This window comes from Cydia pomonella, chromosome 9 (assembly GCF_033807575.1).
Source record: "Cydia pomonella isolate Wapato2018A chromosome 9, ilCydPomo1, whole genome shotgun sequence".
Classification (NCBI taxonomy): domain Eukaryota; kingdom Metazoa; phylum Arthropoda; class Insecta; order Lepidoptera; family Tortricidae; genus Cydia; species Cydia pomonella.
Window position 1 is genome coordinate 14556466 of NC_084711.1, and position 288358 is coordinate 14844823.

Below are 288358 nucleotides of genomic sequence, written 5' to 3' on the forward strand. Positions count from 1 at the left end.
TTATTGGTAAGAGTGCCCAATAACTGTAGCATTCACCCTAGTATCTGTAATATAAAAACTGTTCCACAAATCAATCAAATATGCACCTAATAAGCTTTTCGTTTGTACCCTTGGAGGATTTATCAACTAGAAACGCCTTGTTTGTAATTTTCTGTACAAATCAGTCTACCGATTTTTCCGGGGGAGGGGCACGTCAAATGTGTGATAAACGGTATATCAGATAAATGTCAGTCCATACAAAATATATGACCATTGGCCGAGGTTTTCGACGGAGGGGTAAGCTCTTAAAGGCGACTCCGGTTGTTAAATCCTCCAAGTTTGTAACCTATACTTAGCCTCTTATTTGTATTGTACCTTCTTGACACCTTCTTAACCCTTTTCCAGGCCGCACCAATCTACAAGGTTCTCCCAAAATAGCCAAATATATTCCAATTAATCCAGCTTTGATGATTCATTTGAAGACAAGTAACATTTCCTGAAAGTGTAATGTAATTTGAACCTTAAATCGGAATGCTAAAGTTGAAATTCTAATGGCGCGTATGTGGTCGATAAATCGTACTATGCCTGGAAAAGGGTTAACAACATTGGTTTTTATGTAGATTTAATATTCTGTTCTTGTTCTCCCCGCGTGTCGTTATCTTATATTCCAACGTAATGTGCACAGGATATACAAGACTAGTGAAGAATAATAAAACCAACAAGTTAATACAAGTATTTAATGTACCATACGATTGCCGTATAAATATTTCAAAATGTAAAACAGTGATAAAATTCATAGTAACCAATATAACTGTCGTCGACGCAATAAAGCGAAATAATCGTTATCAATTACTCAATAGTAACTTAATGAAATATTTCAAATGAATCTATAGAGACTACGCAACTTATGAGAACACTTGAAAACTATCATAATTCTAGTTTTACATTAATAAGCAGGTACTGCATTTAATTCTCTTGGTGCGTTTAGAAACGATTTTTTTTTAAGTCTTTTTCAACTGTAGCATTGTTACGTTTTGTATTAAAAGGGTGCATAACAGAAACTGTACAAATGGGGATGCTATAACAATATCAAAATTTGGCCCCAATATTTCAAAGGGATCCACAAAAACTGGAATATTTAAAATTTGTAAATACGTCTTTATCCAAGCAAAAAACGATCGCAAATCCTGTAATATAATACAAGAGGACCTACTTATGAATGCAGTCTTTGTACGGATTGTATATTTTCAGAAAGAATGTTAAAAGCCCATCAAATGCTTCAATGGAATGCAAATTTACAAAATGGAATATAGATAAAACTTTATCTAAGTAATAGATAAATTACTCAATTTCTACAAAAGGAAAGAATATGTACCCTCCGTAAATACCTTGAGCATTATCCTACATTATTGATAAACACGCTACACGTAGGTATGTATGTGAATAGCACATTAATAATTGATTAACAAATTATATTACCGTACATTACCACTTTACAACAAATTTGGCAACTTGGATGAACACTTATACACAATGTTCTACCACAAACACCTCAATGCGACTCTATTCGAGTCTCGCTCTTCATCAAGTATACAGATATCGGTACCTTAAAGATATAAAATGTAATAAATAAACATCATAAGTCATAACATAAAATACTGGATAGCCAATCTCCGTGGTAGGATGGATCAATAAATATTTAGACTGCAAATTTTCACTACGAAACTACAACTATCGAACACTCGCACATTACATTAATTAGAATAAAATTTATATACAATTACATCTAAGATAACCTAGCTATTCGTCATAAAACATACCGACATATTATTAGCATGAATTTACGAAAACCTATATGTATGTATGGCATCTAAAAACAAAATATATATAACTGCATATTACACCCGGAGCTATGTCAACGCCAATCTAGTAAATATACATCGATTTCTTGTCCTTGGTTATCTACCCGTAAGGGTAACCTCGTTAACGTACCTACATACTATATGTTCTAATAATTAAGATAATTATTTACCACAGAACAGCGAGTACAAGGAAGTTAATCAAGTTTCAAATTGTCAAATCTTTGACTTTACAGTTACATTGCATTGCTTTCGCTTCGTTTAGACTTTCAATTTGACTGCGGTCCTTAATACGATTAAACTACGCTTCTTAAATAGTTATGGGGTAATATTGTGTAAATAATATTCAAAGAAAGGATCTAATTCCAATATCAGTCGAATTAATTTTGCCTAAGACGGAATAACTCACAATAAAGGTAGATTTTCACAATAGAACAACGCACAACCGCCGAACGAGTGGTGTCACCAACCGAGATAGAATTTGTAAACCTAAAGTTAACAAATTGAGCTAAACGATATAATTTCATCAGGGTTTAATTTTCGAAGTATAACGGTAATCTCAAAATCGAAAACCTTATAAAGATATTGCTTAAAGTAAGTTTGTTCCATTTTGAAGTTACACAGAGGGCTTCTGAAGATGTTGATGGACTGATATTATCGTCTCGAGCGGAGTCTTGAACCCTCATTCGAATTAATCTAACTTACAAAATTTACCTCCGCTATCCCTACTGCTTACCCTTTTAGTTACCACTAATACAGAGTACGGTGTTACCTCATTAAGCATAACGTCAAACTTACAAACTTTAAAAAATTGCAATTACAAAACTTGGTTTGGAGACAAATTGGAGTTTGCATGTGACATTGAAACCTCGATGTATAAAAAAACGTTGCTCAGAACTACATGAACGTCATACATAAACGTACTTACTCATAAAGTTTGCAATTTCATAATATTATTGGTAATGCATTCTAAAGCGAAGTTTATTTGCCTCAATGTGTTCACGAATTTTTACAACTCAATTCAGACATTAGCGCAAATTAGATAGTGAACATTAAAATTGCAAAAGTTACGAGTTACTGAATTATAAAGACAGGAACCTAAATAATAAATACCGATAGTTTCCGTAAAACGTTGCGATCCATATCATTGTTGTAGGTGGTGGCACTTAAGTGAGATCCCAGTCACATATTCTTACAACGCCATCTCACAAGCTCACTAATGGTGTTATAATATAAATTTTAAAGCATTGTCAAAAATATATGGATTAGACCTCGCTAATATCAACACAACTATTTTTATAGAAAATACCAGTTTTTATTATTAACATGTCTCCACTTAACACACGAAATGAACCCGGCTACAAACTCACGTTTGTCGCCAAACGTCTGGATGGCGTTTATTGGTGATGCGCGGGCGCTTAGCTCGGATGGTGCGCCGCGACCTTGCGCAGGCGGTATCCGCCGGTGCCGCGCACGGTGTACAGCACCACGATGGCCACCGCCACGATGGACACGCCGATGGCGTTCATCACGATCGACTCTTCGGACATCGTCGCGTAAACCGTTGCCCTGAGGATGCACCACGTGCCCCGAGGTTAGTATAGAACTGTACATTAAGTATAATAGACGTGCGAAATCGAAATAAATTGTGGTGACATAATGAGTGCTTTAGAATGCGGTTTAGATGCAAACAGTTCCACAATAAGTGTTGACGGGTAAACAGAGAAACTCATTATGTTGCCAAGATTATTTTTCCGACTTGCTATACGTCTATGCTATAGGTACGTTGTCTGTGGTTAGTATCATCGAAAAATTAACAGCCAGTCACTGTCCAATAATCTTCCTCATAATTTTACCAACCAAGTAAAAATATTGTAAAATAAAAGACTACAGAATTTATTTTACTAAATGTTCTTTACAATTCTTTAATTATAAGAAAAAAATCCTTGCAACATAGACTGCGCGAACATTCCTATATGCTGGCGAAAAATTAATGCTTATAACTCACAATAAGTATATTGTAACAAATACTACAAACTTATGTCAGTGACTGCCCATTTATTATTAAATTTGAATAATAAAAAAATATATAGGTGAAGTGTAAGCTCTTTTCAAATAATTGCCAGGGTATATTTTCAAAACGTATTTAAATTGTACTTCCTTATAGGTAATGTTATTAGTGTTAAATAATTAGTGCAATGTTTCTAAGATATTGCAGCCAACAAACACAGAATAAGCTAGTGAGAGCGCTGATAAACTAGGCATGCATTTATATAGGAATAAAAACAAGCTGTCCAAAACATACGACCATATATGGAATATTGGGGATCTACAAGCAAGCATTAAAAATTCAATAAAACATGATCTTTTATAGTATGTTTAATTATATAATTTGTAGATTTATTTGTATACAATGTCTTAATTATGTTTTAATAGTTAAACCTAAACAATACAGTACTTTGGTCTGATACAGACCAAAATAAATGTAGATTAATCTAGATATTTTACAATAGAGCCTCCTTAATAATACGTATAAGTTTTCTAATTATGTAGAAAAATATAATCCTCATATAAGTATACCGAAATCTGGTCTGTAAATTTACACATACCTATAGGTAAGTATATATCAGTCGTAAGAATATAAAATACCAAAGTAATGGACGATCTTATATGGACATTATTTTACTTATTCCTAATTTAAAAAAATGTAAATGCTACTATAAAAATATATAAGTTCCTGGACTTTTCCATGCAAAACACTTCAAAAATGCGTTTTTATGATAAACCTACTTAACAACGTTGACCAGAGGTTCGTTCTGGTATTTTTATATGTAGATTTTATATCCATGGCATAATAACAGTAATAAAAAATGTATTGTCAACAATCTCATTTTAGTGTAAACTATAAAATTGACGTATAATTTTATTTTTTTATTGATTCTTTGATGAGCTTTCTTGAATAGCAACAACAATCTGTTGATGAATGAATCTGATTAGAACAATATGCACATGCAACGATATTTATGTGAATCATTTAAAGATAAATAATTAAATGTAACTAAGTTAATTATATAAAAAATATAGATTCAAATAGCGACACTTTTAATGTTGAATATGATTCGATAAATTAAACGTGTTAAAAATGAAAACTATAATTCTGGACGTCATTGATCTATCCGTAAGGCACGACAAGTTAATCATGATTTACGATTTGTTTCTCTATAACGTAGGCACAGAAATACTGCATAAATTGTCTAAATCTACAAATCAACGGAGGCTCTTATGAGCCCGTCTCTCGTCTCCGGCGCTCGGAACTTGTCCCTCGAAGCGATATACATGACGGTGGCCAGGATGGCGATGAGCGCTGCTCCGATGGCGTTCATGATGATCCCCTCGTCTGGCATGCTGCTGTACCGTTCCGCGCTGCAATACGCACACATAGGCTACACACAAGCGGTGAACATGCGGGACTACGTGCAACATTCACAAATGAAGCTGCTAAGAATATTAAGGCCTAGATCTGCGGAGCCGATTTGTCAATAGAAAAGTCGAGAGTTGTGTTTGGTTTGACTTCCAAGTAAGTATATCCTTCACATCGAGTGAAGGACTTAGCAACCTGGATGTTACAGCTTAGTTTTACTAGCAACGTGCTTACCGTGCTGAGACTCACCTTCCAGGCTTTAATATTCTAAGTGAAGACGTGTGAACGATTGCGACGCTTTAAGGAGTTGAAAAGGGTGATTTTGTTGGTTTAAATTAAAGTACTCCACAAAATATCACATGGATAACATGTAGCATAATTTTCAACTTACTTGCAAAGCATCGTGATCGTTAAATTGCAACGGACAATTTTAAAAGCCAAAGTTATGTCATTGCAAAACATTTTGTAACAACAAAACACAACAAGGAATCAGTGTGCATTTGATACCTATAGTGATCTTAACAGCTTTTGTTTTATACGTTTAGGTACTTAGTTATAATATTCTAGATATACTCATAGGTACCTCCTACATGTTTCACAAATCGCTGTTGAGATCACGAAAATATCTATGCTGAAATATAGGCCGAAATAGTGCTCTGCATATTATGGGGTTATGGATATCGCATCATGTATGTATATGAAGCGATGAAATTTCACAATGTGCTATTTAGTTAGGTACGTTCTTAGTCAAAGTTATTGTAACCTTCTGGGTCGATTTTAGGCTTAAAAAATAAATGACACTAATATTTTGAAATGCTAAATAAAGGCACTGTGGTGAAGGTGGTGATCACATTAGAGTGATAGTTAACTTACGGTGATTCAGTTAGCGTCTAAATACTTTTAGCGTAAATTCTTCACACTATGGCAAATACCTACGTTGCTCGCTGTGAGCCTACATAATAACCGCAAGCTATCAGCCTAATGTGAATGCAACTTGAAACCTAAAAATCTTTCTAAATAAATAATCAACGTACGTAATGGTGAAGAGGGCTTTCTCAGTAAGTCCGGTAAGGCAAGCGCAGACGCCGAGCACGAAGGTGAGGATGCCGAACGCGGCGTGGACGGGCACGAGGGAGGCGCGGAAGCCGGCTGTGCCCTTGTTGCAGATCAGGAGCAGCAGGAAGCTGAAGAAGCCCACGGCGTACTGGAATTTGAGGTACACATTTTTAAATGTCTATTTCTAAAAAAATATTTTGTCATTGTACAATCGTCGTCAATACAAGATCAATCTTTGTCACATTTGGCATATTCTATTAAGCTAGTGACGTCTAATCTCTAATAGTGCTATGTTTAGAGACCGAAAATCCAATTGGTTGGTTGGGATTTTTCTGTTTTGTTTCAAGTACTGTGTAATTATGGTACTTATTTTTATTGCTAATAATTACAAATTGGTTCCGTTTAATATCTCTAGATAATAGCTTAGGTTTACTTCTTACCCACCTACGCACTCCTTTACACTTAAAGTGAGTTATTGTGTAGGTACTCTAATTCCATATAAAGATTGAGGAATGTAACGGAAGCTGATACCCAGATCAAATAGATGGTACATATAATGAAATAAGAAGAAGAAAGACAGAATACTTGAAACTAAAAATCCTCAGTGAATGAATACCGACATTACAGCTAACCTGTGCTAGCAGAAATCATAGAGCCGAGACACATACAGACAACTGCTTAGGAAGAATGGTGCCCACTCCGCTTTTATTTTATTACCACCTTCCAAAGCAAAAGAAGCAAATAACATGTGAATTGCAAATTAAGGTTTGTCTCCAGGCTGCTTAAATAATTGGAGAGATAATGAACTCTTATCACGCGATGTTATACAAATTCACAGATACATAATACATATACAGTCTAATGACCTATTTCGACGCCGGCGATGTAATTACCAGGCTCAATTGGCTACGCTCGTGACGAGAGAAACTGAACTAAACTAAACTACTAAACCACTCGCACGAACGCGACATGTATAGAAGTGCTTAACTACACGTAACTACATATAAGTTGCGTCCTGAACAGCGCGGTAAGCCCGCTTAACGGCTTAAAGCATCTAGCAAAGATGCTACGTTTCCATCCATACAGTTTTCTTTTCACAACACATTAAAGGACAGAAGAACCTACGGTTTAAAGATTAAGGATGTTTTTGCAATGAACGTTGCATCCGAGAGCAAGTAGGGAGATGATGTTAAGCACTCTTCGGCTCGGGAAAGTTGATAATAGCTAAATTGTGTCTGCATGACTGTGCGTCATATTCAAGGATGTGAATTAGGATATTGAGGGTGTAGGTTTACTGTTAGGTGAATATTTTTGGTTGATTTTTACAACGTTGTCAGCAAACAAGCATTATAATATGGCCTGTGTAATGGAAAAGGTACATCGTAGTCTATGGCCACCTCCGACGCTTAGATATGTCGTATGTGGTACCTTCTGCAATTTGGACTCTTTATGAGGATTCAGTGTATAAATACCTCAATTTTAACCACGGCTACATCATCGGTTTTAATATACATTTTTTTTTTTTTTTTATACTAAGTCGGTGGCAAACAAGCATACGGCCCGCCTGATGGTAAGCAGTCTCCGTAGCCTATGTACGCCTGCAACTCCAGAGGAGTTACATGCGCGTTGCCAACCCTAAACCCGCCCCCCCTCATTGACCTCTGGCAACCTTACTCATACATAGCTAACATAGTGGCACCAGTGACCGACAGGGAACCAGTAATCCGAAATTTTTATCAAAGAAAATAAGTGTAGGAAGCCGATTTCTTAATGTGGCAACACCGTCCAGTAGCTACACAGTGTTGCGGTATTAGAAGATCGGTTCCATACCCTTATTTTCTTGAATAAAAATTTGAAGTGACGGGTTATCTTATCTTATGATTTTCGAGGGCCCTTGCACTACGACCCATAGGGATCTTTTGAGTACATTGTCCCCTTAGGAAAGATCCGTCAGCTACTCAAGAGCTTTTTTGAGCATCTCCATGTGCCGGATGATGGAGCTTATGGGTAGCATTTTGAATTCCTTTGGTTCCAGATAGCCTGCTCCAGAGTCCTTCATTATTTGTCTGACGAGGGCGTAGTGAAATTCACACATTAAGTGTATTACCGTCTCTTCATCTTCGCCACACATTCGACAATCGGTGTTGTCGGAGTGTCCCATCCTGGCCAAAACTCTTTTGATCCCGTAAATCTCGTAATGACCCATAAACACCCCTGTTATAATTTGGAGTTGTCTTTTGGTTCGATAGCTTTTTGCTCCAACCGGAGTCTACTCCTTGCATAAAGAGCTTTTGATTGCTGTAGATCCGTCAGACTGTCCCATTCTTTTTGATGTTTGGTCTTAGTGTGGTCTGTGATAGCCGTTATAATGGTTCCCTGTGAGAACCCCATGAATGGTTCCGGACAAGTTCATCTGCATTTTCATTGCCTATGAATCTAGCGTGCCCTGGGATCCATACCAGTTGCACTTTGTTTTGCCTTCCAAACTTGTTCAGAGCTTGGACGCTATTGTATACCAATCTAGAGTCCACTCTAGACTGACGTGACGGGTTACACCCTGTCGGTCACTGGTGCCACTACGTTATGGGGCATTACCTGTATTCCAAACAGTCCCATGGCAGTGAGGCCGATCCAGCTATGCAGCGAGTAGAAGTTGTTGATGCCCTTCTTGTTGTGGTAGTCCAGCACGGCGAGGAAGCCGATGACAATGCAGGGGAACGCGAGCGCATGGAAGATCGCGTGCAGTAGCTTCACGTAGATGCGGCGGAAGCATCGGCAGATGCGATACAGCAGGACGGCTGGAAATAACAACGTTCGGATTAAATAAACTGTCAAATATCGATGTCGAAAAGACTAGGAGAGTATAAGGGTCATATATAGCAGATTATTATCAACATCTATGTAACGCCCCACTTCTGCGTATAGAACTGCTCTCATTTTATGATGATGATGATTTTATACGTGATGATCTGATAATAGCAGATTGAAGGGTACTTATTCTACTTTAAGGGGTACGTATTCGGTAAACGGACGAAATAAGGCTACGACTACATCAAGCGCTTGGGGCAAAGTGATATAAAATATTTCAACGTGCTCACTATTGTAATGCTAAAAGTACGAAGAACATAATGGGTTGGGAATCCTTCGAAAATATATGCATTAGTTTGCGTAGCATGAATTCAATCTCAATTGCTAGGGCGAACACAAATATTAACTTGCTAGTAGCAGCTTAGCAGCTACTCTTGCGACATAAATTATTTATGCTTACTCGCCACCCACTACGTTTCTTCAAAATGGTTCTGTTGATTTGTCGGCATGTCGGTAACTTTGAACCTCTGAACGTGAGATCTAGAAGATACATCTTATATCATAACCACAACATTACCGTAATGTACTGCCGTTTGGTATACACGTTGATTGGTACTATTACAACACTGCCATAGATTTGCATATGGTCTCTTATTATATAATATAAAATAATAGCTAATGAAGCGAATTGCGTTTTTTGAGTTGCGTTATAATAGGTAAATAGATAAAACCTTAATTAAGCTTATTTATCTCTAAAGAATGCTAAGAAGGTCATAATCACAATGATTGACTTATTTTTATTTAATACAGCTTCAAAGTCATTCTCGTCAAAACCTTACTTAATCAATCATTGTCGGTTTCATACATTACAGTCGTGAAGTTCGGTGGCAGCTTATGGGCAAACTTACTGTTCATAAGACACCGACTGACACTGTAATTACTTGGAGTAACCTTCGTGTACGCGCTGTAGTGAAATGAAATAGATTATCACAACCTCCTGGGCACGATTTATTGTTAATTGTATTTAATGAGAAACTGCAACCTCGAGTCCCATATCCTCTCGCACTAAAAACTACTAAAGATGCGAAAGTTTACCGCTCGCGAAATATACTTACATAGATGATATTATGGGAAGAGAATGATGTTGATAGTAATATATATTTAATTATGGTAATACATACTTTCTGCATCAGTACCTAAATTTGTCGCAAAATATGAAGGATAATCAACCTAGTAAATGAAATACCGACTTTGATGGCTAACCTTGGCCTTCGACACAAGTTAACATCGTTTGTCTCGATTCTGAGCCATTTCCCGTCGCTTAACAATGGCAGACTGGCGATGACGAATTGACGATGATCAAAAGCTAGTTTGGGCGATCGGGCAAAACTGATATAAAGACCTGGAAATTGACTACTTCTTTAGTATAGACGATCCACATATACATACATAACAAAATACTGATGAGAATTAAGAACAAATACTTACAGAACCCACTGAATGTAACGAACCCAGCAACCATAAGCGTGGGATGCAGGTTGAATTGCTTCTCCGGGATATCATCTACCCAGGCGTAGCCCTCGCGGTAGAACAGCGTCCAGAAGATGGTCAGCGCCGAGACGCCGATGAGCAGGATGGTGGCGAGCGTGATGACGAGTGCGTACTCGCACCATTCGCACGCGCCCCGTTCATTGTCGTCGGAGTCGTATGAACGGCTCCGTTGGCTGGGGAAAGAAAAGGAATTTTTAGCATGAGTACAAATTAACTATAGTTTGGCAGGAGTCACTTGTTACTGGAGCGTAAGCTGTATTTTTCTTATAATAGTATTATCAATCACCTCAAAATAATGGATAGGTAAGTGTAGGACAATAGTTATTTGTGCAACAAGAGAGGAAAGTTGGTTATTCTTGCGAGGGACTCAAAAACACGAAATGTACCTAAAATAACTTTGCTCTCGTGTGACACATACAACATACAACTTTTGACCTCAGGAGTCAGAACATATTAAAGGTTAAAAAAAATCAACATCAAGTAAAGTTAACCACATTTATTTACATTCATGAATGAAAGGCATCATCATTATGACGAAAGCTTCTAGAAATATTCCTGTATTCATGACCTTCACTAAATAAAAAGCTACTTTGTCCTCACTCCTGGAGTGACGAAAGTCGCACTTTACTAACTCCCTGGAGTGACGAAAATAGGCTTGTTCGAGCTGCTTAGGTGAAAAATTATTATGTTATTGTAAATTCGATATTACATAATCTAAAACACTTTTTGGTAAAAATATGGCTGGCTAAATTATATACTTCCTGAGAAAGTCACAGTGTGGATACGTAAGGCGCGTAGAATTATATGTGGAAAGCTGACGTGATAAAAGGCTAACTTGCCTACTTATAAGTAGTCATCGGTGTAGAAAAGCATATACTTACTGCATACTTTTGATTTCAATGGCTACCAATTTACCAATTTTCAAACACACAAAATTTCAATCACGCAAAATTATAATAATGAAACAATCCCTTAGGGATCCCCATAATTCGCAGTCCGGCAAAAGATGAAATTTAATTTAAAAGTTGTTTCAAACGTAGCAAATACTTCGATCCAAAGGCCTGGGATGCTTTTGTTCTAACGGACAACTAGCAAACTGAACATAATGAAACCCGTTTGATTGAATAGATCGATCCATTTGTAAAGCAACGTCGGACGTTTAAACGTAGGCAATGGGAACATGTTACGTTGTTTCACTGAGAGCGCTAGATGTATCCGAGCGCTGGGAAGCGACGCAGGAAACCACATCGCTGGGCAGGCGCGGATCCAGCCCTCAAGAAAGGTTGTGGTCACAGCTACCCGAAAATCGGCCAAGTGCGAGACGGAGTACGATCTGCCTCATGAACGATCATCAGCCTATCGATCTCGATAGAGCGTGAAAGTGTAACGTCACAAGTCTATAAGGGGGGTACCTAATGATTCCCCGACCAATTTTTAGTAGATTATCGATTCCCTGACAAAGTTTCGCCGAACATCGTTTCGCAGAGGAATTTATTCGTACCTAGATGTAACTTTTTGTCGACTAACGTTTGGTCACAAAACAGATAGGTATTTTGTGGTTTGGTAGTCTTGGTTCACATACCGTTCAATTCGCTTTTGTGTAAATTAACAGAATATAGGTAGATTATTGGAAGAATTGTGGGATATTGCTATTATACCAAAATATTTTTAACCAAATTTCATTTCCCAACAAATATTTTCCAACTGTACATTTTTCAATCCAATTTTACCCAATACTTATTATCATTCTCTTAACAATAATTCAACAACATTAATTAGACCAAAATGTTTCACCTGATTTAAAATATTTAACAATTTTTAGTTTGTCAAACTTTTGAACTTTACAAACGATGTTTTTTCCATAGTAATGTTTAGTCTGTTTTATTTATATGTATATTTATTTTTAACAATAATTATAAAAACGTTTTGTTTCTAAAAAAATGAAAGTGAAGTTAGAACTGCGACCCGCGTAATAATGAACTCTTGCTAGAAAAGCAGATAAGGTTCGAACTGCGACCTCCAGAAAGACAAACCTTGCCAGAAAAAAAAAGATAGGTGAGTTTAGAACTACGACCCCCGCAAAGACGAACTGTTGCCAGAAAAGCAGGTTAGAGCTACGAGCTGCGACCCCCACAAAAACGAACTGTTGTCTAAAAAGACTGTTTGGTTAGGTTAAGTTACTATTTAATTGAAGTTAAAGGTAAATCTTTTTGCTTTATATCAAACAAAGACGGCAATCTATTAAAAATGACTAAATAAATTATTTATTTGTCAAATGTTAGGCTTGTAATGTTTTGATTTGATTTACTTACCTATAAACTATATAGCAACTGAATAAATCTAATCATTCTAAGAAAAAAATGGTAATATTTTTTTTTTAAATACGGAAATGTCTACAAATTGGTTTGCAAAAAAACATTGTTATGCTATTTGTTGAGTTGGGAAATCATTACCGCAGGCATTTACTCGAGTAATGTTTTTTTAAATTTAATTTCGAAGAAAGTGACAGTCAAATTAATAATAAAAACAGTTTAGTTAGTAATTTAGCAACTGAGGTACTTAATTGCCCACTGATTACCAGTTCGCCGGACGATATCGGCCTGTCAGTTATTCGCAATTTTTAGCTTTTATCTTCCGGCAAACTGGTAATCAGTGGTGAGAGTCAGAATGGCGGGTGTACCTAAATAAAAATAAATGAAAAGCATACCATATTTTTGTACCTAATTTGTACTATTTAACACCTCCGTTAAAAAAAATTGTAACTCACGGTACACAAAGTTATCATCAAAAAACAGTACACCCGCCATCCTGACAGTCAGAATGGCGGGTGTACTTTATTACGCTATGTTCCCGTGGTTATTGATAAATTATATGAAAGCCAAATTTTTGTACCTTTTTTGTACCTTCATATTCAATTATAATATAAGCCATTTTATTTGTGGTTTCCAAGTTTTACTCATTTTATATTTTGCTTCCTATTACAATTTCGCAGGCGTTATCATTTTTCAAGTTATCGATGTCATTATTAAGAAAAAACGCTATGGTACAATTATTTTTATTACGCCAGGAATGTTTAATCTGTTAAGTTCAAATAACTCAGAAAAACATGTCTTAAAATGATTTTTCTTAGGAAGATTTATTTGAACTGGCGCCTAGCCTTTTTTAAGACATGATTTTCTGAGTTATTTGAACTTAACAGATTAAACATTAAGGGTACTAAATCCTGACTTAATAAAAATAATTGTACGTTTTTTATTAAAAATGAGATCGATAACTTGAAAAATTATAACGCCTGTAAAAGTGTAATAGCAAGCAAAATATAAATGAGTAAAACTTGGAAACCACAAATAAAATGGCTCATATTATAATTGAATATAAAGGCACAAAAAAGGTACAAAAACTTGGCTTTTATAGAATTTATCAATAACCACGGGAATATAGCGTAATAAAGTACACCCGCCATTCTGACTGTCAGGATGGCGGGTGTACTGTTTTTTGGTGATAACTTTGTGTACCGTGAGGTACAATTTTTTTTAACGGAGGTACTAAATAGTACATTTTAGGTACAAAAATATGGTATGCTTTTCATTTATTTTTATTTAGGCACACCCGCTATTCTAACTCTCACAATCAGTGGGCCTCTTTACTTATACTGCATACATATACATATTATGGCGTAAAAGGTAATGTATTGAAAATCGCAAGCAAATTATTGCAGTCCATGTTTAGATACATACCTATAACTACGCTAAAAAACTCCTATTGCTTATTTCTAATTAATACAAAAAACACTCTACTTATCGTGTTTTGACCAAAGGTTTCTCGGGTAATTATGACGGTTACCAAACAATTATTCTACGAAAAGTAAATCTGCCTATCAATGTTATGCCAAGTTGCCAACTGACTACCCTGCGTAGTGAAATTCTGCCAAAGCGTCTGCGAAACAAAAATCGGCGTAATTTTGTTCGGCGAATCAATAGGGCACTCTATTAGGGTTGTGGGCATGCCCATCGTGCCCACAACGGTGGATCCGCCCTTGTCGCTGGGAGATGTCGAGGGATAAGTTTCGCAGCTCGTATGCGACATAGCTATATTTGTTCAAATTTAAACTTTACCTTTATGCAGAATGGTTTCTTTTACATTTATACATTATATAGAGATACGAGCTCACGGAAGTTTTGTCTCGGTATGAATAAATGCGTTAGTAAAGTAGGTAGGTGGCCGACCGCATGAGGGTGTCAGGTGGCTTGAGATCACTGATAGTGATATACATGTTAACGCCGGATGTTCGAATGAACTCACTTATTGGAACGACAACCTGTGCTTAGAGACCAAACATGGTTTTCTTTTAATTTAGTCACATAATTAATGAAATTGTGAAAATGTAAACTAACACTACTTACTACCGGTAGAACTTTATGAAGTAAGTATTTATTTAAAATACGGACGTATATTATATAGTTTTGTTTAACTACATCACAGATTCGCGTTGTTTGGACGGAGTCGCGAATCCCTGCTTGACTTTCGAGTAAGATCGACTCAGAGACTCTTAACTTTTCTTGCGTAAACATCACCTTAGCTTAGAGGCACTGTTTTCGCTCAAAACTACGCCGGCCTAATTTCGCAGTCTCGTATATTTCTTACGGCTCATTGGTCACGATATTTTTTTCACGTATCCTTCTACATATTCATTGTTACCGATGTTGAACAGCACGTTGCCTGAATATGAATTAGGTGAACTAGTAAGCGATTTGTAAAGTTTCCTGCCTTCTCTGAACAAAGAAGAAATAAATTGGGAAAAGTGAAATAAATATTACATGAGAGAAGCTCAAACCGAATACATCGAAGCGATATGAAGTCGATCTAAATTATGTCTTGCAATTTGCGTGTCGAATGTATCGCATCACGTCAATGGACTTCATGATTGTATTGTCCGTGAACCATTTTACGAAACCACCGTTACAGAGCAAGTTAGAATTATATTTGTAACTTTGGGAAAACTGGTCAGTGCTATGTAAATAGGTACTAAGAAATAAAACCTTACAGAATACTTCAGGTCATGGGAATCCTGTTGGAATCATTAAAAGTTCGTTTCATTATCTGAACAGTTTACATAGCACAGTCTGGCGCTCCAGAAAAGGAAAAATAAAGGGAAAGAGCGGAGCACCCATTCGAGACGAGTCGCGGTTCGCTAAATACGTTGTGGTTCTGATAATAATAATATAAAAAGAAAAAAGAAAAGCACTAAAACGCTCACAATAGAATATTTTATGTTAACGATACATAAATTAATATTACCTTACTGAATACTGGTACCTACTGATGCAATGTGAAGAATTATCAACGTCAGCGCTGCAGCTCAGGAAGTTATGTATAGAACGTCATCCTCTGTACAATACGGACAATGCAGACTCATATTTCGTTCCGCACATTACTATTTTGACGTTAGTAGTCGTAAAATTTAACATTATTAGTTTCAACTAGCGGTGGTGGCCGAGTGAATATGACGTCCTGAAAGCCGGACGTCATATTCACTCCATATCCAGAGGTCGCGGTTTCAAATATTGGCTTGTACCAATGGGTTTTTCAGAACTTATGTACGAAACAATTTGGATATTTACCACTAGCTTTTCGGTGAAGGAAAACATCGTGAAGAAACCTGCATACATCTGCGAAGAAATTCAAAGGTGTATGTGAAGTCCCCAATCCGCATTGAGCAAGCGTGGGGACTGGCCCAAGCTCTCCCGTTCATGAGGGGAGGCCTGTGCCCAGCAGTGAGACGTATGTAGGCTGAATTATTATATGTATTATATAGCTTAAACTTCTGCTTCTGGCATGTCGGAAATATGTCGTCAGCCAATTTGCCAATCGGATACCAAGTGACCGCCGCTCGTGATAGGTCAATCGTGAAAGTGGATGGAACGCGGCAGCCACCTTGCATCAAGTATTTGTGTTAGAGAAAAGCCTTTGTATTCAAATAAGCCATAAAGCTATGCAACATGATGAGCAATGTCGTGGTCACTTGGTCAGACTTACTTTCGAATCAATTTGTCATTCCTGAATTGAATATGGATCATGAATCTAATATACATAGTTATATACTGCATAGATTAAATGTTTTGATAAACAAATGCAGTCAAAGAAGCGAGAGGTAAATGGAGTCAATACTGACCTCCTAAGACCCTGCGTACAAATTTGTGTACATATTCCAAAATCTGAACTTTTATTCTGTAGGTAACTAAGGATTCCAAATCCAAAAACAAAACAATTCCTTCAGGGTCTCAGGAGGGCGATATTACGAAACTATTATTAAGAAAAAGTGATTTCAAAACCCTGAGTTCATTCTACAATTTGTATAACAGTAAATGCTTAAATTACGTGATATCTGATGTACAATACGCGGAAACGCGCAGCTCCTGTATATATGTTTGCATATGCAGCGTGCTGAACACCGGCGTTGATTGATCATCATCAGAATTTACTTAGACATCATTGTAACAAACAAGGCCTAGTATTTTTAATTAAAAACTTTATTCATACTAACAGTTCTGCAAATCAATAAATAAGTATGCATAACTTTTTGAGTGAGCGGAATTTTGAAAACCGAGTTTTGTTAGTTGGTTGTCACTTATGTATTTCTCCATCTATCTCATTTAGAAACACTCGACTTTGATTTAAATAAGGCTCGAGCCGGCATTTGTCTTCATTAAATTACGTTTGCGCTGTTTTGCTGTCTCACACTTCACACCTCACACCGTAACGACAAACGAATGAGTGCTGTGATCAATGATCATCGAGATGATATAACAAGTACATGAACCATATCTTATTTCACATGTTTCATTTTTATGCGGTTAAGATAAGTTTCTAATAAATAAGTTATGCTAATGTGTGTACACTGTGTAACGTGTACCTATGTAGATTCAACCTTAAATAGCATAATTATAAAACACACATAAGCAAAAAAACTTATTTGACAAATTTAATTATATTCTTAATAGAAATGGACGCGTCTGATTTATTGCAAAGTGTAAATAGATACCCAAGTATAACAGTACAAACAAGCAATTGTTTAAAACTGCATACACTACTTCCTACCTATAGGCGTTAACCACTTCACAGATTCTTCCGTATTCTAGAAATACATCTTATTTTCATAGACGGTTGGGACGTATCGTCGACTAGAAGGAAGTCTTGGAACTGGCTAAGTACCCCTAGTAAAATGTATTTATGACCTGTTCCTAGTTTCGCTACTGGAAGGTAGACTTCTAAATTGATAAACACCAATTTATTCCAGTTAGAACTTTCAATGTAATTAAAATAGTGGCCGGATTACAAAGTAATTTAAATCGTATTACTTCCTCTACTTACAGGGGCTAAACATGCCCCACCGAGGAAACGGCCAATCATTAAAACCACATTGGCAGAGCGTTCTCAGATAAAACGATTAATCTGACTCAATTCTGACCGCGAAACAAGCCAGTCGATAGTATATTACAAACACATCTGTCTAGGTTATAGATAGGGACACGTAACAAAGAAGTATCGTTAAATATCTACACTTATCCAGGTCTAATGGTCATTGTAATTATGTCAAGATAAATAAAGTTATATTTTACCATTTCATAATATTATGTCAATTTTTACGCTCAGATAAATTAAAATGCACTCAAGCGGTCGCAACCAAAACGAATGCCACAATTTATTGGATTGTATAACAGTTGTGTTAACAGTGCCGTGTCATTTATAACGAATACTATCCGGAAATCTAAATGGTATAAACGAATTCAAACATGATAAAACAAAAGATTATCATAACGCTGCTGTAACCATGTTAGGCAAACCTTGAGAAATTTGTTACATGTAAGTAAAAGCACATTTTGAAACTCTCTAAAGGCCGATTTCCGTAACAGAGGCGTTGGGAAAAGAACGATAAAACCCAGCATTACTTTCTCCAACTATTCAGACAAGATTCACACATGCTTTGAATACGGTTTTAAAGCAATTTGTGAACCACTTTAGCAATAGATAGACTGGTTAAAATATTTAATTGCACATGTTCTTTCTTTATGGCCTCGCCGCGCCGGCGAGTTTTCATATAAATGAACACACTGATAAAGGGATCGGAGAATGCAGCCTTTGCATTGCGCTGGAGTGGAGAAATGTAGTAGGACGAGGCGTAGGTAAAGGGAAGGGGGAGGCGCGGTCACTGACCTGTCCGACCATGGTACTGCTGGCCTACTTAGGGAGCGAACGATCACTTTACTATAACTGGTATCCACAACATCAAATTTTATGTATGATTTTAACCATAATTACAGTGCAGCGGTGAGAGACTTCCACATAAGCAAGCAACTTATATGCCCAATAGGTGGTCGTAATTAACATTGAAACTCTTCTTATTCTTATACAGTTATGTATTTTTATTTAACCGCAAATTTAAACTAGACGTAGGTTTTAGTACTGTAAAACAATTCCGAGTTTTTTTTCCGAACTACCAGAGCATAATTATGTTTTGAAAAATTTTCGCCAATGTATTTCGTCATTTGTGATAGTAGTGACGTCGCGTCATTAAATGCGACGTTTTGAATTAAAATTAAACGATGCATTGCTTGCTGAATTATTTTATGTCGAAAATTAAAAGTCGCCCATTTTATAAAAACCTATGAAAGTGTGCTCATTAAAGCCCAAACTAACTACCCTTTGAATATACGGTCGTATCAAAAATACACGCTGTATGTATATGTAAAAAAGAAAAAGTTATCCATCTTGGACTGGGATAGCCGTGAAGCGGCTTTTTTCGAAGTAAATAGAAATACCCCTACCTTCTCGGCTGTGTCTGTCCTTTAATCCTTTGCGAGCAAAGCTTGAAGATTGTGTAACGATGTTGCCAAGACCCGTTAAATTAATCACATTCGTTTGGTAACTTCTTGGAACTTGCTTCCCCTTCGTCTAGAGTCCTCCGAGTGTAATTAACCCCGAACTAATAAGGACTTAACCGACGAAGAGTGCTTTTAAGTTTGCACTTTGTTAAGGAAATAATAAGGATTACTTTGCATTGCTTTATATCAATAATGCCGCTGGCTAATTGAAACCGGAGTAAAAAGTACAAGATTTGCAGTTTCAATGTTTCTTAGCTGAAGTGAAAGGGCCGAGAGGAAAGGCGGTTACTACTTATAGGAGTTATAGGTAGTACGAGTAGATATCTGCATGCTTTCAGAATGCTGTTTCGTAATTTAAATATCTAGTCTTAACATTTATGGCTCTCATAGTAAAACTTGTAACTATGTTACCATTTACACGTTATATCGTGAAAAGGTTGGGAAAATACCAAAAATCACATATACAGATATGAACATTCTTTCGTGATAAAATAATAGAAAAATTTAACAAACCTACATAGATAAAACATTAATTCAATGTGAACATGATGAGAATATTTATCATATTAGATTTCATGTGCGTAAATAGTAGTACTAACTATTTCTATTATGTTTTAACGGTATGTGGTATGTGGCTAGGACACGTAATGCTTTTATGGAGTGGACGTGAAATAAAAGAAGGCATGCGATGTCTCTCCTTGCAATGTATAAAACCTGCTGCAAACACGAGAAAGCTAAGAGCAACGGTGAAACCTAGAAAACTACACGATCCACTTTTAAAGCAAAAATACATTCATATCAAATTCAAATTGGTGTGAAGAAATGTACGGGCTTCTCTTTTATTGAAGCTAAGGTTAGTATTATTGCTGAACGTAAAAGTAGTGCCGTAAAAGGAAGCTAATAAATGCGGAAAAAAAAATATTGTACATATTATATAGTACTACACTTTTCTCAGAACACTAGCTCCTTTGTCTCGCTAGAAACTATTGAATAAACAGAACTAAGCGCTCCTTTTAATGAGGAAATGCTCCAGAAAAACTACATACCAATTATAGTTACGAAACGAGCACTGTTCTCTGCTCTGTAATTTAAATAGGCTCAGCCACATAAAACTGTATAGCAGAAGCCTGACTAGGCACAAGTTTTAAAATTGGACATACATCGAGGTGGACCATTGCCAATTGAGCTACCTATACAATAAGTAACTTTGGAAAATAATAGTTCGTCATTACCATCCCTGCTAACGAAAACAAGATAAAAAAAATCCCCACTTCAAGTAATTACTTTCGCTCATGAATATATATCACAATTAGTTTTATTCTGCCAATGACCCTAAATGGCTCAACAATTAAAGTCCGTGACTGTACCTAATGTGCAATACTAAGTATTACACACTTGTAGGCAGTCGGCTTTTAGGTCTATATTTTCTGTAGCAACATCAAAGTTGATCTGCCCGTATGAGCAATGTACAATGCAATCTACGTCATGGCGCATTCTCGCTACTGTACTGGAAGATAACAAAAGAATGCCAATTCTGTTTAGCTTTGTTCCAGCTATACTGCCTCTTCGTCATGTTATTTTTAAGACGTTATTTGTCATGATCTTTAATGTTTATTATCTTTAGATGATTTTAGGGTTCCGTACATAAAGGGTAAAACGGGACCCTATTACTAAGAATCCGCTGTCTGTCACCAGGCTGTATCTCATGAACCGTGATAGTTAGACAGTTGACATTTTCACAGATGTTGCCGCTATAACAACAAATGCTAAAAAAACAGAATAAAATTAATATTTAAGGAGGCTCCCATACAACAGACATGATTTTTTGCCGTTTTTATAGATATTCAGACCCGTATCTGTATAAGTTGAATTAGCACTCATTTCTTTCATTTCAATGTTTGGCATACAGGAAACGACGTCGATTCGACACAAAGTATGCAAATGAATAAGAAACTCCAAAACCATTATCAGACCTTACGCTGTCATAAATTTCGATGATCGTTTTACCGCTCATTCTGACATAAAACTGGCACTAGTAGCGTGAATAGTGCGAGTAGTTAACGCCGAAATTAAGCGTATTATTGGTACAAATCAAGTCGGTAATAGAGTCATTATATTGTCGGTTCGATCATTACCTCATTGAGCCAGGCTGAATATCGTAACTCATGCGGGCGCACAATTTGTGTGTGATCAAGGATAAAGGTATTATTGGATATCATGTTCGGGATAGATAGGGGTTTATTTGAGAACACCATTCGATGAAATTAAAATTATATCATATTCCTGCACTAAATACAATAGTAGAACCAAGCTAATTCTTCACAGACTTTGTCGTGACAATGCGTGTAGATACTTACTATAGTAAACGTCATATCATATTTCACATTGCCCAACTTTAGACCCGATTTACACATATATTAGTGTTAAGGGTGAGTTCAAACATTCGCTATTTGCGTTTATTAGCAAATCTAATGGACTCGCACTTAGGATACAACGCGGCCGCGCGAAATTGCCTTTTGATATAACCACAACTTTCTCATTTTCCTCTCTGGATATTAACATTATTAAAAATATTTTGACACCGTTTGTTGTATATCAAACACAGCTATAGGGGTATGTTAGATTTTTCTGAATCTTTAATTATTATAAGAGTAAGGAGCATTAAAAAAATTGTATGAAAACTGTTTTTCGCTCATAATTTTAACACATAAGAAAATCGAAAAAAAGTCAAACATAGCTAGGCGAAACATAGCCATAGCTACAGTTAATATACATCAAACTATGTTAAAAAAATTTCTATAATATATTGATTTAAACCAACACGATTTTCGTTCATAGTTGTAACGTCATGTTCGAAACGTCAGGCCATATAATAAACGTAAGTTTACGCGATTTTCTATAATGTCAATATCTAGAGAGAAAAATGGGGACTACGTTTGTATGGAGAATCGGCCGAAGTGTATCCCATTAACACTTATCAATGTGTAAATCGGGCCTTAGCTGATGTCGAGGTGCCTGTACAAAAGTGACGTCAAGACAGAAGTTAACGTTTTGTTTTTTAATGTTGATAAAAATCCGTATAAGTTGATACCTAAGTAGTAGGACACTTACCAAAATGTTTTTTTAATACATATGCGGTTTACAACAAACAATCTGTTTAAAATGATATAATCATTTATAACCAACCGAAAAAATACTTGATTATTCTGAACGAAGTTTCGCAAATTCGAGATTATTTACTATGTTCAACAGTTTAAGCCTTCAAGGCAAGATAAATGGCGTTATTTACGGAAACAAAACGTTCGAAATAGTGTTCCGTATCTGTAGACTTGCATCAGTTTTCTACGAGATGCGAAAGGCATAAACTCTGGTATAAGTAATAGGGTTTCTAGCGAGTGCACTCATCTCATTAACTTGCTTTCTGTTTACTGGGGACATAGTTGCAAAACAACCTCTCGGATAGTTGACAAGTGTGCATTAAATATGTAAGGATTTAATTACACTAAGACGTATTTAGCAATTTCAATGAACCTACTCCTAAATAACCGTTTCATACCGAAAATTATTTTTCTGAAAAATGAGCGTTAACTTGACATTGACACAAAGCATAGCATTACTTTTTACAAAGTGAAACATTTTAAATACCTTTTCGACCACTATATTACACACTTTCAAAACAGTAAAAAACCGGCCAAGTGCGAGTCGGACTCGCGCACGAAGGGTTTCGTAAAATCACTCAAAAATCACTTTTGTTGTATGGGCGCCCCACTTAAATATTTATTTTATTTTGTTTTTAGTACTCGTTGTCATCTGTGAAAATTTCAACTGTCTATCTATCACGGTTCATGAGATACAGCCTGGTGACAGACAGACAGACTGACGGACAGTGGAGTCTTAGTAATAGGGTTCCGTCTTTACCGTTTGGGTACGGAACCATAAAACAAGCAACAACCCGATACATCCAGAAATATGTGGCAGAATTATCGTGACATTAGTGGGATGCAGAAAGCGCGAGGAACTTTATGACATGACATTTCCCGACGATAAAAGTTCGCCGAAGTGAAGGTTTAAATAGATGTTACATAATATATATAGGCTATGCTTGTATTTAGTTTTTCGTATGATTACTTTTCAACAACTTTGTAGTCGATAAATCGAGTTTATGAGTTGACAAAGTACCTATCTAGTTGACAAACTACTCTTACAGTTCAAAGTGAGTTATTTAATAACGAAATAACATATCACAGCTTTATCGGTTTTACTCGTAATGATTTTTAAAGCAATAAAATCACAAACATCATCATTAATATATTTGTCAAGGCGGTAACCAAGCTTAATTGAATTTCGAAGTGTATAAACATGACGACGCTTTGCGTAAAAGATTTGTAATATTGATTGCATGTTTAAAACAATTATGAAAAACTCTACATCTTCATGTGATTGTGCTTAATTGTTTCCCCATTCTCATAGGATTTATTGTGCGTGTACGAAAACTTAACAATCCAATGATTACTTGTTGATAGGAAACATAATGGTTAATTTACGTATTAATGCACATCATGGTGGTTGTATTGTCAAGCGCTAGAGCAGTGTAGAACAAAGTGAAGGGCATCTCTTAATTCAGTGGTACATACGAGTATCAACGGCAAAATGCATCAAATGCATTTGTGCATGAAGTCTGTTTAACTAATATAGACATATATGTACTGTTATTATTATTTGTAGATCATTTGTATCATTCCTTTTCTTTTAAAATTCGGATAGATGAATGCATTAATTATACATTACTTATGCTTATATAGACTTATGCTTATAAACAAGCCTCAGACATTCAACCTTACTACATCTCGTGAAGTGACAAGCAAAACTCATTCATTACTAAAAAAGTCACTAACAAAAATGAACCTTATTCTAGTGGTAATATGGTTCATTATGGCTATGAACTGGTGGTGGTAATTAGTGAGTTTTGCTTGTCACCTGACGATTCCATGCTCTGATTAATAATATTGCCCTTCAGATCTCTTAACAATTATATAGTTTTCTTTTGTTTTCATTGTCTAAACACATCCATCAAAAGCAGTAGCGCTACTTATGAATAAAGAGCTGCTTAAGCAGCTTCTTAAGCTCTTGCAATATTAATTAATCCCCAGGCTCCCCAGCACCGTTATAAGAGCTGCCGTAGCCTACGCACCTTTTAATTAAGATTAAGCGTAGGCACTTGAACTTTAGAGCTAATGAAGTTGTTAGATGCGATGATTATTCAGGTTGCAGTTAGGTTGCAAAACATAGAGATGCCACCTTAAAGGCTTTAATGGCTAAAGTTCACTTAAATAGCCTTTATAATTAATTTATAATATGATATGCACCGATATACCGGGTTCAAATCCTGGTAAGGGCATTTATTCGTGTGATGAGCATGGATATTTGTTCCTGAGTCATGGCTGTTTTCTATGTATTTAAGTATTTATAAATATTTATATATTATATATATCGTTGTCTAAGTACCCTCAACACAAGTCTTATTTATTAAGCTTACTGTGGGACTTAGTCAATTTGTGTAATAATGTCCTATAATATTTATTTATTTATTATTTATATTTATTTATTTATATATAAACCCCCCCGGACCGGGTAGGTCGTTGTTGTTGTTTATAACTACCTATATATCGACCTTACATTGCACCAAATAAAGGTCGCTCGTGTTGTGACAATCTGTATGTTATCGCTGCCACGATCGCTGTGCGCACCGCCCTGAATGGCCCTGATTCGTATTCTAAGAGTATGCGCAAGCATTCGGAATGCTGCCGATTTGGTTCCGTTTCTTGTTTAACATAATATTTTAGTCGTTCAATGATGGGCCGCTTAGTTAGGGCGGTTTCAACAAGCGTATTTTCTGCGCATATACGACGTACGTTTCGGCATTTCGAAATACACGCGCGTTTCATTTCCCTACATTGCTCTTTACGCGCTTATATGCATGCGCGTTCTTTTTCCCTACATTTGGTCTATACGCGCTTGCTCGTATAAAACGCTAGTCTGAAACCGCCCTTAAGTGTAGGTATTTCCCATCTCATTGCATGAATTCCCGACCGGACTCATAGATTTTTCCACACCGTTGTCCCCATTGGTAGCTTAATTAAAAAAGGTACCGACTTTAACCAATTTCCATTTATTGCATTCGAGTAACTAAATCCTAAATTACTGCTATGATAACTTTCCAAATGCGGTGGTAGATCTGGAAAAAACGAAGTAAAATTTGCATCGAACATCACAACATCCGCTGAACTGGTGAACCATTTTCCGGATTCTCACATGTGTAATGGCAACTATTAATGTAGTAACTGTTGTAATTTTACACTCGCACGCCACATTGCCGTCTAACGAGCCGATGTACCGCACAAGTGCACAAGTGTCGAGGGCGGGACGCGTTAAATTGAATGCGCGCCGCGAACATCGATATCCCACGCTTGGATGCCTTTAAAACGGGCTCTAGACTTGAAAATCAAAATCTTCGTAATTACGAAGACCTTAAGTCGATGAAATAAGAGTTATATTTGAACTTACGGCATGTAGGGACTTCTAGCGCTATGATTGCGTGCAGTAATTGTACTTTTTGTGACAAACATTATTGCACCATGTGAACGATACATCTTTTATGTATTGCACAGTTGATTAGTCTAATGATTGCCGAGACAACGGATGCGTCTTTTTTTTACAGAGTGCAATCACCATCATATACATCGAAGCATCCAAGGTGCTCAAAAAACTTTAGAATAGACTTACGTATAATAATGATACTTGACTGATTCGACATGCGTGTGTCTGAATTATTCGCGAATGTTAATGGTTTACACTTCTACTTTTCTATCCATATTGAATGCGTAACCGTATCCTTGCCACTAAATTTCTTAAGCATCTAAAAATCCCTTGGTGGTCAACTGGGCCCGCAGAGCACTGAGCCCATGGGCTAAGTTGACCATTTTATGCTTAATGAACTAAATTGCATTTGGGCCATTTTAGAATAAAATAAATATCCCAGAGATAAACGTAGTAAATGACGACCGTGGGAATTCGTCGGACTGACACATTAGAAACGTGAGCCGAATACTGTAATTGGGATGTTTATTTATAGTAGTATAGATAATAAGGTATTTCCTGTCTGGTCGAGATAAGATACACGATCTCAGTTTTGTAATTACGTAGACGTTAATATGGTTATGAACCAACATACATATGAAAATATTAACCGATTACATGTCGTGGTGACAATATGTAAGGAAATAGTATTATTTCATAATTATTTTATTATTTTAGAAAATATAGCTTATTTTAACGAAATATCATGCATTTATAAATTGAATAAAGAGAATAGTTTTGACTAGTTTAATTATATATGTGTCTAATTGAAGTAATTGAACATATCCTTGTCCGGGATATTAAAATTAAGTAATTATAATCACGAGAGAATTATTTATATATTAAACACACTAACCTAACCTAACATACATAGGTACTAAACCCTCGTTTAGAGGTTGAAGAACTTGCATGCGGTATATGGTCCATCGACTTAATTCATTGTATACTCTGTAGTTATCAATGTATTCTTGAACTATCTAAATGGGGCTTAAATGATATATCGCGATGCCATACACAATTAAAGTCAGTTTAACACTGATCTAAATTCCCCTCATAAACCCATTTGTATTCGATCACGTAAACGCTGTATGACAAGAAGTTTACACGAAGCGATAAAAAGTGGCCCACTGACCGCTGCCTTAACGGTATACGCTACGCAGTTTAACTGTGGATTTGACTATCGGTTTGTGGTTGACTAGTTATAAGAAAGGGTCAGTTAAACCCGTAAAAAGCACTTAAATGGTATTTGGGAAATACTTACAGGTTGGCGGAGAGGTTAGGAGCGAGACCTTAAATATTTATCAGCGATAAGGGATCTTGTTGTTGGTTTTTATGTCGTATATTGACGGAGATAAGCTGTATTGCAATTTTACCCGGTGATAATGGATTTTTTTTATACTACGTCGGCGGCAAACAAGCATACGGCCCGCCTGATGGTAAGCAGTCTCCGTACTCCAGAGGAGTTACATGCGCGTTGCCAACCCTAACAACCCTCCCTCCCCTCGTTGAGCTCTGGCAACCTTACTCACCGGCAGGAACACAACACTATGAGTAGGGTCTAGTGTTATTTGGCTGCGGTTTTCTGTAAGGTGGAGGTACTTCCCCAGTTGGGCTCTGCTCTAGATCTGGAATGACATCCGCTGTGCTGTGCCCTACCACACAAAGCGAGATGAAATTCACAATGCCCATACCTCTCTTGTGGACGTAGTTTAAGGACGTACCCGGGTAAATTGCTCAAAAATGTCTCACTGATACTGAAAACATTTTTTTCATTTCAGCAAATGCTTGAAAAACAAGCAAAGCAATACACGAAACTTCTTTTTAGCGGTGATTTGTGGTGTGTTACATTTACGTATTTCATTTTGCATGCATTACAGCAATTAGTTACATCCTATTGTAGCTAATAAGCGACACCATTTATTGACACTAATTGAATGACTAAATGTATAATGAATAGTTGGATAGAAAATATGTGTTGGTCTATTATTGACCAACACGTATTTACACGGAATACCTGAGAAATATTTTGTTTCAAACATAAACTACTTATATGCTAAAAAAATTAAATCATAACAAAACTAGTCCCTGACCCTAGAAAAAACTAGCGGACGTTGTTAGAGTAAGCAACAAAAAGTTGCTCATTCAAGTCATTCATCTTCCTTAGCTTCGAATACTTTTCCCGTTAAGAAGGCAATGAGAGTCAACCCGAAAGTTAGATGAGTCGGATAGAAAGGAACTACTATAAAGTCTTGTAATAGGGCCATTCGAGTTAAAAGAAAATCAGGATTTACGATATTTTGGCTACATATCTTCAAGAGCCTGACCGTACTGAATATAGTTAAGAGTTGGGTAGTAGAGATACGGATTTTATTCATCGATTCGAACAATTCTCGATGTTTCTCATCATCTTAAAACCCTAAACAAAAGGTCTACTTATTATAACTACCTATGAGAAAACTAAAAATAGTGCTTACAGTGTATATATTTGCAATAAGTAGCTATAAGTGCTATTTCAAATAAACATCAAGATAATGGGATCGATAAAATGGCCTGTGGTCTGCGGTCATGCATAGATGCTTTTGTATGTTAAGCTTTATTGTGGGTTTCGGTCAATTTCCTATCGGACTACTTCGATACGGGCTTATTGTTATGCACGCCAAACCAACCTGCAGATTATCAATTATTATACACATTGAATTAATTTCCTCTTATTTCATAAATGTATGCGCATTTTGATGAAAAATGACAGCGCAGATATAGCTCATTGTCTAAGATTTAACCGCTCTAATTATAGTCATTCATACGTTCTACATATCGTATGAAGTCGTTATAAACCATACTATAGTAGAAATTAGTTATCGAATAAGTGAAAAGTCGTAGAGCAAACGAAAAGCGTTAAGTGGCCTACGTAGCGGAATATACTGTTACCTGTAAAGGTAATATTATGCGTTGTTTTCCATACAAATACGGGCTGCCCTTAATACCTCATTCTATTCAAATGTGCTCAAAGAAGTATCTGGTACGTATTATGTTTAACTGGCCAGTAAACCGAGATATGTAAGGTCTTTAATATTTGAAGGGTTAAAACCCTTTAAAGAAAAACAACTTTTGCAAAAATACCTTCTAATCAATCAAGACTAATATATATCTCGCCGTGTAAGCAATATCGAAAAACTTCCTACTGATAAAACGAGGTCGTTCATCACACTGGAGAACTGATAACGTGGAGATGGCAGAGATAATTTATCGCGGCCTTGGTCGCGACAAAATCAGTGGTATTATGTAGGATTCCACCTTATAAGAATAACACAGGGCCATGGTGAAATACATGTGACTAGTGACGCGTTTTCCAAGATTGATTATTGATAAAATTCGGATGGTTCTCGGATGACCGGATAAATATCTCGCTCCTAGAATTTTATTAAAGAGAACAGCCCATTGGGTATAAAAGATCTTCTATTATATTAGCTGTATTACCAAATTCAGGTATAAATCATCATAAGTAACTATTACTACACTTAAGCAACATATTGCAATCATATTCTCAGGCTACTATAATAATACCTTATCGAATTAAATCCCTTACACACTCTCATACAAAGCTATATTTACGTAGTATCTCGTAATAAATAACGTAATAGTAGCCTCAGCGTTTCTCGAGATGGGAGCTGGATAAGATCGTATCGGGACCTTTAAGGCTAAGTATACCAACGTACAGTTTGCAACATGACTGCTTTTACTCCTCTCTATACGGATAAAAATGATGTAAGATTATCTTAATGGTTGACTGTATTTTTGATCCACTTTTAAGAAAATTATGTTGAAATTGACGAGCCTCATTGAGAAGAAAAGTCTGAACATGCAAATTCAGCCCTGTAGATAGGATTTGTTCCGTAAATTATACGAATTGAAAGGCTCAACTCAAGAGCAAATTGAGTTTCAAAGAATCGTCCCAAGAATCAGGAACTCTCCTGCTCCTATTGTTTGCATAATAAAACACTCAATAAGATCTATGAATTATATACAAAAGCTATCCATTGTCATGTATTAATTCTAAATCGATTATTAAGGAATAGATTATCTAGATCTACATTATATATTTCAAAAACAGGAACGTAACACCGTCAGATCGTCATACACACACGTCGTATATATATGCAGTACTTGGTACAGAAGTTCCTCTATCTAACAAGACTCATTTTTGACAGCTAAAGCTGTATAAAATAAATCTCACTCTCATCATGTAAATATATTCCCCACGGCATATTTTCTCTCGGCTCTCAAGGGTTGTCATGTTTGAGCGTCATATGTCAGTGATTAAATAGCTGTTTGTTTAACTCATGTAAAAAGTAAACTGTAAGATATCTATGAATGAAAAGATAATATTATCGAAGATTTTGCGAAAACAAAAGGCAGTTTCCCGATAGCGTTGCTAACTCAAGTTCGACAGCGTGACGACGTTTTAAAGCCAAATCAGTCGCGCCGGCTATTGCTGTACAAGAATAAATTATAAGCTGAAATACAATTTTGACATACCATACACTAGTGAAAATCGGTAATACGCACCTATACTTAATTGAGTCAAAATACATTTTGAATAAATCAATATTCTGAGTTAGATTATTATAAACAACAGAGAACAAGGTATCGAGTGGTAAATACAGCGTGTCTTTTTGATACGATCGCATAACCGAAGGTTAGTTCGTTTAGGCTTTAATGGACACACATTCATATATTTTATGAAAAACAAACGACTTTTACTTTTCCATATAAATAATTCAGCAACCAATGTATCACTACTTTCTTTTAACTGAAATGCATTTAATGACGCATCGTCACAACTGTCACATGTGACTATTAGGTACGATCAGGTTCAAATTTGCATGGACAATTTATGAATGGTTTCATTCATCAATTGTCCATGCACTTTTGAACTCTACTGTACAAGTACATTGTCGCTCAAATTTTTTTCAAAATGAATTATATTCACTAAAAATATATTTTAGAATCGTTTAATAGCACTAATACCTACGTCTAGTTTAAGTTTGCGGTTATATCAAAAATACACATTGTATAACAATGAAAGGACAATACACAACAACATTGATCAAAAGCAGACTCAGCATCTGAACCATCTGACGTTTAGATTAAAAGTTGACTCAAAGCATAATTTCTTACGACAATATTTAAAAAACCGGCCAAGAGCATGTCGGGCCATGCTCAGTGTAGGGTTCCGTAGTTACTCTTCCGTCACAATAAGCTAAACTGGAGCTTAAAGTATAGTAAATTGTTAACCAAGGGATGAAACGCGAGTTAAACAAATAGGCAAATTTGCATAATCAGTACCTAATTAAAGTCTTTTTACTATGAAGGGGAAACTTTTTGCGATAACTCAAAAACAGCTAAACTGATCATGTCCCCTATAGTTTTCATTTAAAGTCTTTCTTAAGCTCTACTTCCACGATTTTTTTTTCATATTTTTTGGACCTATGGTTCAAAAGTTAGAGGGGGGGGGGGCACATTTTTTTTTCTTTCGGAGCGATTATCTCCGAATATATTCACTTTATCAAAAAATGTTTGTTGAAGACCCTTATTAGTTTTGAAAGCCCTTTCCAATGATACCCCACACTGTAGGGTTGAAGCAGAAAAAAAAATTCACCCCCACTTTACGTGTAGGGGAGGTACCCTCAAAAAATTAAATTTTTAGATTTTATTGTACGACTTTGTCGGCTTTATTGATTTATATATCCATGCCGAATTTCAGCTTTCTAGCACTAACGACCACGGAGCAAAGCCTCGGACAGACAGACAGACAGACAGACAGACAGACGGACATGGCGAAACTATAAGGGTTCCTAGTTGACTGCGGAACCCTAAAAAGGGTGAGAAATCGCTGCATTTGCCTAGTACGTGTAACACCACAGCTAATCCTATAGGTAATAATGAACGAGACAACACCGCCAACAACACTGGGCGTTCCCCGTCCCTGACTTGCCTTTGTCAAGTAACGTATGCGCATACATCAGCGTGCGCCAGATGTCCGAATTATGAAACAGTGCAGTGGGAGGAATGCGAATCCCGTCGGCAACTTGTTGCAAGGCGAACAGCCTGCGTAAGAGTGTGAGGATCTAGATTTAGGGCTGTACATACATATTTTACTATCACGCGCAAATTATATTGTACTTGTTTCTGAACATTAAAAAGTAGCTGAAATAACTTTCGTAAAAAAAGTGAACCATATCTGTTATAAAGTTGTATTTTTCATATAACTGCTAACGTAAACTAGACGTAGTTTTTAGTGCTATAAAACGATTCAGAAATAGTTTTTTAGTGAGTATAATTCAATTTTGAAAAATTTGGTAGTACACGTGTAGGTACTAGACGTGTGCGCCGCGCCGCCGCGCCGCCGCCGCCGGGCTTTTTTGCCACGTCGCCGCCGCCGGGCTTTTTTGCCACTTCGCCGCCGCCGATAAATGATCGGCGTGAAATCGGCGTGACCTTGAGTGTTGTTAATTAGTTATTCCAACTTGGTACTTGGATTACAATTTAGATTTTTAACTATGTATTATATAGCTTACAGTTGTTAAATACATCAATACTAACTAAATGAAGCCAGTTGCACAAGGTATTTGACACATTAATAAAATTACTGATTAATCCTCAGTATTCAGCGTCAAGAAAGATGAGGGAGCGATATATGAAGTAGGTTTTTTTCTTCTGTTAATTACTCACATTCAACTACGACAAGAAAACCATCAAAAGGAAGCCATAGCAGTCCACTATGTCTAGTAAATTTCAAAGAGTTCTATTTTGTTAAACCACCTCATTTTTAATACGATAAGCCACGGAAAGCATGAGAAAACGGAGAGTTGCATTACAGTTAGGATCGAAGACGAAGGTCATTGGGACCTGGTTGAGGTAACCCCTTAATGCAAGCCAGTTACAAGGGAAATCAAATTATTATACCTATCCTATTTTCATTTACAAATCATATTTTACTCACAGCATATTCAAAACTATACGTAGTTCACTTCTACCAATCTGGATTGATCAAATTTTCAAGAAAAACAACACATCTATTTGTTGTTTTTCTTTTTTCTTAAGAACCCTGTAAGTCAAGGTCACGCCGATTTTACGCCGAAAATACGCCACCGCCGCCGCCGATCATTTTTAAATCGGTGCACACGTCTAGTAGGTACAGTCTTTTAAAAAAGGTCGGCAGCTTTTCTCACTACTTTCATGGATTCTACCAAAATTAATAACTATCGAAATAAGTGCCGTTAATTTTTATAGAGCCGAACGCGGTCAATTATAATTACCCATGTCTCGTTTTCTATCGAGCAAGAAAGAACCGGTTTCAAGAACTCACAAACCTGTGCAATCACAACATTGACACACTTCCGACACTTTAGGAAATACCCTTGAAGAATTAATTATGTTAAAATATTCATAATGCATTGACAGCCCTAGCTGGGCGGGAGCTTCGACCCCGAACGTACTTGACCGACGACAAGTGTGTGTATCTGGCTTTCTATTGTGATATAACGCTCCGATTGGGCTGAACAAAGCTATCACTTGAGCGATTCAGCCATACGATTGCTCTACAATTGGCTAATCGATCACTACGTGGCGTGGGCACTGCAGCGCTGGAGATCACAATGAATCTTGATTTTCTACAGTTAGAAGCTCATGTGTGAAAATAAGAGTGAGAAAGCGATTGTGTTTTCAGGACGGTAAATTAAGCATTGCTTACATTCATTAAAATATTTTTCACTACATGAAATCCATGTGTCAACGACCATCACAAATTGTAACTGTAATAACATCGCCGATTCATATTAAAAAAAGGCCAAGAGCAGGTCGGGCCATGCTCAGTGTAGGGTTTCGTAGTTACCATTCTGTGAAAATAAGCTAAACAGAGGCTATAAGTAAGTACTCGTACATATGATTTACATTACGCATAATGGAGCAGATAACCTTTGCAGCGCTTTGTACGTCTTTTTACTAAGAAGAGAAGATTTTTTGCAATAAATCAAAAACCAATGGACCCATTCATGTTCGCTATAGTTTAAAGTATTTATTAAGCTTTTGTTTTACGATTTTTACCCACCGATAACCCATGGTTCATAAGTTAGAGGGGGGGAGGAGGGGCACATATTTTTTTTATCGGAGTGATTATTTCCGAAAATATTTATCAAAAAAATGGGTTTTGGACATCCGTATTCGTTCTGAAACCTATCCAACGAGACCCCAAACTATTGTAATACATTTAAATTACACTATAGTCATTTAAATTGTATTTTTTCTTATTTATTGCATGTTAATTATGAGATGTAATGTTTTGAAAAGATGTGTCCCGCCGAGTTTCCTGCCGGTCCCAAATTAGGATACCCTCCTCCAATTGTGGGGGGATTGAAATCTTCACGGGTCGGGTAGAGCCGGTGTAGCTTTGTTTGACGTTCATACACAGACGCATTGTAATATGCCTACTTGAAAAATAAACTATCTTTATCATTGGGTCAAATAAAATAAAATCATTTGGTATGGAAGGTACCATATTTTTATAGTATTTATTTTACCGTTCTGTCGCAGTGCATGATTTATGTATCCATGCCAAATTTTCCACGCATTTTACTGAGTGCGTAGCCAACGTGCCAATCGTTAACGCTCCGTAACGAACGAAAGGCAACAGTCACTATTGCACTAATACGGAAGAGTGATAGAGAGCTGACTATGCTACGCTACGGAGTGTTAAAGATTGGCACGTTGGCAGTTGGGCGTCACTCCTCCTTTCGGCTTTTCCCGGCTCCGTTCGGCTCCGAGCAATTATTAGGGTTGGCACAACTTGACGTTCCTATATGTGCACGGCCACAGATGAGATAATGACTTGAATTTTGACAACCCTAAATGGCCGAAAGGGATAGTGCCATACATTTGAAAGTAACAGCATAATTCGTCCCTGAATTGCTGTCAAACTTCGGTTTTTAGGAAGTGTCATTTCTGAACGGTAGTACTATTATTTATTCTATGTATATTAGTACTGTTATTGATTTACTATACTCATTAAGTATTTTGCAAAAAGGCAAACTAATTGTATTAATCTTAAGTTAGAAAATTACCCTCAAGGTCTTTGAAACTTGCACACCGGTAGCAGTAATCTACAAAGTAATGTTAGTATTAGCTTTTACATACGCCTATTAGTCAAACCGCTTGGAAAGTGAAAATGGGAAGGCTTTTTATGGGATCGGTAACGTTGTGTAATTATGGAGTGCATCGGCCGTGGCCAGTCAGTCACCATGGCAACGCTCTAATACTTCAAGAAAGTGAAACTAAGGTCGGTGACCCGCAGCTATATGGTGTTTGGTGTCCAGTGTACGTGCCAGATGACTTGCTAAATAAGATGTACGAGTAGAAAACGTTTACATATCGTAATATACGGTGATAAATGTTTAGAGAAATGGAGCCGATGTGGTAAGGAATAAGTAATCAGAGACTGTAAAGAGGTGTCAGAGGTGTACTGATTCTATTTGAAAAACAATCTGGCTTTGTATAGATATTTATGGGCTAGTGCCATACTTACATACTCTCAGCAAGATAAGGGTGCAGCTGTAAGAACATATTAAGACCATCATGAATGGTAGATATGTATTGGGAAGTATAGTAGCTTTAAAAATAATAATTATATGTTGTTAAAATAAGAGCCGCAACATAAATAAATAAATAATAAATAAATATTATAGGACATTATTACACAAATTGACTAAGTCCCACAGTAAGCTCAATGAGGCTTGTGTTGTGGGTACTTAGACAACGATATATATAATATATAAATACTTAAATACATAAAAAACACCCATGACTCAGGAACAAATATTCATGCTCATCACACAAATAAATGCCCTTACCAAGATTTGAACCCGGGACCATCAGCTTCATAGGCAGGGTCACTACCCACTAGGCCAGACCGGTCGTCAAAAGCAACATATTTTTGTAAGTCGCAACAAATACTAATTACTTGAAATAAATACCTATACCTATATTTTCAATTTCATTTAAAATCAATTTATGGGAGTTTGATTGTAGTAGGTAATAGGTAGGCATATTATATTAAGTAGCTGCTATTAGGTAGGTGCTACCTTATAGCATATTTGGAAAACTTGTTTGTTTGTTTGTTTAAACTTTATTGCACAAATTTACAAAAAGAGTACAAATGGCGGACTTAACGCCTTGAGGCATTCTTAACTTGTTTGTTTAGGTACCTTTTATCATTTTACATAATCTAAGATGTCTTTATTTGGAAAATTTACCTCTTATAAAATGTATCTGCATGATTTCTAACGATGTAACCACATTTTTTGTCGCAAGCCAGTGAATGGGACCCAACAGACAAAATTCGAAATAGCCGCAATAACCTGTCGCAACGCACTGCGCAACGTCACGACGCGTCTTTGTCTTGCGCGTGAGTTGTTAAAAGTGTTAAAACTCACTTTTCTATAATTGAACTGTATTCATGGAAATATTAGCACAAACAGACCACGGACGGAGTTTATCTAGAGAAATCTGAGGGAGACTGAAGGTCCATGTAATCGTTTCACGTTTAGTAATAAATTCCCATTTCGTTCTAGCCAGTGGCGATTTTTCCCTAAACCCGGGCCTAGGGCGGCTAGATATTAGGGCAGTCTATATAGAAAGGTGCTAGTACTTAATAAGGGCCTGGAGCTTAGGCCCCTTATTAAGTACCGAGACTAGGGCTGGTTCTAGCAGTAACAGTAGATATATACTTCACTAGTTTGTCAGTACCAAAAAAATGGAGGTCCCATGACATCTTATTCTTGTTAAGAAACAACGTTTTGTTCATTTTCGTAATATATTAGGGTAGTGAGTTAGGTATATGGTGTTAAATAAAATGATAAAATAAATGTCAGGTTTTTCCTATCATAAATTAGACACAGATGCCTGAGAATTCTGCCAAATGATGTAGCAAACTATTCCAACAATACATCGTTAGACGACGTATTCCCACGGGCGTAAGTGTGTTCACGAGTCAAATTTGGTAACTAAGCAAATGATGGCGTTTAATTTTGTAACTAACCACAGGGAGCTATACGATACACACGTTAGTGATATCTGCATCACACATCTACATATTGCTGCTTCCCTATCGTCGGTTACTAAACGAAGGTGTATCAAGCTGTTTATTTTGCTAAATCTAGATCCGCTACGTAACGCCGATTTTATGCACTTTCTCTAACAGCAAAACCTGCGCTGCTAGACGCCGATTATAATGCAAATCATTCTTAAGTTCCTACCAAAGTTCATAGTAAAGTCTATGCTTACATAAAATTACTTAACACACTATAAAGAGTCAAGTTAAAAATCATGAGTATTTTTAGAGGATACATCGCGGCTCATATTTCTCTATAGATATTAACATTATTATAGTACATTACGATACAAGTGCGAAAAATAGGAAATTCGAAACGAGTGGCGATAAATTAAAACACGACCGAAGGGAGTTGCGACTCGAGTTGCGAATTACCTATTCGCACATGTATCGTACAACGTTTTACAGTACATATGGCCCTTTAAATGTTCGACACAGTAACATAATATGCTACTTCTCGCACTAGTGCTATAAAGTAGCCCCATATGTACTGTAAAAAATATTTTGACACAGTTTGTTGTATATCAACCACAGTAATGCCTCTATGTTTGATTTTTTCGAATCTTCAATTATTATAAGAGTTAAAAGCATTTAAAAATGTGTATGGAATCTGTTTTACACTCCTAATTTTATACGAATAAAAATATCGGAAAAGGCAATAAAAGGGGCATAGTCTATGGTTAATATACATCAAAATATGTTAAAACATTGTCCATAATATAAATATCCAGAGAGGAAAATGGAGACTACGTTTATATGGAGAACCGGCCAAAGTTTATCCTCTAAAGAGGATGGAAATTATGAATGCGCGCGTGGTAACACGGCACGTAAAAGCCGACCAACACGAGATATATTTTAATAGCAAAAGATTGTCTGGTCCCGGTGTATTATTCATAAAACCTAGGCTCATACAATTTGTAAGGCCCGGGCCGGCCGCTACGGTGAAATTTAATTTGCACTTTTAAGCTCTCTCGGCGTAATAACAATGCCGTGAGCAGGCCGTGAGGGATATTACCTCTAAAGTGTGATTAAATTCTAACCTCGCAACGGAGATGTTCACGTTTCTACTAGATTCAAGTTGCTGTTGATGTTTGGTTGTTAGGTTTTAGAACTGGTGTTCTATGCTTCATTTAAGTATTTGGATCAAGGTTGAGTAGGTATGAGTATTTGGATTGATTAATCCAACCAACAAACTTGTATGTTTTTGTCAAAATAGGTAAGTTCACTTTCATACAAGTATTGTTACAAAATAATACCTATGTTGTTAAAGATAAAAGATAAAGATAGTTTATTATTCAAGTAGGCATATTACAATGCGCTTATGAACGTCAAATAAAGCTACACCGGGTCTAACCCTACACCTCTGACCCGAGGAGATTTAAATTCCCCCTAAATTGGAGGAGCGTATCCCAATATGGACCGGCAAGAAACTCGGCGGGACACATCTTTTCAAAACATTACATCTTATAATTAACATGCATTAAATAAGAAATAAAATACAGTTTAGATTACTATAGAAATCATGCAATTACACACAGTAGCTACTTTTCTTTATAGAAATTTGATAAAAAAAAATATTATGTCATATCAAACCATATAAATACGTAGCTCTTTCAGAAAACATATCGAATTCTTACAAAAGGAAAAGAAAAATAAAATTAAAAAAGTAATGAGAATATACATTATATAAATCTGACAGATTGCTATACTTACAAAAAATATTTGATGTGCTTTCTTACCTGAGCTGTGTCACCCATACAATGATTTTACATACACCGTGTTTTTTTGATTTGCGTTAATTTCGAGGGTGCATTCCTGAGCTTAAATTAAGTAACTTTCTCAAAGACACCGATATTCTAATTAACTCCATTTCGGAGATAATCAATCATTAATTTGTATCTTATAAGGCCCTTACGAGCGTGTACACTTGCCTTAGGGCCTGTTTACTTATTGATTAGTGTTTAGTGCGAGTTCATACATTTGCTACTGAACGTAAGTACTATCTCGGACGATCGACGTTCGAAATGACATTGACATGTCACAGTTTTCAATTGTTTGGTTGAGTTAAATGTAATGCCCGTGTTACAACAACGCTATATGCAACATTTAGTTACTTTTTATACAAATAAAAAAAGTAAAAAAAAAAACAAAAAAAAATTTTTTTTTTTGAAATTAACGATGCCATTTAGTTTTCTTAAACATACTTACCGATACGCCGAAGTTAACGAAATTCAATAAAAACACGGTGTATACACATAATACGAGTACAATGATTTTAATTGCTACTTGTTTTTACAGTTTCTGGTTTGGACCATGCATGTTTTTCAGTCAAGTAGTCCTCGACTCCTTTTTAGGGTTCCGTAGCCAAAGGGTCAAACGGGACCCTATTACTGAGACTCCGCTGTCCGTCCGTCCGTCCGTCCGACTGACACCAGGCTGTATCTCATGAACCGTGATAGCTAGCCAGTTGAAATTTCTACAGATTATGTATTTCTGTTGCCGCTATAACAACAAATACTAAAAACAGAATAAAATAAATATTTCTTTCCAATTTCAAGGTTCTCATCCAATCACCGAAGTTAAGCAACTTCGGGCGAGGTCAGTACTTGGATCCCCCCGCGGGTTGCCCACCTTGTCGTGGTGGAGGGGCTTAGTAGCCGTGGCTTGGTCACCCACGGTGAAGCGAAGAGGCAACCAGGGCCGGCCTGTTTGAGGTGCGGGCTGGCCCGAGGAGGACGCTCCAAGTGGGCTTGGTGAGCCCGCTTGTGACGCGCTGGAGGTGGACCGTCGAGGAAGAGGAGTGTCGGTATTGCGGTGAGCCGTTCTCCCTATCCTCGACGGCCGAGGTGGGATCGCAGGGGAGGAGGCGTGATGGTATCACGATGCGCCACTCTCCCTATCCCCTGCGACCTTGGCGGGGCCGTTCCGCAGTAGCGGCGTTGGTGGGGCTGCAGAGGAAGAGGAGTGTCGGTATTACGGTGTGCCGTTCTCCCTGTCCTCTGCAGCCGAGTTGTGGTTTGCGGCAGAACCATGGACCTCATCTGCCGCCGGGCGCTGGGAGTTTTCTGGCGCCCGTGGCCTCCTTGTGGCGGGCTCGGGGGGGTCCGCTACACTGCAGGACGGAGGCCGAGGAGGAAGGCGCGTCGAACCATCTGGCGCGCCTACCGTGAAGGGCCTTCGGGCATTTGCGAGGGAGCCGCTCGCGGGCGGCTGCCGCCGGTGGGGTCGCGGATGAGTGCGCAAGCGTTCCCGTAACCCCACCAATAAGGCGGCGAGGTGACATATGGGGGGTTTTTAGTGGGTATACCGTCGGCCTCATTAGCCTGGACGGGAGTCCCACATAACCACTCGGGTCGCCCCCCGCACCCGAGTGGTATGCGGAATGCATTTTCCCCCCTAGAAAAAAAAAAAAAAAAAAAAAAAAAAAGAGGTCAGTACTTGGATGGGTGACCGTTTTTATAGAAAATGGTACGGAACTCTTCCTGTGCGAGTCCGACTCGCACTTGGCCGGTTTTTTTTTACTCAGAACTATAAATAAATATATTGATGCAATTTCGAGCCAATCTCGCCGCTAAATGATAGTCGTAGCTTTATATAAAATATAAGAATATATCTTTTACATACAATAAATCAATGTAAGATTTGAAATAAAAACCGGTCAAGTGCGAGTCGGACTCACCCACGGAGGGCTCCGTACTTTTTAGTATTTGTTGTTATAGCGGCAACAGAAATACATCATCTGTAAAAATGTCAACTGTCTAACTATAACTAACGGTTCATGAGGTACAGCCTGGTGACAGTGACAGACTGAGGACGGACGCAGCGCGGAGTGTGGCCCTATATATTACTAAAAATATATAGGGTCCCGTATTACGGAACCCTAAAAAAAGCTATGCTGCTGAGGACAAAAAAACTAAGCAGAGCTAACTGTTTCGTCACAGTAGGTTTGAGCGGTGGGTATACTGGGTATGTGTGTTCGGAAAACAGGGAAAACATTGTGTTCCTTGGGGAAAATCAACAACATGCGGGTGAAAACGAATGCAAAGCCAGTCCTCAACAAACAGATGCTGAAATAGTAAGCGAAGTAAGGGGTCATACATTTATTACATCACACAAAATTTCGACTTTTTTGGACCTCCTCTCTACTCTTGTCACATTTAGCATGACCTCCCCTCCCCCATATTGCTGCGACGCAATATGTGGATGACCCCTAATATGTTATATGGGTTGCACATAAGTATAAAGTTAAATTGACTAAGATACGTAACACAAAGGAACCGGGCGTGCTCCGTCTCGTCCTCCAGGGATCAAGGGTCAGCCATAATTGAGTGGGGCGATGTACTCTTCAAAGACCTAATGCTGCAGCCGGCGATTGGCATTATTTGAGTCTCTTTGATACAATTACTAAAAGAACCGTCGCTGACGCTTGTCGAAAACATCTCGGGGAGCGTAACAGATAGGGACGTCAATTATAGAATGCAAATATCACGACGACGTATAGAATTGTATCGGTTCTTGCACATTTCCAAGTGTACTCGACGCAAATCAAAATTAAATTGAATTTGAATTAGAGAAATAAACTGATAAACCTGTAATATCTAATACCATTTGTCGGTATTTTCCATCATGGAAAAATGGTGTTCCGGACCTTTGGGAGGCGTGCGCGGAGCCAAAGCCAACACGTAGAGGCCCATTTGACACTTTAATTAATTGTAAGAGTTACACTAAGCGGATGCTGCCCTTGACCATGTCATGGGATACACGCAGAGGCAGCACCCGACAGGGTGAAAGGACTATTTGAGAGTTGATGGAATATAAAAAGAACTGGGCTATTGGGTGAAAGCGATGGACTAAATACCTACTGGGTTACGGGATAAAGAACTGGACGCATGCCTAATAAAACAGTATCCAATTTTATTTCCGGCAGACGGTGACTCGCTCCCACAAGATGGGCTCCACCATTTGTCGTATTATTACTCTTTGAAAACTATAATTTGTTACGTAGGTTTTGCTGGATTACTTAAATTTTTTGTCATTTAAACAATTACTTAGTTGAACTTCACTAACTTATTATTAAAGCGTTTCATTTTATACGCCGAGAAAGTTGATACAATTTGCTGAAGCTGCGAGTTCGAAGCCAGTTAAGGAATAAATTACAAAAAGCGCTCCCCTGTTCCTGAATAGATAGATACATCTGAAACGACCGCCTTGAGAATACAACGGAGATTTAAACGGGGTCATCCTGAATATTGCAACTACTTTAGACCTCTACATACGTACATTATTGCATGTAGCTTTATCTCTGCGTTGCAGATGCCCATTACCCCATGCTATTGGGCACGGTTGCAAACGCGTTTCAAATTGGCTGTGTGAAAATGCCTTATGGCTCTGAAATTGCTTAGTGTCAGCGTCAGCCTAATTGAGCATCTGTTTGGACAGTTTCAGTCTGATAAAATCATTTTCTAAAACATCTGTAGCTCGCAATGCTTAAGAAGCACAGAGTTAAATTGGTTTTGTGAAAATGCCTTATGTCTGATATTGTTTTTGCATTATGTGATGATATAATAGCGGATATGTGAAAGTTGCTTAGCGTCAGCCTTATTGAGCATCTGTATGGATTGTTTCAATCTGATAAAATCATTTTCTTAAACATCTGTAGCCCGCAGCGCTTAGTAAGCACAGATGCATGTTATTGCGAAAGTGTGGCGTTATGGCGTAGAGCTTGGCGTATGGCTTCATAGAGCAAAAAGGTATTATGAGTGTTTGAAATTATACCATTTTGAAGCATTTGTATTGTAGGTAGCGGTCTATCTGCGCTCCGGTCAGCGACTTCTGACCTTTAGTTTCAGGATTTGCTAGAAGCCGCACCTTGCCTACGCTGCATCGTCAAACTACCGAGTTATTAGCCTCAAGCTACAATGCATTGTACAATTTTATGCGCAGCGACTACATATTACACCACTTGTTACGAAACACGAAGAACCTACGAAAAACCTACATCGCCACATGAAATTTGAATTTTAGCATGCTTAAGCTTTTAGGTATTCAGTCGAAGATTAATGATCCATAAGTCGAAATCCTACTTAGCAAGGTCTGAGTAGGTACTGCATTCTTCCTGCCTTCACTGGACTGCCTTGAGTGCGTCTCACTGGTTTCTAGTTGCATTCTTTCAATACGATCGAATTCAATAACAACGTTGTAAATTTGATATTATCTCACTAATGGTGGTGAGATATTTCACGAATTGATTATTAATGATAGCTTTAAGCTGGTTTTGATAGAATATTTTTATTATTATTAAAAGCCCTAATTAATGCTTGCCCATAACAATACAATGTTCCCATACTTATTTATTGCTAAAATCACGGTAGGTAATTTTAAATTTACATTTTCTCCTATATAAACACAATTTATACTAAAAAATAATAAAAACAATCCACTTCCACTAGACACGCAGTACATACACAACTTCAAGCTTCTGATAATAGTGCTTAATAGGTGCTAAATTCACTTTATTCAACCTAACAACCATCCAAGGAAACAAACAGGTTTCTAAATCGAATCTGCAGCTCATTGCAACAGGAGTTAATAAATGGCCACAAATCTACGTTGCTGTGTAAATTATTTTTCAACAGAATTTGCATGTATCAATGGCCACTCCATTAACCCTGCGAGAGGGAGACGTAACCAAGCAGAAAATAAACACGGCTCCACAAACACTCCAACAACCGTACCTACCACTTATTCGCAAGGTTCTTAACGATACTCACTTGGTGTTGAAAGAGAAGTTAAAAAGTTCTGAGCGTTCCCGTTTAGGTTCCCAAGTTTGATAAAGTTGGGGCTTTGAGATCATTTCATCGGACCTTAATTTTTAAACTAAACTTTTAAAGGCAGCGCCAATACCGGATTTAGAGGTCTGGAGGCCTCGGGCAATAAAGGAGTGGAGGCCCCCTGGCCCCAAATTTTTTCCAAATAAAATGGTAAATTTACCGAATTCTCTATTGTGGGGGGCCCCTCTTTTGTGGAGGCCTGGGGCAGTAGCCCCGGTTGCCCTCCCCTAAATCCGGCCCTGGGCAGCGCATATTTAAAAATAATGCAAACCTATCGCATTTTGTTACTTCTGATATAACTAAACTTATATCTAAACAGTGCTTAAATACTTAGCTCATGTTCTCTGTATACTCTGTATATTATAATGATAAAGGAGAAGCTTGTCCTAATTAAACTTCCCAAAATAAAAACGTATCTGTATCAAAATCCTATTGAAATACTATTATTGACTGAAGCTTAAGTCACAGAAAAGGTGTCGTTGCCTGGTATTTTCTCGAATAAATTACACGGCACTTTAGAATCGACACCTGTACCCACACTGACTCCGCTGACATTGGATTTGTTGCATTCCTGAGAACTGCTCAATAAAGTTAGATACAATCTGCTGTAACAATATAAAACATAATCCTTCATCGATAATATTTATGATGAGCGATGCCATAAAGCAATAGTAATTTCGTCCTTATAGAGGTTTTCTGTCACCCCAGGTCAATGGGGCATTGGATAAGATAAATAATTTCTTCTTCTTTTTTCTTATATTGACGGCAAAAAAAAAAGATTCATTATTAACATTTTTCAGAATAAAAGTAACCGGTCGTTACCTATTTTCACTTATCTAATAATTACTCGGCAGTCGCAGTTGTTCAGTACGTATACATTTTAAGACACCATATTTTTGTAATATGTGCCTATGTTAATTTACTTTGATGCACCTGTTTATAAATATAAATAATAGTATGCCATGAAAAATGCTCCCGGCCGTTTCTTAACGTAGCGATTTTTCATTTTTATTGCTTGCATTCATACGGCGCTTATACTCTTAAGCTAGATAAAGTAGTGCTCTTCGTTTTAACTGCCATATTAAGGCCACTGTTTGCTTTCAACGAAAACAAATAGCGACATAACGCTGGATATCCTGCTCATCCTCACGTGAATGTCGCTCCACTTGTGAATTGTGGGGGTCACGACTATACGAATATACGGGTATAATTAATAGATGTTATGAAAATAATATAATATGAAAAACATACGTATCTGGAGAGGTATAAATACCACTGATTCATTTTATTTTAGGTATTATTTTAGAAGTCTTATTTTTTTCGTGGAGTCGGTCTTTCTCGTACATTCATCTTTAGTTTGAAATTAATGTAATGTTAGTGATTAATATTTACCTTTACTTTTAACCTTTTAAACATTATTATAGCTATCATTATACCTCTGCGCTCAGCCATGTCAGCACTCTAACGGCAGGTTTAGTAACAGTCGAAATATTTGATAATTGCGATTCCATTTCGCGCAGCCTTGTCGAAACCTTTCACGGTTGTTACACATGTCAGCCAGCTAGTGCAACCGGCCCAACCACTATAACATAGTATATCCTGGGCAGTGGCTGTAGCACGGTCGTATTTTTATCACTTGTCACTATGCCTGTCACTTTCGCACATACATACTTGTTAGAACGTGACAGGCATAGTGACAAGTGATAAAAATGCGACCGTGCTACAGCAAGGGGTTAGCAAAACTTTTAGAAGTCCGCCCGCATTATAAATCATCAAGGAGCGTTAAAGAGCCACGAGTGTAGATTTTTTTGTTAAAGATAATTTAGAGGTAATTTTAGAGGGCTAATAAAGCCACAATTATGCCTCGGAGAAGGCGCGAACTGTAGTTTTACCGCAACAGGGACGCTGTTTGCCAAGCGAAAACAAGTGGATAAAGATAGTTATTTTTTCAAGTAGGCATATGACAATGCGCTTCTGAACGTCAAATAAAGCTACGCCCTACACTTCTGAACCGAGAATATTTAAATCCCTCCTAAATTGTAGGAGGGTATCCCAATATGGGACCGGCAAGAAACTGGGCGGGGCACATCTTTTTAAACCATTACAATAAGTAACATGCATTGAATAAAAAATAAAATTTAAATGAATATGGAATGGAATAAGAATTAATCAAATTTCCTTAACGACACGTCAACTATGCATTACATTACTCATGACTAAATAAACATTGTTACGACTCAAAAATGTAAATGCATAAAATACGTAACTCTCAGTTATTGACAAACTGACAGATGTATGACTCGACATTAAATAACTAGTAACTATAAGGCTCTTTATGATCTTCGAATTTAATTAATGATATAACCATTACGTAAAGTCATTTCTCTTTTATTTGCAATCGTTTTTTGCGTAACGCTCTTATAGTTTAGTTTATAGATATTTTATATTTTTCAATCCCAGATAGATTTAGTTTCACCGAAGTTCACCTACTTATTACAAATATATCTGAAGATCAGACCTATAGAAGGGAATTAACCCAATGCCAATTACGAAGTCAAGTAACACCTTTCTTCACAGCTTCTTGCAGATCTGCCCCGTGATCAATATTTTCTTTCAGTGAATAACTAAATGTCTAATACGCCTTACATATGCTACATAAGTTGCATAAGCGTATATGGTACCTACCTTAAAATATTCAAATGTGTCGATATACTACAACGTTTAATCATCCACCCCTCTCCCACAGCACCCTCACCCTCCCCAACTCAACACTAACCGACGATCTGGAGAGCGCGCTCTCGTTAGTTTGAATGAGTCCGTATTTTATAAGTTTTATAACCGTGCATTTTGGAGTTTGTATTTTGATCATCACAAAAGGGGTACTGGCAAAACAGATTTAACTAATATCTTACAGGCCAATTCGAGTTTTAGTTATTCGATCTGTTTCCGATATGATACTTATATGTCAGTGTCAAAAGTGACATTTCTTCAACCAAAAACGTCACTGTTAACACTGAAAGATCAGTATCATAATATGATACCGATATTATCGGAAACAGATTGAATAACTAAAACTCGAAGTAGCCTGTTATTCGAGAGAATAACATGAATTTTATAGGTAGGTATTTAAAACGAATGAGGTGGTAATTATGACATACTCGTGAATAATTCGATTATATAATTTAACTCTCTTCGTCCTGGTGGTCACCTACTAAACACCTATTTGACATACACCTCCTTCAAGCTGAACATGGCAAATATAATGTTTTCCTTTTTATTAGACAAAACGCTCACTACTGCAAAAATAACGCCTTTATTAAAAGAATAATCTGTGACACAAAGACTTACAGCGATACAGTTTTGACTTCAATAAAACTCCAACTAACATTCAAATGTGTTTCAACTATAGTTGTGCCGTTCTCGAGACAGTTCTCCGTTTACTATGGGGAATGTTCTCGCACGAGAACATTCCCTATACAAAACTGAGAACGTTCTCGAGAACGGCACAACTATAGTTTCAACGGCCTATATTAAATCGCTAATAAACTACAGCCATAAAACAAATAGATCCATTACTGTAATCCAAGCAGGTGAATACGATTGAACCAGCGATAATCACCGAAGCGTGTAATACGTCGTTGGCGCGGTGCATATTTTAATCTGGTCGTAAATTAAAGCCGTTGTGCAGAACTGGCTCGACAACGAGCCTTTTACTCAATGATTGGCTCAACTCAAATCTCTGCCGCATTCCCGGGTAGGGTTACCTCGCCATGATAATTCTATTAAGACCTTCGGTGTCCTTTGTGTCTGAATTAAACAGACGTCTTAGAAAAAAAGTCGCGAAAGAGCAAATAAATATGTAGACTTGAAACGAAAAAAATGGCTGGATAGTTTTTTGTTTTAAAATTCCATAGGCTGCAAGCTTGGGGGCCTAGCCAAGATGGCAATCGTTCGCCGAGACACGAAACGAAACGCTATCTCTCTATAGCACTAATATGAAAGAGTGATAGAGAGACAATAGCGTTTCGTTTTCTGCAAACGATTGTCAGCTTAGCTAGGCCCCCATCGAAACACGAATTAATAAACGTCTCCAATGCCAGCATCGTGGGTGAACTTATGTTGCAGTGGGTAAATATGAGTATGTGGGTGCGTTTTACTATTTAGCTACAGCCCAGGATAAATAATAAAATTAGGTATACTTTATAGTGGGTAGAGCTGTAAGCCCATGGTTAGGTAATTATATCATTATTTTTTACGATTTAATCACAATTTGTAACTGTTACCTTGGAAAAAGACGTGACAACCCTGAAATCCAAGTGGCTGGGCTGGGACAGCCGCCCACGTTGTTATCTACTACGGTAATGAAGTAGTCTCCACCGTGCCTTTAGGTACTTACCAAATTTCGATATTATCAAGCCCGTCACTTACATTATAACTAATTATTCTAGACCCCCTTAATTTCAATAGACATTTAGGCTATCTGCATTAACTAATTAACAGTTTAAATGTTATTTGTATGTCACAAGCGATACCTATAGGTATCCCTCGCGAAGCGCGCATTTTTTAAATTTCCCTGGAGAACTTTAAATTATGCGGGTTCCATGAGTATATTGCATATAGTGCGAGGATAATATATGCAAAGCCTTTAGTTTGTCCTGGTTATAAATATTGTTAGGCGTGGCAAAAGTAGGAATTTGTTGCAATAAATTTGTTATAAATATGTATTTATAACGGGTAGGTACTGTAGGTAGATGTCCACAATATTTTCGTGTATTGGCTTCTTACGAATCAAGTAGTCAGGGAAGGACTGGAATTTTTTTACATGTGGAAATACTTCGGACAAAGCTAACTATAATTACACAATAGTGGCAATGCGTGGAGATGTCACTTAACATTTTTATGAGAATATGACGTCTATAGGGGCGCTTCCACCTCGCTTCCACACTCTGTTCTGTCAAAGTAGGTGTAGATATTACCTAGTTTACTCTATGTCATTGCCTTAAACGTAAATTTCTTACACAGCGCCTTATATTGCATACGATAACTATTGTTAGGAAGTAGGTTATCTATCAAACATTACAAACATTAAAATTTCGTAATTTGCTTAAGAAAAGATTGTGCAGTAAGTATGCTGTTGTAATTTTCTTTATTGATAGCATTATCACTCTTATTTAGTACCTGTTGGAAAGGTTCAGCTTAACTTTAATATTTCTTAGTATCTAGTCGAACTCTAGTCGGACATAGCAGCTGGTGTGATTCTGCGCCAACATAAATCGAAGAAAACGATTCGAGACAGAGATAAAGATAAATTAGATTAGTATCTTGGTTTGCAAACAATTTCGCTTAAATTACTTCTAATCTTTGTTCCGAAATGTTTGAACTATTTACTAAAGGCCTACTAATTTTGTGTTGCAATAGAATCTGAGCATTAAATATCAAATAACGTTACTTCGTGTTTCTTTTCTTTGTTTGTAGAGGCCATTCGTCTTTTACGATTAACTTAACGAAAAGGTTTGCGATTACAGAATGTAATTTAGGAAAATGCATTTAATATCGTTCTTCAACTCTTGAATAGTAGGAAAAGCAGTTCAAGTTAAATCAGAAAGTTATTCTGAAACGAGGAAACTAAGATTACAGTAACTGAAGTTCCACGGACGACGTCGCTCCTCACAATTTCGATGACAACACTTTTTGTTACTTGCTCACTCCGCTGAATTAACTTTGCTGATAACATTCAGTAGTTCCCCTTGAGGTATTCAAAACTATACCTACTTTTAACAACGGCATCGGATAACTTACAATTTCCTTCATTCTTGTAAGGAAGATGTAATAATTTGAACCAAATCATAAAATTGCCTGCAGTATTCATTCATCCATCCAGTATTGAATCGATTTCTTATGCCATACCCTTATCTTTAATTAGAACATCCTGTCTAAGGAAGCATTAAACGCAGGATATTCCATTAACAAACGCCCTCTGTTGATAATTAAACGCTATTATGGATGATAAGGCAGCCCGGTGGATTATATAACTTGCGATTCTCTAATTGTTACATACTTGATCTTTGTCGATTATTTTGTTTTCGATTGTTTCATTACGATGTTGAAGTATGTATAGTTAAAAGTTTTCAGAAAATAGTGTACCCAATTAGTGTGAATAGTTAAGAAAAGTTAATCGCTGTCAGTTTCATGACGACACTTGAGCATGATTTTTTTTATGAGAATTAACTTTTTGCTTTTTCACATTGTAACATAGCTCATAGTTTATGAAATGAACACCAAAACCATTGAAATTTAATGCTTAATTATCGTCACAAAACTGACAGTGATAAGCTCTTTTCTTGAATAATTTAATAATAATTAATAGGTAATTTCGTTTCGTACCTTATAGACAATACGCATCAAGGTATGGTACTCACATGATGCAAACCTAGTAGGTATTTTCCGCGATCGTGAATCGAATTAATTAATAATTACAATAAAGATGACGACTCCATTGTGTCATAGTTAATTTTACAATGAACGGCTTGATATTGGGTATGAACGCATAGAATAATTGCGCACCCAGACCAAACGAGGATTCTAATGGTTGCTTCCCAGCATTGTACGATGCTTAAACTATAAAACATAAGATGCATGTCTTATGATAAGTGAGAATATAAGTGACCAATCAGGGAGATTCCCAGTCAAAGTTAACAGTAGGGCATAGTTAACAACTTTTTATATACAAAGTTGCAAATATGGATAGAGCACTGTTAGTTACCGTAAGTGTTTTCTTATCTCAATGCTTAAATTACACCCGGATATATAGTGGTATCACCCAGATGTGAGTGATGTGAGTGTCTCTCCTTATACGTATAAAGTGCTATAATACTTACCTATAGGACTTTAAATTTCAGATTCTGAAAATATAGACTTTATCCGTGTCAAATTTACTTACTTATCTTAAGCCCCTCGATACAATAATAATATGAAAATAGTCGTTTCAGCGAACGGTCTCATATCAAAGAGTCTCGACCAACACCTTGAGAGACTCTCGCTTGGTGGTTGGATCAAGGGTTAGATGCAGAAGGCGGTGATCTTAGACACGGCGCGGATAGTCCGGCGGTTCCTGTCTCTGCGGCCCTGACCACCGGCAGCTTGGGCCCTGCCTCGCTGCTGGCGGCACCTTAGGTTAGGTTTTTTATAATGTGTTTATATGTATTGTATTTTGTATTGTTTTGTAAGTGTTTTTATATTTTACTATTATTTTCATATTATAAATGACCTAGCCTAAGATCAAAAATTAATAAATAGAAAATAATATTTAAATATTAGCTATTTTAAAATGCTGACCAGACCAAGAGGCCCATTTCAACATGCATATTGAATGTCTTTTTCAATTCACGCGCGCGTTTCGCTCGCCGCACTATACTTGTTCGTACCAGCACGGCTAGCACATGATTACACGCGGGATAACTCGCGCCGCGAGAAACGACAGTCGCGTGTCACAAATTTCTATCTCGACCTGTCAGTTTCTCGATTTTGGTAGCATAAGTTGGCAGATCGAGAAAAGAATTCCACGCGAGAGAGCCATCCCGCGCGCGACTTAGCCAGTGTGGCCATTTATACTTGGAACAAACTTTTCTTTCGTGGCAACACTGAATCGGTACTAACATAATCCGGAAAATAATGAATAGTCAGCTTTAGAGACGGAACGTCCCTAGTCACGATAACTTTGTCTCCTTCTCGCAGTATTAAGATTAAAGAAATAGCAAATATTATTTTGAAGTCGGAAATGTCAACGTGTCAATCATAATTTGATTCGCTTTGTCGTTACAAGTTGGAGTACATTATTATATCTTAAGATAATTACCTACCTAATAATTAAATACCACTCCTTACGAATGATTGGTGTTTTTTTAAGATAATTGAGATTACCCGAAAGTGTTGGCAAATAAGCTACCATCTTTACAAAGAAGACTGAAGATCTCATGATTGCTGCACCGCTGGCTTTGAAGATAGATTGATGACATGCACAAGTCTGTCATCAAACACGGCGCCTATACGTAAGCATGCTGCTGCTGGGCGCAGCCATCCTGCCACGGAGGACATAGAAGGGCTCAAGTTGGGAACCTACTCCATACAACGACACTCGAATGTTTAAAACAATGAGTTATTTTTGCGTGTTTTGTATTTTAGCGATCTATGGATGCAGCGTTAGTTTTTTAAGTTTTCTCATATTGCAAATACACAAAAACATTAAGTTGTTTTATTTACTCTGACCTCTTTTAGATATTTAGATTTAAGTACGACTACTACGACTCCCACCGAACGGGCGGAGTCGGATCGCATTTCACATTTATGTGGCCGCAAGCCGGTCGGCTGCTTGCGGACGCGGAGACGCCTCCGGACGGATTCTATCGCTTCTGCGATATATAATATATAGGCACATTAAAAATGCGCTCCGGTGCGGCCTGACTTCAGCCAGTCGGTGGGAATCGTACATTAGGGTGGTAACTACAGAATACTCGTATTACGGCCGTGGCCTTTTGTAAGGTGGAGGTTAAGTTGGGCTGCCAGATTCATTATTTTGCATTATTTTATTATCTGCGTATAATAAAATAATGCATATAGTAACAAAAGTGTACTTAGACACCTACTTAGGGTAAGTAATAGGTACCTAAGTACAGTAGGTGTAGGTTACCTTACCCAATCTGAAGGCTTTCTCCAAAGTTTTAAAATACATTGCGTTTTTGTACTACTACTACTACTTCACTCGCTCAGTGACCCAAACAAGATCTTGGCCTCTGACGCAAGAGAGCGCCACTCTGCCCTATCCTGCGCCACTTCACGCCAGTTGGTATTCCGAGCGCGAACAGGTATTTTAGGACTTCGTCACTCCAGCGGTATCTGGGACGCCCAGACGGACGTTTTCCACCCGGGTGCACCACATACACTCTTCTCACAGCACGATCCTCTCCCATCCTCTCTAGGTGGTGCGTTTTTGTACACATATTATAAATCATTAGTACCCGGATATACCTATAATTAAACCCCAAAACCGCGGTTTATATCCCACAATCAATTGAAGCACGTTACGAGTTTTTGTACTTAGGTGGTGGTTTATTTAACTATTTGCGTATATATTTTTTAGGTGGTAGGTTGCATGCATTGACTGTAAAAACACGCGTGTAAGTGTAACGGGTTAGCACTGATTGACTAGCACTTAATTATTTCGTGGATTAGCGAAGTAGTATTTTTGTATCAATTAATACGGATTTCCACAAAGTAATTTCTATTAATCGCCCTCCAGTCAATTCGCCATCAAACTGTTTGCTTTGTTGATGTAGTGGCACAATTAGGCTTTTAATTTTTCTGTCGGGTTTTCATTTAACTTAAGAGAACAAACAAGTAAATGTGAAAAAATACAATCATTTTGTTATTACCGGCATGATATAGATATAGGTATCTTAATAGGTAGGTATGTTATAAAGTAATACCACGTACCTACACCTTACCTACCTAGCTAACGGACAAATCATAAAACTCAGGATTCATATTAAAATTACACAGAAAATTGCTGTAGTATGAAATAAATACAAAATATAGAAAATTTACTTTCTTTTAGGACCAAAGTCACCAAAACTTCGACAAAATATGCTTCTCGCGACCCTCTAGCCTCGAAGACAGTTTCTCTCCTTTTGACGTTGAAACGCGGGATATTTTCTCTCCCATAGTCCACTTGTGCTACGAGTTTCGAGAGTATCCCGCGTGGAACTGTCAAACGACAAAATTATGTCGCTTTGACATTTGTCCGCGAGACAGCGCGTTGTCGCGCGCGTCTTATGCTACCGATTCGCGAGAAAGCTCTATGTCGCGGCATTTTCTCGCCTGTCGACTGTCGCGCCCGTCATGTGCTAGCCGTGCAGGGATCGGAAACCGGTATTTTTTGTATGGGAACGAAAACGGTATTTTTTCGTTCTTTGTTAATTATTTAATTTCTAACTAGGCAATCTAATAATACGAAGTCGTTATCTAAAAACACAATTGAGTTACACATTTGGAGTATAAAATAAACCAAAATATATGATTATTTCGAAGTTTTTGCAAAAAACCGGTTCCGATCCCTGGTTCGTACCCTATATATACATAATGGCGCAAGCGGGACTCACTGGCCAATGATAACAAAAATACATAATTATGACATCAAATTATAAGTTTGAATTGGGCTCGAAGTCACAAGGACCATCATGGGTTGACTGAATAGAAGTTTAAATGGATTTCAGCGTCCAATTAGTGTGTGTTGGGGCAAATGCTCCTGTTACTGACCCTAATGCCTTTAATTAGAGACAGTGCTGCAGTAATCCGATACGGGCTGCATGTGCAATTCATGCTCTTAGTTGGAAGTCTATGTTTAATCATTTTAACAGGATTATATTGTAAAATTATTGGATGTTAGTTTTATTAACAGATTTAAACATCCGTAATAACACGTATAGCCTAAATTAGATTAATCGTAGGTAGTAATACCTGAGTAGGTAGATAATTAAGTGCCTATTTAAAGGGAAAATAATGTTAAATCTAATTTGGAATCTTCGGTTCTTACGATAGTACGAAAATAGCAGTTCATAATAGATATCGTTAACAATAGACTTCGCATCATAATTCATAATCATAACCTACTCTGCAGTATGACCTCGAGTAATGTTTTTTAATTATTTTATTAGTTGAAGCACGTCTATACGTGCTAACGAAATTGGGTTTTAATCGTAAGTACTGAAGGTTCACGTGAAAAGCAGTATTTCCAACCTGCAAAGCTCGAAGGATGAACTAGATCGTGACGTCACTCGTAATTGAGGCCACTTACTGTTTGTGTAAATATTGGGCTGCAGTATCCGTCAACCAAAATGACGAAGGTAATCCGTAATGCTATCTCTTTCACCATTATTAGATCGTGATTAGATCCATACTATTTGGGAACTCACCTAGAAGACAAACTCCTCTGGAGTTGCAGGCGTACATAGGCCATAGATACTGCTTACCATCAGGCGGGCCGTATGCTCGTTTGCCACCGACTTAGTATAAAAAAACTTAGTTATCTACAGTCGAAGCGTCTTCTTCACTTTCGTCATAGAATCTTAAATTCTTTTCTTAGTTTGACGTCATAATGGTTCATAAAAGGAACTTTTGGTTCATTAAATTTAATTAATTACTGGATTTGTATCGCTTGTCTATCGGTCATAGTGCAATATGACTTAGAATTTAAAACTTTTAAATTAATGTTTAAAATTCAACAGTCATATGAAATATTCAAATAATGTTATCAATCAATATAAACGGTATAAGTCTATCACTTTCTCAAGAAGCATAACTTGCGGCTTTCTATCGCATAATATTACCACATGTTTCGTTACGTAAGCTCAAATCTGCAACTTACCTGAAAAGAGATTAAGAACACATTAATACACATATTACACATGTAGGTATCTACCTATCAAAAGTCGTTCCACATTAAATCATGTGTCTGGGAAATAAGATTGTAGTTGTTTAGAGATTCTCACGTTTGCCGTTCTGGTTTGGGGAACAGGTCGGATAGCAACGCATATTTTGCCGTAGTCTTTTGATATTTGAGCGAGACAATTACCCTCTGCTTACACGCCCGCTGAATATTTCCGTCAAACAATGTTGTGTTACAAAACATTCAACGTTCTCTTTTCATATAGGGACAATACACCGATCTAGATAGATATACTCAGCATATAAGGGTAAATAAGGGCGGCGCGTTATGTATGCATAGTCAGCTACAGAGATAACTGACCCCCCATGCATAGAGATTTGGTTGCAAGGGGGTTACTCTACAGCTGACTGTTTATTTAGCTACAAAAGTGTATGGCCACTTTATGAATAGAATTTTGGTTTTTTTTTTTTGTGGAATTGCAATTTTGCAGCCCGCTTTACATACCTAATAGATTGCATAAGTAGCGGCTCTTCAAGGAGATATACCGCTAAAAAATATTTCTCATCTTCTAGGTCTTGGCTACTCTAACTACTCTTGCTAGTCATGAACTTATGTACAAGTATGAATTAATCTTCCGAAACAAAATCATTTTATTTATTATTTATTTATTTATGTATGAAAACTTACCTAATTCAATAGAGTAGGCATACTACGCTTCATATGTTATATGTTAACAAATACAAATACGTGTTAACATTTGGTTCAAAAGTTATCATTCAGTCACGAAATAATATTCTAAAATAAACTCATATCATATCTTTAAATCATTACTTGTCTAAAGCGGATCGCATTGTCTGAATCAAATTGATATGACTTTAGGTATTTGTGTCTCAAATAACAAATTGGTAACGCGATATCGTCTGTACGGAAGATTTCCTACAACGCCACCGATTGCATCGGTGCGCCTGGAATCCCATTGTTTCGACAAAGCCCGTGCATTTTGAGCCAACTTGCTTTCTATCCATTGTATTTGCTAGCGATTGTGGTCAATTGACACGTGTAATGACCATGTCACAAATAGACGAAGCGCTTTAAAGTTTAGTCACGATCCGAGGCATCGCAATGTGGTCACGAAAAGCGCACTGCATACCGTTAAGTATATATAAACAAAATACGTACAGTTTTTGTTTAAGTTGATACCGCTGACGCATTGTGCCGTTTTCCAATTATAGTCAAACACAATAGTAAAATAGGTCAAGGTTCAGGCGAAATCACTACAACGTCGGTTCACAGGACGAAATAGGACGCCGAGCAGCCGTCGACACAGCACAAGAACTGAAGTTAACTGGCAGCCTAGAAAATGAGCTGAAGCCTCGTAAAAGTGTAAAATTGGCCGACAATTACCACATTGAGGATGTAATTACACATTAGTACGTGTATCAGTATGTCGGTTGGGCGCGAGACTGGCGTGCGCCCGCGCGGGTGCCGCGACACACACCGATCAATTTATGCAAATTGTCGACGGGCTCAGGCTAGCCGGTGGACGTGGCTAATTGCCTATCCGCACCGGGATGCACACGGTGCGATATGCTTGTCTGAATTTATTAAAATTATGATAAGCTTAGGTATTCTGAAACTAAATGGCAAGTGAATCGAGTGACACCAGGTTCAATGTGCATCTGTTTTCCTAGCAACACAAACAAAGCTGTGTAAATACTAAAATTATCTTGTACTATTGTTTTATTCCCGACAACTGATTTTTAGTTGCCTTCACCCATTATCAATATACCTACTTACCTAAATATTTTCGTGTACCTATATATCACAATACTCATTCCACCGAAATTTAATAACCGTAACGTTATGCCAGTAAGATATGGTCAGACCAAAAAGCAATAGCAATATCTTATCTAACTTTGCAATAATGTTGCGTTCAGTTGCTTAATGGTAACAAAACAATACATTTTGAAGCTATTATCGTTGCTATCACCGACGACGTGCGAGCAAGTAAAAGCCTGATAAATTACAATAACTAGAACAGTTGACACAATAATAAAGCCCACAATATTCTTGTAACAAAACATCTTTTATCGAGAGTTTGTTTAGTGCGGAATTTTTAGTGCGAACTAGGATATGAACGCGAAATTAACTTCATCTACGGCGGTTTTTTCATTGGATGCGAATTCGCACGTCGCTCCGATGTATGAGATTGACAGTGCTAGAGTCAAACCAAGATAACTTGGCAGCGATTTTGATGACCTGGATGGTGCACGGGTTATTTTAAACGTCAAACTTCTATGAAATAATGAAGTTTACTTGACACTTGCACCATCTGGCCTATCAGAATTGCTACCAACTTATCTTGGTCTGACTCCCAATTACAGCGACGTCCCGCTCGCACAACGGATCGGCGTGCGAATCTGCATACCTACAATGAAAATACCGTCATAGATGAAGTTAATTCTTGTAATTTTCGACTCCATTTGCTATTATGCAACGATTTGTCGATTAAAATATATTGTACCACTAGTCTTTGTTTTAATTTTTCAGACGTAGGTGTAGGTATCATATTTTTAGTTCCACATGACACTGAATATTGTTTCACTAACATTTTAGGATTCTACTTTTTTCTTCCGAAATGTAAATAGAGTAAGATTAAGCTACCTGGAATGTTTGCAGTAATTTGAAACAGCAGCAATAATTTATATGTATACCTACCTAAAATCCCGCAAAGTCTCTTTACCCGTATTATTAATTCAAATATCCGGCTAAATTAAGCATGCTTAAATAAAAAAAGTGCGAATCGGACTCGCCCACCGAGGGTTCCGTACTTTTTAGTATTCGTTGTTATATCGGCAACATAAATAGGTACGTCATCTGTGAAAATTCAAATTGTTTACATTGTGTACAACCTGGTGACAGAAAGACGGACAGCGGAGTCTCAGTAATAGGGTCCCGTTTTACCTTTCGGGTATGGAACCTTAAAAATTATCAACAGTTATTTTTTCGTTATTAATCACCGTGCGTAATTAAGTAAACTTTGTGTCACCTGCTTTTAGCGGTTTAAGGGGGGCAGAGGGGAGGGAGAGAATTAATTATATCACCTCTTTTATCAGGCCCGTTATCATCAAGTATGTCATGGCCGGGTTTCAGAAGATTTGCTCTTTATACTGTAAGCTTATGTTTATTAATAGTCATATTTTGACTAAATGAAACTCGAGTGGGTTCCCCTAGTGTGAAAATATGGAACTAAAATGTTGTCCAAGGTTTAAATATATACTTTATAAACATATTAAATAATGAAAGTACCTAATTAATTATAAATATTGTTATACTAATTTAGAAATACTACATACTCATACCTATTCAATATTCATTTATATATTGTACAATAGTTAATACTGCTAATGAAAATAAAGTAATGTTATTGACTTGGGATTGGTTGCCAGTTCCTATTCGTGCTATTTTATTGAAACAAAGTGGGTTGATCGAGTTTTGAACTGGTAACCGATAACAAGTCCGAGCGGCATTCGGTGCTTGGATTCCGAGGTGTAAACAAGTGTTTCAAATATAGTTAGTTGAGTGAAAAACTGTGGTTTGATTACTTCGATTTAACCTAACACGTGAAATTGGGTCATATGCGGTAATGGTTTAACATATTCAGAAGTGGGATGAATTTAACGGTACGTGTTACTTTTATTTCAATATATTAGCATGTTTTACTTTACAATTAATACTGTTGGAAATAGGCCACAAACATAAGCGCCTGCAGTTTTACCACATGCAACGCGACGCAGCGCGTGAGAGTAAATCAGGACTTTTAGGTACATTTTCTTGCCATATATACGCGGCTAGCAACGTTCCATATTAATCTTGTTTTAAAGTTTTATAGTTAGTAATTTCGTTCGATTTCTATTAACAATTAATTACCGCTACTGCTTATGGGGGGTGGTGATTACATTATTAATTGAATATTTATTGTAATTAAATCTGAATGCAGTATCAAAATGATTATTGTAGAAATTGTAACCTTCAATTCCACTGTAAAAAAAAAAAAAAAAATTACAGTTACAAGGAAAGTGATGAGTGATGACTGATTATTTGAAAGTCAATATAGACTTGTGCCTCGTATTAGTGTATATTTTAAGATATAATTCAGACCAGATTACTTAATTTACTTTACTATTATTATTATGTTATTGTAACATGAGTTTAGCGCTTCATTTTGTTTTCTCTAATTATTGATAATGTTAACATAAGAAGTGTTTTCAGTAAAGCAAAGCAAAGTAGTCAAATGTAAAGTAGGTTCAAATGTAAAGTAGGGTCAAATGTAAAGTAGGGTCAGATGTAAAGTAGAGTCAGATGTAAAGTAGAGTCAGATGTAAAGTAGAGTCAGATGTAAAGTAGAGTCAGATTTAAAGTAGAGTCAGATGTAAAGTAGAGTCAGATGTAAAGTAGAGTCAGATGTAAAGTAGAGTCAGATGTAAAGTAGAGTCTGATGTAAAGTAGAGTGATGTAAAGTAGAGTCAGATGTAAAGTAGAGTCAGATGTAAAGTAGAGTCTGATGTAAAGTAGAGTCAGAGGTAGAGTCAAATGTAAAGTAGTCAAATGTAAAGTAAAATAAAATGTAAAGTAAAATGTAAAATAAAGTAAAATATAGATTGTTATGAACATATCATGTCCTCGCGTATTTTGGTTACAGTTACAAATGAATGACGACGATCAGGCACTACCGGCTGAGGCCCAAGCTGAAGCAGCCGATGAAAACTCAAGTCTCGACGGTGGTCGCGGGCGTAGCATACAACGGACTCCACGAAGACGAGTGCTGCGGAGTCCTTCACCACGGAGGGTACGGCGCCAACGTTCACCATCAACGAGGTCACGCTCCCATTTACGCCGGAGTCGTAATCGAAGTCGGAGCCGTGCCTTTGCTAATGAACGAGGAAGCGGAAACAACGCCGATCAACGGGAACCACGGCTTCGCAGTAGATCCAGGGAACCACTACGATGCCATGACCGATCCAGAGAACCATCGCGACGACGAAGCGGATTTAGGGTGTCCCCTCGACAACAGCAATCTTCAACTACCGAGGACACATCACGTGAGTTTTTGTCTCAATTTACAAAGCTGTTAGACAATCTTGGATCCTCTCGTAGGGGTAATAAGGAAACTTTTCAAACGTTAACGTAGTGCCAGAATTTGATCCTTCATTAAAAAAACCAAACTATTAGAAACTGGTTAACAAAGGTTAATGAATGTGCCCAGTTGTATGAATGGTCAGAACGTCAAATAATACATTATGCCTTACCAAAGTTGGTGGGCGTCGCAAAAAAATGGTACGAGGGTCTACCAACTTTGTTATATTCATGGTCCGAGTGGCAAGCCAAACTTAAATCTGCCTTTCCTTCAGAAGAAAATTATGGACAAATGTTAACAGACATGTTGGCTAAGCAGGCTAAGTTTGGAGAGTCGCTCGAAGAATATTACTACGAAAAAGTTGCCTTATTAAATCGTTGTGACATAGTAGGGAAAAGGGCGGTTGAATGTATCTTATATGGTATAGTGCGTCTTGGAGCAGAGGCAGCACACAAAGAGCATATAATCACTACGTTTTAAGAGACGGGACTTCCATACTAGCGAGTGGAATCAGTTTGTTTCGCAAATCATTACCAAAATGTACGACAAAGAACTGTCAAAGAACCATAGTACCAACATAAGCAATTTAAATAGTGTAGTACGCTACACGCTTGCGTTTCTTATCGATATCGATAAAATGGGAAGGGTTGAAATATAGACTCTTGTCTACAAATTTTGTACTCTAAATCAAGTTAGGATCGAGTCCACATTTAAGTTGTATCTTATATAGTGGATAGTTCTATGAGTGGACTAATACGTGGTCGAGCTTAAAGTGGACCCGATTTTTTTAGAACACCTTGTTGTTCTTCACCACTAGGAAGGATCAAAGTTGCACTTTTCTTCCCTACTAGGAGGGATCACTTTTTTTCCTCTTTTTGCATACTTCTTAGGTTAAATTATTTAATTTAATTAACATTAAATAAATTAATTTAATTTATTTATTTTTTATTTGTACCATAATAATTTCCTCATAGGTGATGTAAAAAGCAGTATGTAAATTTATCACGTGGTAGCAAAAATAATACCACCCTTAGGCGTTAACACTTGAATCCCTCACTACGCTAGGATTCTATTTTAGAATACCTCGTTACACTCAGAATGTAATTATAAAATCCTTCACTATTTTTTTATATTAAAAGCACTATTTTCAAAATGATCTGCAGATACATGTTTCAATAAATGTAACTTTTCTATGGGAAGATGTATCAGGTCTTTGTTCCCAACAAATTTGACCCACTGCCTGCATCTGAAAACATACAGCCTTGGTTATGTACAGTTTATATTCCAAGTGTTAACTATTATTTAGCGCTAATATGCTTCTATAAATCATGTTTTTTTGGCATCCAATTATCAACAACCCTTTATCAATGCTCTAACTTTTTATGTATTTATATGTCTGTTTATCATGAGAACCGGTCTGGCCTACTGGGCAGTAACCCTGCCTATGAAGTCGATGGTCCCAGGTTCAAATCCTGGTACGGGCATTTATTTATGTGATGACCATGCGTATTTGTTCCTGAGTCATGTGTGTTTTCTATGTATTTATATGTATATATCGTTGTCTAAGTACCCACAACACATGACTTATTGAGCTTCCTATGGGATTAAGTCAATTTGTGTACTAATGTCGTATAATATTTTTTATTGATTAACAAAAAGAGAGATTAATTTACTTACATTTCTGATTAATATATTAAATAATTACTAGATTAAAAAAAAAAAAAAAAATGTTAAATAATGACCATTAATGCATAGATGATAGATAATTTTCCACTGAAAATCTTCGACGAATTAATTTTGTGTCATATTGCATGAAGTTCCCAGAAAATTTCACATATTTTATTTAATTACTTACACTGATATATAAATAAACATACATCCCTAGTTCACAACAAAAAAAAACATAAAATATCAAATTTTCGATGTGTTTAAAGCCTGCTGCACCAAAATAAGGTAAAAAGTATCTAAAGCAATACGTACCGGTCTTTATCCAAGGGAAATTTCGCCATAAAATCCCTTTTTTTTCGTGATTTTCTCGAGTGGCTCGCTTGCCACATATTTCACACTTAGTAAACCGTTTTCTCGGTGGCATTGTAACAAAGTCGTTCTTTACTCCGATCACGGTTCACTATTATCGATATTTTCACTAAATAATAAAGAAAATGCACGAAATACCAGAACAAAACATTGAAGCCTTCATAACAAACAAAACAATTAGGCTGACAGTTGACTTGATGTAAACTTGACAGAATAAATAGCACTGACGTTTTATTTTTCTTCGTTGGCAAAGATTTGCGAAACAAGTTCCATACAAAACTTATTTTGTTCCTAGTTGCGTCAGCCTGGCAGCACAGTTCACAGATACGGATAAGCTTTTGGCATATTTACGTAATGCAAAAACAGGGCCCGTTAGATACTTTAATCATTCAAGTAAAAAGACTCGGGAGATCAAGCCTAATACTACTGCAGGAAGTACAAGTAAGGATAATACTCGTACTAATATACGTTGCTATAATTGCAGAGAAGATGGGCACCCCTTGTCAAAGTGTCCTAAGCCTATAAAAAAATGCAATAAATGCTCGTTGATCGGTCACACTGACTCTGAATGTTTTCGCCCCGGGAAAGAGTAAGAAGCTAATATCAAAATGTTTAGGTCCGTACAAAATTGTTGGGGTAATGTGTAACGACAGATATTCAGTAGAAGATACTCAGATTACGAGGCGTAAAGGGAAGGCTATCTACAGGGGTGTATATCCAGTAGAAAAGATACACCCGTGGTTACATTTCAAAAGGTCAGAAGATGACACGAGCTCAGAAGAAATGGAAGAGGATGATGTTAGTAACAGTACTAACACAGCCATAGATATAACGGATGATATATTAGAGGTAGGCGGAATTTAGGAATCATGATCCAAGAGAAAAAAAAATACTAATAATAAACAGCTGTAAAATGAGATAAAAGCCACGAAAATAGTGTCACGGATAGAAGGATGATTAAATATAATTTAAAATGGTTATTGGAAGGATGTTAATCTTTTTTTTTTCAGAGAGATAATGGAAGGATGTTAATCTTTTTTTTTTCAGAGAGATAATGGAAGGATGTTAACTTTTTTTTTTTTTCAGAGAGATAATGGAAGGATGTTAATCTTTTTTTTATTTCAGAGAAATGATGGAAGGATGTTAATTGTTTTTCAAAGGAATGATTAAAGGTTATTTTTGGAAGGTGTGGTTAAATATTATGTGATGAGATATTGGAGTAATTGATGGTATATGTTATCAAGGTATATATTTATTATGTTATTAATAAATAATTTTTGGAAGTCTTAAAATTTTTGGCTAGTAAGATATTATAAAAATAAAGGATTTTTATAGTAGTATAATGAATTGGAGAATAAATTAATACACAGGGTTACTTAAATTGTATGTAATGCAAATACATGGGAAAGAGAGGATTCACTATTGAAACTTAATAATAGTTCATGAGATATTGTATAATTAATCAGATAAATGAGACAATCCGTTAATTAATTAAGAGATGGTCATGTTTTCTAAATCAACTTACACGAGGTCGTGACATGATTTGTCAGGATGGACGAATCTGTAAGCTTATGTTTATTAATAGTCATATTTTGACTAAATGAAACTCGAGTGGGTTCCCCTAGTGTGAAAATATGGAACTAAAATGTTGTCCAAGGTTTAAATATATACTTTATAAACATATTAAATAATGAAAGTACCTAATTAATTATAAATATTGTTATACTAATTTAGAAATACTACATACTCATACCTATTCAATATTCATTTATATATTGTACAATAGTTAATACTGCTAATGAAAATAAAGTAATGTTATTGACTTGGGATTGGTTGCCAGTTCCTATTCGTGCTCTTTTATTGAAACAAAGTGGGTTGATCGAGTTTTGAACTGGTAACCGATAACAAGTCCGAGCGGCATTCGGTGCTTGGATTCCGAGGTGTAAACAAGTGTTTCAAATATAGTTAGTTGAGTGAAAAACTGTGGTTTGATTACTTCGATTTAACCTAACACGTGAAATTGGGTCATATGCGGTAATGGTTTAACAATACAAAACTGTATATTTAAGCATAGTAAGTTTTCTAAGCTTACCTTGATAATAGCAGAAAAGATTGTTATACAGGTTGACTTTGTTATGTCTGAGTCTGACCATACTCTAAGGGGCGAATATGTGGGTCATACTGAACAACTTTTACTTTGGCGCCAACTCCGAAATCGCGAAAGAAAATGCTGTTCCTTAGAAATGATTCGCTGAAAATGAGACAGCAGATTTTTTTTACGTTGTCGAGGTTGGGTCCATAGTAAAAGTTATTCGAAGTATTACTTACTTACATATTCCGCCGTCAGAGTATCGTCTGGGTCAGACGTAATAAAATCACACTGTACAGATGACAAATTCATAAAATACATACACAACTCTCCCATAGTCGCGCCTTAATTATGGGGCTCAATATATTTTACTCTGCTTCTGATATATCATCACATTTTTTGGGGTCACATTCGCGGTCTAACTTTCAAGAACTCTCCTTTCAGCAGTCAAAACTAACGGCCCGAATCGAACTTTAAAATACGTCAAATATTACGTCTAACTAGATACTATATGGATTGGATATTCCAGTGTCAAAAGTATCGTTTTGGTTTGAAAAAACGTCACTTTCGATCCTTAATTTAATTAACTTTTATTCCTAGTAATACTTTTACATTATGTATGCAATTTTAATCGGCATACTACTAGCACAGAAATGTAAAGAGTACAGGTTATTTCCATTTAAAATACGGCAAGTAAATTTCCCTGTTCCAATATGATAACAATTTACGCATATCGTATAAATTTAATCGAAACTTTCTGCACAAGGTTCACAACACCGTATTTAATATGCATCGATTGACCACCGGCTCCCGAAGTCGGGCTGTTGCGCTTCGAAACACAAATTGGCGGCCGGCCACAACACGGCAGGAGCAGAGTTCATGTTTTTAAAATATGATATTGACTTATTTTAGTCTCAGTGAATATATATTATAGGTATAGGGGCGAAACAAATAGTTAAAAAAAAAAATTGAACGAAAAAAGAAAAGAGTACCTAAGAAAGATAAGTATTAGTAATTAAGGTAGTAGGTCCATATTGGTGAATTGGGAAAGCTGCCTGATCGTTTAAGCCAAGGAAATGTTTTGTAGAATCTGTGCCGTGTCCCATGGATACAGCACAGATTATAAGTGCGGTGGATGCACTGAGAGTATCAACTCGAAGATATTTTTGTAATCTGAATGCGCCTTCAAGCATCAGGGAACTGTAGTTGCGGAAAATTGAAACAGCCTTATATTGCTGGAAATGCTGGAATAATGTTTTTGAACAGCCTTTTTTATGAAACTACGTTCTCTTTGAGTTGAGTATGGGGAATATGGAGATCCTGCCTAAATTATGTTAAGGTACTTATCTGTTAATTTTACTCGTTTTTAGGCCTAGGGCTAGGATTTACACACTGATTAGTATTAAGTGCGAGTTAGCAAATCTACTATCCTCGTGCCGCCCACCATTCAAAATTATAGCTAAGGAAGTTTGAATCCTGTTGTATTTATAATTAGGTTAATTTTCAGTTGTCCGACTATTTTATGAGACTAATGAAATGCTACTTTGTTTGTTTTTAGTGAAAGTTGACATTCCATCAAAACAGAGTGTACATCCTAATGTACATTGGGCGGCACGAGGCTATAACACTAAACAATGTAAAAACAGGTCATTGCAAAGTTCATCCCACAGTTTAAGTTAACGCCGATCAAACAATAAAACTTAAGGTATGAAATCTACTACAAAAATTTGAATGAAAACTACCGTCTTTTAACAAATCAATTTCATATTTAACGTATTTAACATTTTGGAAAAATAAACCTAAATAAATCGGTAGAAAGTATTTACTTATCTTTTTATGATATCTTTTTCTTTGTTTGCATACATAGGAAACCATTACAAGCAACTTAAAAGGAAATTGTCGTATTCAGATCGCAATACTCAGCGATGTCGAATTCATTAATTATTCATAAGGCGGTTTAATTATTTTATTGAATATTTTACCGCCGACATTCTAGAGCCTTTAATGAAATATTTCCTTTGTACTGCGAGCACCTCATTGAAACTAATTATGTTGGTGTTATTTGCCTCTATTATAGCAGTTAATAGAAATTTATGGTCGCGTTTATGGTGATTTCAGGAAGCGGATGGTAACATCCGCAAGTGAATCAAAGACATGCTTGAAATTATGACATGCGGCGAGCAAGAAAGATGTGTTACTCGAGTGTGTATAAGGCGGGTACAGACCGACTGCAACGCTGAGGCAATTTATACGGGAATCACACGCTAACTGCACGCCAACTGCACGTCGACTGCACAGTTTCTATACAAATTGCAGCCGGGTTGCAGTCCGCCTGTGGCGACCCTAAGGCCGTTAAGTTAGGTTAAGTATTTTAAGTAAATAAATAAAATAGGTAAGAGGTGTGTTCACCCCATATTTTGCAAGATCTAGTGGTAGTTCCTGGTTTGAAATTAGGTAAGTACCTATATACATATTTATTTTACCTACCTATAAAAATAAGGAGGCTGAATCCTGTAAAGATACAAATTATCTACAGATAACCAACTGCATAATGCCAACTGCAACGTCGGTGTGCAGTTTCCATACAAGTTGCATTCGGGTTGCAGGCCGTCTGTACCGGCCCTTACGGTACGAGTAGATATGTAATCTGATAGGTTTCGCGAATCCGCAAATCAGAATAGGTTCAACATTTCCTGTCACTAATATTGTATAATACGCAGAAGACAAGGTCAAATATAATAACTTACTAATTACAAGGCGAATACTTAATTACAAGGACTTAGGTGTTTATAATATGAGAACAGTTTTTTGTGGTTAGTGTTTGCAGAATTTGCAGGTAATTACGAATCATATTGATATAATTTATTCTATAGCAAAGTAGCAAATAAATATAAGTTTAGTTTGCAGCAATGTTACATATAATATACGTATATATCTCATGCATATTTGTCTCTGTATATTATCTGTAGACTGGATGTCAATGCATGTTCGATCCAATGAGTATTATATGTTTTATTATTCTTTATTACCTACTAATATAGTCTTGTAGACAAAAATATGGATAACTGGTGTCTGAAATAAATATTTTCATTTCATTGCACAAGCATCTGTCAGAATTTAAGACATCATAAGATTGCTGCTAACTAAACTACACATGTCAATGTGTCAAATACCTACATATAAAGAAGGATACTAGAACTAATTTGGTTACGAATGTTGAACACTTGAAGTAACATGACTTACATGTTTCAAAGCCTTTTGACCATTTAGATTTAAATTACACTCAAGTATTTAATGGCTACGACCTTGCTTATGCGATGTAAAAGTTGCCAGTGCTAGTTAAAGAAACAAGATAAACCGCGAAAAAGATTAACGCCATAGAAAGAAAATTGACGACGCCGCGAGACAACCGCATCGGCAAATGTGAGAGAAAGGTGACAATGAAAGTGTTTGCCCTGGCGATGGCGCCGCGCTGTGTCAAGTGATCGATTTAGGTCAACATGCAAAATAATTTGTGAAGTTTCAAACCAGGAAAGCTGAGCGCGACCCTATGCCATTTTTGTAATACCAATTATTCTGAAATAGCTGGTATAAGTATAACACAGGTTAGTTTATGCATTGTGGTGCAGAATTACCTACTGTTTGGATGAGAAAAAAAATTTGAAAGTTTCGCCAAAAAACGCTATTAATTCAGAAAGCTTACTATTCTGTTGCAGAGTTCCTGGAAGATAAGTACCTTTAATGGCAAAATTGTTATCACCCTATTGCATTTGTTTTAAGAACTATTTTTAAGAATATACTTGCTTATATCAGAGTCCATACCATGGTTTATAATAAAGGAAATAAGAAATAACTTTATTTTATTTTCTTGAGACCTCTCTGCATTACGTTATAGTAGGTTTAAAATAAAGCATAGATAGTAAGCAAAGATAATCATCAAGTTACATTCTGATTGATTTTATATGCGTAGGCCACCGTAGGCGTAAGTCTGTGTCTAATTAAAAACAACCATTTTACTTTATTCGACATAAAATACAGAAACGATCGTCATTAGCAATAAATAAGTCGTAAACTTGAGCAAATTAACTGCCTCATCTGATACACAAATTTAGTCTACGGTATCCACATTTACGTCGAATGTAGCCATCATGAAATGCAATATGTTTCGACCGATAACTTCAGCACACTATTAGTCTATCCCATTCATGCTATTGCAAATGCGACTTTACTTAATGTTATTAAAGTTTAAATTGTAATCCAATAGAGTAACGTCATGCGAGCTCCCAGAAATAACGGTCCGATTTGTAGTAGCCTCACTAATGAACCTCTTACACTTCGTCAATTAGTGGAAACTCGTAACGAGCAAAATTGTGAAGTATAGGTATAAATTTAGGTACAGATTGTATGTAAGTAATTGTTTGCTGGGTAAACGAATTTGAAGAAATTAAGTTTGGAGATATGTATAATTAGCAACCTTAATAGCTCATAATTTCTTAATACCATCCTATGTAAAAATAAACATGGACGCAATATATAGATAGATATATGAATATGAATAAAACATTTTAAATACCTATTTAGATTAACTGAGTGGCCTATGTATGAAACAAATAAAAATATAGGTTAACAAAGCTTTACCCACCGATTGCTGCTCGCAAACTGTGAGAAATATTCAGCTAGAACTACTTACACTAGGATGGTATATAAATTGCAAATACTTTCTACTTCTTGTTTAATAATTCTGATATCAAGAAAAATGTTTCATCTTTTAAAGCTATTCAGACCATTTCAATTAAGGTATATCCGTTGGTAATATTGAAAACCGATAAATTGTTGCTATATAAAAGAATGCAAATAGCCCGCAATTTTAAATTCAGTCATAGTAGATACTCGCTCCTATGCAATTTCTATGCTCCCGTCCACCCGGAATATCCCGACCCGACTCAATTGGATCTGCCTTGGACGGAACTTTCAAGCAACGTCCAACCTAGTCTAGGAATCAGAACCATTTGCTTCCGCTCTCGAGTTTCTGCTGCCCCGCGGAAAAATGCGAAATTCCCGAATGAAGATTCTGCAGATATTCCGTTTTACTCTTAGCTAACAGGTCCGTTGCGATGGAAATGAGAAGCTTTCCTCGCATTTCTGCACCATTGTCAACGCACCGGCAGATTTGAATATGGAATATCGCGAGAAATATCCGCTCTCCGGTTTTATTTCCACTTGAGACGAGACTCTTTTGTCCCTCTCCAGCTGTTATTGTATTGCTACAAAAAGAACCGGATCAAACCGCGCCTTGATGGCTTGTACTTTTTATCTAACTGTTTCAATATGACAATAATTTGCATCGCTTTGAAGGCAGCGTCTGGCTGGTTTTGTATAACCAAGTGGTAATTTTAATTAACCAGTTTACGTAATTAGTTGATCAATTACAGTTACGGTAGACCGGTTATTAACACTTTGTGTAGCGCAAACTCGACAGACATTCAGACCGAAACGCGTGATAACATTTTGATTATCGTTTACTTTTGAATATTACCAGTTTACCAACCACTATTTCGCTGGTTTGTATATGGCGATGCGCTTAAATTAAGTGGTGGGTACTGAGTAATCAATCTAACCCCCTGCTTGAGGGGAAATACATCTATATATCTAAAACGGATGTTTCTGGAATACTAAAAGGAAAATGCTGAAAATTTTATGAATTCTATGAAATACCACGCATTCTGAAATATTAATTAACAAAATATAAGATTACAACAACAAGTAAAGTTATAGGTGAATAAAATACTTCAATTGAACGTCTTAATTGAAAGAATGCAATTGTTCAATTCATTCAGCCATCACCACCGGGCTGTCAGTACTGTACGCAGATGACACTACGGTCATAATCAGCGCGCAAACGTACGAGCAGCTTGGTGAGAACATCAACGAGGCATGTAGGCAGTTAAAACGGTGGTTTACTGCAAATGGATTACTCCTTAACGTCAGCAAGTCTAATGTAATGATGTTCTCTGGACGGACAACTACGGTGCCCCCATGTATAGTAAACTGCTCTATGCCATTGTGTAATGAAACGAAGTTCCTTGGCTTTGTGTTGGATTCGAATCTTAACTGGAAGTGCCATGTCGACCAACTGTGCAGTAGATTGAGTAGTGCAGTGTTTGCGTTACGGAAGTTGAAACCCCTTATTTCGTACATTTCATTAAAATCGGTTTACTATGCTCACTTCCACTCGCTAATGACGTATGGTGTACTCATTTGGGGAAACTCTACGGATGCCAATCGAGTGCTCATTATGCAAAAACAGGCAATACGAACGCTAGCGGGTGTGAAGCCAAGGCATTCATGCAGGGACCTTTTCGTGACGCACAAAATAATGACGCACTACTCATTGTATTTATTCGAAATTATTATGTATGTCAGAAATAACTTATCTTTGTTTAAACGCGTTGTGGTATCTGGCATAAACATTAGATCTACTGGTCGATTACGAACAGTTCCACGTCGCATGGCACTTGCAGCAAAGAACCCGCGTGTCATCGGTCCGACCTATTATGAGCGATTACCTGCAGAAATAAGGACGGAAACATCCGATTCGATTTTCAAGCGTCGATTGAGAAACTTTTTGCTGGAGAACCCATTATATTCAATTAGTGAATTTTTTGACATAACTATATAACTTATTTTTGCATATTTGACATTGTTTTTGTTTCTTGATTCTATTTCATTTTTATTTTATTATTGTTTTTCAATAAATTCTGACTTGACGATCCTTTTCAGGTGAACATTTCCATTTATTAATTGTTGCTATCTGGATTATGATGTTATTTTTTGTGATTATAAAAATTTATTTTTGACAATCACAATATAGATTCATATAAATTGACATGAATGTAATTTGTAATGCAATCGTATGTTGTGTAATAAATAAATCTAATCTAATCTAATCATCATATTACCAGTCCCTTGACTTGCAAAGAGATAATAATACGTAACCAACTGTCATCACATGTAGCTTTGCCTTTATTCTTGAAATTCAGTATCAGTATCTTTACATATTTAGAGTCGAAGCAAAAATCACACGCTCATAGCGTAAACGTTAGTTATTCGCTAATAGTCTTGATCAGCAATAACATAACAGGATAAGAAATGTCGAGCAAGTAGGTGCACAGGATGTATTGGATTAACCTCAAAGTCTGAATGCGATGACAGGTGCCCGTCTTCATGTTCGCAACTAGGGGAGAAGTCTATTTGCTATTCATTTTAAGAGACAGTATATGTAACTGTTTGGTAAATATTCGAAATTTAGGAAATATTAGTTAAATACAATTAAGTTTAACAGTTTTGGTAATTTCGATAATCGATATACAAATAAAGATGAAATTGATAAAGCTCTGTGCATACCAGATAAACAAACGTAGCTTAAATTGCCTTTATTAAGGTGCGGTTAAAATACGCATCAGATTACCTATAGCAACATTCCAGCAGGTGAATTTGCAGGGATTGCATCGATCTTAATTTAGTAAAAAGCTTCACAGGCACCCCTTTATGGGTGCAATGACCGTCGTTTCGTGATGTTATCGGCTATGGATGTACGTGACGATTTGTCACTCCCTGATAGGCATAATGGTCCTGTAGGACTAGGGAGTGTAGGGAACACCCACGTGTGCATTCATTCCCTAGTGATCATTATGGCTATCGTAAATATCCGAAGTAGAATGGGATTTTAAAAATCACATGCGATAATTTTTGTATGTAATGGTGTTAGACTATTTAAGCGTTGTTGCCTTACCGTATTATTAGGTACCCATATCGTAAAGTTTGTCTGTAGTAAGATGTCATTTATATCATCCCATTAAGTGGGACAAATGCTGTAGTTCTACAAACGTGTATTCTTCAAAATATCTCTTATCCAGAAGATATTATATTTATATGTAAATATGTACGAGTGTAAAAGGTAGATAAATAAAAAAACGAAATATTGGAAATGCAAGACAAAAAAATATACAAGATAATTAACAATAATGAAAATGAATAATGTCATTTGTAGTATTTAATTTTAAAATATATTTTAAGTGTATGCTAGTGTCAAGGTATTTATCTATGGGCCACTAGTTGCCTGTAATAAAGGTATAAATACATAAATAAATTATAGTCAAAATTAAATGAACATTTTGAAATCAGAAACAATAACACTATCTAACTTTCTCATGGTCTTTCAGTCTTTCAGTGTAATCTTATGCAAACGAGATTACTCGGTAAAATAAAGGAATTCCTTGTTACGGTCATTACAAAAAGCGATAGGTAGGCTTACTACGACTGCCTTAGCAGTTTCAAATTGACATATTCGCTAACATCTGCGTAACTTTCTAACATCTCGGTCGCACTAATATGCAAGTACGAGCGAGACGCATTAAAAGTAAGTTACGCACACGCTAGCGAATATATCAGTGTCAAACTGGTGATAGCCGTAGAGGTTATAAATTGTCTACTTTAAAATTACTGGCTGTTTTTATGCTTTAACGGGTATTTTTACATTTTTTACGACATTCATTTTTATTGAAGTAATATTTTGTGCGTTATACCCATTATGGGGGCGTTACACACAGGCGAGAAGTGTGTGAAGATGTATTATATATTTGACTCTTTTGAAAAGTTAGGAAAAGGTAAGTTAGTTGATGATCACTAACACCTTATAACACCAAGTCCCACGCCGCGACCGTCTGCATCTGCATGTTTGCGATAAACTAAAAAACTACAATGCGTTTTCACCTATCAATAGAGTGATTCTTGGTTTAAGTGTATAATTTGTTAAGGTTCTAACCGTGCGAAGCCGGGTGGGTCGCTAGTCTCATATAAAAATTATAGGGTTCCCGGTTAAAAACACTAGTAATTTTAGCAGTAATAGAACTTCGAGACAAAATGGACGTAGACATACGTTCCAACCGTCAATAAAATAAATGACTATATTGACTATTGTTTTTGACTTAATATAACTACTTAAATGACAAATTACTTGTGGGTCGGAACGTTTGTGCATAACTTTAATTGTCTCACAATAGATGCTATTGTGAGACAATTAATGTTTGCACTGGAATCGTATGCTCTTATTAGGGAGTTTTCAGAAAAAGTGTTACCATATACTTTTTTTTCGAAAAACTAACAACTTTTGGGTTAGTTCGATTCATAATCGCGAGGACTATTGATTGAAACGAAAAAAAAAGTATCCCCAGTTTTTCATACAAATTTTGGGTTTCAGTTTTGTGACGGTCCATACAAAATGTATGTAAAAATGCGTCACAAAACTGTCATTTTTTGGGACACTTTTTTCCTCTTTCAATCGATAGTCCTCGTGATTCTAAGTATAAATAACCCAATTTTTGATGGTTTTTCAAAAAAGTAAATGTTACCATTTTTAAGGGAAAATACCCATTAATCGTTTGGGACATTTTAACCTATACAAACACGATATTTGTCTCGCCAAGATTTGGTAACAACAACATACTAAAAGTAATTCAGAGCAACTTCGTTCACGCCCAATAACAAAGTTTGTAATGGATATGAGTTAGGCTCGTACTCCATCAGGCCAGAAATAATCTTCTTACCTACATATAACTACCTTCCTCATTTCCTCATACTTTTTTCTATGCCTTATTTTATAACTTGTAAAATGATATATAATTTTAGTATTAAAAATACAAGAGGAATTAAGTATTATAACTGAGGAACTGCTTATATTTCGATAAAGTTTGATCTACCATTACCTAAGTTATTTGTTTTTCTGGTAAAAAAAAAATATTTAATTACTATGTCATGTCGGCGTATTTATTTCTTAGACACTACAAAACAGACGGTTTGTTCTCACGTGTCATTGAATCTGTTAGGAGAGAACACAGGGAATTAGCATTATATGATTAATAGATATGTGTTTTAAGGCATTTTTTTCTACTTTTACGTTTTTTCATTTGCTGTAAAACGGCTAAAGATATTCTATGATCTGAGAAAATGGCGCTACACGAGCATTTTGTTCTCTCTCAAACCTTGTCCTCTCTATAGCCATATTCGCAAATAAATATGTATTAATTTGTGACTCAGTCAAGTGCAATCTACTTATACATTTATTGATTACATTTCACAAGCCTTTAAAGGTAAGGAGGGCTGCGGACGAGACGGACACGATTGACTTTAGTTTTTGTGCGACTTTCCACAACGGGGCATGGCAGCTTCGAGAAACGTGTTGGCACCCTGATGGCGCTGACAGACCAAGTTACAAGCCTAGCGGATCCGATTTTTTATTTATCTGTTTACCAATTGAGTATTGTAAATTATTTAGTGTTTAGTAAATTAATTTATTATCTTTAAAAAGTTTTAAAAACAACGATACTAATTAACATTTCGTAATAACCGTTGTTTACTAAAAAAAAAATCAAATAGACATATCTAACCTACACGCGATCGCAAGTTAATTAGTATCAGAACTTGGATTTCGGACTTTTCTTTTTACCAAAATGGATATATGTAACAGAGCTTTATAGGTGCATGGTGGTTTTTATATAGCGTCTGAAAAGTTTTATCCAAAACGTGATTCTCTAAGTCCGAAATATTGTTTAATCTTATATAGGTATAGAAAGGCCGCAGAACGCTCTAATATTTTATCTTTTTCCTGTATCATTCATTACTTATTTATTTTTCGAAACGACGTAATAATTCATATCATTATCAGAAGTTCCATATTGAATACAAAATTTAAATAAAAATTCGCTGTAAGTGTTTTGTTTGCAACACCGACTTTGCAAAGAAGCTGGGCCGGCATCCGCGGGCAGCACACTTACACTGATTTATAGAGGAAGCCGCAAGGGGGGACGTGACGCTATCTCCGGTACTCCTGTTACCCTACCTAAAACGACTCTTTATCTTCCTGCATCTACGACGTTTACGACCTTTCTCCTCTGTGCCAGTTGTGGTACGTGCCGATACTTCGACACTGTAATGTCGTTCTATGTTCCAATTTCTATGGCACATAGGGCTCTCTGGTTCTACTGCTTGAAATAGTACTGATTTGCTAACTGCTCTAGAGCAGCCCTAGGGCGAGCAGACCGTTATCGTTAGGTACTATAAGTGTTTTACTAGTAGGTAGTCATGTTTTGAACGATAGTCATGGTTTGATTGAGCCGAAAATATCAGTAACAACTATCTAAGCTAAGATAATTCGGGACGTTACGAATTGATAAATAAATAAATATTATAGTGACATTCTTACACAGATTGGCTAAGTCCCACGGTAAGCCAAAAAACCTTGTGCTGTGGGTACTCTGATAAAGATATATATAATATAGAGGGTCTTAATACAAATATAAACTCTGTGTTTTGCCTATGGGCGTACAAATTTAAATACATAGAAAACATCCATGACTCAGAAAAAATATCTGTGTTCGTCACACAAATAAATGCCCTAACCGGGATCCAAACCCAGGACCATCGGCTTCATAGGCAGGGTCACTAACCACTAGGCCAGACCGGTCGTCGGTCCGACGGTCGACCGGTCGGATAATTTCTGGCTGTGTAACGGAAGTCATGATCATAATCATAAACAAGAGCTACTCGTATGTGTTCATGATACTGCTTTTAATGCTACGAAAGTGAAACCAAACCATCGGGAGGCCTAGCCAAGATGACTATCGTACCGTGCATGATTATACTGATGATGAAGGTACGAAAATTAGCGTCACAATTTCCATATATTATTTAAGTTTCGTTTCTATCAATGATTGTCATTTTGGATAGGCCCCCTGATACAATGAACTACAGGCGGGACTATAACTGAGGTGTTACCATCACCCTTATTGGAGTTGTAAGTCTTCTATTAGAAAAGGTAATTATGAACTAATAGAAATAGGTAATAATTATTTATAACTTTTAGCTTCTGCCCGAGACTAGCTACGTCTGCGCACAATGAAAATTTCCGTGATAAAAACTGCCTATCAGATTAATCCGATGTCCTTCCCTGGGACTCAACTTTTCCCCATACCACGTTCCATCTACATCGGTTGAGCAGGTTAAGAGGCAACAGGAGTGGTCATTTCTCCATATAAACGTACTCGACTGTTTCCTCCGTGGTTTTTGAAGCTAGAACAATGATTTTTTCAACACAGATTATTAATATCTGTGTCGGACTATTTTGCTTTTTTGCTAGTGCACTGCAAAAACGGCCTAATTTACTAGGCCCCAAAGAGAAGCATGGTATTCAAAACTGACATCAATTAACCTTAAAAGGAAAACAGTCCGACACAGATAATTTCATTATCATTTAGATCTCAAAATTTCGTTACATTTGTTTAAGTTTTGGTGGAAGAAACAGTCGAGTACAAAACATCGTTTTGTGAGATTTTTATGCAGGTTTTTTAATATTGTCCTTCTCGCACTTATTTTAGGAGCCACTTCCGTTAGCGAGACGGATATATTCATCTAAAATATTTAAATCTCAGCTTCTGTTTCCTTTTAAGCGTGAAAAGGTAACTGATATCAATTAGCCTAAAAAGGAAAACAGTCCGACACAGATAATTTCATTACTCGTACCATTTAGATCTCAACATTTCGTTACATTTGTTTAAGTTTTGGTGGAAGAAACAGTCGAGTACGAAAAATCGTTTTTTGAGATTTTTACCCAGGGTTTTAGTACTGTCCTTATCGCACTTATTTTAGGAGCCGCTTCTGTTAGCGAGACGGATATATTCACCTAAAATATGTAAATCTCAGCTCCCGTATCCTCTTAAGCGTGAAAAGGTAACTGACAGAGTTACTTTACATTAGCTAGCAGGGTTTTTATTAGAAAATGGAATTACTAGGTACTTAAGTCAGAACTCTAATATCAGTTGGAATTAAATGAAAGTCTTAAAGTAATTATCCGCCCCTGTGGTTTAACTCACGTACGAGCCTCGGGCAGAAGCTAGAACATAATTTAATACCGCGGGTCAGAGGTCATTGGCTTGTCCTTTATGACCTTTGCCCGATCTGAGAGAAAACCACATTTAAAAAAAGCTTTTTTCTGGTGAAAGCTATGTACCGCCGATAGGTACCTACAGTACACCTAAACCAAAAGTTTGAAAGCCCTGTTAGGTGATTTTAAAAATTGATATCAGCACTTTTCTTACTTCAAATCAGGGATCGGAAACCGGTATTTTTTGTATGGCAACTAAAACGGTATTTTTTCGTTCTTTGTTAATTATTTCCGTTCTAATTGGGCAATCTAATAATACGAAGTCGTTATCTAAAAACACAACCGAGTCCTATATTTGGAGTATAGAATAAACCGAAATATATGTTTATTTCAAAGTTTTTCCAAAAAATCGGTTCCGATCCCTGCTTCAAATGGTTAAAAATGAAACTTAAGTATTCAGAATATAACTACCCCATTCTTGCTTGATTTTTTTCTTCAAACACAATTTAGATATCCCAACGCCAGAGGTTGTAGGTAAGTGCGTTACCGGCCTTTAACATGGGAGTACGCTCTTTTCTTGAAGATTTAAAGGTCGTATCGGTCCGGAAATGCCGCAGGCGACAAGTTCATACCACAGTAAGTTCATACCACAGTAAATACACATGTCATGCGTATATGAAAGGTGGTTAGTACCCAGCAGTAGGACATAACACAGGCAGGATTGTATGTGCACATCATATAAAATAATGATCACTACGCCGGGTACAAAATCGGATCACGACATCTTGTTCTGAAGCATGAACAAGAAAGTGAGACATCCGATAAGAAAAAATAAATCATTTTAAGAGATTTTACATTTTTCAATTGACCGAACATAAAGAACCAGATATAAACTGTAATTAAATACAGACTTGTCAATTCTTAGTAGTTGTTAATGTCAATTAACTAAATAACCAGGGGGCCTACCGGGAAAATCGAAATTCGCAAATTGCGGGGATCTTTCTCTTTTACTCTCACTAAGACGTAATTAGAGTGACTGAGAAAAATGCCCGCAATTGACGAACTTCGATTTTCGCGGTAGGCCTCCTGGGCCCGTAACTTTCATGCCGTTGACGCAAAAATGACGTCACGCTGCATAGAGTATGATTCCGAAATAACTGAAATAGATAACCCAAACACATAATACACAATATCTGAATACATAATATCTGAATTAACAGTTTTAGAGGCTGAAAAGGCCCTCGATTCAATAAATTATCGTATTGTTGCATTCTAGCTCACGTACTCGTTAACTATGATAGTACTGGCTTTGGGATAATTAATATAAATGTGATCCGCGATTGCACATAGTTCGTACTGATCTCGAGGTCTCTTTTACACTAGTTTTCTGAGACAAACGCTCGTCTATATTCGTCCTGCTATGGGTCTACAGTATGTGCCCGCGCATAGATATAATAAAGAGACTCAATTCATCCCATTTCCTGAGCCTGGCGCGGGCGACCCACACGAGAATTATTGGATTAATATAATAGTACGAAGGCTGAATGCGGGTTCGAACTGCTTCACACTAATGCTAGGGAAGTTTTCTAGCATAAAAAATAAAACATATCTTCTCTTCATTAATTTAAGATGCAATACTGAGGCCGGGAAAAAGTTAAGAGTAGTGTATGTGATGATTTGTAGTGTTATGTGTGTGTTGAGTGTACCTACGTGTTTACAGTGCAAGAAGCGGTCATGTGATGGGTACATGTGCAACTAAGACGACAGTTGTGGGAGTGAGTGGGCGATTTAGGGACTTGCGTAAGAATAATAAGTGCGGTAGTTACATTTAAACGGATTGTATCTCACTGTTTAAAGTACGAGTAACTACTTATAATTAGAGCAAAACACCAGCGCGCACCTAAGTAGTAGGTATCTATGCGTTAATATTTCGAATAAAATACGGAAAAGATTATTTTCATATGATAATTAGCGCAACTCAACTCGACATACTTTTTATTATGCAACTAGACTAAGTAGCAAACTGCAGGGAATGAATGTAATTATTAGTAACGATCTTAAGTATGATAAAATTTAATGTGTATGAAAGAAACATATTAGGTACTTTGAATTTGAAAGAGAAAAATATTTTTTTACAACAACCTACCCACCTCGGAAATGTACGACGTATGTGACCATCCTGTCCCATCCATTATCGACCACACATCATTTTTATACAATGTCACGGCTAGTACCTGTCCACACCACATGCATGTTTGTAAAACGTGTAATTATCACAGATAACACACGTTTTACCGCCGCCTCGTTTACATAAAGTAAGGTGCGTAATCATGTACTCTCCGTTTTACGGACCGTTTGTCCATAATTTTATGTGTTTTGTGGACATGAACCCCATTTACCATGGACTTGATTACATTTTAGTAGGTAGGTACAGTCAGCATCAAAAGTATCGTAAGAAACAAGGCACCAAAAGTAGGTATCTGTCACTCACAAATACGTTATAATAAAAAGTAGGGATATAATTATCTCGACAGATTCCTATAATAATAGTATTTGCAACAGTTTAATTGTTCTATAAGAGATATATCATTTTTGTTAAGGTATCAGAGAATCAACACTTTGGGCGCATAGTTATTACTTTTGAGGCTGACTGTACTATGACTATGTATGCCCCGAGAAACGGACGTAATAAATTATTAAATTGTAAGATTTTGAAGTTTTTTTTTATGATGTCAATACTTTAACACAGGGGTATTTTTTTATTATATTTATTTATGTGTTTACTTTTTTGTTAAAAAATTTTTTAATGTGCCATTTCACAGTTCAATAACTTTCAGTACTTTCAATAATGTTAATCTAATCTTAATAATAATTTTTAACATTTAATATAATCGTTAAATATGTATTTATTTGCTTAGCATCTTATTTAGAGCAATTAAGCTAACTAAACAACACGACGCGGTTAATTAAAGGGACAGAATGGTAGTTAAACTCAACGGACGCACTTATCTTAATTATAACATATATGTACTACGCTTAACCCCGGCTTAGTCCTATAGAAATTTACAAGCTACTTTACTTGAATTACTACTTAACTCACCGAAGAGTCTAGGTGATAACCGGTACCTATGACCAAAAGGATAAACAAAAAAACTAAAAATAAAAATGAAAAATATAACATACGGTTGACTCTTTCCTCTCGCCATTTTTTCCGTAGCACACACAAAAATTAACACTGGCCGAAAAATCACTGATCACCAATTCACCGTCGTTCGATTTTTAAATTCGAATTTAAAAAGTTTCGGCGGCAAGCTGTCACATGAGCATGTTCGCGGGGTCCGTGTCGCCTCTCTCCGAGATCTCGACTCGATCCGAACGACGCAGGCGCCCTACTTCGATACCATAACCAGTCGTTTATGTGAGACTGAGACCACACGTTATCGTCTTCAATTGACAGAAAGAGATAACATGCATTTTACAAATAACTCGTTTTCAATAGTTTTGAATGGTAACTTCTTTACGCTAGTATTGTTAATTTGCCATTCTTTTGATAACGTTGGTATTTGTTTGATTTAATTTAAACGTATTTTGTGAGTCAGCGCAGCCTTGCTTAGTATAGTACATGTTACGCCACCTAGCGACCACTAACTGCAGTATTTCACCCGCGTCCTCGCTATGAATAGTACTTTGTGTGTAAACCTGTCATGACCATTCGTTAGTTCGGAATGAAAAGTACAGATGGAAGCACTGTAACACAATCGTGTTAAAAAAATGTTACTTAAACAGTAATAAAATAAGTAAATTATTAAACTCATTAGTTGATTTTTCAACAGTGATAATAGATAAATAATTACTACGTATTATGAAATTGTAGATATTTTTTCTCACTAAGTTAACACAGCTGTTATTAAACTGTTACCTACTTAACTTACTTAGCAGACTTCTCTGTTCCGGTAATCATAAGGGGCGATGGACCACAAATAACTAGGTAAATACTTACAGTGTGTTAATATTCAAATTATTATTTTTTATATTGAATGAATGTATAAGCAGTTTGACAAAAACTCCATTCATTCATGTATGAGATAAAGGATGGGGTTTTTAAAGGTTATTATTAAGTATAGAAATTATCAATTTGTATTAATAGCGTGGAAATAACAGTTAATACTCTTCTAACACCTTATAATCTTATAGGTGGCATGTGGCATAGATCATTATAAATTTGTTGGAATTAAAATTTTTAATTAAAATTGATTCTCGCTGTACCGCTGCGGGAAATTGTCGATACCTCTAAAGTGGCTGATAGACGGGCGAGTAAGTTCGCGAACTTATGGCTCGACGACTTTTTTCGCTTGTAAAGTACGCGTACTTAGGCTCACACTCGAGCGAAAAAGGTCGTCGAGCTGTAAGTTCGCGAACTTACTCGCACGTCTATCCGGGACTTAATTGGGAGCGTGCACGACTGTCACGCAACCTAGTGTCCGCAAGTCTAGGGGAAAACGTCAATTCACTACATCTTATAATTCTTATAAAACTACTCCAAAACTAAAAACTACTGAACGGATTTTCATACGACTTTCATCTATCAATAGAGTGATTCTTGAGGAAGGCTTAAGTATTATAACTTGTTAAGGTTTTGTGTAAATTGTTTGAAATATAACGATGTTTTCGGAAAAAATCACGCTGGCTAGGAGCTTTAATCGAAAACGCTGCCTAATCCATTTGAGCTATAACAACACAATGTATGGTGGGGTTGTTTCTCATTCATAGGTCTACAAAAAAGTCCGCGATGTTAAATGTCTATCTTTTAAGGATAACTTACTATATCCATTCTTAACTTCTAGAAAAAGATCACGTAATATGTGGCATTTGCAAAGCTATTTGCATGGATACATTATTAACAATTATCAAAATAAATACGTTAGTTATATTAAGCATTTCATACAGATTACAATGGTCCCTTACACCATACAATTTAAATGAATATTTCAGGAGTAATCAGGAGCCATATAATTGTACGAAATGTTTAAGACGCTATCCGCAGTTAGTTCAAATTTTTACCACCTTATGTGCTGGGATCGCTTTGCTTACCCCCACCATGCACTTCGCACGGTCCCAATACTTAATGATTTCGGGAACATCAGACCAAGCGTTTATATCTTCAGAGGACCCGACCATAATGACAATCGGTGATAGAAAACGCCACTTGAAACTTTAATATTGTATGGAAATAGTCACGTGACTTTTCGTAGCATCTATCATCCCGATACATTCTTTTCATTTGGCGTTTGTCGATATACGATTTTGACTAGGCCTCCTCGGGAATCGTTATTGCTAGATTTATTATTATTGAGCGTTTAGAGTCTAATCAAGGAAACCGCTTGAGTAATGTAATTGCAAAACTATTTGACGGGCTTCTACTGAATGTATTATACATACGTAAGGTGAGATGGGGCAAGACGAACACCGGGTCAAAAACAACACTTTACGTAATCGTCATAATGTTCGTCTTGCCTCTAGCAAAATAAACTATGCTATTCTTACCCCATCTCACCTTATATGTATTATTTACTGTGGAACGTACATTATGAATTATATATTTCGGACCCTCATCTCTGTCACATGGGTATTGGGTATTGAAAGAAATTGGACAAAGCTGAGAAAATCTGTCAGGTGGATCCAAAAGGTATGCACAAATTGATATGGCTGCGATTTTCCTGCGTACTGGTAAATTATTTATTGTTTGTGATTGCCATACGGTATTTATAGTTTTCCACCTGAACGCAAACAAAATAAAGCCGATATTTAAAATACACTGTCCCGGTATGATCTAGTAAGTAATACATCTTGGAAATTCAAATGCCTAAATCCAAATTCAAATTGAGGTAAGTACGGTCAAGGAATTTAATTTCCTACCCATTTCGTACCTTGTCACAGTGACAAACAACATGAAACTCGCTAGAGACCTCATACTATTGTCACTGTGACAAGGTACGAAATGGGTAGGAAATTAAATTCTTTGACTGTACCTCGTGAATTTCAAACTAGACGTAAGCAAGGGGATGTAGAATGCAGATTACTCTGTTTAAGAGGAAAAGGAAATAGAATCTCAGCTGTGATCCCAGAAGGAAATAACTGTCAAGTTTTCCTACAACCTACAGTACAATTTTTGACATTGCCGGGAGGGTAAATTTATATATCTATATTTTAATATAGTTTACATTGACACATACGTACACCATTATCTTGAATGCTAACAAGTTGAATATCCAAAAAAAGTCTATTAATTGATTATAATCACGTCATATGTGTTTTACGATGTACTGTACTCGATATATTTAGAGTCAGACCAAGACGCAGCGATTTTTATTCAGATTGTGCAAGTGTTATTTTAAACAACAAACTTTTATGAAATTATCAGTGGCAGGCAGTGGCAGCTCCGTGGAATCAAAATCGCTGCAGAGTTATCTTGGACTGGCTCTAATCCGTTTAAATTAAAGAGTATTAGTTTTTCATGAGTAACTGTCGCGGAAACCCAAGACAATATTAATGGTTTATGGTAAACAGTCTATCGATCCGGTTCGAACTTTAAGATACGTCAAATAATAGGTCTATACATATTTATGTTAAGGATCGTGTCAGTGTTACTTAAATTTCGCATCGGGCCATATTTCTTTAAAACGGTATCTAAATCACTAGTAATTTTACGATTCCTACAATAGGGAACCCTACAACGCGCGATGAAAACCTCATCAAATATGCAAGAGTTCGTTCACAGAGAGGAGTTCACGAACTTTGTATAGTGTGTACAGACGTAAAGATATGCATAGATATTATTATTGATATATAAATTATGACCGTAGAAAAGCTTTTACATAATCTTTCTTTGTTCAACTCTGAATATTCTGAGAAGAATAATTAATAAAACGTTATCTACGGAATAATAATCAATCACCAAATCATGTGGTAATAAGTTTCATAGAACTTTCCGCGTTATTGTTATTGATCAATATCTTATTTACTATGTTTGTTCATTTTGCATATACAGCGTGTTTTATATAACCTGCAATATTTTACGATGTGAATATAAGGGGTGTACCGAAAAAAAATGTAAACTACAAATGATAAAAAACGGATGCGATTGAGAACAAACTAAGGTTTTTAGTCGACGTCGTAGTTCGTTCCACTTTAGCTGCGTACACAAGCAGCTAAAGTGGAACGAACTCCCAGTTTTTACGATAAATATGACAGGTATGCTTCGTTTTCGCAAATTCTGTTAGCAATCATTCTGACGGGCCCTAGGGTCACTTGTTCCTAAGGGTCTGCCGCGTTGAGCCCTCTGTTCAAGAAACAACATACAAAATTAGTTATTTATTATGAAATGCACGAAACTGCGAGGTAATTTTAAGTGTTTCGAAATCAAGCATATAGGATGTTGCATATTTTCTTGCTATTTGGAAAATACCAATTTTCAGTGATCTATTCTATTTACCGATGTAACGTCGCACAGCGTAAAATTAGATTTATTTATATTGGAATATAGACTTCTTATCGCGGTAAGAAAGTCATAGCCATCTGGCTTAAAAGAAAAATTACAGCCGTTTGAAATTTACAGTTTTTTTAAACATACTGAATAACTTTTACTATGGGACCAACCACGAAATCGTGGAAAAAAAATGACTCTCCCATAAAAATTATCAACGTCAGACCAGCCAAAATGTATGAAAAGCCATTTTTTTTATTTCGTCATTTCGGGGTTGGTCCCATAGTTAAAGTTGCCTAGTATGACCTATATATTTACACCGTAAATTATGGCAGTTGTTATTGAAAAACATCCTATATAGACACACATACTATGTTAATAATTGCTAAGTTAACGCTTGAACTACTTAATGTTGGAGAGTGGTTGTTGTTGTTAATGTTGAAGACCTATAGTTAACACCAATGTTATGCGCAAGTAAAGTCGGTACCTTGCCGCAATAACTTGGTGCTTTGGCGTAGTTAACGGTCGTAGTACCTACCCATAATTCATTAAATTTTTCGTTGACGTTAACTACCTGTAACGACACCAACTCATACGTAAATGTAAGGTAAATGTTCAATTGTTCGGTGTTCTGTGCTATTTTCATTCTTCCGTATTGCACTGACTATCTTCTGTGAACTGTGTCTAAACTATAAAAAAACTTTATATACTGCGTTAAGTATATTATTTATTAGCTTTTTAGCTATAAAGGCAAGGTACCTAATTTACTGTTGTTTAATTTCGGCAATGTTTTGCAACAAGATGTATAAAGAGGAGAAAGACATTGAATAACATAATTTAATAAAATAATAGTTTTATACAGTATCGTGATTACCTCATCATGAAGATCGCGTAAACGTTAGTTTACTACGACTAATAAAGTTAAAATTGTTTGATTTGACTTTGCACATCCATAGAGAAATAAGTAATGTTAGAATGCTCATTCCATACCTACATAGATAATCACTCCATACCTAAATAAATAATTATTGAAAATGCTTAATATCATTATAAGGTACTCACATTTTTAGCTTCTTTCCGTCCGTCTGCCCCGAGATCGTAGCAGGGGGCGGAGGCAGGTCATCCATCGGCACCTCTTCGTTCGGCGGTGACGGCGGAGACTTATCGAACTCTGCGATCGGCGCTAGCTCCGGCATCGGCGACACCGAGTTGCTGTCCATCGCCGACAACTTTATAGGAGACACTTTGGCAACTTTTGAAAACCGTTTACAGCCCCCGGAACACCGGAGGAACACACAATATCGCGAGAGTCACAACACGGAACACAATCTTCGGATCCGATCCAAGTTTTCCAATAAGTCGACAACTTTCTGGATTAGCTCCGGACGAAACTCGGGACCTGCAAGCGATTAAACTGTTGTTTATTACTTCTTATAACTGTTTTGTTCCGAGCTCTGAGTGAATTTGAGTTGTATTTATGGGAGTTGTTTCCAGATTTTACGACATCAATTGGTGGTCATCTAAACTTGTTTTCTTTCTCCATTTATTATTAAATAAATGGACCTAGGTAATCACTTAAAATAACGTTGTTAGTGTAGCGAATGTTTGTCTGGTCGGTCGGAAGCGCGGAAGGCCAATGTCCTGCACCCTACCATTACGCTTCCTATCCGCTTGACATGACACACGGAAGGGTCCGACGGACCCAAATAACTACACACGAATCACCACCGTCGGTCACGCGGCGTGAAGTCAAAATAACCCTAATAAGTACAGTGGTACACCGTGTTGTTATTGAATTCTATTTACCATGTCATATCGCTGTTTCAGAATAATCGGATATTATAAAAGGAAGGAGGATTAATTCATATCATAATGGTCTATTAGATATCTACTAAATCATAAATCTAGAGTTAGTTCCATCAAAAAGTTATCTAGAGATTTTTAGAACAATCGACTTAACTTCTAGTCATATTTTTAACTTCGGAGCATTTTATTAAATTTATCGAAATCTTGTAAAAACTATACTACTAAAACTACCTTCATAATATTTTTTGATCGTATAAACTCTTATGAATAATCATTCAATATAGGTTGTCACTTACTTATTTAATTTAGTTGAGTAAAGAACGTAATAGCAGTTGTATTTAATTAGACTTAACGACTTCGGAAACAATTTGATAAGAGTCGATCGATTGCGGTGAATGGAACCCGATAGAACAATAAAGCGGGGCTTATCTTTGATTTAATTGATCACTCAATGAAAAAGCGTAGGCGTTGACGCGATGACTATAATTTATTATGTGTGAATAATGTATTTAATTAAAAAGTGATGCTTTCGTTTTGCGACCACAAAATACCGAATTTATTTCTTAATTAAGTATACACTATTTCAATCCATTATTCAATTACATTCTACAGAAACTAGCATTGGGATGGATTTATCCGCATCAAACTCTAACCAAACATGTTTATTGCTAATAATAATTGCTTTTGATCATGAACTTGTAGCAAAAATCTGTACAGTGGAAGTCAAAGACATATTTACACATTTTTACCTTACTCCGTTGTGATAAGGCGAAAAACGTAAACATATCTTTGACTTCTACTGTACTTAGGACATATCCATTTGGTAAGCTTCAAAATTCACTTAAATCGGTACGAAAATTGTTAGTTCAAATACTTTACATTGATCTGAACACTTCATCCTAGTTTTACTGAAAATGTTCCAATTAGGTGTAGTAAGTAAGCGCTATCGTTTTAAATGTAAACCAAATCAAATGAAAACATCAGGAGAGACGATTCAAACTAACAGCATTAATTAGGGTAAACAGAACAGCTCCCTTGCTTTAGCTCATATGTATTCCAAGCGGCAATCGTCCTTGTACACGAGGTTAATAAGGAAGCATATGTTACTGACATGGTATGACAGTTGTATCCTTTCAAATAGGAAGGTGGTCGTCAAGTTTATTCAAATTCTGCATGCGCGTGGCGTGCAACCGACACCCAATTACAGGGTTCTCTTTTGCGTTCATCTGCCGGTAAATCTGCATTGTTAGTCGATGTCTAGACCAGGTAGGTAGAAATAATTTACGGTACTTTATCTACTTATTGGTCTAGGCCATGATTTATACAAACAGCAAATCTAGAAATAGCCATTACTTAAAGACGCTACTTAAAAATGTGATATTTTTCTCGATAAAAAAGTAATATCTTCACTTTCACTTCATAACGTACCTTCAGTGGAAGAGGGAGAACTTTTTGGTTTTTTTTTCGACCAGCCAATAGAGGCACGGGGTTTTATTAAGTTGTGTGTGGTTTAGCATTTCTAATACAAATGTATGTGGTTCATTAAAAACAAAAAAAAAACATAATTATACGTTCGTACCATTTACATATAAATAGAACTACACCTTTTAGATATATTTGCCGAGCTACGCCGTTCGCTCTATACCAACCCTACCGTTATTTTAAGCCGCTATCGGAGTAAGGACACTCCTTCTTGCTATAAACCAGCAGGAATAACCGCTGTAAAAGTCAATTTGTGACCTTTTACCACTTTTACTCCTTTAGTGAAAGTAGCTTACCGATTCTTGTGGTAGGTTATTTAAGTAGATGCTTATTTTATGACTCTATTTGAAGAAGAACTTTAAGTGGGTATTTTAAAAGAATACTTATGTAGGTTTTATTGTTTAGGTATCAAACTACACTGTGTATCTCGGAAGATTTAACAACTGGACACGCATTCTCTGTAATTTTGTGTAGAAAACAGTCTACCGATTTTTGCGGGCGCACGTCAAATGTATGGGTCTTTGTACGTAACGTACAAATAGCCATGTCACATAAACGTCAGTCCATACAATACATATGACCATTGGCCGAGGTTCTCGACAGAGGGGTAAGCTCTTAAAGGCGACCCCGTTGTTAAATCCTCCAAGCTGTTTATCATCCAGATATATTTAGTAAAATGTGTTAGGTGCCTATCATGGCTATCATACTCGTAATATTTACCTACGTAGTAATATTCTAACTATAAGTTTAGCTAAAAGTATCAATTATTTCTTAGAAAATTGTGTATATGTCAACGGCACCAATCATGGGATATTTAAGAGAAAATTTGGAGTATTTTTAATATTTCACCGACATCTGTAAAAATTTCTGCCGCTTTATGCTTTCAAAGTTGAATGTCCAATTCGTCCTTTATGTTTTCTATGTATTTAAGGAAAGCTACTGCAATTGGTTTCAATATTGTAAACCAATTAAAACTATGGTTTTTTGCTCCAGTCATGGGATGTATGGCGCCATTAATTTTTAAACTAACAAATATCAAGGATAAATTGAACTTAAGCAGCTCTTTGGCTCTTGTTTATGGTAAAATATTGCCAGCGATTAAACACTGATGGTCAATACTTGTTTTACAGGATTTGTCTATACCAACCCATTACTTGTGCCTGTTCCATTATAGGGGTGTTTACTATATAGATGCTAATTGTTTTCGAGATCTTATGATTAGAATGACCTACGAGTATAATTACGTTTATAATTTGCGAAATTCGTTACATCCTATGCTTTCTTTTTGCACGTGGCAGTAAAAGTTCCATTGTCACTAACCGATGAGCTAACGCGAAAATGAAAGCGCTTTATCATCGATCTATGAAACCAGTCATCCGTTACTTATTGCGCTTTTTACTATCATAACACGTCATGCGTGTATTTAATTACTTTATTAATGCTTTAAGCTTGCTGGTGTGTTGAAATAGTGTATATTAAGTTAAATTCAACCTTCCAATTTGAAATATTAACTAGACTGAAAAATTTAAAGTCATTTTAATTTTATCCAAAATATCGACAAAATAATGTCATATGTATGAAGAATAGCAAATGTATTTCAGTCAACTACGCCATGCCAATATAGGGTATTCTCAGTATTTTGTTATATCTCTTAATGGTTTTTCCATAGTGAAGAACGACACAATGAAACAGCTAGTTTTATTTCGCGGTTTTCGAAGTTGGCCCTATGGTGAAAGTTGTTCAGTATGACCTATATAATTCACCTCTCAAAGTATGGTCAAACATAATAAGATAGAAAAATAAACATGCACGTAGATTCTCGAGTGGCCCGTCAACATTAGTTCACTTCCCCTCGGGAACACGGTGCGGTTTTCGGCAAAACGAAGTGCTGCTTCCATTACCCCCGAGACGACTAATGGACATTATTAATGACGCAGTATTGTTAACTGACTATGTGGCTGACACACTCAAGGTTTATTTTATATAATTTATTGATTTAGCTAAGGGGAAGGTTGCAAATATGGAATACTTATTGCAAAAAATATAACATATGATTCCTCGTCTTCCACTTTAAATAATAAAATATATCTTACTTTCTTCCGGATTTCAATGCAATTTTTCTTTGCGTTTATGCTGAATCATTCACTTAATTGTATACTTTAATAGATTAAATAGTGGTACCTAGGTATCTGTTAAGAGTGTAACGAAGAAGAAGACCTAGGTGTATTTTACAAACATTTTAACAATGTACGTATTTAATTTACTTTGGCATGCCTTCCACTACTCTGCTTTGCAATAAAACCTAAATCATTAACAAATTAAAGCACATATACCGGGTGTATAAATTAAACTGTTGGCTGTACTCCTGAAACCCACCAACATTTGTTCAGCAATTTTAAAAAATAACTTATTTTTTTAATTTTTATACACATTGAAGTTAACTCTAAGACGCAATGTATTGAGAATTTTGTTACGTTTAAAGCGCGACAAGCTACGTCAAACACACTGATGTCAGTGTACATTGAAAATAAATTTGTATGAAAAAGTTAAAATCTAAAGATTTCATAATTTTTAAAAGTTGTTAGTCAAAAGTTAAATCGTTTTAGGAGTACAATGTATGGTTTAGTTATTTGCTCGTGTTACAGGACAGGAAACACCCGGTATACAAAGTTTAACTCCCAATTCCCAACCAATATGTTCAAGTTCATTCCCGCAGCCATCAAATTGTGAACCCAATGAACTGCAATGAACTAACAACAAATTGCTAAACGACACACCGCAGTTTCCCCTTTAGCTAATACATCGACTGCACTCGTTACTTGGAAAATTTAATTAAACGTTTCTCTCCACGTTTCAGAAGCTTCGGAAATTGCACTTCGACGGTTGTTTCTGATTTTCCCGCGTTCCAGTTGTGACGACGAGCATGACGTAGGTACTACCGGGACTGCGAGACCTACTTTAACTCTTGTCTATCGGGAAAACCTCACCTACATAATTATGTAGGTGAGCCGTACTGGGTGTACTAGTGAAAAGGTATTTAAAATGGGAAACTTATATTTTGATGAGTTTTCAGTACTAATTCATTTTAATACCACCAACTGGGCAGCATATCTTAAAAATTAAGTTAAGGCACTTTACTCGTAGTGGTATTTTGTAACTTTACTTAACTCTACGTGTTTTATCTCATACCTACCGTACCTTACCTACATTTCTATGCATAAATCACCGGCACGGTAAACTAATATTTATAAAAAAACTTAGACCGTTAAAGTTTACAGCCATTTATTTCTAAGTGAAAGTTCGTGAGGTTGTGACAAAGTAAACACGAGTGTCGGGAGTAGATAAGTAAATTCCTTAAGGAAAATAACTTACCAAAGATTCTGAATATCGCCAGCAAGGACCAGGGTTGTCAAACAGATATTTAATTCAATTCAAATCCATTAGGTTTGACTATTTTTACCAGAAACTAGCACAGAACCCGTTTTGTACCCCGTTACTCGTAGCTACCAAATGCAAACTATTGCGAACGAAATAATACCTTAAGAAATAGAGATAAGTAAATGGAATTAAAACGACTCTTACAAAATCTGCATTGTGTCATCTGTATCTGTATATTTTTTTATAGTCCGCCTGATGGTAAGCAGCAGTCTCCGTAGCCTATTTACCTACGCATGCCACTCGAGAGATGTTACACACGCGTTGCCGACCCTAACACTCCGCACCCTCGTTCAGCTCTGGCAAACTTATGCCACCGGCAAGAACACAACACTATGAGTATTCTCATAAATCACGATACATTTACCTAAATTGTTCATTCGATAGAAAATCCAAAAATAGTTTATACTTAGTCATGTTTTTATATACACCTGTATTTTACTTCCCTCGTATTAAAAATTAAAAATGTTTAACTCGAGTGAAAGGCACCATTTCAGTACTACTACAAACCACATACCACGACAGAAATGAGCGCCTTTCATCCCTTGGTTATCAATCTGTGTGTGTGTGTGTACCATTTTGCTAGCGGAAAAATAAATAAATAAAACATTAAAAGTTAATGTATTAAAGGGATTCCTTATTCAAATGTTTCTCAACCACAAGAAAGCTTTTCTCAATTATCGCGGCGAGCGTCTGATAAATACCTAATACCAACTAATACCCATTTTTTTAGTATGACATTAGCTCTCGTAAAAACAATGATTACAACCCTAAAAATGACGGAAGCTTCGTAACATAAATAACTAGCAGGAAATTCTGAAGTTAACCGTGTCCCAAACAAATCTGCGTTATTTGTCACTGCTTTTGTGCTAAAAAATCATTAATATTAAGCTCCTTGTCTTTCAGATACAAGCTATGGGTGAATGAATGAGATAAACAGTACCCTTTTTGGCTTTAGCCCGGCTACGAAAGTTAAGTCTTTAAAGTAGAAGAAAGCTTCTTAGGATTACTGAACTTAGAGCGGCTGAAGCTAAATCAACTTTGAAGTGTATCTGATGTGGTTAACCAGCGTAGCCTGCAGCATTTAGTCATAATTAGAGCGCAGCATCAGATATTAATTATACATGTTAGATACAATATATAGGTACAGTCAAGTGCAAAAATATGTATCGAAAGAATCGTCTCGTAAATATGGTACTACGCTCTTATTATACTGGAATAAGATGCTATGGGACATATTTTTGAGTAAGATACACTCATATTTTTACACTTGACTGTACACTGTTTTCTATAGACACCCTCAAGTATTATTAAATAAAAGTATGTTATGTATTATTTTGAATATGTTTTACGTACGAAATAGGTTACCTGACCTCCGTAAATATCCTGTTTAAAATGTTTAAACTAGAATCCCAAACCCTATTTTTTATAAGAAATCTACTAAATTAAAATTGTATTGATTCATATTGTATAGGTATGACACACTTCATTACTATTTTGATACATAGAACAACTTTATGAATTTAACCTAGGGTACTGAACTCACCATATGAAAGAAGTTTATGATGAATTCTATCCCCGATATTAACACGGTAACGTCATAACGTGAATAGCTTCGTGCATGTGTCGATTGAGGCACTTATTTAATCTAGACCACTGAACAATGCTGCATCACGACCTCACGGTAACTGAGATGAGCTATATAATACGAGACCTATATTTCCCTAATTTGATTTCCTCTTTTGGTTTAAGACGAAAGTGGGGGACCCGCGTGAAATCGCCTTTTCATACATATGGGATGGGATAACAGCGGATACCTATATTCAAAATAAAATAATACTGCCCTAATTGGATGCCATTTTGACTCCAATTCTTAGCAATAGAAGTGACACACAAGGTGTTGACTTTTAGAATTAGCCTTGTGACTACTAGAGGAATTACCCTAGAAGTAAATAAAAAGTAGGTCTGAGTATAATGTAAATGTATCATATTTTATAATAAAAAAAACATTAATACATGCAATAATTTAATAACAATGAATGATGATGATTGATCTTAAATAAAATTTCAATCCAAAAAATATATATTTTTAATTATAATTCAGCGAAACCAAAAATTGGTGAATGTAGTTAAAGTGTCTGTAATAAACAGCAACAAAACTTGTAAACTGTCGGTATTACAGCATCGTATAAAGAGGTTACGTTGCATAAAACCTGTATGAAAGAGCCATAGACAACCGAGGCGGCGACGAGAGCGAGAAATGAGGCCAGGACGCTCCAAGGCTGTTCTCCCCATTGCTAACAAATCCTCAGGGAAACCAGTAGAAGTAAGAACTGCAGAGCCGTAACAAATACTTCTAATGAGAGATCATACTATTCCGGTTTTTTAGTTGAAATCCGTTTGGTAAGTAGAATGCCGGGCCAGCCTTGTCGAATGAGCGCGTGTTCTGAATACTTTTCATTCCCACTAAGGGAAACTTGCTTAATTCAGCACGCTGGCCGCAACGGAGCCGCAAAAGGGTTCGCATTTTTAAGGGGATAAAGTTATATTATGTTTCGGTTTTGACCTAGTTAAGAATTTGTTGCATATTGTTCCTTTGGTTTTAGTTTTTGCTGAATAAAGGCGATCGGTCGTCATTGTCGTCAAACGTGATTTTAATTGCCGCACAAGTTATAGAAATGAATATTTAGTATCACTTAAAGATCTACAAAGTTAATGGATTTAAATTTATTTATTTATTTAAACTTTGTTACACAAAATATATACAACAATGTACAAATGGCGGACTTAATGCCAAATGGCATTCTCTACCAGGCAACCATAGGGCCAAACAGAGACACAATTGGTGCAGAGGGAGAAAAAAAAGTCAATGAATTAAAAAGAAAAGCAAACTAATATACTTATAAACTACATATATATCATATAAATACAAACATACATACATACTATAAATATAAGACATACATACATACATACATATACATACACATACATACTATAAATATAATATTGATGAATATTATTTGAACTCTTGTTTTAGCAAATGCTTACGTAACATCCGCTTGAAAGAAAACTTACTTGGAGCTTGTCTGATGTTTAAATGTTCCTTAATTTCTCCATCCTTGAGTATTGAGAAAATAAACTTATTTTTCACCACACCAACTGGTAAAGCCCTCGTGGTTGTTCAAAAACTAATAAAAAGTTACATTTTATCCAATGTGGGGCAAAGTAAGCAGATGACTTTTAAATTATGATTTTGAATGATACATTTTTTATTACGTTCATTTGGATTTGATTTGGTTTGATTTTTTTGGTATTTCATAGTTAGTATTTTGTAGGTAGTGTGACTCGCTATGCTCGACAATTGCTCGTGGTTCAATTTTGGAATCTTTCGCTTGTTCGAGTATCAATATTAGCACGAGCGGTTAAACAACAACCTCGCCCCTTTGTAAAACAAATAACTATTCTTCTGTGTGTTTAATCAAGTTGAATGTCTTCGGTTTAAGTAAATTATACAAACACAAAATTGTACTCGAGACTATGGTTTTTTTCTCTGTGTCTGGAAACTTGAAAAGCGTCACACAACGTTTTGACGACGCAATTTTACGTAATAAATGGAATTTCACCCTTTTCTATTCAGTGTTTCTTCGTACAATATCAAATATGAAACATATTATTAATTAAAGGTTGGTTTCTAGGTTTAACGTAAGCAGCAGCATCATTCAGCAGGTGTAAGACACACTATGTCAGTAGAACTCGATCAAGGACTTATGAAAATTATATAACGATACAAATGCCAGTCGAGCTAATAACTGGAAAAGCTCGAAAACTAGGTCTTTGTCAACAATTACATTGTGCCGTGATATCCCGCTTCCTGACACGAAAATGATGAAAGGTTGATTTATTATTCCTTTGTGTCGTTAATCGAAAATTCTAACAATTTCTTTACTGAGTGTATAGGTGTGGAAATCAATGTAATAACGATGTTCAAGTTCAAGGTATGTCAAATCTATATTTGTCTTCGCTTGAACTATATTGGAGCGATATTGAGCAGGAAAAACTTACAATCAAATTGAAATAAAAATATTCAAATCATACTTCAGACACATTAGATTAACTAATAAATAATACCGCCTCTTACACCTAAAGTCAGGTATAAGACATAGCTAGGCTAAAAGAGAGTTTCGTCATTATGGTTGTGCTGATAAGTTGCCAAGTAAGACAATACATGGAAATATCTCCTTCATCTCACGTCAATTGCCGCGGGCCAGCTCCGTTCCCAACTCCAGCATGCGTTCCCCGCGTAGCGCGAGAGATTTTAATATCCACTGAGTACAAAACAGAGTTGGGCGTAGTCAATTACTTTTGGATTTAAATTACACATTACATTACAGTAATTATGATTCCTTAGTAATCGATTCCTCTGGTAATTTAAATTACTGTAGTCAATCCCGCCGATTACATGCGTAATTGATTCCTTCGGAATTGAATATATCTAACTACAAGTGTAATCGTGATTCCTCGGTAATCAATTACTCGAGTAATCTGATTACGTAATATTATCCAGACTAAATTACAATTACTTAATGTCAAAATAATTTCCTTCGTTCTTATCCCAGAAGACAAATACATTTTATGTGTGAAACTGTATAATTACTGTAAAATAATGATTATTTTGGAATCCAAGATGGCGGCCGTGCACTACGTGATAAAAATCGTCATGGATATCGTTTTATAGATTTTAGGGAGTGCAGATTTCGTAAATGATGACCATTTTGGAATCCAAGATGGCGGCCGTGCAGTATGCCATAAAAGTTGGCATGGATGTCGTTTTATAGGTTTTAGGGAATGCAGATTTCGAAAATTTTCAAATGGGCATAATTTTCGGAATCTCCACTCCCTAAAACCTACTAGTACTAGTACTAGACATAGTGCATGGCCGCCATGTTGGGTCATCATTTTTGAAATCTGCACACCGGATACAAATAACATGCATCTTTATAGTAAATCGAAATGTACTTTTACGTCGGTACTCAGACATATATCTTTATTAATAACAAAGTATATTTTGAAGTAATCTGAAAGGAATCAAGTAATCCATTCCTGTAATAAGGAATCGACACTGATTCCCAATTACTAGTAATTGTAATATTCCAACAGATGATTCCTGATTCCTCAAACGTAATTGTACTTAGTAATCAGCTAGTCAGATTACAAAGTAATCTGGGAATCGGTAATCAGATTCCAAAAGCAATTTCGAGTAATCATGGAATCAGGAATCAAGTACGAAATGCCCATCTCTGGTACAAAAGCATGTTTTCAGCACAACAATCTGTTCGTCCTGCTGCTTTAACTATTCCCGTTTCCCGGGGCGACGAAACGACTGATTATGTGGCTTATGTGTGAAGGAATAGGAGCAATTATCCAACGGCTGACGGGTGAGGAAGAGGACGATTTAGTGGCGGCCTCAAATCACTCTGGCACTGGGGAGGGATACGCTCGGAACCGTCCCACCTCACACGGTAACTAGCGTTATTTGTTTTATGCGAGATGTATCATAAAAGCCAATTTACTTTATTGACAATCAATTAAAGCAAACGTGTTATGGTTTTCAAATAGCATTGGAAGTTATATCTTTAACCATAAATTAAGTTCTGAGAGCCAGAATGGAAGTGAAAGTTCTTTATTAGGTACTCGTATAGTAGATATTTAGTACATATTAAAAGAGCTTGTTCTCATATCGAATCCGATGGTAAGTTTATTGGCCTCTTTGTTCAATGTACTTAGAATATCAAAGTAATTATAGTCAAAATATATGTGACTCAGCTAAAAGCTCACATGATATGGTACTAGTGTTTTACCCCCTTATTCATAAACGTGCGCTAAAGTTGACAAGTCGCTAACAATCGTTTGTCCCTTTTCGACGTATTGGTATGATGGAAAGGGACAAACGATTGTTACCGGCTTGTCAACTTAGCACACGTTTATAAATAAGGGGGTAAGTCTGTAAAAACAATACAGTAGGTATCCAGATACACCAAAGCTGCCAACGGGTAACCTAATTACGCCTCTTACTTAAGAGAGGGAATTCGTTTAACCATATTTAAACTTATTTTCTAGGCAGTCCTTGCACTAGTCCATGACCTAGCTCCGAACAGATTCTATTCGCCCAGCAGGATATCGCCCGGATCTACGAAGCCGTAAGATCAATCATCGATGCTCGCAGTTAAAGCATTTGTTGCTCACGTCATGTGTTAAAAAAATAATAATAGTATCTAATCTCAAATTGTAACGAACCATGTCTGAGATTTGTCATCAAAAGACTAAGTGGTGTTGTGAGAAAAATGGTTACATAATTTAATTTACACAATATACTATGCTACTTTTAATAAAAATCGGAATAGTAGTTTTTGAAAAAAATGGCAACATCCTCTCACCCCAAACGCATATACCGTCTCCGTTCCGTCGTGGGTAAAAAAGGGTTTACTTTGAGATGGTATTATGCAATTATACGGAAACATCGGCATAATAGATGGTATTAAGAGGGAGCTAACGCAAAATAGCAGTTTTTATATTGAATTTTTATACGTAGTAATCGAAGGCCATGAAAAAAATCACTCGGACACTAGAATATATTTACGAGGGCAGACGAAGCAAAACTGTAAATGGTTAAAGTTGGCACGATAGAAAAAACACACGAATACATGACTAATTTTCATATATGTATGTGACGTTATCTATGAAAAGGTACCTTATTGTCGATGGCGCTTCCGCCGTTATAAACGATGCTCCGATACAAATACAACGCTGCACGACGCAGTGCGGCCACATATTATCAATTGTACATTGTTTCCTGCATACTGTAGCAGTACAATTTTGGAATATAGTAGCTAGTGATATAGGCGAGGAACTTGTCTAGCAAAAATTGAAGCAAAAGGATACTTTTAGAGTTATTGAGGTTAGACGTTAAACGCAATCGCCAAATATTCCGTCGCAAGTTTCGCGTGGGGCGCCATACCTTTTGTTTCTTTTGCTTTACGCGTCCTCTTAAGTAATAGGTATACTTAATTCTGTAAGAAATTCAACAAATAAAATGTTATTGAATGACACCAAACTTAGGTTAAACTAACTGATGTAGATCATGTAGATACGAGATAAAGTTGAGAGAGCCCCCTAAAAAATGACATCAAAAATCTTGATGGCTCCACTTCATAAACCAATCCTTGGGTCCTAAGGAACAATCATGTCAAAGAAAATCTTCGGTTCACAAAACGCCGTATTTCATATCGTAGAACGGCGACTATTTAACTATGAATTCAGTCACAGAAACACAGCCGCAAATCATGAAAAATAACAACCATATCAATATAAAACCGGTCAAGGCAAACCTGCAGATCTGCATGTCGGAGACTGTGTTTAAAGGGGTGGCCAACAATACCCCTGACGAAGAAATTGACATTCAAATTCAGAATGCCTTACGGTGCGGTGCAGCTCTGCACAAAGTCTTGGTGTCCAGGCTTCTCAGCAGAAAAACTAAGATCCGAATTTACAAGACCATAATACGACCCATCTTAACATACGGATGTGAGGCCTGCTGGACACTAACTTTAAAGGAAGAAAGCAAGCTTCTGGTGGCTGAGAAGAAGATTCTTCGCAAAATCCTCAGCCCAACGCAGCGACCCGATGGCAGCTGGAGAATCCGCAAAAACGTCGAAGTCGAACAGATAGTAACTGAGCCAAATAGCATGGGTGTCACAAAGGCGCAAAAGCAGCGGTGGCTCGGTCATCTAGAGCGAATGGGAGCCGATCGGGCGGTGAAAAGAGCGTTTGAGGGAAAACCGACAACACGCCGCCCGGCCAGTCGACCTAGGTATCGATGGGCGGATGTGGTGGACGCGAATCTGCCCGAGCTCCAGGTTGTAGACTGGCGAGAAACTGCACAGGACCGGGATCAGTGGCGAGCAGTCGTGTTGGAGGCCAAGACACACTTTGGGTCGCTGCGCCAGAGAAGTAAGTAGTAAGTATATCATTATAACATTTCCTAATATGACCAGTCGCCACAACCACAGATCTCTTAAACACTTAAAAACCTTTGAACGCGACGTGGCGCCTAAACAGACGGTAAACGTTTACCATACCAGCATTAACGGCTGACAGGCAAACAAAATTGATTCGTTAATTGAATCGCTCACGAAAATGGCAGGAGGCAGCAGTAACAGGCTTATTAGAAATGATACACGGCAAGACACTCCCGCGGAAGCGACACGGCGTGTCACACCGAGGGGTCACCAGGGAGTGTTGGCAGCGTGACAAGTCATTTTACTAATTAGCCAGGGGATTCATTTAATTTTGGGGGAATAGTTTTTTAATGAAAAAATAGCTAAATGGTACGGTGCTAATATTTCTTGGTAAAAATATACACAGCGGATTTTGGCCACTAACAAACATAATATCTTAACTACTTGACTTAAATTGGCTCATACCATTTTGTCAGATTTTTCCTTGTACTTATATTTTTATATAACTCGTTTTTACCATATTTTTATATTTCACAAAATTGTACGCTATTTTCATAACTTATTTATGGGAATTTTTGGACCCGAAAATTTTTACTATAAAGTGACGATATGTAGGTAAGTACATATATTATATTTGTGATTATTACATAGCTTTTAGGACTTTAATTGCATTAAATACTAATGAGATAAATAAGCTCTCGTTTGCCCCATAGCATCGTCGCAGCATCTGCGCAATGCAATTTTGCCCTAACAAAAGAGATATTACCTGGCCTGGCACGTATATAGTATTTACTTTAATTAGAAACTTTAGTTCATGCTTGCTTTCTTTAATAGCTTTTAATGTCATATTCTGTCCCGAGTTTCGTATTTTACGACTAAAGCTTATAACTTAATCCTCTTAGAGCTTTTGGCATTAAAATTCCTAGAGCGAAATTTGCTCCGGTATCAGAACATTAATTCTATTGCCCGTAAAGCCAAACCGAGGTTCCTACGCTGGCTGCGTGAAAATCTTTTGTATTTTACTTACTCTCTATGCAGCGTCTATTGAAGTATATACCTACGAGTACTACAGTATATAGCTACCTACATATTGATTCGGATTACAAGCAAGATCCTATAATTTCTTTAAAAACGATTTAAGACTGAATTAATTTAAATCTCGACTTCTCGAGCAATTAAAATGCTTTAAAGTAACTTTGGATTCGGTTGGCGTGAAGCGAAGTCTCGAGAGTCCTTAAATATCCTTGTGCCACTCAACGCCCCAGGGTACTCTAGGCAGTTATGGAGGGACGTTTATGAATAAAGTTTTTCTCATGCATGATAATCTAAGTAAGTTTGAAAGAAATGGAATCATACTAAATGGAAGTGTTTTATTTAAAATACCAGCTATTACTACTAATCAAATATTCCAAGCGTGTTAATTTAAAGATACTTCTTAATAAAAAAAGATGTGATTACAAACATCTTCCACAAATTTTTATTTTACCATTTTGTTACCATGATTGATATATGTATCCATGTCAAATTACAGCTTTTTAGCACTAACGATTACGGAACAAAGCCGCGGACGGACAGACAGACAGACATGACGATATTATAAGGGTTCCTTAGTTTACTACGGAAAACTAAAAAGCTAAAATTAGAGGTAAACAAAAGGCGAGGAAAACGAATCGACGGTGGAAATATCAATGAATATTTGATAAGCCATCAGGCCCTTAATCTGGTGGAATCTTTGGCGTTTGCCAATTTATTTATACACCTCACTTATTGCTTAAGGCTTGAAGCTGATTCGGAAATGATCTACTTAATAGATATCTTAACTATTTGTCTTATGGGTACCTAAAGGTGAGAGAGATTTTAGTATAGAACAGAACTATAATGGGGCCGGTTTGAAGTTACAGCGAAAAATTAGTTCATGTTACTCCCGAAAGTTGTGGATAAGTAATGAAATCCATACATTTTAGGAACAGTACCCCTAGTGTAAATTTAGTCGATAGCGAAACGTGACGTACGCGTTTGCGTTAAGTCTCATTTTGTATGGGTTTTTGAACAGCGCGCCAAGCGGGACGTTTTGGAAAGTCAAAAATCTCATACAAAATTACACTTAACGCAAACGCGTACGTCACGTTTCGCTGTCGAAAATATTTACACTAGGGGTACAGAAGTGAAAACTTTTGATTTTCTGCGTTTATACACCGTGTTTTAATAGAATTTTGTTAACTTCGGGGCATGAGTACGTACGTTTAAGGAAACTAAATGGCATAGGTAATTTTTTTTTCTTTTTAAAGTAATTAAATGTTGCATATAGCGTTGTTGTAACACGGGCATTACATTTAACTCGACCAAACAATTGAAAACTGTGACATATCAATGTCATTTCGAAAATCGGAATTCCGAGATAATATTTACATTTAGTAGTAGATAAAATGTATTGACTCGTACTAAACACTAATCAATATGTTAACAGACCCTAAGGCAAGTGTACACGCTTGTAGGAGCCTTATAAGATAAAAATAAATTATTGATTATCTCCGTAATGAAGTTAATTAGAATAACGATGTCTTTGAGAAAGTTGCATAATTTAAGCTCAGGTATGCACCCTTGAAATTAACAGAAATAAAAAAAAACACGGTGTATAGATCGTGGCATTCACGAAGACGTGTGCCTTGTTATTAAAGGTTAGATTTGAGAAATCTGCCCGTCATCTTGGATGACACGAACTATACGCGCATAAATCGCTTGTTGCCTCAATACAGTCGTCACTTCCCCTAAGTAGGCACTAAATTGTTTCGAGCTGTCGTATGACGTAACTACATATGTCGTATTTCCAGCATTATTTTAGTAAACGCTATTTGCGTAAATGTAATAAAAAAAATATACATATATTTATTGTAAATTCATGCATGTGGTGTTTACCTTTAAGTAATTGTTACGCTTAGCGTTAATAGTCAAAACGTTTGTATCTATAACTTACAAAGTGTAAACAATTGTTGGTGAACCAATAAAAAATAAATAAATATAAATATGAAGAGAAAAACTGTGTTGCACTAATTTTAAGGAATAAGTACTTGTTAGAACTACTTTTTTTATTTTCAATATCGGGGTATAATTTAGGGAACAGGTTAACCTAACCTAACACCTTTCTAACTAACCTCCCCATTGTTTTTTCAAAAACAATTTTCAAATAAAATATAAATAAAAATCGTTCGTAAAGCTGTCAGGATGGGTGTCTACAGGACGAGCCGCACCTGACAACTTCAAATGGATTGAAGATAAATATTTACAGGAGCGCGTGGTGGTCTTTTAATGACCGCTTGTTATTGTTTGTTTATGATATGTTTAATGTGACTTTAACAGTTATGGGGGAAAGCGAACATTATCGTTTAGAATGAATTCATACGCCTTCCAATTTAAAAAAATAATTATGGCAATGCTAAACAACAATCCATATACAGAATACGTCCTATTTCTACTACTATAATATAAATAAATAATATATAAAATATTATAGGACATTATTACACAAATTGACTAAGCCCCACAGTAAGTTGAAAAAACTTTGTGTTGTGGGATAACGATGTTTATAATACCTATACATATAAATGACTCTCAACTCTGACTGAAACTCAGACAACGATGTATATAATACCATAGAGAAATAAAAAGTAATAGAGTGCTCACTCCATACATCAGTTTTGGTACCAAAATGCTTATTAATTTCGCAGTCGACATCTAGCATCCAGTAGCGGAACTCTCAGTACTGCTACTCGACAATAGATATCGCGGCAAACAAAAAGTCTAATGCTCAACGATTTTCCGCTAATATTATAACTAGAGTAACCGGAACTCTATTTTTAACTCCTACGCTTACGATATTGTCGAGTAGCAGTACTGAGAGTTCCGCTACTCGATGCTAGATATCGACTGCGAAAATAATAAGCATTTTGGTACCAAAACTGATGTATGGAGTGAGCACTCTATTACTTTTTATTTCTCTATGATAATACCTATAAAAATAAATGCTTATATACATAGAAAACACCTAAGACTCAGGAACAAATATCCGTGGTCATCATACTAATAAATGCTCTAACCGGGATTTGAACCCAGAACCATCGGCTTCATAGGCAGGGTCACTACCCACTAGGCCAGAACGGTCGTCGAAGCAGGGCAATTAAGTATTTGTTTTTTTTTTTATCATTATAAAATATATAATGATGTATTTTCAAAATTTATAAACTAACTATCTAAATAAGTAGCTTAGGTAAATGAATACTCAACTACATTTGCAGTAAAAATTGCGTCTACAATATTTTGCACAATACGTGTCTTAGTATTTCCCTGGTTGATAGCTATTTACGGGTGTTATGTAGAAATTATAACAATCGATGTTTATGTATTCAATATTCAACTAGTACCTACACTTGGAAATAACTGAAAACAAATAGTTTTTGTTCAGTTTTACACAATGGTTCGGTTAAATGGTTTCTTTTTCCACAAACCGACAGGCAGAGCGAACATGTTACACGTCAGGTTGACCGACGTGAAAATTGAATACACCCATATTTCGCACTCTAAATATTTTTGGTTAAATAAAAAGGGTAAAAATATGACTGGTATTTTAGTTGTCAATTTCAACAATCTAACAGAACTGTAATACGAAAACCCGCTCTCAACTCTTAATCCAGTAACTTTGTCCCCTTTTGTAATGGGGTTCGTTTGCGTCATATCCGGTAGTTCTGATTTTTTGCAGACTTGTTTATGATGTTGGCTCAATGAATAATCCAAGATCCAGTTTCCAAAAAACCGCGAAAATTTCGTGTTTTTTTCAGATTTGGTCGATTAAAACCCTAAAGGAATAGTTTTTGATAGTACCTTCTCAGGGCGTTTTTAAAGTAGACTAAGTTTTCTACAATACGAGACTAGAATTGTCAATTATTGTATAGTCAAAAGCTGTAGTGTTTCTTTTTTAAAGCTGGCTATACACACTAGGGTATGCCTGCGCAATTTTGCCTGTACAGTTCAACTGCACAGGCAAAGCTGTATAGGAAACTGCATAGTCGAATGCCACACACGCTCCGTTTTACCTGTACAGTTGATAAAACTGCGCAGGCATAGTCTAGTGTCTATGGCCATCTTGAGATATTAAGTACATTTATAAGCTAAAATAATGAATAACAAGTTTAATATGTAAATCAAGAGTGTGGATGTATTTTAAAAGGTTAAGTTGTTAATTAAACTCCTTTTGATTAAAATTTATAATTTTTAAAATGTGACGTAAAAAGATTTTTCACGTACCTATTAAACTCGGCTGCACAAAAAACCTTGTTCTTACTAAAGAAACTTGTCACCATCAAAGAATCTACTTTTTGTAAATTTGACCTAGGTATTTCTTTTGATAAATCCAGGCTTCATCGTAATATTCGTAATAATTCAAGTTTTGCACTTAGAGCACATAAGCCCGAAAAAGATTGTCAATTAACATGACAGTTTGACAACTTTTTTTGTGACTGCAACTTAAGCCGGTCTTGACAACTTGTCTATCGCTGGCACTTCATTTTGCAAATATTCGTATTGCATCCCTTTTGTTTTTGTATGTCAAAGGAAAGAGATGCAATACGAATATTAGTCAAATATAGCCATGTGAAGTGCCAGGCATGTGGGTGCTTCTCACACTGGGACGTAACGCGGTCCCATTGGCGTTTGTAGTCACGTGATACTTGGCATTATTTTAAATACTTTTGATTATTTTTAATTAATTTATTATACATATTTACACTTATAAAATATGAGTTTCAGCATTCATATATTCCCTGCTATGGTAAGAAAAATAACATTTTATACATTCGCGATTCATGTCAAAATCCGTATAAAAATAAACGCTCCTCTATGCTCAGATGGCGCTGCAGTGGTTTCGATTCTATCTTGCGTGGTTAGTTCCAAGCTAAGGTTTTTTTTAATACAACAATTTCTTGTCTATAGAGTTAAAGACTCGCGTAGTTCACGGTAGTAAAAATTATAAAATATCCTTTTTTTTAAAGAATAATAAAATAAAAAAAACAAGTGTATCAGAAGATGGAGATACCATAGACTACAGACCCTATACCCTAGAGTTGCAGTTCGAATCATTATAATCTGCTGGTTTAACCTAATATAATAATTTATGTTACGCGTCTACAAAGCAGTGCCGCAATTTTTTTTTTGTTTTATTAACCCTATACTTTTATTTAAGAAACCTCCAAACAAGTGAATGAAGTTAATAAGATGACCGACATCCACACAAAAGGGCAGAGTTAACAAAAGAGCCGCATAAAGCGGGTAACCTTGGAGAAGGCTTTACCTGAAAAGCTGAAGCGGCACCATTCGTAGAAACTACGGGCTACGGTCGTAGCGGGTCTACGCATCTACGGAGTCTCTACGAACATCATGGCATCTATTCCAAATGATTCTATTAAACTAATTTTACGTTTTAAACTTACAGGGCAATTCGAACATACACTAATATCAGAATGACATCTAATTTCATTCATTTATCGTCCATTTCGCTTGGACTTGTCCGTACATGTCCGCGGGCGAGACGCACGATATTTAAATAACAGCAATCAGATAACATTCTGAAGTCATGTGTACGTTCGAATAACGTACGAACGCTAACGCCTGAAGATTACATATTAGTCAAACATGATATGAATCACATTAATCAAGCGTTATTAAAAAAATGAATAAATTGTAGTACCTATCTATACTTATAACTGACGGCTCTATTTAAAAAGTATGGTGTCAAAAAGTGGTATTTGTTCAACGTGAATAACCGCGTTCTTCCCATGCCCGAAGGTAAGTGACACATTAACTCGTGGTATTTGGTATTACAAACTATGTTTACTTAATGTTATATTTGAGTACTACAACACTTTGAAATTAAGAAAAAAGTGAACGATCGCTTTTTCATGCAAACGATATTATTATTACATTAAAATATTGAGTTAGAAGCTTTAAAAAAATATGGAATTTCATTTTCACTTCTAAATCTTATCGTAATCATCCATAACGTCGGTATCCAGGGAGGAAAATAGGGACTACGTTTGTATGAAGATCCTTTTAAAGTTCAAAGTCTGAGACACGTATACTGTCAGCAAAGCTATTTGGCGCGCACATGCATACAAGTTAGTATACAAATAGCGCAACAAATAACTTTGCCGACTGTACAATGTACAATAACAACAAAGCTCATATTTTGCTTTTGTAGTTGAACGCCCGCTGGTTTACTGTACTGGCGGAGTATCTCGACTAATGCTTGTTGAGGCGGCGCTAAATCTATTTCTGCGGGCTGCGAGTAGTGCAGCCATGGGTAGTTTAAATTATCATTTTCCTAACTAAAACCATAAAAGGTATATGACGTACCTAACTTAGGTACCTATATTTTTGTACAGTATTCCTAAAAAACACATTAATTCTACAGCTTTCAACTAATTCGTAAGGATCCCAGCAAGCTCGGTTCTCCATACAAACTTAGTTACGCTCTTATTTTAAAACGACTAGCTAGATTGCTCTGAAACTTCGTACTTACAATAGGATAAGGTATATAGCATAATTTAAAAAATCTGCGAATTTAGTATTTTCATACAAAACTTATTTTTGCTCTATTTTGTTTGTTTTACAAGGTGAAGCAATATAAACTAATTTCAGCCCTAGATATATCTCATGTCATTGTATGTGCAAAGTTTCATTACAATCCAACACGTAGTTTTAAAATGAGAACGAAACTCCGTTTGTATGGGAAGGTGAAATTCGGCCGAGCTTACCGGGGACTCTTAATGATCCTTTTACAGAATGAACCAGAAATATTTTGTATGGGAAATCTGAAACTATGAGAAAGTCTGAAACTATGAAAAAGGCTGGTGAAATCTGAAGAAAAGGAATAGCTTTGATTGTAGACTTAATAAAAACTCACAAGGAAAGGTACCTACCCAACTGTCCGGTTCCGATTTGATTTATATTAATATATGTTATAGAATAGTCTAAAATAACGGACACGTATTTTTTTTTAGCTGCCCAAACTCAACCTATAGGGAGAAATTGTCCTCCAAAGTACAAAAAAATTACTAAATCTTCTAACTCCTATAGAAAGTGATGCTCAAGCAACTTGCTAGTTAATGGTTGGTTTGAGTATATGTTTGAAAGCAGCAAAAAATAATGAGCACGTGTTTTGTTATATCGGCTAAAACTCATTTTTTCCTAAAAAAATCGACATCCGAAGTTTTATAATATGTTATTTATTTTTTATTTATTTAAAAGCTAAAGCTAAAGTTACACATAAAGACGGGTGTTTTTTTAGGAAAACTTGAGTTTAAGCAGATATAACAAAACACGTGTACATTATTTTTTCCTGCTCTCAAACATATACTGAAACCAGCCATTAACTAGCAAGTTGCTTGAGCATCACTTTCTAAGAAGATTTAGTAACTTTTTAGTACTTTGGAGGACAATTTCTCCCAATAGGTTGAGTTTGGGCAGCTAAAAAAAAATACGTGTCCGTTATTTTAGACTACTCTATAACATATAAGCGCTGGTGGCCTAGCGGTAAGAGCGTGCGACTTGCAATCCGGAGGTCGCGGGTTCAAACCCCGGCTCGTACCAACAATGGGTTTTTCGGAACTTATGTACGAAATATCATTTGATATTTACCAGTCGCTTTTCGGTGAAGGAAAACATCGTGAGGAAACCGGACTATTCCTAACAAGGCCTAGTTTACCCTCTGGGTTGGAAGGTCAGATGGCAGTCGCTTTCGTAAAAACTAGTGCCTACGCCAAATCTTGGGATTAGTTGTCAAGCGGACCCCAGGCTCCCATGAGCCGTGGCAAAATGCCGGGACAACGCGAGGAAGAAGAAGACTCTATAACATATATAAATATAAATCAAATCGGAACCGGACAGTTGGGTACCTTTCCTTGTCAGTTCAAGAGTTTACCTTTTTTGAAAATATCAGATGTGGTTTATATCGAAAATGGATTGTGTAGTTGATAAGAAATAAATGTTATCAAATGTACCCTGTATCTACAATTTCTGGAAAAATATTTATTCCCCTACTTTGTTTCTAATACGGTTAAAAAAACACTAACTGCTTGAGCAGATTTTGGAATAAGTACAAATTTGAGTAGTGTAAGACGTGACAAGACGACACACATGAAGACGAAGGGCTAGGAATTTGCTGATTTTAAATTCTCAGGACTCCAGCACTATCCGTCCGCATTTAACTTAATCGCATCCTTCGTAAACTAGGAGGACTTAGGTGTCTTAGGAGAAAGAGCTAAGAGAAAGTTATGCGTTCAAATAGTTGAGCACAATATGTTGTAGGTTATTTCGTTGCTAATCGTTCAGCAAGTCTGTGTAAAGAACTCACAGAATCAAATTGGATAAAGGATAAAGTGAAGTCGAATAACATGAAGTTTTTTTTTTCACTTTTTAACTTGTCGGTAAACGTTAGCTGTGAAATGCCGACAGCAAAAACTATATTTATTAGATTATTTCATACATTCCGGCTGATGTGTTGCCGCTGATTTCTATGGGACCGCCAATATTTTTTTCGCGATTTCGTCACTGGCCCCATAATCAAAGTTATTCAGTGTGACCTACGTCACTACGCAGAGTACTCGTATGAACGGTGGTTAACATTTCACCTTGTATATAGATCGTGTCATTCGCGAAGACGCATGCCTTAACTCGTATCGTAATCGTACTCGTCATGTTATTAAAGGTTAAATTTGACAAATCTGTGCGTGATCGTGAATGACACGAACTATGCCTTCCTTGCACATCAAAGTTAATTTTCCACAAATCATGTTTATAACTATTTATTTTAGTTGTATTCGTGTAGAAAATGACAAATTTCAATCATCAAAAAATACATTATATTAAAAGTCTCTTCCCTAAACAAACGCAAAACAAAGGACAAAACCACTAAGTAAGAAAGATCCTTGGGCCGGTAGCTATGGTGCTCTCGATCAATAATCTGAGAGGAAAATAACAAGAATTACTGGAGCAAGGATAGAATTGTGTTTCGCGAAACAATAACTGGGGATGCCTTGGGCACAAATGATTGGTATGTTTAGCTGGATTCCAAACATAAGAGATTTTCTTTTTGAACCAGTACTCAGGTACATATAAAATAAGCTTAAAACTTGATGAATAAGGGAACTTGATTAATTATACACTTCGAGTCGGAATTACCGGGCATACCTATTTCAACGCATACCTATCTAGATAGATGATTTATGGTTCCATGTTAATCCACGTTACGTTACAATTAAATTATTATTTTATTGAGCATTTTTTACATCCATTCGTCTTCCTGGCGTTGTCCCGGCATTTTTGCCACAGCTTTTACGAAAGCGATTGCCATCTGACCTTCCAATCCAGAGGGTAAACTAGGCCTTATTGGGATTAGTCCGGTCTCCTCACGATGTTTCCTTCACCGAAAAGCGGCTGGTACACATCAAATGATTTTATTATATTCATTCATAAGTTCCGAAAAACTCATTGGTGCGAGCCGGGATTTGAACCTGCGACCACCGGTTTGAAAACTCTTACTCGTACTTCGCCACCTTGGTACTTCTTACCAGCGCTTCGCTAGGCCACCAGCACTTTTTCACATCCATTGTGATTGAAATAAACTCCTATAGGTACCTAGTACAAACGAAGGAAAATTTCGTGGAATGCTCCATAAGGGAAACTAGTATTTCAAATTTTATATTAAAGGAAAAAAATGAAAAAGTTAAGCTTCCGGCAGGACTTGAACCCGCAATCCGCAATCCGTGCGTTGCTCTTAACCAACTGAGCTACGGAAGCCTACCAGGACCTCGCATATCCTTCCATTCCTTCCCTTAATACTTAGAAAATATTCCCGTAATTTTTTTTTCCTTTAATATAAAATTTGGAGTATCGCTCGCAGGCCTATCTACTTGTTAATAAATTAAACTAGTATTTATTTTTTTATCCGTATAGTCTATCCAAGTCTAAAGCCAAATATTTATTTCTATGTGATAACCGGGTTTTTGCAGACACAAAATTAGTACAGAAGAGACAAATCTTTTCAGAAGGACATAGGTAAGCGCACAGGATTAAAAGTAACGGATCAGACTAAGCGTCAGAAAGGGGAAAATCGATTTAAAATTGTATCATATTTTTTTGTATTAGAATTGGGAATTTTTATATTATTCTTACTCTGACTCACGAGCTTTTTCTATTTTAACTAAGAGAAATAATTATTATTTATTAACGGCTCGTCTTTATTTACTACTATAACAATATACATAAACTAGCCATAAAATAAAACTACTTAAAAATTAAACTAATATTAAATAAAACTAAAATTAAAAGATATACTAATAAACAAATTAGTTATAAAAAGAATACCCCTTCTAAAGCCTCCGCCTGCGGCAAAGATCCCATAACGCTGGCCGCGTTACCTCTCTGTATTGCCAGGGATATACGCTGGGAGAGGTAAGCGCCAGCCCTATGGTCTCCAGTGGCGTCGATCAGCCGTGCCGACAGGGCCCCCATGAATGTTTTCATGTCCGCCGACCAAGGTCCCATTGTCTCCACAGCAAGCGCCGCAAACTCATAATCTTGCAGTAAAGATGAGTATTTGCGGCGCTTGAGTAATTGGGCCTGGTCGGCAGCAGCGCCGGCTTGTGCGCGGGTAGCCTGGATGTGGGACAGCGCAAAGGTGTCTACGCATGTGGCGTCCCACACCAAAGGCCTACCCAGTCTCCACGGCACCAATGTGGCTCCGTCCGGTCGCTTGCCATCGTCTCTCGCCATGCCTGTGGGTTCTAAAGTAGCAGGCACAGAGACGGTAGCAAGCGACCGCCGAACCAGATCATTAATAGTGCCGTGGCGATATAATCGGCCGGCGCTTTTGGTGCATGAGAGGCCATGTCGACCTAGCCAGTCCACGTCCTTGCCGCATGCACAGGTATGGGCGGAGCATATTTTGGCTCCAATTCGCAGGCAGACCGAAATCCTCAACGTATTTTTGTCCAAAACCGTGCCAATATTACGCGAAGGCAAAGCGTTCAGCCAGAGTCCCGATTCATTAGTAGAGACAGCTAGTAGGCGGGCGCGATCTGAGTCGTCCGGACTATTTTCTATAAGAGAAGCGTGAGTTGCTTTAAGACCAGGGATATCCCAAACTCTCTGGATATGTTTCGTGGCCGGGACATCCGCTCCAGAGCAGGTATTGCACCAAGCACTTTCCGCCTCCGCCAGGCTCGCTATCTCAGTGCCGGATATCTGAGGAAGATTTAAGATTTTACCGGCTAGAGACAGCGAGCTGTAAGCGGAGGATAAAAATGCGGGCAAGGCCACACTGGTCGAGGAGCGGACACCCAGGCCACCGAGTCGGACAGGGAGAACCGCTTGGGACCATGATCTGGCGTCGAAGTTGATATTTAGAATCTTGGAAAGGGTGTTTTGGAGGGTGCTGTCAATTGACGAAAGTGTGGTGGGGTATTTCCATATCGGACAGCATCGAAGTAAATACATGAATTTGGGGGTGAAGAGACAAAAACGGATTATGAAAAGGGCCATGTGGGGATTTATTTCGAAAAGCAAGTTAGAGGTGCAGTTAAATAAGTTTAATTTGCAATTAATAACTGGATTGATGGCTTGGTCAAAAATCGGTGAACCTAAAAGTGTAAGAGATGAATGGGAATGAACGGAGATGTTGGGCAAAATGGTGTTAAAGTTTGTGAGAATTTCGATTTTTTTTTCTGATGATAGGTGGTTGGGTATGAAAATTTCGCATTTTGTGAAATTGAGGGAGAGGCCTAAGTCTGAGAATTTATCTATTATTACTTGCAAATCCTGTAAGACTGTGGCGGCATCCCCGCCAAGAGAGCCGTCATCCAGATACCATAAGTTAAATTTAGAATTTAGGTTTGAGATAATCGGTTGAATAGCCAAACTGAAAATTGCGGGTCCAAGCGGGTCTCCCTGTTGGCAACCGGTACTTGACAAAATAGTTTTGTCGCCAAAGAGTAATTTTGTAGGTGCCCCGTAACACTGCCATAGGTAAGCGTAAGTTTCTGGAAGGTATTTTTTTACCTCTGTTAGGAGGGCACCACGGTTAACCGAATTGAAAGCGTTTTTTACGTCAATTTTTATAAATACCTCATAGTCCGGTCGGCTCAAAAAGGTCCGCGCGGCGTGCACGGCTGCTTCACAACCGCTCTTGACACCAAAACCCAACTGCCGAGGCTTAAATATATTGGTCAACTTCTGATTATATTTTCGGCAGCAGAGTTTTGATGCCAAGCGTCTTAAAGTGCAGCCGACAGCGATAGGACGGATGCCACCATCTTTTTTTGCCAAAGCAATGAGATTGGCACCGTAGAGAAGTGGGACGATTTCGGCGTTTACCTGACCTGCTAACATTAAGTTTATAAGCGCGGTCAGTTCTTTAAGTAGGGCTGATCCCGTGTCCCCAGTAGGTGTTGTGATCAGGTCTTTCAGGTGTTGGGGGGAAAGACCATCGAGTCCACCTGCAGAACCATTGGGGAACGAAAGAATTGCTTGTTGCACTTCATCTTCCGAAACGGTTAGATCTATATCGCCTGGGACGGGGGGGTCTGGTAGCTGGGTGGGAGATGGGGGAGCCGGATGTTTATCTTTGAGGGCGGCAAAGGTTTCTGGTGAATGCGACGCCAAGTCATCGTTAGAGAAGAGTAGTCGTGCCGCTCCACTCACGTCCCCGTCTGAAATTTTGTTTTCAATTGATCTGATTTTCGAGTATGGCCGATGGTTATTAAAATCAATTGGGCGGTTTAGTTGGCTGGGGGGTGGTAGGTTGATTGAATTATTTTTTATTTGATTGGTTAAAGATGTCTTGCTGGATTTTTGGGCGTGTAAGGCAGAATAAGAGAACGTGAGCAGGCGGTCCCAAGCAAAATTTTGGGGGCACTTTTTTTCTTGTGTTAGGATCGAAAGAGCTCGTGATTCTGAGTGGAAATAATCTAAAATGCAAGTTTGGGGTACAACTTTAAATATAAATGCCCAAAATAAGTTACTTACTTAAATATAACGGTGAACGATACATTAACATTTACTGATTGTGTAGGGTTGATCCTGCTCACGTTTCCTGAATCATCCTGTATAAAGAACAATTAGCTGTAACAGTTACTTGTGACCGCGAACTGTAATCTCTATTTGGAAGGGTATTCCAGGGCGGCAAATATTTTGGTGCGTTGTTTTTTCCGCTACTATTGATGTTGACTGTACATATAGTAAACGGAAACAATTTATCTTTAGATCTTGCCATTTAAAGACCGGCTACGCACACAACAATATATCGTATGTAAACTTTACGCTTTTAATGTCATTTAAAATTTAGAATTCTCATCTCCATATACAGTGTGTATAATAATGTTTAACTGAAAAAAAAAACTTCTTAATTCATATTTACACGGGTACATTCTATTTCTGGTATGATTTATTGCCCGCATTGGATTTACATACTGTATATTTTATACCTAATTTAACCTAAATGGCATGCCTAGGTATTTCTTTACAAGTTTATGAGCTAACCGGACGCGACATTCAAGGTCTAAAATTTCTAGTTGCCTGGACTTGTTCCAACTTATTACATGATAAGGTTTGACAGAAAAACAATTATATTACAACTTCTGCATTATAGTGCAGCGAAAGTCTCGAACAAATGTTTCTTAAAAGCATTTTGATGTGTCGGCACAGTTAAGGGGTTATTTGAGTGAATAGCGTAATATCAAAGGAACAATCGAGCTAGTATTACGTAGTTGGTTCGCGTAATATTAGGTAGTCTTTATGCTAAATAGTTTAAGAAAGTCCTGCAAAATCAAACACAAGTTACCTAACTTATTTGGTAATCTGTATAGAAACAGAATTGGAATAAAATCGGGAAAAGAATGAAGTATGACGGAGTCCATTTCCATCACATCTAACTTTTTAGGGTAAGACTAATATACTACTTTTTTTTTTTTGAAGTGAAAACTTCTTTAGCGGCGCTGTGCACTTTTTGTGATGGGGAAAAAATGTTAAACTCGAGTCATCAATTCACGTGACCGTCAGATTGAAATTTCGTGTCCGTCTTACGAATTTTCAATCTGACGGTCACGTGACCCCTGACGCAAGTTTAACATTTTTTCCCCATCACGTGACATAATGGTGACGTGCAAATTGAATGTCATCGAAGCCTGGTTACTTTTGAAAAAATCGTATCTCATTCAAGTGTGACATTTTATTTTCTTCATAATCAAAGTGCTGTCATAACGGTTAAAGAGGTTGAATCTTTGTTAATTGTGTGTATCTTTGTGTTGTTGGGTGTCCATAATTGTAGATACTCAAATTTTTCCATTTTTTCCTTACCAAAATGTCAAATAACAGAAAAGAAGCGTGATTTTTTTATGTTATTAGAGGCAAACGAACAGACAAACCGCCTTAAAGTAAGCAATTGCCGTCGCCCGTGGACACCTGCAACACCAGAGGGGTTGCAAATGCGTTGCCGGTCTTTAAGATGGGAACTTAGTACGCTCTTTTCTTGAAGGTTTGATGTACTACGTAGGTACCTACTTAGTATAAATAATTGTCCGAACAATTTTGACAGCTTATCTAGACGGCGCCATAGGCATTGTATGGTACGGTAATACGCGATAACTAAGCTGTCAAATGCTAACCTAACGTTTGAAAATCCACTGAGGTACAACACATATGACGTCATTCAGCGCCATTTCGATCAACTGTCCATGTAACTGCTGCACATTCCGATTTTTTCTTAAAGTAATAGTTCTTTGTATACGTTGTGCATAGCAAAAAGATTGCAAGCCACTGTTCGAAGATATCAGATTGAATTTGATTTGAATCAGTCGTCACCAAACACCCAGAGGTCAATTCAAACTTATATTGTGACATCAAAATGATGTCAGTCGCGTGTGCATTTCGCTCGTAGGTACTTGTCCGTACGTTTATTGGCGCGAGCTAGACGCATGAGTGACTTTAGATATCATTTTTATGTCACAATTTATGTTTGAATAGACCTCCTGGTAACAATTCTTTGTGCGTTTAACTTTCGCCGCGCACGCGCCGTGGCAATCCTTTATTGATAATATACCCGCCATTAGTATTCCCAACTGCAAGGAGATGCAACTGCTGATGCAACGGCGCCTTGTTTTCGAAACTATCTTATTGGATTGCGGCCAAACTACGAAAAATGCGTTGAGATTGATTGAGATCGCTGTTTGGAGAAAGATCGCTTACGCAGGACGTTAGGATGGAAAATTCCTTGTATTGTGAGAAGGAGGCATTAATTTAAAGAATTGTTATGCTTTGAGGGTGGCAAACAAAGACTACGTACATAGTTACGTCTTTTAACTTTTTGCTCGACTCTACCGATCATATTCACTATAGTTTTCATTGAAATTTTTATTAAGCTTTACTTTCACGATTTTTCCACATTTTTGGACCCATCGTGTAAAAGTTAGAGGGGGGCTATGTTTTTCTTTAAGAGCAATTACTTTCGTAAATTTAAACTTTACAACAAAAATGGTAATGAAAAGCCGTATTCGTTTTGAAAGACCTATCCAACGAAACCATAGGGTTGAAGCGAAAAAAAAAATCAACCCCACTTTACGTGTATGGGAGGTACCCCAAAAAAATATATTTTTCTATTTTTTATTATACCACTTTGTCGCAATGATTGATTTATATATCCATGTCAAATGGCAGCTTTCTATCACTAACGGTCACGGAGCAAATGAACATAGCGAAACTATAAGGGTTCGTTTTCGTAAGTTTTTTTGGTTTTGTAGTTTCCTGTGCGCGAACTTCGAGTCAACAATTAGCAAGAAGTCGCATGGCGGTGGCGCTGTCTTGTGTCGGAGGCCAAGTCTTATTTTGGGTCACTGAGTCAACGGAGCTCGGAGTAAGTAATCTTTTTTTTTTTCATTATACGTCGGTGGCAAACAAGCATACGGCTCGCCTGATGGTAAGCAGTCTCCGCAGCCTGCGACTCCAGAGGAGTTACATGCGCTTTGCCGACCCTAAACCCGCCCCAAAATTATAGGGAGATCATAAGTAGATTTAACGCATGCAGTAAACGCATAATACAATGAAGTAATCGAGTCAGCCATGCTCAATTAATCGTGAACTATGTTGTTCACTCAATGTTTCCGAGATAATTCAATAAGTGTTGAAATCACACCGACACGAACGCTATTTAAGTAGGAATTTTATGCACCTTGTTATGATTTTTTTAAGCAAAACAACTGCTTACGGATAACGGGAAACGCGAAAGTCATATATCACTCACTTAATTACTTTTGCAAAGGTATTCGAGCGATAGAGAGGCAGATAACGAAATTCTGATTTTCGTGTTTGACGGTAGAGATTTGTGTAACTACTCGACACAAATCGACGAAAGGTAAACACAAATAAACGCACAAACTAAATTCGCGATAGACCCGAGAAAATTATGTTTTAATCTGTTCAAAACGATATTTTTTAAAATTTTATTGATTAGATGCGAAACATACGAATGATTACAATTACCTTCGATCGTGTACAGGCCGATTCTGATTAGCCAACTTGTCATGGTTTTGATATAGCATTGAAAATATTCACAGGGCATCTACACTAAGGGCACTAATTTAATAAGCGCAAGCGAGGTGTCTCATGATTTAACTTCCAGAGAATATTACTCGCACTAATCAGCGTGATCGTCAAAGTCGTGTCAAACAAACAAAATCAAAACTGTAACAAATTATTAAAATGAGAATCAGCCTCTCTCTGATCGTTCTTAAATTTTATTCCAATGAGATAAGGTATATTGATTGTCTACTTAATATAGGTAATAATTTACGTGATATAACTATATTATTAATAGTTAGGTAGCATTCTGTCGGACATGTTCAAATTCAAAACCATGCGTATGCGTGCGTGCCTAGGTACTCAATAGAATAAGTATAGGTGGCACTAATTCACATGCTGCATATCATCCAATCTATTTAAAGGTATCCTGTCACGGCTAAGTTTCCTGCAATACAATCTTGCGAATTGAAAGCAATCCTTTTCCCCGAACTAAATCATAGCTGTCCTAGAAATATCTTTGCATGACTCAAACCCAGCGACCAATTGTGCAAATTGTGATGGCGTGGAATCGAGGTATTTCCGCTCTACAGGGGGGTAGAACTGCAACCATGAAGCAATAAATAACCTCACACTCAACTGACTAGAATTCACCGTATCCTTTAGAAATTAGTTCTAACGATCAGCTTATATTATTAAATATGATATTTAGAATCAACCGATTCCTGTGCAAATTAGTACAGTGCTTGTTTTCAGTATCAAAAGTTATTACAAGCTGTTATTATTTCCGTTTTTTTTTCTCATATGTAATACAAAGAGTAGAACGCGTGCTTGACAGAGATAAACCATCGCCATAAAATATAAGTACAACAGATAAATAAAACTGTACAATAGGGTTGTTTCCATCTACAAATCTTAGGGCAGAATTGTGTCCCAATAAATTCTTTTGGATTATAAGAACATGTTAAACTACTTTTAGGGGACCTGTAATGACCATATTTTTGTAAATATTGAATTTAAAATATCTTTTGGCACACGTCACGTGACCAAACTCGAAACGTCATTGAAGATCGTGATGACGTCACAACTCTCGGATTGACACTGTTGACAGTTACGCGATAAACAACATGTCAGTTGACAGTTCGTATCTTCTACGTGTGTATCTAGTCATGTGTCAAACCGTAAACTGTGACGTCACACAATTTTCAAAGAGCGTTTTGGGCGCGAAAGCATCTGTCAAAATATATTTTGTTAATTTAACATATTTAAAGCCGTTTTTAGTATAAAAGTTGAATTTTAGGGCAACTTTTAGTTAATATAGAACGTAATACAAGCGTTTCAAAAAATTGGAAACAACCCTATTATATCTTAGGTAAATAAAATACCTATACTCGTCAAAAAGAGGTAATTTCTTTCGTTTACCTACTTAAGTTAGGTTTTTGTATTCCACCTAGATAGACCTATATAACTGACCATTAATGAGTCCATAACACACACGTGACTAACCACAATCATATCGCTTTCTATCCCCCTTGACCGTTCCGGCTGCGATACGTCACGGTGTGACAGGCGGCCATTACACCGTCTGTTAGTTACTTCGCACGCGTCGCTATTATGTCACTATGATGTTAATTATGTAGCTACACGCTCTACAGGGAACCCTTGGTGTCTCTTGTAAAACAAAAGAGCAAATGGCCACTTACAACCACTTCAAGCTCTTAAGGACAATTTGTTGCCATGTTTAACGGATGTGAAATATTAAAATGACGATTAAGGGTCCCGGCGTGGAAAGTATCGTTTACGTTCAATGTTACAGTATGTTATTATTGACTACAATAAACGATTTGTAGTAAATAAATATAATATATTGTAAATTGTTTGTTATATTTAGGAGTTCCCAACTACAGGGGCTCGTCTTCTTAGGGGGCTGTAGTAAGCGAGGCAGCACCAGCAATATTTATTTATATTTATCATTATTTACTTTGATTTTCACTACTAAAGATTTGTATGGGAAGCGCATTATATTTCTGTTACCAAATCGGTCACAAAAAAGGTTGTTAACACCTGCATTATAGCTATTATCCAATTCCTCTAAAGTTGAAGCTGCCTGTTTAGCGACCAGCTGTTTTGCATTTTAACTATATGGACAGTGTTCTATTAAATGATTTTAATAAGTATAAAAAAGTTTTACTACAAACATTAAAAAACTAAAATTTACACACAAAAATAATTGTGTCTTTTTCTTTTATACTTCATGTATTTTAAAGCAAGGTTAAACAATGTTTAATCGTTTACCGTGTAATTTTAATTAGGTCAAACGAAACGATAAATTTTATCATTTTGAAATATTTGTCTTACCTCGTACTTAACGTACTATATTTTAATGAAATTCCTTATACAAGAGTCATTATTTGCAGACAATGACTGCTCATCTTGATAACAGCGTCTTGGTAAACAAGGCTACTTTCCGTAATCGCAACATCGCGCGTTTCCGCTCCTTGTCGTAACTCAACACTCGACGCTGTCCCATTTCGCGGTAAAAATCGCGCGATCAATGCGACGTGCCAAAACAAAAACGTTCCTAACTATACGTAGATTATTACAGAAATGGTAGTTCATGTTAACCACGGTATACCTACATATACCGGCCGGCGTCGCTTATAGATAGGGCGACTTGGCGAGCGGATGCTGCGCTGTAGCCTCGCTCGGGCGTAGTACGGGAACAAAGCGTCCCGCCCTACCCCTTCCTCTGAAACCGCACTTTTCATGTATGGAACAACTACTCAAATTTACAACAGAGCTCGGTACGAACACTTAGAACAGTTTAGTAATTATGTAAGGAGTTTTATACAAGTGTTTAACACGTACAGTGGGTAGGAAGTCGGTGGTCGGACGTGTGGCGTCGGTATCGCGGTTCGCGGGATACTGGCAGCCTCCAGCGGGCGGGCGCGCGGGGCTGCGCGGGCCGCGCTTTTCATTAAGGAGCCGCCCAGCGGAGCGCCGCCCCGGGTCCGGAGAAGCTCGGGCCTCATTCTCTGTACATTCCATCTCCAATGATACTGAAAACGTGTTGGTTGAGAGTTCTTGAGCTAAACCACACGTGTGCGAACGCAAAGCATTGAACACAATTAGATTGGTGTAATACTGGAATTTTTTTGGTTTGTAGATGCTCCAGGCTCCCTGATTTATTCGCGGATCGTTCATCCCGGTCGCCAGCTCTGTCCGTGGGAATGTTTTTATGGCGCTATAATTCATGTTTTCAGCACTACAGTTCGCATCAGCGTAAGCATTTAATGCTTTACCTGTTCTGTTATTGCCTGCATTTTTGCTGGTCTCTGATGAGTCGCTGCTGAAAAATTCAGATCAGGCTCTATTTAGTTACAGCACTGCTTTTCCGAGTTTATGGCCAAATGCACCTTCTCCTGTGGACAATAAATAATAGTTCTAACAATAAGAAAATATTACAACCATTAATATTGCCCCAATATGCTGTTTGGTATACCTGAATGGATGAAGACCGCTAGGTAATTTATATGCACCAAATGCATTGGAAAAGACTACAGTATTGGTATTAGTTTTAGTACCTATTAAGTGTGAGGGAAAAACAATTAAAACGCTTAGTCACGTTCACGTGAGATAAGAAATACATGAGACAGCGCTAACCAAATGTGTGGACAATAGATAATATCTTCAAGTTCTTGTGTTTTTGAACCCAGGTCATGACGAGTGTAGTTGTATGCTCTTAAGGCCCCGTAGATTCGTGTTCTTCTCCCCATCACACTGAGCGTAAGCGGGCGAGAGATGGGTGTGCGTGCTCAGAACTTATACTATATCATGTTTTCGATTTTTTTAATTTGTTGTAAGTTTTAATAAAAAAAAAAGTAATCGATGGATTCCCTCAAAAATAAAATCGCGCATGTTTAGAAGCAATTCTCATATTTTTGCTTTTCTGCATAAATTGTTACAATTTTGTTAAGTATTTTTAGATCTATGTTCGTGTTTTTTTCTTTTGAGCAAAAGTCAAAAATCCGCTCTCTGAACCTACGGCACCTTAAACTAAGTCCAAGATCTCTAGCGAAATTACCTAATCTAGCCCTGCAACTAACTAAAATATTTTATAGAATTAAAAAGACTAAGTAATTACAAATTTGAAAAGCCTAATGATTATTTAATGTTTTTAACCCTTGCGTATTAAGTAAGAAAGAATAGTTATTTATAGGCATATGGCAAGACTATATACATCTAGCTCGAATGAGAAGCAGAAAAATGGGATACTTTTTTTTTAATTTTATATCACGACGGTGGCAAACAAGCATACGGCCTGCCTGATGGTAAGCAGGCACCGTAGCCTATGGACGCCTGCAACACCAGGGGTATTACACGCGCGTTGCCGACCCTTTAAAAACCGGTACACTCCTTTTTTGAAGAACCCCATACTGTAGCCCCTCGGGAAAACTCGGGATACTGACAGTACATCAAAATTACAGAAAACCATATTCATACAAAACACTGCTACTTTAACTATTACTTAAGGATGACTCACGCTAGACCGGGCCGAGGCGTCCGACAAGTCATTTTCTATGACGGCTGATAGGTAATCACGTGGAGCTTTCCATAGAAAACGAATCGCCGGAAGCTCCGGCCACTCGGCAGAGCCCCTAGCCCCTAGTGTAAATTTATTCGATAGCGAAACGCGACGTACGCGTTTGCATTAAGACTCATTTTGTATGGGATTTTGAAACAGCGCGTCAATCGGAACGTTTTGGAAACTCAAAATCCCATACAAAATGAGACTTCACGTTTCGCTATCGAATAAATTTACACTAGGGGTACTGGTCTAGCAACTCTAGCGTGTGTCATCCTTTATTCTAGCATTCAATACGACAATTACCATCTAATCGACTAATGGGATACCTAAGCTTCAACATGTGAGGTATCGTTAAGCAAATTCGCACTCGAATAAAATAAATCCTCGTGTTCCCATAAAAGTTGCTACATACTCTACGACTACTCCGACTGAAATACATTCTTTTCAACCCCTAATGTATTTATTCGATAGCGTGACGTGACGAACGCGTTTGCGTTAAGTCTCATTTTGTATGGGATTTAGAAACAGCGCGCGAAGCGGGACGTTTTGGAAACTCATAATTTAAAAAAACTGACTTCAATTCGGGAGACCGGTGAAAGAACGATTATTGTTGATTTTGGATTTCATACAATGAAATTAAAAAGACAGCGTCAACGCCTAATTATGTAGAAAAGGAGGTAACATGTTTTTTTTTGTCACTGCACCCACCTTGAGACCTTGACACATTTCAGATTTGCCCTATGGTTGACTGCTAAAATACCCGCAATATGGTATTCGACTGTATTTCAGATAAATTATTTCACACCATGCATGAAATAAAGCACCAGATAATTATTAAAACAAAAAACTAAATAGGATAAAAATGTGCCTTGAAAACCTGTTTGACAAACATGCAAAGAGAACAAATTGCCAAACGTGAACTATGTATCGTTGAAGAATTCCGTTCTGTTCATCGCGTTCGCGAGTTATTCGCTCAGGTAAGAATGACTGCCTAAATCGGAATGATGACAAGTGTCATTGGAAGTATTGAGTTCAGAACCCCTAGTGTAAATTTATTCGACAGCGAAACGTGACATGCGTGTTTGCGTTAAGTCTCATTTTACATGGGATTTTAACCAACTTCAAGATTTCAAAAGGAGGAGGTTATAAAGGAAATTGGGGACTACGTTTGTATGGAGAAAGGGTCGTCCTCTTTCCTCTTAAACATTCAGTGTCAGCGCGTGTTAAAAACAGCGACATCGAACACTCGAACAGAGAACCCGACTATCGGCAAAGAATAAATAATAGTACTACAGTACAGAAATGACACTTCCTACAAAAACGAAGTTTGAAACCGATTCAGCGACGAATCGTGCTGTCCCTTTCTAATGTATGGCACTATCCCTTTCGGCTATTTAGGGTTTTTTTAACACTACGTCGGTGGCAAACAAGCATACGGCCCGCCTGATGGTAAGCAGTCTCCGTAGCCTATGTACGCCTGCAACTCCAGAAGAGTTACATACGCGTTGCCGACCCTAACACTCCGGACCCTCGTTGAGCTCTGGCAACCTTCTCACCGGCAGGAACACAACACTAAAATCAAAATGTCAAAGGGTCTGGCCGGACCGCCATAGCAAAATCGCCCCTGGCTGAATTCGAGATATTGTTATGCACGATTATTCGTTTTATTATTACATATACTTTTGGTGAATATTATGTCTTAAATGAATATCGTTTGCGAAAAAATTAAAAAAAAAAAAAAAAAATCCTTTAAAACCACGTATCCGATTGACTTGTTCTTTGGATGTTTTATAGACATATTAGGAATACATCAAATAAAAAAATATTAACTTCCTGACTTTTTTTTAAGTACATAATTTTTTGAGTTTAAGTTTAAAAAAAATTTTTTTTACTACATATGAGTTAGCGACACCTACCATGCAGTTCGACATATATACTAAAATTATGTTTCGTCGGTCGTGCCGTGATAGGGAGCGTGCATGAACTGTAGGAGGCAGCACAGGAGACGTCAGATTTTTGGTGCGAGGCGTAAATGTGATGTTCTTAGTTCCGATGTAGCCCACAAGATGGCAGAACCTACTATGCACAAGAAAACACGTGACGCGTACATGTGCATGTTTATGGTTCCGATTCAGGCCACAAGATGGCAGACCCTCCAACGCGCACGGTCCCTATAATCTCAAGAAGTCTCCATAGCGCGATGCAGGATTTTTATTACACGAAACAGCGCCATCTACCATTCAATTTGGTAACTAGAATAATTAAGTGTGGCGTGGGTTATAATCTCAAAAATCTCGATAGCGCGATTTAGGATTTTCAGTTTCACTACACGTCTACACGAAACAGCGCCATCTACTGTGCGATTCGGCAACTAAATAAATTCATACTGGCCGGACCGGGCGGTGGAGCGTGGCACTAGCACCAACGTAATCTCAAGAAAAATCTTTATAGCGTGTTTCAGGGTTTTTATTACACGGAACAGCGCCATCTATCATGTATTTCGATAACTGAACAAACCTAGTTTATGAAACTAGATATTACGTCACCTTGTGGCACAGCAAAAAATTAAAAATCATGTTTTAAATGAGGGTTGAAATAGATTTCATTCAGTCGGTCGCGAAGAATAAAACCAAGTATTATGTAAAAAAAGCAGCAAATTTCAAAAAAAATAGTCGTGAAGGATTATCGTCCCATAGAAAATGAAATAGCGCCTTTTTCTACTGACAAACTTGTTTGACTGACATAAAAACCACCTGTCAATCACAATCGAATGTTGCCCACCGCTTAGAAGTAATTTTGATGCGCGTCATTCAAGAAGATATTGTATTGGGCCAGGAAGAAATAGTCGCAAATAAATAAAATATTAAATTTATTGTTATAGTCATAACAAAAATTAAATCTTACAATAAATTGACTAAACTTCAGCTTTTTTATTGAATGTCTTTTTCTTGTTTTTCTTGGCTATGCCTTTCCCTTGTTCCTGAGCTGGTTTATCAGTTTTAACTTTATCTGTTTTCAGCTGTCCAATTTGTTTTTTATTTTTTTTCTTCAATTTATTTTTGAGTTTTTTCGCGGCTGCAGCTTCCACTGATAGGGTAACTTTATTTTCATTCTTGTTTGCTATTGGTTGAGCATTCGCTGCGGGATTTTTATTTTTGTTTTTGTTTTTCTTATTTTTCTTTTTATTTGGACTTTGTGTAGGCAGAGTTTCTTTGTTGTTGTCAACAGGTTTGGGACTAGCTTCATTTTTAGACGGAACGGTATCTTGTGTCTGCCTTGTATCGTTAGAAACTAGTCCTGGGTTAGCGTTAGGCTTTTTATTTTTCTTTTTCTTAGGTTTTTTGCCTTCATTGTTAGCATTAACGTTTTGTTGAGGTTCCTTTGTTTCACTGGATTGTGAGTTGTCTTTATTATCTGCTCCTTGCTTATTTTTCTTCTTCTTTTTCTTGTTCTTCTTTTTGTTTTGATTGGTTGGTTGGGCATTATTAACATGTGAACTGTAAAAAAGAAAAACAAAACTATTAATTATTATATACACTAGCTAGGTAGGCAACCTGAATACCTTTATAGTTTGGCAAACTTACAATTTCAAATTTGTCACATTATTCATCTGACAAAATTTATTGATGTTGATCTTGAAGTATTGAATAAAATAGTAAGTTTTTTCATTTTAAAATTTGGTTCTATTCTGTTCAAATATAGCGAGAAAAGTGTAACCGACGGTTACACATCATGGCTGCGAAAGTGCATACTCACTTAAGAATGATATTCTGTATGCATACACAACTTTTGCAGCTGGATGTACAGTGAGTTCATATTCATACCTACTTTATTTATCAATACCATTCATAAAGTGCGTAGAGTTAGACCAAGATAACTGCAGCGATTTGGTGTATTCCCATCTGTCCCCGCTGGGCACAGATGGGAATAGGCACCACATACAAATCATTCCCATCTGTACCCGCCTCTTGTATGGCGCTGGTCACGTGGGGCGGGGACAGATGGGTATACACCCAGCGATTTTGATAGCGTAGCCGTGGGCTGCAAGTGTTATATATTGCACAGTCTGTGCAATGAAAATCGCTGCAGAGTTATCATGGTCTAACGTTATGCACTTTTGCAGCTTGCTATACATATTGAGCTCGTTTATTACATACAGCCGAACCTTGTATAGGCTATATTATTTCATGTCTTACCCTGGCTTAGCTTCTGTATTTTTATTCGGTTTCGTCTTTTTGGCGGCCGGCGCTGGATTGGCGGTGTCCGGTGCTGGTCTCTTGGTGGCAGTCTTATCACCTTCGGCACTAGTGTCAGCTTCATCTTGTGTGGTCTCAGTATTCTCTTTGCCTTCTTCTTGTTCGTCATCATCATCCTTGAAAGGCTCAGGCTGTAAAATATATAAACATTTTAGCAGTGTATTATGAACAACTATTATAACATATCTGAATATCCGGAAATACCTATTGTAGCCAAACAACCGAACAAATTTTGACCTACTAAATTTTTTGAATGTACCCCCTATTAAGTGTGTATAAAGTAAAAATCATCAGAAATGCGCTTTCGTTCGTGTCATCAACGATGACGCGCAGATTTGTCAAAACTAACGTTTAATAAATATTAAATAATAATTCCACAAAAATATACTTACAATTACATTCGAGAATTTCTTCAATTTGGCAACAAAGAACCCGTCCATGTTGTGCGTATGAGGATAGAATCTTCTAGTCAACTTCAATGAAGGGTGGAACCTGTGATGCCTATACTTCACAAAACCTTCTGTTCCAAAATCAAGACCTGTTGGAACCAACTTCACATTCCTCCGTTTTAAAGCATAGTTCACTACCCATTCATTTTCTTCAGGCAATATAGAACAAGTGGAGTAAACTATGTACCCTCCAGTACTGGACTTCGCATTACAACAATCAATAGCAGCGAGAAGCAACTGTCTTTGTAAGTTAAAGCACCTTTGAATGTCTTTCTGGTCCTTCGTAGTTTTAACACTCGGGTCTTTAGCAATAACACCTGTACCAGTGCATGGAGCATCCAAAAGTACCCTATCAAAGCCTTTTATCACTTCCGGGAATTGTCTGCCATCATAGTTACAAATAACAGCATTAACAACTCCAAGTCTATGGAAGTTGCCAACAATAGCTTTAGTTCGTTCCTTGTTAGCGTCATTTGCGAATAATGCCCCAGTATTTTTCATGATAGCAGCGATATGCGACGCTTTACCACCAGGAGCAGCGCACATGTCCAAAATCCTCTCTTTCTCTTGAGGCGCTAGGGCCATAACAGGTAAATAACTTGATGCTCCTTGCAAGATGTAATGGCCAGCCAAATACTCTGGTGTTGCACCAATAGGCACAGTGGAACTGTACACAACAAGGCCAACTTTACTCCATTTTCCAACTGGATCCAAGTTCACTCCTCTATTAATAAGAGCCTGAGCTAAATCTCTCCTCCTTGTCTTGAGACTGTTAGTTCTGATAGTCACAGGTCGCGCAGTTTCACTGGCCTCTAAAAACTCTACTAATTCTTGTACAGGGAATATCTGCATTAGTATTTCCATTAGGAATTCATTGTAACTGTAATAAAGACATAGGTCTTTGAGAAGCAATTCAGTATATTCACATCTGGATCTACCTTCTTCCTTCAAACTGTTGAAATCACCTAGGACATTGACAACATCCTTGATTCTTTGCAGCACATCTTGTAGATTGCTTGGATTTTGCAATTCTTCTTCTGTGGGAAACGCAAATACATCTTGCTTAGCAATGTTTAACTGCATCTCTTCATCTGCCAGTTTTTTGTCAAGTTTCTGTTTTTTCTTTAGCTTAATATTAGCTTTTTCAATGGGAAGCATGTCATCATCATCGTCATCATCCTCGTCACTTTTCTCTTCACTGGAGTCAGAATGGTATTCTAATTTTGAAGAGGTAGCTGTCCCTTCATCTTCAGAAGTGACATCACCATTCTCTTGATCTGAATCCGCAAACAAATCATCCAGTTTTCCAACCTGAAATAATAATGAAGCACAAAATCAGCTGTTGCTCAGCAAAGTTGTAGTTTGGCAATGTGTCTAAATTTAAGAAATGTTACTGCATAATTGTGGGTTCAACTTTCATAAGGTTAAAACCTATACCTTCTAACCCAGAGTAGGACCTAGGACTTATTAGGATTAGTCCTTTTCCTCACAATGTTTTTTTTTTTACTCTACATTCCAAGAACTCACTGAAGTATGAATTCGGATTAAAACCTGCAACCTTTCTATCTACTAGCCACACTACTACAACTTTATGAAGGGATGTCTAGATGGATTAACAATTGTTTCTCGTTATTCTGTCCTATCCCAAGGCACAATAGCAGAACAGTTTGATAGAAGATATGTTGTATCCCATTCTATGAACAAACATAGATGATGAGCAATTCTTTTTCTAAGAAGTGTGATACAGTTTTCTCATGTGTTGCGTACCTTATATGTATTTAAGAGAGAGAGAGAGAGGTTATAGATACCTTATAATTTTCACCTGCTTTAGGTTTGTCATCATCGTCACCATCGGCTTCCTGATCAGACTCCTCAGCAGACCCGTCATCAGAGCCCTCTTCATCAGAACCCTCATCATGACCACTGTCACTTTCTTGCTCAGGCCTCTTGGCTTTGCCTTTTTTCTTCGGCTTCAGCCATTCTTTGTTGTCGTCAGTGAAGCCTGTAAATGAAATAATGTGATGATGCAATACATTTTAAAAGTAAAATGCTGCATAACATTGGTAAAAACAAAATCCAGCCAAGTTATATTGTGATATAAAACAAAAAAAAATAACTGGTGTGAATTATGAATATTAGAGAAAGGAACCTTAGTGTTTAGTGTGACAAAGTCTTACAATAAATACAAAAAATAACACACTATGCCAATAGCAACCAAGACATGTCTGAGAACATTTTGTTAAGAACAATATTTTATGTGATATATGGCCTCCCAGCCTACATAGTACTGGAGGTCCCAGGTGTGTATTCTGTAATAATAGCTTGTTTTTTTCTGTATTACTAGTATATGTATACATTGTCGTCTAGTATCCACAGCACAAACCTTTTTGAGCTTACTGTGGGACTAGGTTGATTTATGAAAGTGTCCTAAAATATGCGCATACAAGTAACTTGTGCACCTTTATGCTCAAGCAATTAAAAATAAATACATAGTGTAAAAAAAAACATGCATGTAAAAAAATGATTTTTGTCAAAATTGTTATATTTAAGTATCTTTAAACTGGTAACCACGATACAGGCTTTGCCTAGTGTAGAGACCATCATTAATCTTAGACCTTAACATTAATATTTTAAACCTTTACTGTAAAAAGAATATCCTGTGGTTACTGTAAAAAGAATATCCTGTGGTTACTGTAAAAAGAATATCCTATGTAACTTCAATTGTATGATAAGGCGAATTTGGCGGTTTTGTTCTGGCGATTCCTAATATTTATACACACCTTGTACAGTCTCATCTCCTGACTCATCTGAATTATCTTCCACCTCCACCTGCTTGACTTCAGTTTGCTTAGCCACATTCTTCTTAGCTTGTTTCAATGCTTTTTTCTTCTCTGCTAACTCTGCTTTCTTCTTGGCCCTCCGTGCTGCCCTCTGTTTCTGTCTATGGCTCATCTTTTTTGTCTCATTTTCATCCTCCACTGTAATGTAAAATCACAATACAATTCAATCAGACAACCTGTCTGGCCTAAAAATCTAATAACTAATAAACATTACAGGGACATTCCTACACAAATTGACTATTGAGTCCCAAGAAGGGTAACAGTTGTTAAGACTGGAAGCAGTTACCTTGCCTAATTATGAAGCCAATGGTCCTGGGTTCTATTATTGTTGTCTGTGTACCCACAACACAGGCCTTATTGAGCTTACTGTGGGTCTTAGGCAGTTTGTGTAATAATAGTCCTATAATATTTATTTACTAATTTATCTCAGGAACCCATCACAAATGCAGGCAGGAGAGTTTTAGACTGATAGAAACCTTAGATTACTGCATGAACAAGCAAATTGTTTGTATGGTAAAAGGGTAGAATACATCAATTCATCTCTGCTTTTTTTTTATACCACAACAGTGGCAAACAAGCATACCACCCACCTGATGGTAAGCAGTCACCACAGCCTGCAACTCCGAGGTGTTTTTTTTTACAAACAGGTGGCAGTTTTATATTATCCACACCATGTAAGTGCCATATTTCCTTAGAGGATTTAACAACTGGAGACCTTGCCTGTAATTTTCTGTACAAAACAGTCTGCCGATTTTTACAAGGGAGGGGCACAATAAATGTATGGCTATTTGTGAGTCATATGTATAAATGTTAGTCCATACAATACATATGACTATTGGCTGAAGTTTTTGACAGAGAGGTAAGCTTCAGTTGTTAAGCCCTCCAAGCATAATTTGTAACTCACTCATGGGCAGACATATAATTACGCCCAAAAGAGTTAACAATTCTCAAGATCAAAAGTGTCATTCAGCATAAAGTGTTGTATTGCTAGAAGAACTTGTCTGTCAAAGTGCATTAATGTACCAATAGCTTGTTTTAGTTAAAATAATGTTTTAGTTAAACTAATTAATCAACATAACCATATTATTAAGTAAATTATATACGAAAAGGGGAAAACTAGCCTCAAAATGTGTCTTGTGCCGAATTTTGGTCCTTTATCACACACTCACAGATATTGTTTACAGCATGTTTTAGGTAAGTTGAATACCATATTGTTTAAGATAGTTTTGTTATAAATATGACAAGTTTAACACAAAATTACTTACACAATTCCTTTCTGAAAACTGGATCTGGTTGTTTCCTAGCTTTTCTACCGGGACCCTTCTTAACTTTTTTGGTCTCATCAAACTTTGCCTTACGACCCATTTTAAAACCAGTTCAGTAATAAAATCTTACAACATTAAGTAAAATTTACTAAAATCACTAATAACTACCACGCACACAGTAACACAACACGTGCTCGAAATCGAAGCTTGCCGTGAAACCGCGCCGCGCCGCGCCGCTTCGCTCCCGCAGTGAAGTATGCTCCGTCAGTGTCACTGTCACAGTCATGTCAAAGTGTTAACACACGACCGAACCGTACCACAGTTGTTGATAAGGTCCGACCGAGATCTCGTTTCGGTTGATTGAGGATCAATTTGAGGATACTTATTTTTTGTGTATAAAAAATCCTTGGATGCAACCATGTGTTAGAGTGAGAGATATATTATTTTCTACGGCGGAATGCACTCTACACGGTCGAACATTACTCGAACCTGACCAAAATCGTGGTTCGGTTAGTACGTCTATTAATCAATGTCGAGGCAGTGTGGACTATGTTCTTAGCCAGCCCAGAAGGATGAAGAAAAAAACATTCAATGACACTGTCACGAGTTAGTGACAGTGACAGCCTCTCTGTCAAGTGTCAGTATGACGGCGTGTCAGTGTCAGCACTCGGCAGTATCATTGTCAGTGCCAGTTGCTTGCTGAATTTCTCTTCGTCTAAACTACTGGATTGTGATAAAAATTTCGCGGACACAAATGGAATTCTAGTGAAAATGTTTTGCTATCTTATAATAGGCTCCACAGAACTATCAAGTATAAATATAACATGGTTGTACTGAGAATTTATTGTTCTGCTGTAAGACTCCTGTCAAGAACAGATTCAAAGTCAAGGTAAAGAAACGTAATAAATGTTTTTTTAAACAGATTTTGTAGATATGTATGTGTTTACGTCGCCTAATTTCTACCATTTATTAATTTTTTTGCATAAAGTATAATTTTACCTTCAAATAAGTAGCTAAACTTACTCATTCCTGTTATTTAATTTCACTTCCTATAGGTTTCAGGGTCATGGCAGAAATAGACTAGTTGACAACACATGGCAGCAACAAAATCGTACATTCTTCAACTTCCCTAAACAAAGCCGTAACCGCGAGTATCGCGGGAGGCAACTAGTAGGGTAAGTATTGTATGATACTGTAATTGTATCTTGTTAGTGATATTTGTAGTAGTAGGTACTTTGTTGTTTAATAACTATGTTATAGTTGATGAATGATTGCAAATTTTTTGCATCATCTTTCAAAGGAAGTCATTTTTGAGTTTAAATAAACTCAATAAGTTGAATAAATGTCTTTAACCTTTATAGATCTTATACATCTCAAAGTAACATAATTGTAAATTCTTCTTAGTATTCTCTCATTTAATGTTACTACCTACTGTGATAGTTAAATCTATTAATAATGTTCTGCAGCATGAACATGTCATATATGGTTAGGGCTCATTTAGATGGCGTGCAATCTCATGCGAGTATTATTACACAGCACACTACTTAGGCTACATCCATTTCAGCTAACCAATTAAAAGAATGTAATGAACCGTGGATGCAAGTTCTTGCACCATTTAAATGAGCCCTTAACACATTCACTGCCAGACAAAAAACGGCGCACTACCCCAGAAACCGGTGGTCTATAGCTGTGTACAAAACAACCCGCCCAGCGGGTTTCCGGCAGTGAATGTGTTAAAGGTTGAAACTTATGGTGGTGTGATAGTTTCCACAATTAATTTACCTTACATTATCAATATTAACAATTAGAGACTTATTCTGAGTAAGCAATTTAAATTACCTCTATTTATGAAATATCTGTAAGTAATTATTCAAAAGCAATTAACTAATGATGTAGGACAACAAGGACTCTACTATTGCTCAACACTTAGGACTTATTATACCTCTAAACCACCTTTGCCTGGATTTGACTTACATTATTAATTATAGGATAGCATTTTTGGGCTTTGGTGTACTCTTTCATGTCAAGCTCTTAATATGAATATTCCAAAAATATTGGAATTTTTTATCTTTCGCAAGTATACTAATTTGATCAAACCACAATATGATAATGATAATCTACTTCTTCTTCCTCATGTTGTCCCGGCATTTTTGCCATGCCTCATGGGAGCCTGAGATCCGCTTGACAACTAATCCCCAGAATTGGCATAGGCACTAGTTTTTACGAAAGCGACTACCATCTGACTTTCCAACCCACAGGGTAAACTAGGCCTTATTGGGATTAGTCCGGTTTCCTCACGATGTTCTCCTTCACCGAAAAGCGGCTGGTAAATATCAATAATATTTCGTACATAAGTTCCTAAAAACTCATTGGTACGAGGATTTGATAATGATAATAGCCTATATTATTAAAATTTTCATTTACAATGTGGTTTCACAACTTGAACTTCAACTCGTCCTTTGACATAGGCCTGATTAAACCATACTTCTTGTCAAGTGTTTGCAGCATTTTCAAAAATATCCATGCATATAATAAAACCAAACCCTATTTTAACATAATAACAATATAATGGTATATTTTTGTGTGTCTATTTTTAGTGATACTCATTGAATATGTATTTGTGATTGCTATTATAATAATTGTTCATTGATATGTCCATATCAGTTCAGTGATTTGGAAATATATGTTTTATGCATTAGGCGTAGACAACATATGTGACGTGGGCAACCCTCTCAGGTAACCGGTCAGAGCCTTTCCACCATTTTACCAGGGAACTTGTATATAACTCTAAAAAACCTTTCCCACATTCAGTTTTAGAATTGCTCTGACACTGTCTATGTATAAAAGAAACAAGCTATTTATTAGAAGCTTTTATTTAGTTTCACCTGTCGTTGTCAGTCTGTAAACAAATCTTGCAAATTAAATTTGACCCACTTTCCGGTTTCCGATGAATCTGATAATTTGCATATGTGAGTTGGGTGACAATGCAATATTATGGTACCATCGAGATGATCTGATGATGGAGACAGGAAGTGGCCATAGGAACTCTGTGATAAAACAATGTATCCTAATTGTGTTTGGGGTTTTTAGAATTGTCTCGATGAGTATTAGTTGCCTGTGGAAAGAAAAGTACAGTCAGTGAAAAAAGCTTGTACCAAAAATGAAATTTTACTTTATTATACATATTACTATTATTATTCTATTTTTAAACTTTGTTTTTCAGGTACACCATGGAACAAATGTATGAAGTTGTTGCTGATGTGGAGAATTATCACAAATTTGTACCTTGGTGCAAGCAATCTCTAGTGAAACAAAAATCAAGTAATCGACTAGTAGGAGAACTCATTGTTGGATTCCCTCCTATAAACGAAAGCTATACATCCATTGTGACCCTAGTCAAACCACATTTAGTAAAAGCAGAGTGTACAGATGGCAGGTTATTTGAACATCTCATCACTGTCTGGCGATTTAGCCCTGGTCTCAAAAAAGAACAACAATCCTGTGTAGTGGACTTCCACATAGATTTTGAATTCCGTTCAGTTTTTCATTCCCAAATATCAAATTTATTCTTTGACCAAGTTGCAAAAAAAATGGAAGGAGCATTCATTGCTGAAGTTGGTAATAGATTTGGTACAGCAACTATGCCTCCAAGAAATTTACTAATCTGAAATTATTAGTACAGTTTAATTATCTCACTAATCCGGCACTAATTCTGACACATAAGGGAGCCGATTTAGTAGAAAATTCGGATTACTGGAAGTTAGAGCAAATCTACATACATTTTGATTGTGTCAAGTGCAGCAATTAAAAATAAAAATAAAGGTACTATTGACTACTTTTTTGCCAATTATTAACAGGAAATTTATTACCAGATTATGGTGTACCAGACCACTTAAATGCCGGATTTTTGAGATTTCACTGTATTGTTAGTCTCGAGAGTATTCTATTTGTGATCGGAAAATGTTCTCAAGTAAAAATGACATACAACTCCAAAAATTATACAAGATTTGACAATTTTTGTTACCTATGTGTAAGTGATATTATATTTTCCTGAAAGAATTTTATTTATTGTAATATAATGGAAGCCAAGCTCCCTTATAAATCTAGAAGGAAATAAAATAAGTTAAGAATTTTATAAATTGTTTTTATTTTTATTTATTTACATTTGGCCACACTGTGAAATCGTAACTGGTATTTTTGGTTTATTATTAGGACCTGTGGGTACATTTTCTATTTTTCTCATAACTAATAATCCATCAATGACTCGTCCGAACACTACATGCTTATTGTCTAAGAAGTTGCACTTTGCACAAGTTATAAAGAATTGGCAGCCATTTGTGTCCTTCCCACTGTTAGCCATGGACAGTAAACCTGGAGAATCATGTTTTAAGCCAAAATTCTCATCTGCAAATGTACTCCCTCCATAGATACTCATGACGCCGGTACCATCACCCTGAGAAAGAAAATAAATCATGAAAATGAATAAATGCAAATAAAACAGTCGGCATCAAATAGATAGTGATGACCAAAGTCACCAAATATACTGGATCACATCCTTATGTCTACGGTAACAAAGGTGTATACTATAAAATTGGCTACTTTGGCCGTCACCTATCTATATGACTATAGATCAATATTATCATTTAGACCTTTCCCTTAGTCTGAATCACCAATGTATGCCTAAACAGTACTATGGCCTATGATATAATGGAAAAATGTATGAAACAGAAGCTAAACTATCTACAGAATTGCTTCTCATTTTGATTACATGGCACTTATTGTCAATATGAAAATATGGTGACTTGGGACAGTTATCTTTTTCATTAGTATCCTATAATCACCTAACTAAATTTATTTTCATTGGCAAAAAATCTGACCCCTTTATGTGTGTTTGTTGTATTTAATAAAAAATTCAAAATATACAAATCTTACAATCGAATTTATTTACTTACATTTACAAAATCGCCTCCTTGTATCATGAAATCTTTGATAACTCTGTGAAACGTAGCACCCTTGTACCCTAAAGGTACACCATCTCTTCTGTATTCGCCGGTACAAAATTCCCTGAAGTTTTCACTTGTCTTGGGCACAACATCGGCAAATAGCTCAAAAATCATTCGGCCTATTTCCTGTAAATTTGTAACACAAATATATAATAAAAGAAACATGAAAGCCGAGTTAAAAAAACAAAATCTAGGTTTACTCGTTATATTTATAAATCTACCATTGTCCCCACAGTAATATCGAAGAATACTACGGGATTGTTGGGGTGCCTCAATTGAGACTGAATTTGATTCCAAGTCGGCATTCTTATAACAGTATGTTATTATAATTACAAGAATTATACACTTTAACTTAAATAATAACAAATAAGTTGGGTTATTGCAAAAATGACAGCTGTTCGCTTGCTGTTAGGGGAGCGTTCTACAACTAAACTGAAAGTTAAATAAAACAAGAAACATGTTTTCCATTATATAAAGCTAGTGATACAAAATTTATACGACGAACATTGCCGTATTTCCCTAAAAAATTAAGTTGCATCTCGATTTCAATGTGATGAACGAAAGTGATGCAGCTATAAACCTGATTTATTGCGTGCAGAGATTTGCCAAGCTTCAGGGACGCAGCTATGCGGTGGAATGAGATAGCAATACCACTTGCTCCCTCTAACGCATAACTGCGTCCCTGGGCGGCTACCGGGAAAATCGTAATTCGTCAATTGCGGGCATTTTTCTCTGTCATTCTAATTGGCGCCGGCGATACTCACCGTTGCGGCACACGCTCTTCATGCTAAACTCCATGCTTAGCTCGGCTCCGTATTGCGATTTGTTCACTTCAGGGATGGCGAGCTTAATTAATGAATGTTTGAGAGGAGTGAATGTGGTAATTATATATAGTGACTGAGTTTGTGACGCTATGGTGTTAGCTGTAAGTTGCAAATGTAATTTAAAGGAATAAAAAAAAATTACGTCTTAGTGAGAGTAAAAGAGAAAGATCCCCGCAATTTGCGAATTTCGGTTTTCGTGGTAGGCCCCCTGACGCTTGACAAGTCTCGGCACGTATGTAAATCAGGTTTATTTATACAATGCAACAGGAAACCATGAAGTAATTTTTTTGTCAAGAAAGATTGGTAGGACAAACTTTGTTTCAATGATACGTAGTGGTTGTAGTTGTTAAGGGCCCTCCACACTCGTGCGCGAAGCCGCGAACGCGAGTGTGGATGGCCCTCGCGTCGATTTCGAAGATTGTTCACGCCTTCGCGCCTAATTCTCCGTTTTTTGTCGGTGTTTGGCCCGCGTTAAAGAAGACGCGAAGCGCGAACTTGCAAGACTCCACACTTGCAATCGCTTCGCGCCGCGATTCGCTCACGAGTCGGTTAATCTGTAGGGCCCTCCACACTCGTGCGCGAATCGAGGCGCGAAGCCGTGAACGCGAGTGTGGATGGCCCTCGCGTAAATTTCGCAGATTGTTCACGCCTTCGCGCCTGTGTCCCAGTTTTTTGTCGGTATTTCAAAAACTCCACACTCGCGATCGCTTCGCGCCGCGATTCGCTCACGAGTCAGTTAATCTGAAATGTCATAACCTTCTATGGCGGCTACTTGGTTATATTGGGTGCGATAATTAGGTGCGATCTTGATCAACTAAAAATCAATTTGACAGTTCCCAGTTTGAATCAGTGCCACAGAATAACTAATAGTACTACCGTACAGAAAGTTCACTCCAAAGAGCATATAATCACTACGTTGTTCACTCCTTCACAAAAGTCAGATTTAGGTATAAAATTATACCTATACTCGCCGCCTGCAAGCAAAATCTTCTTTGCGCACCGCAGTTTTATGACCCAGCTGTGAGTGCCGGCACAGGGTTGTCACTTGACAAGTTTTTGTACCTATACCTACTAATTATTTTTAAGGTAAATAATTATGTAGGAATTACAAACGTTGATTCTGTAAACATGAAATTTTTATCCGGAGATAGTATGTCTGATTCTCATCTCACGGAAATATATGTCGGTCAGTTTCTAATATTGTTTCTGGGCAACCAATATTCAATAAATTAAGGATGTCTATTTTAACTTTTACTAAGTAAGGACTCTGAGAACTAAATTAGGAAATGCGAACCGATCGGGCGCCGCCGCCTTTTCGCTTGCTTCCAAGACGACGCGCCATAATCATAGTCTAAGAGCTGGCAACTTAATTATGTTAATTGTTAAGTTAGTTTATTGGACCGATGGGCGTTTAACTGAGTATTTGTAACGAAATAAAATACAAATAGGTACAAAAATCAAATGTGTTTATTACAACATTATCTTTGAATTGTTTTACTTTTAAGTATTATTTAATTGATTTATCCCAAATTTAAAAGTTCGATTATTAAATCTCAGAGTTGAAAATATACAATCTTAATAAATAGTCCGCAGGGAAACACGAATATGGCAATTACCAACGTAAATAAATCTCTCGCAGTAATTGAAATATTTCACTTCGAGGATTTCCGTGTAAATAGTGCTTAAAATTGTGTGTAAATGCAATCCCTAATTTTTGAACGTACTAATTTATTTCCTGAGAAGGCACTCGGCGGCAAAATTTGTTCAACCTCTCGTGCTTCGAGGCCCTCACACGCTCAAAATTCCACTATTTGAACCACTCGCTACGCTCGTGGATCAATTTTGAAATCTTTCGCTGCCTCGGGTCTGAATATAATAACAAGAAGTTAAACAACAACTTTGCCCCCTTGTATAATAAATAACTATTTAACCACACCTATGCGAGGAAACTACAATTTGTTTTAATTGCAACAATTTTTATTGTATGTAATAAATATTAATTATATGTAATATTTATTATTCAAAATAATCGTTTAAGTATTATTAGTCTATCCAACAAGCTAATTAACGCGTGAACAACAAATCAAAATCTAATTACGTTAACTCTCTAGAGGATAAAATGCAACTTTACTCACTGTTTTTAAAGGGTAAAATCAGCCTGTACGAGCGGATGTAGTGAAAAATATGTTTTGTTGTGTGAATGTCGAAATTGTTGAAAAGAAAGTACGATTCGCGAAAAGGTCACTAGCTCTTAGACTACCTATATCAATCATCAACCTACTTGACGACGTAATTATAGGTACCTTCTTGTTTAACATTTTGTGATACATTGTTGTTGATATATGTGTGTACCTATAAGTTATTCATAATGAATAATTTAGTAGGTGCTTACTAGACCTTACCCCCCAGGCTATTGAAAAATTCTTAGAAGTAGGTATTTACCTAGTCTAAGCTTAGGAATGCATAATTCATTTTAATTTGGTCTAAAGCGCTTTACTTTTATGCAAACAAAACAAATCAAAATGTTATCGAATTTGATTAATGAGTATTTATGTTATGGTTTAAAGTTTAAATTCATCAAAATGACTTAACTTTCAATATCGTCCAGAATTTAAAAAAATGTTATATCTGCTTCCTTGTTCTTCCGTTTATTCAGACATCAGTAAACAGAACAATATCTTTTATACGGATTAGATCGAGATTTAGGTTTCAAATCCATTGCGTATTTTCAAATTTGCGCGAGCGCCACGTGACACGACTATCGTGATCGTGCGAGCCGAACGGCAGCCCGCTGCTATACGCCTGCCCGGGAGGCACGCCGGCCAAATATACCTAAAGTGCGTAGTGACACCCCCCTATCAGTGCCTTACCGCAAACTAAATCCGATCAGCTGACGCTTCGGCGCCATCTTGCCGCGAACCAAACTGCGAAATCGCCGTGAAGTTGTGCGAGTGTGCAGTCCAAAGAATATAATACTCACTAGTGGAGTCTACGTCAACGTCGCGGTATGTTCGCTCCGCGAAGTCGCGCCGCGATTCACGCGCATAGTCTGGAGGGGGCTTTATGTTCAGCATGAAAAAATTGAGGTTATGTTGTTGGACCCCGTGATCAAATAATAACAAAACTATTTTTACTTGACTTGGCACTTGCAGTCACTGTTTAATTTACAATGTTTCAAAAATCATATGCCCAATGAATTGTCTTTAATTCGAGAACTATTGTAATGGCTAATATTAGCAATGAATCCAAGTTTCCTGATTACTACGAAGTTCTACAGTGCCATAGAACTGCCTCAAACGAAGAGCTGAAGAAGAGTTACCAAAGTCTTGTATTGTCTACTCATCCAGATAAAGTAAGTTGTAATGAAGACCGTTTCCTGCTTATACAAAAAGCGTGGAATGTGCTTCGGGATCCTGAATCAAGAAAAAAGTATGATGCACAGTTGTCCAGTTCAGAGCATAATAATTCTGAAGTACTTTTATATGATGTGATAACATTGAAAGACATGGATTTTGATGATGGCGTATATACTTATTTGTGTAGATGTGGTTCAAATTATGTGCTCGAAGAAACGGACAGACATGACAAAGAACAATCAGTGATCATTGACTGTGATGAGTGTTCATTTTCATTAAAAGTAAATTGTTGAATAATCACAATTTTAAGAAATCTGGTTAGATGTATATTTGTTATATATTTATGTATATTTAAATAAAATTGTACATTAATGTAACATGATTATCATTTATTTCAGATTAAAACACCTATTTTTATAAGATTTTTTTAATGGTGGATCTTAGTGGAGAGTTGGAGGTGAAATATGAAGAGTGTATGTAAGTAAATAAATAAACTTCTTAGTATTGTCAGATTATGCTCCAAGCTACAAACATACATACACATGTAGCATTTGATTTAAATGTAGGTACCATTAGTGCTGTTTTCAATTAAATCAATAATCAATAGTAGTGGTAGTAATAGTAAGAGTTGCCATACATCCCGTGTTTGTGCCCCTGTAATGCGATCCCTACTAATAACCCACTTGTCAACTACCCCATTGTCACATATCAGTTCCGAATAATTATGGCAACCCTAGTAATAGTGGTAATAGCTGTAGTTTAGTAGTAGAAATTCTGTGCTATGCTGACATTGATGAGTTACTAACTAATAATTTTTGTTTCTATACTGGTTTGTATTGACTACAAGACAATGTTTTTATTATAAGGTGACAAAACTTGCTATGTGAATAGTGTTTTAAGACATGTGAAAATAATTGTTTGCGTGAGGTATATCAATCAACACATTTACTGCCAGAGTGAGCTAAGCACTCTAAATCTGTGGCAGATAACATGTTTTTTCTGCTTTATAGCAAAAAGCGCATATGAACGGAGAATCCGCCTCGCAGGTCGCTGATAATGAATTTTTTAAAGTTCAGTTAAGGCCTATGAGACAATGTCTATAGACATTGTGCACCTGGAAAGCTAACCAGTACTGAGGTCCTGTCTAGGAGTTAGTTCAAGACTACTCCCCTGGAGGACTAAGAGGAGCCCCTGGATTAGTAGGCACACATACATTATAGTCTGGGGCTGTTAAAATGTGTACAGTCCCTGGGGTAACTTTCAGATTTGAGCCTGGCAGTGAGATGAGAATTTTCAGAACAAAATTTGGGCAGACTTATTTGGAAATGGTCTTATGCTTGCCAGGCCAGGCCAGGTATGGACAGCCTATATTACACATAAATATATATAAATACATAAGCCCCAATTAACTTTTTAATCTTTGTCAATTTGATAGAGTTAAATTTAACCCATTAGCGCCCACACCCACTTGGGAACCCACCATTTTTCTATCATTGTTAGGTGAAGTAACAGTAGAAAATCTATTAAAACGCCGTAACCCAGGTGTACCTAAGGGTGTACAATGGGCAGTAATGGTTTAAGCTAGATAATTTGTATACTTGGTTATCAAGAGATTAAATCTATTAGGGATGAAAACAACAAAATAAGTCTCATACTTTTAATAATACCATTTATTTCACAGTTAGAGCTAGTACATAAATATATATCTTTAAGGGGTAAAGATTAATTATGCTTAATCATTATAATATGGTGAACTCATTATAATCAATGACTACATTAACAATTTATTCTAAGGTAGAATTTTGTACAATTTTTAACAATATAAGGTACAAGATGAATGAAATCAGAGTGCTGATAGTTAAATAACAGGTAAAACTAGCATTTTCATTTTTTCGCATAATAATTTCTAAAAGATCTAAGCTATCACATATGCATATTGTAATTGTATAAGGTATAATCCGCTCATTTGTAATTATACTTTATTGGCAAGACACTAAAACAAGAAATAATACAATAAATTCACATGTATTTTGTATAGAGAGTGAAGAGATAGAGAGATAAAAATTAAATAATTCATTAGGTATTGCAAGTCAGAAAGCGTAAAGCAATTTGCCATACTACAACGAATAGCAAACTGTTCTATTCAACATTATTGCCACCTCGTGCGGTGTTCTTAAAACACTGCAGGGTAGCAACTACATGTCACATCTCAATGGTCAATCCACTTCATGCACTCAAAGAGATTACAATTTTATTGATAAATAATTTCTTAGCTCCAACGGCTAGTTTTTAAAGCAACTAAACAACCTAAACATGTTACTGTGCTTATTTCATTATAAGGACACATACACATTTAGGCTCTCGATTTATACGGCCCTATTTTAAAGACCTCTAATATGAGACGTTTAGTGAAATGGTTCACACTTCACAATGAATCAGAAACTATAAGCCTAATGTGCACGCGCCCTTACTATTAATAGCGGATTTACGAGCCTGTATGCGCGTATAACTAACAAATAATTTTAACATCGACATACACAAATATATACACAATTGTGCACACTTTTGTACTTTAAAATAAGATTCACATAAATATGCGATAAGTCCAATAAGGCAGCCATTTACAAGGCACACACTGCAAGCGTATCGTTTCACGGGTCGCACTCATCAACATAGTCTAACTTTGTTCACACATCGGTCCATGAAGTTTTTTTTTCTTTTTGTCTGCGTGGCAGCTTCTACGGGTGTATCTACGGTGTGGGGTTGTTCGTCCAGCATGCCCTCGCAGCTTTTGCATCGACGCGATTTAGTCTCTTCACTGTAGTCCAAGTTGTCGCTACTTTCAGATAAGCGTTCTGGTAGACTGTGGAGGGACTTCATCGGGGAGGCCGTTTGTGTGCTTCCGATGGACAGCTGGTCGCAACTAAATGAGAATACTGGCGAAGCTTTTTCTAAGGATGATTGGCGGCGTCTTCGCGGTCTGTGAAAAAAAAAATCGGTTAGCACTTCTTGCATGTACTTAGTTTACATTGCTATCCTGGCAGCCGACAGTTGTCCACGTCTGCTGCTAGACGTAAACCTCTCTCTCTATGAAATAATCATTACAGTTTACAGTGTTCGGTCTATTACTGCCCTCATCCAAAAGAGTATAATCTATACCAGTTGGTCTGTACATGTGACTCATGTGAGGATCCAACCCTCCCTGCTTCTACTACGAGTATTTTACTACAATCTCTTAAATGAAATTACCTAATAGGCGGCAGCGTGTAGCTGTCTAGTCAATCGTTCTTGTCACTGCCCCGGCTCTCGCACGAGGCCATGCGCTGGTAGTTGGGCGGCCCACGGCCGATGGTGGCTGTGCTCGGCGTACTGACGTCGCGGGATCTCAGGCCGTCCAGCCGGTTCGACAGATTAGACTTGCCGCGGAGAAAACTGAAAATTAAAAAGTAAATAAATAAGTATTTATTTATTTGAATCTTCGAGACAAAAATTGATGATATGCATGCCACTCTTCATTCAAACAATAGGTAGGTACAACTTTCAAGCCTCATAGTTTGACAATGTAGTGCTTTAACAGCTTAACATTCTTACTTGGTCGCGAACAATACGGTTTCATAGAAAATTTAGTCAGTAGAATGAGCTTATTGTAGAAGTTTTTTCTAGGAGCTGCAGTATCTTCTAATAAATTGTGTAGGTAGGGACCAGCAAAGGTAGGTTGTACCCAATGTACCCATCCTTATTTGCCACTGTCATGGTATAAACAAATAATCTGGTGTCTAGAATTATCCAACCAGAACCTGTTTGTATTCGTAAACACAAAAAAAAACGAGTGCTATAATATTTACAGATAATTCTTAGATGGGATGTATAAGTTACAGAAACCCTGGTCACCTTTCTAGTTTCTCGACGCAGGCATCCTGGTAATCGTGTATCCACCGCACAGCGTTGAACTTTGACACCGCGCGCATGTCCTCGGGCAGTTCCTCGGGCTCCGGCCACGCGAAGTTGTCGATAATCGGCACTATGTTGCACTGAGACTGCAACGCTGCCACTATCTCCTGTAATTTTATATTATTTAATTAATCACCGTACTCCGTTTCAGCTAGGACAAAAATGCTTTGTATGTCCGGCTGTTCCTCGACCTTGGCATGACCAAAGCATCTATTGGTTGCATTTTTCAAGAGATTCTCGTACAATTTGGTGAGTAGGTTTGATAATTATACTTAAAGATTTTTTGTTGGGGTATCAGTTTGTGGTTTTATTTCAAAATGAAATCGGGTCGTGAAATCTGCAGCTCACAGAGCCATTAGTGTCTAATTAAGTAGATCAGACAATTCCATAGGTAGGTAACCCTTCTATTTTTATATGATTGCTTAAGAGGAAAGAGAACGGCCGATTCTACATACAAACGTAGTCCCCATTTTCCTCTCTGAATATTGATATTTTGGAAATTATTTTTACATAATTTGATGTATAGTAACCATTTGATTACCGTTACGTTTGATTTTTTCGATGTGTGAATTATTTTAAAAATTAGGAGTGTATTATAATTCCTTCTAACACCTACAATAATTAAAAAATCTAACGTAAGGGCATAGTTATGGTTGATATACAAGAAATTGTGTCAAAATATTTTCAATAATGTTAATATCCAGTGAGGAAAATGAGGACTACGTTTGTATGAAAAGGTGATTTCGCGCGGGTCCTCCACCTTCGTCTTAATTAGAGAATATGAACATGATTACGATGTTCTAGCAGATATCGTTAATACGCTTTCGAAGACGCTACGTGGCATCATGTTTGCACTTTGTTGCGTTATCATTTATTAGGTTACGTTACGTCACGTTTCTTATCTACACTAAGTAGGTACATTACCGTAGTAACAGTTTTAATTTGTGCTTATATTCGGGAGCTTACCAAACTAAATATAAATTTAAACTGATTTAGGTAAATGGGCCGAAATAAAAAGTTAAACTAAAATTAAATCGAATAACTAGCAAGTTTTTGCTTACCCGATGGACCCAGTCCTTTTGTTCATTATCGTGCTTGCACCTGTCCAGTGCATATGGCGTTAGAACCAATAAGAAGTGCTTCGCTTGCCTTATGCTCTGTAGGAGATTATTGTCAAATTTGCCGGCTTCTAGCCTCTCTACATCGATGAATACTGTGAATCCTCTGAGCTGTAGGTGGACTTTCAGAAGACTGGCAAGCTGAGAGCCATTCGATCGTCGATAGCTCACGAATACGTCTAGATTCTTCTCAAGGTTCTCCTCTCCCTTGCTTGGAAGAGTGCTTTCATAAACTGGAAGCAAGAAATAAGATGCTTTAGGCCGAGTTATCATGAAATTTTCAATAGTTTAATTAATTTTTACTTTGTTTTTGTTTACAAAGTTTTTCTGATGTAGGTATACATTGGAACACTCGTTACGAGAATGTTTACAAAGCTCTTATCGTAAATATATAACTGCGTTATTCTATCCAATAGATTACGCTTTTGATAATCCTAGTGGCGTTAATGTAATTTTCATGTTTGACTATTATTATAACAGTTGACCTAGTATTTTCATAATATCTTTGATGTGCTATAACTTTGGACAATATTTCCATTGGAGTCTGTAACTAGTTTTATAAATTTTATAATCATCATAAAAAAAGATTGCGTCTCTAGCCTAAGACAGGAAACAGTTAAAATGATTAATGGTTAACTTACCTTTGATGGCATTTAGGATCTGTAGGCGGTGAATGCTGTTGACGATACGACATTCGTTCTCTAGTTGTTCATCGCTGAGGCCGCGGATGGATTCCTTGTCGACGCCAGCATTTAGCATGGAATACGTGTAGATAGTGTACTCTGGACCAATTCCTCCTAAGAACTCGTTGAGGCTACCCGTGTCTCTTGAACTGTAATCTGCCATTTTCTTCAACTGCTGAAGTTCTCTTGTGAATCTGAAATTAAAAAAATACCCTTTGAATGAACACGCTTTAAGTAAATTATGGCAATGTAAATATAATTTACAAAAGTTGAGACCTACCTTTTTCGTTTGATTCCATTTTGTAAACCTATGTCTTCCTTGAGATTTTCTTCTGTCAGTTGCAGTAATAAATCTCCATCTACTCTACTCTCATAAAAGTTATTCGCGTACTCAGAGAATCCTATTTGTTTGACCCATTCTCGGACGTCCTCAATGGACCACAGGGGAACCTGCTGTGAAAGTTTGTGAGGCACTTCTTCCCCAATAAGCCGCAAGGCTTGTGCCGCATATTTGGACGCCACCGCGTTTGGACAGCTAGCCACTTTTTTTAAAGATTCTATCGCTCCTATTTCTCTGAATATTTCAGTATTGCCCTGTTGTTTTTTGATACCAGCTTCCATACAGAAATGGAATGCTGCTAAATTTCTCGCTTCCTCCCTCTTCGAGCTGAGTACTGGCACGAGTCGTTGCAGCCAGGTTTTGCTCTGGCCGTGGGCATGTGCAAGATTCGATCGCGCGAACTCTGACGGATTATGCGTCGTAACGAAAGGTTCTACCAAATCTAATGTACCGGATTTCAGAACAGCAGCTTCGATTTCTTTGTTTGCTACTAGTACTGCGATGGCTAAGCAGGCGTAATACTTGATATTGTCGTCAGTGTGGAAAGCCAGGGGAAATAACCACATGGGAACTTTTCTTTTAATCATTGCCTCTTGGTTTTCGGCGCCTCCGTAGAGAGACAGATTGGCGAGCGCCGTCGCACAATGCCTTAAGGTTTCTACATCATTCTTTCTGCATTCGAATAGTACAGCATCCAAGCCTCCTAATTTGATCACATCACTGCAAGTACCTTCGCTGTGTTTGAATAAGTGTTGTAAAATTCCAGTGCCTATTCTAGAGTGGTCTACCGAGTTCGCGTGTTTTGTACAAACGCACGCTACGTTTACAACTTTTTCAAGGCCGTTTTCAACAACGTGCGCTCTGTTCTCAGTAGTTAGGCACTGTTCAAGAACTTTTGCTGATGAAAATTGTAAATCAGGATTGCTTGATTCTAGGCAGTTAGCCATTAGGATGTCCAAACCGCCGGATGTTCGAAGCGTGTTACAAAGGGAATATCCCAGTTCATGTCCGTATGTTGGTACTGCCCACGCTCTCCGCACTATCTCGTTTAATTTGTTAAATTGTACTGAAGCATTTTTTCTATCAATCTGGTTATTCTTAACAGATGTAATAAAGGCATTCATTCTCGTTGAATATTTTGCTATGGCTTGTTCCACATCCTTCTGATTAGAATTTGCATTTAGCTTGTCTAAATCATCAAAATTTAAGTTAGTTAAGTCTTCGTCGCCTGGTTTTATCGTTCCGTTTAGCATCTGACTCATCTGCAATTCAAAATGTAAAGATGTTGAAAAATCGCACGTGTTTAATTAGGTTATGAAATGTCAATAAATATGGCGTAAGATTTTCTGCCCATAGACTTGTTTTTTATGGTAAACTTACCTGTGATGATAGCATTGTTTTTGTGGAGAGGTTCTTGCTGGAGATTGTCATGTTGGAATGCGCGACGCTGGAGTGCTCTTTATGGCTGAACATGCCGCTTGAGGTGACCGTGTGTAGCGCTTGCGTCGACGCCATAGCTTTTTTTTCTGCACTAAAAGCCTCCGTCTGTAGTTTGGAACTCGTAGCCGACATGTTCTTTGCTTCTTGAGACGTTATCTCACCCGCTTTTAGCGATCGCTGCTCCTAAAACCACAAAATGCCTCGTATCAATAAATTTAACCGCGAACAAAAACGCTAATGACTCTCTATTAGTATTCTAATTTGATGCGGCAACAAACTTGTCGAATTCCGAATAACTAATGGTCATACTGCGAGCATTAATTCTGGAAAATACGTTTGACCTCAGTACATGATGAACTTGTTATCACTATAGCCACTGTTATAATTTTTAACGCGATGTCTCATAAAACAAATATTTGGTTTGATAGTTACACCAGTTGCGATGCGCAATTTAGGTCTCGGACGTCGTCTCGAATAAGACATGGTTATGTTCTGAATACCACCGCGACGTGTCACAGCTCTAAGAGTACTACATTTATATCGGAAAACAGTCCCACGTAAAACGACTCGGATTATACGTCCTATCGCTTCTATTGGAAATAGGCCAATCGCGCGGAACTGGCGGGCTTTTCGTGAATATTTTAAGGTTTGTGTACAGACGTCATATGTTTAGAAGGTCGACAGCGAGAACTATTAGGAGAAATGCTCTCACCGAAGGATTCTGACTTTGAAGAGGGAAGCGCGAAAGGACGCCACGATGGACTGGCCACGGGGCCCCCCCGCCCGCGGACATTCCGCTTCTATATATAAGCGAACTATTCGTGTACTGTATCGCGCCTGCGCAATAATTGACTTCCGCATGCGCTCGCGCGCACGACGGTCAGGCGCCGACTGAGCGGCAACACAACGAGCGCGCGTCCAGCGATAAGCGCGCTTAGATAAATGCCCTCACCGGTCCTGGCGATCCTCCGCGCAGCATCCTGTTGGCCCATGCAACGATGCGCGCCATACTTCTACCTTACTCTATATTTGCGGAATTTCTCCATTTTAATGTTGTGCTTTCGAGGCAAGGAGTTGCGCCGTACTGAACATTTCGGCGCGGTTATTGACGCTCGTACTAGCACCGATATCGATCGGTGGCTGTCCGGCGAGGTCACGTCCTTCGGCGCGCCTTTCAGACTCCTACTAGCAGACGCGGTGAAGACACTTACGCTACTTCATATACGTATTTGTAGAACAAGGTTTTGCGCATGCGTAAATGCTTTTGTTGTGGGGGTTGCTTAGATACCAAGTGGCATCAGCATCATGCACATGTTTTGGGGCTCGAGTTAGAATGAACTTAGCACTGCCTCAATGAAATTTTAATGTTAAAGTAAACTTACTTGTAGGTACGCCGCGTTCTGTTCGGCAGCGAGCCCCTCCGCTTGCAGCAACTTTCGTGACGCTCCAGCAGCACTTCTTTCCGCATACTGCAAATCTCCATGCTGCAGATGTTGCATTCGTGAGCTATTAGCTTTTGAATTTGAGGCACTGTATCCATCCGTCACAACCCGAGTAGAACTAGCCGACGAAACTTGTGCAGCGCTGTATTTGAGTTTGTTCGCCGAGTTTAGACTAGCGTTGATAGATGCGGCGTTAGCTAAACTAGGGAGCAAGGGATTTTCGCTGACAGGCGGAGGTGTGTCGGATTCAGGGAAGGTTACAAGCGGGCCGTCTTCAGAAAGCTCGCACATGTTTCCCATGTCTGTGATGTCACCCATGTCACTGAGATCCCGAATATCAGGCAAGCTGTTATCGCCTACTATATCTCCTTGATCCACTATGTTCTCCATGGAGCTTCTTAATCTGGAAAACGAAGATAATAGTGTCAAGAAATTACTCACGGTTTATAAATAAGCAACCTATTTTTAAATTAGTGACTAATTACGGACACGAAAATGCACTAGAAACGAAATGTTAGACGGCCTCCCGAGAACAGGAGCGTTGCTATTGTTTGCCGGCGTGGAACTGCAAACACGAGAAGAGAAACATCGGGTGGGAATTGGCCGAGGGCCAAGGTCGCTCAGGTGAGCTAGCTACGACAGGCATGTGGCAAATGCCATTAAGCCCCAATCTTCATTAGAAACTGTATATCTGTTATCTTAAAGGCCGACTAGACAAAAACATTGGCCCGTGTACACGGCGGTCTGACGCAAGTCCAAAGCTGTTTCAAAATTAGTCGTTTTCTTGGACTCACCTGTTGAAGTTCATTGATGCAGCTGTGTTACTCAAGTTCTTCATCTCTGAGATGGAGCTCTTCAGCTCTGTGAGATCTGACTTCATGGAACTTGCTTTCATTTCGGAGGCTGTTCTGTGTTGATGTTGGAGTCTCTGGCTTGAGCCCTGCATTCGTTGACTAGACGCAGCGCTGCTCGAGGTCGTGCTCGAAACCATCTATAACAAACGCAACATTAAATATGATAACAATGTTATATTATTATGCAGACGTAGTGCATCTAACGTAGTTGTATTTACTGATAGCGCACTGCTTGTAAACAAGAATATTAACCTCGAGAACAAGCGGAAAATACCACGTTTTCTAGTCACTAGTTACAAGAAAAAAAATGCCTGTGATCTGATAATACAGACGTCCTCCGAATTCGTTATCTAGACTACAACTGTGGGTTCAGTGCCAATGCTAGAGGAGTTTGTACGGAGCCGTCACGCGTCTTGGCGCACCAACGGCCGAGGAAAATAAGAGCCAGGGCTACGACAAAATAGAAATACGAAAATAACGCGGTCGTTTTCAATGTTTTGTTTCAATATTGCTTAACAATCGACAGTTGACGACTAACGATACCTACGCATTTGAGCGTCACGTGGTCGCTGTCTGTTTAAAATGTCTTCTCCTTGCCTGTCTACTGAATACTATTGTGTTAGCTGTCTATCACAATGGTCTCTTCTTACAATTTAATTTCTTGACAACACAAGCACAAGCGTCGAGCACAATAGAAAGAAACAACGCATATAAAAATATGGCCAAGCATATTTTGGCATCGGGAGTCGTAATTGAGAGGTATATGGTATGAATCAGCTTGTGTGGGCGAGATGCAACAAATGGCGGTAGGCATGTCCGAACTTTATCTCCGAGGGGCCTTGAACCCCGAGTCCCCGACTAAATCTCGGCGGAATTCAAATGTTTAAATACTGACACTTACGGCTTTTAGATGGCTTATAGTGTGGGCCCATCGTGTTATTTAATAATATATGGCGTTGATGTCAAGTCAAAAAGCGTGTGATAATTATGCAGTTAACCCATAAATATCGTTTGAAATAAGGACCCAATTCAAGGCCCATTCAATGGAGCATTTCAAGACAAGATAAGTCGTAATTATTAACTTATTTTACATTGTAAAATAAACACGTGTTTAAGCTCAAAGACGAGGGCCGTTATTGCCAAGTAACAATTTAATAGGTATAAGAAAGTAGTTAGAGAAATAAGGCCATCATAAACAAAAGAACAAAGGGAGGGTTGTTATTACAATATAGTAAGGTTATCCAGCTCATAAAAAAGGGTTAATACTCTAATTTTATAGCAAAGTTATCCAGAGCAGCGTAATATTGTTGAAATATCTTGTGAATGAAATGTGCTTCTAAATTACAGTAGGTACCTACCTATTGCGCTTTAGAACTGCCAACCTACTATTAAAGCTACTCGTTGTCTACAATAAAGTGTTTACTTACTTACTTAAGGATTAAGAAAAATCAGTAGCATGTTTACTTTGTCATTTACTAGAGCTGCTGCTCTTTATGGTCTAATAATCATTTTTAGTAGGAGGAACATACAATCGTTTCAATATTGTGCTAATATTTGGCATTTTGGATGCTTTTCCTGCTTGTCAGCGTTTTACCTAAAAGGAAAAATATTAAGAACACTTATAGTTCTCGACGATCGCATGCAATGCAAAACATAATGGAAAAATGAAATGTCGCGAAAAGGGAAACCCAAACAAAAGTTACCTACTTACATGGATCAATTAAAAAAAATGGGCCAAGTACTTGTCGGGCCCCAGAACTTGTCGGGCTTCAAGAAACTATTAGCAACCTTAAAAAATATTTTTAAATACTTATTGGATGCCACACGTAGAAAATATAAAAAAAATCACATGTAAATGAATGGTTACCCACGTAAAAGTAAATTTGATTTAATTTTAACTTCTAAACTAAGTAGCGGGTAACAAAATACACCTACTCGTATGTTCCAAATTTCATTCAAAGATAGCTTACAGATTTTAGAAAAATGCCTGTGATTTATGGAGTATACGGACGTAACAAAAGTACGAATATTAAGAGTCCATAGCAAGCTCGCTTCTCTATAAAAACTTAAATGGTTAGCTCTAGCTCTCATTTTAAAACGGCTAGCGCTAGATGGCTCTGATTTTGTACTTACAGTTGGATAAGGTATATCCATATTCATACCTGTAATTAGTTTATGTAGCTTCAGATACTATGGTTAAAAATATACAGCGAATTTAAGTTTTTCATACAAAATTTGTTTTTGCGCTACTTCGTTTGCTTTATAAGCTGACTAATTACAGGCATTGATATACCTTATGTCATTGTATGTGCAAAGTTAAATTACAATCCAACGCGTAGTTTTAAAATGAGAACGGAACTCCGTTTGTATGGTAAGGAAACGAGCTTGCTGCGGACTCTTAAGGTTCCGTTTTACGAAAAAAACGGATAAACGTGGACCCTTCAGAAGGCGAAGAAACTTGTAATGAGAAGGAAAACTGAAACAAACTTCCGTGACTAGAGATTTTCTCTTAGTTTTGAATATAAGATAATATTATTTTAGGAGTTGTAATATATCTGCCGGAGTGTCAGCGCCACGATATTACCAAACGTGCCCTACGTTACGCCATGTCTGCCACTGGCTCGCCGCCAAACGCAGACACCATGTCTTGCTGCGCCCATAAGTCGGTGGCATTAATTACTAGAGGTATCACAGACACGGCTTTTATGTTTTATTTATGTGTGCTAAACACATGTTGAACTATATCATTACATTCGGTTTGCACATCACGAATTTTAATTAAATTTAATGACAATACCGCCGTAGCAGGATACGACACGATATGGTTGCCAACGCCTCATTTAAATCAAAGCTTCGAAGGATCTGTTCTAGTCTTAATTGGGCCTGTGTGTGCGAGTCAGTATCGGTATATCATTTTGAATTTCTGTCAAATGGAATCAGTAGGTAGTGTTTGTTTTGAATTTTGCGATATTTCACACGCTTCGTGCAAGCTGTGAACAAACACATCTTAACCTAATTGTCAGTAAATTATTGTAATGACAGATATATTCTGCCAGGTTATGTAAGTACACTAGCTCATTTGTAAAGGCATCCATTAAAACTTCGCACCGCGTCGTCTAAATTGCTAGGACCCATATAGCGCTCTGTGATTTACTCTTAAGACAAAGACAAGCTAATTTCGTTCAGCTGCAAATGATATGCATTCCGGTGGCCTCGTCTCGATGCTCCTACAATAGGCACATCAGCCGGCGGCGCAGGCGTTATTTTATTTTAAATTTTACCGCAAACACGGCTGGTCGAATTGAAAATAAACCGGCCATTTTATGAACTGGCCGAGGCCGGTGTCGAAATAACCATCTGCCTATTTATAGCTATGGAATATGAATGATCAAGAGTTTATCATATTGTATATAGTACGGAAATATTAAAGGTTTAATTAAATATTAACTACTACTACTTAGAAGTGTTCAAGGATGTTCTATTTTAGAAGGAATATCGTTTAAATATTTCCTGCTGTTTCTTTTCTTACGCCTCACTGCGGAACATAAGATTCTATCTGCTCATTCTTTTTTAGAATGGTAACTCTCCTATTGTCCACATCGCCTGCTTTGATAAATGCGTTGTTTCCTTGATTTTGGCCTTAATTTTATTGGTCCATCGCGTTGGATTTCTTCTCCTACACTTAGTACCATTTCATTGCAACTGAAGGGGCTGTTTAATGCTAGTTTATCATGAACTAAAGTTATTCACAATTGTCTACCCCTTTGGTATTATTGATTAAAGATATACCTTACTAACAACCGGCATGTCTAGTTTCCATTCCATTATCTTGTCAAAACATAGGACCCCATTAACCCATTATGCACATACAAAGGAGTGCCGCACTTACTGCGATACGGTTCTTGACCAGGCACTTTGCTTACTTATCTCTGTAATCTGAAGTTATTTGATACTTTATTATGTCGTCTAGAGAATAAAACAATAAACTATCACCCCAGTCGCACGTGAATAGCAAACTGATAACACTGCTAAAAATTCCATGTCTAATTGCAAAATATGTGCTATTTTCTTTTGAAATTAAATTATTTGTTGAACAAAAAATCTTTTTAGGAATAAAAGGGTTATTGCAGGTAAAATGTTATATAAAAAATCATGCGATCACTATTCTAGGCCAAAGAGGCATTGATTGTATTAGACGAGTAAAGACTAAGCAAGACAAATTCGGGGTGCTTCGAATTTGACAAGTGATTGGTGGCGCTGTACGGCTCCGTACATTATGCGGTGCTGGTTGTCAAAAGTTGAGGTTTGACAATTCACTTACCATAAAACATATTTATAGCCCAATACGGCGTCATAAATATTTCAGCTTTCACACTAGAGCAGGGCTCGGCAAACTTTTGAAGAGAAGAGCCAACTACTTTAGATATCGACAATTTTATAAATGACAAAGAGCTACAAAAGGTGATTTGATTTTGGTCTGAGTCCATTAAGTCTTTATTTTTTGGGTGAGTTAAAGAGCCGCATGTGGCTTGCGAGCCGCGATTTGCAGACTCCTTCACCCTGTACTAAATGACGAGGAGAGAATTCTGAGTAAGTACTCAGTATTTACCTCAATACACCCGTATTTCTCGTTTATATCCAAATTGGTGGGTATAAACTAATTTAGAGTGCTGAAAGGGGCATATATTTTTGAAATATAGGTGTATTTTGTGAGCCGCTACTGGATTAAGTACTCAAAATTGTAAGACATATAATTTCAAGCGGGGCACTCCATACATGTAAGTCTTTGTCACAATTTTTTTTTTTCAGAAACCACGAACGTGTTGCACATCATTAAATGGGTCTTTAAGAATAACTTGAATGTTTCTAAAAAATTTTTCGTTAAATTTGTGGGAAAATACATAAATAAATGAAGGCTCTGAGAAGGGCAAATTGAATAATTTTGAAAAAAAAATGTACAAAGTACTTTCTTTGAAAAACCCTTAATAAAAGGTCATAAGTGCAGCGTAAACACGCACTTTTGCGCGAAATGCAGTTATCTAGAACATCGATACAAATTAAGTGCTGCCTCTCACCGATTATTAGCTTTTTTAGAAAGATTAATCGTCCTAAGATATGCTTTTTATTATGTAAATATTTTTATACACGTTAACACTTTTCAATAAAAAACGATTTAGTGCTTAAATCTCACTTTTCTCATATTCACCTAAATGAGTAATTATCGGGTGCTTTGAGTAAATACTCAGTATTTACTCACCCTTACCCATATCTACCCGAGATCGATAGTTTTTGAGATCCCCAAAAGTATTTGTTAACCTTGGTTTAAATTAACCTTTGTGAAACCTATTATTCTGACATTGTTTTAAAACAGAAAACAATTGTTAAGATTTTATTTCGTACTACTAGATATTTAAAACTAATTCACCTGTGTTCTAAAACCATTGTTTAATTAAATTGGTTTTTTTCAACGTTATGCTCTTTAACTGAGGTGTAAGGCCGGACTGAGCGGAGGTCGTCTTTACAGCTAGATCAGCCTCTTTTAAATTAAGCAATCAAGTAAGCAGCAGTGGAGTAGAGCAAAACATCAGTACCAACTGTCTCCTGAATATTAAAAAAAAACTTTGATAGACTTTTTTCAAACACAATACTTTATGACGTAACTATTTTTTTCCATGGTTGGACTTATTAGACGACTTGCTACACAAAATAATTTATGACAGTGAAATGGTCTAATTAGATTAAAAATAATTGAAAGAATACGAAAAATACAACGTGTTATAACAGCCACTGAAATTAAGAAGTCTATTATTTCGCCTAAAGTTAAAAGATCGATGGCAATCGCATTCCTAAAATGACTGGGAAGGGCCTAAGTAGGTAGATAAATACAAATGAAATAATAAGTACCTGTTGCGTGGAAGAACTAGTGACTTGCGTGTTGAGAGCCTGCTCCCGGCGGGAAAAGCTGCTCTTCTTCAAATTCTCCATCACGGAGGCCAGTTCCTTGGCGCTTCCGTTGTGTTTTAAACTGCTGCTTCCATCGAGGGAGAAATCTGGGATCTGGAAATAGCAGAGAATGATGTTTAGATTTATTGGTTCGTCTACTTCCGCCCATATAAAAATATAGTAGGTAACTTCAGGCACTTTTTGGCATGCCACTGAGTATTATTTTTTGTCATTATCGACATTAAGCAGCTAGCTATCACACTATCAAACTTTTTCTTCGGCGAAATGTTTTATAAATAAATATAAACTACGCGATTATTTGACATATTTTTTATTCGATGTACAGCAGCTGCAGAGATAACTGACCCCCTGCATAGAAACTTGTTGCAGGGGCGGGGAGTCAGTTAGATCTGCAGCTTACTGTACATGCCTATAAAACACCAACGTAGGTAGCGAAGGAAAAAAAATGAACCTGCATTTCAAATGCATCTCGTAATTGCTCACTTCAAGCTACAAAAATAGTAGGTACGGTACCTATTACATTAGCATATCTGATAATAAGTGCCAATAATTATTATTACCGTAAATACCGTCGTTATGTAAGTTCCTACAATTACAGATAATAATTTACAAGTGCATGTAAATATTACGAGTCGGTACAATCGAGTCGATAACAGACGATGTTTGAAGACCAATAGCGGCTCGCGCTATTCAAGTATTCAGCTATCTTTATCATAACTAATATTATGAATACATTGTTACAAAACGAATAGGACTGATAATCATACATATGTGTTCGATTTGGTTTAGATTAATTTTGAAAAAAAACAAGACAAGATGTGTCCCGCCGAGTTTCTTGCCGGTCCATATATTGGGATACCCTCCTCCAATTGAGGGAGGATTTAAATATTCTCGGGGTCAGAGGTGTAGGGTTAGAGCCGGTGTAGCTTTATTTGACATTCATAAGCGCATTGTATGCCTACTTGAATTATAAACTATCTTTATCTTTATCTTATATTTGAAAGTTAAGAGTTTTTAAAATACCTTTCAAGTTTTTAAATAGTAATGAAGTGATTTAAAAAAAACTTTTATTTTTCGTAAAAAGTAATTAAATACTGCATATAGCGTTGTTGTAAAACGGACATGCTATTTAACATAACCAAATAATTTAAAACTTTGACATAACAATATATTTTCGAACATCCGACATAGTACTTGCGTTTAGTAGCAAATGCATAAACTCATACTAAGCACTAATCAATTTGCAAACAAGCCCTAAGGCAAATGTACACGTTCATAGGGGCCTTATTAGATAACAGTAGTTTTGTATTATTTACGAAATGGAGTTAATTAAAATACCCGATCTTTCAGAAAGTAACTTAATTTAAGCTCAGGAATGCGCCCTGAAAGTTAAAGGAGTAAAAATAAAACAACGTGTATAATAGCACAGATCGGCAAATGTATGCAACGACAATATTTAATATGAATAAGCAGAAATGTTACTTCATCCATACTCGCAATTGTGTGATAAACGATGCACTAACGATCTACACAGATTTCTTTGAACAACGCGCAACGTACCAAGATTGATGGACATATAAACCTTTATTGTTATCACTAGTGTTCTGGGAAATATGGAATTAATATCGAATTCAGCGCGAGGACAGTAATTGCACTTATTGACTCTTTGAGTGAGGTCAAAGGAACTATCGACGAGTAGGATGAGTCATTGGGATAGTTGTTGACGGTATCGGGAATCTGCTCACGGTTCACTGTCGATCGCTTGATGCGAATACCAATGAGTTGGCCTTTTGATGGACTGCTCTATCGGTTCAATAGATTACTTGTATCGATATGGCGTCGTCACTTTAACAAGTTGATGAGCTGCTGTTTCCTCTTTTTGATGTGCTATTACGTGTGTTGTCTTTGTAAAGAAAGAGAAAAGCTGTAACTACTTTTTCTCAAAATTGCAATGAAATGTTGACATGACTTACTTAAAATTAGGTCCGGAAATACTACGTATCAGCCTTACACACCTAAGCGTGTAAAGCAAACTTTTGTTTTTAAACGTCAAATTGGGACACAACGTCTTGGCATTTAACCATCAAATAGTAGTAGATTCGTTATTTGTTATTAGCTGTGTAAACTTACGAATAAAATAAATTGTCAATTTTTTTTATTGCAAGTTTGAGAAAAGCACTATACAAATCTCGGCGAGAAACGTGGTGCCGACCGCGTATCCCTTTCTAGCCTCGCTACGCTCGGCCGTCTTATATCTACTTGTCCTGCAAGTCCTGCAACCCTTCGTTTCCCTGTATAGCAATGTACTATTATTATTGAAAGGGGTTTGAATTGAATTGAGACATCGAGGAAACATAAACAAGAGTTTTCTACTCATAATGCATCTTGATTCATTTGTGTTGCACAACGCGTCTTATTTTTCCTTTCCGTACCGTGAGATTCTCGCGTCTTTGACACGAATTGTAAAGTCTCATAACAGCCAGGGTGACTCATGTAGCCAAGCATTCGATTACGAAATGCTCACGATTCTCTATCGTCAATCTATTAGATACACTTGACTTAACTTACCGTTCATTTGGAACGCCCACGAACATTTACATGCATTGACATTGTAGTTTGAAAACTTGTTCAGATGTAAAGGATCGATGGTATCGATAGTGCATTCGATTGTTAAAGGATTTTTGTGGGATGATTGGTCTGTATGACGTCGGGTGACGTGGATAATGCTGATGTCATGGCCACGCCGGCCGGCGTCGCGGCGTCACAACACAGACATTTAGAAGCTACAGATGAAAACGTGTCTAATAAAGACAGCCACAAATCGCTTGTGAAGATGATTGAAACTTTTTACATTTCGGTAATTTAGCTATTAACCGGACGTTCTTATCTAATAGATTCCATGAATATTAAAGAAAAAAGCCGAGCATCCTGGATTATATGCGTCACTAGAACTGTTCATCAGTAATTTTTCGCAAGAATTTTTTGCAGACATTCCTTAACACATTATTACACACCTACGAGTATTATGTTGGTCTGTCAACGCTACGCTCGCAGTTCATTGATAAGTAACTTACAATACTATCTTAACACTCCGAAGCGATGAGGATGAAAAAAAAAACATAATAGGTCGATCCTCTGAATCATCATTTGCAGAAACGTCGTCACGATCCAAACGAACTGTATCACTGTTGTGATTATGTTGTATTACGTCAGTGAAATAAGTGCTGGTGTAATGTATGCGTCACAGGACGTAGTTTTACTAAGGTACACTGAGATAATACGCTCGGTTTCATTCAAGTCGATTACGATAACGTATGAACACTTAAATTGGGTTGTTATTATATCAGCTTAATTGATGGCTGTATGTTTGAAACCTTGAGAACATAATACCGGGTATCCTAAAAAGTATAAACTATATCGTTTTCTTTTAGAAATTTTAAGTTTTGAGATATGTGTCATTCCAAGTTTTTCACCAAGTAGGTAAATAAATCAACTCTTAAGATTAAAAGTTAGGAACGATACCTTCACTGCCTGCATTTAGGTACGTAGTTTTTGCAATTTCGTTGTCTGCATCTCAACACTTACACGTGTGATGATGAATGCAATGATTAACATCGTTAGGCTACATTTTATGCACAAGTTATGTAAAATTACGGTCTATTGGTCTACGTGAACTGCTACATCATGTGTGAGTGTGAATCATTGCATGACGTATCAATACATAAATTCAACCAATGCTTAATGGAGAGTCATATGGGAAGGTCCTGATTTGATTTAAGTATTCATTTCGACTTATTAAGGTTACGCGATAATTTTGTTTTGAGTAACAGATTCAGGTAGCAGGGTAATAACTGTAATAAGCGGGGTAATCTGCTTTAGCAGTGTAGGGTATAGTAGGATACTATGCTAGGCAAGAAATGATAAAAAACGTAAAGTTTGGCAGAACTCTCTCAAAAGCTCGCTTATTTCTGCTGACACAGAGAGAGAGAGAGAGATAAATGAATTATGAAATTGAGACTTTTTATCTACACATACATGTCATTTGCAGCCTGACTTGCTGTAAATATTAAATGCAGTTACATACCTACACGCCAAAAGGTGGCTTAGTTAGGGAAAGAGGAAAATAAACATGGATTTGAACAACCAAGTAACATGTCCAGGAAATGTTTTCGAAGTATGACCATTACATAAAAAGGAAAACAATACCGCTACGGTTTGAGTAATAATCATTCAGCTCACGTCCACGTGAGCTAGCCCTGGGAAATGTGTCGTTGAAAGCTTTCACGACTCATCGCTATTTCGCGAAAGAATAAATCGCCTTCCAATAGAATTCGGACCTTGTGCGCTAGGCGTTTCATGTTTTATTAGGTCGAGTATAGCATCACATATCAGCGAACATTATGCACTGTTCGTTAGGGTGTTTCATTTTTCCAAATTTTCAATTTTCCTTTGACTTTGCTTGGTTTCTCGATCTCATTTACATAAAAGATTTATATTTTAAATTTCGTGAAAATCGGTTAATATTTAAAGGTTGCACACTTTGATACGTGTTTTTTTCAAACACCTATTTTTTCACTGTGGAGGGTAGGAAGGCTAATAAATAGTTCGTAAGTGTCATTAGACTACTTACGGTATTTTAATGCGGATAATAGGTACACAAAAGTGCTAATAGTGTATTCTATTTAGTTTTTGTTGGTATTTTACGGAAAAATGAGTAGTAGACGCGGAATCTGGTTGCTTGAAAAAGTACCTTGTGGTGAATTCTTAGGAGCTCGGCTCCCCTCCAGGGAATAAGTGTTATTAGTGTTTATTTATCACCACAAAGAAATGAAAGAAACGCTTTCGGATGCTGCAAAATCTACAAGTATAAAGCTAAAGGAGGTATGGCGGAAAGCTAATATTCCTGTTAAGTGTGAGGAAAATATCCGAGTTGGAATAAAAAAACTGTACAAAGAATATCAAACTTTAGCTAAAGAAAAATCTAGGACCTTAGAAACGGCAAATATGAAACGGCAAGTCTGGAAAGGTGATCTGGAAGATCTGTTTGATATCGCGTGTCAGGATGTGCTTACAAGAAGTGACGTTTTACAAAGTGATAAAGACTTCCTTATGATACAGAGAGAAGATCGAATGAGTTCGTCAATGAGTGGTGTCGACAAGTTGTTTTGCTCAAAAATGACGAGAATAGCAAATAAAAGAAACAACTTTGATGCGTTTAAGAAAAAACACTATCAAAATATTTCAGAAAACAATACAGTAGTTACGCTAGAAGCTCATTCTTCCCCATCTTCTTCAAGCGACGAAGATGACGAACTTACCGTGCCGGCTCAAAAAAAATCACGATCTGTTCATAAAATCAGGCCTCTTGATCAGACACTTACAGCTACCTGGGATCGTGAGAAACTCTCAAATCGACAAGCTAGTACATCGTTCATTGCAACCGCTAAAAGCCTTGGTCATGACGTGTCACAGATTTCTATATCAGCCTCTTCCGTTCACCGAGCTCGAGCAATCAACCGGCGCCAAATGGCTCAGGAAATCGAATCGACTTTATTTGAAAATCCTCCACCATTAGTATTGCACTGGGACAGTAAACTATTACCCTCTGTTTCCTCTGGTAAGAGTCTGGAAGATAGAGTAGCTGTAATTGTGACAGGCAAAAATTTTGAGCATCTGCTTGGCGTTCCTGTTGCTCAACGAGGTACTGGTGAGCTAATGGCTGAGGTAGTTGTTCAAGAGGTAGACCGATTTAATCTGCGTCGGCACATAATTGGTATAAGTTTCGACACTACAGCATCGAATACAGGGATCATTCAAGGTGCATGTATCCGAATCGAAAAAGAATTCAATAAGAGTTTGTTATGGTTAGCCTGCCGTCATCACACCCATGAACTAATATTGAAAGGAGTTTTTGATGCATGCTACCCTGTACCGTCGAGTGGACCTGATATTCAAACTTTCCGTAAGTTTCAAAACCTTTGGGATGGACTTGATAAAAAAACGTATACGACGATGATAGACGAAGGCGATTGTACGAGTAACCAAAGTTTTTTGGGAGTCCAACGCCTGGAAATGATACACTATCTCCAGAAAGTCTTAAATGACGGAAAATATCCAAGAGAAGATTATAAAGAACTATTACAGCTCTCCCTATTATACCTCGGAGGTTGGTCTCAAAGTGATTTTAAATTTAGGGCACCAGGGGCTCTTCATCAGGCAAGGTGGATGGCTAGGGCAATTTATGCACTGAAAATAGTTCTGTTTACCGATCAAATGCTTAAAAGCCCTGGTGTGACTAAAAAAGAACTCAACGGTATGAAACGGATAGGACACTTTGTGAGCTTAATATACATCAGATTCTGGCACGAAGCAATGATTAGCCGGTGGGCCCCTAAGAATGATTTGGACATGATACAGCTTTTGACCTCTTACCCAGATAAAGTTGTGCAAAAAAGTGCCATTGCTGCGGCTAAGCGACATCTTTGGTATTTATCGGAAATGAACATTGGATTAGCGTTTTTGGATGAACGTATCTCTGTAGATGAAAAACAAAAGATGTTTGCGAATTTAAATAATCCTGCAAAGAAGAAAGAACTGAAACGACTTGACGGTAAAATTAAACTTGAGGACAAATCTCTCAGTGACTTTGTTACCAATAAAACAAGAACTTTCTTTTCATTGTTTGGCGTCCAGGCCGAAACCGAATATTGCGGCAGTACACTTAAAGGTTTTGTTGATGAGCTTAAAGTAGTAAATGATACTGCAGAACGTGGCATTGCTCTGATAAAAAAATTTAACGATTCAGTCAAAAACGAAGAACAGAAACAATTCTTGCTTAGAGTCGCCGAACACCACAGGAAAGGCGTACCCAAGCGTACAAAAGATGAGGTCTCTAGTTATGTTACATCTTAGTATTTATATCGGAGCTTACGATTATTCAACAGGTATAAATGAGGTTCATGTACAACTCCAAATTTGAGTAAGCACTTCGTATTTTTATGAATACATGTCCAATAAAGTATGTTTACATGCGTTCGGGCGTTTTAGTCAATTTCACACTTACTGATCGTTGTGTGCAACCCCTAAATGTGTCCCAATCTTCTTGAAATTTGGTATTTAAACTTTTTAAGTAAGTGAAATCCAAGGGGAAAGCAAAGTCTGAAAAAATATTTAAAAAAATTTTTCACCATACAAAGATGAAACACCCTACTGTTCGTTCTATGTGCCAGATGCACCGAAGTCCGTTGCATGCGCGATCAAGGGACATTGTTAGTGAAGGTCAGTTCTGCATGCACAATCGCTCCATGCGTGATGAAACGACAAAGATAAATTAATTTTATTGTATAACACCAACGCAAAGTTTATAATGGATAATAAACATTAATGCTCAGCGGTCATTGTAAACCTCCTAATGATCAATAAACTTACATAAAATGACCCAGATAAAATGGAGATCAAACGTGAATCGTTAATTACGTATGAACCTCTAATAGATATACAAGGTGGATTTGCTACATTAATATCAATTTACATAAGCGGTAGATTAAGTAATGATATGCCTTACATTACAAGTTACAGTGAAACCGGTAACCGTTCAGACATTGCACTACGCTGAGTAAAATCCAGTCTAGGGTGTTGTGTAAAATATCACTATTCACTATCAATCTATGGTTGTCAGACAGATTTCAGGTTAGTTTAGCTGTTACGCAATTTAAGACCTAGTTCATAAATCGTTCAATTATCTTAGTTCATCTCGCACAATTACGCTGAAAAAAGTATCGATTATCGATATTGATTTCGTTCTTAAAATGTTGAATTATTAGAATGTTGGTACATTAATTATTATGTCAATTACGAGTATTAATTCAATACGTGTGTCTTATTTCCGCAAAAGTTAACTTCTTCAACGTGACAGTGAAAAAGTTTAACGTTTTACCTGATAAAAAAATCATACATTTTACCTATATCCATTATTTTTGCTTAAATAAGGTTCTAAACAAAGTGGTTACCGGTGCCGTGCTATGGTTCAAGTTCAATATTATAGGATAGTATAATGGTTTACCTTGCGGATAGCCAACACCTTTAAAACTTTATCACTGTATTAGTCCATCAACACAAATATCCGCATATTTCGCTTTGTATATTTTGCGTGGTGTCTTATCTTGTGTAGGCACTGGTCAGTTATCGTGGTCACGTTCGAGCTCCGCGTGCGTATCGGATGCTGCTGTGGGGCGACGCGTGTCCCCGGCGCGGAGTTCGCGGCGCGACTGCCGGTGCCGGTTTGTATTCTTACACACAAATCCGAACCCGCAAACTTCAAACCACAATGCTAGCTAATTAGAATGGCGAACGCGCCGGGTGGCGAGGTTCCGCCCACGGTTCTCTGTATCCGCTTCATGGTCTTATCATTCAACAAATTCAATAGTTTCCACGCGTAACCCTAAACATGAATCGTAAGTCTTAAGCCTGCTGCATCTGTTTGTAATTAGTAATGCATTCCGCCGTTATTTGTGATATGGGCCAACGAGCTAGTTTTATCGTGGGAGTGATGAACTGTCTTGATCCAGACCTTATCATTCTAGCTATGCAGTTGCGGTGTCAAAGGGTACAAAAACTAACAGCTTTCCTGATATTGATATGGCCTAAGATTTACAAGAATCACTAAGTCATAAACCAAAGAATTTAAATCCTTCTCGTCTCGCCTTTCTCTGGTTGGATCGGAGTGATGCCGAGACACGGCGAGAGGATCTTGACGAATGTGTACAGCCGGCAGTAAACGTAAAACGTTCTCGAGAACGGCACAACTAAACCACGAGTAGTTACAAAAAAAATCTTAGCACATGTTCCACTCAAGGGTCGTAAAGAAAACATAATGAAACATCCTGAAATACTTAAAGTATCATTCGGTTTACATTCGCACACGAGGACAAGAGATTAATACGCGCCACTAACACGCCCCTGCTGAAACACTATACTAAGTGAATGGCAAAAAAGTTCTAAAGGACGAGATCTTCAGCTTTTGTCGCGAAGCAACAAGTCAACGACCTTTCAATGTCAGCGTGAATCGTAAAACGAATCATCGGTATTGATGATTAACGAATATTACAATCTCGATGTTTAGCCACCAGAGCGATTAAATAGAGATGTCATTAGTGAAACGTTATTTTAAGCAACGAATTGCTCTAAACGATAGCCGATCGCCGTCTGGCCGAACTGTCCTAATTACACTTCCGAGCGAGATGAACAAAGAAATTCTTTGTCCGGTTTGCGAATTTAAAATGCAGTAACAGACCAATCTGCCGGGTCAAACAAATGTAAACTTTGGCATGCGCAAGTAAAAAATTTGATTTAAATCGCACAGACTTGAAGAGTCGACGATTATAATGGCGGTTAATGGAATAATGACAAGGTTGAGTAGACATAGCCATATTGGGACTTAAGTGTTTTCATTGGAGGATAAATTCCGATGATAATATAGATGCCGTATCTATTGTAGATACCTGATTGAAGCATAGAGTCTTACACCCACGCCGGACTATAGTTTCATATCCATACGTATACATGGTTGTACAAATTTGCTTGTTCATGGACAAATGCTCCACATGATTAAATTTAGAACAGTTTTTTGTTCTTATACAGAAACCATGTAGGTACATATAATTATTCATCGCTTAACGTTGTTTTCATGTAAAATACGGTTGTCCAAAGTCTTTCCCCCTTAATCATAACACTTGACAAGCCTCAATTAGGTAATTTGATAATGTTTTATCCCTTTCTTACAAATACATAAGTCAAATTGACAGATTAAGACAAACGATTCATAGTGTTGCGAATGCAACTTATTATTATATAAAAATCAATGCAGTAGCTAAACGCAGCCGTCGGGCTCGGCTAGTATTCGTAGGCTTTTTAAAAGCACCAATAGGAGCGCTCCATATACTCTGTATCGCGGCCAATTAGAAACATCTAAATTTAAACTACCTTTTTGTACTTATCATATATTGCGAATCACTCTTTCATCATCCTCCATACTATCAACACCTACTTTCTACATTGAACCGTTTTGACAAGAACCCTTGTAAACCAGTACCCTTTGGAAGATTATACTTCGCTTCATTATAAATCGAAGTTTTATTTAAGTCGTCGAGATCCTGACCTGCACGGCGGCTACACATAGCTTGGATAAGATTAACTAACACAATGATCCCTGATGGTCTTAAATAAAGAAATTATTAATAATAGCAAATTAAGACTAAGGTATATCGAGTTTATGGATAATGCCATCGCTTACGAACTTGTATGTAAATATAGGTATATTGTGATTTAAAAATATCAATTTATATCTACCTATAAACTACAAAGTATGAAATAAATAGTGAGGTGTTCCGTATGTAGTTGTAAATGTTGTAATTAAGTAGAATAACTTAGATTATAGCTATAACATACTTAGGTATGTAAGTTCCCACAACTTGTTTCATATTAGACTTCATTGACCCAAAAAGCTTATGAATAGTAAACCAACGACTAATGAGAATTGAAGATAATATTAACTATTTTCATATTAGTCGAACAAACCGTATGGAAATGTGGTAAATAAACTGGTTTTGTTGAGATGAGTCACTTCACTCAATCGGCCAGTCGTACGTTAAGAAAAATAAAATTAAGTTCTACTTGTAATTTTCTAAAGTACCATGCCTGTGCCTACCGGATGATTATATTTAATGAAATATGATGGATGGGGATGTTTTTTTTTCTTTTCAACACTATGGTATGAGGTGTCGTTAGATAGGTCCTTTAAAATAAATAAGGGTCTTCAAAAACATTTTTGATAAAGTGAATATTTTCAAATAATCGCTTTTAAAGAAAAAAAAAATGTGTCATCGGTCCAAAAAATATGAATAAAAAATCCCCTTCAAATTTCTAGAAGCATAACATAAAAACAGGATTGGATCTCCATTGATACGACTCACGAGTCGTCATTAGAACGAGTCAAATTGGCTCTTGATTTGTCATTACTCCTGATGTTGGACTCCGTGTCTTTGTAATGTGTAGCGAATGTAATTAGTCGCGAGTAAATGCAATGTTGGTAAATAAGTGAGTAAGCGCACCTTATTCATCTCGGGTTATCTTGCGGTGTGGTATAACCGCTGTTTCAATACCAACGGTGACTAAAACTGTAAATTGATACTTGCAAACATTCAATGAAAATTGAACATACGTTACTTTCAATGGGCCCATTGTGTTGCATAATCATAAAAAAAATATCTATTAATATTTTAATTGATAAGTAATGAATATATTTTTCAGATATATTATAGCAGACTAAAGATTTATTGGCGTAATCATTACTTAACTAGTCTCAATAACTCTCAACTTAGCGAGTTGCACAACGCACTAATAGAGGTATAAAAATAATATGCCAACAACTAGTAATGTGGCGGTAAAAGTATGAAAACTATGAATAGGTACATGTATTTATTAAAATTTGATAAAAACGAAGTTAAAGGAGCCCGTTTGACCTACGATCCCCACTACCTTCTGAGCGAAGTCTATTTCTTAAGTGTATTTTAATACAATATAGAGAAATGGACATAATCTATTAGACAGTCCTATCTAAAATAAAAATTGCCTGATAATGTCATGTCTCTTTAGAGTTGACCGACTCATCAACGACTTGTTGATAGCATGAGTTAATCAATGAAACAAAACAAACAAGGATAGCTGCATCGCGTGAGTCAGTGCAGGTTTTGTGCGGTTCTCCGAACGCATCTACGGTTTCTTCGAGATGTGACTAAACGACCTGAGTAGCTTCATTCATAAAACTATAATGCGGTACGAAAGAATAATGGCCCAAGTTGATTCAAATGTTACTCACCCGGACTACGTTCCTTATCTAAATGTAATCTAAACTTTGTGTCATCGATTGTTGATATCATATCAAAATTAGGGCGATTATGAAAATTATGAATTAGAAATTTGATAACGTAATTTGTAATTAAGGTTGCAGTAATACTGTCTAGGAAAGGAAGGAATTAAATATTTAAAAGCGAAATATTCATACATATTTTGATGTATTGTACAAAATATACTATAGTGTCAAATAATTTTCAGAGTTCGTTGATTTCCATGTGAACTTTTTGACATGAAATGTTTAAATAGTACCTAAATACAAGAACGGGCTCATTCATAGGCTTGGCACCAAATGACTAACTAAATATTTACTAATTAGCAACAATTTATTGTAAGATTAATTAAGAATTTATTTGGTACCTGAAATATGTCGCTATACTTAATTTTTACTAAATTGTTAATTATTATTATGTGCTATATGTAGTATTCATAATTATGTAATATTTTATTCAAACTACTGCCATATTATTACCTACTCGCATGTAATATAACTCGTAATTTTTGTAGCGGATGGACATGCACCAAATCGTGACGAGTAGCAGCAGAAAGGGGAGGCCTTTGCTCAGAAGTGGGACAGAATATAGGCTATTAAACAAAATTAATTTTAATTATACTTGCGGTTACAATTGTTGTGGGAACCCTAATTAATTAGTGTTGGTCTATTGATGTAATAAATAATGATTAGCCATCGTATATGCTTGCCGCGGAATCATGCGGTTTGTATCTCCTGTTCGTCTTTGTTTTTTACATTTTAATTAAAATTGTGTGTTGTAACTATTGTTACTTTGATTTCTGACGTTGGATGAAAGTTATTTCTTTCTTTCTTCTATTTACTTAATTTATTATATTTATGTCATTGTTGTATCTATGTATCAGAGCGGCCCTAGTGTATACTTATAATATCCTACAACATCCATGCTGATTCAGAAATTCATTTAAAAAATGCAGGTACGCACATATTAGAAACCCCTGAGTTAGATCATCGACGTAAACACAAATTTTAGTCATGCTTACAGATTTTCCTTATAAGTGTATCGACTATGCAAATCAAATGGGTTTAGCTCTAATTACCTTTTTGGCATTTGCGTTAAGTGCTTAAAATATAACTAAATCTATAACGATCACCACTAATCTTCCTAGATATGATTGTGACATTATATTGATGTTACTATGTTACAATTATAACTTCTGAGAAACAACTTTTTGCTGTCACTAATTAGTTTTTATTGGTTTTCTATGTCAGATATGATTGGTTGATTGTTAATAGTTAGGCGGTTGGTGTGAGTCATCCTTCATTCACGTGGCCTCTTATCATAACACATGCAAGTGTTACGGCACACACACTAACAGGGTACCTGCGCGTGCGACGACGGTACAACTAACCATGCCTATGACTCACCTGTACATCCTGTTCTACCTTCGCAGCACTTTCACGATTAGCATGCATTTATGTTTTTTATCGATCGAGCACAAATTACAGAGCTATCGAGTCTAGATACACTGTTTGTCTCTCCTTATTCTTTCAATCTTATTAAGAGGCTCGAACTCTTTTTTATTTAGAAGAATTTTGATTTATTTTACTATTATACCTGTATTCTATTTGGGTATTCATTACAATTTTTTCTCTTTCCATTATTTTTGAGGGGCGGAGTGGCGTTCTCCTGTGTCATAGGTCAAGAACCTTTTTGAGTCACTGAGCCAGTGAAGTATTTTTTCAGAAACTTTTTTCCATTATGTTGGCTGACCTTCTAGTCCACTCGGGAATTTCAGGAAAAATACCTGATTTCTTACTGTACCAATACAGTACTAATACAGTACTATTTTAGATAACTATATGCAGATTTTGTTGAATCATTGATTTGATTCTACAAATAGATTGTTAGTACTTAAAATTCCTCAGATAACGTTTTTCACACGAGTTAATTATTTCAATTGTCCTCGTATCTTATCCAAATACTTATTAAATGTATATTTATTTACAACTAAGTGGCATACATTAACATTCCGTTATAGTGCATTCCTTCAGATAACCTATCTTCTTTATAAACCTTTGCATAGTGACTCACAGACTCGATTTTCGGTATCGACTGAGCGAAATATTTCACAAAAAACTTCGGATCGTTCGTCACGTAATCGTTGGTAACAGTATGTCGCAATTACTTGCGTATGTTATGAATAATATAAACGCTATTAAAATGCCACACGTTTAACTGGTACGTAGGAGTTGTTTTTACAATATAATACTGTTGTTAAAACTTTTGTGGTCTTTTTAACTTTAAAGATTATGGCTTTCTGACCTAATTGGAGTTAAAAGAAAGTTTAAAGTACTTACCTACCTATATAATAAAGACGTGCAAATCAAATAGGTTTCGCTCTAATTACTTTTTGGCATTTGCGTTAAGTGCTAATCTTCCTGGATATGATTGTGCCATTATATTGATGTAACTATGTTACATGTATAACTTCTGATAGACAACTTTTTGCTGTCACTAATTAGTTTTTATTGGTTTTCTATGTCAGATATGACTGGTTGATTGTTAATAGTTAGGCGGTTGGTGCAGGAGGACTAATTGAACTTACCCTGTTAAGAATTATGACGCTACTTTATCACAACGATTGCAAACAGTCAATATTGTTAATCAAATGAATTGTCACGGAGCTCATGAATACTTGAACAGTAAAATAACGATGTGATGTGGCCACCATTATATTCACTATTATATTTATTTATATTAAAAGTTCCTGCATGGTATGGTGATAAGTCTAAAATGTAACCCTATAGCTCATTGCGTTACCATGCGCTATCAACTTAAATATGCACTGCACACACTTGCAGACTAGCACTTTAAGTAGGTACTCTAAAAAAATATGACTTTAAATGGAATGTTCTAGTTGCCATTTTTTTACGCGTCGATCCGTCGTATCGTAGATAACGACGTGACAAGCTACGTCTAGTTACCAAGTTGCCATAAAAGTTAAATCCTCTCAAACATATTATCTATGAAAAAACAGCAAATAAATGGTTGTTATGTAGATAGTCATCATACAAAATTAAGATCATTATCATTAATAAATTGATATCTTTTTCGTTTACATATACATTATTCCATGTTACATCATCTTATAAGTCGGTATACATATTTTGAAATAGGCACAACATGAAATATTACATACCGGATTCATGGAATTTGAAAAATCTGATCGAATGGTAGCGTGTCGACGAGTGACATAATATTGTTTCGTCCGTCCTTGGTCGGTAGAAATCCCATATCGTATGCTGTGGCTTTAATTCGTCAAGAGAGCTGTTGATAGTCTGTTTACTTATCTACTAAACACTGACTAAGCTCGGAAGGAAGCGCCGAATTATGCTCTGTTTACATCCGTACATTGCATGGAGTAAGAACGGATGTGGCTTAATGTGATATCAACTCAATTCATTAGTAAGTATCTTATGATTCATTGTTTTCATAGTCATATCGTAGAATTATGAAATGAAGCATGATTAAGTAAGTCTTACGATATAAATAGATAGGGTGAGCGGATAGGGTGAGAAAAATATAGTTTATTTTACTCGGGGTAAGAGTAAACAATTGTTTTATTTTTATAAATGGCGTAGCAAAACAGTCCTTTGCACGCAGCAATCGATATTGCATGTTTAGCATTGTTTTTTTTCCACGGGGGTTCGTACCGTAATCTCCGGATTTAAAGATAATCGTCATTCATAGAAATATAAACTGAAATTTTAAAGTGTTAGGTTTTTAATTGAAAGAGCTTAATTAGCTATAATTGTATCCCAAAATGAACAAAAGTGAATTAGGTCGATAAAATAATAATAAATAAATATACAGTAGAATCCGTTTATTATGACATCGAAAGGAATTGACAAACACGTCATAATAAGCGGACGTCATACAAAACGTTTTGTGAAATGAAAAACCTTTTTTATGTAAATATGTATGTACTTAAGTATTTTAATACAGAAACACAGTAAATACATATGTCTACATACATATTAAATCAAAATCAAAATTGTACATAATCAGCACATTATAACACATACAAGTGTATTTTTTACTGTAAGAAATCTGTAATTTTTCATTAAACCTTCAAGCGTCAATTACTCACTGAGATTCAAAACAAAAACGAGCCACGTGCCGAACGTCGTCGGGAATCAACGAACATTACCGGAGGTGTAAAGAATCATGTCGGTCATTATAACCGGACATAATTTATTAAAAATGGGTCATAATAAGCGACATGTCACTGTAAGGGAAGTCATTATATACGACTTTTTTATAAAGAATTTTATATGAAAACCAAACTTCGTGGTGTAATTACGTCATAATAACCGGTTGGTCAATATAGGCGGAGTCATAATAAACGGATTCTACTGTATATATAATAAGTGCGCCTTGTCGCTCGGTAGGCAACTTTTCTCTAGATGCGTCCTAAGAAAGCGTTTTGTTAGCGTTGTGAATATTTTACCTGCAAGAGCGTTCACAAACCTTGAACAAAACGCGCGTACATGTAAATCTGATTTAATTCCAAGAAGTGATTGCACGCACACCTCCAGCGCTCGCAGACGCAGAAATGTATGAACTTGGAGGAAAATCCGTATTTGCGAAACATGTACGCGTGTACCGTTCAGAATTCACATTAGGAACAATAATAGAAACCGTGCATAACTACTATTTCATGGCGGCGAATTTAATGTTAAACGCTTTTTCTGTTGTTTATGTAAATGAATACCTCACATTTCTTTTTCATAAGTGTTCGTTTATCGCACAATGAAACGAATTTATGACAGTCACGGTGATTTATGTAGTTAGATTTGAACTGTGTCTCATTGCACGATATGTCTCTGTTCGGTTTTAGATCTCGTATTTTGTATCTTTATACTGATGCCAGTATAGCGAGCGGAATATGGAAGAAGATCGAATAATTTTCCTACGCTAAGATTATTTAAGGGGCGTACCGAAATAAAACTGTAAACTTCAAATAAAAAAACTGAATCGATTGAGAACAAACGAAGGTTTTCAGAATAACTACAATAAAAAGCGACTTTTAATTTAGATAATTGTTTTTTTATTATATTTTTTTCTGTAAGAGTGATAGGCAGCTTTTTCCTAGCACATTCAGTGGCAGCTTTTTACGGACCCGTTTTTTATATTTTCCTGCACCAGCTCATCACCTGCTGGAATTGTTAATATTTTTTGGCTGTTTAATTCTTCTCTTTTAATACACTTTTGTTTTGAGCCCAATAATAGTTGAGAAAACGGCACTCCATGACGTTTGGTGATCTTACTCTGCTCTTATGTACGAAGGAAATTGTATGATTTTCGACTTGGCTTAGAATTAAATAACGTAAATTTTCGATTACTTTAACTATCCTAACCTTTGTACGAAGAATTGAAAAAAGAAATCTAAAGAATTGTCGTAATTCGTTCCACTTTAACCGCATACATATGTATCTACCCCAGTTTTTACGATAAATATGACAGGCATGCTTTGTTTCCGCAAATTCTATTAGTAATCTTTCTGACGGGCCCCTAGGATCACTTGTTCCTAGAGGTCTGCCGCTGCAAGGCCTCTGATCTAAAGACAACATACAAAATAAATTATTTATTATGAAATTCACGAAGCTTCGAAGTGATTTTAAGTGTTTCGAAATCAAGCATATAGGAAGTTACAATTTTTCTTGCTATTTCGAAAAGACCAATTTTCAGTGATTACCGTTGTAATGTTGCTTAGCGTAAAATCAGAATTATTTATACCTATTAGAATATATAATATAATAATTAAACTTATCGCAGTAAGAAAGTCGTAGACGTAGAAAGTTTTTCGTAGCAAAACAACAGCATAGTACGAAGCACGAGTTTGTTGAATATAACATAAACGTAGTTTTCTTTCACGAAGTTTACAACTTCAATCGTATTTATTTAATATTAAATACTGAAAATTATTAATAATTACGTCAAACACGTACATTTTCAATAGAAAACAATTATATGTAAGTACATATTAAAACGGTATTAATACATAAATAGGTAAGAAACAGAACATGAGGTTCTTTTGTGGCTGAAGGCTTGCGCCGTGTGTTTGCGCAGTGACGAACATAAACACAATATTATGTACACACGCTTTCCGAGTCTAGTGCGCGCACGCCACACTTGATACATAATCTTCAACGACATCGAACATATTATGGAGTTGGCTGGTTTTAATTTAACTGATAGTGGATTTGGTTGAAGCTTATGATATTTTTAGTGTCTTGGAGCAAACTTGGACAACCTTGGTCTTTATCTGTCTGTCTGTTACAGACGTTTTTTTCGGAACTGATTGATTATGCCAAAAAGTCTTACGTCTTATATTATGGGGTAAGAATTTTTATTTTCACACCAACGTGCAATGAGAACTCCATAGGTAGGTATTGACTCGCAATTTTTTTTCATATTTGCATGAGAAAATAATTATTTTAAGTTTGACATATGATTTTTTGGCACCTTCGGCCGCCAACCGCCAAGATATATTGCAGAACGCTTATCTATCTTTTCGTTTGTCTTTGACATGTACAAAATGACTCAATCTTTTGTGACCTAATTTTTCAAACAAAGCTAACGGTCGAGGTGACCGTGCTACCTAGCTGCATGGCTTTAATGAGGTTTATGATTGATATGACTAGTTCTACTTTCAGTACCGTGAAAGTTTACCTTACGTCTAGTGAATATTTAAGTATGATATACGTCTTTTTATATTTGTGCTTATTTTTAGCAAAATTATGATTATTTGTTTAAATATTTCTTTTACGCCAGTATAATGTGTTATTTATATGTATTTATTCTAAAATTACCCTAAAATACTCCACATTTACTTTCCGCCTAGCGTCGTATACGCGAAGGCGTCTCAGCCAATGGGGCAACACTCCTCCTTTCGGGCCTTCGCGGCTCCGTTCAGCTCAGCATTGCTCCGAGAAATTATTAGGATTGGGACAACTTGACGCCTCTATGCGTGCACGACCACAGATAAGATAATGACTTAAATTTTGACAACTAAATAGCCGAAAGGGATAGTGCCATGCAATAGAAATGAACAGCATGGTTCGTCCCTGAATCGCTGTCAAACTTCGGTTTTGTAGGAAATGTCATTTTTGTACCGTAGTACTATTAATTACTCTGTGTCTCAGCTACGAAAAATATCGCTCTGAGTGACTAAAAAAATACGCACCCAACCGTAATATTATTAACGCGTTAACATGACTCGCAAGAGTTTAAATTTAATCATATTTGTGTGTATTTTAGTTATGCACTGACTAGACGCAAGACCATCTGGATACCTAGGTACCTAAAATCATGCTCATAATCATATATGTAATTACAACAAAATTTACAACAAAAGTACTATTAAACTTTGGCATAAATAGTTATTCGTTAGTGGAAATAACTATTTATGCCGCCATGAATAATTTTATTAATGTCGCCGGCCATGTTGGCATTTTTATTACATACATGCATTTGCCATTTGTTATTATTCTATATTAATATTACATGCACATGCAAATTATTATGATTTTTTAATTAACGATTACTAGGAACTTATCAACCAACACTCTAACAGAGTCAATTAGCTTGAGATTTACTAAATATTCATAAATAAAATTTAACATCAATTCGAGTGTGTATTGTACTAATATCTTCATAAAGCTCAGTCTAAATAATGGTTTATTGTTAAAGTCCGCCTTAAAGTTTACCCACCACCTATTAATGTAAGTTCAACATACCCATCGTGCAATTTTCGAAGACTTTTCGGGCGCAAGCAACGACTCTTCTGAACGTACCTGAAATTAAACCATAAAATAAATAAATAGGTATAATCGAGAGATAATAGTAAGTATTTATGACAGGTCGTGTCATTCACGGGGACGCGTAACTTGACTCGTAATATCATATTATTAAAGGTTAGATTTGACAAAGCTGCGCGTCAAAGTGCATGACACTGACTATATTTTTTTGTAAAGTGTAAGAATATGTACCCTACTCATCAAGTATAGCCGATTTTGCAGGACCATGTTTTTATTTGCCGAAGTAGAATTTTTAAGAAAAATTCACATATATTCTATAGGTCTTTAATTCGTTTTTTGTTTGGATTACCTATATTTGAAAACTGATTTTGGTATGAGTTAAATTACAGAGATTGGATCTTATACTGATCTTTTGTTACTAGTTAAACATTGAAATAGTATTTTAGTCAAAGTTATCAAAACAGCTACAATACATGACTAGACAATTGAAGATAAAAATGAAGAGTTGTCCTGCTTGTCTTGTCTTGAATAAATGATAAACCTATCATCGACTTATTAGCCAATTTCACTTTCGTGGAAGCGTTCTATGTATAAATACTTATTCATAATCCTATAGCGTCTAAGACTGGATCAATATGAGAAAATGTAGAACTTGTAAAAGTAAGATGTAGCGCCCGTCGCGCATGAGTCATCTAAATTATTGTTATAAATGAATCACAGTTCGTTTACCTGCCAATGTTTACACCGATATCCCAGATCATGTAACAGATACGAAAGTTTAAATTTATTGTCATTTCAATTTAGACTGCTTATATTTCTGATATATATCTTCTTTAAAGTTCATTGTTTTTTTGCAAAAAAATGTTCGTTGAGATTTTTTTGTGGGCATTTATGTGTGCAAATCACAAAAAACTGGTTTATTGCCGTTAACGACATAAAGTTATAGCTGGATGAGGCCAGGGCCTGGACGTATCTTTATTAGTGATTTGACTAGATAGGTTTTATAATTACTGCTGTATTTGCTTTATCTCCTACATAAATATGTTGGTGCAATCAAAAATATGGGTACTACATTATTGTCTATACGTTAGGGTAATGTGTGTGTACATATTTTTGAACCTTTGTCCGTGTCGATAATACTACTAATAATAGCTTGAGTGCACAAAACATTAATGAAACATTATAAAACAATTGCAATTGTTGTCCTAAAGGAGAACTACTAACGTCTTCAGTTCCTTTGCTGGAGAACTATTTGTGTGAAAACAAAAACAGGATAGGTAGATAGCTCTATTGGGTGGTAGAACAGTAAATGTAGTACTGATAATACATCGAGGGCTTCAGGCCAAAGGGGCGTATACGCAAAAATGCCATTTTTCGTTTTTAACGGCATCGTATTCGTCTTGTAACAATACGTAAGCACAATTTTTTTCATAATTTTATCATAACAATTAGTTAAGTAAATAATTAAAAAATCATTTGGCGTATAACAGACAGTCATAATTTTATGTCGTTCCAAAAAGCCGTACTGAAGGCGTATAAGTGATATTTTCATTCAGTCCCCGATATTCATCGGAGTATAAAGGCGTACGTACATACTTCTCTCAAATAGTGTCACGCTATATAGGCGTACATACATACGACCATAAACTTTTACCAACTATCCTCAAAGTGCGTCGCGGCAAAGAGGCGTATGAACATACGACCGTACAAAAATTACGTTGGCCTTCAAATAATGCCGGGCCAAAGGGGCGCGGAGACAGCGTCCTTGATTGCCGCATATTGCTATCCCTTTCTGTCAAGCGGGTAAGCACACTAGGGCCTCCTGTCTCTCAGTCAGTGTCTAGTGCGTTACAGTATGGTGTGCATCTCGTGCGAATAATAACAATAAAGTGGAGCACTCTGATGCTGATGGCTCTGCCCTGGGCATTCAAGAATGACGTGGGCGGCTGTCTCCTCTGCCTCCAAGTACTCTCTGCATAGGGAGCTATCTGTAACACGTAGGGTTAGTAGGTGTTTGTTTAGTGGGGCGTGGCCGGTTATGGCCCCAGTCAAAAGCCGGACCTGTGGCCTCTTCAGCTGTCTCAGCCTCCTCGACAAACCGGGGTCGATTGTCGGGAGGGCTTCCTTCGCCTGCCTGCACGTGCCTAGGTTAGACCAGTACGGTTGGTGTTTTACCTTGGTGTTGTGTCGCAGCATGTTCCGGAGCCAGGCATAAGGCAGAGGTATAATTGGCTCCGGTCCTGCCACCCTCAGTTCCGAACATCCTCTCGCCAATATGTCGGCCGCATCGTTCCCTCGCGAGTTGCTGTGTCCCTTGATCCACTGCAGAGTTAAGCTGATGGTGGTGCTTACCTCTGACAGAGCTTTGTGGCATTTGTAGATTAGCCCTGAGGTCAAAGTATAACTTTGCAGAGCTTGTAGTACTGGCCAACTATCAGAGAGTATGCGGATATATCCAATACTTTCCTTGAGGCGATTGCGTGTGCTGCCATTATGGTGCCAATTCTGCCTGGAAGACTGGTGTTGTGGGCACCTAGTCAAGTCCTAGTGGTGTTGAGATATGTATGTTTAGGTCCTCTGAGAATACTCCAGCGCCAGTGCCTGACCTTGTCTTTGATCCATCCGTGAAGATTCTCAGCTCTCATGGGTTGAGTCCTTCACGAGGTTCTTCGTGTAACTGTATCTGATCTTAATTTCTTGTCGAAGACCAATTGTCTGGGTATCCTGTCAGTCACCGCTTCTATTAGCGGTTCCTTACATATCGCCTCGTAGAGGATCTCGGTGTGTGGTACCCTAGGTGGTCTCCAGAGATTAGATTTTTTGAGACGTACCGCCGTAGCTAGCGCTTCCTGTTGTATAAAGAGGTGCAGCGGCGGCAGGCTCAGTAAGGCTTCCAGGGCCGCGGTTGGTATTGTCCTCATGCAGCCTGTGGTCGCCATACAGGCCAACCTCTGGATTCGTTGTAGTTCTGCTTCAACTACGGATAGTGTGGTGCGTGGCCACCAAACTATCGCACTGTAGCTTATTATTGGTCGCATGGCTGCCTGGTAAAGCCATAGAGTTATCTTTGGGGTTAGCCCCCAGGTTCTACCCACTATCCTACGACATTGCCAGATTACGACTGTGGCTTTGTCAATTTTGCCGTTTAGGTGATTGCTCTAATTCAATTTGCTGTCAAGTATTACCCCTAAATACTTTACTTCCGCAGATAGTTGGAGTTCAGTGTCGAACAGGCGGAAGTGTTTGTTGGTGAACATAACCAGCTCAGTTTTGTTGGGATTGTCTGAGAATTCGTTGTTAAAACACCAGTGTTCCACGATGGCTAGTGCAGAGCGGGTAACATCGCATACCGTACCTGCATGATTGCCGCTCGTCAGTATTACTATGTCGTCAGCATAGCCGATTGTGTAATAGTGATTATTGTTTAGTGTGGTGATCAGGTCATTCACCACATGGTTCCATAGTAGTGGCGATAGGACTCCTCCTTGGGGGCATCCTTTTGCCATTAATGCCTGCTGAGTTTCGCCCGTCCCGAGTTTGATGGTTCGTTGGCTCAACATGTTGTTTATCCATTCTGTCATAACTGCATTCGCGCCATGTCTTACCAGTGCTGCTGTAATGCTACTGAACCTGGTCCTGTCGAAAGCCCTTTCTATATCTATGAAGGTTCCTAAGCACATGGATCTGTTTTTGACCGCCACCTCAATTTTACTTACTATTACTGCGTGAAGTGCCGATTCTGTAGATTTGCCAGGGCTGTAGGCATATTGGTTTGGATGCAAGGGCACATGAATTTGCACCCTCTCTCTAAGGTACCTGTCACACAACCTCTCTAATGTTTTCAACATGAAAGAGGTCAGGCTGATGGGCCTGAAGGATTTGGGGTCCGAGTAGTCGTTTTTACCTAGTTTCGGTATGAAGATAACTTTGACCTCCCTCCATTGCTTCGGCACGTACCGGTGAGCCAGACAGGCGCGCAGAACGATGGTCAGCTTCAGAGTGAGATGCTTCCCGCCCCATTTAAGAAGCGCAGGGAAGATCCCATCCATTCCTGGAGATTTGAAGGAGTCAAAGCTGTTTAAGGTCCACTGCGTGCGCTGCGGGCTGATTACCTCATATGTCTGTAGCCACTCGTCCTCCGTCGGGGTGGTAGTAATTCTTAAGTGTAACATTCCTCTGTTATAATTTGATGAAGACGTAAATGAGTTAAGTTGTTAGCTAAACTACTTTTAGGTTTATTAGTACAGAAGATTTAATATTGTTTCTTTTTATGAAATGACGATAAATGATGTCGTATTTATTTGTTTAGAAGTTTTGATTAATATTTTATTGTTTAAGATAGTTATAATTTTGTAACCAGTGGTACCATTAAAGAAGGAGTAACGTTTATTGTCTGAATACAAGTTTTGATACGTTTTAACTTTAACCTTTTCTTTTAGTTAATGCACTCTAAATTTAATCGTTTGATTGTTTCTTGACTGCTTTTTTAGTAAAGCTGTCATTGTGTTGTCTTAGCAATTTCCATGCATCCTTTACTACCAATTTCAATTTTATTCTTTTCTATAAAATCGTTTTGTACTACTCGACTTTTGAGCGACTACCATTTACCTACTATCACAAATAGTAAAAATGATCTTATTGGAATTCAGTTAAGTCAGTTTTATTAAGTAAGCCCACACGTCTTAACTCTAGCTCCCAGCGAAGTGCTAAACGACTGCTATTATAGGCAAAAATCAGAATAAGCGGCGTGATTGTCTTTTGAAACACTTCTTCTTATCGTGTGGGTTGTAAGATTGATGTACCTTAAAAACCCTGGTGTTAGAGTTATTGAGTCGCCAAAGGCCTCTGACATGGCTCTCATGACGAGCACCACCGGATAGATAGCAGCCGGGACCAACGACTTTACACCGTGCCTTCCGAAGCACAGAATCATCTTACTTTTCGGACAATCAGGTGATTCAGCCTGCAATGTCCTAGCCAAACCGGGAATAGTCTCACAAAGTCACAAAGCGACTTTTACTTGACAGTGTCCCCACCGGGATTCAAACCAGAAACCTCCGAATCGAGAGACAACCGCTCTAACCATTAGACCACGGAGGCTATTGAAACACTGATATGCTCAAAGTGGCAATTCAAAATAGTTACTTACCCAATCGGTAACCAGCTCGAGTCGACATTGCTTAATCTCGTGGACAGTTGTGACACTATCAAAACCATCAGGAATCATTTTAATGGTAAAATCTAGATGAATTTATGAATATTTAGTCAAAATATAATTTGGCGCCCTATTATACGGCCACAAATAAAGGATACTTACACGATAGATTCGTCAGCCCAGACGGGCGTATAAAAATCAGAAAAAAAAAAAGAAACTACACAATGATGACTAAATTACTGTAAAATTAAAGTATTTCGCATTATTAACAGTATTTCCACCTTTCATGATTAAATTATCGAATAGAAAAAAAAATGAATTATACGACCATAAATCTCAAGTATTTTTCAAAAAAATTCAACCTATATGTCGGAAATTACTGTCGTGGTAAAGAGGCGTAACTACATAATTACTGCTTTTTAGAATACGTAGAACGAAACTAGGCATGACACATGAAACAGACAGTAATTTAAATACTCTATGCAAAATTGTAGAACAATCGGTACATTGTAACAAAAGTTATTCAGTTTTTTGTCTCTCCTGAAAAGTAGGGTTCTTGCTTATACGCCCCTTTAGCATGAAGCCCTCGACATAGATCCTTTTCAGATGTCAAATCATTATTGCTCCCACTGTGCAGTCATTAATGTCAGTTTATATAGAGCAATTAAGTTTGCAGGAAAAAGATAACCGAAATCATCGGTCTGTTTAAACTCAAGCCGCATGACGAATTGACTTCGCGAAACTTTGGACGCATAAGGATGCGGCCAGTAAAAGTGCGTAGGTGCATGCCGTATTTGGCGGCTTTATATTAACAGTTCAGTTGCTTAGGCAGCTCGGAGAGCCCTGTTCTGAGAAATACACAAAAGATAATCGGTTAAATTGATTGATTTTGACTGTGTTTGGATTTCGTTATTAGCACTTTAATTAAGATGAATATCTTAACTGTTCATTGACATCGTGTGTCTAAGGACAACTTTTTATAAAAGCTTTAGTCTGAAAGAGCTTCTTTCACGCTAAAAATAATACTAAACTTCATGAAGTACAAGCTGTTACGTGTCATTTCCATAAGTTTGCGAAAAAAGAATAAAACAAAGAACACCAGTGCTATAAAACGTCATTCAAAGAAACCATTTTAAACTCATAAGATTCCTAATCGTCGTTTATCGTTGTGAATGGACGCTTCAATTACCGTCGCGCTCGCAATGTTTTCAGCTCGCTTGTAATTTAATTCACATTATGATTATGAGACAGACGTGTGGGTAAAATGCAGCTCATAAGTGCATTGTAAACTCGATAAGCGTCGAGACGGTAGTAGGCGGGCGGAAGGGGCCAGTAGTTGACTTCCTACTTAGAGAGCCCGCTCGCTCGGACGGAAACGCTATTTTTGGCGCCCACAGTGCTTCCTCTGAGGAAAGTCCACTTGATGAATACAATCAAAGTAAATGTGATCAAATCGGGCTGCCTTCCTGTCTTGAAAGTAATTTGATCTGCTTTTCATTGGAAATTTGAAACGTCTGTGTATTGAGTAAAAATCTCAATTAAGAATGACAGTGATAAACTGATAAAGTTTAGTTGCGTTTGTTTATATACGTAACTATACTATATTATCTTAAGTAAATTGATAATAATATCCGGAACGCTGTTTAATGTATTGTTATCTTTATTTGTAGATTTAGATTAGGTATAAATTATGTACAGTGTATTGCCTATACGATATATGATTTTTCATAAATTAATATGAATGAAGTTCATAATTAGCTGGGTATGTTGTGATAATAGAAATATTGAATAATTTAGAGTAATCCTTTTTTTACAAGCTTTTTATTAACTTGGAATGTACCTATGTGTGTACGGGTCAAATCTTGCAAGTTAAATTTAACCCACTTCCTGGTTTCCGATAAAGCTGAAAATGTACAATTGTACATACATATGTGAGTACGGTGACGTTGCAATATTATATATTAAGAGTCCTTATTCCTACAGACGAGCGTATTTTGTAAAATGCTTCCTTTTTCATTCAAGATTACGACGTAACTATTAGTATTTATTCAAAAACTGATAACCAGACCTCGGACAGGGTGAGCTGTTTTAAGAGTTTGCATAATATGGACATACCTACGTAGTCATTCAATGGCAGATGTGATGTAATTGAATAACGAATTAAATTATTCTATTTAGATCTTTACATAACTAGCAAAACAAATTAATTGTATAGCAAGCCTCTTTAAATGATAAGCATATTATTTTATAAGCTGGTCTTCGTCTGCTTCTGTCAGTCAGAAATTAGAAGACGTCATAGCTAGAAACCCAGACTTAGATCTGTTTAGGGACTATGCTGAAAAAATTTCGGAAGGAACAGATGTGGACGGTATTTTAATGTACAACTTCACTCCGCTCACTTCAGTGGAAGTAGAAAGGTCTTTTTCCATCTATAAGTGGATATTAAACTCAAGAAGAAGTGCGTTGAAAATTGAAAATCTAGAAAAAATTATAGTTCTTTATTACAATAACCAATAACAAAGAAAAATTTGAATAAATAAATAATACTTACTCGTTTTGTACATAATGCACTGTCATTTTTGTTTAATTATTATTCATGAATTCTTTTTAATATTTCATCTTGAGGCATATCTATATTAACATCTACACTTGACATTAATGACGTAAAAATGGCTCACTCTGTCCGAGGTCTGCTGATAACGTACTTAAATAATCGTTTCCTAAACTAGGGGCTCCAACAGTTCAAATTTTCATTTTCTCTTTTAAACCTCTTTTTTAATGAGGTTTTTTGGGAGTCTTTTCCAAATTTTGCAGTGAGATGTGGCGTTTCGGTTCTCAATTTTGCTATAAACAAGAATCATTTGGTACATGAATGACTACAATTTGATTCAACATATCTCGTACGAGGGGCTGGAATGATTAACAATCGAAGATTCATTTGAAAAAACTGATAAAATACCTTCCGAGTTTTCTTCATTTTTTTGGCGAAAACAGGGTTTTATTATATTTTATTTCCGCAAATTGTACGCATATTTTGCTTTAAAAATAATATTATAGCAAACTGTAACATTATGTTAACTTATAAAAAAAAAATCGTAACTATGGGACCTACATTGCCGTAAATTTATATTTTTTTAAAACACGTATAAATCACGCAGCAGCGACGCCCCGCTCTCAGTCCGCGCGGAGCGCGCTTAGAGGACGGACCTGTGCTCGATTGTCAGGCATTCGTTGCGATCGTAATCAGCTACAGAGTTCCGAGAAGTGCTATATACTGCGATTAGAAAATCTTAATAAAAGTTCATTTTTTACAGTATGCCTAGTGTTACTTTTTTTTTAATACTAAGTCGGTGGCAAACAAGCATACGGCCCGCATATGTACGCCTGCAACTCCAGAGGAGTTACATGCGCGTTGCCGACCCTAACCCCCTCCCGCCCCTCGTTGAGCTCTGGCAACCTTACTCACCGGCAGGAACACAACACTATGAGTAAGGTCTAGTGTTATTTGGCTGCGATTTTCTGAAAAACGCATTTTCACTTGAAATTACGTTAGGGTTTGCATTATTATTTTTGACCCGGATGAAGTCCAAGTTCTCATGATGGAGTCAGGAGTTGGTCACCAGAACTCCTAATCTACTAATTATAATCCCATCGTGTTTGGGCTCAAAAGATTTGCCCTGACGAACACCATCGATCTAGATGAGATCCAGGGTCTCATGATAGAGTCAGGAGTTGGTCACTAGAACTCCTAATCTACTCATTATAATTCCATCGTGTTTGGGCTCAACAGAGTTGCCCTGATGAGCACCTTCAATCTAGATGAGGTCCAGGGTCTCATGATGGAGTCAGGAGCTGGTCACCAGAACTCCTAATCTACTCATCATAACTCCATCGTGTTTGGGTTCAATAGAGTTGCCCTGACGAGCACCATCAATCTAGATGAGGTCCAGGGTCTCATGATGGAGTCAGGAGCTGGTCACCAGAACTCCTAATCTACTCATCATAACTCCATCGTGTTTGGGCTCAATAGATTTGCCCTGATGAACACCATCGATCTAGATGAGGCCCAGGGTCTCATGATGGAGTCAGGAGTTGGTCACCAGAACTCCTAAACTACTCATCATAACCTCATCGTGTTCGGGCTAATTAGATTTGCCCTGACGAGCATCATCAATCTAGATAAAGTCCAGGGTCTCATGATGGAGTCAGGAGTTGGTCACTAGAACTCCTAATCTACTCATTATAATTCCAACGTGTTTGGGCTCAAAAGATTTGCCCTGATGAGCACCATCGATCTAGATGAGGTCCAGGGTCTCATGATGGAGTCAGGAGTTGGTCACTAGAACGCCTAATCTACTCATTATAATTCCACCGTGTTTGGGCTGGAGTTGACCCTGAACATCATCTAGATTGATAGTGCTCGTGAGGGCAAATCTATTGAGCCCAAACACGATGGAGTTATGATGAGTAGATTAGGAATTATGGTGACCAACTCCTGACTCCATCATGAGACCCTGGACTTCATCTAGATCGATGGTACTCGTCAGGGCAAATCTTTTGAGCCCAAACACGATGGAATTATAATGAGTAGATTAGGAGTTCTAGTGACCAACTCCTGACTCCATCATGAGACCCTGAACATCATCTAGATTGTTGGTGCTCGTGAGGGCAAATCTATTGAGCCCAAACACGATGGAGTTATGATGAGTAGATTAGGAATTATGGTGACCAACTCCTGACTCCATCATGAGACCCTGGACTTCATCTAGATCGATGGTACTCGTCAGGGCAAATCTTTTGAGCCCAAACACGATGGAATTATAATGAGTAGATTAGGAGTTCTGGTGACCAACTCCTGACTCCATCATGAGACCCTGGACTTCATTTAGATCGATGGTACTCGTCAGGGCAAATCTATTGAGCTCGAATACGATGGAATTATAATGAGTAGATTAGGAGTTCTAGTGACCTACTCCTGACTCCATCATGAGACCCTGGACTTCATCTAGATTGATGGTGCTCATCAGGGTAAATCTATTTAACCCAAACTCGATGGAGTTATGATGAGTAGATTAGGAGTTCAGGGGAGTTCTGGTGACCAACTCCTGACTCCGTCATGAGACCCTGGACCTCATCTAGATCGATGGTGTTCGTCAGGGCAAATCTTTTGAGCCCAAGCACGATGGAATTATAATGAGTAGATTAGGAGTTCTGGTGACCAACTCCTGACTCCATCATAAGAACCTGGATGGACTTCATTCGGGTCAAAAATAATAATACAAACCCTAACGTGATTTCAAATAACACTGAAACTCTATAGCACTAATGTGCGCAAACAATTGGCATCTTGACTACGCAGCATGGGTGCGTAGCCACCATGCCAATCGATACGACAACGAAACACTATCTGTCTCTCTCTCGTACTAATATGCACAAACGATTGGCATCTTGGCTGGGCAGCATGGGTGCATAGCCAACATGCCAAACGTTTACGATACGACAAGGAAACACTATCTGTCTCTCTATCGCACTAATATGCGCAATCGATTGGCTTCTTGGCTAGGTATCATGGGTGCGTAGCCAACATGCCAATCGTTTACGATACGACAACGAAACACTACTCTCTCTCTATCGCAAAAATATACGCAAACGATTGGTATTTTGGCTAGGCACTAAGCAAGTGTGTGGCCAACATGCCAATCGTTCACGATACGACAACGAAACACTATCTGTCTCTCTATCGCACTAATATACTTTATTTATACCTGCAGTCATTTAGTAACTTCTTCATTTTCCATTGGTGTGAAAGAGACAGAATAAAGAGCAAGGGTTATAGTACACTCTGTAGTCTGTACACTTAGTAGTAGTGTACATAAAAAAAAAAACTACTTTGCATATACAATAAAATAAAGAGTGCCCATATGATATCATATGACACTAAAATTAATGTTGCTTGAAAGTTGAAATTATATTGAAAACTATCAAGATTATTCTAGTCTGCATTGAAACGCGCGTCGCGTTGCCGGCGCTCGCGTACCGAGCGCCAACGCCATCTATCGAGCGTTATTTCGTGAAATCGGAGAACGCTCCAAGGATTAAGGGCTCTTAAGACAGGAGGTAGCTATAGGAACTCGGTCATAAAACAACGCAACCTAATTGTGTTCGGGGTTTTTAGAATTGTCTCATTGAGTATTAGTTGCCTATGGAAATAAAAGTACAGTCAGCGATAAAAACTTGTACAGTCAACGTCAAATACTTCGTAGCAGTGAAAGTGGCCAAATAGTTCGGTACACCATACTAAATATATGGTGTGCCGAACTATTTGGCTACTTTGGTTGCTACAAAGTATTTGACGCTGACTGTACCAAAAATGCAATTTTTATTATTATTAAATAAGATTATCTTATTATTATAAAATAGAATGCGCATATAAAGTGTAATTAATACTAATATTATCTACCCGCGATGAAATCCCTGATCCCTTAAGTAAAAAACCGGCCAAGTGCGAGTGGGACTCGCGCACGAAGGGTTCCGTACCATTATCTAAAAATCACTTTTTTGTATGGGAGCCCCCTTAAATATTTATTTGATTCTGTTTTTAGTATTTGTTGTTTTAGCGGCAACAGACATACATAATCTGTAGAAATTTCAACTGGCTAACTATCAAGGTTCATGAGATACAGCCTGGTGACAGACGGACGGACGGACAGCGGAGTCTCATTAATAGGGTCCCGTTTGAGCCTTTGGGTACGGAACCCTGAAAAATGGAATATAATCCCAATATTATTCTACCATTCAACAAACCCATTACCCTTTGTTCCTTGAGAACAAAAACTAAGGAATCGCTTCTTTACGTATTAACGGTATATTTAACAGTAACAAAACAATGTTTGCCAAGACGAGAAGCAGGCAGGGCAATAAATGCTTAGGATTCCATTTGCAAGACGTATCGATGAGATAAAGGACAAAGGAGACTACCGCGCTATGCTAGACGATATCGCACAATAGGTTCATATTATGTTTTTACTCGACTTTTGAAGAAGGCATAGCAATTTTCTAAAAGTATTTTTGTATGTTGGCATGCCCTGCTAGATTTATAAGTGTGGATCATCGTGGATGAATAAAATTTGTACTATTTTCACACTACCTATTAATTTACTTTTGACATTATTAATTTACTGTTCCAAATCTGCCCTGCTAACAGTAAATCATATTCGAAAACTCATGCAATTGTTCATATTGTTCTCTTTGAATAAGTTTTTTATTAAATTTAAACGATCTTTCTCATACAAATACTGCATTTAATGATAAGCAGGACAGCAATGTCGTCTCAACATAGACTGCAGTAGGTACCTTGTTGTGCCCGTGTTAACAATGTGTCTTTATATTTAGCACCTGCACAGGCAGGTCTATATTTTAATTTAAGGTATTAAAAAAAACAAACCATACGTCCCTAGTAGTGAGACAATATCGCACAATGCCGGTGACAGTTTTTGTTTCGTTTACAAGTGCAGGAAGACTGCCGCGGGCGCTCCCAACCGCATTCCGGCGGTTTCCCTTCGACACGATATACGGATCAACAGTACTTTTACTTCATACATGTCAACAAGGTGTGTCATGTCAGATTGAAGAAATAAAGTAACCCCCCCTTCAATTAGAGGCCCCGACGAATTAGAATAGATTTGAAGAATGAAAACGAAAGCCGACCCCAAATGAAATGGTAAGGCTAAGTCCTATGTAGGTAAAGAAGAATACGTCTATATACCACGACGGTGGCAAGCAAGCATACAGCCCGCCTGATGGTAAGCAGTCACCGTAGCATATGGTAGTAGTAGTAGTAAACTCTTTATTGTTCAAAAATACATATTAAAAGTAACATACAATTAGTAAGAAGTATAAAGGCGAACTTATCCGTTTGAGGGATCTCTTCCGGTTAACCTTTGAGTAGATGAGAGGAGGGAGTGAAAAGAGGGTGACAAATGCAACAAAATGTACAACAAGGTACCAGAAAGACAAAGAATATAAATACATACATAATATTTTATAGAATAAACATGTATTACAACAAAAAGGAATGGGGAAAATACACTAAAAATTTGTAAGATCGTATGATGAGTAGAAAAATATAAAGCAACTATACATTAGAAATATATATATTAATCAGTATTATTATAATATTTATTTATTGGTATTTGTGTCCTAGATTTAGATTTTAGTTTTGATAAATTTTAAACATTTTAAAACTATGTTTTCTTTATTTAACAACCGCGTGGTCTCTTATTATGGTGTGCCAGACCTAAAGAAGTTTGGTATGATACAATTTTAATTGGCTTAGCGTTATTAATGAATCCGACAATGGTTGCTCTTGTACTGCCTTTAGCCTTGTATATTTTGTTGTCTTAGCCGCGTTCGTTATTTTCATGATAGCCGGCCTACCTGTCTAATTGTACATAACGAACCTTCACAACACGTGGTACCATAGCAACAATTTTTAAACAAAGAGCTATTGTTTACAGAGGCAAAGGCATTGGACGCATTATGCTTCTAATTATGCCTCCACGTGTGGCCTATTTCGGTTGTGCCATGACTGCCACATCAAGATACTGCTGTACCTGTATTGTGGCTCGGAATTCCCTTCATTGTGTCCACACTTGACACAGGAATGCGCCGGACCCCTCATTCCGAGGAACACCGGGCTTGGGAAGGTGGACCAATTTGCCTCACATATTTTACTCGTGAGTCAAGGGGTTTCACTCACCTTGTAATTTTGTAAAAAAATAAAATTTACGAAGATTGCAAAGCGCGTCTAAAAAGTGAATAAACATTGTAATAAATAGCAACGACATGACTGACCTACTATTTTACTTTTTTATGGTATTAAGAATAAAATAAGCATGCAATTCAAGCCAGTTAACGCCTAGTAAAAATACAAGATAGGCGTTTGATTTTATCTAAAGTCATGCATCGTGGCGATATTATTATGCTTTTATGTTAATGTCAACAAGAACAGGACACGTTTAAAGTTTACGGCCTTTGATACCTATCAACTTGTTGGTTGTTGGCAACCATGACCTATTTAGAGATACAATTAATTGCAATTTGTGCCTTAAATGGCTGTGCAGAAGCTAATGTGCAACAAAGCCATGGAGCCGACATAGTGCCCGTTATCGGAGCGGTACATCAAAGGATTTGGTGAAATAACGACTGAGTCTTGGTATCATGGTAACAGAGTTCGGAATCGCTCGTCGATGGTATATCAGATGTGGACACGGCTGCACCCTTTAACCCGTGTGTGTAAGAGTTGCGTTTGTGGGTTACAGATACGGCGATACAATCTAAATAATTTCATGCTAATGTATAAATAAATCATAAATTTAGTAAACACAAACAGGAAAAAACTCATACACAGTGAGCTGTACAAAACCGCTAGGAAATATATCTTTGATACTTTTGTAATCCGCATTGGGCTAGCGTGGCGACTATAGCCCGAGCCCTCTTCCGCATGAGAGGAGGCCTGTGCCCAGCAGTGGGACGTATATAGGCTGAATTATTATAATTATTACGTACGTAATACGTACCTATACGTGCATTTCAGAGTTAATCTGCGTACAGAATTTTATGGTGTTGATTCGTCATAGTTATGGCAAAATAAAAAAGTGTAGATATAATTATGATAAAAACGGGTTAATTTTAACCAAGTACTTAAAATGTTTTGCTAAACATTAGAAAGCTATTTTGCATTATTCTAATTAAATGTTGGATGATGTAAAACTTTCTCTAAAATTTTTATATCTCGGTAAATATTAAATAAAATGTAGAGTCCCTCAATCTTGTAAAGTTGTATAGTTAGGTATTTATATTCATAACCAAATAAGCAAGATTTAGAACTTCCCACCTTCATCATGTCACCTAAACAAAGCAATGATGATATTGATGATGGAGTGGATTTCTCAATCATATTGAAGAGCTGTAGGTGTAGTCAAGTGATTTAGCTCAGGGGCCAAGATAGGTATTTGAGTATTAATACACATATGATAGACATAACATGAGATTCAGCAGCATGTTTATTTGTAACTTGTAGTCTAAAACTTCAAAAAAATATGTATGAGAACCTTCTCATCCCTACCCCTCATCCTACCTAGGCAGGAGTGTCAAATAAGAACAGCTGTTACTTAGCTTCATGGGTCAAACACATTTCAGAAAAAGGTCACTTCTGTGGGCAATACAATAAAAGTTAACGACACAGGTACATATATATCACGATTATTTGAGTTTTAAGTACTGGAAAAATATATGCCGTGTGAGGGTCCGGCGTACAAATTAGCTCTTGATTCTCTTATCTTTGGGATGTGTACGAGAAAGATGCGAAAGAGTTAAGCATACAAAAAACGTGTATGGCCGTGAGACCCGGTTCCGAATAAGATGTAAGTAATAAGAAAGTGCTAAGATGAGAAGTCGATGTGTTTCTAGAATGTTCGATAAGACAATTGTATATTTTCGGAATTTACCCTCATCAGTCGATAAGATCACTCAACCTCCCTAGACCGATATAGGAGCCACTTCAAGATGTCAGATAATTTTAACGCTGCCAATGGATGCGCCGATATTTGCTTCTTAATCGTCATAAGCAAAAACAACCTACATTTAGATAGAATGGTGCAAGTATTCAATTCTAATAGTAAGCTCTATTAGAACTGAATACTTGCGCTAGAGAATTAAACCGATTTTAATATACCTATAAGAAAAAAAGTTCACCTACCAACTTTTTTTCTTCATTCATAATTTTTATTTAAACCTCTTTTTTCCAATTTTAATTATAAGATATAAATTTGATTTGGATTAGATATGGACCGGATCTGTCAGAGTCAAAAGTGACGTCTTTGGTTGAAGAAATTTCACTTTAGACACTGACTTATCCGGTGTATTCCCATCTGGTCCCCGCCAGGCACAATTGGGAAGGATTCAGTCAGGAATGGGATGGGAATGGTTCCTTTATTTCTGTTTGTCTTCTTTTGGCCATAATCATAATGAACTCTGCACAATGCAGACTGTTGTCCAAATTGAAAGTTGGGAGGTACTACCAAGGAGTAACATAACCAAATTAAAAAATCCCGAACAGAAATAGCAGCAGGACCACATTCTATTTAAGAAATATGTTCACCACAGCAGTTATCAAGTATTTCCGGAGTTTGAGGCAAGCGACTAATCAGTGGGTTTTTTTCTACTCGTGTGTTTATTATAAATTATTATTTTATGTATACATACAACTTAGAAGGAACCTGTTTGCTGGCAATTCAGAATCGCGGAGCGTAACATCGTGTAATATACCCAGACTCCATGTCTCGATATTATAACTTATTTTTTTGAAAAACCGAACCGAAGATTTCAACTCCTTTTAATTTCCTCATAACTTTGTGACAAATGATAGTGTATAAAAAGTTTGTAAACTCGACTAGAACATTTGCAGTGTACAGATGTTTTTACATGTCACGTAACCTACTTATTTTCGCATAAATAAATACCAAGAATTTTTTGATGTCATAGTCAAAAGTGTTAATAGATATGGACTCTACGCTAGGAGCGGTCTTACCTTCTTTGGGAAGAAAATCTTCGGTTTTCCCGTACTATACGTGGAATACGACGCCATGTTATCAACTTCAACAAAAACCATAATTCGACGCAGAACGCACTTATTCTAACCAGACAAGTTTACGATATGTCTGTTTACTTCGACAAAACTAGAATATTCGATCACGTGCCCGTGAGAGTATCAGTAACACGGAGAGATTATGACCGTTTTTCTGTATTGAAACGCCAATTTTTTGTACAACTTGTTTTTCGTCACAATAAACTTTTAATCCTTGCCCGCGTCGCTTCCACGTCACTAGCACGAAGTCGTTAAACCATGCACGCACATACATATACTTATAATTCGTAAGTCCACAATGCTTAATTATTGGTATAAATAATAATTCGCACTCATACAAAATCGCTGTCACATTTTAACCTCGCGCGGCTGTTTGTGAACGCAGCACATGTCCACACTTTGCGCACGTTTCTTTCCAAACTGAATTTTCGTTGTGTTCAACTGTTGCTTATATCAATTCAGTGGAGTCTCCCCTCCGCTTGCCGTCTCAGTCGCTCTACCCGCCTTGTGTATTGGATAACAGCGATAACAATATACAGAATACACGCGCCTCGTTGGAATTACATAACTGTATAAATAGTATATATCACAGACGTTAACTTGCTATACATTGGTAGAGCTCTTTTAAACATTTTTGGATGAGGATCGGAGTAGACAAACAAAAGGATTGAACTCAAATATGCTAATCAGTCATTAGCAAAAACGAAGTAAGAAGTTTTATTACTGCCTATTTTAAGAAATGTATGGAAAATGGTGGAACATTGGTAATGACATTGAATAAACGCAGACTAAATATTATCGCTCTACAATAAGATGTCCGATTACGGTGATAATTCTAGAGCATTTATCAAAGAACATACTACACCTACTGTTTACACATTTAATATTTTTCTGTATCACACTTGCTACTTTCTGTAAACTGTAAAGTAAACAATAACATTTAGATTACCTATATTTGAACTCTATCATAGAGTCAATACCTTGGATTACTTACTGCATTAGTTTTAAGGTAAAATCTATAAACAATAATAACACAAACTAGGTTTAACTTACAGGAAAAGGAATAAATTTGCATTAAACACATCTTATATATAATGCAAATTTCTTTATATGATTTTGAAGGATTTTAAATGTAGTTGAACCTTTCAAAAAAAAAATGCTATTTTAGTATGTACTCAATACACAAAATTACTGTTACGTATATAAAAAAAAAACTGAACAAAAAGTTAAATAATTGATACACAGTAACAATGAGTCTTGGCCCATTAAGATAGAATTTAATTTAATTTCACGAATAAAGTATAAGTAAGTAGGGGGAGGTAGGTATAACTTTATTGATACGATATCGCTGTAACAGTTACAAGTTAACGATACCAATGCCATAATTAATGTACCTAATACAAACATAATAAAAACGACAAACAAACGAAACATAGCTAATTAAATTAAATTTATAACTTCAATGGTTGATTGCAAAACAAGATCAAGATAGAGCATTTATTAACGGCGCCTGGATGAAAACCAGGACTATTCCGGCACCTTAAATGACACAGAACACTCTCACTTCAAAAACGAGATAACGATCCGTTCAGACAACACTGAATCACAAATCTCTTCAAAAGACTATTTAGTTTATTTGATGCTTTCTCGGGCATATTCATTCACGGCGCCTGTTGGAAATAGAACCAAGTGACAGTGGTGGCTGGCGCCCGACAGTCACCGTCTCGGCGGATTTAGGATCTGCCTACCTTTACAGTCATCGATGACTTGATCTCATATGTCTCTGCCACAGTCGGTCTAATTGTAAGTTTAACATACCTACGTCAAAAATTTGATTGTCAACATGTCTACGTCAAAATTGTCAAAAGTGACGTTTTGTTTGAAGTATCATGAATCAGGCAGGCAGGTTCGAGTATATAAGTAGAGAATGAGCTGAACGCCCTTTAGCATGCAGGTTGTCAAACATTAACTTCTAGAAAAATTAATGAATCAGCAATCTAGTCTGGTTAGGTTAGAGCGCGGTATGCATGTTTGATGTCTTGATGAGCAGAACATGTGTTATTTAATCAATAACAGATAAAATTATCTTTTGATAATTCCATTGCCTACACACAATAACATACATCATCAAGGATCCCCAGCAAGCTTGTTTCTCCATACAAACCTAGTTAAGCTCTTATCTTAAAACGACTAGCTAGATTGCTCTGAAACTTTGCTGTAATCAGTTTATTTTAAAAAACTACAGCGAATTTAAGTTTATCATACAAATCTTTGGTCGTTTGTTTTATAAACTGGAGCTACTCGTATATAAACTAATTACGGAACTAGATATACCTTATGTCATTGAACATGCAAGGTTTCATTACAATCCAACACGCAGTTTAAAAATGAAAACGAAATTCCGTTTGTATGGAAAGGTGAAATTCGGCCGAGCTTGCCGGGGAATCGGGGGGGCTCTTAAGAGCAGAAACTAAAATACAATCTGGTTATAAATCAGTATTTCATAATTGAATTAAGTACTACAAGCTCTTGGAATAGTTACACGTACACATAATGAATTTTGTATCATGCAGAAACGTCTGCGAATTAATTTATTTCTAAACGTGTTTACCTTATTGTAAAATTAATGAAACTTATTCCATAATATGTAGTATGTTATCACAATAACTTTGTATCTCAACCTACTTCAAAAATAACAGAGTAAAGAAACAAGTGACGTAGCACCAAAATTAGTCCGTTAATGAATATCGCGACACCTGTTACAATGAATGACGCAAACGGTCCTTTAACACGTTTACTGGAATTTGTTTAATTAGCTGCTGTTTTTATTGGCACAGAGGTCGATATGAACCTTGGAATTATGAGTACTTTGAAAATATACTCGTTCGTGTTCTTGATGGGGGATGTTCTAATAATAACAACGCGAAATTTATCGTAAAAATAATCAATCTAATTAAAATTCGTGTCTTTTCTTAATCTATGTTTGAAAGGTCCATTCATATAATTGTATAAATAAGGCCTTGTTTTTTTAATGCTATCTAAAAAAATCCCAGGCCCTTTCCATCGACAGTCGAGCTTAAGTATATGCCCTATGTGATTTGATCCTTCGTGGTTCCTTCCCATCACAGCGACAAAGGCTGTTGTAGCATAGCCAGTAAGTCAAAAGCCTTGAGTACTGTAGGACGAGTATACTGGTCTACTAGTAGGTTTTAATTTTACTGAACCTATTCATAATCTTAAAAATAATCTGTTTAGGTAGGTAACTGTAAGTACTGAAACACACTTTATTCCGGTTGAAAATATTTCGAAGGCTGAGCTGACCTTTCCTACATACTTGACCGCAGGCCAATATTTGTGATACATTTAATGTATTAATAGAAAACAAAGGAGATATAAGGGCCATAAATAATCTGTAAGTTAACAAAAGATGCTATCGTCTAAAGGGCTACGTATGTAATATGGTTTCTAACTCTAATGTAGTTATGACCTATAATGAAATTGTGGATTTTAATACTTATCCTATATCCTCAACATGTGAGACAAATAATGTTCTATGCATGTGTATGATCCGTAAATTCCACATTTATCAAGATTCTACATAAAAAAATATTTATTTTGAATCGTACGTGCCTTCGCAGGACAAAGCATGAGATTTCTTTTTATGTGTTTTAGGTGTACGACGTACGTAAGTACGTATAGTACCTACTGACGGAAGTCACTTGTAAAACCTACCTACTGTTGAGACAAACGTGATGATCTCTTGCATTTCAGATGTGCTGACAAACAGAAAGACTATAGGCAAAAGTATATGTAACTTAAAACCATTCCTTTTAGCAGTCTAAGCCTTAGTTATATCTCCATAGTTACAAAACTGCCGGGTTTAAAAAAAATACGAAAAATACTTTGAAATCATATACGAGTAATAGCATTAACATTTCCTAAAACGGCACACTTAATCTTTCTTATTCATCTGGTCTCGCCTTTCCACAATTTCACGGTTTGCGGTCATACGTGATACGACTAACAGTCATCTCTTGTTCGCCCACATTCATGATTCACTGAAAATCCATTGAATAAGTTAAATAAACGTTACCTATATTTTTCAAAATCTATTCAATTTTCATGTGTTCATAAATGTGGCCAAAAGAAATCTGTATAAAAGAAAATCCATGTTTATTAATAAGTTTAAATTCCGATTGCTTACAACTTACGACAGCAGTTGAGCGTAGTTAGATGCTTTCAGCCGATTAGTGAACTTTTAAAAGAAAGCACTTGACAAAGCGTAATCTCAATAAGGCTTCCTAGACGGTCACAATAACAGTCACATTCGTATCAATAAACTTTTGCCTAGGTCACTTTTTGGCAATTCCTTGGGTTATTTAGGAAGGAAGCTGACATAAATAGGAGAGATTTATAATGCATTTACACAACAAAAAATACCCGAACGACACTGCGTAAACATTGAATCATTATCATCACAAAGCGCTGAACTGCATAATGTCTAAACTATTTACCTGTGGCATTTTCGTAGAATACTTTATGAAAAAGGTATTTCCTTTGATGCAGCAAATCACAGTTTTCTTCAACTTCATCATTCACTCAACTATTAGTCCCGACACGCGGTAGTTTCGCGGTGCATGCTCTCAACGACTGAATACATATAATTTTTACTCTAAGCAACAAGAAAACCGATTGTTTGTATAAAATCCTAAATCAGCATACATCAATGTGTAGCCGACTATCATTTACTCTGCACTTTGTCCGTCGTTATGCAATAAAATCTAGCACAGATTATGGGTACGTCTGTTTGTATATTTTGCATGAACAATTTTGAAAAACAACAATGAGTGTTATAGTATTTGTACCTATGGGTTTGTTCATGAACGCACGTTAATTGTAATGTAATTGTGACCAAAAGTGCCGGCGTCCGTTCGGTCAACGTACGAGCAACACGGTTTCGCTTTTTCAAACGCATTTTGACACCAATAATAAAATGCATTAGCAGCAAATTAGCAAAGTACATACGGCGCAAAGGCTAGAATACGTGCGTGCTGGCAGATGTGTTAAAACAGGTTCCCAAATGCCGTCATACAATATTCTTATAGATGCAAATTGCACTTTACCGATATAAAACGCTATATATTTAATTGAATTGGCATTTTTTTGAATGAGCACTAGCAATTATGTACTTAAATTATATAAGAATAAGATCTAGTTACTTTATAAATTGATGATCAATAATACAGTCCATGAAGTGGGAAGATTAAACTACCATCTTAGAACCTAGCTATTGTAATCTCACGCAGGCATCTATTCTAACATTTAGGGATTACTACCTACAATAGGTGATAATTTAGGTGAAAGATAAGAACGTCCCTTGGGGTAATTCCTCTTGAGGTACAGTACCGAAAAAAATAAAATGATTAATATTATTTGGTACATGTATCTATTAAATTATTTATCTTGTTAAACATGTTTCACACCGGAAGTAATAGCAGGTTTCAAGTTCATAATAAAAACATAGTTATTAATGGTGCTAACAAACATAAAACATCACTACCTTAAAAATTTATTTAATCAAATGCGGAAATACAGATGTATCACTTGCAACAATGGGCGGGCAATTTGCGTAAATTAAATACGAGATCTACGTAAATCCTTAGATAAATTTTGTAGTTGTCTTAGATTGTTATCATATGGAAATGAGCCCTTTGAAGGCGGAAAATGTCTGACGTAGCTTGCAGCGAACATTTTGCAACGTAAATTTGTAAGTGTGTGTGCTTATTCTAGTTATTTAGCTGAAAACATATCTTACTTTAATTAAGTCACTTTTAACTGCTTAGATTTAGTTTTTAGTTCGGATAAAAGAGCGGTTTTTTAAGCGCGACGTGGCCCTATTTAATGGAATAGATGACGATACTAACAACAAAAGGATTTGAAGCTGCTGTGACACAAAATGTCTAATCTAGACAGCGTTCTTGGTTGGCAACAGAAAGGCAAATAAACATTGCATAAAAACTACTTATATGAATATTAAACTTATTTCTTATCTTAACACACGCAACTCTTGTTTATAAAATAAATCACGTTCGCTGTTGGCACGAGATATGCAAAATTATGGACAAAGAGATCTGAATTAAAATTATAAGAAAAAACGTGGGTGTATGGGTCAATATGTAGTTTTTGTTTTATATTTATAGCCTTTCATTGATATATTTGTGTCGTAAGGAGGAAACAGTTTGCTTCAAATGTATATTTATAAGAATGTTGAACTAACCTTTTCCGTCCTCTTTGTTCGCTTACTTACTTGTTGTTTGTTGTATGAGCTTTACCATTCCACCAAGCGTTATTATCACACCCTCTTTAATTGTTTTTTTTTAGGTTGATGTATTATTAACCATCTTAATATATATATGTATAATTTTTTTTTTAAATAAATTGACTTGTTTTCTCATATTGTAAAAGGTCAGATGGCAGTCGCTTTCGTAAAAAGTAGTGCCTACGCCAAATCTTGGGATTATTTGTCAAGCGGACCCCAGGCTCCCATGAGCCGTGGCAAAATGCCGGGACAACGCGAGGAAGAAGAAGAAGAAGATATTGTAAAAGGTAAAATCTTTAGTAAATCACTGTTTTTAGGGTTCCGTACCCAAAGGGTCCAATGGGACCCTATTATTAAGACGCCGCTGTCCGTCCGTCTGTCTGTCTGTCTGTCCGTCTGTCGCCAGGCTGTCATGAACCAGGCTGTGATGTATTTTGTTGCCGCTATAACAACAAATACTAAAAAGTATCAAACACTCGGTGGGCGAATCCGACTAGCACTTGCGCCTAACAGGTCACAATTATCCATACTAACAGAGCTGAATACATTATCTTTGATATAAAAGCAGCATGCAAATTGCTTACCGCTTTTACAGAGTATAGGCATACAATGTATGGAAACTGCGTAATATCATGTCAGCTTAGTAAGCAAGAATTGTACGCATGGATAATGTAATAATAAAGGAAATGTGATACTGCCTAAAGTTCTACGTGGGAACCGAGTGCTGATATCTGAGTCAGGAGACGCTGCAATATTGATGAGATGATTACTTTAAGTATACATAGATTAAAATTATAATCAACTGTGAAAAACTATTAGATTTTTACGTGGAAATTGATCTATTTGGTCACGGATACTTGAAAAATAACACTTGCCTTAATATTTCCCTATAAGAGGGTATCATCTTTTCTTTCCGTTTACTTTAGACGTGGTTTTATACAGTATTGAATTACCCACAGGCCTACAATACGGTAAAGATTAAATGAATCTTTCGAAATCCATTATACATTTTTCTAGTAACTAATTATGTACACTCTCATATTCTGCCGATATTGAATTTGAAATATAAATACTTCATAAAACATAAGAACTATATGTAGTACTTTCCGTATACGAGTATGTAAGCGCAGTAGATGCAATTCTCATAATGTCCTTATCTTCATAGCGCGTGCCTCTAAAGACAATAAAAATGGTTTCAAGTGTCATAGTGTCGTACATAAGCTCGAAAGGTTTTATGTTGGTTACTATTTCCAGCATATGAGACCTTATGTTCAGTATGGTAACAATAGAAAATGTTCATCAGCAGTTGATGTTAGTAGCTCTTTGACGCTGGAAATGCTTAGCAAGCCGGTTCTAGCTAGTGACAATTGGCTGGTTAAAAGTTCCTGTTTATCACCTGTATCATTTGTATTCAAAGCTATGGGAAGAGTGTATTTATTGATTACAATTATTACCTATTGTTTTATGTTAATATAGGTACTTTATTGATAAAAAACAATTGGTAAATAATTGTATTCAATTTTGATTTTATGGTTAAGTTGCTTCCATGATTCAAACCTTTTTTTAAATCAGGTAGTTACTGTTGAAGGTATAATTAAAGTTAAGAAAGTACCTAAAACCAGTTGTCTACACGTAGGTACCTACCACCTACTCGTTAGGCTAAATAAAACTAATTTGACCTACTTTTCTTTAAAAGACTTGTGGGATAAAAAGGTAGTCAATTCTCTCAAATTAGCGAAGCCGGTGGGCCGAGTTGCATGTGGATAATTGAGTATAGATGCCGCTTTTCAATCTTTGCAAAATACATATGGAAAAAAGGGTGTAGGGATAACATTAAGTGGAATCCCGTGATGTCTTTCTACCGTCGCATGCTGGTAGAAAACAAGAGTGATAATGATAATGCATTTAAAACGTCAAATTTTTTATTTATTAAATATGTATAGGATAATTTTATCTTTGGGCTTCTCTCGTCTCTACGTAGGTAGGTATATAGAATCATAAAACAAGCGATGTATCGAATATAAGTAGGATGTTTGTTTCATCATCTAATGTACAATTGGTTTTCCCACAATTATTTTACGAGCTGTAACATACACACACATACAAATGCATCTTAATAGTCTTCGTTTTAGTTTGTTTAATAGTGTTGTCCAAATATTTTTATAGTACGGTTGGACGAAAAGAGTATCGAATCATAACAAATCTTACACAATCAATCTAAGCTAACGATGTTTGTAAATGTACCAAGATCTTACAGAACAGAGGGCTTGAGCTCCACCAATCTTCACACGCAGAAATAACAAATAACTAGGTACCTACTCGCGAGTGAAACTATTTTATAGATTGTTCTCGTTACTATCGATCGACAGATTTATTAATTGGTTTTACGCACGTCATGGTACGTCAATCTGGTTAAGTACCAGTAAATGTGCTGTTCAAAATTATGTAATTCCAAAATAATTGTATACATAATATAGCTTAAGGGCCGGTTTAACTATAATTAATGAACTGAGTAATTTGAAAATCACTGCGGGAGGGATAAACCACTATTGAAGCGAAGCTCTTCCTTTATAACTGTGTCGTCTGTGTCTGAGCGACGTACATATAATACAATTACGATGTTCTTGGTCTACGATTCTCTTTTTAACCCAATTTTTTTGCCAGTCTTCACCGGATTTACTATTCATTGAGGAAAATCTATAGAGAATATACCGAAAAATTTAAGTGAATATATTTTCAAGATTTTTGTTAGTTGGTGTAATATGGTGCACATCAGGATTTTTTTTAATTGGGCGGACATGAACTGTTTTCAATATTAGAACAGACATATAACAATTAAACAAAGTTCGTTTAATTCGTTCATTCATTGCGAAATAATCCTCCCCCTTTTCCATTTTGCTTTGGCAATCCAAACAGGCAGTATTATTAAACCTCCAAGCGTGGGTTGCCTCATTCACACCGTCAAATGAATGGAGCATCTAGCCCCGGTCGGACAGGACATCCCAATAGAGTGACTCGTAAAGTTATTTGTTAAGTTTACTGCCTGCCCACGTGGCACGCACTAGAATATACGCTGTTATTGTCTCCCTTATTACCCACTTCCACCGAATCTGACCTTAGTAGATAGGTCCTTAGATACATTGTTGTTCTTGGAGTTTTCATTGGGTTTATTTATGCCGTAATCTCATTTTGTTTTATGGTTGTTCTATTAGTTTGTCCTTACAGGCCTATAAGATATGATTGGCCCCTTAAAATACAGTCTGGTCCCTATTTTTGTAGGGAAATCAACACTGTTGCCTTAAAATAAGGTGAGGTCAGTGTGGAGAAGATCATCCACATGCTCGCTGCGCCATGCTGTCTGCTCATCGTCGCTTCTGACTCTTGCGTTTGTGCACATACTTCACGGTCGGTAGTCCAGAAGGAGTGAAGCTCTTCCTTTATGACTGTGTCTGAGCGACGTACTTATACAAATACGAGAGTCTTTTCGTCCAATTTTTTTTATGCCTGTCTTCACTGGATTTGCTTTACATTGGAGGAAGCCAATATTAGTTTACCCTACTCATGTAAATAATTGCTAGGAAAATAATAGTAGTGTGAGTGGCTAATACATAGGTACAGATGTTAAATAGAATAAGTAGGAGGAGAGCTAGGCGTACTTATAGATTCCTTATCAAAGTTTCATGAGAACAACAACAAGATTAGGTGTATTCAAATAGCATCAGAATATGGAATTTTTAGAATTGGATATCTTTATCTACCTACGCATATTATTATAAACTTGGTAGGTAACCAATAAATTTATTTGTTGTGTCAGTTTATGTTATTACAATCCGAAAACTTAAAGTGTATTATTATATAAGGACCTAGTATTAAACAAATCCTAGTATCAAATCCAACTGTTAGAAAAGTAGGTACGGTAAAACGAATCTTATTCAACTAAAACGTTACTTTCAATAATCATGTGGTTGAATTATTTAATAACTTTTACAAAATCATGATCATAAGATTTAATGAAATCGAATTCAATCTGATTGGCAAGCTCATGATTAAATTCACAACCAAGTTGATTTGATTAAAAATAATGTTTACATTTTCAATCTTAATTTTAATCAAACAAATTTTTGACCAACTCTGTACGTTGTGGAACTGTTACTAGATGTGGCTTGCATATTTAAGGGGTCCCGAAACGATCAATCAAACGAACTTTTGTCAAGCTGCACCCACGTGAGGGTTCTTCAAGCCTTATTTCAAGATATTATTATCCACAACGAAACAATCAATGAAAAACGAAATTTTGCAAATAATCTCTAATCACGTACCTGGGCATCGCCTTAATCGGAGTCGTAAACGGCACATTGCGTTTTCATTGTTGTCAAAGTTTAAGTAACAAAATTTACCTAATAATGTGTTTTCTGACGATTTGTGTCAATAAGCCGTAAATGCAATGATTCAGTGGTGTATTTTCCTTTAATTCATAGTATTAGTCGATGCATTTCGGATATGATTTCATAATAGCAATAAACAGCGGTCACATTTTCAATGAATTTCTATTTGTAATTACGAATTTGTTATTGTAATTTCTAGTACAATATCATGCGATGCATTTCCGCTAATAGGTACTTGTAAGATCCTTTCATTCACGACGACGCGTGCCTTGACTCATAATATCATGTTACTAAAGGTTAGATTAGCGTGTCATCGTGACACGAACTATACTGGGTACTTATTATGCTAGGAAACTACAGCGGCAACGAACAAAAGTCTGCTGAACTAGCTAAGTCAATTTCACATTAATTAATATCAACACTGTTCATTTAAAAGTAACCTTTTTTTCTATTTCAATATGCATAAATTATAAATAAAAACATTTTTTTAGCGTTTAACTATGCACAAGTCGACCTGTGACATGGATAATATTTTTTTGGAATACTGGTTTATGTGACAATGTCAGTTTTCTAGCCAATTGTGACAATCTCATCGAAGCTGTTATGAATGATTCAAATGAGTGAATGAAAGAATCGGTGTGTAAATCATAATGCTCGTTTGTAGGTAGGTATTTAAGTGACTTCTCGTTTATATATGTGACAGGATGACACTCACATAACCTTATATGTAATTTAGTTAGTTCATTTCATTACTCCAACTTTAGTAAATAAGGTCGCAAGACAGAAAATATTGTTAAAAGACGCATTAGGTTAATCCGAATTTTAATGCGGGAAAATTCCGAAGAAGGATCTATATGATGGAATTATGAGGAGATTTTCAGAATTACCTATCTGACATTCTGAGGCGTTCTGAATTATCTAACGACTTCAATAGGTACACCTTTTGGCATATGGTTATGGTTTTCGACCAAAATATTCGTTAAACTGGCAATTTTCTGGCTTTAATTTAGTTTTTCCTCTAAATTTTCCCACACAGCATTCTTACTGTTTCTGATTCACCGCATCACGGTGCATTACTACTATGATTTCATAGTAATAAGTTAGGGAACGGAAATTAGTTCGGCTATCGTTCTGATTCATGGTGGATTAGCCTCTCACTAGCTTTTGGTAACCCTTATTACCTAGGTATAGAGTTCAATGAAAAGTGAGTCGTTAGCCAAGTACAGACGGACCCATAAACTTGTTTGCACTGTTACTAAGGTTTGGATAAGCTTTGAAGATTAGAAACGGAACTCATTGTATTTATGATATGTTTGGTTTGTTTCATTTTCTGGGAAAACATTGGGTTTTCACCTTGGCACTGACAGTGGTGCTAATTATTCCTGGGAAGAAAAGTGATTGCTGGAATGCAAAATCGATTCTAGGATATTGAAAAATTATAACATTAAGGCAGCAGTGGTAGTGTTTAAGAAAAATGTGTACGTACTACATACCAATGATTTTCCAGTGTGAATGTCTTCCAATTTCTGTATACTACTTAATTAAACATTAAATTAACTTTATAACCTAACAGGGAAAATTCAAACGGAAAAATACTCTTAGCGGCATTCAGATTCAATGTTAGTGGTTTTATAAGACAAATAAGTAAGTAGGTGCAGTAGCCACATCCGATACATCCTGAACAATTTCTTGATAATACAGGTTTTGTTCAGATATTTGTGAATAACATGATCGCTCCGTATTGTCCGAATACAACCTTGAAACTCTTTATCGTGGCTTTAAATTCCATAAACGTTTAATTTAACGTATCTCTAATATATGTAAACATTTTTTTTTAATCCATTAGGAGTCTATTAAGGCCCGTGAGCGAGATGGATGTGCGTGCTCGAGAGTCCCAAGTCGGGACCGCAGATGGGTATCATGTTTATACATTTTAATTTGTTGCAAGTATGAACATAAAAAAGTAATTGATGAGTTCCCTCAAGCGCATTTTTTAAGCAATTTTCATACTTTCAACTTTTGTGCATAAATTGTTACAACATTTTTAAAGTGCGTGTTAGAACTATATTCGTGTTTTTTTACTATCGAGCGAAAGTCAAAAAATCAGGATTCACATCGATGAAGTCACTAGAGAAAATCCTCAAGAATTCTAATTAAATTTTTGGCAACCGTATTGTGATCTAAAAAAAGGATTGTCTGTAAAGTCGGTTTACGCAAGATAATTTTGCGTGACAACGTCATAAGAAAACATTGATGAAAAATTGCATACTTTTATTTATGAATTGAATTGAATTATTATCACTGAATTATCATAATTTTGTATAATACAAAGAAGGAGTTACCATGGAGATCTGTCCACAACGTGACCGTAACGTTACCATGGAGATCTGTCCACAACGTGACACCTTTTCGTGCATGCTACCGGTGTTTATCAATTTATAAGACGTTATCAGTGTTATCACGTCAAAAAGCGGTAAGATATTTTAAAAACTCCGCTCTCTGAACCTACGGCCCCTTAACTGTTTGGTTCTTTTTAGGGTCATTAGTTAAAGTTTTCAATAACACGACGTAATAGCCTTTTTATAAGGTAATCATTAAGGGGCTTAGTGGATTTATGTAGCCATTTTAATGCTATAATAATAAGATATTACTCAATCCGAGTCACGGTCAAAAGCTTTTTACAATAATACGGCGTTGAAGTCTGATGTAAGTATAATATTTGCTTTAGTACCGATACTGCTATAGTCTTTTATACAATCGTGATATATTAGAGAGCTATTCAGTCGAGTACCGTGTTTAGCCAACGAAGCTTGCTGAGTTGCCTAAGTAAGGTACGAGATTGAAAAGCTTGATTATATCACTATTATATACAATACTTTTTTACGAGTCATCTGAAATAATACTTATTTTTAACTATAAAACCAAAATAATTAATGAAAATTGGTATCTAAGTAGACCAAAGACATAAACGCGCGAACTCTAAACGTTTAGTCTGTTCTTTTTTTACAGTTGACTACAGAGTAATGAAAAGAGTATTATATGTAGTTGACTTGGGAGCCCATACATGTTAATTACGCAATTATAGTTTGGTATACGAAATCTTAATTCAACCATTATAGTCGACGAGTAAAAAAAAAATGTTTAATTTCCATTTTATACAAAAAAGTAGGTTATTTTTGAGATTAAAAAAAGTCGCACACGTTTATACTTTTGCAGTTTATAAGTCTCACGAACCCACCACCAAAATCCGCTTGCATACAATCGGTATGCTATCATTTTAAAACGATAAGACAAACAAATTACTTGAAACTTGGCATGAATATTTAAGTATTTAACATATATCCACGTCTAGTACTTATTAGTTCTTGTTGCAATAAATGGTTTTTATTTTATTTTATACTACGTCGGTGGCAAACAAGCATACGGCCCGCTTGATGGTAAGCAGTCTCCGTAGCCTATGGCCGCCTGCAACTCCAGAGGTATTACATGCGCGTTGCCGATCCTAACACTCAACGCTCATTGAGCTCTGGCAACCTTACTCACCGGCAGGAACACAACACTATGAGTAGGGTCTAGTGTTATTTGGCAGCGGTTTTCTGTAAAGTGGAGGTACTTCCCCAGTTGGGCTCTGCTCTAGGTCTGGAATGACATGCGCTGTGCTGTGCCCTACCACACAAAGCGAGATAACATTTACAGTGCCCATACCTCTTTTTTGGACGTAGTTTAAGGACATACCCGGGTCCATGTGTTACCTGACTGTTACCGGGTCCATGTGTTACCTGAATGTTACCGGATGTCACTTAAATGTCAAGTCAATAGCAAATCCTTTTAAAATGAGAGCGTCATCGATTTTATGGCAGCGGTTAAGTTTTGGTGACTTAAGGAAAATTTATAAAAAAAAAACATTTCCTTGTCGTCGACTGTACCTCTTGTAATTTTAAGACGAAAGTGGAGGACCCTCACAAATTCGCCTTTTCATACAAACGTAGTCCTCATTTTCCTCTCTGGATATTATCATTATTGAAAATATTTTGGCCAATTTGTTGTTTATCAACCACGACCATGCCCCTACGTGCCATGCCCCATTCGAATTTTTAATTATTATAAGAGTTAGGAGCATTTAAAAGTTGTTTTCAAAAACAGTGTATGGAACAAGAACCTCAAGAAACTCATATTTTCGTAACGGGTGCAGTTACTCTTGCCAAATCATCCCAAATTCAAAAGTTACTATCGCAATGCTGGGCAAAACATATTTCAGTAAAAAAAATTTGAAAATAACAACTTTGATTTCTATGTCAATGAGGGCCGGGCACAGTGCGTGTATACTCCTAAATGATAATAAGTTTACTAAGTTGTTTGTTCTTATTTTAATAATATTTTTACTCTGAAGTAACTTAGGAAAACTTTGATCGGAATCGTGAGTGTTTTAGTGTAATCGAATCTATAAACCAGATTGTTCACAATTTAAGTCTTTAGCAACAGGTAATGGTCTAATGGTTTTTCGTAGTTACCTTTACGTTAAAGGGGCCTTATCCTGCTGTTATGGTACATAGCGATTCAACAGATAACAAATTGTATCCATCCTAATTTTAAGTTTTAATTACCTAAATAATACAAACGTAGACAATAAAATCAAATTCGTACTCTTTCTACGCTGTGAAAAGTGTTTTTTAAATCGAAACTACGACAGGAAGCTGTTAAAATTTAAGAATAATTCGGAACGCCCGTTATTTATAGATCGGAATTCAGGGCAGCAAAATACGTCTATGTTTTATGTCCCGCTTGCCTGCATGCTTGTAGTTCCGAAGATTATGTCATATAAATAAACACACTGCGTTCGTCATATTAATGAAGTGTTGTTGCAATCCCATGGTATTTGGCAGCAACAAAGGTTCCTTTGCATGATATTTAGATGGTAACCTGCATTCCCTAACTTTTGTTCCTACTAATTTTACTTTGCTTAAATAAAATATGTAGTTGTATTTTTTGGTGATCTTATTTAAAATAAGAGTTAACTCGACAACAATACTCGTATTACTCGTATTCGATTGCCACATATTACAAAATAGTCAACAATAATTACTGTAAAAAATATGTTAACAAAAAATGGACATGTGACACTTTTAAGGGGCTGTCATCATGCCTGTCACGTTCTAACAAGTATGTAAGCGCGAAAGTGACGGGCATAGTGATAGGTGATAAAAATGGAACCATGCTGCCACCGCAGTAGGGCTAATATGGTCGGCTCTTTATCATTTGTCACCATGCCTGTCACGTTCTAACAAGTATGTAAGCGCGAAAGTGACAGGCATAGTGACAAGTGTCGGTGGACAGGCATAGAGATATGTGAATTTAAGTAAATATTCTATATGTTTTAACTTTGCCTCAGTGGTCCAGAGTCCAATTCGTTTGATTGTAAGTATTTTTTTTAAATTTATTCAGGCAACAAACAGTCATAATATACAAAAAGAAAATTTTATCTCTATCCTGTGCTTGGAAACCTTAATATCAGATATGACCGCTATTTTTGCAAAGAAATAGAATTATTGAGAAATGTGTTAGCAATACCGATCGCAATCAGCAGATATCGGCACGTAGGCGTAGCCGTGAGATAAACACGGTGAGCTCCGTTTGAATGACGGCTTGTTGCCCGTTGACAAGCCGAGATAACTCTAGGCTACGATTGCATAGTAGAACAGCTAATTCTGTACTAAAAAACCGCTCGCACGAAATTTGCGGGATACGTGATGCCAATGATACGCTGCGATTTCAGGAAGATAAGTTAGGAATTGCTTCTGCATGACACGTGACTCTTTGCTTTATCAATATAACTTGTTTTATTTGATAAATTGACTTCGGTTTCGTACATGCTGCGGGATAACTAAAAAAATCATAACATAAAATTGAATTGTAGGCACCTGTATTGTGTTGTGTACCTACATTACCCAACTTGGTATACGTGACTTCAAAATGTAGCGTGTACGTATTTATAGGTATATCCTGACGCTTCGAATGTGATGTTAGTAGTAAGTACTACATACATATAAAAGAAACGTCTGCATAAATAAATAAAAGAATTACTAATATGTAACTATACGCGACCCTTTTAGAGTCAAACCAAGATAAGTTGGTAGTGATTTTGATAGCCCAGATGGTGCTCGGGTTAATTTAAACGTCAAACTTCTGTGAAATTATTACGTTTACTTGATACTTGCACCGTCTGGCCTATCAATAATGTTGCCAACTTATTTTGGTCTGACTCTAGTGATGAATTGTTGATTGTTGTTTATTTACTCTATTTGAGACCAGTACGCACGCTAGTGCCGCATAATGCCGCAGCATTGCGAACGAACAAACTAAGACACGTTGCTTTGTCAAATGTTTAAGAGCTTAATAATACCAAGCTGAAGCTTAGAAGAATTAAAACAACATAAATATGAAATATTGCGCGTAAATTGCAAAAGCGCCCGCTTTGCGATAAAAATATTCTGTGTGATTGTGATGGCGTTTTATAGTTCGTAACTAGCGGCGTCAGGCTGGCGCCCGCCCTTACAAAGTCTGTTTCATCTTTTCTAAATATGGGTATACACTTTATTTGTTATTGGTCTCCACGAAAAAGTAAAAGCGTTAAGCGCCCACTGTTCCAACATAAGCTGTGTGACATGTCGTTGTATAGTAGCGGCGACGTCCCGGCGCCCGCCCTCACAAAGACACATTGTCTCGTCTATTCTAGGGGCTTTTAACACATTGTGGCTTATTGGAATTTACAAAGTATGCTACGAGGTCGGAGGTTTGTTTACGTGACTAATTGACACGTCTGCTTTTTTAAATACTTGGGAATGTATCACAATAAAAGATAAATTTCAGTAGACATTTATTTAAACTTCTAGAATAGTTGAGAATTATTTTTAAAAAGCTTTGTTAAAGTTTGTTTTATTTTAGAGTATGATTAATTTATACGAACGCCTGAAATTATACATTACCTGCATACAAAACACTTAAAACCAAAATAAAATGAATTTATGAAATGTCTCAACTAATTAGAAACAATATAGATAGAGAATGCCATTTGGCCTTAAGTCCGCCATTTGTACATTATTGTATATATTTTGTGCAATAAAGTTTAAATAAATAAATAAATATAGTACATTACGATAAAAGTGCAAAAAGTAGGAACTCTCACCTTCGGTTGTGTTTTAATTTATCGCCACTCGTTGTGAATTACCTTTTCGAATGTGTATTGTACAACGTTTTACTGTACATATGGCCCTTTAAATTTTCGACATACGCACGTATAGTGCTAGTTACCGTACTAGGGCGGTAAAGTAGCACCATATGTACTGTATTATTACACGTAATTATCACGATAAACTGCGATGGTTAAAAAACCATTTGTTTATTTAAAATTCTCCTAATATTTACTGGGGCCAATTCGACTCATCAAAGTTACATAATGCGCTATTGCCAACCTATGTTTTCTTTCTTTCAAGTATCAGTAATTCTGAGGAGTTAAATATGCTTTAAATTCCACCTGAAACGGTGTCATTCTTAGGTGAATCATCACAATAAGCTAATCAAAGCGCCTGGAAAACGTAACTGGCAAACATTTCAGGCGCGCTTAGTGATCAGACTACTGCGGTAGGCGTTGACACATTTAGCGCTACTCGCGACATATTAGCGATAAGACTGCCTGTTGTCTGCCTCTATCAATTGTTTTTCTTTAAGCTGTATCTTTGACTGAGGTGTGCCAATAAAAAGTATTCTATCTATCTATCTATTGTCGCTTATTCTCTACGAATACTTAATTTTGGTGCATACTGGGAATCGATGTTATCGACTAAAATATAGCGCTACGACCATAGCTTAGGAAAGACGCTAAAACAGATAGAGCGTTTACACTTTTCAGAAGTAGGTACTAGGTGTATAAATTAGTGGCACTTATACGCCACCTTGCGACCTGTAGAGGAGAACATCCGCACAGACAAACTTCATTATTTTTGCCGAAGCTGAAATGAAGACCTTCACATCCCTCGGTCAGTGTTTAATAATTTCGTAAAAATCCGTAAAACAAACATACGGATTAAAGAAGCAGTAATCGTTATCAGACGTGGTTAATTTAATTTAAGGGTTGACCGCGGCTTTTTTTCACGTTCACGTTTTCCACCCATTAACTGGTAACTTTCGGCCTTACGACATTCCAGGCATAGTCATCTGAGGAGTTTTCAAACTTGTATTTTAACCCCTAAGGTCCTACGATATCGCGAATATCAAAATACGATTCTAAATATATATCTCAGTCTTTTTTTATGTGGCAAATTTAGACCGCTGGGACTCCAGGGCTTAAAGGAGCCGCTGATCCGCATGGCAATAAGCATCAAGGTTAGTTTATACGAAAATAACAGTTATCTGATCTTACCACCTAGCGGGAAAACTAGGCCGCGTTTAGAATTAGGCCAATTCACCGAAGAGCTCAAATGATATTTCGTACATAAGTTCTCGGAAACTCCTTAGTACGAGCCTAAGTCAAGTCTGGTTTGGAAGTCGCATGTTTTTCGCCTAGACTACCAACGCTTCCGCTGGTACCAGGCACTTGTAGTACGCTCACTAGTTCCGTAGACATAGTCTATTATTTATTGTACTCTTTCACCTTCTGTCCTCTAGGACTAGTTTAGCTCTCCTTACTCTATGTGTAGTTGTGTAACCATAACTACAAAATAAATCCCGTTAGACATCCCTAATCCTTGTTAAAGCGAGCCCACGCGCAGGACACGCCACTCTCCCGCAGGAACTAACATCAACACGCTTGACTGACCATGCCTGAATCTTATCTCGTTGCAGTAAGGTTTACAAATGATCAGTTAATTTTGTTAATGATGAAGCACTGAATAAAGAAGAAATATGATAGCCACGGCTTGCGACAGAAACCGTGATAGTGCGATTTTAAGGTCAGTGAACTGGCATCCGGATCACTGGTCTGTAAAATGTGAAAAAAAAAAAATAGTAGTAAAAGGGCTGTTTGAGATTGACTTGGTGTTCTGGCCTACTGATAGTAGGAACATTTACTTTTTGACGATCTGTTTCGACAATGTTATAACTTTATTATAATTACAACTCATATTTTTTTAGCAATATTATTATATAAAATAGGTATAGGTAAAAAACTTAAGTAAGTCACCTGTTGTATGTAGTTGTGACGTGTTCGAATAGACATTTGTTTTGTTTGTGTGTCTTTTAAACATGTATTGTCTATTCGAACACGCCACAACTACATACAACAGGTGACTTACTTAGGTTTTTTACCTATACCTAATTAATATTTATTTTAGAAATGAAAATAAAATAGCGAAAGCCGAATGGAACCTTCGACTCAAACCGAAATTCTGGTTCACTGGCAGTGAAACGATCAATTACAGATGATGGTCTTTATTAGCATATGTAGTTATAATTAAATTAGTCCACATACAAGTCGCTATCGATCTTCCCACCTATTTACGAAATATTTGAAATTGAACCACATTAGATTAATTGTCACCGCTTTATCGGTTTAATTGTCGCGATGTATTTATGTATTCCTGGAACTACTAGGTAACGTGTCGTGTCGGCGCCGACCTCGCGGATATTAATGGGTGTCAAAGACAGGCAATCCTATTTGAAGTAAAGGTGTGTCTGCACTTGAACCAGACTACATAGACGGTGTGATACTATTGTGGTGTGTGACTAAATTTGTATGACGATAACCGGTAATTCTAAGTATTGGGACTCATTTTGTATGGGAGCCAGTACCGGGAGCACATCCTCCTATCTACTGTCAACATACACTTTTTACACACTTTTATATTAAATCAATTTTAAGGTTTAACTTAATTAGTCACTTGCTTGACATATTTCGAAGAGCCTAAATCTTGATTTTAACTTTGGTATTATATATAAGTATTCTAAGTTTGGGAAAGAACAGTTTGCTGTTCTACGAACGCCTGGTGGGTTTATTAAGTGATTCGAATACTTAAAAAATACTTAATAACTTGCCTATCATGGGCTATAAGCACATAAATGTTAAATTCGCCACAGGTAAGAAAAGTTAGAAACACTCAAAATCTTGGGAATATGTGCCACCCCAAGTGGTCACCTGTCCTAGCCTTGTGGGTTATTCTATACATATACTCATATAAGTGTAAGTAAAAACTACGCTGAAGATGGCCATTATATTATAATTCAACTATCTAGTACAGGAAACCAGTGTCAGGATAGTGTAAGCACGTCCTTTCCCGTGTCCGAGACCACACACCGCCAAGTCAATTGTAATTGACGGGCAGCATATCATAACACTCAATCGTCTGGGGAACTGGGTCGTGATGTTTTGATACAGCTATTATGAGCAAATAGACCATTATGACACATTACACAATAGGCCATTAGGCTAAAAATAAAACTGCTAATTTCTTTTTTTCCACAGAAATCAGTAAGTTAAATAATTATGTTTTACTGCGACTAAGAGAAACTTGTGTATAACGTATTCTAGTTTCTCTTTCAGTAATTTTATATTAGGGAAATTGAAAACTCCGTTTAGCGTTCTGAAAATGCCGGTGTTAAGTCAAAATTTGACGTATATGTATGAATAAATTGGACAACAACATAATGATTACTCTGCAAAAAAAAAAAGATCTAATGTTGATATTGACTCGGAAGTTGGATATAGGAAAGGAATTAGTTAAGCAGAACGCGTTGAGTTTTGAATTGCTGAATAGCTAGAATGAAGCTCTGACGAGTAGTTCAATTCTGGTTTTTTTTATAGTAGTTCAATTTCATAGGTTTAACCTAAATAAAAGTATAGAAATTTTGCGTTATTGTGTTATTTGTGTGCTATAACTAACTTATAACTTACTACAAAGCATTTCGAAATTTTGCAAACAAAAAATTGAGAGTTCTCTGAAAAGGACTAAAGTTCCTACAAGACTCGAGTCTCTATAAGTTGAAAAGAACTCGAGTTTAGCCTTAATATGTGAGTCTGAAAAACTGAGTCGAATTTCAAAACAGAGGACTCAAAGGACTCGAGTCTTAACCAACACTACATAAAACTCAACAAATAGAAGTATTGTATACATGGGTATAATACATACAAGTAAATAACATATATAAAAATACATATACATACACATACATAAGAAATCAGATGAAACTTACAAAATAGAGACGCCAATAATTTGCCATTCTAGCAGCAAAGTACTCACTTAAGGCTTGTTTAAAAACAATTATATTCGGAGACTGTTTGATTTCAACAGGGAGACTGTTCCAAAGGCGAGCTACCTGAATGGAGAATGAACGGTGAAATAGTATTGATAGAGAAAGGTTACCAGTATAGCGAAGCTGACGGACACGAAAAACAACATAGCAGTTGAAGAAAGCCTTCAAAGGTGACGTTTCTTTAAAAAAAGAAATATTCGATGCATATCGTATCTAGATCTAATATTTGACGTATGTTAAACTTCGAATCGGGCCGTTATGTTCAGTTCATTTTGAACTCCTGGCCCGTTTGATAGCTACTTCTGACTGTAGACTACTGTAGCCTTGTAGCGCTACGGCGCGGCGTAGCCTATATTATTATATACTTTTCCCGATATGCAGCGAGAATGCACCGTCGTAGCCGCGTAAAGGGGCCCACTGATTAACAGTCTGGGGTCGGCTGGTCAGTTATAACAAAAAGTTGATATAGTTCCAAACAACTGACAGGCCGATACCGTCCGGCGGACTGTTAATCAGTGGGCCCCTTAATTCATACCTAATTGCCGTGCGAATGCGAATGCGAAAATTCGCAAGGAATGTCTATCCAAGTATAGCTATATGTACATTTTCTCCTAATCACAATGCAATAAGTTGTAAAAGTATAACAATTCAATACCTTCTACTCTATAAATAGAATAAGCGGATCACGTAAAGACATAACAATAAAGAGAAACGGCTCATTCATAGCGGGAAACACACTCGTAAACTCTACGCCTCACGATCCAGGTATGGATTAGTAATAAATTTCTACTACCTGTACAATAGATAGTTATTGTTTATGTTTTAATAAGTTAGTCAATTAATTACTATGGTGTTATAAAGGTTGTGTTTGTTGTTCAATAAAAGTAAATTAAAGACTCGGGAATGTGGTCCTGGAAATTGTAGTGGCATTGATACTGGTCGTCTATAGGTTTATAGGTAATGTTACCGCAGGCCGAATACAACGTAGTTGAAATTCGGAAAATTCATTAAGTATATAGAATTCCATTGAAAATCCATTGGTGTAGCTGTAATACCTGTAGCCCCTAAATGGCTCCATGACTTTACTTTATACAATTTTTGAAAAAAAAAATGGTTTTTATATACTTATGTGAATTTTTAGGCGCTCCCGATATAGTTATATACCTATATAGGTATGTAGAATCGACGTCGAACATATTTTTACACTTTAACACATTTTACACTCCTTTGTAATAAGACGAAATATGAAAACATAATATATCTTTAACGTCGACTGTACATAGTTCATCTATAAACTGTCTTTGCTTTCTTTACGCTCACTCCTTTTCCAAGCAATTTCAGTAAATGTCAGCTCCAAGATTTTATTAAAGATTGCGTGATTACTTGTCACTATAACCTATCCATTTCTCATCATACCAATCCCAGTCTTCCTAAAAAAACATTTCAAGTGTTTCATTAAAGCCAAATAACTCAATCTCTTTTAGTGGCAAAAATTGCGACGTGGGCGGCCTTTCCTGGCTGTTATTCATCTTTACAATAACTCTTCTAATGCCAACCAGAATAGGTGTGACTTGGAGATTCATAACCACAATTTTTAATCGCGGATCTCAGTTATACTGGTTTGTGAAACTGATCCAGCTTTTGGAACTTGGAGTCGGAACCGGCGCGTGAGTTAGTTCCAGAAATATACGGACAACACTAACAACAGTGAGTCATACATTATACTAGTTATTAGATTAAAAAATGGGTCCATCTGGTCGTGTTGAACATCATACCCAGCAATAAAATTGGTTTAAACCAATAAATAAAATATTGGAAATGTTTTTGCTGAAAATAAAATGGTACCTTTCAATATAAAATTAAAATTATTATAACACTAGCTGACCCGGTGAACTTCGTGTCACCTATCGTATTCGTATTATATAAATGTATAATTTTCAAAGAATCTCTACATAAATTAACAACATAATCTCTTTGATTTTGAACATTTGTTAACTACGTTCTAAGTAGGTACCTATTGCTATATTATATTTTTTTATTACTGTAACTGAAGAGTTATGACTCATGACGGTCAATATGTTATAAATAAAAGAGGGATGTATTATGCACGTTACGAAGTGGCTACTAAATAATTCTTAGCATACAATATATTTAATATAAAGTTAAGTGTTAAGTACTTTAAACAGCTTAAGTGATTCAAAAACTACCCTGAAGGAGCATTGAAGTTCACAATATTCACAAGTTACGTGCGAATGTCGTTCTATTTATAAAGCATAAGTTTGACCATGAGTTCATCTCATTACGCTATAGCAGTCACGAAATCTAACTTCATTAACAGCAGTAAGACACGAAAAGAAATATGTACCTACCGAAAACACGGGTTACATGACCCACATTGTTCACTATGCCTTTAAACATCTTAGAGATATGACTGAGAGTTTTAATCTAACAATGAAAAATAAACAAAACACAACAGAATTGAGTACCTCCTCCTTTTGGAATTTTGAAGTAGGTAGGTGTGGTTTAGCATGTGGTATCTGTATATCTGGCACCAGCTGTATGCATGCAAGTATGCAAAATTTCAGAACCGGAATGTAGATCAAATTTATGTTACAAGATTTGAATCAAATACCTACTTAAGTATTTAAAAATGTAAAGATTAGTTAATGAGGCCTAAGTAAAAGTGTGTAAAAAAAATAAGTAAAGAGAGGTACGTCAATCAAGATTTTTTTTATTTCCAGTAGGGCGCAATAAAGCCAGACTGCAAATGTGAAATTGTTGACTATTTAATAAGACTATAAGCTATACATTTGTTCGATATACTCGTAAAGCTCTGGTTCGATTTTATCGCTCCGCTGCAATCGCATCTTGTTCTAATCTAGTTTGATACGTTTGGTTGACCTAGGCACTGTCTCCTACAGGCTGTCCCTAAACCACATTGCACATCTATATATTTTATTATATTGTATAGTTGGTATAAAGATTTGATTTAATGAATTTTGATATGCCATAGGATATCCGATATAAAAAAAAAACATAAACAACCGGTCCGCCAAAATGTCTGAAATCACCATTTATTTCGCGGTTTCGTGTTTGATCCTATATAATTAAAGTTGTTTAGTATGACCTGTACATACCTGGTAGACATATCGCAAAGTTGGAAAACTGTGTGTTTTGTATGTAAAGTACATTTATATATTGCAATACATACTTGGTAAAAGTACCTTTTTTATCGTATCGGTAAATTAATCCTAGTATACATAGTACGTTCTATTTAATATATAATCTCCTTAACAATAAATAAGTAGAATCAGATAAAGCTATAGTTCGTTATTGAGCATTAGGAAAAAGGTAAACAATCTTGGTGTGTCTTATTATTGGAAATTATTGAAAACCGCTATTTAAAAATTTGTTTATATCACTTATGAAAGCAAAAGAATGTAAATAATCGTTTATGATTTATAATTGTTACATATTTTCAAAGGTGTTTTTTAAATAAAAAGACACGTCACGATCGCTTCCTTCTTTGTAATGCCATTCATCATGCCATTTTTAACGACGAAGTATACAATTGTCATATTTAATGTCAAACGCAAATAATATGACATTCACAGTGACATTCTTTCAATTATTTATAATCATATCGTTGCAACGTTAGCTTAGACGGATTCTATATGTATACTGTTTCATAGTTTCGATTCATGAAGTATCTCGAGAAACACTCTGTACTCAGTAACATAATAAAACGACTCGTTAACCTTGTTCCTCGCTGCACTTTGTTACTTCTAAAACTGGAACGGTCGCTTTTATATCGATGAATTAATTCCGAAACCATAAACTTTGCCACGTTATGTTGGTACCTAATGTTCAATAAAATCTTTACATACCTATTATAATATTTTTTCTACTCCTCTACTCTTATCTGTCATTTATAAATTCATGAACACTAATGTACGAACAGACATAATGGATTTGAAGACAATTCTGTATTGTCTATTTTTCATAACAGCACTTGTGCTTTAAAATCGCTAAAACGATAATGCAATTAATGGCTAGTAACCTAACAAAATTAAAATTAATACAATTTTCAAACTAATTGTATTGCTGCCAAATTACAAAAAACTCTATTTGTCATCACTGTCTAATTAACGTCAATTAAAAAACAAAGTTCACCATAGACAATTTTTTCTTTCACTTGTCCCACGCTTATAAAGTTTTTCTTTAAATTAATTTTGCATTTTATTTATAAGTCAGTAGTGTTAGAAAAAGTATTTTATGCAAAGTAGGTCAAAAATGCTCGTGGCGTATTCCTTTACAATGTTCGCCTACGCCTGTGGCTCCGGCTCACATTGTAACCCATGTCACTCGCTTTTTTTACCCTTCTTATACAAGGGTTGCAAAAAATACTAATTTTTGGACACGTTGAACAGAAATGATACAGATAGAGTTCGTCTAAGCTAACTTTGCATCGAGTTGAACAGAACAAAGTGAGGGTGTCATTATAAACAGCATATTTTCATAGAAATTTGACATTCACACGTCATTGCAAATATCATGCGGAGTTAACTTTGTTCGACTCTATATATATTCTATATGTCAAAGAGACTATAAAGATACGTTTGACTGTCCATAATCTCAGTTAATAAAAACAAAATAAGTCTAACTTGGTTCTTCAATATCAGCATAATATATTTTACAGCACATATGGCGCTACTTTACCGCACTAGTGCGATAATTAGCGCATTAGGTAACTGTCGAAAAGGCCATATGTACTGTGAAACGTTGTACGATACATGTGCGAATAGGTAATCCGCCACTCGTGTCGATTTAAAACGCTTCGGTCGTGTTTTAATTTATCGCCACTCGTTTCGGATTTTCACTCTTGTATCGTAATGTACTATTGCAAAACGAAGGCGCGTCTTTCAACACATCGTAAGGTCAGGCAGATCGAGATATTCCCTAGGCATATCGTGACACGTGAAAATCTTTGTCTCGTTCCCTGAGTCGACGGATGCTCCTATTTCTGGACACTTTGCCCTTCGTGCATCTGAAGTAACCTAACGAACCTATCCTACCTATCTATTGGTTTAATGTGACTACCGCGTGAAAACATTATACACATCTAAATAATAATAAAATAAAAAATATTTATTAGCTCACAAAGGATTTGTAACAATTTCACAATAGGGTTATGAAACAAGAGATGACGTTATGATCCTTTGTGAGAGACTGGAGTCTGAACTAGCTACGGTACGTGTATTACAGATCACCAGGCTCTCACCCCGGAGAAAACATTATACCTATTTTATCATAGGATCTGGTACAAAATCTACAAGTGTACAACAGAACTGATAATAAAGAAAACCAAAAATAACGAAATAATAAAAAAACTATACATAATAAAACAAAGAGTGTCAACTTTTTTGCATACCAATTATAGGTAAAAAAAACGTACTCATTCATCTGCCAATGTCAGTCGATGGCACAAAATCCATCTTACGCGCCTGAAGCACGAAATCTTAACTAGTCTCACGCTCCCAAATGAGTTGTCAATGACGCCCATTTATTATATTTTCTATCGGTAAATAAAAACGATATTATCTCGATGATTCACGAATCCCATACACGATTAAGGTTCAAGTATCACGAAACGTCTAACAATCGGGGCGCGGTCGAAATTCGGAGGCCAATTTGTACTTACATCTTGATACCAAATGATGTCATTTTGTTATTATTCGCGCTTGTACTTGTGCATACATGTATTGTATTTGCACGAGCAAGACGCACGGGTGAATGTATATAAAACGTTATCATTTTGACATCAAAATGTAAGTTTGAATTGGCCTCTTGAACATCGTCCGCGCAAGAGCATGCATCACGTTGAACACGAGATATACTAGACAACTAGGGCTGGCAGCTGACACATTTTTTACGGCACTGGGTTAATTAACTAAAAATAAAAACACTTTCATCGCACATGCGAGTTACTCTTATGTTTAGCAATCGTGGAATAGCAACGGGATCATATTCTAAGTCTTAATCTCTTAATAGTCACTAATTGATGAATTTTCCTAGGTATCTATCTTAATAGAATAGTCGTTGTCTTGAATTTGGATGCCACTATGATACATTACATACTTTAACACTACGATAAATTACGTATTTAATAATATCTAATGTATATATGTATTTATATTATGCAATAATTTAATGATACACCGTGGATACACCCTTAAGTGTCGTTAAGTAACTTATTATCTTACCTAAATATGTTTCCTTGCTTTAAACGTAAACAATTAAAATGCGACATCACTTAAATACATGAATTTAATATATCCATACATCATCCATACTCTTTGTAATTAATCTAATTAAATATATTTCCTTACTAAACAATTAATTTGCAGGACTTATCGTAATTACCTACATAATAACAGAACTGTTGATAATGATAACTAAAATAGGATTAGTTATTTTCTCAATTCATCTCTACTTTCTCGTAATAATAATAATATCGGTTTGTACTTACATGTTTTTTATCCTAAGAAGAATAAAATAAATAGGGTATTTTTTTATTTAAATATTACTTCACACCTTAGACATCGATGTTTGTAAATTCATAGGTAGTTACTGTTCATGTACGGAAATCACCTACGTGGTAAATATGTACGTGAATTTGGGTCTGCATGTGTCTATATTTTTTAAATAAATATTAGTTATAAAGGGCTACACCAAAGTGGCTTTCAATTCAAAAAAATCAAAATTGTTTATTTCTTTCAAAAACTATGACAAATATTACAATGGCTGGTGTCTCCTTGTAAGTTATTTACAAAATAACCTGTGCTAGGAGAAACTTGACAGCTTTCAAATGTAACATATGTACATATGACTTTCTAGGCGCTCCATTATCCCGAATAACGTGTTTGGAAATGCGTCGAGACGTTTGCCCATAAAACGGATCGAGATCCCCTGTTCCATTAGTATAAGAGCTTTTTTATTGTTTATGATATCATGTTTCCTGCAAATCAGCGACAACCCTATGCAACAGTCGTCATGCACCATTGACCCGCTGTGCCTAGAAACAAATTTATACACAAAAATAATAAACGTCTTGACAGCTTTTAATAAACATAATTATAGAATTCAGATAATAAATATATTGAATTTATTTAGAAGTAAATAATGTTTACGTTCATTAGCTAGCAATTGTTTCGTTTTCCTTAATTCAAATGTATGTAATGTACCTGTGTGCTATTTACGTTGCACATTACTAATATTACCATTACCAATACGTACTATGAATTAGTGACTATATATTTATTCTAATACAATGCAATATTAACAATATACGACTAATATGTATGTACTACCTGAACATATTTTATAAGACTAGGCTTTGCATGATACCTGGGGTAATATACCCACCTATTTCGGAATATCCTGCTCAAACTTGTGCGATTAGATTGATTTTTTATACTAGATCGTTGTGAAACAAGCATATAGCCCGCCTGATTGTTAGCGATCACCGTAGTCTACACGGGCGCTTGTAACACCGAGGGGATATGCGCGTTGTTAAGCCTTTAAAAACCAGTACACAAATTTTTTGAAGAACCCCATAATGCCGCGGGATGAAATTCCTCTTAAACCGCATAGTGCACGACCATTTAGGTTCCAGGGTGCGAGGGTGTATAAACGCCCTGGCGACGGCGAACAGGGCGGTGGTAGAAAGCGGCCATAACCCATGTCGACGTCAAAGATATGTTTAGGTATACATTTTTCGCCCTATTGCAAAGGAGTAAGTTGCAAAATTGTAAACATATCTTTGACGTCGACTGTACAAGCAGTAGAACACATATAAGAAGACAAAATTCTATCCTTAGACTTAAAAGTTCCATATCGCTCGACGGGTCTGGGATTAATAAAACGCGCCTTTGGATTGGATCAAGCTCCCCCGCCCAAAGATGATAGAAATACTCCATATGGGGTTTGACCTGCGATTTATATAATAGCAGTCTTTGACTCGTAGTAAAGTATCGCTTTGTTCTATTGAGCACCCCGAGCTTTTTGGGCTAGTGTGCCTAGTGGCAAAAACTTAATTATTATTAAATATTAATTAAGTTTTTGCCACTTAGGTTAGTTTACCGAGGCATATCAGTGGATTTCAGTTAAACTATTCATGACTAAGAAGATTGAAGTGTCAGTAGGTGTTGAAGTCCTCATATTTATAAAAAACTGAAACTTTTACTTTAGTTAAAGAGTTACGCAACTGATCCGTCGATGACCACGTGCAAAGCATGGTGTTACGAGCCAAACAAATCTTTTTAAAATCGATTTTCAACAGACTTCATTTCTTTTATCTCTGGTTCTACGGATCCGAGGTTATAAATATTTTCAGCAAACAGTTGGACGTGATATTTTGTCGAATGATCGATGTAAACAAATGACTGTTTGACTACTTATATATCTACAGGCTGGTATTGAAATTATAAATCGAGTGGGTCCAAATCTTTTTTAGCATGAGTTAAGGTATATGCGAGTTGTCTGTAAATATCACAAAATAAACGGACTTTAACCACTAATTTTTGTACTTTATCGTTATTGGCATGTTAAAACCTTCTTCTTGTTTAAATGTCTATGATGAGAATCTTAGAAAAATTTATCATAATCGTTAACTTTTGTAATGTCTAAAACGGTATTGATTTGACTGTTTCTGTCGAACAGTCCCTTCGTCGTTTGTGTAGTCAAAAATGTGGCTGTCTAAATATACAAAATCACTAAAAATATATTATATCGGTATACATATAAATAAATAACATTATGCATGTACATACAAAATTTGTCTGAATCCACCTATCCTCTATGCCACTTTCGAGTAAAGGCAAATTGAAAATTAGAATATGTACAATACTGCAAGAATACATACGTGTACTTATAAATAATCATTAAATTAGGAGATATAAACGTATATACACTCAGTATCTGTATAGGCCTATAATTTACTACAAAACAGACCCACGCTTTAAAAAGAACAATAAAAGTAGTACAAGGGTTGTTGGGTTGTTCTATACTTTCTCATCACTCCTTTGCCCTTCCAATTTGTACATTATTAAAGCATATGAAGTATAATAATAATGCACACTGTATATGTTTGTGCTATTCATAGAGAGCCTCCAAGGCTGGCCATTGTGCTAAACAAGAGCGCAAACACCCTTGAGTGGCACGAATCGCGAGAACTACCGTTTTTGTGTCAGCCTGTATGTAAGTACGGTCGACTACAAGTCATCGTCTACATGCTATAGATATAGTCTGTATCTTGAGGTATTTAAATAAATGTAAACAATGTGTTTTTACATTTTCGGGTACTTGAAACATTTATTAGTTAACCAACCAAATAGAAAACTGCCTGGATCTGTTCCTTCATCGCTCTGGCTTTAGCCTATTACATTTAATCGTGTAATGTTTTCATCTATCTGTAAATGGCTAAATATTCGGTCTCGTTTTTGGTTCTTTACTAGGGCGACGTAATAACAAACATTACAAAACTAAATTACTATTGATTAATCAAATCATCCCGTTATTACTTCTGTAAGTTTTGGCACAGCGAGTTAAATTAATTGACTTGAAGGATTTTCTTGCCCAATAGAATACCTAATTGTGGTTTGTTTACATTCTTTTATAGTACATTACGATACAAGTGCGAAAAATAGGAAATTCGAAACGAGTGGCGATAAATTAAAACACGACCGAAGGGAGTGTTTTAAATTGGCACGAGTTGCGAATTACCTATTCGCACATGTATCGTACAACGTTTTACAGTACATATAGGCCTTTAAATGTTCGACACAGTAACGTAATATGCTAATTTTCGCACTAGTGCGGTAAAGTAATGTACTGTAAAATACCTAAAGATACAGACTATGGTACAGCCAGCATCATAAGTGGGATGAAACAATGCTCCAAAAGTATCTGCCTCCCTGGACAACTTTTCCAGATAGAGATACTGTACAGTTCGCGTTTTAAAGTACCTGTCACAATCTAATTGTTTATATATTTTTGATAACCTATTAGAGAATGAGATACTTTTGACTACATAGTCTGATCCGTTGCTTTGATGCCGACTGTACCTATGTCTAGGTACTTATAAGACTAAACAGAACATAGGATTGCAATTTGCAATCATGAACTACTTACCACAATATTTTTCTAAACGACTAACTAGGCATTACAAAAGTTTGTATGTATATATTTTTTATATGTAATTAGTACTAGTAGCCATTATCTACTAGACAAAAATTGGACTAAACATAAACATCTAATTACTTAGTTTCACCCTTGCGTTAAATTTAATTCCCAATTGCTACGTTCATGTATTTTATGTTTCTCATTCCATATTCAACCTACAATTTGTAAATCGAAATATGAACCATTATTCTTCATAGTTGATAAAGCGGGGTAGATATTAGCAACTCATATAAAAGCAACATACTAATCCAACCGAGTTTACGATAACGTCGATGACTGCGACTATACAAAGGAATGTAGAATTGAAAATAAAACAATTGTCTAAAAACTGATTATTTTCGTATTGTATGTGTCATGTATTAATATTTGACGACCCGTCTTGCCTTGTGGGTAGTGATCCTGCCTATGAAACCGATGGTCCCAGGTTCGAATCCTGGTAAGGGCATTTATTTGTGTGATGAGTACTGGTATTGGTTCCTTAGTCATGGGTGTTTTCTATGTATATAAATAAGTATGTATTTATCTACTTAAGTATGAATATCGTCGCCTAGTACCCATAGTACAAGCTATTTGCTTAGTTTGAGGCTAGTTCGATTTATGTAAGATTGTCCCCAAAATATTTTATTATTATTTATTTATACACTATGTCTGTTAAAGACACACAAGTACAGTCGCCATCAGATATATTGGAGCAGCCAAGTTGCTCACAAATATCTGAACTATCTAACGCCTTGACAATAGAGGTGGTTTCAGATATTTATGAGCGCCTTGGCCGCTCCGATATATCTAATGGCTACTGTACCTAACTCTGATTCTAATTATTTCTGTCTTAAAATCTTGGATAAACGTCGACCACAAAACTTGGCAACTCTCATGGTAAGCAAACGCACAAACGACGATAATTGTTTATTGCGATATCTCGTTACCTTGACAATGACAGCGTTATTTGGAGCAGAAAATCCATGACAGATAAGTATAAAATCCGTGCCAGAATTGCCAGATAGATTATTATTTATCGTTTCTATAACTTACTTAAACAAGACAGAATGAGATTTAATAAAATGTTCTTTAACCAAAATAAAGTAAAGCGTCTCTCTACTTATATGGCACCTGGATACGCAAAATTATATTGGGACGTTAAAGTGCATAGTAGTGCTGCAGTGCGCTGCATGTATTGAGCAATATGTAATATTGTATACTAACACTAGATGTACGATAAGTAGGTATAGGTACTGACATGAAAATGAAAATGAATAAATATTTATTTCGTAACTTATAAGTAAACTTTTTACATCTGTGCCGATGCCTCTTTTTAAGTAATGAATATACTTGTATTAAGAAGCACCGCTCTCCCGTAGTGGTAGCTTACAATTTTGGTGTGTACATTACATATACAGGCCATAAAAATAATATTCTATTGTGTTATATAAGATTTAAATTAAATTAGTTAGGTACTCACTAAGTTGTTGATGACATTGACATGTAATTTGGGCATTTTTTTGCATATAATTTTATTTTGTTGTAATTTATTATGTTGTTGTGCGTGTTATATCATTTATTTTTATATATTTTATAGTAGTTGAGTGTGCTGCAGTCGAGAGTAGGACGACGGTCGATCTTGAGTATAATTTATTACCGCTAATATAAAAATAATAAGTAAAATAATAATAATAAATAATAAATGTTATTCATTTTGTATAACATTTTGCTTATCGCATTATTCGTTTTATACGAGTATGTAGGTAAGTCGTAAATTAATACATAAATTTTTACATATTCATTTTATCAATTTTATCAACTTAACGCTAATATGGTATTGTGCTTGATAACATGACCCGTAATAATACAGATATAATATGTCGTAAATGTGAAGCTTGCATTAAAAACCCGCTCATCACCTCCCCTATGTACTTAATACGTACGCTGCAGCCATAGGCTGCAGTACCTATGTTTAATTACATTGCAACAAATTGCCGCAGCGAAAGTGTTTATAATAAATAGCTCAATATACTGAGTAATCTACTAAATAATGTAAAAATAGATATATCTAATATAAATAAATAAATAAATATTATAGGACATTATTACACAAATTAACTAAGTCTCACGGTAAGCTCAATAAGGCTTTTGTTGAGGGTACGTAAACAACGATATATATAATATATAAATATTTATAAATACTTAAATACATAGAATATAAATCTTACATTTGTTTTGTGTGATAACATTCCGATAGACAAGTGGCAATGGAAGCAGGTTTCATTTCGAAATTCCTCATCAAATGTTCGCATAAAACTAGGCACACGATCACGCTCCAAAATAGCTTTCCTATTTCCACGGTACAAAAGGCACGCATCGACATCAAACATCGCAGTTACATTATAAAGCGGAACCAGCGTTTGCTAACCGCTTATAAATTCTCGAATGAATTCGGAACACCAGTTATTTCGGGATTATTCTGGACATGCTCCAAAAGCACACTCGGTCACTTTCTGAGCTAAGTCAATGACACAGTAAGTGTGAGTAACTCTCTATAGTGACGTGCAAATTCAGAGAATAATCTAAATTTAAAGTTTTATTCACTATTTTGATTTCGGACACGATTTCGTGAGTCAGATTCGTAGGAGAGGAAACTCAGAATGTTTACTTTCAATTATAGAAGGAAAAACCATGTTATGAGTCCATTTTCCAAATTTGAAACCAGTCGGCTTAATCAACTTCCGTATGTTTTAAGTTTCTAGATGTTCAACATTTATACGATAGTGAGTAAGAAATTCCATACTAAATAAGTATTAGTTTTTTGATATGATTATCTCAAAATGAAATTCGTCTATTGGAAACTATAGAAGAACTTTTTTGGGATACGCACTTTTTACTTCTCGCTGACAGAGAAAGAACAATGACAATTGCAGTATATGTAGTCTGAAAACCGAATGTACTAAAGGTCTGTGATTTTCTTCTTTTGACTCGATAAATCCAAAAAATACTTAACTTATATTACGAGAGCGGATTGATAAGTTTCCGAAATGAAGACAAAAAAAACAAAGATATTTGACTGCGACTAATTTTTTTTACATTATGCTCTTTCTAGTTCGATACAACTAAACCGAGGCTTTTCCAGGGTCATTCCGTTTTTATATAATTTTCTGTAAAGACTCACAAAATAACCATTTTTGGCGTCAATTACTTTGATGAAGGTGGATTTTTTTGTCGTATTAGCCACTTTATGAAATTTGGACACATACCGTTAGTGGCAGGGTCCAACTCCTGCAATATGGCAAGTGGAATATTAATTCGAAGCAAAATTCTTCATTTTTTGCCATCCCAACTGTAGCCGTAAGAATCGGCGAATTCATTGTCTTTAAAAGCTGCAGCAGTAACCCGTGCACGAAACTTCTTTTTGACAAATTATTCCGGCGAGCTGTTTACAATCTCTGCTGTCTCCCTAGATATTTATTAATGCTACTTTAATAAAAAAAAATTACTTTTGTTGGTCGTTTCTAATTGAAATGAGGTGTCTATCCATTTGGTATCGAACTACCATTGACACTTTGTCGTCTCTATATGAAATCATCCACCCAAGCGGACGGTACTTGAAGAAGGTTTATTACACGATGCAACAAAGTTTTAGTTTCGGTGCCCCATTTTTCCTTTTAAAACATAAAACTGTATGAGAACTCGCTCCTCCGTTTTCTTCATTTTCATGAAAATGCAAAACGACTCACTTCAAACCTTAATATTTTCTTAAAAAAAAAAAACAAATAAAAACAAAAATTATTAGTTTTTTATACTTTCAGAAAGATTGATCATTACGATACAAAAGAAATTTTTATCGTTGTTTTAAAACTTAATTGTAGTTTAGGTTTTTTATAAATCCGCCCTCGTTGGTGTTCTGGCGCAAACTAGGGTTGTTACAGAGCTGGGGTCCAGGCCAGTACATTTCGGCAGGCAAATGCTTCCTACAACTTCCACAAGTCTCTTAATTGCGAAGCGCGAAAGCCCAGCATCCCATCCCAGCAACGCTTAGGAGCGAAGGTCCGAAGCATCGAAATGAGGCGCGCCTTTAATTAGTACAAAAAAAAATATGCGAGTGATTTTTTTTTAATTTATTGAATCATTAATTTAAGATAAAAGATAAACTTAGTTGGTTCATCCTCGTAACAAAAAGTATTGTACTTCAATAACGTGTCCAGTATTCTTTCGTGTTTTGTGTGTTTAAATGATTGGTGAGATGTTTACTCCGGTACACGTTTACCTTGACAACTAAACTAAGTACTTATTGTCATAATATTAATTTGTTACGTATTCTAAATTCCTTACGTATTATTAATGGATTTACTAAATTAAACATAAGCTACATATTTAAGAAATGTAAGTCACGGTCCATCTAGGAGTATACCGTACCTATTACAATATGACATATAAGACAAGTAGGTTAACCATGTGATAACATAATGTCATACGGCCCGCTTCGAACTTTAAGATACGTCAAACATTTGCTAAAGATACAATATGAATTAGTTATGTCAGTGTCAAAAATGACGTGTCTTCAAACAAAAACGTCACTTTTGACACTGACATATCCAATCCACATCGTAGCTTTTGGAAATTTTTGAAGTATCTTAAAGTTCGAAGCGGGCCGATAATTTTAACAAAAATATATTGATATTGGTGGACTTCCGCTACGTGTTATGTTGATGTACATACATAGAAAAATATATGTTTGTATATTTTAGTAACTATTAATTAATATTAATTATTGATTGTATTCGACCTATTGGTATGTACTTGACTACTTGTTTTGGGCAATAAAGCGTTTTACTACTACTACTAATTATTATAAACAAGCACCAATATTCACATTAATGTACACATATCTACGTGTGTAAGGTGCGAGGTCCTTGACAATTAATACATGCAAGTTAGATCATCGCTAGAACCTGTCCACGCTTTAATGTTCCAAGTGTGTCTGCATATGAAAAGTTATATCAAAAATCTAAAACATAGTTTCGGAAATTAAACATTAATAAACACTTTAACAAGTTATGCGCAATGACTGAACTGAAATTGGTTTGTTTATATATTTTTTGTTTTTAAATTATGGACTAAGTAGAGTTTTCATGTATATTTTTAGTTTATCAGTTGTAAGTCCTTATTTTTTCATGCTTCGATTCTTAAAATCTATACGTCAAGTTGAGTACTCTTTCGGCAAACTTTGCACCTTGGTGTTTGTATAGTTAAGGTAATAGTTTATATACATTATGAACATTATGATTCATTAAGTTTACATTTCTAACTGACTTGTTGTCATAACATAACTAATGAACGTGTATTCTGTCAAACATTTCTAATGAGCGTGTTATGCAAAAATGAATTTATTGGTGTCTTAGATGTCATATACGTGGATACCTAAATATTATTTAGGTATCAAATTATTAAACATATCAGAACAATAAAGTTACGAAAGTAGGTACCAATAACGGTACTGTCCCATCCCTAAACATTCCGTTGTACGCTTAATTTTATGCTGTCTTTTTAATCCAAAAAAGGTGAAGGAGGTAAGCTGAATATAAATTGTGATATTTTGGGCGCATACTTTTCCTCATTTTAGGACAAATTGAATACTATTTTAAATTTTCAAAGATAGTTTTATCAGTAAAAATAGTTACAATTGAAACACGGGTCGTTCCCTAAAACTAGGAGTATGAGATCGCACATTAAGACAGGACTGGAGGCCTATACACACGTGCTGACAATAAATTAAAATATTTTTTTTATCGGGATGACAGATGCTACGAAAAGTCACGTGACTATTTGCATACATTAATTAAACTTCGATTGACGTTTTCTATCAACGATTCTCATCTTAGCTAGGCCCCTGACACGCAGTTGTATGGCGCAAATCGAATGCGTATAAATAGTAGATAAGCACCTACTTACCAAACAAATATGAATACAAACAAAAGTAGTTTTCCTGTGTACTAATATTTATGAGCGTGTGAAGTGGCAGTAAAGTTCGGTCGGTATATAACGGGTTGACAAGCGCTGTTCAAGTTGTGTTTGATATCTTATTTGACTTGTTAAATAAAGTACCCAATTATTACTTGGTAAAGTACCAAAGTATTATACTTGCACAGTTGTAAATAAAAACGTTGATTTTATTTAGTAACCAAAAATATCATATAATCAAATAGGTAGTCGGATTATTATTTATGAAAACCATCTAAAGACAACACAACATCGGGCGTTTAAAATTACACATATACTAGGAGACGTACCTGTTGAATAAATATACTTAAAACAGCTATTACAATATGTTTTGATTGACAGCACTCATGTTTGACACACAGTCCACGACAATAAGTTAAGTTAATTAGTGAATAGCATGTAATAATGATAACACGTCGTCATATGCCTATCTCCGTAGGTACTTCTTAAAAGTATTATACACCATATTCATTCATAGGGTAATTTTACTTTTCAGATGCGTATTTCAGTGTAAGTAGTAAACAAGCATCTGTTTTATTGACTGAGACCCTCTTACGATAAGGAACGTAAATAAACAAGATAGCGCTTGAGAGCCATTATCAAGAGCAGCTGATGCAAAGCAGAAGTTTTTAGACGTCGGAATGATAAAAGGATTTAATGAACCGCATTGAAACGTGCCAGAAAATATTACTAGAACATTTAAATTTAAATACATACGAGATAAAAGAAAACGCTTTGAGTAGAAAATAGTTATTGATGGGAATGAAAATAGCAGTCTAACCTGTGTAAAGAATCGCTCCCTCGCTTCAGCCATGCTTTCGTTACGTTGTCCGTCGTTGTCGGTGCCGGTGGTTCCCTGTTCCTGCACATTTGGCTGCCGCCGGCCATCGGGCACATCTTCGGCAGGAGGCGCGGTCTGCGTCAGCACTTCTGCTGGCACCGCAGCAGGCGCAGCGCGCTCCGAAGTGTCCTCAGCCATCACTTTACAATCCGCGCTGGGTTTACCACCAACTATGTTATTCTTCGCACTGACTCCTTTCGACTTTTCCTTCTTCTGTTTCTTCGGCTTCTTCGTCTTCTTGCCCTCGTGGAAGCGTCCGCTGGCGCAGCACTGCACATTACCCATGTCTGGTCGCGCGCATGTCGCGTTCACTCGGTCGGCGGGAGTCGGCTCGGTCGGTCGGTCGGTCGTTCGGTCGCGTCGGCGGCGGCGCCGGCTCGCGAATGAGGCTCAGCGTCGCGGCGCGCACCCGCCGGTATTTTTGACGCAAACTCCGAAATCGCGCTGACCGCCGATTACGCGGATGCCGCCGACGAAGGATCGCATCCGAAAGCCGAACCGCGTGTCGGTCGCGGTGGCGTCATCGTGCCCCCGGCCCCCGCGCCGCAAGGTCAAGGCGTGATCATTGTTCCCGGTGCTGGCTAGACGCGCGCCGCCACCGCGATGAGATGCCCGCCGACTAATCACGGTTCACCACCAACAACACGCGCCCGCCAGGCACGCCACGGTTCCGCACGCCACCGAGGACCGTATCGATCACACATTACATACTTCACGACGAGAACAATCCGAGCTCAAACACGTTTGAAGAAAGTTTTACGATCGTACAGTCTCACATATAACCAGCCTCACGTCCTGTGCTAAACTAATCGTAAACGAGTGACATGGCTCGGTATGTCCTAAGCGACCTTATTCCGTTTTGTTTTCCGCGATGTTGATACCGCACGTGTTGTGGCAGCGGTTGCCGAGCGACCGCTGATAAACAGTGGTACGCCACGAGAGAGCGTCGTAAAGCAAACAATAAGCTACTTTGCAACTGAAAACTGTTATCAAGCTAAATGTAACATACGCAACTACATATGTTGAGTACTTAACATAAAGTTAGCGACATACGGTAAAATTAGCCTTCATGAGCAAAGGTACAATGTTTTCGGTCCCTATAAAACTAAGTAGAGTGTGGTAGGAAGGTTTTTATGTATTTATTTATTTGAACTTTATTGCACAAACAAAGAAAAATGTACAAATGGTGACTTAATGCCAAAAGGCATTCTCTACCAGTCAACCAGAGCTCAAGCAGAGACATATATGTCGGCGCAGAAGAGATTATTTAACCGAAAAGTCCTAATGTTATATATAAATAAACAAAATAAAATATACGTACAAAACTATGATTAAATACTATTACTGTATATATGATATACAAAAGATAAACTAGTCCGTCGTTGACAGACCAGCAAACGCCGTTTTGGATCAAAAAGATAGTAATTAAGTAGGTATCACATATTTTTTGTTTTTTCTAGAATGTCTAGATTCCAGAACACAGAACATATGAAAGAATGTCTGTGCGAATGAAATCGAGTAGGTATATAATTAAGCTTTAAAGCTCAAAATCTATCTTAAGGCTTATAAATAGTCTAAAGTTTGTCTATAACTAGGTACTTGCTACGATACGCTCACTACCATTCCCAGCTATTGCATACATCATGCTATTAGTATGGGTATGGTGTATACCATAAATTTAAGTGTATAAATTTATCGGCTTGCATTTAGACATCTAACATGTATGCAGAATGTTAATAGAATTTCAAGACATTTATTTTCTTTTCTTATAGTATCCTAACATAAAGCCCCATTACCTACATTGATAAAATGTTGCGTCTTTTTTTAAAGTGGTGGACTAATATGTGTACATGAAAACTAAAGCTTTAGACTTAAATAAAGGCTTAAGGGACAAATATAAATCCATTGCTATCAATATAGTGCATCCGCGAGAACTCTGGTATCTATCTTTACTCATTTCCGGAAATAGAACACCTATGGTCGACTTATAAGAGCTAGGTACCGCAAGATTTGTACTAAACTGTGAACGCTTTCATAGAAATTCGACCCCAACTTTTGCTACTCTGTCTATACTACCACATCAAGGATATGCAGTAAAATAAACATCTAATAATGCATCGAAAATCTAGGTACTTTCGGTACCTTCCCAGTGGCTTATGGAAAGTGGGCCATCTCAACCTGCAGACAGCGTCAACGCAGATTCGGGCAGACGACAGATGCGAACTAGGGCACGCGACGCAATTTCATGTCGCAATCACCAGTTACTAATTTCGATAAATGTTACCCTTTAAAAACGAACCTTATACCAACTGTATGAGCTTCATTATTCAATTAAGAGTAGTCTTTATCCAGGGATATTATCGTGTTGTAAAATGTAAATTGGGACATGTCAGAAGCTTTTAATGTTAAGAAAATTGGGTTTCTTTATGACATGCTAGCCATGACGGTTTATTGCACGGTAAATTGTTTCAGATAAATTTTATATTACGCAAGAGAGAGTATGTAGGTAGGTTACTACCTGTATAACGTATGATCTGAATACAAATATGAGTCCATTTTCATAATATTGACATAAAAACGTTTCCTTACCACAAGTTTCAATAGGTATAATTATGATTACCGTGAACTATGTAGTTAACTAAAATTACAAAACCACAATAGCCTATAGTCTCTGTGAAATCCACACATTAACTACCCTGTGCCAGCCAAGTCATATTTTATCAATATTGTCTGTAGCAGCCAATAACTAGCCACTTCATAAGAATATGTTTGCTAATACTTCAGCAATGAATGTGTACCTAAGAACTAGAATGGAATAAAATTAGTAAACCCTGTGGAATTTAAAAGAGAAAAATAAAACTTTATAGTTATATTTAGGCTAATAAGTCCTATGAAATAAGATAGATTTTTAATAGGCACTAATTCGGTAAAGTTATCACAAAAGACGTGCATGTATTTCGATTTGAAACGCTAATTAATTACATTGTACCATGGAGCGATAATAAACCGATTTGTTCCAGACTAACGATCTATTTCAACTTAGCAGCCGTTTCAAACGGGTAATAACTGGGATTCCATAAATATGTTTTATTTTAAGATTCATTTAACACAATTATCACCCACTTTAAATTTGGCAGTTTTCTGCAAAATGCTGCGAGAAACGAGTGTAGTATTTAGAAATTTCCTTGGAACTCTAAATCTGCCAGAATGAATCACGGTTACCGTAGCTATATACATTTATTAAGAAAATTGGCATGACCCTTGTTTAACGTGTTAAGGAAATAATAGAGAGATTACAGGTTTTAAATACCTAAAACGTAGTTAATAAAATTGCAAAAGTGCTAAGTTTTCTAAATAAGGAGGTTCAAATTTAAATTATAGTTTACTATTTACTTACGAAACACCGTCAAATACTAACTACACTAATTGTGATAGCACTAATAAAATAGGTACCTTCCTATGTCCGTATCAGGGTCACTTTGCAAGAAACTTTGTCATGTCAATCTTAATTATTAACATACAAATAATACAATTGACGAAGATAGGAATACATTTCATATATGTTATGCTTGTGTTATGCCCAGTGTCATAGAATGAAGCTCGTTAACTTTTTGACAGTTTAGGAACACTGATAATTATGATGACACACACAAAAAAAAAAACAAATATAAGTAGGTAGGTAGGTAGGAGTAGGTCAGAGTCGTGGAATGTATGGGGCCCAATACATTCCACGACTCTTCTCCAGGTAAAAGTGGTTATTATTTAAGGTTTGGCAAAAATATATCAAAGCTAAAGTTTCTATTCAGTCTAATCAAATTATATCGAAGACTTATTCCCAGCAAGCTGGAAATCGTTTATCTTCATTTGGTCCTTAATGCGTATAATCCGAGTCTGCGCAATCCCAGGAGGTGTGCATAAATTTAAATTATTGCTCTTTTGTCCGTTTTTTTATACTTCAATTTTGGTTGAGGGCTATAGCAGAAATCAAAAGTAATTAACCGGCAAAATTTCTTATTTAAAAATCTTTACCGTGGAGCAAAAATTCGACCGCCAAAAGGATAAAATATATGTTCACAGTTCCCAAAAAGCTTCTGAAAAAGTTCCAAGGGTAGAAAGAGGCCACCATCCTGCATATGTCATGATTTGGTGGGAAGTATCCTATGAAGGCGTCACAGAGCTTCATTTTTGTGAACAAGGGGTAAAAATACGTGCTACGAATTATAAAAACGACATTTTGAAGAGAGTTGTTAAGCCGCTAAATGATACTCCATTTGCCGGTAAGCACTGGGTATTTCAACCAGACTCTGCCCCTGCACTTAAAGCTAAGACTACACAACGGTGGTTAGCGACGCATTTACCTGAGTTTATTGCGGCTGAAGATTAGCCCTCAGGAAGCCAGGGTTGCCAACTCCAAATTTTTTTTACCCCTAGAGCTCAACTTAAAAGCCCCTAAAACTGTACTATTGTTTTGGAAAACCCACTAAATAAAAAATAAAAGAAATTATACGTTTATTTAATTCTTTATTTGTACATTTTCCAGAATTTCGTACATTAAATCATTGTCAACCGGTTCGACACTTTTATGATCATACATATGAACGGTAAATAGTTTTAACATTTTATTTGTTGGAGTGAATGTCACGCAAAATCCTAATCACTGTAGTGTGAAGCGGACCATCATCACACTTTGCAGCATTTCAATGGATAATCTATTCCGCAGCTTATTTTTTACTATATTATATATAGACAACGCGCGTTATACCCTTGCATTTGAAATGGGAACTTTTGTAAACGCCAACCCGCATTTTGCGATATTTTCGAAACGTTTGCAACTTTGCAGCCAGCAGCATCGCAATCGTCGTATACTTCAGAGTAAAAATCCGCTGATGTTGAAGTGTTTGACCACATTTTATTACTCAATTGGTCCCACTCAGATTCGATATCATTTTTGTTTCCGTAAATATGAGGTCGCTGAATGTGATTTAAAACTGGTTTTATGTCAGGTTTTACTTGAGACGTAACCACTTTTGGGTCTAAATTAGTAATTACTTTCAGGATTGATAAATTATCCGGCAGCCGTTTTTGTATATGTTCTGCAAGGCAACATAAAAAGTTCTTGCATCTTTCGCTTACATCCAATAACGTGTGCGCATCCGTCGTACTCAAGTTTACCATCAAATCCAAGAATCAACAGCCACAACGCCACAGACCCAAAATAGAGCGCTAGAAGCTTATTTACACGATACTTTTGGTGGGGCCCAACACCAGTAGAGGAGGTTATAAAGCCCAACAATTGTACGAGGCTGCTCCTCAATTTTTTAACGAAGCCAACGAGATACTTGATGTCTGTTGTGGTTATGGAGGGTTTGAAGATTTTTTAAGTTATCAATTCAAAGAAGTAAAACCCAAGACTATATATGTCAGTACGTTAATCGAGAAACACCATCGGCAGCTTGACACTATGAGTCTGGGATCAAGGGAAAGCAATGTAAAGATAATAAACATTAGCCCTGACACAGACCTTGATATAGGGAACATTAAAAGCAATGAAACTTTTAAAAACCATTTTAACAAACTTAGAGCAGTGACGGATGGTATTGACATGGTGATTTTCGACGTAGGTGAATTTAAAAGTTCCAGTGTCGCTCAGCGTAAATATTGGCTTTCTAGGTTGCCACAAGGAGTGTCATTGGTGGAGGCGTATCGAAGGTACTTCTCTTTGCTTAGGCCTGGAGGTAAGGCTTTGGTCAAATTCACTGGGTACTTTCAAGGAGGATTGGAAGTTATATACGATATAATGAAGAATTTCAAGAAGGTTATGGTAGTTAAGGTAGGAACAAGTAGTATGTTCAGTACTGAGATTGAGCGAGCCTGAGCAGTTGTTATTAGCGAGCGGTGCAGGTGAATATGAGCATTCCGGAAACACCTAGATCAAACTTATAGCCATAACAGACTACCGCACGTATGGAAGTACCCTGCCTCTCCCTGCTCCACCGTACTTGCTTTTTATTATTAACATACGGACTTTCTATTTCTATACGTCTTCCGTATGAAATGACATGTGCAAACGAGACAGCTGTATGAATGTGTATAGCGACGTTCCGTTCACACAGGTCATTTCGTAAGGAAATCGGGTAAAAATTCCGTATGTATGTGGCCGGCCTAACACTGCACGACCCGACAAAGGGGACCGACCATAAATGATGGTCTAAACCGCCTTTACAGCGACGAAATATCATACAACCACGTTACAAATCACTGTGTAGCTTAGATCGGAACGTTCAGCCGTGTTAGTCCTTCTCAATCGCACTTGCGAATTCAAGCAACACAGAGTGGGATACACTATGGTATCGAGAACGTTTCATTTCCAGTATAATATGTAGCTTCTCACATCGTGAACACTTTTAGAAAAATCCCTAAAAAAACCACTAAAAATACTTAGCCCCTAAAAAAACCACTGGCTGTTTTTTTCCCCCCTAAATTTAGTGGTAAAACCACTAAGTTGGCAACCCTGCAGGAAGCCCCGATCTCAACCCCTTGGACTATGGTCTGTGTAATATTTTGGAGGAGAAAGCCTGCTCTCTGCAATGTTGAGTGTCTAAAGTTAGATTTAGTGCGGGCAGCGGCTTCAATACCCATTGATACCGTCCGTGCCGTCATAGACGAGTAGCCGGACCGTTTAAAGAAGTAAAAGGTGGGCATTTTGAATAATTTTTTTATTTTATAGAATCAGCATATTATAATTAATAAAAATAGCCCTGATTTATTTATAAGCCTTCTTTTATTTTCAAAATAAATGTCATTTCATGTAGAACAGAATTTATGGCAAGACTACGTAATTCCTCAAAACGTTTTTTATCGATTTAATTTGATTTTACAAGCTTTTATTTAGTTTCACCTGTCCTGTTGTCTGTCTGTCGGTCTGTAATCAAACCTTCCACGTTAAATATGACATGAAGCTGAAAATTTGCATACATATATAAGTCGAGTGACAATGCAATATAATGGTACCATCGAGCTGATCTGATGATGGAGACAGGAGGTGGCCACTCTGTGATAAAACAACGCAACCTAATTGCGTTTGGGGTTTTTAGAATTGTCTCGATGAGTATTAGTTGCGTGTCGAAATAAAAGTGCAAGCGATAAAAGCTTATACCAAAAATGAAATTTTTGCCAAAAACTTATTTTTAATAACTTTGGGTAGCAAAATGTTAATATCTGCAGTCTCTGCATCAACTAGAGCTTCCTGAATATTGGGATGTACAATGAATAAACATTAACATGGTCAGTACGTTGCGGGCATATCATATGAGCCACTCAGGTATACGAATACCTACCCTACCACGACTATCTTATCAGTGTCAAACTGACATATGTATTTGCTAACTTTTACGTAACTTTCTTTCCTATGCCAGTACGAGCGAGATGCATAGAAAAGAAAGTAAGTTACGCTCACGCTAGCGAATATGTAACGTTCAAAGTCGTGGTAGCCGTACTTATTTTGATTGAGTGGTTCTTTGGACTTGAACATTTATTACTTGGTCGTCCTCGCAGCTTAATTGCTGGTCCATCTTTAGACGTGGAGAGGTCTCCCACTTCCTCTGCAGGCAATTAATTATTCGTGTTCGGTATATAATCATGTTAAGAGGAAATTACCAGCTGAGCCCTTTTTCAAAGTTGGGAATTTTAGGTCCCTAAATAATTCTGTCGCGCTAACGACGTCGCGTGCGGCTCCTAAGATTAGTGCGATAAGGACAACTGCAGCTCAGGCGAAAAATCCTGCGTTAAAATCTCAGAAATCGATGTTTCGTTCTCGACGTATTCCTCCTCCAAAATAGAAATTATCTGTGTATGACCGTTTTGATTTTTGCGTTTATTGTTGCAGATTTTGAATGCGAGACGTCTGTTTACGGCGCATTATTTTGACCGTTTTTTAGCACTTCTTGAAAAAAAGGAATATCAAAAACAGCAAACTTACAGACACAGGTATTGGTAATATTGAACTCATATAAAAAAATATTCATTTAGGGCCTAAATCCAGAGAGGAAAATGTCGAGTTTGTATGGAAAAATGACCACAAATGTTTCCCCTTAAAGTTAAGCTTACCGTATCGCCATCGCTTTCCTCCATAGCCATAGCCGCTCCTCGCTCCATGAGCTGTTGTTCGGAGCGTAGCTGCTGGTCCATCTCTGCCGTGTCCAGCTCTAGCTGTGGAGAGGAAAGCAGTTCTTCTTCTTGGGAGAATTGCTCGTGGTCGGAGTGGGAGTGCGGCAGTGGACGGAAGTTGAGACGAGCTGGAATGGAGAAAGCCAGCTTTAATAGTTATTCGTTTTACAAGAAGGCAAAGTTGCTGTTTAACCCCTTGCGCATAATTGTTTTTTTTTTGTCCTACCTGTGGATTCTGCTAATGTCAAGGTGTAGACTTTCGACCAAAATTTATATTTATATTTCTTCAAACAAAAACGTCACTTTTGACACTAAGATATCCAAACCATATCGTATATTTTAGGAAATTTTTGATGTATCAAGTGTGAAATTACACTTTAATACGGAATATTTAAGAAACCTGATTCCCGATTTTTAGCAATATGTATGTATTTATATCCAGGATAAATACAATTAAGAATCATGTTAAACTTAAGCCAGCAAAAGTAGGAAAACAAAACTATTTTTAAGTAAATAATAGATGATGGGAAAAGTATGAATGTTGATAGCTACAACAGGCTACCAAAAGAAAGTCACCATCCTATAAAATACTCCCAAAATCGCATTTTAGGGTTCCGTACCCAAAGGGTAGAAACGGGACCCTGTTACTAAGACCCCACTGTCCGTCTGTCTGTCTGTCAAAAGGCTGTATCTCATGAACAGTGATAGCTAGACAGTTGCTATTTACAGATGATGTATTTCTATTGCCGCTATAACAATAAATAATAAAAACAGACTAAAATAAATATTTAAGTGGCGCTCCCATACAACAAACGTGATTTATTTGCCGTTTTTTGCGTAGGTAATGGTACTGAACATTTCGTGCGCGAGTCCGGCTCGCACTTGGCCCGTTTTTTATCCTTAGCACTTTGCCGCAGTAAAATAAAAATTAACTTTGCCGTCACTTTTTCCTTTTATTTACACAGAAATGCAATTAAAACTTACCTGTTTTATCTTTAACCTACACTAACCTGCTTAGGTAAGAGATACACACTTATGTTCTATTGTCAATTTACGGTCAACTTTAACTGCTTGCAAAAGCCAGTTAAAAAGCTACGTGTAAAAGCTCACAGTCATGGCACTTGTGAATATCGGTCGATCTGGCCACCGGTATGTTTCGTATCAATATTGAAATGCAAATATTTAATCCCGCAGAGTGTCATGTCGTAAAACAAATTCAATGACGTCATAGAGATAAATGGCAGATTGAATTGCATGTGGTTTGTATGAAAAGCACGGTTATTGTGACATGGTTAGGATAAAGCATACCTATCCTATCTTATTAATATAATTATTTTAAAAAGTACCTGTATATAAACCTAAATAACTTTTTTACAAAAAATAAAACCGACTTCAAATATTATCAAAAACGCCATACATATACCTATAACATTTGAAGAGTTCCCTCGATTTCTCCAAGATCCCATCATCAGACCCCGACTTGGTGCCAACGGGACCATCTCGGGGTTATACTCGTACCCGTTCGATAAAAAAAAATTGAAAATCAGTTCACGATTCTCGGAGATATCGAGTAACATACATACAAAAAAAAAACCTTTTTTGAAGTCGGTTAAAAAATAAAGCACTTGGTTAATCATAGAAATTGTTTCCTAGGAGAGTGAAATTATTTAGAATTAAAAAAAAAGATAATTTTGAGTAGTAGTAAAAAAAACACGCTTAATAAATAGCTTAGTGGATCGGTACAGCGAGCTGCAAAATTGTATGGGTACTTTATGAATTAAATGTCAAAAAGTGGCCATGCACTCTTGCAGCTGGTTGTACAGTAAGTGCCCCAACTTAAGAACCCACATCGCCATACTGGCTGCATACAGGAGTAAATACTTATTTTAGGTTACCAACCTAATGTAATAGTTTTCGTTAGCGTTAAATCGCGTAATAATTACAATCCTTAAAAACAGATCTATATAATATATATAGCTATATAAAATAAAATAAATATCTGCAAAAAGACAACAGTATAGTTAACTTACCTTTCTGTTGGTTTCTTTGAAGTTCCTTCATGGCTTCCCGCGCATTGTACAAAGTCTGTGTAGTGCAAGACGAAACAGGTCTTATGGAGATTCTTTGCAGCCCGCTCCCCTGCAGTAACGTAGCCATTACTCGTTTGGGTTCTTCCTTTTCCGGACTTCTGCTGTACGTCCCGTATACATTCTGCTCTTGATCGTCATCCATATCAACAAAGCTTTCCTCGAACTGCTCGAAGCTCTCTAGATCAGAGTCCAACTCACCTAGTGAACCATGGGCTTTTGGGCGGTAGAAAGAATCGGAGTTACGACGATATTCTATTGCCTTTGGTTCAGGAGTGGAGAAGCTTCTCGTGACGTAGCCTCTTTGGCTGGGTTGGGGTGCGCTTTCTTGATCCCTTTGCGTTGACGGTGAAGAGTAACTTCTTGGGAGCAAGCTTCGAGACGCTGGTATCATCTTACGCTGCTGTGGCTGACTAGATCTGATCGATATCAGACTTCGTCCTCGCCCGGCACTGTGCACAGGCGTTGGGTCCTTACGTCGCATGACTTATTAACGAAGACGTGCGGTAGTCACTAGATACTTCAATTGACTGAGACTAGAGGCTGTTGGACATTCGCATGTAACTTCAGCTGTGCACCATCCGTGTCGGTAACTAGATCTTGTTTCCAATATTTCTATATAATGAGTTAATTCGATCTGTCAGGACACGCATAACGCACAGATTGAATTGCTCGAAGGTTACTCAGATGATATATCATATGGTAAGCAACACGATCGTCCTGGAGATAAATCTGGACATGCGTATACGCCACAATTAAGATTAATTACGGAGATTTCGCCCCCGCGGTCTGATCTGCGATAAGTTCTGGACTTAATCTACCGAACACGTGTACGCGTATTTGTGACAAATCCAATTTCATGGTCCCGTCTTAAGTCGCAATTAAATGCACGATATTGATCGACACAGCTTAGCAAGCCACTGTATTAAAAAAACACACTTAACACATCACATAACACGATTATTAATTATAAGTTCTAAACTGTTGCAAGTTCTTATTCACACTAAATAAGCCACATGTATGGCAGTGGTAAACATTATGCTAAATTTTATGGTCCAAGATCACGTGTCGTAAGGGCAGCCTACGACACTGAGCTTTCGGCGCTCAATGCGAAGAGGTTGCGCGGGAGAATCGTAGGCGGACAACTTTCTCTTTGCGCTTACATGATGGGCTTTAGATTAATAACTCATATTAAACTACGCTTCGGTTATTTTCTTATCGCCAAAAATTATGGGAATCACCTTCTAATTTATTACGTGAATTTTATTAATTGCCGTGTCGTAATCGTAATGTAACGGCCATATTAATTCGTGTACCAGGTATCATTTGCCTCGGATATGTGATTATTCTCATGTATTAGGTAATAACATAAGTAATTAATACAAATAATTATATACCAATAATTTAATCGTAATCATGGATATAAATCATTTTATCAAGTCTGTATGGTAATAAATGTCGGGAATTATTGACTCGTAAATAATGTAGGTAAATATAGCTTACTAGTTTACTACTGCATCACGATTCCGGCCCCCTACATAAACAGGTACTTACGTGTAGCTGCCTCGGAGGGCTCTAGGAAACCTACCGGTAAACACAGAAAAAAAATAGTTCTCCAGCCAAGTAAATACTCTTGTGTCAAGACATTTTGTGTTTCCTATATAAGGAAACTATAAAATTCTTATACTTCTAATAAAATATTTCAAAGTTTATTATTTAAGCTAAAAAATTAAATTCTCTATCCGAGCTATAAAAAGTTTTTTTTTAAAAAGCTCATTATTCTCACCAAGAGCGTTTACGTTTTGTTTTAAGTATTGTATTTTTTAAATTGAACCTAACTGTCTTAGTGCAATACTTAAACAACTTGTGCCAAGAAACTTTGTTTCTTGGGGTTTAGATACTCATAATTGAATTGAGAATTATACTTCTCCATAAAAACAAGAAAAAGTATTGGTTCAAGAGTGCGTTACTCAATGTGAAATATGATATTATTTATATCTAGAGCCGAAATCTCTTAGCGCCAAGTTTAGTATGTCTTGAATAAAGAATGAGTTTTCTTAAACCAGCATGGTTTTCGTCATTCGTTGAAATCTTTGTAGTTTTCATTAATCCTCTTTATCTTCTTCTTCTTCCTCGCGCTGTCCCGGCATTTTGCCACGGCTCATGGGAGCCTGGGGTCCGCTTGGAAACTAATCCCGAGAATTGGCGTAGGCACTAGTTAAACTAGAGGCCTTATTGGGATTAGACCGGTTACCTCACGATGTTTTTCTTCTTCATCGAAAAGCGACTGGTGAATATCAAATGTTCGTACAGAAGTTCCGAAAAACTCATTATGTACGAGCCGGGGTTTGAACCCGCGACCTCCGGATTGCAAGTCATACGCTCTTACCGCTAGGCCACCAGCGCTCTTGTCCCCTTCATCAAATTTATTGATACTATTTTATGTAAAAGTCTCAAACCAAAGTTTTGGTGCTTTTTCTTTTAAATAGCTTTGGCTCTTGACTGTATATTGACAACATCAAACCAAGAATTAGTCGCTCTTGCGTAAAAACTTAAGTCTCAAAGCAACATTTTGGTGCTTCTTCTCTGAAATAGCTTTGGCTCTTGACTGTAGGTTGAAAACATCAAACCAAGAATTTATCGCTCTTGTCTAAAAACTTAAAGTCTCAAAGGAAAATTTTGGTGCTTCTTCTTTGAAATAGCTTTGGCTCTTGACTGTAGGTTGAAAATATCAAACCAAGAATTAATGGCTCTTGTATAAAAACTTAAAAGTCTCAAGCCAAAGTTTTGGTGCTTCTTTTTAAAAAAAGCTTTAGCTCTTGACTATAAATTGAAAACATCAAACCAAGAATTAATCGCTCTTGCCTAAAAACTTAAAAGTCTCAAAGGAAAAATTTGGTGGTTCTTCTTTGGAATTTGGTAATATTTTTGGTTTGAGGTAGAGTTACTCAAGATAAAACCGTTTTTTAAGAGCGTGCTATATCTCTTTCTAAGACTTTTTTTTCTTGCGGCGAATAATTAATATCTTAACTCAAATCACTACCATTCGCTTTAAAAATGTGTAAAGATAAAACTAAATAATTTTTATTCTCCTTTTAAAAATTATGTTGTTTTTAACTCAAGACATATTTATTGGACTAAGCAATTTATTATTTTATTTAAGCAACCGTGCGCAAGAGAGTTTTGTGTTTTGAATTAAGATATCTTTTTTATCTGTGAATACTCGTAGTACATTGTATGAAATGATTGTAAGGAATTGAAATGCAATATTTCGTTGAGCGAGACGTGTTGAGTTGAATGAGTTGAATCTAGAGCGTGGTGAAAGACTCTTGAATAAAATCCTGAGCTTATGGCAAGGGATTCTAGCATAGAACCTTCCTGAGACAAGAATGGTTTATATACCGTACACTTTGCTATTCACTCCTGATTTGTGAAAATATATAAAATGTGAAATAAATATGTTCGACTTAAAAAAGAATAACTGAATAATGCGAATGTGATCTACATACTTAAACACGCTTATAACAAAAGAACGCATTTTTTTAAACTGCATTAGACTGAAAAGGTATTTATTTCCCGAGGTATTTAATGATGATTAGGCTTACGACTTTTGGTAGCATACCGTGGTTCTAGAATCCATGGAGTCGCAAAACATTTTTTTTCATAGTCAAAGTAAATATTACATGTATAAGTATATCGTCGGTATACTTCAAAAACATGATAACTGACAAAATTATCAGAAATTAGTTGTATATACAGTTTTGTTCAATTTTTATTGTTTTAAATATATATGTTGCTTTTTAAAATTTATTTGTAATATTTACAAAGTTACAGAGTGTAAAAAAGTAATAACAGACAAAAAATGAAACATAATGTTCACGTAAAAAATAATATTTAAAACTATCTATCCCATAAAACTGGTCAAGCAAAAGATATAAAGTAACGTTTACATATTTTACCTGAATGTACCTGTAATTAACAACCTAGATATAGGAACTGCTAAAACATTATAACATTATTTAATACTATTTACATGTAGACTTTCCTTTCAAGACGCGATATATTATACAACTAGATAATATTAAGTTCACTTAATCGGTTTTACTTGTAAACTTTTATGCGCAATAGGATCATACGTTAAGATGCTAAACTGTAATTAACGACGTTGTTTGGTTTGGTCTTTAGTGACGTCCTTCCCGTAACCGAAGCCAAAAAAAAGGACCTCGTTAATTTGGGCAAAAAGGGAGTGATATCCGAAGAGTACCACGGGTACATGGCATTAAAAATTCTTAATGCAATAGACCATGCTCCAGAACCCGGCGTTGATGATTCGTGTTCGGAAAATGATGAACAATAAAATAAAGAAGAAACTTACTTGGTTTTAAAGATACCTATTTTTGTATAAGATTAATATCCATTTTTGTTATTAAGAGTTCCCGATTTCTTTTTTTTTTTTCAAAATCAATATTAAATATGTATATTTATAATTCTTATAAATAACAAGAGTGATTCAAAATATATTTTTCCCATAGATTACAAGCAAATTATAAAAACTAACGTAGTAATAAAAAATAATAAATGACATCCAACGTGTTTTTATTTACAGGTAAACAGATATAAGTGACCTTATTCTAGCAATTTTTGACTATTTCCTCCATACGTGAATAATTATGGACAGCAAAACACCCCTTATTAACAAACTTATTGCACACCATTAATATTTTTTATTTAAATAATAGTTATACACAAAAATTTGTTCATTTTACATACAGGCAAACCATGATAACTAAGACGTCCCATTTTTTTATAGGTCAATATTTTATAGTTTTCGATAAAAAAAATTTAAAAGTACCATTTTAAGACAATGTTTACATCCCAAAATTTTAAGTGTTAAACTAAATTAGTAAAGATTCGGTTTTTAAATACCCACATTTGAGGATCAAACTTTCAACTCGCGTTTTCTCGAAACTATGTTTCAGTGAGTTATCATGTTTTTGAAGTATACCGACGATATATGTAAGAAATAAGTTAATGCTGGTAAACTAAATTAACAGTTGGGGTATGGGGTTGGGGTCGGTTTTGGGACAGAACATTTTTGATGAAACATTATTTTTTCACTTTTACCATCTTAAAGAATGTGTTTAAATAAGTGTGTTATGTTCACTTATGGTCTCCGATAAACATTTACCGAGATATACTGAAGAACCCCAATATCTTTTTAAATATTGATCGGAGAAAAAAGTGTATCTAACAAAGACACTTAAACATATTCTTTACGATGGTAAAAGAAAAAAAACATCAAACATTTTATGTTACAAAAACGACCTATAATACATTAATTATTATTTTTAATTAATTTGGTACATGGAAGAGAACAATCTCACACCTGAGGATGCCGAAGACCAGGCAAAGTGGAGAAGATTAAGTAGGAAAGCGGACCCTGGCGCTAGGCCGGGATAACGCTAGGTTGAAGAAGAAGAAGAATTTTGGTACAATAGAGAGTACTACTTCTACTATATATGTAATATTTACTTAACCTTTGACTTGAAAAAAAAATGCGACTCCATGTATTTTAGAGCCACGGTATGCTACCAAAAGTCCCAAGCATAATGATGATTTAAAAAGTAAGAGCAGGGAACACCTTCCATTTTGTCGCCCGCTAATGGGACAGAAATGAAAACTCTGTGCAGTTTGATAAAATACGAGTATTTCATACTACTTTACCGGGTCAGACGTAACCGGGGATAAATTATTTTATTTTCTACCTACATTTTCGGATATGTACTTATTTAAAACAATTATACTAGTTAACCAACCAAATACAAAACTGCCTGGATCTGTCCCTTATCGTTCATGTAATGTTTTCATTAACCATCATGGCTAAAACATTCGTCTCGTTTTAGATTATGTGCGGTTTTGACGACCGGTTTGGCCTAGTGGGTAGTGACCCTGCCTACGAAGCTGATGGTCCCGGGTTCAAATCCTGGTAAGGGCATTTATTCGTGTGATGAGCATGGATATTTGTTCCTGAGTCATGGGTGTTTTCTATGTATTTAAGTATTTATAAATATTTATATATTATATATATCGTTGTCTAAGTACCCTCAACACAAGCCTTATTGAGCTTACTGTGGGACTTAGTCAATTTGTGTAATAATGTAGTATAATATTTATTATTATTATTTATTATGTGCTAGGGCCAGGTACTCCAGGTAGGTAATGGCAAAGATTACAAAACTAAATTACTAATGGATTAATCAAATCATCCCGATATAGCCCTATTAGCAACAGCGGAATTTTAGCAGTTACATTGTTACGTTGAATAATATTATCAAAACTTTTATTTGTTGTAAGTTAACTTCTGTAAGTATTGTTATATCAAGTTAAATTAATGAACTGGAATATTTTGCTTAATACAATACTGGTACCTATTGTGGTTTGTTTACATTACTAGTATGTTCAATATGCACGTAACCATACCATACCTGTGGAACTCTTATAGTACAATTGCCATCATTTTTTGTTATACTACGTCGGTGGACTCGGTGGCAAACACGCATACGGCCCGCCTGATGGTAAGCAGTCTCCGTAGCCTATGTACGCCTGCAACTCCAGAGCAGTTACATGCGCGTTGCCCACCCTAAACCCCCCCTCGTTGAGCTCTGGCAACCTTAGGTACTCACCGGCAGGAACACAACACTATGAGTAGGGTCTAGTGTTATTTGGCTGCTGTTTTCTGTAAGGAGGAGGTACTTCCCCAGTTGGGCTCTGCTCTAGATCTGGAATGACATCCACTGGCTGTGCCCTACCACACAACGCGAGATGACATTCACAATGCCCATACCTCTCTTGGAAGTAGTTTAAGGACGTACCCGGGTGCAAGGGTCCATCATAATGTATATAGGGTCGACCAAAATATCTGAACCTGCATTTTAATGTATTGAATAGAGGCTCTGTTCAGACATAACTGAACACCTTGGCTGCTCCGATATATCTGATGGCGATTTTACCTGGTTACGTACTACGTACCAACATGCCAGAAAAGGTCCGTCACGATAGGTCAAAGGGGCAAGACGTTGAAGCGACCTCAATTGGGAATATCATGGTGTGACTGGGATAAACAGATAATTGGTCATTCCAACAACGTGTCTACCTAAATGCGACCTGTCATGACTCTCATTGTAACGACAAAAAAGCTATTATTATCTACCCCGTGTAAAGGGCTTTCAACAGGCCCACAGTTTAGAAGTTATACCTACCTCATAAGAGTCATAAGGTTTAAAAATGACTATGCGTTAAATATATACCTTATTTGTACAATACAAAACGCCATTTACTATACCGTGTCCAGGCCGTCAGAGCTTGACAGAGTAACTTTACCATCAATCGGGAGTAATAGATATTGTGGTTTTAATTACATAAGGGTTTGTAAATAAATAAGTTTGTTTTAATGGCAAAGGTCAGAGATTCAAAATACAATAGGTAAGCGTCAGAAACTCTCACATAAATGTTACTCTATAGAAATATTTTACAGATGCAACGTTCTTTAATTCCGACCAGAAATATATGATCATTGTCAAGGGCGCTGTTATTCTCATGTATAGGGTGACAGTTCAGTTTAGTATGAAAAACTTCGATCCAATGAAATTCCGCAATATGATCCGTGATCATATATTACTGGCCAGGCTTTGTGTATATATTTTCACAAAGAATTTTCAAAAGAATCACAGATCACACGCGCGCGCGGTACCTACACTTGTGTTTTGTTTTGCTCCTGTTGGTTAAATCTTTTTACAAGGATAATTAAAGTTTTACGCAGTAAAATTTAGTGTAAAAGTATCATAAACTTAGTGACAATTGAACAGGGACTTTGATTTTCGTTAACAATGTGTTTATTTGGTGTATTTTTGGTATTTAGACTTAACTGTGGTGCTTAGTTTCATTGTGTCGAGCGGTGAATACCAGTACTGGATTGAAACGTCGTAGGTGCCGCAATTTGCACGGCCCTTGCGGCATTTATGCTCTGAGTGGCGTGCTAAAAGATAACGTGGCCGGCGCCTAAGTGTGCATTCGACTGTGAGCGGTATCTGTGTGATTTTAAAGTCGATATCCCCGCGTGAATATTATTGACTCGTTTCGTTATAACTTAACTTGGCGGTGGATTTCTGAACAAAATGAATTGCTCAAAATGCAAAAAGACACTTGGTTCCGGCGATCTCATAAAATGTACATCGGTCTGCGAGGGGAGTATGCATTACGGGTGTGGTGGACTGTCCGAGCAAGACTTTAAAAGAATACTCCCAATGAATTTAAAAAAGTGGAAGTGTCCCGACTGTAAAAGTGTTAAAAAGGGCTCATTGACGTCTAGTAGCCCAGGTGCCTCTGTAGTAATTAACGAACGACTTGACAGCAATGTCGACCACATGCCTTCGATATTAACTATCGATACGGAGGCGTTGATGAACAACATGAATGCCAAATTTGCACAACTAACTTGTGATATGACTGAACTCGGAAATACGTTCAACGGTAGAATTGACGGGCTAGCCCAGAAAATTGAAAACTGGTCATCCAAGTTCTTGCAGTTCGAGGGCACTATAAGAAACATGCGGGACGATATTAATAGCATCTCCAGCAATAACGACGAGATTCAGTCTGAGCTGTCGGGCCTGCGCTCGAAGACCGCTGACCTACGCTCGCAAACCGATGAGCTGCGCACAGGGTACCAGCAGCTTCGTAAGAGCGTGGATGAGTGTGATTATAAGAAGAGTTTAACCGAGGCTAACGAAACCATAACGAAGCTTATAAAAGAAAATAATACTTCCAAACAATTTTCCTTGATGAATAATTTGGAAATCTCGGGTATCCCGTTCAACAAAGGGGAAAATTTGTTATCAATCTTACGTAACATATGCGTTAAGGTCGGATTTACGCTGCAAGATAGCGATGTTGACTCGATTCACCGGGTTCGCCGCTACCAAAACGCTGAAAATGGTACACAGAAAACTCTACGGCCACCTGCAATTATCGTCCGATTTACCCAACGAAAACGCAAGGATGAGCTTTTATCTGCTGTTCGGGCTAGACGTGGAATTACCACTACGGACATCGAGCTCCCAGGGCCAGCCTCCAGCGTGTACATCGGCGATCACCTTACCCCAGACAATAAACTTCTCCTAAAACGAGCCAGGGAAATTAAAAATGAACTACATTATTCGTATTTGTGGATACGCGATTGTAGAATACTGATGCGAAAAAAGGATAGTACTAGGGTACTTTACATAAATAGTCACGCCGATTTAGACAAACTAAAATGACCTTTGTGTCTGTTATTATCGGTATTTCCTCATAAAAAAACGCATCTGTTATGTTTCTTTCCTGTGGAAATAATATTAAATATGCATATACAGTACGCACAAGTTACTTATAATGTCTCAAACGTTCACTGCACTTTTTTGTATATCTATATGTCTATCTTATGTGCTACTAATGAAAAAAAAGTTCCACATATAAATGTGAGTATTGTTGCAATTTGCTTGATGATATCGTTGTATTTTGAGCCGGCTGTCTGTATAATTATCTTAAGAAATATCATATCAACTAAAAATATAAACTCTTCATACGAGAAAGAAAGGGATGGAGAATACGTGCTTGTTGATAGTACGCATGAGTGTTATGCTCGAATAATGTTGTTCTCTGTTTATAATTTTAACGCGTCGGCATTAAATTATTTAAATTTCAGTTTGTTTTCACAATTTTATGGTGTTAATGCAATCTTTTAATGGTTATTACCAAAATGCGAGGGGCTTACGCACAAAGTCTCATATATTTTTGTCACACGTAGCTCAATACGATTATGATTTCATAGGCATATCCGAAACATGGTTAACAGGGGATTTTTATGACCGTGAGTATTTTGATAATAGATATAGTGTATTTCGTTGCGACCGGTCTACAGTTGATAGTGGTACTGTACGTGGTGGAGGAGTGGCCTTGGCCGTGCGGACCAACTTTAATCCAGTGCGCCGCGACTGGCCCGTGCCCTCCTCGGCTGGTTGTGAGTGTGTGTGGGTATCAGTCCCTCTGACTGCCTCGCCGAGCAATAATACTAACGTAGGACCGGGAATACGCGCGAATACCTGTCATTTGAATGTTGCTTGCGTTTACATACCGCAAGGACCTCATTATAGGGAATCATTAATATCATTTTTTGATATTGTGTGCCAATTAACAGTAGACCATAGTAATGAAGTATTTCTCATAATGGGCGACTTTAATGTATCTCGAGCAAAATGGGTTCCAACATCGTCAAGTGTTATGGAGCTTTCTTCGGGTAACGATTTTGCAACGCAAAACTTAGCAGACTTTTTATGCTTTACTGACCTAAAACAATATAATTGTATAATTAATTCGTACAATAATTTACTAGATTTAGTTTTATGCAATAGGGTTTGTAATGTATCTACATGTGATGAACCATTGGTATCTGAGGATGTATTGTACCATAAGGCATTAACAATCAATTTTGAACTTAGCTATGTGCCACAATTAACGCCTCTTGTAAAAGAGATCTACAACTTTCACTCAGCTAATTACGAGGACATTAACAAAGAATTAAGAGATATAGATTGGAGTACTTATTTTTGTAATATTAATTGCGAAACTTCTGTTGAGAAATTATATAATTTATTAAATCACTTAATTGACAAGCATGTCCCCCGGAGAAAACTACGGTATTTATCAAAATCACCAGTTTGGTATAATAAATCTTTGAAGAAAATCCTTAAGGAAAAATGTAAGTTTCACAAGCGTTGGAAGTTGTACAGGAACCCACTTGATTATGATAGTTTTAAAATTCTACGAAAACGTGCCGAAAAAATGGAACGTAATTGTTACCGTGAGTTCATTTCTTTCTCAGAAAACAATATAAAGAATAATCCTAAATACTTTTGGACATATATAAAATCAATTTTTTCAAGTAACGTTCTACCGCAAACTATGGTTTATAAAGACATTGTTACCTCTGATGGCGAAAATATTTGTAATTTATTTAACAGCCACTTCCATTCTGTGTTTGAAGTTTATAACAGAAGTTCTACTGATACGGATAATTTGGATGCACCAACTAATCCCTTGATAGATATGAACTCTATTGAAATTAGTGAAGATATTGTAACACGATACCTCCAATCTGTTAATATTAATAAGGGTACAGGACCTGACGGAGTCCACCCACTTTTTATTAAAAATTGTTCTACTTCCCTAACAACTCCAATTACAATAATTTTCAGAAAATCTATCAAGGAAGGTTGTGTTCCGGCCATTTGGAAAAAAGCCTGGATAACTCCTGTGCCAAAGGGTCCGGTGAGCCGTAATATTGAAAAGTATCGACCTATATCTAAATTATGTCAGTTTAGCAAACTTCTAGAAAAAATAGTTACTGACCAATTAGCTGCTGTTGTGCGACACCATATAATACCCAATCAGCATGGGTTCTACAGAGGCCGTTCAGTTGATACAAATTTGTTAACCTTCACGAATGACATATTACAAGCTATGGATGATGGATTATCTGTGGACGCCGTGTATACCGATTTTTCCAAAGCATTTGACAAAATATGTCACTATACTTTATTATGCAAGCTTTGGGAACTCGGTATACACGGTGATTTGTTTCGTTGGATTAAGTCATATGTAGAAAATCGCACACAGTCGGTGGTAGTATCAGGGTTTATCTCTCAAAGCAAATATATCAGCTCAGGCGTCCCCCAAGGCTCCCATTTGGGGCCTCTATTGTTTACGTTATATATAAACGATATCGTAAAATGTATATCCCACTCTCACGTTCTTCTTTATGCAGACGATGCAAAAATCTATAAAGTTATTCGTAATTCTTCTGATTGCGAACTGTTACAAAATGATCTATGTAATTTTGAGCGCTTCTGTAGAGAGAATAATTTGTTTTTAAACATAGAAAAATGTAATACAATTAGTTTTACTAGAAAAAAAACACCGTCTTACTTTAATTACAAATTATGTAACCAGGACCTGGTAAGAGTAGGGGAGATTCGTGATCTTGGGGTAGTCATTGACGAGAAATTATCATTTATACCTCATATCGATTCCATTTTAGCTAAGTCTTTTAAACAATTAGGTATGATCCTGCGAATTGGTAAACCTTTCAGGAATACATTAACACTTAAAATTCTTTATAACAGTTATGTACGAAGTCGGCTTGAGTTCGCATGTGCGGTTTGGAAACCCCATTACAGCATTCATATTGACAGGATAGAGCGATTGCAAAAAAAGTTCCTAAAATCCCTTGATTTTAAATGTGGTATTGAATACAAAGATTATGTGGAATCCTTAAACCGTCATAAAATGCAGTCACTAGAGTGTCGGAGAGACTGCGTTGATTCTGTTCTATTATTTAAAATAATAAATGGTTATATTGATGCCCCTAGCTTGTTGAAAGACATATGTATAAGAGTTCCAGGTAATAAAGAGCACCGATGTCGTCCCAGATACAAGCATTTATTCTCCATTCCATGTAGTAGAACTAACTATTCTAAAAATATGTTTATTAAACGAGCATGTGCCCTCTATAATGATCATAACATTGTTAAAAATGTAGACATATTTAATTGTACCATAAGTTCATTGAAAACAGTATTCAAGACTAGTAGCATATAAATCTTAACGCGTATATAATAAGTATTATTATGTCATGTTTGTCGATACTTCATACTTATTCAAAAGTTGTTATAAATGTAGAACGTGTTTTACATTGTGCTTTTCACTGAGTGTTTTGTAAATCTGATTTCTCAAATTCTGTGTAACCTCTTACTATTTAGCTGAACCTAAACGTAGATAGGTACTTTTCGTGCTTCTATATAAAGATATGTTTAACAAACATGGAAACTATAGGTCTAGATTAAGACAAGAAACTGTAATAATATTTTTTGTATGACCGTTTGTTTCATATTTAAATAAAATAAAAAAAATAAAATAAAATAAATAAAAGATTTGCTTTGCCGCCTTTTTTTATAAAAAAAAAGCTTATTTGTTTGCCCAAAATACGCCAACCTATTTGAGACAGCTAAATAGTCGCGCTACGAACATTAAGTATATGTTATAAATACTGATCTTCTGTTTGTCTGTTTAACGGACCTATGCTTTCATTTGATATGGACCTATCAACTTTTTATAAAGTTTGGAACTCGACAAATAATTGAATATGTATGCTGCCTGCAGTTTTTAACTTTTAATTGTTGACTGACCATAAACTACGCACCTACTTTATCGCGACCTATTTTTTAACCGGCAAAGTCGACTTTGGCGTCCAGTTTTGAGAAAAATTATATTATTAATCCACTCACATACTACAATACTAGCATCTGCCCGCAACTTCGTTTATGTTAAATGATGATATGATCAATAAAAATCGGACAAATGCGAGTCGGACTCGCCCACCGAGGGTTCCGTACTTTTTAGTATTTGTTGTTATAGCGGCAACAGAAATACATCATCTGTGAAAATGTCAACTGTCTATTAGCTATCACGGTTCACGAGATACGGCCTGTTGACAGACGGACGGACAGCGGAGTCTTAGTAAGAGGTTCCCGTTTTACCCTTTAGGTACGGAAGCCTAAAAACTACCATATGTCCTTTCCCCCGGGCCTCTAACTATCTCCCATGCCATTTCATCTAAATCGGTTCCGCAGTTTAAGCGTGAAGGGGTATAATTAGAATGTAGAAAAGTAAGCGGGATCAAGATTTATCAGCTCAAGTATACTTTAAGCATAACCTAGTGTTAATGGTTTTATTACCTTTATGTAAAAAAGCTATTAGCAATGACATTCATCGGTGCAAATAATATTTCTTTAACTATAGGGAAGTATATCCATTGGTTTTAACGCCATCTAGCGAAGTATCATGGCTCCAGCGAGCCTCAGCAAGGCAAGTACCATAGTAAGTTGAAAGATCACTGGTGTCAGAGCGTTTCGCAAGATGGTGCCACAACCTGCTGAATAGTTTTATATACTCTATTATAAGTGGTATTCAGTACTTGATTTATTAAGATTTCAAATAAAATCTCATTTATTTAAACTTCATTACACAAACAAAAAATTTACAAATGGCGGACTTAATGCCGAAACCATTATCTACTAGTCAACCATTACCTATCCTATCTTAACTAAAGTCTGTTCTTTACTACATATGAAGTAGAAGACCCGTAGACAAAGAGTAAAGTAAGTATATAGGGTAAAGAAAGCCCTCTTGAAGCATTTTATGGAAACTCATTTGAAAGCACCATCTATTATTTTATTCTGAAACTAAGTTTGTATGAGTGCGTGCACAACTACATATACATACATCCGTACGTGTACTTTCCTACATAATATTAGGTCTACTTGGGAGTTTTGCAAGTATTTTTGTTTGTTTGATTTCTTGTAACCGATAAAATATTTTTGTTATTGTTACAAGAAACCAAACAAACAAAAAAACTTGTAAACCGGCCTAATAATGTGTAGAAACGGTTTTAAATTAATGGAATGATGTTTAAGCTTTGAATTTGGTATACAAGGTAGTAATAGAGTAGGTGTAAGTTCTTGCAGCTTCAGATTATCTTTGGAATTATTCTTCTTTTTGTGTACAAAGCGGCATTTGCCTCGTCTTCTGTGACTTGTATCTCAGTCTGACCTAGGCCTCTTGCGTGTTCGCATTACTGACTTGCCAGGTTCTCAACTGAGCGTTCCATCTTTGACATTAACAACTAACTGGACATGAATTCAAGATATTCCGGAGGTAAAGTTTCTAGGATCTTGCACATTAGGAGAATTTCGGGTAGTTTCGCCTAGCTCTGTGGCTTCGTAAACAGTTCGCTCCAGATAGTCTTTAAAATGACACATGAGTAATGATGTCGTGATTCGGGTCTTTCTTATAGCTGATGAATTCAGGCATATGTCGTATGTCTTGTCTACGCTTGTACCTCCATAAACGCGCTCTAGTTCGTCTCAGATGTCTTTGACGGAATCAAATAGCACGAATGTTTGTAAAGTGCCATCGAACACGTTTTTCGAAAAAAACACTAAAGTTGCCCTAATCTTTTTTTTTTTAATTAAAAGGTGTTACCGTACTTGCCGTGAGCACCAAGGATTGTATTTTCTCCTTACCTTCTAGAATACCTAAACTTCCCGGCATTGCCTTGAGCACTAGGTATTATGAATCTCCAGATGGAGATTTTGAATCTCCAGGTTTTGTATCATTAGTGGTCTAATTTTCCTATTTGAATCTACTCAAGTTTAATGCTTGTTCCATTTGTACTCAGCTACCACATTAAAATTAATAGAAAAAAATAAGCTCATATATATTTATTTTATTTTATTTTATCTCTGATACTTAGAGACTTTTACATCTCTAAAGAATTTTTGTATTTGTTTATCATAGTTTTTTGTGTAATTCGACATTTAGAGACTGTATACATCTCTAATAAAGTATCCAATATTTTGACATGTAAAAGTGCCCCTGTTTGCTGAATAAACTTGTTTGTTTGTTACAACATTTATTGTCTGACAGTAAACAATACAATACAATACAAATACTCTTTATTGCACACCTCAATACAGAAACAATACAAATAATACAACACATACATACATACCTACACAGTAAACAACAGTTGCTAGGTAACAACATTATAAATAAAGATAGGTCTTGACTAACGAAATATGCAACCTTCTTAATGTGGTTTTCATGCCTTAAAATTATATCCATTTGTAGTGACATCTAGTAATGTATTTTGCATAATCGGAAATCAACTTTACGCATAAGTAGGTGGTCTGGAATAAAATAACAGAAATCGCTACCATCTTTACTAACTTCAACTATATTTCTAGTGTCTCCCCCCTGCCCGTAGGAAATAGTAGAGGTGTGACGCTAATTTTTTTCTTGCATAGAAAATGTATGGTGTAGTACTTGATACTTGCAAAAACAAACTATAGTTATGGATTTTTTTAGTACTTATAAAACCTTTTATTCATAATCAAATACAAAGGTAATCCGCCACATGCTTCGTCAAAACACAAATGTAATCGGCACTTTGTCACAAACTTATTCTACATAAATATACTAAAACGACCCATAATTTCAGCAACAAGCTTCGTCTAAAGTTCGAGCTTTGGTTAATAAACAGAGGTAAGTAGTACGATTGCGAGTTATGCAAATGCAGTCTTTGGTAAGGAGTTGTACAACTCTACACATATATCCATAAAGATTTCAGGACGATAATTAACTGATATTACTAGCATATACCTATATGCTTTATATGTTTATATTTCAACAGCGAATTTGGTACCTACCTACTTCTATTCTGTGAGGTAAGAAAAATACCTAGTTGCCTACCTAATTTTAACTTGAGACCATAATAACATTCAGTATTTTTGTTAAGAATATACAAATTTAATAAACAAAAATGTTGTCTCTGTGATGTAATAAAGAATATTTGCTAACTTAAACTATGCTGCGTCGCTATGTATTGTTATGTGTAGAAAAAGGCGAGCTGTTTTAGACAAAAAAAGACGTTAGTGTCCTGTTTAAATATGTATATTGGATGTTTAAGTCTCCCTAAATCATTTCTGAAAGATAATAGATACAGCGCGTTGGAAAAGTACAAATTTGCAGCTGTGTGCCCATGGGCTGCAAATCCATAACCTGACTTTATTACGATTAAATTACACACAAAATATGTAGTTTCTCTCCTAGGTTTAACACACCTCAGTAAAAGATACAACATCAGGAAAAAATCAATACATTAAAGTTAAAAGCAGATAACAGGCGGTCTTATAGCTAAAGAGCGATCTCTTCCGGACAACCTTTGAGTAGCAAAAATTAGATATTGCTGTACACACAATTACAGAAAATAAATATACGACATATAACTTATATGTCGTATATATGGTACCTTATATGATATAAGGTACCATTTCAGGCACAATTTTAATAAAGGCAATCTTTGCAAATAATTTTAATCTTTTATTACCCTTTAACATGTTTATGGATCTCCCGGTTCCGCTTAGGGAGTAGGTGACCTAGGCGGACTACACATCACCTACCTGCGTTTGTCCTGCGCAGTAGAGCGCCGTCAGCGGGGATGCAGGAGTCCTAGGGGCCGAGGCCCGCAGGGGGTCGGGGTTAGTTATCCCCTGTGGGCCAATATGCCCTTTTTGGTCCGAATTTCCGGCGAAACGGTGGCCCTGCAACTAGCCACTGCAGGGTAATGGACACGCGTCCCGTACGGTCGAGGTGGTACGGTCCGCAGGCGAGGTGTGGGGAGGGGCGTCCTCTGGGAGGATGCCTGGGGCTCGGCCATGCTGACGGGGCAAGGGCGCGTGGAACCACTGGAGGAGATGGGATCGTCTCTTCCAGCCACGTGTCTGCAGCTCCCGATGTCGCGCAGGAGAACCAACTCAACACACCTATACCTCTTGGGTATTCCTGGTGTCCAAAGTGACATCCCCAAAGGTGCGGGCTCCATGGAGGGTGGGAAGCTCGAGAGGTGAAAACAAGCAAAAGGAACAATGGATGAACCAAGATCCCAAACCCCAACACCGGAGGGAGACGGAGCAGCTTCGGCTGTACCGGGAACCTCCACCCAACACACCACACCACAGGGTCAAGGAGCTGTTTCGACAGTTCCTCCCTCCTTAACACGTGCCTACAGGGAAGCACAAGCAACCCTGGCAGGCAACAACACACACGATGGTGGAGCTGTTCCGACAGTTCCGCCACACACCACACCACACAAAACACACACACACCGTGGCGGCGCAGTCTCGACAGTACCGCCATGCAAGGGACAGTCCGCACCAGGTGGGAGAGCCGCCGGGAAACCGAAGGCACGTAAACCTGATGCGTTGACGCCCAGAGCAGCAGGCCCGGTGCTCCAGAGTACTGCGCCTCCACTACCGACACCGGGGACATCCAAGGGTGCCATACCGAAGGGAGGGAAACCCCCCGCCAAGGTAAAGCGCACCCAGCCCCTACTACCAACACCGGGGACATCCACGGGTACCATTCCAACGGGAGGGAAACCCCCCGTATCGGAAAAAGCGTACCCGGCCCCTACCTCCAGCACCGGGGACATCCAGGGGTGCTGTTCCAACAGGGGGAAAACCCCCTGTTACGGAGCAGGACCCGGTGATTGAACCGGTGCAGGTGGTGTTGGACCCTATCTCTGCCCAGCTGGAGGCTGGCTGGACCGTACACGAGTCCAGGAAGGCGCGGAAGCGAAAGCCCGGTAAACGGGCTGAACTTCCTGTGCCCCCGCCTCCACCTGTTACAGCCGCGGCTAAGCCGCACAAGCGTAACAGGAAGCAACGGCAGAGATACAGAAGGGCCCAAGCGGCCCTGAACAACACCGCCCCGGAGCCCCAACAAGGCGCCCCTGGAAAGGATGGGGAGCGGGCAGCAGCTGGCCCACCAGCAGCAAACCGCGCCCCCCTCCAGGGGAAAGGGGCGAAAGGAACCAGGGCCGAGGGTGGGAGTAACCAAGGGGCCCGGTCGTCTGCCAAGAGGGCTCGTCTTGACGAGACCATATCTCCCAGGGGCGAGCCTAAGAGGCAGAAGACTGGACCGCGAGGTGAAACCCCCCATGCCGACTATGCGGAGGCTGCAAAGGCGGACCTACTGATGGCAGTGACCACTGCCACCTCGGGACACCTGAGCCCGCAACAGTCGGAGGAGGTCCAGAGGCAACTGCTAGCCCTGCTCTCACAGGAGGCAAAGCAGCCGACCGAAAGCCTTCCCGCGGGACCGATCTTCAGGGGCAAGCCTACCTGGGCTAATGGCTCCTTGAGATTGTGGTGCGAGGATCAGGCTACGCTAGCATGGCTCAAGCGCAGCGTGGCCACCATCACCCTCGATAAGGGGGAGAAGGTGGTGGTCAGGCGCCTCAGCGAGGTGCCAAAGCGAGTACGATGCGGCATCCTGTTCCCGGGCGTCTGGAAGGACTTTGGCGAAGTAGGCCGAGCCCTTCGGTACCAGAACCCGTGGGCGGAAATAGACCGCTGGCTACTCAACCGGCGCGAGGTGCAGGGAACGGAAACGTTCGCTGTCGTCAGCGTGCCGGAGACAGTGGTGCAACCCTTGGTGGACCGCGGGCGCCGACTTGGCTTTATGCTGGGGTCGGTGTACGTGAAGTTCGAGGGGGCACGAAGAAAATTCAGGGAGCAGCCGCCCCCTGTTAGCACTGTCGCCACTGGTGGCGAAGCCGCTACACCGTCCGAGCCCATGGACACTTCCGGGGCGACGCAGGAACCCATGGACGAAGTCCAGGTGCCTGAGTCGCAAGCTCCAGCGCAACCTCCCTCCGTCTCCGAGGAGAACGAAGAAGAACTTCTTCGTGACTCCTCGGAGAGTGAGGGGGAATGCGCGCAGGGGCTAGGGAAGTTGGCCATCGACAAGGAGGAGGAGGAGCCGATGTCGGCGGAGGAGGGTGATCCTTGTGAAGGAACTCCCTTCGCCCATTGGTAAATTCCTCCAAGCCAACCTCCACCACAGCGAAACGGCGACGGCGCAGATCCGGAAGTGGTTGGAGGACAACACAACAGCCGTAATTCTGATCCAGGAGCCGTGGGTCAGAAGGGGCTCTGTCTGCGGACTCCGCAACTTAGGAGGTAAGCTAACAGTCCACTCGGGCCCGGACAACCCCCGGGCTTGCATCTACACAACCAATAACATACATGCGCAACCTCTAACGAGCTTCTGTTCCAGAGACCTGTGCGCTATAAAACTGCACGGGGCGCAAGACTCCAGCCTGCAGGAGGTGGTAGTAGCCTCTGTGTATATGCCGGAGGCTGAAGAACCACCACCGCACGACATGGCAAGGCTGGTCAACTACTGTGAAGAGGCAGGGCTCGAGCTCATCGTGGCCACCGACTCGAACGCGCATCACCCCCTATGGGGGATGGAAGCAGGTAACGAGAGAGGTAAGAAGCTCGTCGAGTACCTATTCACTACAAACCTCAACCTCCTTAACACAGGTTCAGAACCGACATTTGTAAACAGACGCAGCAGGACAATCATTGACCTGACCCTAGCAACCGAAAAAGCATCGAGACTAATCTCGGGCTGGCATGTATCGAAGGAGGTATCGTGCTCAGACCACAGGTGGATTCGATTTGACATTCAGGTAGAAACACGAGCAGCAGTGCCCAGGCGGAACCCACGCAAGATGAATCGTGACCTTTACACGGTGCGATTGTCTACAACATTGAAACAGCTGGAGGGTCCCCTTAGAATAGAAGGCACAGCGGGCATAGAGGAACAGGTAAGCATTCTCACGAGCACCATTCTGGATTGCTACCATCAAGCATGCCCCTTATCGACCCCACCGACCAGAAGCAGAGGGAAAAACAACTGGTGGGGACCTGAGCTGGAGAGACTCAGGGGCAAGATGAGGAGGCATCTGAACAGAGCTATGAACACAGGCGCTGACGAGGACTGGGACAACTATAAGTCCACCAAGGCCAAATACAAAAAACGTCTCAGGTACAGAAGCACAAACTCTTGGCGCAAATTCTGTACAGACATCGAGACCACCACGCAGGCCAACAGGGTAAGGAAGGTCCTCTCCACCAACTCGACCATAACCTTAGGATCCCTGCGTAAGCCAGACAACTCTCTCACAAACTCACCGGAGGAGGCGGAACGGGTCCTAGTGCAAACGCACTTCCCGGACTGCGTGATATCGCACCCAGTAAGTTGGAACGAGAGGGAGACAACCACCCCGACGGAAGGCGAGTGGCTACAGACTTATGAGGTAATCAGCCCGCAGCGCACGCAGTGGGCCCTAAACAGCTTTGACTCCTTCAAATCTCCAGGTATGGATGGGATCTTCCCTGCGCTTCTTAAATGGGGCGGGAAGCATCTCACTCTGAAGCTGACCATCGTTCTGCGCGCCTGTCTGGCACACAGATACGTGCCGAAGCAATGGAGGGAGGTCAAGGTTATCTTCATACCGAAACCAGGTAAAAGCGACTACTCGGACCCCAAATCCTTCAGGCCCATCAGTCTGACCTCTTTCATGCTGAAAACATTAGAGAGGTTGTGTGACAGGTACCTTAGGGAGAGGGTGCTAATTAATGTGCCCTTGCATCCAAACCAACATGCCTATAGCCCTGGCAAATCTACAGAATCGGCACTTCATGCAGTGGTAAGTAAGATTGAGGTGGCGATCAAGAACAGATCCATGTGTTTAGGAACCTTCATAGACATAGAAGGGGCTTTCGACAGGACCAGGTTCAGCAGCATTACAGCAGCACTGGTAAGACATGGCGCGAATGCAGTTATGACAGAATGGATAAACAACATGTTGAGCCAGCGAACCATCAAACTCGAGACGGGCGAAACACAACAAGCATTAGTGGCAAAAGGATGCCCCCAAGGAGGAGTCCTATCACCACTACTATGGAACCTGGTGGTGAATGACCTGATCACCACACTAAACAACAATCACTATTACACAATCGGCTATGCTGACGACATAGTGATACTGACGAGCGGCAATCATTCAGGTACGGTATGCGATGTTACCCGCTCTGCACTAGCCATCGTGGAGCGCTGGTGTATTAACAACGAACTCTCAGTCAATCCCAACAAAACTGAGCTGGTTATGTTCACCAACAAACGCAACTTGGGAAACTTCTGCCTTCCCAAACTGTTCAACACTGAACTCCAACTATCTGCAGAGGTAAAGTATTTAGGGGTAATACTTGACAGCAAATTGAATTGGAGTAATCACTTAAACGGCAAAATTGACAAAGCCACAGTCGTATTCTGGCAATGTCGTAGAATGGTGGGTAGAACCTGGGGGCTAACCCCCAAGATAACTCTATGGCTTTACCAGGCAGTCATACGACCAATAATAAGCTACGGTGCAATAGTCTGGTGGCCACGCACCAAACTATCCACAGTTGAAGCTAAACTACAACGACTCCAGAGGTTGGCCTGTTTGGCGACTACGGGCTGCATGAGGACAACACCAACCGCGGCCCCTGGAAGCTTTACTGGGCCTGCCGCCGCTGCACCTCTTTATACAACAGGAAGCGCTAGCTTCGGCGGTACGTCTCAAAAAATCGAATCTCTGGAGACCACCCAGGGTACCACACACCGAGATCCTCTACGAGGCGATAGGTAAGGAACCGCTAATAGAAGCGGTGACTGACAGGATACCCAGGCAATACATCTTCGACAAGAAATACAAGATACAGTTACACGAAGAACCTCGTGAAGGACTTAACCCGAGAGAGCTGAGAATCTTCACGGATGGATCAAAGACAAGGTCAGGCACTGGCGCGGGAGTATTCTCAGAGGACCTAAACATACATATCTCAACACCACTAGGCGCCCACAACACAGTCTTCCAGGCGGAATGTATGGGCATCATAATGGCAGCACACGCAATCGTCTCAAGGAAAGTAGAGGACTACCCCATCCGCATACTCTCTGACAGTCGGTCAGTACTGCAAGCTCTGCAAAGTTATACTTTGACCTCAGGGCTAATCTACGAAATGCCACAAGGCTCTGTCAGAGGTAAGCACCACCACCAGCGTAACTCTGCAGTGGATTAAGGGACACAGCAACTCGCGAGGGAACGATGCAGCCGACATATTGGCGAGAGGTGGCTCGGAACTGAGGGTGGCAGGACCGGAGCCAATCGTACCTCTGCCTTATGCCTGGCTCCGGAACATGCTGAGATGCAACACCAAGGTAAAACACCAACAGTACTGGTCTAACCTAGGCACGTGCAGGCAGGCGAAGGAGGCCCTCCCGACAATCGACCCCGGTTTGTCGAGGAGGCTGAGACAGCTGAAGAGGCCACAGCTCCGGCTTTTGACTGGGGCCATAACCGGCCACGCCCCACTAAACAAACACCTATTAACCCTACGTGTTACAGATAGCCCCCTCTGCAGAGCGTGCATGGAGGAGGAGGAGACAGCCGCCCACGTCATTCTTGAATGCCCAGGGGTGGCAGAATACCGGGCACAATACCTCGGTTCCCCGGGGTCTCTCCCAGAAGTCGTCGGCAACATCAAGGGTCTGCTAGGCTTCCTGGTAGAGTTGGGTTGGCAGGAGTAGTGCCGTCAACCCACCATCACGCAAAATAGGCGCGAATTGCGACGTCGAGTTGCGGAAACCCAGCCCGCGAATACGAATAACGAATAACGAAATACCCTTTAACACCAAACTAGGTCACGCTACAGTAATAATAATAAGTTTTAACATTTGACAACCGACAGCGACTGGTGAATGACATTTGTTTAATTAGGATTAGTCTATCTAGTTTTTTTTACTTGTTAATTTCGAAAAATATTCTTATTTTTCACCTCAGAAACTAAGCATTTTTTGCCTAAACGTTAGGTAAGTAACTATATAACTTTTTCACCACACCTGTTGGCTCTCTTCATAGTTCAAAAACGGATGAGAAAGTTGCATTTTATCCACATGTGTGGCAAACTAATCTGATGCAAATTTTGAGTTGTTTCCGTAAGTTAACTGGTAGAATTGACATTGAAATGTTGATTTTGAATGATAAATATTTAATATGTATAAATTAATCTATACGAATCTAATATATTCTAATCAACACATTTCAAGTAAACCAAATAACATAAATGTTTGTATTAAAACTTATAAACTAAACTAAATTAGTAATAATAACCATCGAAATTAATGATAATAATAATTATTCACCAGCAGCTTGCTCTCCTATGCAGCCTTGTGGACCACGAAGTGCCGTACTACAAGTACTTACCTGTGCCAGTTCTCGAAAATGGCCGTGCCACGCTCTTTTGGGATCGATCTATCATCACTGACAGGACTATTGTTGCCAATAAGCCTGACATCGTGCTGATAGACCGATCGCAGCGCCGGGCCGTGCTCTTCGACGTCACCATCCCCCATGATGAGAATCTCGTGAAAGCCGAGAAGGACAAATCCAGCAAGTACCTAGACTTGGCTCACGAGATTACTGCCATGTGGGATGTTGACTCGACGATCATTGTTCCGATAGTCGTATCAGCGAACGGTCACATAGCGAAGAGTCTCGACCAACACCTAGAGAGACTCTCGCTATGTGGCTGGATCAAGGGTCAGATGCAGAAGGCAGTAATTTTGGACACGGAGCGTATAGTACGTCGGTTCCTCTCTCTGCGGCCCTGACCACCGACAGCTTGGGCCCTGCCCCGCTGCTGGCGGCACCCTAGGTTAGGTTTTTTATAATGGTGTTTATATGTATTTTGTATTGTTTTGTAAGTGTTTTTATATTCATATTATAAAAAAACCTAATCTAAGATATGCAATGAATAAAGAGAATAATAATTTTAAAAAAACCCAAATCCTAAACTAAAATAAAAATTCACCAGTCGTAGATGCTGGCAGCAGTACGCTGCTGGATTGCAATACTTAATGCGCTGTGCTAATATTTAATTACGTTTATTTGTATTTTATTTGGGTTCGTATTGTTTGATATTTTAGTGTGGTGTGGTGAAAATTTTTGTGTTTCACTCCGGTGGCAAAATTTGTTTACCCCTCGTGCCTTGAAACCCTCGCAACTTTCAAGATTCCCTTTTTCGAAACAATAGTTATATACGATACAAGTTCAGCAAATTGGAAATTCGCAACGAGTGTTGATAAATTAAAACACGACCGAAGGGAGTGGTTCTTAGTCGACACGAGTTACTTACAGTACATATGGTGCTACTTTCCCGCACGCGTGAGGGAATGAGCACTTTCCGTGTATATGTCGAAACTTTAAAGAGCCATATGTACTGTAAAACGTTGTACGATACACGTGCGAACAGGTAATTCGCAACTCGTGTCGACTTAGAACACTCCCTTCGGTCGTGTTTTAATTTATCACCACTCGTTGCGAATTTCCTATTATCTGCACCTGTATCGTAAATAACTAATCTATACTTAACCCAGCTAAGTATCAGAATACTTATTACCCACCAAGTACGAGTATGTAAGCGCCATAAACAAATAGGACCTTGTTTGACAATGGCCACGAACTTATGTTTATCGACTGCAGACTTACATCAGTTCAGTCAATACCGTTGCAAAATCGAAGTGTCAAGCATAGATTCACTCACAAGTGCCTTTAAGTTTTTCGCAACGTTTTTCGTTGACGCGCCTCCTACTTGCGCCTGTATTCGCGTACCGAGATTATTCGAGAGGTGAACTAGCATAAGTGTGATCTCTGGTAATACATATAACGAAAAGGTGCGTCCTGCGGACCTACCTTGATCCACTTCATTTGATTCGCCGTTCTATCGCTCGAATATGCCAGAGTGACACAGCGATGTAGATTTTCTATGTTCAGGATGGTTCGGGTAAGCCCCAAATGCATATGCCGTGCTATATTAACCGCACTAGCGAATAACGAATACGCTGCAATTGCATACGCAATTTTGCTTCAGATTGCGCGCCTAATTAAAGCTACTCTCTTCTTCCTCGCGTTGTCCCGGCATTTTGCCACGGCTCATGGGAGCCCGGGGTCCGCTTGGCAACTAATCCCGAGAATTGGCGTAGGCACTAGTTTTATGAAAGCGACTGCCATCTGACCTTCCAACCCAAAGGGTTAAATAACTAGGACTTATTGGGATTAGTCCGGTTTCCTCACGATGTTTTCCTTCACCGAAAAGCAACTGGTAAATATCAAATGATATGAAAAACTCATTGGTACGACCCGGGGTTTGATTGAACCCGCGACCTCCGGATTGCAAGTCGCACGCTCTTACCGCTAGGCTACCAGCGCTCGAAATTAAAGCAAGCTGCCTAATTAAAGCAACTAATACATAATATACGCAATGTAGCTGCAAAATTTCCAATGGAATTCATTCTTAAAATATTCATGTACTTTTGCAACTGCAGTACACCAAATTAGTGTGCGCACTCGTAGCTCATTCGCCTGTTTTGGACACATTTTTAACTTGTCACAGATCTTAAAGTTCTCACTTATACTGGTTCGAGCAGCATATTGAGAGATGGTAATACAGAGCCGCTGCGTAAGCGCAGCGCAGGTTGGGCTGTTGTCGTTATACAACCGAGTTAGTTGGCGCGTACGACGCTCCTCGTACACGACAACCGCGCCAGCGTTCAAACGAGAAATAGCGGTCGCGGGTAAGTTTTTCACTTTCCTTTAACTAGTGAATCAAGATTTAAACAAATATATAATATTTTAAAATGTGGTCGGTAGGTATTTGATTTTAATCATAATTGTAGGTTTATAACGAAATTAAAGTACTATTAAGTGTTTTTAAACTAGTTCTGTCGCGGTGTATGCATGTGATAGTTGAATGTTTGTGTTGTGTTACGTATTGAACATTACCGATAGGTGTGCAATTAACTGCAAACTACGTTATAGCCTACCTATAAAATAGTATTTCACTCGTATTATCCCCTTTTGAAAGAATGGGTGATAAGTAAGCAGCGGGATACAGGTTCAATATATACCGCGAGAATATTAACAGGTAGATTACTAAGATTACTATACTTTCATTAATAGATAGGCAACACTCCATAAGTCCTTTACCAAACCAAAATTTATCATACACCGAACATGCTTATCGTGCGGGGTACGTCTTGAAATGTCGTCATGAGCAAATCCCTCCTGCCAAAACACACAAGAGGGGAAAGCCATAAAAAAAAATAGTCAACACTGAAAGTTCTTAGAATCATTCGGTCTATCTAGTATTTCAGGATTACTAGCAATTTCTGTTCTCGTACGACAGTGTACACGTAGAGTTCACAATTGTATCGCCTCTGTAGTTCTTTAACGACTTTAGCGACTTCCAAAGTTTACATAGCAGTTGTGTGGACAGTAAAAAGTCTGACAAGAAAGTTGCTTATAAGCAGATTGTGAGATTCTGATATTCCTCAGTATTCTATGCCATCAGTAAAACATCTTGCGTGAATGCGTAAAAAGAAAACTTTTATCTCAATGGGCCCCTCATTTCATACAAAACGTCTGAGGACCCAAATTTGTTCATATAAAGTGCTTCAGTAAAGTAAAGTAATCCTATCGTAATGAAAACTTGCACACGTGTTCAGGTAGAATTGAGACAACCATTAAAATGACGGCCTAGTTACTACAGTTTTCTCTATTCCAATACCCCACGTAAGTGCCCAACAATCTCAGTGACATAGTGCAAATCGCTTGAATGAAATCAGGCCAATAGCAAATGACCAGGACATGACTCGCGAAAATGAAGAAAGTGCCTGCAATACCTGTTTCCTCAACTGAGTAAGTTTATACGACACAAAAGACAATTTTGTTGTATATCATCTCATTGTTAAGTGTAATTTATGTTAATTACCACCTTAGGGTCGTAAGACCTTATATTTTAGATTCGTCAGTACTACTCTTGATCTTTTAGAGTATGACATTATAAATAAGTCATAATTGATAGGAAATTGTTAGGCTTTTTCTTGCGAAATCTGCCACCAGTTATCGATTATGACCTTTATTAACAAAGTATCTTCTCTTCTATAGGAAATGTTTTTTGTAAGGAAACATTGAACTGTAGGCATAAGCTTCTAACTAATCAATACTTCCAAAAACAGCGCTAATAAGAGCAAAAGGATGCAACAGAAGAAAGCCTCCAACCATATGGATCGCTAATCTGTTTAAAATCGCATCGATCTCATATCCAGAGTAATCCAGACCAGAGCAGCGCACTACCAGTTTTGTAGATGTCGTGTAGTGGAGTAGGATGTCGGTGATGATGAGACCTATACTGTCCAGCAGTGTACGTTTTTCAGCTAATATGACGATAATCATGAGTTTTGTCTGTGTGCTCTATGTGTTATTTTAGTCTGTGATCATCTATAAAGTATAATTTTATACTTGTTTGAAATTATATTACAAGATACGTTTTAAGGAATTTACATCTTTTACAAAGTTCTTTGTAATGGAAAAAAATATATAGAACAATAAACAAAAGTGTACTTATATTTACCTACTTAATGACTACAATAACCTTAATTCCGTTAGCCATTTTTAATTTGCATCCTTCAATTAGAAGTCAAATTACTGTATAATAACCTATCGCTAGTGTCTATCATCGACTGAAGATTTTCCTTATGGTACAAACCTAGACTACATTGTTACTTTTTATTGGAATCTTAAGGTTATTGGCGTCTCAAACTCTATTTACAGTAGGTCCTTTGCTCGGGCCACATAAACTTTGACATTAAAATGTAAAAAATAAGTTTAACTAACTTGGGGCTTCTAGTCTAGACAATCAAGCGCGCAAGTCAAGCAGATCTACGTTATTGACTCTTGAAGTACGTAGAATGCAATTTCAAATTTTCAACTAACTTCTCGATATTTGAATTCTTGCCTGGAAAATTGAGGGAAAATAAAAATGAAACAGTATGTTAAAACGATTCTCAATGGCGTCTTTATTCAAAATGATTGTAAATCGTCATCAAACATCATCTCAAGATCATTTAATAGCCCGAAAAGTTTATGTTATTATTATTATTTTAACCATGTGGTGTCCGAGTAACTAGGCAAAATGCATTTACCTTAACAAATGATTACTATAGATGTAGGTATAATGTGTCTATTATGTTAAACTTTGCTAGCTTAGGTTAGGTAGGCTATTAGCCAGGGTAAGTCACGGCCCCTGCGGTTTTGAGTGGCATTGCTTTGTGAAGTGACATATTCATTTCCATTTCCATTTATTTATTGCGACCATGGTATTTACAGGATGTTCAATTAATTATAATTTACCAGTACATACATGGATCCTACTAGGGTGTAGCAATGTTACACTTACATCTACGAATATACAAATATTATATACAACTTAAATCATAGTATGCAATTTTTGAGACATTTCTAATCAAATTAAATAGTCTATTGTACTTAGCTATCACAGGCATTATTCACAGATATTATTATTACATTTAATTAGGGTTCAGCTTCTAAGAACTCCTGCAGTGTATATGGACACAAGTTTATAAGGAACAGTTTAAGTTTATTAACAAAGGAGTATATTTTACTTGGCCTGAGATACTTAAGGGGAGTTAATATATTTTTTTATTGCCATCGCATGGGGACCTTTATTTGACATATGAAGCCTAGAAGTAGCAGCTGCAAGCATTCATATTTCGAGGACGTAGGTTATGAGTTTGATAATTGGGGGCTTTATATTAGCAAATAGATTGTCATGCTTCCGGACGAACTTATATGTTTCTAATATATATAAAGCTGTAAGGGTTAGAATTTTGAATCTCAAGAAGTAGGGCTTGCAACTTATATCACTATTTAGGTTTGCTAGTACCCTTATACATCTCTTCTGAAGTAAAAAGAGTTCATTGACATTAACACTATTGCCACATAATATTATGCCGTATTGTAGCCAAGCCTGGGCAAAAGCATGATACGCTCAGATGGCTGTCTTCATATTTGTATTTATTTTAACGCGCATGTAACTCCTCTGGAGTTGGAGGCGTACATAGGCTACGGAGACTGCTTACAATCAGGCGGGCCGTATGCTTGTTTGCCAACGAGGTTGTATATAACAAAAAAATTGTCTAAGAGCATAGGCAAAACAAGATAAAGTTTCGGCTATTTTCCCCACGTGAGTTTTCCAGTTTATATGCTCATTTATATCTATACCAAGTAATGAGCAACTGCTTTTTAATTCTAGTTTGCAATCACGGTAACAGTAGTCAAGGTCTAGGGGCGATTTCTGGTGGGGTCTAAATTGGATTAAATTGGTTTTCCGTAGAATTATAGTTAAATTATGGTCTTTTAGCCAAGACTGTGTCCAATTTACTTGAAACTTCGTTGTAAATGCAATGCATGCAATATTTCGCAGTAAATGTTATGAAGTTGAAGCCTTACCACGAGTTTGACACTGACCTGACACTGACATATTCGCTAGCGTGTGGCGTAACTTACTTTTAATACATCTCGCTCGTACTGGAGTATGAGTGGTATCTATATGAATACGCCGCAATCCAATGGCGTCGTATAGTTTTTAAACTGCTGTGTCGCAAAAGTTATTATTATTGTATGTTTTATGTCATGTCGGTATGGTGGCTAAGGTTTATGAGTCTAAGTTGCCTGAAAAACGCATATTGATTTGATTTTATTCGCAAATCTGTTAGGTTAGATATCAAACCTCTTAATGTAGGCAAATAAAAATTGTGCCATTTACCTAATTGACCTTAAAAGCTATGAAGCAACGTCATAAAAGTTCGCAATATTTCGTCACGAATACGAGTATATTTATCAATACGACATGCGGCGTGACTAAAATATGTTTTTTTTATCTTTCTGAATGCGCCCCTTTAGTTTAAATATTAGTGCGTATATGTACGTGTGTGAACAATTCCCTTATTTTTTTTGGATATCCTCTAGTAGTTATAGCTGCCCAGACGTTAATACTTATAAAGACAAATGCAATATTTATTTGTCAAAATATAGACTCCAAATACATAATATAATGGAATTGGACACCTTTACATAGGTCTCTGAGTGGGCGGCTACACGATAAACCTACGACGAACTAACACAGGAACTGTGTGTGTAGGAAACATTATAGTTAGGACAAAAAGAAGAAGAAAAGATAATAGTATACCAACTACGTCTATTAACACTACCTGTACGAGAAGACAATTCACCACCACTACCACCAGGTCTGCAAAATTGTATAACTTCATCAATAGACAAATAAACACATTTAGACAAAATAAAAAATTACAATGGACTGGATAAAAAAGAAAAACTTACCAAAATATCGAAAACGTATTACTAAACATTGCTGAATTGAATAAACTTACATACATTATATACACGCAATAATACGAAAAAGAAAGGACATAATATATCAAACACAGGTACACCAAACTCATGGTTTAATATTATTTCAAGATATAATATTTTTGTAATAATTTATTGTTTCATTGGATTTTATTACAATTAAGATTTTTGTTGATCTAAGAAAAGAGCAGTACCTCTTAACACAGGTAACGATTTACTTAAAAAACAGGTACTAAATACTATATTTTATCTGTAAATTACTCTTGATTGAATAAATATATATATTTTTTAATAAAGAATCATTGCCTCCCTTAAGAGGCAAGACCAGTGGTCATTCCTCCATACCAACGTACTCCGTAGTTTTTGATGCAATGATTTTTATTATAATTTATAAATATCTGTGTCGGGTTGCGTTGCTTTTTTTTTAAATAAATAAATATTTGGGGACAATTTCACACAGATCGATCTAGCCCCAAACTAAGCAAAGCTTGTATTATGGGTAACTTAGGCGACGGTATAAATTAAATACATATTTATATGCATAGAAAAAACCCGGTGAAAAAATTAATTAGAAAAAGCGGTGGTGGCCGAGTGGATATGACGTCCGACTTTCAATCCGGAGGTCGCGGGTTCAAATCCTGGCTCGTACCAATGAGTTTTTCGGAACTTATGTACGAAATATCATTTGATATTTACCACTAGCTTTTCGGTGAAGGAAAACATCGTGAGGAAACCTGCATACATCTGCGAAGAAATTCAAAGGTGTATGTGAAGTCCCCAATCCGCATTGGGCTAGCGTGGGGACTATAGCCCGAGCCCTCTCGCATGAGAGGAGGCCTGTGCCCAGCAGTGGGACGTATATAGGCTGAATTATTAATTATTATAGAAAAAACCCATGACTCAGGAACAAATATATATGTTCATGACACAAATATATGCCCTTAAATACTCGGATTCGAACCCGGGACCATCGAAAAAAAATTAAGCGCTAGAGCACTTCAGATATCGCAAAAACGGCCTAATTGACTAGGCCGCAAAGAAAAACATGGTACTTATTCAAATCTGCTACCCAGGGATCGGAAACCGGTTTTTTTGTATGGGAACGAAAACGGTACTTTTTCGTTCTTTGTTAATTATTTCATTCCTAATCGGGCAATCTAATAATACGAAGTCGTTATCTAAAAACACAAGTGAGTCCTACATTTTGAGTATAAAATAAACCGAAATATATGGTTATTTCGATGTTTTTGCAAAAAACCGGTTCCGATCCCTGCTGCTACCAATTAGCCCAAGAACCAAATCTGTCCAACAGACGATTTAATTACGATTTAGATTTCAAAATATTGTTACGTTTGGCTAAGTTTTGGAGGACGAAACAGTCGAGTACGAAACCTCGATTTTTATGATTTTTACGAAGCATTTTTCGCCTAAGCTGCAGTTGTCCATATCGCACTTATCTTAGGTGTCGCCTCCGTCAGCGCGACCAACTTCACCTTAATTTAAAGCAAACCTTGACCATGATAACTAATTATTATTGCATTATAAGAAATCCTGGCGTTTTATAAGCGATTCGTTTACGCTAGATTTTGGTCCGTAGCAGTAGGGCGGTGAGGTTTGCGCAACCGTGTCACGATTTACCAGTTTGTGTGGCAAGCCGCAGGCACGCAGCTAGGTTATGTTGAGGGGATTCATGCCTAAGCAACCAGCAAAACTGGGCCTATTCCACATGTGCGAATATGGCGAGTATAGCTTACGCCATTCTTACGCATATTAAATTTATTTGCTGATGTAGGAATTGTAAAATTTGAGAGGGTAATTAAAAGTTGTGATGTTCAATTGCAATCAAATAATTCGTTCGTTAAGATTGATATTAAGTTAAAACAAGATTGCCTAACTTCTCTGCCAGCTCTCAAAAATTCTATTGCAAAATTTCGAAAATGTATTTTGCAAGTCGACCAGAAGGGCTCTTTCACAAGTATTGACTTACTTATTTGTAAAAACTACCTAAACATTCAATGTCTCTCCAAAAATCGTAGCTCAATTTGTTAAATTTAGTCATACCTACCTACTGCAAAACACATCGCAGCCATTTCTAAAAGACTTAAAAGAAAAGAAAGAAAAAGTCCCTTCCTCCCTCCCCCGAGAAAATACGATGGAAAATAATTATGCATTACATCTGTACATCTTTCATCAAATTAACCGCGCTGTGCACACCGACCGGTGCCATCCTAATCTGATAACAAACCTACTTGGAACTGTTATATTCAAGCGAACCTGCGAAATAAAGCTTTAAAACGATTATCAGGTGAAGTAATTTCGCGCTGGTATAAAAATATAGTACTATATTATATTTTATGACCGAGCGTCAGCGAAGGTCTCCATTTCAGCTTGGACAAAAACATTTCGCAATTCTCAAGCGATGCTCGTGAAATTTAGTGAGCAGGTTCAATGATTAATTCGTTTTTTTTTGGCAATTCAGTTTTGAATTTTTTTCTAAATGCCGTTGCCATACATTTATTGAGTTATTAGCTAGGCTCGCGAGGTCTACAGCTCACAGTCTGCAGGTAAAATAACAATTTAACTCGGGCCGCTGTGTGTGTCTTCCGATAGTTCTGGGTTCTGTTCATCAAAACAAGAACCAGATGAATCTTAGTTTTTATAGTGATCTGTAACAAATCATACGCGCGTGAATAAGGATCCCGTCGTAAGTATATGTGGTAGAACTGGTAGACCACATAATAAGCTAAACCTACAACGCAAATCGCCGTTAAACCGGCGAAGATCGCCTCACGCACGGCACAGATACCGGCGTTTGCGTCACTTGTGTTACAAAATGCCGCAGGAAATCGAATGCAACTTGCAACAACGCTTCCCTATTTGCGTTGCGGTAACGTTATATCCGATCATTAATCTTGAACTAAATCATGCGCCAATTTTTAAGTGGTTACGTTTAACTTTTCATAAATTAGCCAGTTGCATGAAACGCATAGTTAGTTAAGGTATTACCACCAGTCCACCAGTAAGTAGCGCTACCACGACTGCCTTAGCAGTGCCAACTGACATGTTCGCTAACGTCGTCGTAATATACGAGTAAGAGCAAGATGCATGGAAGTTCGAGGTAGCCATACTAGGCATAATTCATGCAAGACGACATTTTTCCCTGGATAGGTATGGTGATGTGAAGTTTATGGATATGTTTTAAATTATATTAGTTATTTGTGTATAAATATGGCCTACCTGTCTAGGGAAAAAATGTCGTCTAGAATAAATTATGCCTAGTAAAAAAGCAATTGTGACTTCAAATTTAACAAGCTTTGTTATTGCCTCCACAGATAAAACATGACGTCGGACATCAACGAGTGGTACCGAGGCCGCAAGGTCCTGGTGACGGGAGCCTCCGGCCTCATGGGCAAGGTGCTGATAGAAAAGCTTCTGTACTCCGTGCCTGACGTGGGCTGCGTGTACGCACTTGTGCGGAGCAAGCGCGGCAAGACGCCCGAGTCGCGGATCGAGGACATGTGGAAATTACCCGTAAGTTCAACAAGTGGTACCGAGGTCTAATTACAGAGCTATTTTCTGTGATGAGCACCCAATTCGGGTTTAGATTTTGAATGTACTCGCCGCGGAGTGTACCTATGCGCGGGCGTATCATCAGTCTTACACGTACTTATAGCTGTTGGGTCTAACACCTTAACATCAATCGCTGTTACAGTTCGAAACGAACTTCTAGTCCGTTAGTTTAAATCGTAAGATCTGTCAGTTATTTAAAATAATGTAATTAATGTAGGTAGTTTATTCTAGAAAAATGATATTGAAAAAGAATATGTAGCTTCCTACCAGGTGAGTAATAGTACATTGTGCAATGAGGGGGTAAATGAAATTTTGGATACGAGGGTGGTAATTCGCGACAGCCGCAGGCTAGAGGGAATAAAAGACCCAAGTTTACAATATTCTTACCCCGGAGTTAGGCACAATGTTTTTCATCACACTTGCGAGGAAAAAACTAAATTTTAAGCGAAATAATTCTTACATACGGTGACATATTAAACATTTGTCGAAGGCACAGACCTGTTCGGCATTCAGCCACGATTGAAAATTATGTAAAAATATTTAAAACGGCTATAAAATTAATGAAATTTTTTTTTAAAGATTTTAATACACAACTGGAATTTATAGCAAGTTGGGTATGATTATGTACTTTATGGAGTTTATTTTCCGTTACAGTTATTCTCAAGGCTAAGAGAAGAGAAACCACATGTGATGAAGAAACTGATTCCCGTGGCGGGAGACATCTGCTACGATAACCTCGGGATCGACGATCAGATGCTGAACAAACTTTATAACGAGGTAGGGATTGAGTTTCATTATTTTCATTAAGCAAGGATGATAGCAAAATCCTAGACCCTATAATTGTGAGAGACAGAATTGCGGGTGTACCTAAATAAAATCAAATGAAAAGCATACCATATTTTTGTACCTAATTTGTACTATTTAGTACCTCGTTTAAAAAAAATTTTACCTCACGGTACGTAAAGTTATCATCAAAAACAGGTCACCCGCCATCCTGACAGTCAGAATGGCGGGTGTACTTTATTACGCTATGTTCCCGTGGTTATTGATAAATTCTATAAAAGCCAAATTTTTGTACCTTTTTTGTACCTTCATATTCAATTATAATACGAGTCATTTTATTTGTGCTTTCCAAGTTTTACTCATTTTATATTTTGCTTTTTAAGACATGATTTACTGAGTTATTTGAACTTAACAGATTAAACATTAAAGGTACTAAATCCTGGCGTAATAAAAATAATTGTACCTTAGCGTTTTTTCTTAAAAATGAAATCGATAATTTGAATATTATAACGCCTGCAAAATTGTAATAGCAAGCAAAATATAAAATGAGTAAAACTTGGAAACCAAAAATAAAATGACTCGTATTATAATTGAATATGAAGGTACAAAAAAGGTACAAAAATTAGGCTTTTATAGAATTTATCAATAACCACGGGAACATAGCGTAATAAAGTACACCCGCCATTCTGACTGTCAGGATGGCGGGTGACCTGTTTTTTTGTGATAACTTTAAGTACCGTGAGGTACAATTTTTTTTAAAGGAGGTACTAAATAGTACAAATTAGGTACAAAAATATGGTATGGTTTTCATTTAATTTTATTTAGGTACACCCGCCATTCTGACTCTCACCTATAATTGGCTCTGTGTCAATATTTATGTTGTTATTAGCATAGTTATAGCTGTTGGTTCTCCATGTAAAATAAATAAAAATAAATAAATAAAATAAAATACGGTTCTTCCTTACCATGCTCATAAAGTGTGTCTTAATGGATGATAAGGATATTGTTTTAGCAATAGAATCCAGCATATGACCCTATTCGTTTTAGACCCTTTTATAATTGTGTCTTAGGCATGGGAATATATTGTTGATGCTAACCCTAAAGGCATTGCCGTGGATGTTTTTTACAACTTATTTTGTGGACCCTTTCAGGTATCAGTAGTATTCCACTTTGCAGCCAGCTTGCGACTAGAAGCACCGCTGAAAGAAGGCTTGGAGATGAACACCAGGGGCACACTGCGTGTCATCGAGATGGAGGAAAATGAAGAACATGGCGGCTTTTGTGCATCTCTCTACTGCATTCTGCTATCCTGACTACGAGAGAATGGCTGAAAAGGTATGATATCTTCATATTTAATGGGTAAGATATGTGGAAATCTAGTAGTATTTTGTTGGGAGCATATTTTAGTTAAAAGAACCGGTACATCCAGTCAAGAAATGCGATTATATAAACGCTATTACTAACTATAATTTGAGTCGCTGGACTTCAGCCTCGGATTTTGGTATTAAGAAAAGGTAATAGGGTAATAGGTATTTCCTAAGAGAGTAGAGTGGATTTATCGGAGCGGGCTCCAGGCTCCCTTAACGACTCGTGCCAAAAAGCCGGAACTACGCTGCAAGGATAATGATGTTAATTTTTCAACTGAATTTGGCTTAACCGTTTATAAAATAGTATGGTAAAATTATATTTTGGGGGTCAGAAATTGATACACCTTATCAGCAAGGCATTAATAAACAAACACGTCCTAATTCTAATAAGAATATAAATCGCTAAGAAACTTGTAACTTTTTAGGTACACGATCCACCCCACAACCCCTACGAGGTCCTTCGCGCCGCACAATGGCTAACCGACGATCAGCTGAACCTCTTAGCTCCTTCCATCATGAACATGCATCCCAACTCGTACCTGTACTCCAAACGACTAGCCGAGGCGTTGGTGCGAGAGGCTCATCCAGAACTACCGGCGTGTGTAGTTCGACCTAGTATAGGTGAGATATTAGCCAAGACGACCAACCTCACAACATCAACACTCATTCATCTGTCGACGTTGCAACTTGTGTACCTAATCGTTGAAATGTTCAACTGCCACAGGGTAATACCCTTTCCAGATAACAATCGCTATAATGTTGCTTGTCATTTCAGTGACGCCCTCATATAAGGATCCAATACCGGGCTGGGTGGACAACCTCAATGGGCCCATCGGCCTTATGGTGGGCGCCGGCAAGGGCGTCATCCGCTCCATGCACTGCTACGGTCATTACCACTGCGAGGTCATCCCCGTGGATATCGCAATCAATGCCATCATTGTGATCGCGTACAAGATCGGCACGCAGACGGAACGGTAAGGATAAGGACACTAAGAACTATTTACCAACTCCAGCTACGGTCATTACCACTGCGAGGTCATCCCCGTAGATATCGCGATCACGCGATCTTCGTCATCGGTACAAGATTGAATCAGTTCATTTATAGTTGCAGACTCTGTAGTTAAATCAACTCTCTATCACAGCTAACTTTTCATTCCAGGTCTCCAGAGCTCCCGGTCTACAACATAACGACTGGCGACGACAGAGACACGACCTGGAAGCAAGTGCTGGACAACGGCAAGGCGACCATCCGGAAATACCCCTTCGAGGGCCCCCTGTGGTACCCCGATGGCAACATCCGGCATAACAAATTCATACATAGCCTTTGTGTTTCTTTTACCATCTTGTACCGGCTTATTTGATTGATTTTTTGATGCTAATATTTGGACAGAAACGATTGTAAGTATGATTATCATTACTTAATCCAATTTTAGTATAGGTACAATTGAGTGGGTATGCTTGAAATAATGAAAAAACTACAGCTACAGATGAATGCATAAACATTTTTTTCTTACAAATAATTACTGCATGGAAGTTGCTTTTAAATTGTTATCGACACACTTTATTAATCTTCAAGTCCAATAAATTGATTCACCCATATCCTACGGACTACGGACCATACAGCTCTAAACATGTTTTACGCTATTATACCAGATGCATAAGCATGGCAAATACAATTTTATTATTTGCAATAAGTAGGTAAATCTCTGAAGCTCGTATAATTTTCTTACAGCATGGTTAGAATCCAGAACAGAATATCCGTCGGCCTCGAAGTGCTCCAGTATTTCACAACCAGGGAATGGTGGTTCGACACGAACAACTTCAAGGCTTTACCAAAGTCACTGAACTCTGTGGATTTCAAACTGTTCCCTATGGACCTGACCATTATTAAAGACGAGCCGTATATCGAGAGTTGTATGATAGGCGGGAAATTGTACTGTTTGAAGGAGAAAATGGAAAATCTACCCAAAGCCAGGCTGCAGAATAACATGTAAGTTCATCTCATTTAACGATATCTATTATAGGGTCTCTACCTGAACCTATGGTAGGAGAAACCTACCCTTTGTTATAAGTAGGGACCCCAAAATAATTAGTGTTTAATGTACGAATCAATTATTTTACTATTTAGAATGTCGAAAGGTCTCATAGATTAAGCAATTCCGAACATCATTGAATCGTTAACTTTGAATAGATGATTTCATCTTGCAAAATGCACAATCATTATGTATTACTGTTATTGTTAACTGCGATAACCTTATATATCGCTCTTTTTATTTACTCGAGCAATATATAAGGAAAACGGTATTTAATAACATGATATAAGACAGTACTGACTTGGAATGATGTACTGTATAATTGACGAGATTAATACTTTTGAACGAGTTTTGAATATGCTAAGTACCTGCACATATTTGACCGAATTTGGAACCTACTAGGTGTTTACGACTATTTAGTATCTACCTACCTACTTAAAGTTTCGGAATATATACCTAGGTATCTTTCGACTCTTTAATGTTAAATTGTTTCCACTGGCAGCATGCTATTAAAGCATAGCTTGATTCGCGCTTTAGCATGAACCTTCAACTGATACCTATTCATTCAGAATTCTACTTCCGCGCGTCTTAATATAATTATTATTGCACTATAATAGTCATATTAATGTGTTTATTAATCAACTGACACAAAAGTTCGTAAAGCAAATCGATCGACAGTGTTATTCCGATTATTTTGTTAACCCTTCCTTTGAACGCCACTCCTACTGTATGTGGAACGTCATCGTGAACCTTGTCGGAATGCACAAAGATTGATATTGGGCTGTCACCAGCCACGCTCGTCAGTTGACGTCTTTAGCGATCAAAGGGTTAAAGAAAACATTTGTTGTTCCAGTCTATGGGTGTTAGACAAGTTGGTGTCCGTGTTCTTCTACCTGCTGATAGTGTACTGGATCGCGTCCTACTTCGAGCCCGCACGGGAACTACTGTCCTATGTCCCGCTGGTGCGGTACCTGCCGCTCGTCGGGAAAGTCGTGTTTCCTCAATAGACATTAAGGCGAAAACATAGTCCAATTTTCCTCTCTAGATATTAACATTATAGAAAATATTGTTTCACAATTTTATACTAATCACAATAAATTGTTTAAAAATACTTTCTCTAATATCAATATCCAGGCAGGAAAATGAGGACTACGTTTGTATGGAGAAGAGGTCGCCCACTATCCTCTTAACCACTATTCATAAGAGTTAACGCTTCTTTTACCTAAAATGTTTTGATACTGGATAAATATTACTATAGAGGTGCCTTTAGGTTAAAACGGTAACTTTACTGACCCAAATGAGCTTGATACAATGATAACCGTTCATATCCATACAACTTATTTTGGTTTGTAACTGAAATGAATTTTGATGCTGAAATTACTTGAATGTAAATTGTATTGTTATGTAGATATTAATATGTTTATCAGATACTATTTTAGTGTCAAAATTAGGTAAAATTATAATTTTATCCAATTGTTGATAAAAAATTGACTTGCAAAAATGTGTGTAGTATTACATAAATAATTATGAGTAGGTAGGTACTCATGTTTATTTTAATATAGTTACCAATGTTACCATTTCCAATCATTTTGTAATTAATGTAAATACGTGTAACTACTTAATTTGTTTGTATATTTAATATAAGTATATAAGTTAGTTACAGTTAAAGTACTTTGTTTTTTTCACATTTTTTAGTGCAGCACATTAAATTGTGCGTGGACGTATTACGAAAACTCAAAGTTACTTTTACCATCAGCTTTAATCAATTTAATCATTATACCGTTTTATATCATTTAAGCGTAGTATTTTGCTAGAACACTATATATTACGTTTGTATATTTTGTAATAAAGTATTCAATTTATTGTTTTGAACATTATTTCATGGCAAACGTAAATAAAATAGCTTATTAACGAAACTCACATAAAACATACCTACATAAATGAACCCTTAAAAGCAATATACTCCTTTTTTGGGTCAGACGTGTTAAAATGTTTCGTAGATGTATTGACTAAGACCATAGGTAAGTACGTATATCGTTGGAATAATACATATAAAAGATTAAGTGTAATAAACAATGTTTATCATTAAAAATATGTACATTTGGCTTCTACGATTAGGTATATTTTTTATTTAATAAACAAAGGGGCACAGTCGCGGGCAACCAGCTTTTCTGATTACACCAAATTAAAATGAGATAGATAATAAAAAATAAATGGGTTCCTACATACTTAATCTACATTTAGCACCAAACTAAGCTACTTTCTGCCGGGCGATTCGTAACAATCACCGGTTACTTTATCAATGGCATTGGCAATGAACGACACAAGTTCGCAATGCAGATACAAAACTTGTAACTGCTTTATTGCTTAGTATTCAACACATTAAACTCTGTTTTATATCCCAGATACTAAAGTGCTAGTTTAATAAAGTCAATATTTTTTTTTACTTCCGAACCTGGTTTTGTAGAAAAATAACAGATTGAGCTATCCAACTGCTGTCATTTAACTTTTTTAAGTAGGTAATTTTTTCAATGTTTTGTCAGGTAACACTAACTAACTGGGATATATAAACAGTGCTTAAATATACACCGTGTATTTTTGATTTCCATTAATTTTAGAGGTGCATCCCTGAGCTTAAATTAAGTAACGTTCTCAACGTAACGTATTCAAATTAACTCCATTTCGGAGATAATCAATATTTAATTTTTATCTTATAAGGCCCTTACGAGCGTGTACTTGCCTTAAGGCCCGTTTACATATTGATAAATGCTTAGTATGAGTTAATAAATTTGCTACTAAACGTAAATACTATCTCGGACGATTGATGTTCGAAATAACATTGATATGACACAGTTTTCAATTGTTCGGTTGAGTTAAATGTAATGCCCGTGTTACAACAACGCTATATGCAACATTTAATCACTTTTTTATACAAAAATCATAATTAAAAAAATAAAGGTTTTTTTTTAAATTAACTATGCCATTTAGTTTCCCTTAACATAGGTACTTACCGATACCCCGAAGTTAACTGAATTTAATAAAAACACGGTGTATAGTCGGACTAAGCTAACTCTACACTAACTTTGACTTGTCAAAGTGCCATATCACATATATCGTTATATTTACATAAAAAAGCCGTTTATGCACTTCCAAACTTTGCCATTGCAGAGTCAGCCTGTCGTCTACCTAACGGTAAAAAAAGCGACTCCTCTCCCTCTATCTACCGAGGCCGGAGATTACCGGCCAAGTGTTTGTTGCCCCCGTCATCGCGCTCCCCACCCGCGCGGGCTACCCCAGGTTTGTTTCCAGGGATTTTTTTTTACGCAAGCAAATTCACAGTCCAAAAGCAGCTTTAAATCGCGTTTAAATAAAACTGTTTTTCTACTGAGGGTAAAATGACCGGTAATCTGTACAAATACGGGGCACAAAATAAGTACTAGACGGAGATTTCCGGCTGCGGTAGATAGAGGATACGTTTTTTCTCAAAATTTTGACTATGTATTTTTTTTGGCCGGTAATATCCGCATCCAAATGCGGATATTATAGACGACAGGTTAACTTGGCCCAATTCTACACCTCAGTCTCCGAACCTCTCCTCTATAGCGCCACTAAGCAGGCCTATATCGTGCTCGCATATGAAGAAGCACCGATGAAAGCAGCCCAGGTCGTTGAGGCGGCCGTTATAGAACATGGAGCCGCAGGTCTCGTTGTCGCCGCCGTCCGGCTGCTGGTTGCCCCAGCCCGTGTACCCGCTATCTTCTAGTGTGGTGCCTGAAAACAATTAGCATTATTCGCAGGTGTTTTATTAGTACATTACGATACAAGTGCGAAAAATAGGAAAAACAAAACGAGTGGCGATAAATTAAAACACGACCGAAGGGAGTGTTTTAAATCGACACGAGTTGCGAATTACCTATTCGCACATGTATCGTACAACGTTTTACAGTACATATGGCCCTTTAAATGTTCGACACAGTAACGTAATATGCTAATTTTCGCACTAGTGCGGTAAAGTAGCACCATATGTACTGTAAAATTATATAACTGGGTGAATTCATTTTTCTTGTCATTCGTTGCTATGGTTACGGTGCGTGTCCTGCAGTTATAAGCACTTTCCATAATGGGTTAATGGGTCATCTAGCAATTAGTAGAACGAAGTATACCTGTATAATAAATATTAAGGGACATAATACGTGAGCCATACGCGGCTTGCCGCGGTTTGCTGATACAACCTATTTGTATATACATAAAAGTTAAAATAAATAAATTTCATATCGATATACGATTACATAAGTGCATATTTAGACCTACATTTACCCGATAAAAAAAGAGCTATTATAAATATTGTAACACGTATTTTAAAACAAGACAGTCATTTACTTGACTTCATGTCTACAAATAAATAAGTGCGTCACGTTCACGTCTTTACTTAGATTATATTTAATTCTACTCTTTTTCATGCTGTTGCAGTCACACAGTTGAAGCATAACATTATGACCTAGAAATAGGTGATAGGACAAAAAGAAACTCATGCCCAATTGTAACTAGCTGTGACGGGTTTGAGTAGAAATTATTTGTCTTAATTATCCGGCTGGAAAGACCTATAAGAGCTGTATTAAGGCCTTCAGATCCTGGTGTGTGAAACCTAAATATTTCTTACAATTGTGCAACAACCTGTGTGAAACAAATTTTAATTCTATGAGACTCAAACTGCAAAATACTTGAACTTTATAAATTAGTAGTAGGCAATGTACAAACTATAGTTTCTATTTTTCTCCGTGAGCTTCTACGGATTATCGTCTTATCTATTGTTTAAAAACCGCAAAGGCGCGTGCCACTATGAAAAAATGGTCATGCCGCATAGGTAGCGTTTATTGAATAACTACTCTATTGAGCACGGAATAAGATTCATTATGAACTAATACAGAATTCTAACAGAATAGCTGTCTGATCTCTATTGGTGCGTCTAAGGTAGGCGACTAAACGCTCTCAAACCAGCTTAACTTGTGACACTGCGATCCGAAACAAAGATACGTATTCGAAGACCTCGCTTGCACTGGTAATGCGAGCGCACGGCTAGCTAGCGCCAAGGAAGCAATGTTATGTTTCTCGAAGAGCAGGTAAAAAACAGGGCCGGATTTTCACACAAATATATTTGGGTGGTTTTACGTTCTTTAATTTAAAGCGATAAATTGAATTCAAAGTCGAATATCGCGCACGGAATTGAGAGGTCAAATTGAGCTAGGTAGTCATACCGTAGTCTGTTCAGATAAGTAGGATAAAAAGAAAAAAACTTACCTTTAATAGTTTTCCACCCGTCATTATCCCTATTATGAAAGCCAAGATACACCGCTCCGCTCAAGAAGTTCCCTTTGACCTTGCTCTTAGGGGCCTCCTCCGTGATTTTGACCAGATAGTCAGCCTCAGATTGGCTGTTGATGACGGCCAAATACGACTGTTCCGCGCTGCACACGGCGTGGGCGTCCGTCCAGTTCATTGGGGAGAGGTGAAACTTGTAGCATTTACCGAAATCCTTATTGTAGTGGTAACCTGAAATTTGCGATTGTAATTTAAAAAATTGTCAATTTATAGAAAAAACGTGACCTCATGCACGGAGAGTAGCGCGTGGTGATGACCAGATATGAGGGAGCGAATAGGAAAAGATAATCTGAAATTATAAGGCCTTAACGAGCATCAGCTAACAGACAGGAGATACCTATCCTACTCGTGGTTTGTTGTTGCATTGTACCTAGAAATGAACTACGCCTACTCCATTACAGATATAATTAGAGAGAAGGAAAAATGATTGGAGGAAAAATTTAGGATGTCTTTCAGTAATTAAACTAAGTAATTAACATTTGTCAATTTTATTATACCTACGCTTAGCAATACGCTTGCCTGTTGTATTTGTAAATGTTGCTGTGTATTTTTCATGTCACTGTAAATGTTGTATTGACTTGTGAAAGAGCTCTTGAGACCTATATAAAGATTTTTTTTTGTTTGTAAGCATATACCTTTTGTGTAAATAAATAAAAAAAATCGAAGAAGAACAGTTTCCATCGAATTTATCTACCAATCATAAAGTGTAAATAATACAATATTAATAAATAAAGTTCCCGTATAAAAACAAGGGGCCGAGGTCAACTACGCTCGATGTCAGGTGTCTACAATTTTCTTTTGTATTCGATCACGTTGTATCGAAATTGAAGATGTTTAATATAGGTACAATTTCACAGACAAGTTTAAGAATATCTGATTTTGTGATCTTATACAGTCTAATGTTATCTGGAATTAAGTATATACTTTACCTACCTACAAAAAAATTCTAATAGTTTCAGACATAGAAGGTAAAATATTCGTTAATATGTTGTAATTAATCATCACATATTACGTAAATTCATACCTAGTTAAAAATATTTATTATGTGTTTTTAATATTTTCGATTTGGATTTCCCTCGATAGGTTTGCTGTCCGGTAATCCCCCTGGCATTGTCAATTATAAATTAATTGCACTTAGGATTTCCTGTATTTTAAGAAATTGATGTTTCCAGCCTTAGCAAAACCTCTTTACTTTTTGTTAAGGTTAATGTGGAAAATACCGGTATAGTTACCACCAACTCGATTTTTTATAATTAATTTGTAACAATATGGATAAACCACTTGACCGTATAGGATAATAAATATTGTATTTTACTATCTTATATAAAATAAAGTTTTTTTATTTAATTCTACTAGACAGAGTTCCCGCACTAAGTAAGGTAAGACCGTCTGGTGCTGCAAGCTTTTTGATATACTCGTATATATCTTCCTTTATAAAGTATGTTTTTTATTCAGTGAAGTACTAAACGTTACAATTTTATTTTAAGTGCATTTTTCTGTTTTTAAGGTAAGATCGGCATAGATATATCTCGAGAATGAGAGGAGGCATAGAATACCTTTATTTAAGAGTCCAAATATTGCCGTAAAACTTAGTAAAGTATGAATGACAAAAGTTAGATAAGGGTTTATGATAACAATACATTTCGAAGATAATTTAGATACAAATGACGCGCGGCGGCGGCAGCTCGTGCGGCAGCCTTGAGCCTTTTGGCTTTTTGTTCCTTCTACGGCAAGCGTCGCGTAGGGATCAATTCGAGGTCGCATGGAGCGTTTCATAGGCCTGACCTAGGTCCCAGTTAAGTTTTAACTCTTTGTCTATTTGACTGAAATCAATTTGAATGAATTTTGATTTTGAAATTAAAACTATGCCCATTACTTACACCTCCACAAAAGCCAAAAGGGAAAATGAAAGCAAAGAAGAAGAGAGGGAAGCCAAAAAGAACTTAGGGCTTGAGCACAAATCACGCGAGGTTTTTTTGGCTACTATCGAACCTCGCGTGATTTGTGCACAAGCCATTACATTGACCAAGTAAATTAAAAAGTAAACGTCCTGTCGTATCGGGCAGTCAAAGAGAAGGCACAGGATAGAGATACTTGGAAATTGCTCCACCGACAAGAGCCCAGTTTTTAAATACACGATGAAGATGAATCTAGCAAATTTTGATACCTGGTTGTCAGGAGGTAAAGTATTTTTGAAGAAAATTTTAACCAAAATTCAAATAAAGATAGAAGTATGAAAGCACAATTTATAGTACTTAACTGAAAAGGTTGGCAACATCTGATTTAAGACAAGATCGGCATATGACGATCTTCCCTTAAACTTCTTAGTCGAACTTCACACACCCGACTCCTTATTTTTTTTGCGAAACCATTTTGCACTCACTGTTCAAGTTCGATACACGAAAAAAGTTATCAGTTGTATACTTATAGTGTTTGTCCTATCAAACAAATTGTATTGTATAGCAAAAGAACAAGTATTGTATAGTAGAAGAAGATTGTATTGTAAGAAAAGACTGCTTTACTTACCGAGTGAGTTGTAAGTGGCGTACGTTATAGTGTGTAGGCAGACT

General features: G+C 37.0%; 6 protein-coding genes and 1 pseudogene across 13 annotated transcripts in view; 2 read left to right on the forward strand and 5 right to left on the reverse strand.

The window, feature by feature from the left end:
• Positions 1-702: 702 nt before the first annotated feature.
• Positions 703-120665, reverse strand: LOC133521464 (plasma membrane ascorbate-dependent reductase CYBRD1). 4 transcript variants are annotated; one of them, XM_061856436.1, is made up of 6 exons: positions 120532-120664; positions 86372-86708; positions 10612-10847; positions 8911-9113; positions 6294-6463; positions 703-3407 (listed from the first exon to the last, which is right to left on the reverse strand). In XM_061856436.1, exons 2-6 carry the CDS (start codon positions 86527-86529, stop codon positions 3257-3259), a joined length of 918 nt encoding a protein of 305 aa, XP_061712420.1. In that variant the 5' UTR covers positions 86530-86708; positions 120532-120664; the 3' UTR covers positions 703-3256. The 4 variants fall into 4 exon arrangements, with proteins under 4 accessions (XP_061712420.1, XP_061712418.1, XP_061712421.1 ...); XM_061856434.1 differs by lacking the exon at positions 703-3407 and adding an exon at positions 3934-5261 and having other exon boundaries at positions 120532-120665; XM_061856437.1 differs by lacking the exons at positions 703-3407; positions 86372-86708; positions 120532-120664 and adding exons at positions 3936-5261; positions 56806-57096.
• Positions 120666-125103: 4438 nt separating this feature from the next.
• On the reverse strand, positions 125104-131316 carry LOC133521440 (uncharacterized). Its single transcript, XM_061856400.1, has 6 exons — positions 131062-131316; positions 129737-129934; positions 128765-128958; positions 126900-128267; positions 126448-126638; positions 125104-125748 (listed from the first exon to the last, which is right to left on the reverse strand). The coding sequence occupies exons 1-6, from the start codon at positions 131159-131161 to the stop codon at positions 125166-125168; spliced, it is 2634 nt and encodes an 877-aa protein (XP_061712384.1). The 5' UTR covers positions 131162-131316; the 3' UTR covers positions 125104-125165.
• A 388-nt stretch (positions 131317-131704) lies between these two features.
• Positions 131705-135200, forward strand: LOC133521441 (coenzyme Q-binding protein COQ10 homolog A, mitochondrial). Its single transcript, XM_061856401.1, has 3 exons — positions 131705-131950; positions 132117-132236; positions 134285-135200. Exons 1-3 carry the CDS (start codon positions 131886-131888, stop codon positions 134727-134729), a joined length of 630 nt encoding a protein of 209 aa, XP_061712385.1. The 5' UTR covers positions 131705-131885; the 3' UTR covers positions 134730-135200.
• On the reverse strand, positions 135190-136593 carry LOC133521442 (peptidyl-prolyl cis-trans isomerase H). Its single transcript, XM_061856402.1, has 3 exons — positions 136286-136593; positions 136014-136190; positions 135190-135514 (listed from the first exon to the last, which is right to left on the reverse strand). The coding sequence occupies exons 1-3, from the start codon at positions 136367-136369 to the stop codon at positions 135221-135223; spliced, it is 555 nt and encodes a 184-aa protein (XP_061712386.1). The 5' UTR covers positions 136370-136593; the 3' UTR covers positions 135190-135220.
• Positions 136594-141887: 5294 nt separating this feature from the next.
• Positions 141888-242351, reverse strand: LOC133521454 (NAD(+) hydrolase sarm1). 5 transcript variants are annotated; one of them, XM_061856418.1, is made up of 13 exons: positions 241759-242351; positions 239669-239856; positions 175724-175780; positions 155977-156129; positions 150013-150209; positions 149159-149621; positions 147717-147959; positions 146277-147598; positions 145955-146190; positions 145257-145546; positions 144136-144302; positions 143494-143676; positions 141888-143224 (listed from the first exon to the last, which is right to left on the reverse strand). In XM_061856418.1, the coding sequence occupies exons 1-12, from the start codon at positions 242297-242299 to the stop codon at positions 143523-143525; spliced, it is 4011 nt and encodes a 1336-aa protein (XP_061712402.1). In that variant the 5' UTR covers positions 242300-242351; the 3' UTR covers positions 141888-143224; positions 143494-143522. The 5 variants fall into 5 exon arrangements, with proteins under 5 accessions (XP_061712402.1, XP_061712403.1, XP_061712405.1 ...); XM_061856419.1 differs by lacking the exons at positions 239669-239856; positions 241759-242351 and adding an exon at positions 231503-232020; XM_061856421.1 differs by lacking the exons at positions 239669-239856; positions 241759-242351 and adding an exon at positions 192490-192942.
• A 25607-nt stretch (positions 242352-267958) lies between these two features.
• Positions 267959-282272, forward strand: LOC133521461 (putative fatty acyl-CoA reductase CG5065; annotated as a pseudogene).
• A 196-nt stretch (positions 282273-282468) lies between these two features.
• Positions 282469-288358, reverse strand: part of LOC133521462 (uncharacterized) — a 9018-nt gene continuing 3128 nt past the window's right edge. The window contains exons 4-5 of the mRNA XM_061856432.1: positions 285708-285959; positions 282469-284180 (exon numbers count right to left, since the gene is read on the reverse strand). Of these exons, the coding sequence (XP_061712416.1) occupies positions 283987-284180; positions 285708-285959 (446 nt within the window). The 3' untranslated portion in view covers positions 282469-283986. The remainder of the gene's footprint in view (positions 284181-285707; positions 285960-288358) is intronic.

Excerpts from the sequence above, each read along its gene's own strand:
- LOC133521454 (XM_061856418.1), bottom strand. The coding sequence starts at position 242,299 with ATGCGACGTAAGGACCCAACGCCTGTGCACAGTGCCGGGCGAGGACGA. Across the intron at positions 147,599-147,716 it reads AAACAATGCTATCATCACAG|ATGAGTCAGATGCTAAACGG; the intron begins GTAAGTTTACCA and ends TTTGAATTGCAG. Across the intron at positions 143,677-144,135 it reads TGCGTCGAGAAACTAGAAAG|TTTTCTCCGCGGCAAGTCTA; the intron begins GTGACCAGGGTT and ends TTTAATTTTCAG.
- LOC133521442 (XM_061856402.1), bottom strand. The coding sequence starts at position 136,369 with ATGCCGACTTGGAATCAAATTCAGTCTCAATTGAGGCACCCCAACAAT. Across the intron at positions 136,191-136,285 it reads ATATTACTGTGGGGACAATG|GAAATAGGCCGAATGATTTT; the intron begins GTAGATTTATAA and ends ACAAATTTACAG. Across the intron at positions 135,515-136,013 it reads AAGGAGGCGATTTTGTAAAT|GGTGATGGTACCGGCGTCAT; the intron begins GTAAGTAAATAA and ends TTTCTTTCTCAG.
- LOC133521441 (XM_061856401.1), top strand. The coding sequence starts at position 131,886 with ATGGTTGTACTGAGAATTTATTGTTCTGCTGTAAGACTCCTGTCAAGA. Across the intron at positions 131,951-132,116 it reads AGAACAGATTCAAAGTCAAG|GTTTCAGGGTCATGGCAGAA; the intron begins GTAAAGAAACGT and ends CACTTCCTATAG. Across the intron at positions 132,237-134,284 it reads CGCGGGAGGCAACTAGTAGG|GTACACCATGGAACAAATGT; the intron begins GTAAGTATTGTA and ends TTTGTTTTTCAG.
- LOC133521440 (XM_061856400.1), bottom strand. The coding sequence starts at position 131,161 with ATGGGTCGTAAGGCAAAGTTTGATGAGACCAAAAAAGTTAAGAAGGGT. Across the intron at positions 126,639-126,899 it reads AGAAATTCTCGAATGTAATT|CCTGAGCCTTTCAAGGATGA; the intron begins GTAAGTATATTT and ends TATATTTTACAG. Across the intron at positions 125,749-126,447 it reads AATACAGAAGCTAAGCCAGG|TTCACATGTTAATAATGCCC; the intron begins GTAAGACATGAA and ends TCTTTTTTACAG.
- LOC133521464 (XM_061856434.1), bottom strand. The coding sequence starts at position 86,529 with ATGGACAGCAACTCGGTGTCGCCGATGCCGGAGCTAGCGCCGATCGCA. Across the intron at positions 10,848-86,371 it reads GACGGAAAGAAGCTAAAAAT|CCAACGGAGCCGTTCATACG; the intron begins GTGAGTACCTTA and ends TTCTTTCCCCAG. Across the intron at positions 6,464-8,910 it reads TGGGACTGTTTGGAATACAG|TACGCCGTGGGCTTCTTCAG; the intron begins GTAATGCCCCAT and ends CTCAAATTCCAG.